The sequence below is a fragment of the Pelodiscus sinensis genome, chromosome 1 (genome assembly GCF_049634645.1).
Source record: "Pelodiscus sinensis isolate JC-2024 chromosome 1, ASM4963464v1, whole genome shotgun sequence".
Taxonomy (NCBI): Eukaryota; Metazoa; Chordata; order Testudines; family Trionychidae; genus Pelodiscus; species Pelodiscus sinensis.
Genome location: NC_134711.1, coordinates 65173708 through 65462065, shown reverse-complemented (window position 1 = coordinate 65462065; position 288358 = coordinate 65173708). Strand labels below are relative to the sequence as shown.

Below are 288358 nucleotides of genomic sequence, written 5' to 3'. Positions count from 1 at the left end.
TGGAAAAGCATAAACATTTAAGCTAATTTTTCAAAATATTCAAATCACTGCCCATGGCAGACTAACACTGACTTAACACTAACAAGGACTTAACAAGAATTTGAACTTTCTCACCCATTACCAAGACAGTTTCCCCAATTATCACCTGTAATACCATTAACTCACAAACATCCCACTCTCCCTACCTTTAATATCAGCAATTCACAGACACTTACCTTCCTTCCTCCCCCTTCCCACCCCCCGCATCCCCCTTCTGTTCTGCAATGTGATTTGTCCTTTTCATATTTGTTCCCTTTTTTTAATTGTATCCTTTGGTATATATGGTTGTGACTACTTTCTTCCACTATTTGATCTGAGGAAGTGGGTCTGGCCCACGAAAGCTCATCATCTAATAAACCATCTTGTTAGTCTTTAAAGTGCTACATTGTCCTGCATTTTGCTTTAACACTGACCAGTTAACTAACAAAAGTGATCAATTTGAATACCTTAATCTATACATATTTTCTACTCTGACTAGCATTTTATTGAAACGGAATCCATTAACAGTATTTAGCTACAGCACCCATGATATTCTGTCTGATATACACCTCTGATAAGGCTACTAGATTAGCAACACTATACAAGCAACCTCCATATTTTCTTATGACTGTCATTTTTATATTAAGTATAATAGGGAACCATGTTGGGGGGCCCATAGAAATACTAGGTCTCTGACAGGGGGTTTGGTAGCATAGCGAGCAGGGGGCACCACCCCCAAGTTTAAATTAAAAAGCAATTTTAGTAGTTTAGTTACCATAATTTTCTTTTTATACCTATGAAGCCAATGGATAAAAATTACTTTTCAAATGCAATGTTTAAAATTTTACACATCAAAACTTGGCATTTAAAATGTTGGGTCTCAATCCTGCAAGTACTGTATGGACATAGGAGTTTGCCTGAGTGATTCTCCTTACAGAATCATGACTAAGGTTATGATATTCTCACAAGTATTTTTAGTAAAAGTCACAGCCAGGTCACTGGCAAACAAAAATTCACAGAAGCCTGAGACTTGATCCTGATTTTGCCCCAGCTATTGTTCCAGAGCCACTGCTCAGGCTACAGGAGCTGAAGCCAAAGAAGTCACAGAGGTCCATTACAATCATGGAATCTGTGACCTCTGTGACACAACTATAGACTTCATCATGACCTTTCAGATCAGCTCATAACACAAGAAAGAGCAGCACTTGGTCACCGGAACTCAAAGTTCTGCAGATGCAGGGGTTCCTGATCCCATGGCTCAGGGATATTATAGAGCAGGCACATTCTTCAATGATGTAGCTGTGGCCTGGCTTGACATGAGTAATTAGCACTCAGAAGGAAGCCTCATTTCTTGGAGGGTAGAATTAGGGAAGTAAGTAAATTATTAGTGTGCAAACAGGTCATTAGGCTAAAAAGACAGAATGAGCCAACTACAATAAGACAGAGAACACCCACTGAACCATTTACGAACAATGGACAAAATAAGTTAGGGCTGTAAAAAGAGGAGACTGATAGTGCACAATACATGGACAAAGCATGTCGCACAGAGACTGGGTCCTGCAAAAGAAGCCCAGCCAAAAATGTATGATGCAATGATTAATAGTTGCAATGTAATGTGTAAAGGTATACAAATGAAGAGGTTGTTTGTATACCTTCCCCATATTCTTGAATCTGATCAACTCTATATACATTTGCTTATAGCCAAGTAAATGAGCCTAAGAGATAAAATCTGAAGAAAAATAAGGTTTTTGGATTTCAGAGAAAAGAATAAGATGCTTTTCTAGAATTCAACAAATTGTTCTGGATACCTAGGATCCTTCATTTTCAGCTTTTACTGTATTTTATTTTGCCTGAGAATTCATTGGTGTTTATTACAACAAAAACAGGTGAAAATAGGTGGAAAAAATATTAATTTTTCTGGATAAATACCAGGGTTCATTTTGATGGATGGAAAGGAAAGGGAAAAAGTACAGGCAGTCCCCGAGTTACGCGGATCCGACTTATGTCGGATCCGCAGTTACGAACGGGGCCCGTCTCCCTGGTCTCCAGCAGACCAGGGAGAGGAAGCAAAGCGGCGGAGCACGCGGGCAGCAGACAGCCCAGACGCGTCTGGGCTGTCCGCTGCCCGCGTGCTCCTTGGCTTTGCTCTGCTTTGCTCCCCGTCTCCCTGGTCCGCAGACCAGGGAGACGGGGAGCAAAGCGGCGGAACACGCGGGCAGCGGACAGCCCAGAAGCTGAATCAGGACACCTGGGGCAGAGCAGCTTGGGTGCTGCTGGGTTGGTCCAGTAGCGCCAAGGAGCGGCGGTGCTACTGGACCAACCCAGCAGCACCCAGGCGTCCCCAAGTCAGCCGCTGCTGAAACTGACCAGTGGCTGACTACAGGAAGCCCCTGCCCCGGGCTTCCTGGAATCAGCCGCTGATCAGTTTCAGCAGCAGCTGACTTGGGGATGCCTGGGGTTCTTAAGTTGAATCTGTATGTTAGTCAGAACTGGCTTCCAGATTCAGCTGCTGTTGAAACTGATCAGTTTCAGCAGTGGCTGAATCTGAATGCCAGTTCCTACTTACATACAGATTCAACTTAAGAACAAACCTACAGTCCCTATCTTGTACGTAACCCAGGGACTGCCTGTAATCTGTAGACTAATGTTTTGATCATTCAAATTCAATGTGGTTTGCTGCAGAATTAAAACAAAACTCAAATATGCTACCTCCTATTTTAAGAAATAATATCTCTAAACACCAAATAAAATTTTTTGAATAGTTTATTGTTGTAGACACAGAACTATTAGCTTACAAATATTTACACTTAAAATTTGCCCATACCATTTGCACCTCACCTCATCTTTTTCCTGTTTTTGATTTTTTAAAAATCTTTTGAACACTTCCTTGTGATCTGAAACATATTCTGATACAGATTTTCATTTGCTTCCCATTTTAAGAGTACCAGATCTTTAAACCATTATCTACTAATAGCTTTAAATGTGTACATGATTGGTGTGAGATTCATCAACACATTCAGATGCACACATACTTCAGAGCTTGCACGCATGCCTGTTTGTTTATTGTGTATCTAAACCAGGCCTGAGCAAAATAAGGCTGGAGGGCTGGATCTGGCCTGCCAAGCCACCAGATCTGGCCCACGAACGCAGTGGGAAGTCTCAGGCAGACTCCCTGCCTGCCCCCACACCCACGCCACTCTGAAAAGCAGCTACCAGCTGTTCGTGTTTTACAGCTTTGGGGAAGGTTAGGGGAAAGGTTTCATGCACTGTCCCTAGCACAATCCCACTGGCCGGTTTGTGGCCAATGGGACTTCCTGTTTGAAGAACAGACAGCACGCAAAGCACGGCTCCCCGCAGGCTCTTATTCACAGATGACCATGGCCCCTGCAGCCTGCGGGGGGGGGGGGGGGGGGGGGGGGTACTGTGCATGCCAACTAGTTTTAAATGTACAGGGCTTTTTATTTTCTCAAAAGACATGTAAGAAAATTCCCACGTACAAAACTGTTCAGTTAAATTTACTAAATATACTATTACTCAGAGTTCATACATGTGGTTAAGGATAATATAAACACACGGCAGTTCACTTTATACATTGCAGCTACCTTAACTCAGAACCAAAAGAAATACTTATGAATTTCTTCAACAGTGTTGAAAGTCTTATACTTATACAGTTAGCAATGTTAAAACAATCTTCATGTTGTGATTTACAAATAAGAGTAATGGATGGGATATGTACAGTCACCAGACTGCTAACAGAAAATGTATGTAAACTATTCCTTAATACTTGCCTATTACAATAATTCTGACACGTATTTTGTCTACTAGAAATAATACTGACAGAAGAAATCTTAACGGCAAAAGTAACAAAATACGATCAAGATATATTTTATTAGAGGATTGGCACACCTTGCTGCTGCTAGAGCTGAGCTCATCACACACTCCTTGTATTCCTCAGTCCCCTCCTCCCCCTCAAGCTCCTATTGCCGCCTCCATTTTAGAAACTCACAGCAGACCCCTTCCTTCATGCCAGGACTTGTGTGTGTCCCCATGTGCCCCCTTATTAGGGTGCCCCATTTTTTCTTATGTCTGTGCCCTTCCTCCCATGTTTCTCTACAATTATTTCTTTTTTTCTGTCTGGGAGAGAAGTCATTCAGGGCTAGGGATGTAAAGTCTCATTTAATCAATTAACCTGTTAAATATTATGTTTAACTGGTTATCGCATAAACAGAGCAGGCAGGGGGGACTGCTACAGCCAGGCTGGGGGCCCAATGCGGGTGGGAGGCTGGCCTGGCTGAGGCAGCCCCCTGCCCATGTTGGGTGTGTGGGGCTGCTCCAGTTCAGTCTGGCCACTAGTTAGCTGATAAGCATCAATCTAGAAGAGTGACCAGTTAATCACTGACATGCCTATTTAGGGCAACCATATTTTAAACTCTACTGAATCAGTGGGTGGAGTTGAGATGGGGGTTTTATGCTGGAAGATATTAACGGCTACCATCAATTTGTACTTTGATTTGTAGACCATTACAAACCTTACTGAAGCTGAGAAGTCTCTAACCATATGCCCGGGGCTCAGTCTGCCATTGGTTTTTCAATTTGCATCAGGATCCACAGTGTCCTCTTAATGACTAAAACATTCTTCAAAGGTCTGGAGTTAACAGGCAGCAGTGTTTCAAAAGTTACCATTTACTAACAGAAATAGACCCTCAAATTGAGCACAGGGCTTAGCTTTGCTCACACATGTAGGCTGGCCATGGACTTACCATAGTACGTACTTGCGGTCATGGACACAATCCAGAAAGATAACGAAATACAAATAAGCAAGCTCAAAATGACAATATTTGTCATCATTTTGATATATTCTTTGTAGCAGTCCTCCCGTGGCTGTGGCATGGGCATTCAGAGGACAATCACCTAAGAGCAAAAAGTACCAGAGGTACCATTAACAAAACATTTTTGTTTAAAAACGAAATCTGAGGCGGGGTTTGTGGACGCTGGCACCGGGGACCAAGCCTCAGATCACTGCCGAGCTGAAGACAGCCACACTCCCCCAGGGCTGGCAGCTCCCCGCCCGCCGACAGGGGAGCACCTGGAAACTGACCCGGCAAGAGGGAGTCTCTCCTCACACACACAAGGGGGCCGAGTCCTTGACACCGCCCGCAAAGAGAAGAGGGAAGAGCCCGAAAGGGCAGAGAAAGTTCCCCCCCCGCCATGAGGGATGGGAGGGTGTCAGGTCTGCGGGCCCATCCCACACACGTAGGAGGCTCAGAGTGTGTGTGTCGCCCCCCGGCAGCGGCCTTACTGCGGACAGCGACGACTGAGTCTCCAGGCCCGCGTCAGTGCCCCCCTCAGCCCGGCGGGCTCGCTGGCCTGCCCCGGCCGCTGGGCGAGAGTCATGCTCGGCGCGCCGGCCCCACCAGCGCGACCTCGGCTCCCCGCGCAGCGTCAGGGATCCAGCCGCGCATGCTCCGTCGCTGGCTGCTCCGCCTCATCTGCCTGCGCTCGGGGAAGGGCCTCGCTCCCCACCGAGCTCGTGACGGCGGCGCCGGCTTCTGACCCCTCCCAGAGTCCCACCAAGCCCATGTGCCCCCCCCCGCCACCTCGCTGACAGCAGAGATTAAACCTGCCTCAGAGCCTGAGCCCGGCGTGACAGCGCGGCCTGATCCGCCCACCGAGCCTGTGCTCCCCCCTCCTGACATTGAGGACTCACCCCCCCCCGGCACACACTGAGCCCATGTGCCCCACATGGCTGCAGAATTGACCCCCCCCCCAACTCCATACCTTCCTGCCCTGCTGGCAGTGGGGACAGATACCCCCCCACACACTGAGCCAAAGGCCTAGTACCCACTAGTGACAGCTGTGACTGCTCCCCATGAAACTGTGTCCTCTCAACCTGTGTGACAGCTGGACTAACCTCCCCCACAGAGCCCATGCCCTGACAAGAGGGACTGGCTCCCCCAGCCCACACACACACACCAAGCCTGGGCTCCCTATCCCTTTGATTGCAGGAACCTACACACACCATGGCCAAACCTTCCAACCTCTAGGTAACAGTGGGGACTACCCACCCAGCTGAAACTGTTCCCTCAAAACTCATCTGGGGCTTCTCCAAAGTGCACCCCACTAAACCAGTGGCTTCCTCCCATCAGTTACAGCGTGGTCCTTGAGACTAGAATTAAGACCTGGGGCTCTTTCACCCCACTTCAGCACCACATTTGTTATTTCCTCCCTCTCACTATCGACTAAGCGTAGAATCTGTGCCTGCATCAGTCCCTTCAGTGAGAGCTAAGGTTGTGCTCCCCTCTCTCGCACTGAATATACGCTCTCCCATCCTCTCAGTGACAACTGGGGCTGGGTTCTCACATCCCCTCTGAGAGTGATACCTGAAGCTGTGTCTCCCACCCCCACAATGAGGCTATGTCTACACTCAGGGCTTCTTGCACGAGTAATATTCAAATGAGGCTAACCGTGGAATATCGCTGAGCCTCGTTTGCATACCTAATAAGCCACCATTTTTTTCAGAAGAGGCTCTTGCGCAAGAAGGAGCGTCTACACTGCCCTCTTGTGCAATGCCATTACAACTATTACTTGAGAGGAAGAACGGCATTGTGCAAGTGGGTTTTTCTTGCGCAAGAAGGGGCAGTGTAGATGCTCCTTCTTGCGCAAGAGCCTCTTCTGAAAAAAATGGTGGCTTATTGGGTATGCAAATGAGGCTCAGTGATATTCCACGCTTAGCCTCATTTGCATATTACTCGTGCAAGAAGCCGCGAGTGTAGACATAGCCTGAGTATTTGCTTTCCCCAATACCTCAGTAAGAGCCAGGACTACATGCCCTCTTTGAGAAGAGTCTGTACAACTACCACCTCCTCAATGAGATCACCCTCTCCACCCTCAGAACTGGCTGCGTGCCCTGTCCTTTACAATGAATGCCCAACTCCTGCTCCACTTGCTAAGCACCATATCTGTGCCATCACTTGCTTCCCACCTAGTCAGTAACTCATGGGGCTGCTCAATTTGACTGTAGGGACTGTACAATTTGAGGCCAGGGATCTCTAGAATGCCTTACATGATTTATATTATGGAACAATAAAAATTAATAGGTAATCTTACTAATTAACAGAAAAACAGTGCTAGGATAACATTAACATAAGTTTTTGATAATGAAGTCATTGGGATAGTAGTGATGTTTCCAAATATTGTGAGATTTTAATCTTGTTGAAGTACAGCGAAATCCTTTAGTGCCAGAGGGAAAGACTTTAACTACCTTAAAATTAGCTTCAGAAGAGTGTAAACCAAGCTAGAAAGGCAACTTTTCTGAGTACATGCCAGAATTGTTTAGAGAATGCTAGACTATCAGTGAAGAAGCCAATATGAGTTATTAAAAGAGGTTCTTTGTGCCCATACAAATTACATGGGTGGAGCTCTGCCTATGAGGGCATCCCACTCCAAGTATCAGAAACTTTTTGCATCCAGAAATCACATTGTGAAATTCCACAAACTTCTGTATACAGGCAGTCCCTGACTTACGCGGATCCGACTTATGTCGGATCCGCAGTTACGAACGGGGCTTCCCTGGAGGACACGAACTGTGGGACCTCGCGGTCCTGCCGCCTATGTACTCTGGGGCTTTCTCCGCGTCTCCCTGGTCTGCAGACCAGGAAGACGCGGAGCAAAGCCGCGGGGGGGGGGGGGGGGGGGGGGCGGCTCGGGCAGCGAGGCCCGCGGAGGGGCTCGGGCAGCGAGGCAGCCCAGACACGTCTGGGCTGCTCCGCTGCCGGCTTCCCCGAGGCTTTGCAAAGGCGCGGGGGGGCTCGGGCAGCGACTTGGGGACGCCTGGGGTTCTTAAGTTGATTCTGTATGTAAGTCAGAACTGGCGGTCAGTTTCAGCAGCGGCTGAATCTGGACGCCAGTTCCGACTTACATACAGATTCAACTTAAGAACAAACCTACAGTCCCTATCTTGTACGTAACCCGAGGACTGCCTGTATTCTCCTTTTCCTTTGGGGCAGATAGCTATCAAATGTACAAGATTCGGGATCATTCTACACAATTCTGAAGTATCTTTCACAGAGTCTACATTGTTATATTCACAGCCCATATAATAAAAGGCCTATATCTCACAAATACTTATACAGCTGAGTTACTATAAACAAACATGCATCAACACTTGCTTACATAAACAGACCTATAAAATCACTGTCCAATTCAGCAGGATATGGTTTTGGGTTTAATAAAGGATTGAGAAATTAGATAAAAGTATATGTAAGAAAGGTCTTAGTTACTTCTCCCTGATAGCTAGAGCAGAGTATATTTTCATGAACATATAGACGCTGCACGTCTGCTTTTTGAATGTAGTAAGATCTGCTGCGGCTCTTAATGCATTTAAAAGGCAAAGCGTGAAGAGTGGAGAGCACCGGGCAGGGAGGGGAGACTCAGTCAGTTAGCCTGTGTGAGAGAGATGTATGGGAGTCTCTGTGTGTGTGTGACCTCTCTTCATGCTTGGCTCAGGCCCCACAACAGACACGCCTCTCCTGGTACCCAGCGCTGTGACTGGATTTGTGACAGGGCTCATACCAAAGGGTGGCCAGCAGACCCAGTAGAAGGTAAATAAAAAGAAATCAGCTACATAGTATTTCTTTTTAACAGGGGCTCGGTCAAGTTGATTTTAATTTGAACATTTGTACTTCCTGGGTCTGATTGATTGCCAATGAACCTGCTTGAATAAGAGTAGTTTTACCAGGTGTCCCATCTTCAGCATAGACAAATATAGTCACCCTAATTAGAAGGGATGGATATTGTTTACAAATCTTGGTTTTGGAATTAAAATGTGGAAGTTTTATGGAACAGATGATAATGTCCCTGAGGAGCAACCCCATTTAAATAGTTTAGCTTGAACAAGCAGCAAGGTATCAGCTACTGAGTCTTCAATGCTTATTACATCGTTTCATTCAGCATCTGATGCAGTTTGAAAACAACATTTACATACACAGCTAAAATTGGGGATCCTCTGGCAATAGTTGCAGGAACTCAGACGTTCTTTTGTTTTTGTGGAGATGCAGGAATAATTCAGTGGCTGCTTGTAGGCCTTTCCTGTGTTGTCTACACTAGAGGTCTAATCCTACAAATATTTACACACATGCTTAATGTAATTAAAGTCTATAGGACTATTATTGTACAAAAACTTAAGCAGCTGCATAAATATTCACAGCATACCATTTCTGGTAATTTTAGGGAAAAATTATCACTGATGTCACCATCAGATCCAGTGTTTCAGACAAGGCTCTGGTGACTTTCAAACTATTTACAACCCTATTTCATAGTTAAGAGCCAAGAACTATTGGAGTCTTCTCTGAACTAGAATTCTCACCAGCTAATATTGGTGTAGCCGAACTGATTCTTGTGTTGGTGTTCCCTTCCCTCCCCATTTTGTAAACATGGCCTTATTTACAAGCTATCTGAAATAACTACCAAATAGATAAAATAATTGTTTTGTTTTTAATCAGTTTAATCCTACAAACAAAGCAACTATTTTAGAACTGTACTGAAGTAATAATAGCTTCAGGGGGTCGCTGGGTTAGTCTGTACAGCAGTGCTCTCCAACCTTTTTACACCCAAGATCACTTTTTAAATGTCAGAACAAGCCAAGATCTACCACCCCAGCCTTCCCCCAAGACCTCATCCCTTCCTTGAAGCCCCACCCTCTCTATTCTCCTCCTGTCCATCACTAGCTATCCCCCACACTTATCCACTCTACACTGCCACTTTTTTTCCCGATTCTTCTGTAGGAAGAGATTTTTCCAACATTTGGCCTGTCTAGATTGGACCAAATGTCCCTTATTCCTCGTGGAACAAGGAATACAGGGGTTACCGAAAGAGCAGGTTTGCTCTTCCACTAAAAAAAGTGGAAGAACAAACGTGTCCCTGGATGCGGAAGAGTTTTTCTGGGATATCTCTGGAATCCTGGAAAAACTGCTGCATTCTAGCTGTACCCTCACTGGGTTGAAACAGGATGTGTGGGCTCTGGGGTGGGAATGAGGGATTTGGGTGTGGGAAGGGGTGAGAGGTGCAAGCTCTGGGAGGAAATCTGGATGCAGGAGGAGGTGGAGAAGTGGACACTGGCTTGGGGAGGGGGCTCCAGGCTGCGATCGACAGGTTGGTGACCACGGCTGAACAGGATAAATTTTAAAAACAACAAATGGCCTGGTAGCACTTTATAGACTAACAAAACATGTAAACGGTATCATGAGCTTTCATGGGCACAGCCAACTCTGGTCATCTGAAGAAGTGGGCTGTGCCTACGAAAGCTCATGAAACCATCTACATGTTTTGTTAGTCTATAAAGTGCTACCAGACTATTTGAAGTAACAATGCTATTACTTAACAAAATTTAAATTACGTAACTTTTAAAATAAGGCAAGATCAAGCTTATTCAGATCAGCAGCCTAATAAGCCACTGCCTAGTTAAGTGGGCGTCAACTCCCCTAATTTACTCATTCCAATATGCACTTATCTATATGCAATGTTATTTGCTTTTGTTTGTAAAATATGAAAGGTACTGGTAAAGTGTTGTAAACATAGGACATCAAAAAGTTAAGGAGAGTTACCATTGAAGCAAAAAGGTGCTTGTTGAGTTTATATAAAAGAACCATTTTATATAAAGACTGGGTCAGCTATCCAGAAACATTTCAAGCTGTACATTTACCTGTTTATAAAGAAGGTTGGAATCACTGATTCTGTGATCATGACTGCACATATATTCAACTTCTCTTTCTTTCAGGTTGTGGTACTTCAGTCCACAAACTGCAACACCTGGTTTGCTCTGCCCCAAGTATCTTGAGCTATGAGAAGGCAAAATATATGCCAGCTGGGCAGGGCTGGATTCAGGTTATGAGGTCCTAAGGCTAATGGGAGGGAAGGGCCTAAGTATGAATCACATATTGATAAAAGGGTCTTCATATGTATGTAAAATTAACACATTTATTCTACTTAGTTCTCCAAACAATTTTGTTTACCTAGCTTTAACTGTTGCAAAGTTATGAATTATGCCATCATAATTCAAAGATCTGTCAATTTTATTCTCAGTGCTCAAAAGGGACAAAGTACTGAGATGTTCTTGAGTCATAGTGGATCGGAGATGACAAAAGCTTATCTATTTGGATGTACCAACTTATCACTGAATCCAATGTGATGGAATGTTTCCCAAATGTTGAAACTGCATTATTTATCACTAATGGTTGCTAACTGTAGTGGAGAATGTTCCTTCTCTCTTCTAAGAAGGGTCAAAACTGTCCTTCGAGCCATCCTGCTGTTACCACTTTGGTGAGAAATTTCAACTCTACTGTTCTCCAGGAGCACAGGAAAAGCCCCAAGAAAATTCGAATTTCATTTCCTGTGTGGCCAGCGTAGCGAGCAGACATCAGAGCAAGCAACACACCTGACCATGAATGCCCAGTTGCAAATGAGCACCAGCATTGAGCATGCAGGAAAACCTGGACCTCACTGCTGTGTGGGGGAGGAATCTGTTTAGGAGGAACTACAAACAGCAAAAGGAACACTGATATCTACGCCAAGATCACAAAGAACATGAAGAAGAAAGGATAATGGCCAATAATGCCATGTGAAAATAAAGGAGCTGAGGTGGGCATATCAGAAGACAAAGGAAGCAAAAGGATGGTTTGGGTCTCTGCCACAAACATGCTGCTTCTATGAGCAGCTGCATGAGATCATGGGGGTGTGTGGAGGGAGGGGGTGTTACCCGACCAGTTTCCCACCGAGTCCATGGATTCTTCCCAAGATACTCCTCAGGTAGCCTCTGGTAGCAGCGTGGTGGACAGTGTGAATGAGGAAGAGGAGAATGGTCAGTAGGCAAGCAGGGACACTGATCTCACCAACAATCTCCTCCTCCTAGGACATCTTGTTTCTGGGCCCTGATGTCAGGGTGGGCACTTCTGGTGAGTTAACATTTTTTATCATGCTACAAGTGGGTTATGGCAATTGGATGTGATCTGTGATGGCCACTTAGCCTATATGGTTCGGGCTTCCCTGAACAGTTTGTTAATGTGCCTGGAGATGGAACGGGACTCCTCCCTGTACATCTCCACAGCACTCTGCTGCTAAATGGGTTCCATGCTTACTCTGCTATGGCATCTACACAGATAACTAAGGGGAAAAAGGGTGCAAAAAGACTGTTTGCTGTTGCTTTCAAGAGGGGTAGGTGGGAGATGAGCATATTATGGGACACTGATGACACAATCATAGATTATTAGAACTGGAAGGGACCTCGAGAGATCAAGTCCAGTCCCCTGCCCTCACAGCGGGACCAAGCACCATCAGATCATCCTTGATAGATGTCTATTTAATCTGCTTTTAAAATATCTCCAGTGATGGAGATTCCACAACCTCCCTAGGCAATTTATTCCAGTGCTTAACCACCCTGACAGGGAGTTTTTCCTAATTTCCAACCTAAATCTCCCTTGCTGCAATTTAAGCCCATTGCTTCCTATCCTATCATCAGAGGGCAAGGAGAACAATTTGTCTCCCTCCTCCCTGTAACACCCTTTCAGGTACTTGAAAACTGTTGTGTCCCCTCTCAGTCTTTTCTTTTCTAAACTAAACAAGCCCAATTCTTTCAGTCTTCCCTCATAGCTCATGTTCTCTAGACCAGTGTTTCTCAATCAGTGGTATAAGTACCCTCAGGGGTACTCAAGAGAAGTCTGGGGGGTATGTCAACACCTGAAATTTGGAGAAAACTGAATTTGTTTTAAGTTTTGCAGCACTTTATTATTTTTGTACAATTAAGTTGTTTAAACAAATGTGTTGCGATGGTAGAAAAAAATGTGTGTCTGAAAATTGTAGGTACTGGCGGTACTTTTATATATATATATATATATATTTTAAAGGGGATACTTACAATTTTTTTTAAAAAGAGGTACTTTATAAAATAAAGGTTGAGTAACACTGCTCTAGACATTTAATCATTTTTGTTGCTCTTCTCTGGACCTTCTCTAATTTTTCCACGTCTTTATTGAACTGTGGTGTCTGGAACGGGACATAATACTCCAATGGAGGACTAATCAGTGCAGAGTAGAGCGGAAAAATGATTTCTCGTGTCTTGCTCACAACGCTTCTTTTAATGCATCCCAGAATCATGTTTACTTTTTTTGCAACAGTGTCACACTGTTGACTCAGATTTAGCTTGTGGTCCACTATGACCACAGTTCCCTTTCTGCAGTACTCTTCCCTAGACAGTCACTTCCCATTCTATATGTGTGAAACTGATTGTTCCTTCCTAAGTGGAATACTTTGCCCTGATCCCTATTAAACTCCATCCTGTTTACCTCAGACCAGTTCTCCAGTTTGTCCAGATCATTTTGAATTATTAACCTATCCTCCAAAACACTTGCAACTATGGATGTTAAAATGCGAGTATTTAATCAATCAAATAGTCAATAAAAATTCAATCAACTATTTGATTAGTTGATAGGCAGCCTGTCTCAGTTTTGGCTTGTGCTAGATGCAGAACCAAACCCTGCTGCGGCTGTGCAATTTAAAAGGCAGTCGGAGGAGGGCAGCCTGCCCCCTGGCTCCTATTACGTTTTAAATTGCAGAGCCGCAATGGGTTTTTATCCTACACCCGGTGCGAGCTGAAACTAAGCCAAGCTGCTTGCCCAGCTGGCAGCAGCCCCTGTGCGCAGGAGTACAAGGGGGATTTGGGACCTCTCGCACACAGAGACTGCTGCTGGGAAGCAGCACCTGCCTACGGCTGAGTCACCACAGACAGGGGCTGCTTTGCAGCAGCAGTCCCTATCCCATGCTTCTGATAGAGGAAGCAGTGGTGGGGAGTGGGGAAACGGGCCGTACCACAGAGATGGTGCTAGGGGGAACCGGCTTTTAAGCCAGCTCCTGCTCCCTACCTGTTGCTGCCTCTGACATAGAAGCAGCAAGTGGAGGGAAAATGCGAGTAGTCAACCTAGTCGACTACTCCTTTACATCTCTACTCGCAAAAAGGAGTAGTCTACACAGTTCCTTTTTGTGCAAAAGCCTCTTGCACAAAAACAGCTGCTAATTAATTATGCTAATGAAGCGTGGCAATATTCCACTCTGCCCTTCGTTTGCACAAGCTTTTCCAAAAGAAGTCTACAGTGTAGACGTAGCCTAAGTGTATTCAGAACTACCTTCTGTAGTTTTGGCTCTAGTGTGTACGTGGAGCATAAACCATAATGTAAAGAGTCAACAAAGTCAACAGTAGCCGCCCGACTGGGAATGCACTACATCACATTGGCTATGTCTACACTATGCTGTTCTACTGGAAAAAGCTAAGCAAATTGCAAACTGCGTAGCTTTTTCGCTTCTTTTTTTCCAGAAGTGGCTTTTCCAACATTTGGCCTGTCTACACTGGGCTAAATGTCAGAAAAAAACCTGTTTTCGGAACATCCCTTCTTCCTTGTAAAATGAGGTTTACAGAAATGCCAAAAAAATGCGTCTGCTCTTTCAAAAAAAATTTCAGAAGAGCAGACACGTTCCCTGGATGTGGCACAGTTTTTCTGGGATACCAGAGGTATCCCAGAAAAAGCCTGTAGTGTAGACATAGGCATCATGTTGAATTCTTGCACGAAGTGGGGATATGTACCTTTTACTTTACAAAATTGCATTCTAGAAAATAGACCTTAGTAAATTTGATCTTATCTCTCAGTGTAGACAAAGCCGTAGAAGCCCCTTTATTAGGAGAGGAACATTGGCAGCAGGCACTTCAGTACATTAAGTCTTCGGGAGGCTTGTAGTAAAGGTAGCTGTCATGCAGAGTTCAAACTGTGCTGGATGTTTGCTTCCTACTTCTACCATATTGCAAGTCAGGAAGCTTTCCTCACAGAATATTCTGCATGTGTGAAGTTGCCCTGCACCTTGGGTAGTCATTCTAAGTATGTACTTCTGAAGCTAAGATGAAGTAAGTTTAAGACCATTTTTGATTATGAAAAATTCAGTAAACATTGTCACCAAATTCAGTGCAGATGTCCAGAATAAATCTGTGCCACGTGTAACTTTCCTACATAACTTTGGCTTGCTCTACATTAGAGTGGCTGCAATGCCACTGGAGGTGTGATTTCAATATAGACAGACCTATCGGAGATAACTTTAATCTGCAGACCCAACTCCCTCTGCTTGCCCTGCCATTGCCTCCTGTACCCTGAGGGAAAAGCTATTCAGTATCAGGAGATGCTGGTAGAGTTTCCAGACATCCAGGTTTAACAGCACAGCAGGTGCCTCTGGCTAACACAGACTCCCTATGTATCCTGGTTCCCCAGGGCTCCAGCAGGTAGGTGTCTGGATGGCCAGGAAGGCTCTGTGTGCTGCCTTGCGTGAATGGCAGCATGGTACCTCCCATTGTCCTGGAACCACAACCAGGCATTCACTATTACTGGTATCTGACCCAATTATATCTCAATATGCGGCAATCACATCTCCAACTGCACTTTGGACATACCCTCAGTATACAGGGGAAACCAACATCATACACACTGCACAACTGAGGCAGCACATTTGCACTGGATTTTATTTAAATTTCTTCAACATGAAAAATTCTATCAGAATAAGTAGAATTTAGTTTAGTTTCTTAAATGATGAAAAGTTTTTGTACTGCTAATAAATTTAAAAATTCACAAACAGGATTAGGGGGACTAGAAAGAGTCAGCTGCAGCACAACCTGGGGCAGTAATAATCCCAGACACCTTTTTCACTGTAACAGCTGGCAGAAAAGTCAAGGCATGCATAAAGAAGGCAGCAGACGTAACATGTACTTAGAAGTCCAAGACAAAGGATGATTCCTTACCACCACTTGAGACTTCTGAAAAATCAAAACAGGCTCTGAAGAACTTGTGAGGAGTCCAGGTAAAGAAAATATTCTGAAAGCAGCATAGGGTTAACTGCTGAGAAAAGGCAATGCAAAGAAGCTCACTGCTATCAACAACCTAAAAATCCCAATCAGACTGATCATTCAATTCTTTTCTGTTTTCCCGCTATGATAAATTAATTTTATTCACATTCTTTCAGTCACATGGAGTTTATCCGATGCTGCTGTGTGACTCATTGTGTTATGCAACAGAGCAAGACTGAAGAAACTAAGATAAGAAACTGGGAGGAGTCCAATGTTTAGCCTTGATACCAATGTGTTAATATAATTAGTGCTTTATGGTGATTGCTGAAAGGAATGTTAGGACTCTTGGTGTTCTGTGTGGCTAAGACCTATTCTGTTTAAGGGCTGCCTGACCTTGAGCTTACAAACCTTTCCTGCAAATAAATTTCAGGTTCACTGTTCAAGATCCTGGGTGAAGTGCTTTAAAATTCAGCCAGCCAATTTCCTACCTTCTAGCTCAGGGGTATGCAATCTATGGCTCTAGAGCCAAATATGGCTCATAACAGAGCCAAAATACACACAACTTTTTGGCTGTGTCTACATTGGTGTGATCTTGCACAAAAACTTGCTGCCTGTCTGCACTGGCCGCGAGCTCTTGCGCATGTACACTGACGTTCTAATGTATGAAATCAGTGCTTCTTGCGCAAGAACTATGATGCTCCCGCTCAGGAATAAGCCCTCTTGCACAACTGTTCTTGCGCAAGAGGCCAATGGAGACAGGCAACATGAATTTCTTGCACAAGAAAGCCCTATGGTTAAAATGGCCATCAGAGCTTTCTTGCACAAGAGAGCGTCTACACTGGCATGGATGCTCTTGTGCAAAAGCATATCTCTTGCGCAAAAGCACATGCCAGTGTAGATGCTCTCTTCCGCAAAAGAGTTCTTGCCCAAGATCATGCCAATGTAGACGTAGCCTTTAAGTAAAAATGAAAAATTAATTCAAAATTTTAAAAATGTGTAATTACCCATGTCAAGATGATTTTTTGGTCTATTTCATCTTTAACTGTATATTAAACACACTGCTTATTTTAACAATCATCTATCTTCTCCGTCCTTTTGCAAACACAGTGCTCTGTTTAAGATTATGATTTGTTCACATAAAGCATCCATTGAAGAACTGGATTTGACATTCATTTCAGGCCTCTCAGTCAGCAATTTGGAAATAGAAATAGCAGATTTCAAAAAGCTGGATAGTTGAGTGGAAAAATTAGTCAAGCTGAATTCTGATTTAGAATGTATTGCTATTGGAACACGATGATAATCTGATTTTGCAAACTTGTAAAGAACTTCCTGTCACACACAACACCATGCAGAATGTCAACTTGGCCTTACTTTTCAATGTTTGGCTCCACTTACATGTGTGAACAGGCTCTCTTTCATTTGAAACACAAAGGTAATTTGCGCTCAAGATTCGAACTAGGGAGACTAATGTAGGCATTCGAAGTTGCAAATGAAGCCCGGGATTTAAATATCCCAGGCTTTATTAGCATCTTCCCATCCAAGCACCATTTTTAAATCCCCTTAGTCCGCGGCTACACGTGGCAGTCAAACATTAACTTGAACTAAGTCCTTAGTGGAATGAGGTGTAACAGTTAACTCGAACTAAGGACTTAGTTCGAGTTAACGTTTGACTGCCGCGTGTAGCCGCGGGCAGTTAGTTAGGACTAAGGGGATTTAATAATGGCGCCCGGACGGGAAGATGCAAATAAAGCCCGGCATATTTAAATCCCGGGCTTCATTTGCAACTTCGAATGCCTACATTAGCCTCCCTAGTTTGAGCTGGGGGCTAGTATAGACATACCCTTAGTATTCATTCCTAGCAGATAAGATGAAAGATTCCTCCAGTGTATCAAACTCCAAATAGCAGCCTGCACTGTCCTGGTCCTCAGCCTGCACCTAAATGAACAACTTTAGTTGTCTCCAGGTTAACAGGGAACCCTAGAACACTGAAAGTGCTGTAAGAAGCACAGTCAATGGCTGTGCTTGAATATTTAGCTCAGGAAGGTGCATGCATTAAGAGTTCAAGTTCCTGCAGCAGGAGTGCTGACTCTTTGCTCCAGGGCTGACGCTCCAGAACCATAGGCTAGGTCTACGCTCACGGCTTCTTGCGCAAGTATGGCCATTCTTGCGCAATAATCTGCAGAGTGTCCACACTGCCCGCCCGCTCTTGCGCAAGGAAATTTACAGTACGGCGTGGTAAGAGAGGTCTTCTTGCACAAGAGCTACGCTCTTTTTTTAACAGGTGTAATCCCTCTTGCGCAGGAGCTCTTGCGCAAGCAGGCAGTGTGGACGCTCAAAAAGGATTTCTTGTGCAAGAAAGCCCTATGGCTAAAATGGCCACCAGAGCTTTCTTGTGCAAGAGAGCGTCCATACTGCCATGGGTGCTCTTGCGCAAAAGCACAGCTCACACATGGCAGTGTGGACATTTCCTTGCGCAAGATGTTCTTGCCCAAGAAACCGCGAGTGTAGACATAGCCCTAGTGTTTTCCAGCTGAGGTAAAAAGATACTGAATTCCCCAATGCAGGGCACACAAAGCTGGTACTCAGAGCTTAATGTCAGCAGCATAGAGGACAATGCGTGACTGAATACTGATATCTGGAATCGTGGCCTACAACTCCAGCACACAAAATTCAGAAGAAAAAATCTCAAGCCCGCTATATAAAGCGGCGTCAAGGAGTTGTTGGCCTTCTCTCAATCACTTGTGAAGACTGCCTCATTTGAAGATTTGAAGTCTAATATCTCCAGACATCAAGCACCTAAGTGATTTGATGAGTCAAGATGATATCAATTGCTTTCTCAACAACAATAGTTTATAAATGCCAAAAATATATTAATGAAATGCAGTTCCGCAGCCTTAACTACTTTCTTACCCTCCAGAACTGGTCCCTCCAGAGCAGCACTGCACATTAACATTTTAATGTGATGTTAAAAAACAATCTCTTACTCTGATGTTCCTGCTTATGCTTTATTGGTTCAATGCATAGGATTTAGTTCTGTCAATCTGGCACTTTTCACAAGTAAAGATTATAAATGTAATTCATGAGTTCAGCATGGTTTCAATTTTTATAATTTGTTTACTTTTGAATGTTTATCCCTTTTGGTCATAAACTAGGATTAAAAAGTATCAAGGGTCACCAGTTGCATAGATGTACAATTTTTCCTTCAATCGATACAATGAATTTCCCGCTGGAATTTTATGTAATTCAGTTTAACACATATACACATATCATGTTTGCTATATGAATATTTATAAAACAAGCAGTAACTACATTTTTCATAAGAAAATTTCATACATTCAAATAAAAATGTCACTTTTCAATAGTGTAACACAATAGCTATGAAAAATATAAGCACTATCACAATGATTATACAAGACTTAAGGTCACCTGTTACATAGAATTGTGTTTGTGAAATGATTAATTATGCAATAAGCTGGATTTCAAATACTCCTACTCTGTTCAAAACCTAATACAAAATAAATGTTTAGCAGGTCTACATGACACATTTGGAGGGGCGGGGGGGGGGGGGGGGGGAAGAGGGGGAAAAAAATAAGACAAATGAGTATTGCTTTTCTTACGACATAACATGTTCCAGAGCCCATCAATAAACTGATGTGAGACCAAAACCTTCTTTGGTAGACATGACTGGAAAAGGTGAAGGTAGAGATCTACAATAAAGGCAGAGGGCTAAATTAAACAAGAAACATGAACAAAAATGTATTGTATTGTGTCCAAAGGATACATTCTGCAATTACTACAACAAAATTAACACTCATAGTAATACAGTACTAAATAGGGATGTGAAAGTGTAACCATAAATGGTTAACTAATGAGCTTAGGCGCATCAGTTAATGTTCACAGTTACATGCAGGTTCCTGGTATGCATGGTTCTGGCACACACTGCCTGCTGCCCTGCACGGCTACCTGTTTCAGTGGTTACATGATTACTTAATTACACGCATTTTAACATCCCTAGTGCAATAAAATCAAGCGACTCTCGGTCACAACTGTAACAAGGTCTGGTGAATTATCTCAGTGGCTTCCCTTTGTGCGGGTTTGTGCAAACCTTTGCATTATACATAGATTCATATCTCAAAACGTAACTTTTCAGTTATCTCATTGTCATCTACAACTTTCACTAAAACATATGGACACAGTCACTCACAAACTTCATTGAAACACTTGACAAATCTACAGTATTTTTGTAATAAAACTGATATCCAGTTGCGTAAGTTTTGAATTTGTGTGAACATTTTGCACAGCCCTATCCTGAATCCTCCAAATTATGCTCCTATGGATAAAGCAATATCTAACAACAAACCACAGGCAGGGGGGAAGTGTCGGGGCTGGTGGAGGGGGCAAGAGCCAGGGTGGCCTCGGACCGTCCTAGGGTGGGGGGAGAGCCTTGGCCCAACCCCCTGGCAGCCAGGGGGAGAGAGCCAGGCCAGCTTCAGCTCAGCCCAACCCCTGGCAGAGAGCACAGGGCCAGCCTTGGCCCAACTCCCCTGATGGCTGCGGGGGAGAGAGCTGCAACAGGCCAGGGCTGCCATGTGTTGGCCTGGCCCTTCCTGGTGGCTAGATGAAAGCCAGGGCTGCCTACCCCCGGAAAGGGGGGGTTGGCAAGTGTAGTGAGCTGGAGGCACTGCCCCTTAGTTGTTTTTAAAATCTATGTTTGGATTTAGAACAACAACGACAACAAAAATACAGCAATCCGTTAACTTGGGGATTTTGGACTTTAAAGAGAGAACTAAAACCAGCCACAAATCTCCAGAAACTCCAACCTCAAAGACGCCAAATTATAAGGTACTTTTCCCACCAAAATTTCCCCTAGAAACATTAGTCATCAAGTCCCACCTTCTTCAAAAGCTTATGCAAACAAATTGACCTCCAGGGAATAATAAAAAAAAACAACAGTTAAACAGCTGGCCTGTCAAGACCACAGACTATCGTGCTGACCAGTATTAAGTTGTTTTTTTGAACTCCTTTATCTAAATTGACCTGTGACCTCTTGTCTTACAGATACATTTACATTCATTGAAGTGCGAACAGTTTGTGTGTGTGTGTGTGTGTGTTTATACAAATACCTAGCACAACAGAAACCTGGCTCACAACTGGGGCCCTTGGTATTGCCACAAGTTAAAATGTACCTAATGAGAATCTGTTATATATATTTTCATTTTCTTTACATTTTTTTCCTTTTCTGATATGTGGAAGATCTGTTACTATTAATTTATCCAACTTGACAAACAAGTCATATCTTTATCAGAACCTGACATCCAAACATTACCAACACTGGGATATTGTTATATTGTTTACACCACTGATAAAAAGAATCCCTATTAAGATCTGTAAAATACTAAATTTGCCATGATTTACATAATCAGCATTTGAAGTTCTGATTTAAATAAGATTTGTACCACTAGTTTTTTGAGGTAGATTAATAGTCTGAGTATTTTCTTTTGAAAATCAACGGTTTTCTGACTTGGTGTTCAAAGAAAAGAATGAGAAGTACTCACCAATTAGATTAAAAATAAAACTTTGCTTCTGAGCAGTACAAGCAGTTATGTGCCAGAAAAAGAAAAAAGTGTAATCACAATTAGCATAGGGTATTTTGAAGAGAATAGCTAAGTTCCCTTTTCTTCTTATGGCAATTGCCATCTTCTAATTACTGAAAAAGTAAAGGAGGGAATAAAACACATACCCCCACCCCCCACTAACATGTTCATTCCTCATTAAAGGGAACATATATATATTTATTTCTATATTGAACAAGCTTAAAATGTGAAAAAAGCTGAATACTGGTATATTGTACATAGTATGTAGTATACTAGTTAGCCATTTCTGAAATATTACTTGTTAAAACCTTTACTTAAAAAGCACTTACCTTAACAGAGGTACTGAAAATACCTGTAGTATATACTTGTATGAAACATCTCTCAGATAGGCAATACCTAAACACAAAAGAAAAAAAGTACAAGATTTCATTATTAAGTATATTTTACAAGAAAAATATTTCATTTGAAGCTTAATTACTTATGTGCATGTACTCATCTAAAGATAACTAATGAACGATAAAAAAATCACTTTAGGAGAAAATGGTGAATTATCACAATATAGCAAACTACTGGCACGTCTAGATTACATGGCTCCGTCAACGGAGCCATGTAGATTAGGGTTGTAGGGAAAAGGAAATGAAGCAGCGATTTAAATAATCGCCGCTTAATTAAAATTAAAATGGCTGCCGCGCTGTGCCGATCAGCTGTTTGGTGGCACAGCGCTGTAGTCTGGACGCTCCGCAGTAGACATCAAAGGCATTTGTCGACCTTCCCGTTATGCCTCATGGGATGAGGTTTACTAGGGAGGTCGACAAATGCCTTTGATGTCGACCGCAGAGCGTCCAGACTAAAGCGCTGTGCCGCCAAAGAGCTGATCGGCACAGCGTGGCAGCCATTTTAATTTAAATGATTATTTAAATTAAATGATTAAAATTAATTTAAATCATTTTAATTTAAATGATTATTTAAATCACCGCTTCATTTCCATTTGCCGAGTAAACAAATCTACATGGCTCCGTCGACAGAGCCATGTAGTCTAGACATGCCCTATGTGTCTAGTTTTCATGACAAAGCTCAAAGGAAATGGCAACTCAAGCACCTTGCAACCCAAGCACCACTGGATCGACCTCTGGGCAAGATGCTTTGGGCAGTCTGATTGTATTCACTGGCAGTCTTGTTACACCACCAAAAGATTTTAATATCTATGTGCTCACCGGCCACATAGTAGCATTCCTGAACAAGTGGGCTGTGCCCACGAAAGCTCATGATACCATCCACGTTTTGTTAGTCTTTAAGTACTACCAGGCTATTTGTTGTTTAAGTTTATTCTGTACACACTAACAAATTTCAAAGTCTGAGGGGATAGCCAAGTTACTCTTAATTTCTAATACCTCTATATCAAGCAAGTCACTAAAACCAGACTAGCGCTGATGGAGATGACTGGGGTTTGGCCCTGAATATCTTCATTTTGGGTCTTGTCCTGCCATTTTATAGAGCAGCTGAGGAAGACTGAAAACTGAACATGTCAATCGCCTATTCTTAAGACTTTCTCCACACCCACATTTCATTTCTGTACAAGAAAGTTGCTCAAACTATAGCTTGATAGATCCATAGCTTTGTGACAAGCATGTCACAACCTCCCCACAGAGGCTGCTGAAGGGCCCAAAACATGGCAGTAGGTGCAGTTATACAGGAATCGGCCTCTTTAGAGCCACCCCCAGCACAGTCTAGGATACTATCCAAATATTTGACAATTGCCACCTGCTTGATGTCCCACCTGGGATGTTTACTACTGAACTAATTATAGTATGGAGCTGGAGGATATGGTCAGGGATTTAGTTTTAACCAGATTGATAAGTGCTACCTCTTGCCCAACAAGATCAGCCATCAATTGCAGTGTTTCACCAAAATGATCTAACAAGACAATATAACTGATGTATTTAAGTTCTCAAAGCAGAATGATGTTCACCTCAATGCCACGGACAGCTGTCTCCTCATATTGATCTATCAATACTGATAATCAACTCATTTCATGTTAGTACCAAACAACATTTCTATCAGGCCATAATTTCTTCAATTTCCATGCAGCATTTGTAGCTAAAGCCCATCTCTTTTTAACTTCATCCTTGATGGAACCACTGGCACAGTTCAAGCTTGCTAGGTATACATAAGATTTTACTTGTTCTATGACATTACTGCCATTATGTTTCAATACTGTCTATTGCCTCTTTGCCAAGATGTATCCATTCGTGTTCTTGGAATTTATTGTAAATCCAAAATGACTATTTTATTTTCTGAAGTAGTGAAGAGTATTACTGTTAATTCAAATGTGACTGCCAGCTGCACACCACCTGCAAAAGACAGAGCGCATAACCCTAAATAACACAATGTCATGTCTTCCAATTTGTCTAACATTTTTAACGTCTAATTTAAGAACATGATGATAAGTGCCAGGGTTTCCATACCCCTTTGTTTTACACCAAACTTCAACTTGCTCAGCTTTCCACCAATTCTCATGCCACACTACACAAATCCTTGCACATAAAACTATCAGATAAGATAACTGCAATTATAAAACGCAGTATGATTTTAATACAGGTTGGGCCTCCCTGGTCTGGCACTTTTGGTACCTAACTGGCCCTGAATGAGGAAATTTGCTGGATCAGTGGAAGTCCCCCAGCCCTAAGCTGGCTCTGTTTCCAGCCCTGGCTGGTCACCTTACCACTAAGTCAGGCTCGGCCAGGCTGTCATGGCCCTAGCACCTGAGTTGGGCTGCTGCTAGGCCTGTCAGGCTCACAGTTGCTAACCCTCCTGCTGCCCAACTCCCAATCACTGGGGCTTTTTGGGTTCGGGAACATCCGTGGTCCTGACAAACCATAGATGTTGCAGGAGCAGAGAGTCCCAATTTAGGGAAGTGCAACCTGTACTTTACATAAAGATTTCCTCCAAAGCAACAGAAATGCCTTTGTGAAATTGATGAAAATAGCAAGTATCTTTAAATCCCCTTTTCATCTCTCCACCTTCCCATGCCCAAAGCAACTATTGGAGGATAAATATCTGATCAATGCAACTTCAGCTTGGCTTGAAGTCTCACTTCCTTGCCTACTACTTCTAAAACCAGTTTTAATCTGTGGATAATTACTTTCATTTCCCCTGATACTGACAATAGCCTCTACAATTATTCAGATCGGCAGAATCATTGTTCTTCAGGATTGGTACATACTATTGTGTTTACCCAGTATCTCCTCCTGCTCCCATACCTTGTTGTATATTTTCCTAATACTTTGATAGCACTTGTCCTATTTTAGTGACCCAGCTTTTATATTGTCTATGCTGAAGCTTTCTTTTCAACTTTTTCACTGCTCTTTCTGATTCTTCTGCTCACGACACAGAGCTGACATCCATTCTCAAGAGACCCTATTCATTTAGCATGTCTAAAATGCTTGCTTCAGCACTTTGTCAAAATGCAACTTGAATAATTTCAACACCACTTTGGCATTTGGAGTCAGTTAACCGGTAACCTCTTACATTTTGTGTGATTAGCCTAACTGTTTCTCCATACAACTCATCCTTTTGATATATTTTCATATTTTGTTTTATTAATGCCTCCTTTTCCCAGAACTTTTGCTTGTCCAACCTTTGTGATGTCTTCTATCCAACTGTCAATCCATAACAACAGTTCATAGGTATGCTGTTTACAGTAGCGAGTAGTAAACTATACTATGACATTCCACTCAGATAACAGGTTCTAACTGTCCATCGAAGTAACAGTGTGTCCAAACTGAGAGAAGAACTTAAATGCCTAGTGATTTTGAAAAGTTCTGAATTTGGATCAACTACAAATATACATATTTTAAAGCTAAAAAAATTCCAAACAAGGACCCACATCATCCCCTCACAGAAAATTTCTGGGCTCTGTAACAACCCCTCATGGAAATTGCTCTCTATACTGTCCTGTTGCCAAAATGGTGGTCCACAGGATACCTATGTTAAATATGAAAAGGTTCTGTAACACCACAATACCTGTGGTCTCCAGCACTGCCTTATGTCTGGGCAGCTGCAATGGGACAAGACAAAACTGCTCCTCTCTGGCCTTACCAAGCCACTTTTTCCCCAGCATGTCAGCCTCTACACATGACTTACTATGGACCCTGGACACCCACACAGGCTTCTGTGGGGTCTCAAATGATGGTACTGGAGGTACTTAACTGTGAATCTTGGGACAATGAGGGATTGTGGGCCAGTATTCATTCATAGAAAATTCTATGTTTGATTGTTAGTAATACAAAGTAACGGTATTATTCTTAAACTTACCGGGATAGAGTATATGTTCCATCAAAAAATGGTCCATTTCAGTTACTCAGATGTTCTACAAAAATAGACCAACCAAACCATATAATTTTCAATTATTTAAAAATGAAAAACCTGTTAATTCACAGAACTAGTTTTTGCATAAGGCACTCTTATTAACTGATTGAAAACTTAAAGATTTGGGGTGAAGTTTTCATTAGTAACATATAAGTATTTGCAATTGAGTAATTAAGCAGCCATAAGAACCAGCGTTGTCACTCTGCACCACAAGAATGTTTTAGAAAAACATATTAATTAGGACGGATTTTTTGGGCATTATATTCAGTATAAATTTAATTTCTGAAGTCTAGTTTTAAAATTGGCAGATCTGTTATAGATGGTCTTGCCGTTCCCGTAAAATATTTTTGAAATCTTCAAAGGGAAGGTTTCTTAAGGCATTTGGTAAAATGTGGTTCAGTGTAATCCCTGGCAAAATATTATTTGTTTCTAAGCTTTTCATCAGGCAAATCATTTCTATCCATCTTTGTGTGGCTCTACGTTCTTTTTTAATGCAGTTCTTCATTCTTCTCCTCAAGCTTGCTATCTCCTTCTCTAACTGACATATCCTTTTCTTGGCTTCTATGGGGCTTCTGAAAGCATAACTATGTTCAAGTAGTACTTGTCTACAGCTAATATTTGTTTTGAAGTTCGATGCCCCTTCTGGGGAGTAAACATCTTTCTTCTTCAAAAGATTTTTTGACATAGGTTTCTATAAATAAAATAAGAAAGAAAATAAAAATTAAATTTATCATATTATTCAAGTTTATAAAATGCCAAACTTTAGATTAATATAACATGTAATTACTACATTTCTACTAATTCAAATGTAAGGAATCTGTAAATTGTGTGTAATATGTATTATTACGGTATCCCTACTTTCTTGTCATTTCAGATAAAAACGACATCAGTGTTAGAAGGTATTCCTCACCTTACCCTCTCAAATTTAGTGAAGCACAGTGTTAGAGAAAGATAGATCCTGATTATTTACAAAGTCTCCAAAACATGCAAGATGAAACAGGAAGAATAGTTCCTCTGGAAATGGGAAGAATGGAAAAATTCAGAAAACAATATAAAAGCTGCACTAAATCATGAGAAAATTGCATTTTTTGTGTGTTAATAAACAAATCATTACAATTACACCTTTATATAAATCTAGGCTGTGAAAAAAGAGTAAGCAAGAGTAACCAGTAATCTATAAATAAGTCATTCAATAAAATTTTGATATCTGAAAAACAAACTATGCCTCATTTGGCTAGATTTTAAGTTTCATCTGCACTGATACTAGGGATGTAAGAGTGTAACCAGGCAACCGGTTAACCAAGTAGTTGATATTTATTGATTACCGGCACCAGTTACACTTTTCATAGGGCTGCTGAGAGCCGCATGTGTAACTGATGGAAATTTTATCGGTTACACAGTTAATAATTTTTAAAATGTATAACATCCCTAACTGATACCAAGCAGCTATGACTAGGATTTATAAATAAACAAAATTAAAAAATAAGCCATATTACCTTCAAAGGGGAAGCAACCACATGGAGCTTTGGGTCAGCGGGGGATTCCCCACTGGCCCTGGGCTTCACACAGTGTGCCAGCTTTGAAACGTACATTTCAAAGTCGGCCGCCACTGCACCCCTGCCCCATCCTATGGAGCTGGAGGCAAATGGCTTTTAAGCTGGCTCCCTCCAGCACGCCCTCCTCACTCCCCACCTTGCTGCCTCTTTGTGATAGAGGCAGCAAGTGTGGGAGAAGCAACTAGTCGACTAGTGCGCTGATTATCTGATAAGCTTTTGTTCATCAGCTACTCGACTAGTCGCTTACATCCCTAGAATATACTCCACTATGTGACTGTTCCCACCCCCAGCCTGTCCCCTCCCCATGGCATGTAATCTGGGGCAGGGTAGTTGGAGAGCTCTGTCCTCTCCCAGAAACTCTCCTGCCATGCTGCCTGCTTGGGACCCTGCCCAGTGCTACATAGCAGCTGCTTGGCATAGTGCAGTCACTGCATTTTATTGAACCGCACTGGGTAGTGTCCCTGGCAGGCAGCATGGCTGGAACTGAAAAAAGAAAGGCTCTGGCCCCACTTCTTCCCTTCTAGCTTTGCCTCTGGCCCCTTGCTCTTCGTTGGTGTTTTATAGAAGAACATGTGACCATTCATGCCTCTCCCACAAATCACCCCTGCCCACTTTTGATGAAATCAAAGACATTTATCTCATCTGTAAAATGGGGGGTAATGTTGCTGAACTTCTTTATAAAGTTCATTTAGCTCTAAAGACTGAGAAATGTTAGAGGCATTCGTGGGATGAGTTTGCAGAAACAATGCATTTATAGTTGTGTGCGTACATAAATGGACATGATCACCGTTTAAAAAGTTATTAAAAAGTAATATCAACTACCATTCATATTCCTGTTTCCCTACCAAGACTGGTGATTTTGTAATTACGTTTTTTCCATTCAAACATATCTTTTCTTTCTCCTATTGCTGTGCAAAGGAACAAAACAAACAAACAAAAATCAGGACAAAAAAAAATCTGTACAAAATCTGGACAGAGAAAACTGAAATTGACTATACACTGAAGTGTTATCAAATACCTCAGGAATTTGTTTTCCTTTATTAAGGTAATTTTTTTCCCTCTTAACCAGAGTGCTACTGCTGAAAGGTATTAGTTTTAACAAGTGGTAAAATTTTAGATAAATGACATAAGGTGATAGTGTTCTTTAAAGGAAAGGGTGGATGGGTATGGATGACATACAATAACATTATAACTGTAAAATAAAAGAAACTGTTTATTTATTTTCTTAAAAATTATGTAGAATTTTGTATGAGCCTGTCACTTGTGCATGTCTTTATTTCTTTTAATTAAAAAGAAAATAAGGGAATGACGTACGTCCAAAAACTTACCCTGAGTTTTAGATGTGCAGGGAAATCAAAAATTGTAGGAACAGCATCCATTCTAAGTCGTCGAGTTTGTCCAGTTAGGTCAAAACAGGAGGATTCAAAATGCTTTGAGCAAAGAAAAGTATGTTTACCAGGCACAAAATTATTGCGTTTTACAAGGCGTATCCACTCATTTCTTCTCTTGGGATCCAAGGGAAATCTTAGAGAAAAGACAACAGAAATAATTAGATAAGATAGCGCTACAGGTTGCGCCTCTAAAATACAGGATCATCTGTGGTCCAGTATGACAAAAAATGTTCCAGGATCAGAGAGTCCCAGTGTGCTGCAGATGGGTGAGGGCCCAGGAGCTGACACATGGCTCAGCTGGACTGCGAGGGGGGGCAGTGGGAGCCAGTTCATGGCATATCTGGGCTGCGGGGGAGGGAGGTCAGAATCCAGGAAGCCTGGGTGAGGGGCCAGCAGCAGGGGTCCTGAAATGACTTCCCTTGATATGGAAAAACCCCTCATCTGGGACCAGTTAGGCGTCCAAGGGTGCAAGACCAGGGAGGTCCAAATTGTAGTATTATTTATAGAAGAACAACGAGAAGTCCTGTGGCACCTTATAGACTAACAGAATTATTGGAGCATAAGCTTTTGTGGGCAAAGTCCCACTTTGTCAGATGCCACAAAAGCTTATGCTCCAATAAAATCTGTTAGTGTATAAGGTGCCACAGGTCTTCTGATTGTTTATGCAGATTCAGACTAAGACGGTTACCCCTCTGATATTTATACAAGAATTATTTTATTTTGAAGAAATTCTATGGCCTATTTTATACAAGAGGTCAGAAAGCAAGATAATGAGGGCACAGCCTAGTTAGTACAGTCCAAATAAAACCTAGTGGTTTGTGCAATGACACCTGGACCAGGAACCTGAGCCAGGAGTCAAGAAAGGGGTTGGAACAAGTCAAGAGTAGGGCTAAGGTAGGACAAGGACAGTGCTGAAAGCAGCCTGAAGAGTCTGTCATCACTATCAATTAGGTACTGGTGTTCCAAGCCATAAACTCATGTAGGGCTAACCAAGCTGCTGTGAGGCTGGTATATGTCCTGAGAACCAATAAGACCAGCTCCTGATTTCTGGACTGGCTGAGCTGAACACAAGAATGACTCATCACTGCATGAAACAAAAGACAGGACTATGCAGCTCTTTAAAGACTAACAAGACACACTTAGGTCTGGCCCACGAAAGCTCATCACCTAATAATCCATCCCGTAGTGCTGCATAGTGTTGTCTTTTGTTTCAGCAAGACCAGACTAACACAGCTACATTTCTATTACTATTCATCACTGCATATAACTTAATGATGATCTAGTTTAGGAATGGCTCATCACCTCACACAATTACTCCCTTCTGGCCTTGGACTCGATCAAGGATTCCCCCCCCCAGCTATAATGATAGATAGATAATACAGGGGGAAAAGCTTTGGGGAAAAAACATAAAACAAATCTACTTTGGGGATTTAGAATACTATTGTAATAGTAAAATACAGTGCAGTGAATGAAGCACAAGCTTAACTATCAAACTCCTTACAATTCAGCTTTACAAGGAATTAAAAATCACAGTATTTCCTCCAAGTTTTAGTTTATCATGGCAGGTCTGTGCATAGCATCCAAGCTCCAAAAGCACAGTCAACTTAACTAAGATTTAAATATACCTGGTAAACTTTTTTTAAATTGGTGGTTATGCCCCTTTTTTGCTTCTTTTATGTACAAATAAAATCTAAAAAGATTTAATGTTAAATGTTTAAATGTGTGCTTTAGTATACAAATCCCAGAATACAGGCAGTCCCCGGGTTACGTACAAGATAGGGACTGTAGGTTTGTTCTTAAGTTGAATTTGTATGTAAGTCGGAACTGGTACATATTGTAGGGGAAACTCTAGCCAAACATTTCTCCAGAGCTCAGTTTTATTCTCCCACACCTCACTTCCCTCAGTCCTTTATTCTCAAGCTGAGGTGTCTGCTGAGAAAAGCCGCTCCGCGTCTCCCTGGTCTGCTGGGGGGGGCACTAGCTTCGCGTCTCCCTGATCTGCTGGGGGGAAGCAGCTAGTGCGGGGTTGCCTCACCCCGTTTGTAAGTAGGGATCCGATGTAAGTCGGATCCATGTAACCCGGGGACTGCCTGTAATGTGTGACCATGCCTCGTGTGGCTGAAGAGCTGCTTGAGAGTCTCAGCTGCTCACTGAGAGGTCAGCCCTTGACTGAGAGGCGGATGGCTTCTCTAACAAAGCCATTCTCTCCCCTAGCTGTGAATCGGGCATTAGCACGTAGCAGAGGATGTCAAAAGAAAGAGGGCAGCTTTAGACAAGCCTGACTCACAATTCCCTCTCCTCTCAGAAGGGAAGGCTCCACTTCCATTCTTACGATAGCCCTGAGCTGCATGTCAAAGTACAAGAAAGCAGCAGGAAGGAAACAACCCGGCAAAGCTGAAGGGCTCCTGGGTCAGGCGCTGTACAGCTATAACACTAGACACGGCAATTCGCTTCCCCATGACCGCGCTCTCCAAAGCGCAGAGCGGACTCGAGCCACAGCCGGGCGGGGGGAGAAGAGGCGGAGAATGAAATCGTGTCTACACGGGCGCCTGTGTGCGGAGTTCATGGAGCGACGCGCACAGACTCGGGCCGCGTAGCCAGGTCTCCCCGCCCGCGGCAGCCGCTCTCAGGGCTGCTGTCTAAGAAAACCGGAGGCTCCCGCAGTCACGGGAGCAGAGAACCGCCCGGAGAGCCAGGCCTCAAACCCCCGCTCCCCCCGCGCGGGCGGTACCGGTGGAAGCTGACGTTGACGCTCTTGTTGTAGACAGCCGCGCACCCCGCCGCCGCGCAGCTGGTCGGCATCTCCCTTCGCAAGCGGCTCGCGGGGGCGGGGGTAGGCTCGCTTTGCCCCTTTAATAAGATGGCGGCCACGTCCCAGCTGGTCCATGCAGCTCCTTCACCAACATGGCGGGAAACGCCGCCACCCTTGGAGACCGTTATCCATACCCGCCCCATAGAGGACACTTGGGCTCTTGTCGCTGCGGCCCCGGCTCTTTCCTGTACATTTTGTAACGGCCGTAGGCTGTTAGTCAGAACTACAACTCCCACGATGCAGCGCGCCACCCCTCTTTATTACACAATCTACCACGGCTCACTTCCCCCCCTTTCTCGAGGGGGCTGGGAGAGGGGAAACTATTAGTTCTCGCGGGAGTAGAGTTGGACGCGGGGGGAGCGCTAGGGCGCGGAGGGGGGATCCTGAAGACCGACGTGGTGGGGAAGTTTGGGGCTGGGCTGCTCCGGAATCGAAACGGACTGTGCCGCTCCCTGCCCCTGCCGAGCGCCTGGAGCGGGGCCATGGCGGCGGTTGCAGCCGCTGCGGAGGCGGCTCCGCTGGAGCCTAGCGGCCTGTCCCCGAAGGAGGAGGGGGAGCTGGAAGACGGCGAGATCAGCGACGACGACAATAACAGCTCCGAGCCCGCCGGCGGCCTCATCAGCACCAGGCCCTACTCGAGGCGCAGGCCGCCTCCCGGCCTCCGCGGCGGCGCCTCCCTCTCCTCCTCCTCCTGCTCGCGCCGCTTCCCCCGCTCGCGGCACCAGCCGCCCCCGGAGCTCGGTCACCTGCACGGCCACGGCGGTTACCGGCCCAAGGAGTCGTTCCGCTCTCACCCGCCGCCGCTGCCCTCGTCGCGGATGCCTCCGGGCTCCCACTCCGACTCCGGCCCCAGGCTCTCGTTTTGGGAGCGCAGCCACAACGCGCTGGATCGGTTCCGCTTCCGAGGCAGACCCTACCGCGGCGGGGGTCGCTGGGGCAGGAGCCGGGGTGGGGGAGACCGGGGAAGCAACCCCCCTGGAAGGCCGCCCGGGGGCGGGGGAGGAGCCGGATTCAGCTGCAGCCAGGGCTGGAGGGAGCTCTCCCCACGAAAGTGTATCCTTGAGCGGGACAGTGGGGACCTGGGTGTGTTCCTCGTTTCCGGCCAGCGTTGGGTGCGGGTGGTGGCGTGGAAAGGCTCATCCCTTAGGCTCTATCTAGCGTGCCTCGCTTAAACGCCTCGAAAAGGACAACGCCCCGAGCGCGCTGCCATCCATATCCACGGGCTGAGCCTCAGGGTCGCGTTGTCCAGCGTGCATGGCGACGGGCTGGAGTGGAGCTGGGTCCCGGATCCGTGTGGGCACTGTATGCAAAACTCAGTGCGGTCTCGTCCTCCCCAGCCTGACAGGAGACTTGCGAAGTGGATTAGCCCCGGGGAGGGAGCCTTAACCTCAGAGTTTAGGCTAATTATCTGACAGTAAAGTTTTCAAGTCGCTGATTTCGCCTATTGGGCAGTGATGGAGTCACATCCCTGTCTGCTTTCAGTATTTGTCAGTGCTGTAGCCGGTCTAATCTTGGTTGTATCTTGTGCTTTGCTTTAACTTTTCTTTCACTGAAAGCTCTATGCATAGAGCACGTGTCAAGCCCCTTGCTTGATGCTGTCATTTGTGGTCCTGTTTGCTAGAAGGGGAAGCCATACAAGCTGTGACTGCTGTTGGAGTTGGACACAGTGGTGTAGATCTAATGTTAAAGAGTATTGGTCAGACAGTCTTCACAGTACCTTAATAGTTCTTCCCATGGCAGATGAAATGGTAGAACCAGCAAGGAAGTTGCTTTCATTTTGCATTGGTCATGTCTGTGTCTTGGTCTAAGGTGGGAAACCACCCATTTGGTGGTAGGTCAGGAATGGGTGCACTGACCATATAGCTTAATTACAAGTATAGGTAGGGATAAATTGCATCAAGTATTGGTTTAAACCTGTTCTCCTTGGTTGTAATACTGAAAGCAGTTTGCCATTGTCTGTGCATGCAACTAAATTACATACACCACTTGCTCAGTTGCATCAGTTACTCACACTAGTTATCAGCAAGGGATATTTTTCTTAGTGAAGCCAAGGCTTGAGATCTGTTTAAAAGGTGGGAATGAGATCCTTGTCATTTCGAGTCCAGATATATATTGGGTAGTGGAATTGATTACTGGTATTTCCGAGGCTTCCCCCCTTCCCTCCCCCCGGCCTCTGTATGTGGGGGGAGCAGGAGCTGGTTTAAAAGCCAGTTCCCTCCAGCACAGTTGGCGCAGGAGGGGCTCCAGAGGAGGCTGCTGCTGGCCCAGGCTCAGCTGGAACCCCCCTGCACACAGAGGCTGCTACTGTGAAGCAGCTGCTGTCTGTGGTGGCCTGGGCTGGCCGCGGGCAGAAGCTGCTCTAGGAGCAGCCTTTGTCCATGGTGGGTCCCAGTTCCCTGCTGGGCCCTGGCGTGAGCCAGGACTGAGCAAGCCTGGCTCCCTGTCAGCTTGTGCCGGGTATGGGAGCTACTCCCGCTGTGGCTCTGCGTTTTAGATGTAGTAAGAGGTGAGTAGGCAGCCTAGCTCTTACTACATTTAAAATGCAGAGCCACAACTGGGGTAGCTCCTGGACCCGGCACGAGCTGGGACTGAGCGCCTTCCCCATCAACTAACCGTGTGGTTGATTAAAAATTCTCTCAATTACACAATTAGTTAAATACCTGCTTCTTAACATCCCTAATTTGGAGTGAGCAGAGAAAGCATTATTAACAGCATGTCTTAATTAACTGTTTAGCTTTATATGTTCCATTCATAATATTATCTGGCTCTTGTCAATGTTTGTGTAGTGCTTTTAATCAAAGAATGTGTCTCTCTTAAGATTGGAAAATAGAGGAAAATGTGACTGGGATCACGAACCAAGCCTCCTGGAAAGCTGGAAATAGAACCTTTGGCCATGGCCTTACACTATACACCTTACAGTTGCACAGCTGTATTGATGCAGCTTCATTTCTGTCAGCTCTCTTGTGTAGCCGCTTTCTGCTGATGGGGGAAGAGCTCTCTGGTCGATATAATTAAACCACCTCCAGTGAGTGGGGGTAGCTATATTTGCAGGCGAAGCTCTCTGGCTAACCTTTTTCTTCAGAAGGGAGTACGCATGGGAATCTAAATTCCTGTTACAGATAAGTACTTGAATTTTGTCTTCAGTACGCTTCCTTTTTTTTCTTGAGCTTCATGTTTCTGTTCAGTGGGTAAGTTTTCTAGCTGATGTTCAGTCACAATATTCTTTATTAATTTCTTAATTTTTACCAATTTTTGGTTTATTTGTTAGGTGAGCATAGGATCTTCAAGACGTGAATGTAGCCGAATGACTTGGTAATAGTGATGATCATAATGTAACTCAATTTAACATCCTTTGAAAGGTAAAATTGCCAAAAAAACCCAGCAGTACAAAAGGGGAACTGCACAAAAATAAGGCTAGCTGAATGGAAATTAAAATGAATATTTTTAGTAGTGAAATGGAGCCATTTAAAAAGAGTCAGAGACTCAAAATGTATACTCCAATTAAAAAGAAACCAAACCCCAAAATGACTCATAGCTGTCAGGTGTAATGGTATAATATGGTTAGACCAAGAAAAAATTATAAGAGCAACTAGCTAAGGGCACAAAACTAGCAGCATTTTTACGTACCTCAGGGCTTGTCTCCACAGGGTGGATTGATGCAGCAATTGAACCACTGGTGGTTGATTTAGCATGTATAGTAAAGACCCATTAAATTGACTTGATAACTCTCCTGTTGACTCTAGTACTTCAGCAGATCGAGATGAGTAAGGGGAGTTGACTAGAGAGTTTTTTCTGTCAGTCCTCCGCAGTGTGGACCCTGCAGTAAATAAATCTAAGATACATCAATTTGAATTGCACTACTAACATAACTAATTGTTCACCTTAGATAGATTTGTCTCTGTATTGTAGTCCTCCCCTTAGAAGCAGGAAGCCTGCCAAATCATCTATCAAACAGCTGACCAATCTGTGCTAAAGTAGCATTCTAAAGATGCCATTGCAGAGAAGCTGACTGACGTCTTGGCATCATTCTTGACCGTAGAGAATGTGGGGAAGATCTCCACACTCGAGCTATTTTTTAGATGGCAAATCTGAGGAAATGCCTCAGATTGAGGCATCAGTAGAGAAAGTTTAGAACAAACTGATCTAAAGAATAATAAGTCACGAGACCTCAAATGGTATTCACCCAAAGTGCTGAAGCAACTCCAATCTGAAATTGTACAAGTGCTAACTGGTATGTGTAAACTATCACATAAATTAGCCTCCGTACATATGTAGCTGTCTGGAGAATAGCTAATATGCTGATTTTTTAAAAAAAGAGTTCAGAGGTGATCTTAATAATCATAGGCTGGTGAACCGAACTTTAGTACCAGACAAATTTGGTTGAAGCTATAATAGAATAGTTGGTCACATAGATAAACTCAATATATCGGAGAGGAGGAGAAGAGAGTCAACACAACTCTCATACAGAGAAATCATGACTCTCCAAATCTATTAGTATTCTTGGAAGATGTCAGCAAGCATGTGGACATATTTTCTGAAAGTTCAAATACACTATTTGGCAAGATCTCCTGTAAGCAAAACAAGTTATCATGGGGTAAGAGGAAAGGTCCTTTCATGGATCAGTATTTGGTGAAAAGAAACAAAGGATAGGAATGAATGGCCAGTTTTCATCAGAGGTGAGCAGTATTTGTTCTGGGGGCAGTGCTGTTGTACATATTCATAAATTCTATGGAAAAGGGGATAAACGGGGTGGGAAAGTTTTCATATGATACAAATTACTCAAGATGTTTAAGTCCAAAGCAGACTATAGCGAGCTCTTACTACACACTAGTTAAGGTTAACAGAGTATTAGGAACCACTAGGAAAGGGATAGAATATAAGACAGAAAATATGCCACTTTACAAATCCAGGCTACACCCACAACTTGATTGAGTGCCCAGAGTACACCCAGAGTACTGCAGTGGGGTGGGGGCCCGAGACCAGGAGCTGGATCTGCTTAGCTGGGGAGAGGGGAGGAAGTTCACAGACAATAGGCCCATCAGTGGGTATTATTAGTTGAAGTGATTAGGTTGGGAAACCCATGCTTTGGGTTCTATAAACCTCCAGTTTCTAGATGTAGGGACATTGGAGTATCTAGCGCATTCGAGATTACCCTGTTCTGTTCATTCCCTCTGAAACATCTAGTTATGGCCACTGCCAGAAGATAGGATATATGGATAGGACTATTGGACCTACTAAGTCTGGTATTCTTATATTTTGTACAGGCTTTTTGCTGAATTTTCAAATCTGTAGATTGAGTCTGTGATGTGGAACCCCAAAATGGGGATTTCTTTGCAGAGAGAAGTTCTAAACTGAAAAACAAATGGTACAGTTTTCAGTTACTGAGTTGAAGGTTTCTTTAATCTGGCTCTTCAGCTCAGAATGGAGATTTTGCAGAATGTTTTGAAGGATAACCGCTGTAGCATGTTCATTTTTTGAATCTCTATGCATTCCTATCTGTGTTACCCATCCGTAACTTAGTCCTAGATGAGGTTTGTAAGAATATTTTACATTTTATTTTTGAGAATTCCCCTCCACTTCCATTCTCAAAGCACATTGGGACATTTGCCCTACCCATTTTTATATACTCTTAACAAACAAAACAAAAAACACTCTACACTAATTCTCTTGTGCTAAGTGTAGCGTACCACTTTACAGTGCGACATCTTTCTGACTTGGGTGTGAAACCTCACCCCCTTTGCTGGAAAGTGTCAGTGTAAATGGGATTCCAGTGGTGGGCACTACTCCCCTCATGGATATGGTTTATACAGAGCTCTGGGAGACCTCTTTCCCAGGGATCCTGCCGTGGTCACACTTTCACAGGAGAGAAGAGATTTTGACGTGATTCTACATTGCTTAAATTAAACAGACTTTTTAAAAAAATACATAAAGATACTTTAAAATAAATCAAAATTTTATTATTGCCTACTAATGCTCTCTCAATTACTAGTGTAACTAAGGGGACAGTTGATATTGTTACTTTTCCAATGCTTTATCAGTTTGCAAATATCCCGCTTAATGGTGATTTGGAATTATCCATTACAGAATTCCAAAATAGTTTGATTTCTTATTAAATATATGTTTATAGGGGGAGGGCTTCCAATCATAATAGGCACTTTTGTATATACAGTACTATCTTAGATTTTGGTTTTGTTTTGTATGCTTTATCTTGGCTGATCATTGTGCTGAAGCTTGACAAATCTTAAGAAATGTTTTGCTAGAATAACGTAAGTGGCTTTTTTTTTGGAGGTTTATCAAAGAGATTCAAATGTCTCTAAAAAATGAACATGCAGGTATGTCCAGGTCACTCATGCCCCCATGGTTCTGAAGCTAGCCTTGCTTTGAAATGCTCTACATAAAATTATGGGTCTGAATCTGAATGCACAGCATGTTTAAATTCACAGATTAGAAATTTCATTGTGCTATAATTTAGCTCCATTGTTAGTATGCACAAGCCTCAATGGACAAGCATCTCAAATTATCACAATGTTCATCTGTCCAATATAAGAGTTATTAAATAGCTTTAATCTAAACTTTAGACAGCTAATAGGGTGAAAAGTTTTAAAGTACAGGCAGTCCCCGGGTTACGTACAAGATAGGGACTGTAGGTTTGTTCTTAAGTTGAATCTGTATGTAAGTCGGAACTGGCGTCCAGATTCAGCCGCTGCTGAAACTGACCGCCAGTTCCGACTTACATACAGATTCAACTTAAGAACCCCAAGCTTTCCCAAGTCAGCTGCTGCTGAAACTGATGAGCGCTGATTCCAGGAAGCCTGGGGCAGAGCAACTCTGCCTCGGGCTTCCTGTAGTCAGCGCTGGTCAGTTTCAGCAGCGGCTGACTTGGGGACGCCTGGGGCAGAGCAGCTGGGGTGCTGCTGGGTTGCTCCAGTAGCACCGCTCCTCGGCGCTACTGGACCAACCCAGCAGCACCCCAGCTGCTCTGCCCCAGGCGTCCTGATTCAGCCACTGCTGAAACTGACCAGAAGCGGCTGAATCAGGACCTGGGGCAGAGCAGCTGGGGTGCTGCCGGGTTGGTCCAGTAGTGCCCAGAGCGGGTGCTGCAGGACCAATCCGCAGCGCCCCAGCTGCTCTGCTCCAGGGTCCAAAACAAAAGCCTGGTCTGCTAGGGGGGGCATACTATCCGCGCCCCCCCCCTCCCCCAGCAGACCAGGGACACGGGGAGCAGAGCAGCAGCGGCAGCGGGGTGCCGCGCCTCTGAGGCTTTGCTCTGGCAAAGTCTCAGAAGTGCAGGACCCCCCCCCCCCCCCCCCCCCCCCCCCCCCCCCCCCCCCCCCCCCCGCGGCTGCGGCTTCAGTCCCGGTGCCTGTGGTCTGCTGGGGATTTTTGAGCTTACTAAAGCATCTACAGGCAGTCCCCGACTTACGCGGACCCGACTTACGTCGGATCCGCACTTACGAATGGGGCTTTCTCGCCCCGGAGGTCGAGGTAGCGGATTGCTACCTGCGAGCTCCGGGGCGAGAAAGCCCCGTTCGTAAGCTGCTCCGGTGCCCCTGGTCTGCTGGACGGTCCCCAGCAGACCACAGGCACCGGGTCTCAAGCGGCAGCAGCGGCGGTTCCCGCGCTTCTGAGGCTTTGCTTTGGCAAAGCCTCAGAAGCGCGGGAACCCGCCTGGTGCCCCTGGTCTGCTGCAGACGGTCTCCAGCAGACCAGGGGCACCGGAGCAGCTTACGAACGGGGCTTTCTCGCCCCGGAGCTCGCAGGTAGCAATCCGCTACCTCGACCTCTGGGGCGAGAAAGCCCCGTTCGTAAGTGTGGATCCGACATAAGTCGGATCCGCGTAAGTCGGGGACTGCCTGTAGATGCTTTAGTAAGCTCAAAATGCCCGATAGTTGTCTGCTGATTGCTTTTGGTTCACAATGAACTGTGCCAAATAGGTTGGGTTAAATTGACAATTTGTGTTTGTTTGGATAAGAAATTATTATAGGCATTTAGTTTGGCTACAACCTGTCCAAATAGAAGTGATCTTTTGAGTCCTGATTTCATGTAAACAGTAAAACAAAAGAAATAATATGTAAGTACAAAAATAGCGTATACTATTTGTTGGTCTGACAATGTACTAGAAGGTTGTTTAGATCATTAGTATTAGTAGCAATAACATCATCATCTTGTGCTCCACATTAGTAGGTTTCAAAGAGCTTTACTAAGTAGGGATGTAATAGTGTAACTGATTAATTGATATGCAAAAGCTTAAAGGTTAATGCTATAGACTGCACACATTTCCACCCTCTCCCCCTCCACTAAATTTTTTAGCAGGCTGGCTATTCAATTAACTGATATTTAACATCCCTATTATGAAGAGGACAAGTACTTGGATTTCTTAACGTATTTACAGGATTACTTCAAATCATAATAGGCAGTTTTAGTTTTATAGATAAGATTGTTATTAATCTTTCATGTCTCACTATGTCAGGAAAATAATCTTTACGATAAAATAATTCTGCATTCTTTGCAAATTATTTATATAATATTTAAAAAATGCAGCCTTGTGGAGTTCTGTAGGTGAACTTAGGACTTGGGCCACGAATGTCAGCAGTTTTCCATTACCGTCTCTTGGCTGGGGGTCAGACTGCTGTGGCCAAACCAGAACCCAATAGGTAAACAATGTCTATTGGGAATGCATGCACAACTCCTTGTGAACCAAAGGCTGCGTCTAGACTGGCATGATTTTGCGCAAATACTTTTAATGGAAAAGTTTTTCTGTTAAAAGTATTTGCGCAAGAGAGCGTCTATACTGGCATGGGTCTTTGCGCAAAAGATTTGCTTTTGCGCAAAAGCATCCGTGCCAGTGTAGACGCTCTCTTGCGCAAAAAAGCTCCGCTGGCCATTTTAGCCATCAGGCTTTCTTGCGCAAGAAATTAACGTTGCTGTCTACACTGGCCCTCTTGCGCAAGAATATTTGCACAAGAGGGCTTATCCCTGAGAGGGAGAGTCAGAGTATTTGTGCAAGAACCACTGATTTTGTACATTACAAAGTCAGTGTTCTTGCGCAAATACTCGCATCCAGTGTAGACAAGGTGGCAAAATCATGCCAGTCTAGATGCAGCCAGAATGTTTGCTACAGAGCCTCTGATCAGAACCAAAGTAGTATAGTCCTGACTTCTGATGCCAGGTACTGGAGCCCTTGGCTCCTTGTGGTATACTTTCCTTTGTTGGTGGTGGTGATTAACCCCAGCGTTAGCTCAGATGTTGGGATATGGTTGCTGGAGATTTTAACTGTGCTGTAGTTAGGATTTCAACATTTTATGAATGGTCAAACTGCATCAGATTGAAGGTAAGTAACTTACCTTCACAGAGAGAGTCAGTGCGTGAGTCATACTTCTGTCAGAAGTCTGATGCTCACTAATTTGCCTTGAGCAAGTCTAACCAGCAGGTGAGGCTCCTTTTATCAGCCTCCACCATTTCAGTTCCAGCAAGTCAGAGAGTTTGTGGGTGGAGAGAAAGGAGACTTGCTGAGCATGAGCGATTCCTTGAGCTGTCAGAGTAAACAGAAGTCTCTTACATTTTCAACAAAAAAGATGGGATTTTTCTACATTTGTGAACAGTTGTAAAGTATCTAATAAAAGAAATGTGAGTGAAGGGAATTGAGCAGGAATAAGATTCTTGACAGTGGGTAAGTGTGATCAGTGTCCTTTATATTCAGTTCTTAATGTGCATATTTTATAAATTAGTCTTATGTTTTGACAAGTTCTGTTTCTAAGATGGTGGAGGAGAATTCAATTTGAAATTATAATACAAAATTGCTCCAGTGGGAGAACATATTTTAATTTGTTACGTATTGTTGCTTACTCTTCATTGATCATATCTTCACCTCTGCAATATGAAGGGCAGAAGTGGATTAAATTTAGTTTTCTTAACAAATAATTCAGCCAAAACTTTTGGAAGATCGCCATCTAGAAAACAGAACTACTCATCTAAAAATGAAAACTGCGCGGAAGAAAGTTTTGAGGATCTTCTTCTGAAATACAAGCAGATTCAGCTGGAGCTGGAATGTATTAATAAAGATGAAAAATTGGCTCTGAATAATAAAGAAGAAACTGTGCACCAAGATGCTAAAACAGCGAATGCCGAGGACCAAATAGCTGTAGAAAATGTCAGTATTACAAAAGAAGCTATAAAAGAAGTTTCTCCTGAGGAGAAAAATCAGGTTATAGCCTTTCAGGCATTTGAACTGAAACCTCTTAGGCAAAAACTGTCTACACCAGCTGAGAAGAACAGATTGAAAAAAACTAAAGATGGAACAAAACAACTGTCACAAAAACCTGAACTGTCAGAATCCAGTCAAGGTAACTATTGAACATTCCTGCCTGCATTAATCTCTTAAAGACTCTTGCTGTATGATTCTGCTACATATTTGGGAAAGTTGTGCCCCTTTAAAAATTTGCAGTTGAAACATCTTGATATTGCTAATGTATTTAATGTGAAACCACTTTATTTTAAATTTTGAATTGGAAAGTTTTCCTGAAGTAAAACATCGTCAGCATTTAGTACAGTATTCAAAATTGATCCAAATTATAAAATAAATTATACATATTCTCACAAATTTTTCTAATTTGAATGTAAATAAGGGTTGTGGAGAACAAAATTAGAATATTTCCCTTCTGCTGTTATACAGTGTTGAACACTTAAATATATTAATGCATGAGAATCAGAAAGTGAAATTGACTTGCTGTGTAAACAGCCTTTTCCCCCATTCACATTAACCGTTAAAAAAAATATATAGCATATATCTACTATATACTTGAGAGTGTGTGTCTGTCAGTTTGTTCGAGAACTCCTAAATATTAAGAGTTAGGATGCCAAATTCAATCTACAGCTTCCTTTTACCATTAACTTAAAGCAAGGTCAGGGTTTAGTTGTGCCAGGAAAATGTGGTGTGCCTGGAATGGGATTGCTTCTCATAAAGCATTTACAGAAAAGAGACAAAATAATCAGGCAGGTGAAAGGTACCTCCCTACTCTGGGACTATTCCAGTTCCAAACCTCACACCTCAGATGCCTTTTAAGGAGGAGGTGTCAGAAACTCTCCATCCCCCTCAATTTGTATAGGAACATTGCAGGCTGTTCCCCTTTGTCAGGGAGTGAGGGGGAAGTGCACAGTTTGCTGCCTTACTCGCTTTGGCCAGGAGGGCACAAGATAGATGAAGCTGGACCTCCCCCAGCTATGCCTGCTGGAGCTGCTGTGATAGTCATCTCTCCCTGGGGCAACCTGGATACTGAACCCCGCAATCCCAGCCCCACTCCAGAGTAATGATTTAAATGAATTATTTTCATTTTATTGTTTTTTAAATTAAAGGTCCAAGGAATGCTGGGTAAATTTGGTTAAAATAAATTATTAAAATTCAAACATTTTCAGATTTAATAGCTTAAAGAAACACACTTAAAAATTGTTACTATGGTAACTTTGCTGAAGGCCAAAAGTCCATGACATGTTTGGTGGCTGCTGGCTGTGGCATTCTATTTAAAGAACTCTTAGTGATCATATTATGCTATTTGGTAGTGGTCTTTTTAACTGCAAAATGGTACAGTTAAACAAGCCCCAAACTGCTTAATGTTATAACGTGCTGTCTTTTTTTAATTAATTAAAAACACTGAAAATGAGAGCTGTGGCAGCCTTAATAGCAATACTCCCAGTGAAACTTAATTGTGTAAAACAGTAGGTGGAATAACTAGTTGTGCTAAGAACTGACATACTGTTTTTGAAATGTAGTTTTCTTGATTTAAAAAAAAAAAACTAAATTGACAGTCTGACGCGTCACAACTGGAATCTTGGGCTTTCATTTAATCATATTTTTCTTTTCCTTTCTTTTGGCTTCTCTTTTGTGAGACTAAAGTGTGATTATTTAAGCTTAAGGTGGAAGATTGAAATTTGGTGACGACTATACTCTCTAGGGCAGGTGTTTTCAAATTTTGGGTTGCAGCTTGTAAGGGTAAGCCTTACGTTCACAGCTACTGGGAGTCACAAAGTGTGTGTCTGCCAGCTAGCAGCTTACCCTTACAAGCTGCTACCTGAAGTAAGCTGCTAGCTGTCACTCCATTTTCCCCTGTTCTCATTTACATGTTTTTTAAAGCATTCAGCAAGCCGGGAGATCTCCAGGGTAAACTATACACCATTTGTATGTTTTAAAATTTGTATTTTATGTTTGAGATGGCATTTACCTTGAATCTACTCTTCTTGATATTTAGTCTTCTGCTAGGTTTTTGGGAACAAGGAGAAAATTTGGTTGTCAGTTTCTGTTTTCCTAGTTCCAGCTTTGAGTTTTCAACTTAATCCTGGGATGTGGTATGTCCTGGGATGTGCTCTTGATTCAGCAAAAGAAGCTTGTCTTTTGACAGATGTTGCTTTTGTCTGTTCATCCCATGAACAGGTGGAAGACTGTTCCATAGAAAGAGAAAGAAAATACTAGGGGAAAACACCTTAAGATGGAAAACTTAAAAAATGAGACATCCAGTATGTACTGTCAGAGTTGTTTCTGAAAGTGAGTTCAGTCATGCTAGTTATAAAAGCGCACTTTCAGTAAACATATCCTTGGCAATTTTATTTTAATACACTATTCTACATCAGTAATATTAGTAAAATCTCTGGTTTAGTTCTGTACATTTGTTTTAGTGTAGCCCTGTTAAATGCATTGGAGTTTTGTCATATTTACAAAAATGTTCTGTTTTGTTTTAAAGGAGCAGAAGATGAACAAACATTAGTACGAAAGCTTAGCACTTCAGATGATGCATCTGAAAAGGTAAGAGAGAGTGTACTGGCTGAAATCCTATTTTGATGCGCGATCTTTTTGTTCCTTTTTTCCCATGTTGTAAAGTCAAGTTACTCTTCAGGAATAGGTAACATTAATCCTCAAAGACTATGATGAACTGTGGAGTGGGATTTTAAGATTGCATCTTTATGGAAATCTAATTGCAGTCTCAAGTTTTTAATAAAAAAGGAATTTTGGGAACTAGACTAATGACAGAATATAATGATTTTTCAGTCATGCTCTTTCCTCTTTTTCTCCTCCTCACAAGAAGCTGCTGGATGAGGAGGAAGAGATGTCTGAATTGCAGCTTAGACTTCTTGCACTTCAGTCTGCCAGTAAAAAATGGCAGCAGAAAGAACAGCAGGTTATGAAGGAAAGCAAGGAAAAACTAACTAAGACAAAAAACGTACAGCAAAAAGTCAAAACCAGTACAAAACCTCATTCAACCAAAAAAACCAGCACTGCAGGTAATAAGTTTAACATTATTCAAATTGGAAATTCAAAATGTAATCTTCTGTGTAAGGCTGATGTGGGTTTGCCCATGAAAACCCAAGATACTATATATATTTTTGTTAGTCTCTAAGGTGCCAGAAAACTATTTATTGTTTTTAAATACCAAGTGTTCTCCACAATATTGCACTTATTAATATCTTTCTCAAAGCTCTTTGGATTTCTACAAAATGTAACCTTTGGGCACTTGTGTTGATACCTTTGGACGTTTAAAAAGAAATGAGATACAATTACCTGTGTGTGTGTGTATATATATTTTATTTAAAGCTAAGCAAGCATTGAGGAAACAGCAAACAAAGGCATGGAAAAAAATGCAGCAGCAAAAGGAACAGGAAAGACGTCAAAAAGAAGAGGAGCAAAGGAAGCAAGAGGAGGAGGAGGAGAGAAGGAAAAGAGAAGAGGAAATCCGAAAAATTCGGGACCTTTCCAATCAAGAAGAGCAGTATAACCGGTTCATGAAGCTTGTTGGAGGGAAGAGGAGATCAAGAAGCAAAGTAATGAATTTGTAATACCGTATTGTATGTGTTCTCAAACTGTGGGAGGCAGCAAGTGTGAGGGGAGGTACATGCGCTTAAAAAGTTAGCTCCCTATGCATATTGCTTCCCTTCTTCCTCTCCCCTCCCCCCCCACTGCTTCCTTTATCCGATAAAGAGAGAGCACTGGAAGGGGAAGGTATGGGGAGCCATCTTGAAAGTTGGTTTCCCCTGTGTCTCGGAGGGGGGCAGGGTGGGCACAGGCAGCTTTATGGAATCCAGTGCTTGTGGGGAGCCGGCTCCCGCCTATTCCCCCACCTCTTCATTTGGATTAACCGATAAACCCAAGCTTAGTTAGCAATAAGTGTTACCATAAGGGTATGTCTAAACTACATCCCTCTTTCGAAAGAGGGGATGTAAATTAGACATATTGAAATTGAAAATGAAGCCTGAATTTGAATTTCCCGTGCTTCATTTGCATAATTGCATCACAGCGTTCTTTCGAAAAACGCTATTTTGAAAGTGAAACCGTAGTCTAGACATGGTTCTTTCAAAAAGAAAAGCCTTTTTTGAAAGATCCAGTAAACCTCATTGTTTGAGGAGTATAGCTACTCTGCATCAAGTAATAGTTGCAGCAAGTTGCCAGTTTTTTCTGTAACATCAGAGGTGTAGCTAGAGGAATCAGGGATTGTTATACAGAAGATTCCATTAGATGGTCACATTTTGGCTTTTCCTGTTTTTAAAATGTAACAATGTTTGAAAGAGTTCCAGAAGGAACTCTAGAGTTTCAGCACCACTAGAATGACTACCATTGTCCCTTCTTATGGAGTCAGCCTCCAGGTATGTCAAGAATATAGAAGGATAGCAGTATTTTACCACATTCTAACACTCGCTTGCATATTCTTAGTATTTGTCAGCACTCTGTGTATATGCATTGACCGTTGCACAGCGTCATGCATCTTCTGTGCCTTCTATCCTGTACTGTTGCTGTGGGAGTTCTAGAACTGAGGTGTGCCAACAGGTTGCGTTATGTAGTTCATTTTGGGGTAACCAAAGGTAGTGTCCCACAGGGAACCCTTAAGACAAGGATGAGCAGGTATCAATATTTGTCAAGTCTTTAGGGGCTTGCCTAGAACAGGCAAAGTAGTTCAGAATAGTAGGTGAGGCTTAGCTATTTAGTGTTTGACTGACTAAACCTTTCCTAACCTCAGCTTTATCCTAATCAAAATATGCTGTCCTTGTTCCCTTCCCCTTTCTGCTGTCCTCCACGTGCTCAGGAATGGTATATTTCTGTGGTCTTTGACTGGGATAGGTTGGAGTATTGCTCCTGGGGGCAGAGGTGAGATTGTTGGGGAAAGGAAATGACCTTAACTCTACATTTCCTTGTTTTCAAAAACTTAAGTTTAGTTTCTTCCTTCATGTTCTCTGAGGCAGTGTTATGCAACTAGGGGCACCTGTGAGCCATGGATGTACTTACTAAATATTTCTTACTGCTACTCGGCTACTTGCTTAGGTTTTCTCTAGACCCCTTTAGTGCCACTCACAATTCTGTCTGAGGATTCCTTGAGCAAGTGAGAGCACCACAAAGTATTCTTGTTCTGGTTTACACGTTCACGACAATCTCCTTTATGTACACAGACTTTAGAGTATTTTGAAAAGAGGACTTTTAAACACACAGCTCTATTTGACCAGACAAATGGAAGTTGTTGCCACTCCTTAATGCTGCCAGCACTTGAAGCAGAACTTTCAAAATGAGCCCCTGGGCACAAGCAGAAAGTAATGTGAAATTTGTCTCGGGAAAAACTACCAAGACAGCACTTGAACCCATAGTTTTTGGGGGGACGAAAGGGAAGGAGTAAGCTCAGATTGAAGATTGTTCTTGTCAATGAGCAAGTGATTGATGTAGGCTGAGCTCCTCTGCACAGTTTGCCACATGGGACATCAAGTGCAACAATCTCATGGTGCATATGCAAATTGCTTTCTTTCATGTGCTTGTCACAGTTCTTATTTCATGGGTGTTGTCTCTAAAACCATTTAGCCAAATGACAGGAGTTTGCTACTGACTGGCACTGCAGCTTAGCAATTTTCAAAACACATTCTTTGAGCACATTAATTTTTAGAGCTTTGTGAAGGTTGAAAGCATTGAGTGTTGGTCCATAGTAACTCTGTTTTTAGTTTTTCTTCTTCAGTCATTACTTGGCTCTTCTGAAAAAGATTTGCTTTTCAGCAGGAACTTTGGTAATTTACTGGGATAAATTGACATGAGCAACAGAGTTCTGAAATTAAAGTTAATTAACACCATGTCTTTCATAATACTTTATTCAGGGGTGCTCATGCTTTAAATGATGGCTACTTGGCAGGTTCTTGACTGTTACAAGTTTATTTTGGGTTCGATAATTGAATATATTTGCTTGTATAGTCTCTTCCTTGATAAACTTGTAGAAACTACTATTATATTCAGAGAAAACATTCAGAACCTGCAGCTGATCTCCTCAATCTCTGCTTGCTGTTACATGGAGAAGAAGACTGTATTTAGTCTTCTCAAGCCACAGTTGATTCCCTTATCTTCTTTCTCTGCTAGGTAGAACTTGATTTAAAAGTGAGTGAAGGGCCAGGTGGTGACTGTTATATCATTTTTTTAAAGTTGTTTAAAGACCCACTCAATTAAAGCACTTCTTTTTGTATTCTTAGTCTTCAGACACAGACTTGAGGCGGTCTTTAGATAAGCAATCTACTGATAGTGCAGGAGGGATTTATCAATATGACAACTATGATGAAGTTGCCATGGATACGGACAGTGAAACTAACTCACCAGGTAAGATTAGCTTTCAATTTCTGACATGGTTGAATAGAATAATGATAAAAAAAATTGTTGGTCTATAACTTTGCTGATATAAGAAATATGAAACAGGGCTGTTGTTTTGAGGACTGAAGCTGAATGGGTAATAATTCACTACGAGTTTGAGAGTTGTGCCATTTCAGATTAACTTACTCTGTCCTGTTTTAGGTTGGATTCTTTTTTATTTAGCTTTGTATTCCTTACGGATCCTCTAAAAATCTTCAGGCTTACATTTAGCAAAATACTATTAGAAACTTGTTTTTAAATTCACATAGAATCATATAGAAATGGGGGTCTCCAAAGCACAATGTGTACAAATACTGTTGGCTACTTTCTAGAAGCCTGTCCTGCACCTAATTTTCTCACAAACTTAAGTGAAATTATTTCACCTTTTCTTTTCCATCAGAAAACACAGTAAAATTTAGAAATGTTTCCAATATTTCAATAACCTCAGTTCTTTTGTACCTGTTTGCATTTTTTTTATTCCATTGCACTTTATTTTCTGATTCTTATTTACTTTTCCCCTATAAGCCAACTTCCTTATCCTCTGTTATCAAACTTTCTCACTAGCTGCCTCCCTTAAACTTGCTGCTGCCTAGTTTTCAGAAGGACTACAGTACATACTGTTTCCAGCCATGCAAACTATGTGACTTCTTCATAGGGAAGGGTGGGGATTCTGAGGCTTTGAATCTATATGTCCCAATATTCAGTATACAGTAGAGTCCCTATCATCCAACCTAAATGGGACCGACACATTGTCGGGTTACCGAATATGTCGGATGATACAGACTCTACTGTAGAGAGCAACGGAACAGCTGATGCCGCTCCTGCCGGGGACGAAGTCTAGGAGCTCTCTAGGAGCAGCTGCTGCCGCTCCTGCTGGGACGCTTCCAGGCAGGAGCGGCATCAGCTGTTCCCTTGCTCTCTAGGAGAAGCTGCTGCTGCTGCCGCTCCTGCCTGGAAGCGTCCGAGCAGCAGCAGCTTCTCCTAGAGAGTGACGGGCAGCAAGCGGGGCTGTTCTCTCGGCCCGTGCTGTATCCGACCCTGCAGCTCGCCCCCGGGAGCTGCAGGGTCGGATAAAGCGGAGTGTCGGATTATCGGGTGTTGTTTAATCTGGACTCCACTGTACCGTGCATTTCTTCCCTATCTGTTTCCAAAGCCTTAGTGCATGTTGCAGCTCCTTACTGCTGGTTGTCAGATCAGTTAGGATCTCTGCCTCTATCAGAGGCAGCAGAGGGGTGGGGGAGAAGGAAAAAGGCGTACTTCAAAGTTGCATGGCTGCTGCTTTCAGACCCCAAGGCAGTGTTTCAAAGGGGCAGCTGTCATGGAGCTGGGGGTCAGCTGGGGACTCCCCAGCTGATCCTGGGTTCCACATAGCAGCAGAACCCAGGGTCAGCTGGGGACTACCCAGGTTCTACACGGCATCTCCCCAGAACCTGGGGTCAAGAGTGACTACCCAGCTGATCCTGGGCTCCCTGCGGCATTTCAGTGTAACCTGGGATCATCTGGGGAGTACTCAGCTGACCCCAGGTTCTGGGGAAGTATTTTGTGGAATCTGGGGTTAGTAGGGGAGTCCCCTACTGATCCCGGGCTCCATGGCTTTGAAATGCACAAGAGCCCCCACTGTGGACACTTGTACATTTCAAAGCAAGCACACCGCGTGCAGCCTGGAGTCAGCGAGACTTAAGGCTGCAGGTGTAGTTCTGCATTCTTCCTTTGAAATGTACAAGAGCCTCAGCTAGGGCTCTTGTACGATTCAAAGAAGAAATGCAGAAGTGCCTATTGACTAGTTGAGTAGGCGATGGAAATTCCGTCAACTACTGGACTAGTCAATTAATGGCAATGTGACATCCCTCTTGGTCAGCAGAGATAAGTTTCACTTAGAATAATGTTACACTTTAACATCCCTAATTCAAAGGTAACTGTGTATATGGTTAACTGATGAGCCTAGCTACCCACACACCTCAGTTCCCTGGAAGCTGTGTGTAACATGAATTTTTTCAGTGGTTACATGGTTAATTTAATCAAATGCATTTTAACATTCTTACTTTAAATATTTGTATTCAAATTGAGGATGTTAAATATCTGTTAATTAAATAGTTGAGTAACCTCATTAATTCTTATCGGTTAGTCTACTGCTCTATAGTACCCAGGGGATGGGGGTGGCAACCAGTGCTCTCTAGCACTACTTCTGAGGAGCCCCCTGCCACTCTTTGCTCCTGCCTCTGTAACAGTGTGGGGTGCCAGGCTGGGGAGGTGGAAGGATGTTCTGCAAGGGGAGCCAGTTGAAAAATCAGCTCCCCTCGCAGACTGGCTGCCTGTTGCCCCATGCTGCTGCCTCTGATACAGAGGCAGCAGCACAGGGTGGAAGCTGACCCTGTCTGGAGAAGAGGGGTCTGTGCTCCTGGACCCAGCGTGAGCCGGAACAGGAGCTAGGCTGGCAGGAAGTCCAGCTCAAATACACTTTAAATGCAGAGCCTCAGCAGGGGTAGGTCCCAGACATGTTGCAAGCCAGGGCTGAGCCAACTTGCTGGTAAGCCTGCTAAAAAATATACTGGGTGGGGGGGGCATGCGTGTAGTCTATAGCATTAAACCTATAAGCTTTTGCTTATCGGCTAGTTGACTACATTATTACATCCGTAATTCAAATCGTAAAGTTAATGTAAAAAAAGAAGATAGGAATAGGGCATTGGGTAACTATGTGTTTCTTATTGGGGTACATATTCTTTAACTGATCTGGTCTCACCTACCAAAGTTGAGATATAAATTAGTATTTTGCCTGTTTCCTCACTTTGCTGTATGGCCATGATTTAAAATGAGATTCAATAACTAGCTTATATTTTTAGTTGCTTAATTAAAGCATAACATGATTTAGAGTTATGTTTGGTAACTAGCAACTAACTTACCATTTTTATTTCTTGAGAATATAAGTGTATCTCTCTTTGTTGCAGCTTCTTCTCCGGTGCAGCCTCCTTTCTTTGAGTGTCCGTTGGGATATTTCCCTCCTCCAGCACCACCGATTTCCTTGCCTCTGCCACCTCAGGTTACAGTAATTTAATTTTAATGTTTTAGCCTTGTTCAATTTTAGTTCTGTGCCTTAAATACTTACCTTGGACCCTACATTCTATGTTGCATTAAAATATGAGATTTTTTTAATAATCTCTAGCAAGACTGCGTCCAGTAATTCTTCACAGGCCCTTTTGTGGTGCCGTTGTGCCTCTGTATCTTTATGGTGATACTGGCATACCTGTGCAGAAGACCACCTTTTCTAGGGATCAACAAAACCAGGGAGTTCTTTCGATCCTTTTTGGGCTCAAATGTCTTTCCATCTTTTTTGCAGCTGGAGTTTCAATCAGTCCCTTCTCTTGCATACCCTCTTCTAAGTGTATACGTGGAGGGTAGGGCAGTCTAGTCCCCACTTCCCTCTTGAAATCTGGTCCCCAGACCTGATATACAAAATGTATGTCCTCTCTAGCCTCAGTACTCCCCATCCAGAGATTATTTTGGCAATATTCTAGGCCCCTTATCCAACCAGTACTAGTCTCAACTAGACTCTAGTTGCCTTCTCACCCAGGAAGCTGCCAGCAATCTGCTATTCTGTCTTCCCTTCTTGTTGAACAATGGAGCTTTTGTATCTTTTTTTTTTTTTTTCTTGTTTGGTGCTCTTTCTTGGGACTAAAAACTCTGAATGTCTAGCATTAAAGGACATTGTAATAGAGCTGAAGGGACAATCCCTATTTTATTACAATGCCACTATTTTAACTTTTACTGTTTTACCTACCTCCTCTTTTTGTAAAGAGGAGCAATTTAATGATAGCCTTTGCTGTTTAAATCACTTCTATCTGAATTGTAATATCAAACTGTGGTCTGGTTGGTTTAGTTTGTGCTTTGTGTCATTGGGGTAATTTAGCAATGAAAGGTTTAGTTAATTCTATTTGTTTTTCAAATCCTGTTTTTCTTTTTTTAATACATCTCAGACCATGCAACCATTGAGCCAACTTTATGTGGAGGGCATTTCTTGTGTTTCGCTTGAGCCTCCTCCACCTCTCCCACCTCTCCCACCTGAGGAACCTGAACAACCGCCCAAACCTCCATTTGCAGACGAGGAAGAGGAAGAAGAAATGCTGCTACGAGAAGAGTTACTCAAGTCTCTAGCAAACAAACGAGCTTTCAAATCTGAGGTAGTCCACTCAATTTTGAATATAGCCTCTAGATGGCAATCTTGAGCTAACTTTAAAGGTGACCTGCAAAGTGTAGACAATAAAAAAAACTTAAACAACATCATAGTCTAGTAGCGGCGTAGAAAACAGGACAGTTCTTTGTTTTTGTGTGTGCTGTCTTTTGCTGTTTTATGGCTACATGCAGTGATCATGAATGAGTTTTAAATAAAATCTGCTGGACTTGCATTACAAATTACAGGTCTTGTCCAACCTGTTTTTGTTGGAGGACTAGTAGGATTGTGCCATTTCAAGGGGCTAAAACTTGAACAGTTGAAAGATTTTATTCACTGCTAAACAATTAATTTGCTTATTACCTATGTAACAAACTCTTGGAAGAAAGTTCTTTTTGTTAGTGAAACACCATTTTGCCCTATTATTTAAAGGCTGAGCGAGCTTTTGCTTCACTTCAGCCCTCCAGCAAATGTGATCTGGACAGGACTTGACATCTCTAATATTTTTTGGGGGGCGTGGAGAAACAAACAGAACTTATCCTCCCTCTGCCCTGTGTTTGTAAAGAATATTAAATGTAAACTGTCTATACAACCTTATAGAAGAGACCGCAAACACATTTCTTTTGCAGATCACCTCTAAACTAGAGCAGGACCATTTCTTTCCTAATACACTTGTTTTGGCATCACTATGTAGCTACAATGGGATTGATAGTAATATGCCTTTGATCAGAAAGTTCTGGTAGTCTAGTCTCTTTGATAAAAGGTTAGAGAGATGGCATAGGCACTAATGTCAATATTTTTCAATTTTTTCATGTACAGCTCTTCACCGTTGGAAACATTTTTGTTATGCTATATTTTCTTTTCTTTTTTTTTTAATTTGTATGTAGGAAACCTCAAGTAATAGTGGTCCGCCTTCACCTCCAGTTCCAAATAATTCCCAGCCTGTGCCAAGAAGCAATCTGTCAGCCGTCAGTATTAATACTGTATCCCAGCCTCGGGTACAGAACACAAAGTTTGTTAGAGTACTGCGACCTCCACGGGCAGTAATCACAGTAAGTAGATAACTTAATTTTTTTTTTAATAGGACCATCTTATGAAGTAGTCTTAACTGGTATGGTTAGTTAATAATAAGATACAAGTCATTTCCCTTAAAAATAACTGTTACAGCAGTGACCAGGAACCTGTGGCATGTTGGACCATTCTTTTTCCCTTCCTTGCAGTGAAATATTTAATTTTCTGGTACATCTAAGAATTTGATTCTCTGAGCTAGGAGAAGGTGTAGTGGTCCTTCTTGCATAACTTTTTAAAATGAGCTTAAAAAAAGAGGTTTTCCTCTGTCAGTTGGGGGAGGAAGTAAAAGACTCCTGAGAAGATAAGGTACATGAAGCAAGCAGCAAATGTAATTTCAGATTCTTGTAGCAGTCTAGAACAAAATAGGATAGCTGTCACATAAACATTGTTTAAAAGCACTTAGTTTCTTTCACTAGGAATTTCAGACACTGAAGATCACTGCCCTTTTCAGCTTTTAGCATTCAGCATCTTATAGATTCAAAGCTCTGTACGAGTATTTAAGGTATGGTCCAAAGTTCACTGAGTCGGAGAGGCTCTTGCTTTGGTATTATCTTGCACTAAGTTGAAGATGAGGGAAGACTTTAGAGGCAGAAGATGCTTGGATGTAGAAAAATGTAGCACTGAATGGTCGAAGTAGTTCTTTTATGATAGTTGCTTTATGTGATCATATATCTAGCTTGGACTTGGGCTTTTTGAATCCTGTTTTATTGGAGCTAAGTTCTCTACAAGTTGCACAGCTATCTATTTAGCCCCGCATAGGCCTTTCAGGCCAGGGGAGGGCTGACCCACCCCTGTGGCAACCAGGGGGAGGGCTGATCCACCCCAGTCTACCCTCCCACTTGCTGCAGCCAGGGCCTCTTGGCCATGGCCTGAACTCTGCCCTGAGCAGGGCAGCTGGGCCCCAGCTTGATTCTGCAGTGGCAGGGGCCTGGCCCTGAACTGTTCCACTAACCTCAGCTGCACCGGTCTGGAGCCTATCTCCCCCTGCCACAGCTGGAGTGGCCAGGCCCCAAAGCTCTTTGGTTCTCAGCCCATCACACCCTTGCACCTGCAGTCAGAGCCCTTGCACCCCAACTGTTTGTCTCAGGGTTGCCAACTCTACCAGACTGGACATCATTGACAGCAGTGGCATCCGATCTGGCCAAGTTGACAACCTTAGTCCCAGCTGGGGATGTTAAATTATGATTAATCAGCTAATTGAGTAGTAAATGGAATTTCCATTGATTACTTGTTTAGTCGATAAGGGAGGGTGTTTACTATCCCTGCCGCAACTCTGCAATTTAAATATAATAGCATGGCAGGAGAAGAGGAAGGGTAGTACAAGTCCAAAGATAGAAGAGGTGCTGACTATACTGATGTCACTTTTGATAGAATTTATGGGAACTTCTCAGTCTTCTGATATAACCTCTTGTGTGCATTGCTCTTTGTCAGCTATATTTATTTTTTTAAAAATCTTATGATATCCCACTCTTTCAGATACTCTCTCCCCTCTAAAGTTAAAATTTTCCCTTTCTTCTGGAAAACATTCTTTCCATCTCTTTACCCCCACTGTTCGCTGCTTGCCTCTAACCTAATTTCAAACAATACAAGGGTAATTTGAGATACAAAGGGAGCCCAGTCTTTGTGGCATATTATACTTGTGCTAATGAGTTGTCAGTTGTATGTGTTCTGTAAACTGTACCCTTTGGTAATTTTTTATTTAAATCTTGTCTGATCTGAATCACTTTGTCAACTATTAGAGAATTTTGAAAGAGTTCTTTGTCCTGTTATCTTTAATCTCTCCTGGGTCAGATTTAATTCAACTGTTACGTTACAAAACTCAAGAAAAGAAAAAATTTATTAGTTAATTGGAGACGAATGCCATTATTTAGCCTTTTTAATGCAAGATAGCTTTTATCAGCTCTGATGGTTAGTTTTTAAAGGGTTGAGCAAGTCCTGGTAAGTTTGTATAATCTAGTTAATGATTATTAGCTTTTACATTAATTAAAAATGATGGATGATATATTTGTATATGTTTGAGTCTTGCTCCTTTTAACTACTTTTCATTTTGCAGAGCTGTTTTAATCAAGTTGTTTTAAGTTTTGAATCAATGTAGTGATAGAAAAATCACTCAGTTTTCAAGATTGTTCAAAGCCATTACTTGTGAATGAATGGTAGCTTAATGTCTAGAACAGGACTATTTTCCTGTGTTTATTAAAGGTGTTTTGAAACTAAGGCCACCTATAAACTAAGACCACTTCTTAAAACTTCTACTGACATAAATATGTCAAAGTATGAAAAAAAAAAAATACCCTAGCGACATAACTATGCTGACAAAACCCCTAGTGAAGCTGGAGCTATGCTGATGAAAAATAACTGTTGTAATTCAGGGAGGTAGTGGTCCTATATCAGCAGAAAAATTCCTTCTGTTGGTGTATGCTATGTCTAGAATAGGAGGTTCTGCCTGCATGGCATCTTGAGTTTTGAAATCAAATGATTGTGTGTTGGGGGGGGGGGGGGGGGGGTGTCAGGAATGGTTAACCAGTTAATTGTGGGCAAGAGTACTCCAGCCTGGCCAGAGCAGCCCCTGACCATGATGGGCTGGACCTGGGTAGGCGCTGCTCTGTCTGGGCTGGCTGCAGAGAAAAGTTTGAAAAGGTGTACAGTGTACCGTGAAGGTTCAAAATGCAGAAGAGTATTACAAGGAACCAAACATTTTATTCTTTTTAAATCACTCTCTAAATCATGATTTTTGTGTGTGCCTGACTCATGATTTTTGAATGTTTGTGGTTGGCAGTGCTACACTATGTGCTGGAACGATGCGTACATGATCCTAACATTATTGCTGGGAGTGGCGAAGTGAGAAGACAAACTGCTAATTTGTTCCGCCCTCCTGCAGCCCTGGAAAACTACATAAAATCATGCTTATCCAGACACTCCCTTGTGGCATGTTCCCACTTGAATTGAGAAGAATAGTATAGTGAAAATGGCAAAGTTAATGTTTTTTGCTCAGCTGCTCGAATTGGTATTATTGCAAAAGTGGCATATGTAGGAAAGTGTAGTTAATAAGGTTTCTTATTTAGGATTTCCAACATACTGAAGGATACTGTCCCAAGGTAGAGGGTAATATTACTCTAGTCCTGTCTAGTCATGACTGAAATTTAATCATGCCTTTGTTAGGAAGTAGGGAGAGAATCATCTGGAGAGTGAAGTTGCTGTTAATTGTACCTGTTAAAATTTATAATTATTTGATCCTCTGCATAGTGCTAGCACCGACTTCCTTTGTGGCCTGCTGTTTTCATGTAAAATTAACATGCTTTCTTACTTCACATGACTATTGTGTGAGAATACATCCTTTCAATACTTCTCAGACATTCAGGAGCTCTTCTAATGGGAGATATAGATGTAGATACTAGAAATGTTTCAGAATATAATTGGAGTATGGTTGAAAGTGTTTGCATAAAGCCTATGCTGTAATGCATCTGGTTTTACTTGGTTTTACTTCTTTTGCCAATAGATATCAAAATAAATACTTTGTCCCTGCAGCTTCCAAAGCATAAGTCAGTAGTGGTGACACTCAATGATTCAGATGATAGCGAATCGGACGGAGAGCCATCTAACTCAACTAACAGTGTATTTGGAGGACTAGAATCCATGATTAAAGAAGCAAGAAGAACTGCAGAGGTATGTGGTATATTAATTTATAAAGCTTAATTTGAACTAGGGATGTCAATGTGTAGTTGATTATACAGTTAACCGATAAGCCTAGGCTTATTGGTTAATCTGCTTGACTACATGCATTTCACCCTTACCCTGTCTCTGTATCTCTGATAGAGGCAGCAGTATGGAGAGTGAGGGGGTAGGCTGAAGTTGATACACATGGGAAGCTGGCTTTCAAGCCAGCTCCCCACGCGTATTGGCTCTGCAGACCTGCCTCTCTCTCCTTCGCTTTGCTGCCCCATACAGAGACTGGGGATGGGGGGAGAGTAAGAGCTGGTGCTGTGGGGAGCCGGCTTAAAAAAAGCAGAACAGAGCGGCCTCTGTCTGTGGGGAGCTCGGATCACCCATGGACAGGGGCTGTTGTCACCCCTGCTGCCGCCTTTGTAACAGAGGCAGCAGTGCAGGGCAGCAGGCAGCCGGTTCATGGGAGGAGCTGCGTGGAGTTATGGAGGCTCCCTGTGAGTGGGGCCAGGAGCACACTGACTGCTGGCACCGCCCTTGTGGACTATTGAATAGTTGTGTAACTGATAATATTTTGTGCAGTTACATGACTGTTCAATTACACTATATCTAACACCCCTACCTTGAACATTTCAAGTTCAGAATGCACAGCAACCCTTCTAGCAAGTGCCTAGAGATACAGGCATGTGTCAAACAGAAGAGTGTTGGGTGTGTGTTTATGATACTGCACCTAGCCAGGCTGGTAATTGATCATGTTGCAAGAATAGTGATTAGTTTTAGTTTAAAATAACCTCAGGATAAAATGTGAAGGAGTACTAACCTCTTAACTAAAAAATAAAATCCAAACACAGAACTCTAGATTGTGGTAGGTAAGAGGAGATGGAGCTGCTAATTGAACACTCTGTTCCATTGAACACTCTGTTATCTGTTAATAACTACATCTAAGTGCCCCTTACATATGATGCAGCTTCTGGAAACATTTGCATTTAATTTGGTGTGTGTAGAGGGGTTGTAATATTGGCATATTTTGATTAAGTTCTTTTTATGACAGGCTTCAAAACCCAAAGCACCTCCTAAGTCAGAAAAAGAAAATGATCCTATGCGAACCCCAGAGGCCTTACCAGAAGATAAGAAGATTGAATATCGACTCTTAAAAGAAGAGATTGCCAAGTATGTTGGCGTTTGTGTAACGCTATAATTTTAAAGAACCTGTATTTTCTTTTAAGCCATACCAGTAACCAGTTCTTTTAACTTTGTCAAAAATCTGTTATAGAGTGTGGAGAGGGCCGATAAAGAAAAGTTATTTATTAGTTCCCTAAATAGAAGAACTAGAGGACACCAAATGAAATTAATGGGGAGCAGGTTTAAAACTAATAAAAGAAAGTTCTTCTTCACACAGCATGTAGTCAACCTGTGGAACTCCTTGCCAGAAGAGACTGTGAAGGCTAGGACTATAATAGAGTTTAAAGAGAAGCTAGATAATTTCATGGAGGTTAGGTCCATAAAAGGCTATTAGCCAGGGGATAAAATGGTGTCCTTGGCCTCTGTCTGTCAGAGGCTGGAGAGCGATGGCAGGAGACAAATCGCTTGATCATTGTCTTCGGTCCACCATCTCTGGGGCACCTGGTACTGGCCACTGTCGGTAGACAGGATACTGGGCTTAGATGGACCTTTGGTCTGACCCAGTACGGCCGTTCTTATGTTCTTATGTAGATCAGTAGAAATAATCAGAATTGCTTTCTTACATTGCAAAAATAAATTGGCTTTTTTAGATTCTTTTTAGTAAGATTATTCAGTATATGAACTGTTTGGAAACAGTCACGACTTCAAAAATCTACCTCTAACTTGAAAAATAGCTATATTATGTACTTGTGTTCTGGGAGTATATGCAGTCTGAAGTCATCATATGTACCTAGTTGCAATTGATGGATACTCCATGTGTTTTTAATATGTCTGTTTTAGTCGAGAGAAGCAGCGCTTGATTAAATCTGATCCTTTGAAGAACAATTCATCTCCTGCAAACTCTGATGGTGAAGTCGATGGGGTTGGTAGAATAGCAATAGTTACAAAACATGTTACAGAAGCAGAAGCGAAGCTTAAGAAGCACAAGTAAGTTCTTCAGTATGATGTAAACCACACTGAGTTTGTTTAGAGGGATGAAAGGTGAAAATATTCAAGAATATGTAACTTCTTTAACACAAGTAGGGTTTGATTATCCACTACTTCACACCTTATGTTGTTGCTTATAGCTTTACAAAATGAGTGTGATGTAATCCACCTTCATGATATAACAATGTATTATGTCCACATTACATGTGTAAATGACTATTTTCTTGTTGATAATACTGTAGGGAATTCTTTCAGTCAGTTTTTATCAGTTTTACTTTATTCCAGTGAAAAGGAAAATTGATTTGTTCTGTGTAGCCCAATAGTTTAAAAGCTGATGAGGTAAAAGGCACATGTCACAATGAATACACTGTGACATGTTTCTTTTTTAGAAGGCTTCTGTTTAAAACAAGCTTCTAATTAAAACAGGCGTTTTGGAGCATAGTATATAGTTCTTTTTTTGGGACGAGGAACCAAGGCGTCATCTTTCCTCCCATCCAGTAGGGTGTTGGCCACTCACTCATTAGGCACAGAAAAAGAAAATGGGGCATTAATGCTATTTTTGTTCTGTTTGGTACAGTAAACCCTGAATGTTCCCCTGTACTATTTCACACTCTAAATTTTCCCCTTCCAGGTTTCTCTCCCTGCGTTCCATACTACCACAAATTATGTTGCAGATGTTCCATAGCCCTCTGTCTTGCTCTCTATCTTAGTGGTTTGAAACTTCAGTTATAGGCCCTCAGTTGAAGTGCCCTGACTTTACAATCATTTTGTAGTACAAGTATTAATTTTCTCTTCCCTGGCCTCTCCTGCCAGGTCCAAGTGCTGCTATTTCTGAAGCAGCAGCTTCTTGTCTTCAGGAAATCTCTTTGCCTAAGTCCTAATTCTGCATCATCTTGTCCTCAGCTAAAGTACAAACCTGCCTGAGAAGAGGGCCTGGCTGCAGAAACTGGAGCCAAATTTTTGGTGCCCTTTAAATATCTAAAACTACTAACAAAATATTTTTGAGATTTGCCAGTTTCTCACCCAGCTACCACATTTAAAGTGATGTCACTGGATGGGGCAGGTTGACTAAATCTGTCCTAGATTACCCAGCTGTAAAGCAAATGCTTGCTTGATTCATGGAATGTTATAAACCAGTGTTTCTTAAATTTTTTAAGACTGAGGAAGACCAAACAGTAATTTTTTTTTTTTTTTTTTTTTATGAGGAACACCAAGGATTTTTTCTTGAACCAAAAAATAAAAAAAGTTGGGGGGAGGGAGGGAAAGGGGAGAAAGATATTAAGGGGGAAAAAGAGGGTTGGGGGAAAGTCGCCTACTCCTTTAAGGGTGGCCATTTTGAATTCTGTTCTCCTTAGAACACCTCCATGGCACACCGGAGTGCCAGAGAACACAGTTTAAGAAACACTGTTATTAACTTAATGTTTGCAGAATAGTTTGTGTTAATTTAATGAAAGGTGCTGTAAAAGTGGTTGTTTGGCTGTTGCAACCGTTTAAGAAGTGTGGGGTTCATAGTAGCATTTTGTAGTTGTATCTAGTCTTAGTCTGTGGAAAAATGTTTATTGAACCAACTTTTTAATTTTTAGACTTCTGTTAATGAAGGATGAATCTGTTTTGAAACATCTCCTGCAGCAAGAAGCAAAGAAGAGAGAATCTGTTCGAATTGCTGAAAATAAGATTACTAAACTTACTGAACAACTGCAAGCAACTGAAAAGATTCTAGATGTTAATAGGGTGTTTTTGAAGAAGCTTCAGGAACAAGTAGGCTTCCATTTCTGGCAGGGAAAAATTGTTCTGTTTATTTTCTATCGCTATATGAACTTTCATATTTTTGGAATAATTTAAATTCATTTCTTTGTAGTATGTGATTTTACTTATTAATTCATTTAACTGTCTAAATGTCATTAAATCAAACGTCAATGGAAGAAAGTGCATGTTTTCTTGTAGTACTAAAATATTTTTTGTCTTTTTAGATTCACAAAGTTCAACAACGAGTTACAGTGAAGAAAGCTCTGGCGTTAAAATATGGAGAAGAGCTTGCTCGAGCAAAAGCAGTAGCAAGTAAAGAAATCGGAAAAAGAAAACTGGAACAAGATCACCTTGGAGTAAGTCAGTCACATAAACTTGCACCATTCTCTAATCAAGCAATAATAACTTTGTTTAGCTAACTAAAGTCCATAATCTTCAAGTAGAAGTTCAAGTGGAAAAGGTATTTTAAAAGGTGAACTGTGAAGAAAAATAAAGCTTTTTTGTATGTATGTTTGTACAGTGTGTGTATGTATGTAAAAAAGTGTAGAAAAATTGCTCAAAATAGCAGGAGACAAATTGCTCAAAATAGCAGGAGACAAATTGTTGGATTTTCCATTAGAAGTTTTACATTAAGGTTTTACTTCTATCTCTTTGCTGGGGAAAATGAATAATGATGTAATAACTCTGACCTGAGCTATGTGGGGAAGGATTCCTGCATCTTGGTGACATCACTATTCAGCTCCTTCAAAGATTTTGTCCAAGCTGTGCCTTTGAGAGAAATGACATTACTAATCTGAAGAAGGCAGTTTGCAAGAAAAACAAGGCTCAGAATTTTTTTGTAATTTTTTTTCTTTGCCCCCTCCCCCTTTTAAAAATATGTATTTGCTTTGCATTTTACTTTCAAACTTTGGTAACTAGATTTGTGTGCTGAAGTTTTATATATGGTGTAAACTAATTTAATAGGAAAAACCAGCAACCATTTCAGTGGAATTGTGGCAAATTACGTTGTGGTTTTCCTGCTGTTTGTTTTAAATATTCAGGCAAGAGTTTAAAATATGTACTTCTATGCTGATTCAAATGTTTTATCATTTCATTTCCCTCCTGTCAATATTTCAGTAAATGCAAAGAGATATATTAAGGGATTTTTTTTCTTTGTAGCCAAGCAAAATGTTGAAATTGGATCATTCCCCTGCATCAAGTCCAAAAAAACATTCAGCAGAATTGATTGCATTGGAGAAGAAACGACTACAGCAATTAGAGTACGAGTATGCCCTAAAGATTCAGAAACTTAAAGAGGCCCGTGCACTTCAGACCAGGGAACAACCAAATATTACTCCAAATGCAGAAGAGGAATCTGAATTTGTTTTACCTCAGCCATCACTTCATGATCTTACACAAGACAAACTGACCCTAGACAGCGAAGAGAACTATTTTGATGATGAAATTTTGTCCAACTCAAATAGAGAGCGAAGGAGATCTTTCAGAGAATCCAATTCTTTTACTAAACCAAATCTTAAGCACATGGACACCCCCAAACAAGACCTAAATAAACTTTCTAAAAAAGCAGTGGAGGAACCTGAACTTTTTCTTGGGTTGAATATTGATGAACTAAAAAAACTTTATGCTAAAGCTGACTGCTTGAAAGAGCTGCTTATAAAAAGTACTGCTGTTATGACTTCTAAGGAAGAGTTTTTATCTGGTCAGGTAAACTTGTGCCTCTGCTCCTTTTTATTAATACTTAATTTTGTAATTACATTGTGGTGGTTGGGTGTTTTTGCTATATTATAGTTTTTTAAATATGTATTTGTTTCCTAGGAAATTTTGGTGGACATGGATATTGTTACGGCACAAAGTAAACAAACTGAAGTGAAACCATTTCCATTTGCACCATATCATAGTCCCCTTCTAGTTTTTAAATCCTACAGGTATGAAGACTATACTAACTGTGTGGCTTGTATGTATAGAACATTTTCATTGCTTTCAGTGATGTCTCTCTCTTTTTTTAAAAGTTGTATAATGCCATAGGCAAGTTTGGATTAAGAACGGCTTTTGTAATCTTAGCTTGTCATTCCAATCTTTGGAAGATTTGCTATATTAAAGTGTTGTGTGAGGGGATACATTTTTAAGTGCAACACCTAAGGGGGTATGTCTACACAGCAGGGCTAAAGTTGAATTCAGCTACTTAGCTTCAGCTATGTCAATTGCAACTCTTAAGTCGAAATAGCTTAGTTTTCAGTGCTGTCTACGCAACAGGAAGTTGAAAGGAGAACATTCTTTCTTTGACTTCCCTTACTCCTCACGAAATGAGGGCTACCATAAGTCAGAGTAAGAAGTCCTCCAGTTCGATAGTATTTCGAAATAAAGACTTGTACTGTAGATGCGTATTGTGTTATTTTGTAATATCAGTTATTCCAAAATAACGCTGCTGTGTAGACTTACCCTCAAAGCATCACTTTCTTTGAAACAGAAAAGTAATTTTAAGAAGATTTTTAGTTAAATAGGAAACTTCTCTCTCTAGAGACATAATTCAATTTATTCATTACAATTAAGGCTCCATATGGATGCAGCAAGATAGGCCTAAAATGTATGGCACTTGTTAAATTTAATTCTGTGCTAGATTTGAACAAATTCTAAACATGGAGAATAGCATTGAATTAAATGAAGAGTTAATGCCATTGGTGCAGTACTTGTATTTGTTTTATATTAACTTGTATATTACATTGCCTCTGAATTAGCAGTGTTGTAGATGTTTGTAATACAGTGTCAAGGCAGAAGCCGAAGGATGATATTCTTACAAGAAAAACTTTGCTAGTCTGTAACTATATTAAAAGGGTAATTCCCTTGCCGAATCAGAAATTGACAAATGCTATAATAGTTTAGCATCTATTTTATGTTAAAAGAAAAACCACAAAAACATCTGGCTAATAAGACTCTGCTCATGCTGAGTTTCTGTGCACCTGTTCTGGAGGCTCTCTGATATTGAGCTTTTAGTGCTGTGGCTTCTGAGGTTAGTTAATCCCCAACAATCTGCTTACTTAACTGGCATCAAACAGAGCTAGAAAGTGTAAGAGCACAGGTCTCTCAGGGTTGTGTTAGATCTTAACTCTCTAATATATAACTCTCCCTACAGTGCATGCATTAATTCTCCATGTGCATGTAATTGGCTGTGGAGCAGGATATTAGAGTAGAAATCTATGCAGACTGAGAACTGTACTTCTGTGTTGCTCTTAATATATCAGCCACATTGTCACTGTAGTCAGCTTTTCCTGTTTGTCTATCGGAGTCACATCTTCTTTTTTTTTTTTTTTTTTTTTTTTTTTTTTTGTCTTTAGGTTTAGCCCCTATTTTCGAACCAAGGAAAAGCTTTATCTCAGTTCAGTATCCTACAGCCATATGATTGAGCCAAAACAGTGTTTCTGCCGTTTTGATTTAACAGGCACATGTAATGATGATGATTGTCAGTGGTGAGTCCCTTTCAACCTTGTGCATTTGTACTGAATCTCTGTTGTGGAGGTTACTGCTGCCAAGAGACTAAAATAGACATGTCTGAGTCTTAACAAGGTCTGTCTGCATGGTGTGCTATAGCTTTCATTCTACGTTTTGTCTATTATTAAAAGCTTACTTGCGAAAGTTTACTTGGCAAGAAGAAAATCAGTGTGCCAATCCCAGTCCTGGAGGGAGGTCTCTTAATGCCTAACTTGGGAAAACAAAAGCTTTTTGAGGCATTTGTTCACCAGTATATCAGGGGTGTCTTTTTTAGGTTCTTTTGTATCGAAGTGGGAACCCTCCTGTGTCATGATCACTGCAAGGTCTTTAATTACCTGACCTAGCAGTGGATGAGGAAACATGCTATTTAGGCTACTGTAAGTAAATTAGCACACTAAGTAAATTAGCAACATATCTATAGCATGATAGATTATGGAATTATTAAATAACAGATCCTATTGTAATAGAGATCAATTTAAAGCTGCTAGGAAAGTTTTCACCCTAAATTTATTTTGTCATATCCAGTGTTAAGCTTTGGAAGAATGGTGTTAAAATTGGTAATTTGAAACCACATTATTAAGTGGTGTTTACCTGTTACCTTAATTATGGCCTGTTCACTTGGAATTTCATTGGCCAGCTGTTGATTGTGTACCACATAGCTTGAACCATTGGAACCTCTGATCTGATTTAAAAAAAAAAGACGAAGTGGAGTATTGATTCTCTGGATCTGGGTATATAATCAGTAACGAAGAGCATCTAGATCGCTTGAGACTAATTCTCCTACCTGTACACAAGAGCATGGGACACCCAACTCCCATTATCTTTTGGAGGAATGTCATATGAACAAACTCAATTACTTGGTTAGGCTTTTTCTCTTTTTACTAAAAGTAGTGCACATTTGGGACGTAAATACTGTTTAAAAAGCTAACAGTTTAAACTATTAAAATGATATCCTTTAACTGAATTAAAAGGGAAAGGGCCTCAGGCACCTAGTTTGTCCCATTGTGGCTTCTGCAGATACTTCATGCCACCCCACCAACAGTTTCCCTTCCCTGATCAGCACAATGTCTGCCTCTGTAGCTTACAGTAGCACGAGGGGAGGTGGGAGATGACCTCGTGGTGGGGCCTGTAGCTGCTGCTCACCCTCGTTGTCCAGCCTAAATGTGTTCCCCCTACCTGGCTGCCCATCGCCCTATAAAGACCCTGGGGCGAAGACCCTACTGGGCTAGTGTTAATATCAACCTTAGACCTTTTAAGAGGGGGATTGGGCTCCCAGTGATCTCTCATGAGGCCCATCGTTTCCTGGTTACTTAAGACATCTCTTGCCAGCATCTTGAAATGATGTGTTTGCTGCAGGAGAACTGTTTAAGACACATTCACAAGGAGTTAACAGGTAGGGTGGGTTAATAAGATTAATACTTACTGGTTAATATTTTACACCCCAAGGTACACACCTGTTTTGGGTACAATGTGGTGAGACTATATCTATGATACCTAAACTGGTCTACACAAAAGTGTACTGAAATAACAAAATTGGTTTTAATTGCGTCTTTTGTTACTACAGTGCAAGTATGTATTTTGAATTGTGGGTTACGTAAACTTGCATTGAAATAACAAAAAGGTATGAATTAAAACCAAAGTTAATTATTTTATTGCAAAATTATGTTTAAACATGGCCTCAGACATTGTTCAATAATAGAAACATTGTTCAATAATAGAAATGTCAGGGCATCTTACTCATTGTCCTCCATAAGCATCTGTTCCTTCTCATTTTTTTCCCTTCTGTAACTGGGTTAAGTAACTTACAGAATGTGGCCCTCATGTTAAATCTTTACTTTTGTAATGTTTTGTCATCTGCAAATCCTTTTTTAGTCTAATTTTTTTCCCTTTTTTTTTTCTTTAAGGCAGCACATGAAAGACTGCACTCTTAACCGAAAGCAACTGTTTCAAGACATTCTTTCTTACAATTTAGTTTTGATTGGCTGTTCAGAGAAAAGCACTGATGAGGAAATCGGCATTGCAACAGGTTTTTAAGTTTCCACTTCTAACTGAATGTAAAACTAGGCATTTTTTCCAGAAGGGTTGCTCTTAGAACTAAAGAATCATTAGTGTCTTTCTAGCAATCACTATACATTGTAAAATGTTACTGTATGGAAAAGCAGAAAGCTGTTTTGAATCAGTAAGTCATAGAATCATAGCATACTAGAACTTGAAGGGACCTAGAGAGGTCGAGTCCAGTCCCCTGCTCTCACGGCAGGACCAAGCACCATCTAGATCATCCCTGATAGATGTCAGTCTAACCTGCTCTTAAATATCTCCAGAGATGGAGATTCCACAACCTTCCTAGGCAATTTATTCTGGTTTTTAACCGCCCTGACAGGAAGCTTTTCCTAATGTCCAACCTAACCTTCCTTTGCTGCAGTTCAAGCCCATTGCTTCTTGTCCTATCATCAGAGGCCAAGGAGAACAATTTGTCTCCCTCCTCCTTGTGACACCTTTTTAGATACTTGAAAACCGCCATCACGTCGCCTCTCGGTCTTCCCTTTTCTAAACTAAATAAGCCCAATTCTTTCAGTCTTCCCTCATAGGTCATGTTCTCTAGACCTTTAATCATTTTTGTTGCTCTTCTCTGGACCTTCTCCAATTTCTCTACATCTTTCTTGAAATGTGGTACTGGGCACAGTATTCCAGCTGAGGCCTAGTCAGTGCAGAGGAGAATGACCTCTTGTGTCTTGCTCACAACTCTCCTGTTAATGCATCCCAGAAACATGTTTGCTTTTTTGCAACTGTGTGACACTGTTGACTCATGTTTAACTTGTGGTCTACTATGACCCTTAGATCCCTTTCTTCAGTACTCTTCCCCAGACAGTCACTTCGCATTCTGTATGTGTTAAACTGATTGTTCCTTCCTAAGTGTAGTACTTTGCATTTGTCCTTATATAAACTTCATCCTATTTACCTCAGGCCATTTCTCCAGTTTGTCCAGATCATTTTGAATTATGACCCTATCCTCCAAAGCAGTTGCAACCCCTCCCATCTTGGTATCATTTGCAAACTTAATAAGTGTGCTATCTATGCCAATATCTAAATCGTTGATGAAGATACTGAACAGGACTGGTCCCAAGCCAGACCCCTGTGGTACCCCACTTGTTATGCCCTTCCAGCATGATTGTGAACTATTAATAACTGCTCACTGCGAATTGGTTATCCAGCCAGTTATGCACCCCCCTTATAGTAGCCCCATTTGAGTTGTATTTGCCTAGTTTATTGTTAAGATGATCATGCGAGACCATATCAAATTCCTTACTAAAGTCTAGGTGTACCACATGCATCACTTCTCCCTTATCCACAATCCATAGTAAATTTCCCAGTAGCAGACAGTAACTCGTGCATTCAGGGAAAAACTCCTTCTTTATTCAGAAGACTCCTTAATTTCAGTGAACATTTCATTTGAATAAGAAACGAAAGAGACAAGGTATATTGCCTGGAAGGGGAGTGAAGTGGATGGATGGGTGGGAGGCAGAGGAGGAAGAAACCTTCCTTTGTTACTACTTACCTATGGAACTTAATGCAGTGTCGTGGTTATTAATGGAACTAAGTAGAACCAGGCATAATATGAATAAGCACCAGGAAAACTACTTCTACAATCCAGACATGTAATCATATTCTAATCTGTTCTGAGGGGTAGATTTAATAATTATTTTGTGCCAAAGTGTACGTGTCCTCCTCGGACCTATGATGAGAGAGACAAAAATCTATTTTAGAGATCAGTCCAATTTAAGCCCAAGTCTCAGGGTGCTTCTAGACTACATTCCTCTTTCGAAAGAGGAATGCAAATGAAGTGCTGATTTACAGATCTCATGATTCATTTGCATGATCTCTTCTGATCACTTTTTTGGAAGAGATTTTTTTGGGGGGGGGGGGAATGCAGTCTAGACGGGGTACTTTCTGGGAGGGGATCCCTTTTTCGAAAGAACCCTTCTTCCTGAAAGAGTTTTACGAGGTTCTTTTGAAAGGTGTTTTTTGAAAGAACCCCGTCTAGACAGCAGTGTGGTTGGGTTCCCCCCCCACCCCCCAAAAAAATCTCTTCTGAAAAAGCGATCGGAAGAGATTATGCAAGTGATAAGCAAGATTTGTAAATCAGTGCATCATTTGCATTTTCCCTCAGTTGCATTCCTTTTTTGAAAGAGGAATATAGTCTAGACGCACCCTCAGAGAGACAAGACTGATGATTATGTAACTTTGCCGCTTACCTGTCCAACTTCAATCTGTTTAAAATAATCTTAAGTTTTTCAATTTGATAATGGAGTATTAGTGTACACATCTTTTAAATTGGAAAATGAAGCAAGAGTTCTTGTTAATTTCTGTAATACGCTCTATTGATATTTCTGTTTTGTTGTGTGTAAAGGCCTGAGAGAAACTGTTGGTTTTTAAAAGTATATGACTTATATCATTCTGATACCACAAAACTATTGAGCCAAATGCAATCTTTTATCCAGATATGATTTTGGAGAATGTCTTGTGAAATTCTGCAAATTTGAGGTATCGTGTAAGGTTCAGTAGAGAAATTGATTTCTTAAACATCATTTTGATTCTAAAAGGATATCCTTTTTTGGAATTGCCACCCAGTTGGATTGTTACAAATTCATTTTTAAAATCTAATGTACTTTTCATCATGGAGGGATGACTCTGTCACTCATTTTGGTTAGGGGATGTATACCGTATTTTCCAGCGTATAAGGCGACTGGGCGTATAAGACGACCCCCTAATTTTTTAGTTAAAAGATAGGGTTTCGTCTTATACCCCAGCGCCCCTCCACCTCCTTTGCTCCCGGTGTCCCTGGTCTGCTGGAGACAGTCCCCAGCAGACCAGAGGCACCGGGAGCAAAGCCACAGCGGCGGCGGAGTCCCGCGCCTCTGAGGCTTTGCCAGAGCAAAGCCTCAGAAGCGCGGCACCCCGCCGCCGCTTCGGCTTTGCTCCCGGTGCCTCTGGTCTGCTGGGGACCGTCTCCAGCAGACCAGGGACACCGAGAGCAAAGCCTCTGAGGACGCCCCGGCAGCAGGACAGCCCCGGCGTGCCTGGGCTGCCCCGCCGCCGGAGCCCCTCCACGGCTTTGCAAAGCCTCGGGGGAAGCCGGCGGCGGGGCAGCCCAGGCGCGCCTGGGATGCCCCGCCGACGGCTTCCCCCGAGGCTTTGCAAAGCAGCATACCCGGCGTATAAGACGACCCCCGATTTTGGGGGGATGTTTCTTAACATCAAAAGTCGTCTTATACGCTGGAAAATACGGTATTCAGTTTCATTTTTCCAGTTGCCTTAATCAAATGCAAGGGGAAGAGCTTAAATCAGGATCCAAAGACCTGGGAAAAGTGGTGAAGTTCTCTTTTCCTTGTCGCTCCCCCAGATTCCTCTACATACAGAAATCCCCTTTTTAAAGGATATTTACAAGTAGATGAGACCAAAGCTCTAGAAAATATACTGCAGGAATAAGCTCAGGGGTGGATAAAATGGCTTAATGTATCTTTTCAGTTTCCTGACTTTTATACATCCAGCCACACTTGAAAAGCATATTAACTTGAAATGAGTAGCACTGAAATAATAGTTGGAATATTTATATTGTCAGTATGCTGTCTGCTGAGATTTTATATTTTAATGCATAAATGCACATATCTGTTTGTAGCCACATATAGTTATCATATTGGTTTCATTTTAGAAAAATATGTCGAGAAACTTTTTGGTGTGAACAGAGATCGAATGTCAGTGGATCAGATGGCTGTTCTTCTTGTTAGTAATATCAATGAGAGTAAGGGTCACAGTAAGTAACTTTTAAAAAAAATGTCTGCAGTTAGTGTTAATAACATTGCTAAGGCCTACTAAATTAATGTCCATGAGAAACCTATGATAGAGAATGAAATCTGGTCACTTGAGCTCTTTTTTACCCTATACGATACATATTTCACAAGGGAGATGAACCTTTCTCAAATTGGGAGTCCTGACCCAAAAGAGTTGCAGGAGGAGGGAGAGTGTCACAAGGCTATTTTAGGAGATCATAGTATTGCCACCCTTACTTCTGTACTATTTTCAGAGCTGGGCTGTCAGAGAGCAGCAGCTTCTGGCTGAGTGCCCAGGTTGGAAGCAGCATCCCACCAGCAGCAGTGCAAAAGTAAGGATGAGCAGGGCTCTTCCGGGTTACAGTCATGGGCGAGTAGATTGTGTTATTTGTCGAGCCCTGAGGATGAGGATACCATATCATGACACCCAAATTTCTGCACATCTGCTGGAGGCTGTTCCTACCTTCAAAACAGAGCTCCTGGCCAGCTGCTGCTGCTCTCTAGCTGCCCAGCTCTGAGGACAATATTGCCATCTGCAGCAGCACAGAGGAATGGGTAATAATACTGTGATGCTTCCCTCTCCCCCATACACACAACAATGTTTGCATCGGGCCCTTTCCCCAGCTATTTTTTGGTTTGGAATACCTACCATTACAACACTGTGAAATTTTAAATTTAAATAGCTGAAATAATGAAATTTGCAATTTAAAAAATCCGATGACTGCGAAATTGACCAAAATGGACAGTAAATTTGGTAGGCTATTAACATTGCATACGAGCATGATTCTTATAGTAGTATTGTAAAGATAAGATCCGGTTACTTTATTTCCATGTATTACACATTTTATGGTCATCTATTTTTAAGCTTCTTGTGTTATAGGGTAAAAATTTCAAAAGGGTCTTGTGCACTTAGGAATCTACACCTTTAAGTTGCTTAAATACTTCTGACCACTTTACCTAAAATGAGTAAACTTTAAACAAAAATACATTCGTTTGTGGCTGGAAAAGAAAATGATTTCTACTATTCTTATTGGTTACAGCACCTCCATTTACAACTTGGAAAGACAAAAGGAAATGGAGACCTAAGTACTGGAGAAAACCTATTTTAGATAGTAGTAGTAGTAGCAGCGAGGAGGAACAATCTCTGGGATCTATTAAGTACGGTAAGGCAAAAATATGGCATTGGAAATAATGAGTATGGGGGGGACAGAGTTGCGGACACTTATGAAATCAAGTATGAATTTGCTTCATCTTATGACCCATTTGTATACTCCACACATGAGCTTCTTGACTACCTTTTCTTTATTGGCCTGTTCTTTGTTTTAGGATGATTGAATCCATGTATATCCTTTTAAAAATAAATAATTAAGCTCAGTGGGAACTCTTATTCCCTTTGCTAGCATGTTCTGGAGCATCCAAGATTGGAGCATGTTTAGTAGAGCACAGTTCTAGAGCTAGCTTACAGGTGCCTTGGGACATCAAAAGTCTTAGCAGTTAGAGGGATTTCCCACCTGACTTGTGCAGATGGCACAAACTGCCATAGAGTGAATCCAGCAAGAAGGTTCTTCAGAAAATCAGACTTGTTTTGTGTTTAATGCTCTCCTATGAGTTCTGCCTCGCTCTGTGCTATCCTATAAATTATTGCTAACCAGTATGATCCTACAAAAGCATTATTCTATCACTTGCTTTTTTCTGCTGCAACATTTGACTTAAAGCCAATTTTCCTGTGCCATACTATCGCCTGTTTCCTGCTTTTAAGGAGAGAGTAGCTTTACTTTCTGTAAATGTCATAGGTGGCTATTGTTTTTGGAAAGTATCCTGACAGTCGCTTAAGAAGTCTGTTTAAGATGAGAGAAATATCTTCACCAAATATACGATTAGTTAGTTCAGGTTCCACTGTGCAAGCAATCTTCATGCTGAACAGAAACACTTTATTCTTGCAGCCCATCCTGTAGAACACAAAACAAATGTTCGAGCTCTGGATGCTGTTGTGACTCCAGATGATGTCAGATATTTCACAAATGAGACTGATGATATTTCTAACCTGGAGGCGAGTGTACTTGAAAACCCCTGTGATGTACAGCTTTGGATTAAACTTGCATATAAATACCTGAGTCAAAATGAAGGGTAGGTTCTTATCTATATGTAAACAATCTGTTGCCCTTTTTATATTTTTTGTTTGAGGCTTTTCACCTATGCTACTGTAATCAGGTTTCCTTCCTGGTGTCAAAGGACTCTTTGTTTCTTTGACAAAGCCACAAATACCTTACTACTTAAAAGCAGTTAGAAAAAACTTCAGATTAGATCTTTGCTGTACACAGTTCAGTGCATGAGTAATAAATTATATTTGCATTTTAACTCCAGACAGGTTTTATTTCAGACTGGAAGTAGTTGAAATGAGAACTAGTAAAGGAATAATTGCTTTAAAACATGCACAGTTTATAAGATTACAATGGAATTAATTTGTCCAGTTACATAAAGGTAAGTACGATAGGGAGAGAGACTGATTTTTAAATCTGCCTTTGGAATGCTTGGGATGGCATTCTAAAATAACTTTTACTCAAGATGCTTTATGATGACCTGCTAGAGTAAGAACTGTCAGGCATCTTGCAGTTTTTAATCCACGTTGAGTGTCTAGGAAAATAACTACAATATATTTTCCATATTAGAATTGTCTTGCCTGTGGGATTCTTAACTATGTTTTTCATTTTTTTGAAGAGAATTAGAGACACAACATTATTTTAATTATCATAATTTCTTAGTAACAACTTAGCTTCCTCAACCAGAAGCAGTTATTTCATTCTAACTTTCTTAAATATAAATTGTTCTGGAATGGGATTATCTCTTCATGTGTGTTTGTGTATTTGCAAAGTGGTAGCAGAAGAGACCCTCATCCTGACTTGGGCCTATTGGTGTTACTGCAGTATAAATATTTAATAAGCTTCCCTTTTCAGAAGTTTTTTAGAAATCTATATAATCTCATTCAGGATGAAATTTTCTGTCTAAATTTGAATTATTTTGGAAATCACAAACAAAACTAATTCTTCATTTCTTAGCATCAGCATATGAATATACCATTAGATTTAAAAGTATAATTTTTTAATTTAAAATTTGATATGTGGATAATATTCGGTGAGGGAACATATGCCTTATGAATTTGCGAGCCAGTAATGGCTTGTAATTAAATGAGAACAGCCTATATAATTTACCAAATTAAGTATCTATGGTAATTATCCAGACATGTACAAACCTGCACAAGTATATATGGATATTTCATATAGTGTGCATATTCTGTTACATGAACATTTGGGTTTTTGCATATGTCCTTGGAAATAAAAAATTAACGTACACAAATGAAGGCAGACTTCAAAAATTAACATTTAGCATGTGTAGTGAAGACCAAATCAACCGCAGATTGCTCTCTGGTTGACCCTGTTACTCTTCCGTGGATGAGAAGAGTCAGGGAAGTCATCAGAAGTGTTTTACCTGTAGACTCCACAGTAATTCAGCTTAAGGTACATGGACTCCTGCTACATTAGCTGGAGTTGCAAACCTTAAGTCGATATTCTACTTTCTGTAGCCTGAAATAACCATAACTGCTGTTCAGCCCCAAACACTGCATTTATGGGTTTGTTGGATGTACTTAGTAAGTTGTACAGCATAACTTGAGTTCAATAAAAACACACTAGGCACATACCAGTAGTGGAGTTATTACTGTTAGAATTATAACTTTGAATGTTGTTACCTTGTAAATGCTCAGATTCAGAATTTTAACAAGCTTTTGTATTGACTGTAATTACAATATGAACATTGGGTACAAATGTGATTTGCATGAGGAGATAGTGATCCACAATTTCTGTATCAGCGCTTGCCAAACTGAAAGATTCATGAGCATCTGGGGAAAAATTATTCATTATGCTCTTTTATTTTTTCTAACTTTAAATGAGGCTTAAAAATATCCTCCTCTTATCTCTTTGTGTATGTTAGTGGTTTCCAACTTGTGAACCAGGGACTGACTGACTGGGGGGCTGCTGACTATGACAAAGATTTCCAAAGGGGTCTGCACCTTCATTGGAAAATGTTTAGGGGTTTGAAAACCACTGGACTGCACCTAAAGCTGCTCTTGTTTCAGGACTGGAAGCTTCTCTGTGCTTTCTGCTCCTGCAGGGGGTGGGCTTTAGCAGAGAGACTCCCTGCCTGGAGAAGCGGTGAGCAGAAAGACTTTCAACTGAAAACCCCTGCTGTGGTGGAGGGTAGAGAGACTTCCAGTGCCAGCAGCATTAGCGTTGACAGATAAGGAAAGTGAACTGAAAGAAAGACGGGCACACTTGTTTATAAAGGAATGACTTTTACTAAGACCATGCTATGTGCAGTAAATATTGAGCTAAAGAAAGTTAAATGGAAGGAAAATTAAATGAAAAAGGAAGTAGGCAATACGATAGTAACGTTGATTCGATTTACATGTCTCAGTATGACAGTGGAAAATGCGTGACCACCATGTGTGTTCAGTGTTAGTAAATGAAAGTATGAGGTCTAGGGATGTAATTGTATAAACAGTTTACTAGTGGGCCTGGGCTCATCAATTAACTTTCACTGTTACACCATCTTAAAGGCAGCAGCATGGAGTGGGGAGGGAAGAGCAGGTGGAAGCCTTTTAAGCAGGCTCCCAGGGAGCCATTCTCCCTCCTCCTGTGGCTTGTAACTGCTGACATTTTCAGCGGTTACACATTTACCAAAATAAATGAATTTTAACATCCCTTATGAGGTCAGGAAAAGTGAACATCAACAATAGTTTTCCCCTTAACAAAGAGGAAGAATTAAAATAGCAAAAATAGTCCTTGTTAAAGAAACCAACTGTTCCTCAAAAAGCCTTTGAAACATCTTATGTTGTGATCATGTGAATTGCAAAATGCAAACAAGCATATGCCATTAGTAGTACCGTTCCATTTCCTGCAGAAAGAGACGTACATAAAATTTATGATTGGGGAACAAACAGCCATGGACCTGAAAACCATTCCAGTGTCACATGGTGCCAAGCCTTGACACATTGATGAGCTCGTGAAAATACCTAAAATAGACCACTGTACATTGAGGCAGTATTTTGCATTGCAGCTTGAAGAACTCATAGACACAGTTTTTTCACCTCAGTTGTGTGTTACATGAAATTTCCCAAAATAGGTAAAATAGGTTGAAGAGCTTTTATTTTGCAAAGAAATTCCAACCTGTACAGCCAGTGATAAAGTCTTGGATACCTTCATAGTAGGTCTTCACTGGGCTGTGTGAAGGGAGCTATAGGTATGACTAGATAGAACAGTGGGGTTTCCGAATGAATAAAGGAAGTGACAGAAATAGCAATTGGGACATTTCTGTGAAAAGTAAACATAGAAATTATTTAAACTTGGAAAACTACTTATGTCTGGTGTCTGACAGCAAACATTATGCAACTATGCAGTTTGAAACAGGCCCAGTCTTTTCACTAAAATCTCAGGCTGTGTCCTTACAAGCAAAAAACAAATATGTTCAAATTTTATAGATCTAAAGCCCTGGATTAGATCAGATTGGATTAGGTAATTACATTTTATGAAATTAAGTAAAGTAGCACTACTATCCAAATTCAAGTGTCCCTCTTGAATCTGGTTTCCTGAGTAGTTGTGTTTTGTTTTGTTTGTTTGTTTGTTTGTTTATTTATTTTAATTTTAAGAAGCGGCATGTGGTTGTGTGGAACTTTTTTCCTCCTTCTCCCTCTGCCAAGTTCTTAAATATCTGTAAGAGAACCAAAGTACTAAGTTTAGGGGCAATAGCTCTGCTACCAGGGATGCACTGGTAAATTGCTAGGGCTATACCAAACTTACATATACATGGAATTTTAATCAGAAACTGTTTAGTTACATTTTAGAACACTACTTTGTGCTGCAGTCCTCAGAAACATGGACCCAAGATGTTTTGAGGGCTGCAGAGGAAGAAATACAGGTGGGTAGGATGGAATTTCCTTCTCTGAAATAATTCTTCTGATGATCTGGCTGTTAAAAGGTGATCAGGCCCATTATGACTTGTAAATACAAGGTCATTGGCTGAATTGCAGTGTTTTTGATTTGTTGAGATATAGAGTAGAAAGTCTGTTTGCATATAAGTAATTTCAGAGGTTTGTATACATAACCAAAAGTACACACAAGGTGTTTTAATCTTCTTTTGACTTTCTTGCATAAACACAATCATTTTAGGTCAGTGTAAAATAATTCCTAAACAAATCCTTTCCTGAAGTGGGATAAATACAACTAGCCTGAGCAGTTCTCTATAATTTTATGGAAGTTACTTGCAGTTTGTAAACTGATATGCGTAAATGTAGTCCATCATTTGATTGGCAGTTCAGAACAGTACTTGTGTTACTTAAATGGTGGTGAGTAGTTAATTACCCCAAAAGGGTAGAAAGTTGTAACTTCCTATAATGTGCTGTATATAACAGATGAAATTTTGCCGAAGAGTGACCTTTCAAGAGTTTCTACTACCCCCCTTCCCCTCCCGGCCTTTAACTTCTTTGTAGGTCAAAGGGTTAAAGAGTTCAGGCCACGGCAAACCCCAGTGAAAATTAACCACAATCTGTTAACTGACAGTTTGTTCCAAGGAGACTGATACGTTTGTTCTTTTGTAGAGTATGTGGTGATATGTAGTTTGTATAAATATGAAAAAGTGTGGTATTTCTGTAGCCATCAGTTTTATAATAACAAGAAGCATTTAAAATACTCCTTTAAAAATTCTGATATCTGCTAATTTGGCATTGTCTTCTGAAATTATCCATTTCCATGTTCCATCTCAAATGAGCTCTAAACAAATCTATGTTCACTCTTCTCTTTAATATAATGGCCCAATTTTTTTTCCACAGTTCATCCTCTGAGTGCTTGGATTCAGCTCTAAATGTTCTAGCTCGAGCACTAGAAAACAACAAAGAGAACCCTGAAATCTGGTGTCATTACCTCAAACTATTCTCAAAAAGAGGAACCAAGGAGGAAGTGCAGGAGATGTGTGAGACAGCAGTAGAGTATGCACCTACTTACCAAATTTGGTGGAAGGTGAGAAAATTACATAATGTACTTCCAGCACCTATATATGAATACTATAGTTAAGTAGTGAATTTTAGTGTGCAACAGGAAGAAGGCATTTTGTCTCTTCCTCCTTCCTTCCTCCCCCCCCCCCCCCATATGCTATCCAAGCTAATACAGATTGAACCTCTCTGGTCTGGCAGCATTCATAGTCGGGCATGATTTTAGTTAGTCGTAGGTCCATTTATCATGGGTATGGCCAAGTTTCCTGTGGCCCCATAAAGTTTGTTTACAACTGTGTGTTCTGTGTTGCTGTTGAGCTCTGATTTACCCCTAAATGTCTTTTAAGAGCCCAGTAAGCAATGGAAGTGTTGGTAATGTTGCTAGACAATATTGACAGCCTGTGGTTCAGCACCAGTCAGGTCATGAGCGTGCTAGACTTGAACGGTCAACCTGTACCTTAATTTTTAAAAAGATCAAATAAATGATAAAAAGCAAGGAAATTTACAGTTACGTTTAAAGTGCTATCCATAGCAGGGTCCATTACCTACTGCACTTGATTTGATGATCAAATTCATCTGAGACAAGGTGTTGCATTCCTTAAATACAGGATGTTGGGATTTCTTTTTAAAAGGTAAATCTCAATTTAACTTGACATTTTTTTGCCTCTTTTGAATATTGATTTTTTTTCCCAATAACATGTGAGTAGTATATTATTTCATTGAGGTAATATCTAAAAACACAGTAAATAAAAAGTGAAGAGCATTACATTTGAACCTTAAAAGTTTGCTAATAGTTGTGAATAAAATACAAGTGGTTTATATAACTTTTAGCTTTAGTGACTGTTTTGAAGTCTCCTCCTCACCCCTGAATAATTATTTGTGTGAAACATTTCTATCTAGTTTTTGAACCTGGAAAACTCTTTTGATGGAAAGGACTATGTATGTGGGAGAATGCTGCAGTTCCTAATGGAAACTACAGAGGGTGAAGAAAACTCTGATCTCCTGTCCTTTCAGCTGCTGGAGACACTGCTGTACAGAGTTCACTTAAGCATGTTTACAGGAAGACATCAAAATGCTCTTGCCCTACTTCAGGTGATTTGTCAAGTTACACACATTTAATTCCTATTATACTAGATTCTTAAACACAAATTACGGTTATATAGTTTTTCATTTTAAGTGCCCGAACAATTCGCTTTTCTCTTTCTGGTCCTTTTTGGTGCCTAAAATTCTAGTAGTTCCAGTTATAGACAAGTTATCTAGTTCTATCAGCAGAAAGTAGCTAAAATTGGGGAGATTCTTTTGTGCATGAGTTAAGGAGGCAGATTTGGATACATTTTTTTAAACTTTCGAAAAGTTATTGAGAATTGCCTCTTGATTGCATGATTGTTTCTAAAAGGCCCTCTTTAAAAAAATATTGAATTTTTATCTTACAACTTGCAAACATGTTTTGTAAAACTGCAACGTTGTTACAGTTTGTGATTTAGTTATTTAATAGTCCAAGGCTCTTCAGGCTAGTCTGAGGTTGGCAATTTCATATCACTTTTTCATAACTTATTTTAAATATACAGTGTTTCTTCTTTGAGTGCTTGCTTATGTCTATTCCATCTAGGTGTGTGCACACCCCGTTCACAAGTTCCGAAAGCTTTTTGTCCTTAGCAGTACCCGTTGGGCCAGCAGGGGAGCCCCCTGGAGTGGCGCCAGTATATTCTAGCATATAACCCCCTGCTAGCCCTCCACCCCCTCCGTTCCTTCTTTCTGCCCTTGATGGTTGCTGGAAGCTCTACTTGCCTTTACAAGTGCACCCTTAGCTTTCATATGTAAATAGTTTCTCCTTAGGGTAGTTAACAGTCGATTATTAGTAGATAGTGATTAGATAGTGTTGATAGTAGTTTCCCCGGCTTCCTTCTGTGAGGAGGGCATACTGGGGCCCCAGGGCTTCAAACCCTGTCAACAGTACTCCAAACCCATGCCCTACAGAGATCCACACACGGACTGTTTAAAGTGCCCCGTGAGGGCCATTTAACTAACACCTGCAAGATCTGCAGGTCCTTTAAGCACTACATGCATCTGACGAAGTGGGTCTTTGCCTACGAAAGCTTATGCTCCAACACTTCGGTTAGTCTATAAGGTGCCACAGGACTCCTCGCTGCTTTTGCAGATTCAGACTAACACGGCTACCCCTCTGATACAGAGGGAGAGAGACTCCAGGCTTAAGCTCCTGTTAATGGAGTCGGCACTTCAACCCCTGGTGCCACCGTCGGTAAGGAGCGCACTGGCATCGACTACAGAGACAGAGCAGGCGCCAAGGCACACGGCGCCTTCCCGGCACCGATCTCAATCACCGGCGCTGTTGACTAGTAAACGAGCGCAAAGTGAAAGGTTGCTGCAGAAGCAGAACCGGAGCGCCTGCCCTCGGGAGCTGGTGCTTCAAGAGAGGAGCCGGGTAAGATCGGGAGCCCAAGGAGGCCGGGACCTGTCCCTGGAGGAGGTCTGGAAGCCATCCACGCCGGAGATGTTCACTGCGGCCTGGGAGCTGATAGAGCTCACGGCCTCCTCAGGCCTGGCACCGCATGGCACGGAGGAGCACGTGGGCCACAAGACCTATGTGCCTAAGCCAGCCCTGGCACCACAGCTGGCACCGCTCAGGCAAGAGCCGGGTTCGGCACTGCCGTCCCCGGTGCAGGAGGCACCATGGAGGAGGGCACCTCTTCCCATGGAGTCGTCACCGTGCGCTCCGGCGTCCCACGCCATGTTGCCCCCGCCAGTACCGCCTGTACCCCATAGAGGGAAAACGGCTGCCATGGCTCACCATGCAGCGCAGGGGGAACAAGGGTCTTCTGCACTGCTGTGGTCAGCGTCAGAGTGCTCTTTGGAGTCCAATGCAGAGTCTCTGGTTTCGTCAACCTCCTCTTGACGGTCGGCTGCATCTAGGGTCTCTTGCTTGTCCCGTCGGTCGGCGCTCCGCTCCAGGTCAGGTCACCGGTCCTCGTCTTGGCACCGCTTGGGGCATCGCAGCACACCCATGGTCCGGACTTGGCCCTCCCCAGTGGCAGCCGCCTATGCAGTGGCCCTTCTGGATACTGTGTGCCTATCATCAGGCGCAAGGCCCTGACCCGTTGAGACATGGGTCTGTGGCAACCTCGATACGTTCTAGCTGTAGGTCTGCCCCCTTGTCCTCCCCACTCACAAGGGACCCGGGCTCGGAGACTAGAGCCAGCCCCCCGGGATCGAGAGGTGAATCGGCTGATCCACTCTGTCAGCCCCTTCCAGCAGGCCCTGCGCAGGGCCCTGGCCCCAGGACTGAGCCTTCCGCCACAGTTATGGTTCAACTCTAACTGCTGGAGTCCTCGTCCTCATCACCGGATGAGGCTTTAGCAGACCTATCTCCAGGCATGCCTACGATGGACATGTGAGCCCACCAGGACCTCCTCAGGCACCTCACGCAGAACCTGGGGTACAGGCAGAGGAGGCTAAGGAGGGGGAGGACCCGATGGTGGACATTCTTGCAGCTGACGCCTTGGCTAAGATCGCCCTCCCTCTGAATAAAACGGTGGCAAAGATAACCAAGACCTTATGGCAGATACCGGCCTCCATTCCCCCAACACAAAAAGGGGTTGAGAGGAGGTATTTCGTGCCCCAATCCGGGCATGAGCATCTCTTCGCACATCCACCACCGAGTGGTGGCTCAGCAGTGGTTCAGGTGGCTTGCCAGAGGGAGAGGCAGCAGCAGTGGGGCCCTGCTCCAAAGAGTAAGGAGCTAAAGAAGTTGGACCTGCTGGGGCGGAAGGCATATGCTACGGCGGGCCTACAACTGAGGATCGCAAACCAGCAAGCGATGCTCAGCCATTATCTGTATAATTCTTGGGTGGCTGTGGACAAATTCAAGGACCAGCTGCCTCAAGCTTCCCAGTGGGAGTTTGCCGCCTTTGTTGAGGAAGGAAGAATAGTTGCACGAACAGCACTGCAGGCCGCTGCGGACTTGGCAGCTTGTGCCATGGCCACGCGCATTGTTATGCGCAGGTGCTCGTGGCTCCAGATCTCCAGCATACCGTAGGAGGTTCAGGTGATGTTACAGGACCTCCCTTTCGAGGGAGCAGAGCCTGAAGGTGTGCTACTTCCCTCAGTGACATCTGTGCAACTCTGTCTTTAGGTAAATGGGTAAGATAGAGTAAATGCAGGGAGGAAACAATGCGTAGTACAAAGTCCATTTTTGTATGGTCACTTGTCTGAGTAAGACAAGTCTTGGTCATTGTCGTCCCCTAAGCCCCTCATATTATGCTATTCTATATTACATATTGATCTAAGAGTAAGGGCCATATTATGTGTTTGCCTTTTGTGTACTTGGGCTGCTTGCATGAATAAGGAGATAAGGTATTGGATCCATTTCTGTCTTTGGGATGCCTCATCAGAGTCTTTGGAAATATAGAAGCGTCTGGTTTCCTTATTCTTTCTCTAATTTTCAGATCTCAGAATCTACTACTCTGCTATGTAGAGCATCTGTCAGAAATATAATCTTATTCATCTTTTACCTTTACAGAATGCTTTAAAATCAGCTAATGAAAAGATAATAGCAGAACGCCTTACCATAAGTGACCGCTGCTTGGCTTGGCTAGCTTATATACATCTAATAGAATTCAGCGTTCTCCCTGTCAAGTTTTATGATCCTGCTAATGCCAACCCATCAAGGATAATGAACAAAGAGCCATTTTTAATACCATGGCAGACAGTTCAAGATGTGAAGACCAACCCTGATATGTTGTTAGCTGTGTTTGAAGGTAAGCTTATTTTTGTGTTTTAAGGAAAAAGTAAATTGAGTTCATAACTTTGCTGCTGCACTGCTGCTCTCATTCAGATAGGCAGTGCCTCTCACCTGTGGAACTGAGGATGAGAAGGAAAGGGTTCAAACTTTGTCCAAACTGCTTGCTCATTAGTGGTACTAATTATTGCCATATGAGGGTGTGTCTACACAATAAAGTTATTTTGGTATAACAGCCATTATTCTGGAATAACTATGTGAGCGTCTACACAACAGTATCAAAATAATTTCAAAGTAACGGGCGGCTTATTCCGACTTCTGTAAACCTTGTTCTATGAAGAATAACGCCTATTTTGAAATAACTTAGAATGGCCCTGGTGAGAAGCTATTCCTCCTGGCACTCTAATTCAAGGCAGCACATCTACATGTGGGCACTCCTAACAATCTTTTGGGAATCCTCATGCTCCCAGTTAAGCCTCCTATGATGAAGTCATGGCTTCACAGAGAGGAGTTGGGGTGTAAAGTTCCGGCATGGTTCAACTGAAAGCCGGATCGACTAATGGATGCAATGCTGGTTGATTTGCAACAGGATGCGTAGCTCACTCTTTGAGGTTCTGGGGAAGCTGCTGATAGTTAAGCATGGAAAGTTTAGCTTTTTATTGGTACTTATCTGTAAACTTAACTTCCCTGTGTACAAAGAGCTACACACAGAACGTTTCCATTGATGAAAAACAAAATTTACAGATAGGCAAAGTAAGAAAACGCTGCTTGAGACCTTACTGGAGACATATTACAGGATAATGTTTACAAAATATAGCTTGACATGTGATGACAATTCATGCTGCACAGTTATAAAGTTTTAACTTTTTGAACTTGAAATCTATTGTCATTAAGTAATTGTGATACCCCCTATTTCCCAAAATTGTGAAAACTTAAATAAAAAAATCATTAAAAATAAATGACCTTTCAGTCAAAATTATTTTTGTAAAAATAGTCACTCTACCAAGGCTACCTGTAACCTGTCTTGCACTTGACTTGGTGCTTGAGGGACTTCTCAGCAATTTTGTGTGGATAGGGACAGTGTTCCCTCTAAGCTGTACAGCAGCACAGCTTCAAAGGTGATGAATCAGCTCCACCTAATCAGGGCTGTGTGCATGGAGCTGACTGACTGGGTGGGACTGATTAATTCGCTGTGATGCTGTGCTGCCCTGTAGTAGTTTAGAAGGAACCCTGAATAGAGACTTTGATAGAGGGAGCACAGTAGAGAGGTGCTGTACCATGGGATTCGAGCCTCAATGCTCTAATGATTCCTTAGCTCCAGAAAGTGGGAGGGAAAGCCTGATATTTAAAATGAAGTCCCTGCTGCACAGATACTAACAATAGAAAAAAATTATAAAACAATGTAATTGGGAGAAATTGAACCACTTGCTTGTTCTGCTGCTGAATTTCTGATATCCTGAAGTAAAAGGATGGACTTAATCTTGGAGCTTCCACCAACAGCATGGAACCCATCTGAATTCCAGAGGTAAGAGGCATTACCAAAAGATTATTAAGTAAGAGAATTTCATTCTTGAATTGTGTGGTGCTAAATATCTGAAAACAACTATTCTGAAGGTCACGTTTCATTTCCATAACTCATAGATAAAGCTTAACTTAAATATAAGTGTTGTATAGATTTGTGTAATACTTACTTAAATCTGTATAAACTTACATTTAAAGACTCGATTTTTAAACTTGTCTCTTTAGATGCAATACAAACATGTACTGATGAAAATCTTGGCGCTGATGAAAGAATAGCAATCTGCCTTCCTCTCTACAGAAACATGATTGCTTTGCAGCAGTTACTGGAGAGGTGAGAACAGGTTATTAGACAGAACACTTATATAAGGATGTTTAGTTCATCAATATGTTTTTTTTTAACTTTTAACTGATTTATTTAAGGTGGGATGCTGCTATAGAACTGTGTAGCTCATTGCTGGAATTATGTCCTGTCAACTGTCAGTTGCTGGAAGCGCTGGTTACTTTATACTTGCGGAAAGAACAGAATGACAAAGCTTGTGCTGTGTGGCTAACAGCATTTGAGAAAAATCCTCAAAATGCACAGGTTTTTTATCATATGTGCAAATTCTTCATCTCCCAGGTAAAAAAATGTTCTCATGGGTTTTGTGGTTGGTTTATTCTGTAAAATGAATATATTTGTGCCTTGCAATGAATAATTAGCAATAATACTTAGCATTCTTGTACTACTATCAATCTTCAAAGCACTTAAAATGTAACTAATTCTTGCAAAGCACTTGTGATGTGTCATCCTCATTTTATAGTTAGGGAAATAGGAACAGGGAAAATCAGTGACTCCTGCAAGTCAATAGGAAGAATTGTTGTGAAAATTGGGTTCAGAACTCGAGTACCTGATTCCTGGTCCTGTATCCGGACCACACCCTTGTGTAAGAAGAGTAGAGGATGTCACAATGCAAACACATTAGTATGTTAATTCCTCTCTCCCTGCTACCTGTTCTTTGATATAAGTTAATTGTGTTGCTCCTTGAAAGATTCAAAGGAAAGCAGAAGCTATTTTAAGAAGATAGTTTAATGTGTTTTTAACTTGCGTGCTGTAAATAAAAAGAAATTTTATGTAATGTCTACTTTATTTTTAAAACAGAAAAGGGCAGACAGTATCCCTCCATTATTGCAAGAATTTGTCGCCGCTTTCTTTGAGAATGTATGTCACGAACACAGTCCTATGGATCTCTTACGGTAGGATTAGAGAAGGCATTATTTAATTCATGCTGGTATAAGTGTGTCTAATTTAACCAAAATATCAGCTGTTTGGTGTAATTTACAATTTATTGTATTATCCGATTTTATTAAGTTGGAAAACTATCAACAGGACTCCTTTCCACAAAAGCAAGGCAATCTAGAGTGGTTAAAACTCCATTTTTAACTTATGCTGTGCTTACATTTTACAGTCCCTTAGATCATGCATTGTTTTATTGTTTGCACTCTTCTTATTTGACCAGGTCATATTTATTGATTTAATCTGAGCAGTGCCAGGCATCTTTCAGTTAAATTGGTCTAAGTGATTTCATTTCCTTGCTTTTTGGGATGAGCAATAGAAATATATTGTATATTTTGGCCAATTTTTCTAAAGTTCTGTGCCTAAAATTACACTCCTAAACCTACCTGCATAAGACCCCAGTCCATCTATGCATGTAACTTTAAACAAGGGAGTAGCTTCATTCAAATTAAATAAACTTCATATTCAGTTTTTATATACTGTCATCTTAATGCGAGTAATGCAAACTTTATTTCTTCACAAACTGATTAAAGGTAGATAATTTTTGGCTGTAAAGGGTTGATGTATTTATAATGTGAAAGGAAACATGTTTGCATCAATCACAGATGTAAAGAAGCTCAGTTTGTATATAGCCTAGTACATGGGTGGGCAATAATTTTTGATGGAGGGCTACTCCAAGAATTTTAGTAAGTAATCAAGGGCTACACTTGTCCATGATATTAATGGAGGTGATGTGGAGTCTGTGTTGGAGGATGGGTGCAGAAGGGAGCTTGGGGAAAGGGATGGGGTGCATGAGAGGATTGACTTGGTGCAGGAGGGGGTGCAGGGATTTAGGTTATGTTGGGGGGGGAAGAGGACTGGGGTGCAAGGGAAAGGGCAGAGTTAGAGGGCAGGAGGGGCTGAGGTGCCAGAGGCTTTCTTTGGCTGGGAGGTGCTTACCTGGGCAGCTCCCAGTAGCAGGTCAGCAGGTTCCTCAGCCAGGGTGCCCAAATCTATGCCCCTACACCAAGTGCGGGGACTATGTATGGCTCTGAATTCTTCACACTAGGAGGGGGTACTTCCCTGTCCTGCAAATACAAAGTTCACATTGGCTATGAAACTGGCCAGTGTGATCTGCCAAATTATGGTGGGGTACAGGCAGTGCGGAAAGCCTCGCTCCAGGCTCACAGCATTCAGAGGGCTGCCCTGAGAAATGTGCAGTGGCAGGGCAGGCAGAGAGCCTGGCTGATTACATGCTGTGGGCTGAATCCGGTAGTTTGGTAGGCCGGATCTGGTCCATGGACCATATTTTGCCTGACTCTAATCTAGTAGTACCTTTGTGGAAATCAAAAAAAAAAAAAAAAAAAAAAAAAAGAGGCTATGTTTTTAAAAATAGGTGTTGAGATTTGATAATCTTTTATATTTTTAGAAAACTGATGCTTATAGATTTACTTTACCTATTTTGATGGTGAGATATTATTGGGTTTCTAAAATATATCAGTAAATGTCTATCTGGCCAGAATTATTTCTATATAGAGAGAAGTAGTTTGTGTTCAAATGTGCATGTTTTTGTTGTAGGTATCTCTTGAATTTTCCAATGCCGATTGAATTTACATCACCTATCTATAAAGGACATCTTACAGATGACATTTTAAACCAGCAAATCCCATATTTGTGGCAAATCTATTGGTGAGAATTTTATTAGCCTCTGTGAGAAATGCACACTTGATCTGCAAACAATGGATTTTCTGATTTTGTTCAGAGTATACTTAAGTGTGTATTACGTTGGGTTCTTTGTGAATGATTAATCCACCAGTCCTAGATGCTTCCCTGACTGCTGCAGAAGGGAGGTGGTTTTACAGAGCTGTGAAGGAGGATGTCATCATGCTTGGGAATAGTTCCAATTCTCTCTTGCTGAGCTTCTGACCTGTTGGTAACTCTGGCTTATCTCTACCAAAAGGGACAAAGGCTTAAACAAAACAAAACCCAACAACTTCATTTCACTCTTTCAGCTATCTCCACTTCTTGATTTAGGTTTTTCTCATTTTTCTGTTTGCCTTAGCCTAGTTCTTCAACATTCTTCTTCCCCACTCTCATTGGCCCAGTCTTCCTACAGTAAAGACATTTGTGTTCTAAAAGTTGAGACTTTCCAGAGCTGGACCTCCTTTCAACAAAGGAAAATGCCAAGGTCATGGTTTTCATCAAGAAGAATGCAGGGCGTATAGGTGACAGATCTCAAGTCATGCACTTATGATCTACTTTTGTTTTTTCTGCTGTTGTTTCTGAAAAAAGGATGTTCAACACTTGCCAGGCGAAGATACAAGTTATCATGGTAGCACCCAGACAGCCGAAGAGGACCCTTCTTTTAGAATAGGCTGTGTCATTGAGTGATTCTCTTATGCTGTCATTTTAAGAAGTGTACTTCATGGTCTGGTTTTATGCCATCTCCATGATTGACCGCATGGCTTTTCAAAGAAAGAGTCTGAGACAGGAGTAACTTTCCAAATGAATACTACTTTGCTACTTTCAAAGAAACCTCCCACCAGATATTAAAATTCTCTCAACACATACATCTGTTTCACTTACCTTACCATCTAATCTGAAAGAATGAAACAAATGTATGTATTTGGAGAAGGAACTTATGAGGCCTCCGCAATACAAATAATAACATGCAAAAAGAAGAGTATGTAAAGATACAACTAATATATGTCATGTAGTCACAGACCATCCGTTCATGTGACTTTTATATCTTATTTCCTATCCATGGTTGATGTTTCTGAGAATAATTTCAGCAAGGAGAATTACTGAACTTAATCAGCCACATTGATATAGTAGAGCAGCACAGCATCATTAGCTATGCCCTACAAATCTTCAAAGGGACAGATGGACTCAGACCTCTTTCCTTTTCAGGTGCAAAGGTTTCAGAGTTCACTTTGCCATGTGGATTGCTTTGTTATACGGTCACACAGAGTGGAAATAACAATCTGAAAGCTCAAGGAGCAGCAACATTTACTTGGAAAAAGTGTATGTGACTTTTTTGTGGCTAGTGACTTGGTCCTCTGTTCACACCTTCTCCAAGTATTATACACAGGGCCTTTGGTTGTCCACTGTGCTGCCTTTGGCATGGTCATTCTCCAATCTATCACAGAGGGTGTATTCAGCTATCTAGCTACATTTCATTTTTATACTCTGTCTTGCTATCTTTCAATTTCTGTATGCATTTTTTTTCCTCTTGTAGCTTGCCTTAGCCAAAGACTTCTCCTTTGCAGACTTCAAATACAGATTGGTTGGATGAGTGCCTGACAGAAATATTTCATCTGTTAATCTCTAACCTTGAAAAAGTTTGGTCCATCATGCTAATCGTTTTGTTCTTCCAGGAGCAGAAAAGAAATATTAAATATTTATTGTTCGTTGTTTCTCTTTTTTTTTTTTTTTATTCCTGCTCTTCTGATGGGGCAGGGTTGTTAATATATTTGCTGTTTACTGTTTCCTCCCCGGTATTGTTTCTGAACCTTTAGTGTTTAACTAGCAATCACAGTCTGATATCTCAAATATACATATAATTAAACCTTTGAAATTGTATAGTTCGGGAGCTTTCCAGAGGGAAGCTCTGGCCACCTGTCTGCAGCAGTCAGAGAACACTCTCTTAGGTTAAGAATAGACAAAAAGAACATTACTTTTTCAAGAGTAGAAATGTACAGGTAAGAGAAACTTGACCTTTATTTAAATGCATTTAGAAATATCTACTTTACAAGCTAACATCACACAGCAGTTAATGAGTAATAATGATTTAATAAATTATGACTGATGAAATTGGGCTCATTTTAGCAGCATTAAAGATTTCATTTCTGCCAGTGTGGAACTCTGCATTGTCCTTATCTCCTTTATTTAGTATACAAGAGCAAACTCACTAAAACATAATGTTGTTCTTTTACTTTTAAAACAAACAGTTTATGCCAGTCTCTTCATGCAAGTGTTGGTGAAGCACTGGATGCTTATGAAGCAGCTCTTGGAGCAGTGATGCAACAGGAAACTGTGCAAAATATTTGGATGGAGTAAGTTTAGTGGGAGGGGATAAAGCTACCTAATTTCACAGTTGTAAAAACTAAGGCCTTTGGAAGTGTCAACGTGGTTTTCTGTTGTTTTTTGTTTTTGTTTTTTTGCAGTTACCTTGTTTTTCTTAATAGCAAAATTGTTGGATCCAACAATAAAGTTCAAGAATTCAAGCTTTTTACTGATCTAGTGAACAGATGTCTAGTTACAGTCCCCACCCGATACCCTATTCCTTTTAGCACTGCTGATTATTGGACCAACTATGAGTTTCATAATAGGGTAAGAATTTTTCAGTAACCAACTATTAAAATATGCGTTGCTAATAAACTTTTTAGCAAATGCTTTTAACTATCTTATTGTATTCGCGCTCCCCAAGCTTATATTTTAATTTTTGATTTTCTTAAAAATGTGAGTTCATTTTTAAGAGAGTGGCCAACCAGAGAACAAGGGAGACTGCTCTGAGCATAGAGGGCATAAGGATAAATGGAGAAAAAAGTTTGGAAAAGTGTTAGAAGGAAGAAATTAGAACACACATTGTTGGCAACAAGATTGTGTGTTCTTAAAGGTGACGTTGAGCTGTAGTTTAAATGCAGTGAGGCACACAAGTGAAGAGATTCAAGGAGAGTGTTGCTCTATACCAACAAGACAGCTATATTGCAACAGCAATGACATTTTTAATAAACTGGGGAGATGAAAAGATAAGATTAAAGAAAAAGTTAGTCATTCAAACAATTTGATTGGGTTGGGTGTGTGTGTTTGCAGAGAGGAGGAAAGGGTAATTTATTTTATTTTGTTCTGTTTTGGTCATGAGAGGAAGGACAGATTTCATGGTGTGCAATGGGGGGGGAACATAATTCTACCAAGAAGATGGCTGTAATAGTGGGAGATGACAAGGGTATTGAAGTTGTGATTTTATATTTTTAAGAAAGTTGTTCAATGGAACAACTGAAGGTTGTGTGGTGTGGCCAGAAGACATCCAAGATAGGATATCTGAGAGAGGGTTGGAGATAAATGAATGTGAAGAGTGTAAACAGTTCTGGGAATTTTCTGCATGGAGGAGGTAGTTAAAATTTATAGCAGTAGGTAAGATTCAAGTGTAAAAGAGGATCCAGAGTAAAGTCTTACTGAGTTGGCAACAATAAAAGAAAGTAAGAGTCCCTGAAATATGCTTATGGAATTATTAGTAAGATAAAAGAATCAGGAGACCTCAGAGGGCAGTTCTACCTAAATAACTAGCTGAAATGCTTCCTTCAGAACTGTTTCAGCACAGAACAAGTGATTTGATGGTATAAGCATTAGGGAACACGTGTCTGTGAAGTGATAAGTATAAGGAATTTTTGGTTGAATAACACTATACTAATGTTTTGCTGTCCAGTAATTAATTAGATGCCATCTCTTTCCCTGTTCAGAAAGAAGATTTAATGGGTTTACTTGGCTAGTGTAAATTGGTTTAGATCACTGAGTTCAACAGAATATGCCAGATTACACCAGCTAAGTATATAGCCTTATTGTTTAGTTATCGAACATCTGGGGCTGTTGCCATGAAGGACATGAAGCAAATAGTTCAAAACTTTAATTTATACTATTATGACAGAAGATAGTATAAATTTGAATGTAGAGCCTGGGGGTGTGGGTACCTTTTTAATTGGGAAGAGTTTTGAAAATTTAACCGTGTATAATATTAAAGCGCCAGAATAATATAGCTGCTTTTGCAATTTTTGCTCATGAAGTTTGAGCAGAAAGAATCCTCATTTTGATTATCAGCTGTTTTGGGTTTATTAACTTTTTACAATAATAATTGTGAATTTGCTAATCTGAGGACCACATTTCTTTCTGGAGGCTGGAGGAAGCTTCACTGTAATAGATTTCAGGTTTTGTTCAGTTTCATTTTTAAACTTTCTAGGAAAAAAAAGTAGTAATTGTTTCTCCCAAAGAATCAGTTAAAAACAAGTTAAATGTTTATGCTTAAGATTCATATTCCAATTATTATATTGTTTCTCATTAAAATTACAGGCAACTAGAATTGGGTTCACTTTTATATTCAAATTTTACAGGTAATTTTCTTTTATTTGAGCTGTGTTCCAAAGTCTCAACATTCCAAAACCTTGGAACGATTTTGCTCTTCTATGTCTACCAATCCTGGACTTGCACTGAGGTAGGAAAATAAACTTAAGGGTGTATATTGCTAATCCCTCAGATATCTCTTGACAAGTTTGCATGGTTAAAACTGCAAATTCAGTGCATTAAAAACCCACATACAACTTGGCTAAAGTTTGTTATAAGCAGAGGTTCAGCTTCAGTATACCCATGTATCTGCCAGAACACATGTGAAAGTTCTCTAAAAAATGCTTGGTGTAATACAAGAGAGAGAATAAAGACAAGTGTTATGGTGACCAGTGAATGGAGGAGTGTGAAAAGGGGACAAGTTAACAAACTGCAAGTACTACTTTGCTGCATCCTGCCAAAGAACACTCTTGTATTTTGGCATCTTATCAGTCACTTTCTGATGTCTGACAAAATTCTGTCACTTCTGCAGAAGGGCTAAAAAGGGACGTGCAAGAATTATTGGTAATTTTCCTAGTGCTATCTGGGGTTTGTAGTCAAAGGCCAGAAGCTCCAGCCTCTTTTTTTTTTTTTTTTTTTTTTTTTTTAAATTTGGGGAGAGTAGAGAAACGCCAGGGAAAATGTGTGTGTTTAAGACCTACAACTTCTTTCTATTCAAAATGTTTCTTCAGCAGAGGACAAAGAATATATTGGAGTGTGACAGGTCTAGTTTGAGCTTTAACTTGAAACTTGTTTAGATATCTTTATAAAAAGACAGATTCATAATTTGTCTTTAATTTCTTCTTTCCTGTTTACAAGAATTTTTAGTTGATGATGCAACAGATGGGAATGATTTATATTTATGAAATGTTTCAAAATGCATATTTACTCAGAATGGGCATAGCTTAAATAAGGCATTATTTGTCATATACAACTATAGCTCAAATGGTCAGCTTTTTATTTTATAGACTGAAAAATCTTAAAGCTCTCTCTTTTTCTTGTTAATGGCCCGGGGCCTGAAATTTTTTAAAAGACACAAGATGAAATGGCTGGATTTTTTTTTTTTTTTTTTAAAGCCAAGAAATAAATTCCTCACCAAAACCTGTTTATACTGGTAGGATATACTTACTAGAAATGTTTGCTAACTTATGGAGAACTTGTATCCTGTGCTAGGAATGTCCGTATTTACAGACCGGATATAGGGAGATCTGATTTCATGCTGTTAATTCCTAGACATGTGAACATATAAAACTGTAGCTGCCATTTGGAACCCTTCAGCATATCACTCTTCTTGGAGACGTATACCCACTTCTCACATGCTAAAGACTAGATTTCTGCTCTGATCTCATTGTATGCCAAGAAAATGCTTTGTGTTTCTTACTCCACATTTTGTTGTGATTCCCTAAATGTTTGCCTCCAATAACGTTTTAGCTGACCTAAGCACTGGGGGTGTCGCTATGCACAGAAGTGCAGCACAAATCAGCATCGTTGTATCTTTTAAAATATTTATCTTTTTATTCCTTATAAGTGCTGTACTTATTTCCCTTGACTTTCCTTTACAGGCTGCTTCAACAACTTTGGGAAGAGAACAATGTTCAGATACTGAAACTGCAAGCCAAGATGTTTACATATAATATCCCAACATGCCTGGCCATCTGGAAAATGTAATGCAACAATCATAAACCTGTTTTCATAGATATTACTTTTGTTTATAAGGTTTGCATCACAAAGGTAAATCTGAAATATCCTTCAAATTGGATTTATATTGGTAGGCTATTCCATTATTAGAGTTTCAACAGTTGGTTAAGACAGGCAGAGGTATTGACATGTAAATTGGTATGTAAAATGAGTCATCTAGTTTCCATGTAGAAAAAATATATAGGCAATTTTTGTGTGGATAAATTTAGAAAATGTATTTACAAACTGCCTTTTAATTATTATATTATTGACTTCTGTCTCCTCCTCCTCTCTACCCTCCCTTTTATATATCACAATAGCAATAATCTCCATTATCCAGTGATGCTCAACTGATCATTTTCTTCAGTGTTTGTTCATAATGGGGAACCACTGAAATGTCTTGCTCATGTAAGGTTGTTTTAAAAAATAGCTACTTTTTTTCTGTTTCACTATAGATTATCATCAATGGAAGTTAGTCTTTTATTTTCAGGGGTTTTGTATTCCCATCCCACAATTAATATTCTGCCAACAATGGCATTTATTTCTGTGCATGGATACATTATTTTTGTGTGTTTCTTTTTCTCAGAGCCATTGCTGCTGAGTGCTTTCTAAAAGGACAGAGAGAGGTAAGTTAACATTGTAACTGATAGTTTCATAACTGTTAAAACTGCCTGTCTGTTCCTCCCACTTTCCTCTTTTTGACTGGACACAGAGCACAGGTCATCTTACAAAATAAGATTTTGGGGTAGTTGAAATGTGCTGGACACAAATCCAAAATGGATACTTCTAAATACAAGGAATCTTTTTGTCAGTTCATTTTGAAGAACAAAGCACTTCAGTAGTACTTATACTTCCATCACAATATGCTCTGTATGTTTTCATTTGTGCTCAACATAATACATAGTAAAAGCTGTGTGAGTAACAATACTTCCGTTTATCTTTCAGACACTGTGTGTTATGGCAGTGACCCCAATTCTTATGTTGCTTATAATTTTTCCATTATAAATAAAATGAAAATTCAATCCTTTTTAAAGAGTTCTGTTACCTCCGTTGTTTGCAGTGGGACTTGGCGGAGGTATGGTTCTGATGTCAGGAAGGTGTGTCTGCTCACCTTCTCTAATTCAGTTGAGGTTAGGCAATGAAGCTGGTCAAGGTAGTCATTGGCTATCTGTATTTCATACAGCAGAGTTTGTTTTTGGAACAGAAGTTCTCAAACGTCATTGTCCCATAACTCTATTGTGACAAAAAAAAATTACTATGCAACCCCAGGAGGGGAGACTGACGTCTATAGGCTCCCGTCTGGAGCAGAAGCCCATGACCTGTGCCCCACTGCTAATGCCCATGGGCTTCAGTCCTATGCAGTAGAGCATCAGCCTCAGGTGGGTGGACTTGGGATTCAGCTCTAGGCCCCAGCAAGTCTAAGCCAGACCTGGCAATCTACTCTTTTAAAAGAACATTAACTAGAGGGTCACATACTGAATAGGTTCTATAGGCCAAGCTCATTGTACACAATAGGGATCCCCTACAACACCTTCTCTTTACCTCCTCCTCAGTTTTCCAGGAACTCTGTGTGAGTCCCCCTCTTTCCCTTTATCCTCCTATTCTACTGAGGGTATGTGTCTCCCCCCTCCCCCAGTTTCTTTTCTTTATATCAGACAGTCATTCAGCATATCAGTATATTATGCTCTTGGGTATATGAGTGTATATTGTTATGCTGAAAAGTTTTAAATTGCCATCATCTGGTTTTTTGATCCTTAGAGAGTTGTGATATATCCACGCTATAATTAAAAAAACAACTCTCAGCTGGCCCATGCCAGCTGCCTGGAGCTTGGGCTAAGGGACGGTCTAATTGCAGTGTACATGGTTGGGTTTGGAATTGAGCCTAGGCTCTAGGACCCTGGAAAATGGGAGGTCCCAGAGTGAGTCTGCACTGCAATTAAACAGCCCCTTAATCTGAGCCCTGCAAGCCAGTCAGCTGGCATGGACCAGCTACAGATACCTAATTGCAGGGCACACCATGCGGACTTGGTTGAAGTTTATGGGTCTGCTAACCAGAGGCCAGGAGGCCTACCCCCCAATTTCCTATTTTTGATAGTCCAATAGCACTACTCATGTACCTTCCCCAGCATCTCCTTGCAGCAGATCTCAAACAGAATGAAACTTCCAAACAGGACAAGGACAGAACTGATCCCACTCTGCTTGCTGTTGCCTACATCAAAACACTCTTTGGCCATTGAAAGATGCATTATGTTGGATGACCAGGAAGCCAAGAGTTCTGGACTTACTGGTGTTACTTCTGCACCCCTCAAACTTTTATTGAGCAAGACCTTTCAGGTTGCACAAATTGGGAGTCTCAGCTACTTAGCAAGATTGGCATTCTTTCTGAGAGACATGTTTCTCCTTGAGTATACTGTCTGTGAAACAGAACTTCTGTGTATGTAACACAATGTTTCATTGGGTTGTCATCTTGAGCTTGTCCTCTCGGGATAACAGCATCCCCCTATTTCCAGCTATTGTATTGGTACTGCTTTGGCTGAAGTGGGGTCTGTGCTGCCTTGCCGGGGGTTCAGAATGAATGGCATAGAGATTAATTGCACATAGTAGAATATTTTTGCCTCTTTTAAAAAATACTGAGATCAACATAGGAAATACCTGTGTTAAATAGTCATTTAGGCTGTGAAGTCAAGCACTTAAAAGTTAAGAAATACCAGAATTAATGTTAGGCAACCTTCATTTGTGCTCCCTGGCACACATTATGATGCCATTGTTAATGGTATAGTCACAGCCTACCTTTGCTCCAGACACCCTGTCCCATTCAGTGTACAAGATAGACAGTATTCAGGGCATGAATCAAGGTTGCACAGTGAAATAAGACTGTAGGACTCCTGCCTCATTCACATGAGTTCAGATATGTAGAAAATGAGGCAGGATTCTGCAGAAAGAGCAAGGATAGGCTTTATGACAGTTGAATGCATCTAGTTGAATGCTCTGTTCCACCTTTACTTCTGCAACAAATTCCTGATTTGTGTACACAGACCGAAGATTGTCTCTAATTATTTGTTCTTTTCTCAGTGCTCAGACTGAGACATTTGGGGCCTGAATTTCAGCAATGCAGAACACTTGCAACTGAAATCAGTGAGATCAGTGAATGCTCAGCATCTCTGTCAGTAAAAGAAGCTAGTCTAGAGCAGAGGTAGTCATTAGGCAGACTGGTGGCCAAATCCAGATCACCAAACACTTTTGAAATGACTATGGAATCTTTCTATTGACTTACACAAAAATAACAATTTATTATTTCTCTGGAGTCAGGACTTCGACTATACCATGACTCAGACATTTGAACCTAGACAAAAAATAATTGAATACCTCTGGCCTATGGTAATGAAGCAGGGGTGGGAAATTGGAAAATCTTGAATTCTGGTTCTGCCACTGTTGGACAAATACTCCCTACCTATGGAATAGCAATAATTCTTACCCATCTGTCTCCTGGGGGGTTAAGGTTTAATGTCTGGACAGTGCTTTGAACTGCTGTAAAATGCAACCTAATCACAAGAAATGGAGTAGGTGTCTTGTTTTGAGGTTGTCAGACACCCCAGATTGGTGGGGACATTCATAAGCTTTGCCTTAAATTCCCCTGTTCTTCTATTTCCTGTCTGTAAAATGGGAATAATAATTCTGTGTAACAGGGGAATTGCTAAATGAATGTTTGAGACAGACAATACATAGATGAATGCCATGCACAAAAGCCCTGGGAGCAGTTAATTCTGTATGCAGTGCTTGATTTGGATGATGTATTGTAAGCAAGACATAGAGCCACACATTGAATGATGAGAAAAAATGTTGAATATCTGCTTCATTCCTTGGCCATCATGCCTCCTGGGCAATGACAGAGGCAGGGGAGTTATGGAAAAAATGGTACAGTATGTGCTCAGTCATGTTAGTGTGTGCACAAGGGTCAGAATTAAAGCACAGGTTGGCTTAAATCTGGCATTTCCTAACTTCTGAGTACTTTAGTTTGCAACCTGCATTTTTTATAAGATTGGGTTTTGCATGCAGAAATCTTATTGCAACAGTTCTATGTGCTATAAAATCTTCCAAATACATTGAATAGCTGTATTTTGGTATTTGTTTTTATCTTACAGGTCCACCATTTATATCAGAGAGCCTTTCAGAAGTTACCTCTGTGTGCAACACTGTGGAAAGATGTAATGTTTTCTCCTTATGTTTGTTTGAGGTTTCATATAAATTTTCTGCATATCCCATATCCATTGATGTGGTGATGCTCAAGCTCTGGCTAAATCTTATATCTGCTTCCCCATCTCTTACAGCAACTCTTGTTTGAAGCATCAGGCGGAGGTAAAACTGATAACCTGAGAAAACTAGTTTCCAAGTGCCAAGAGGTTGGAGTCAGCCTAGATGAGCTTTTAAATTTAAACACTTACAGAACAGAAAGCAAGAATCACTGAACGATGGGTGCAGGCAGTCCTAAGTCCTATTAAATGCCAAAATCATTTGAATGATTCTTCAGGCTGATCCATGCCTAAGCTCTGTGTCATGCAGATGAGCATTGCTGAGCATATCAAGTCTCCAATCTGCTTTCCTTGAACCTGGAAACAATTAACATGACCCTCCTCTCTGGATAATTGAACTCCCTGTTTGGCCTGCTTCTGGGCCCTGCCAGAATCTCATAACATCATGTACGTAAGTATAGTTAATCAAAATGACAGACATTATTTTTTTATGTTTTCCTTTTATTTTCCTTTTTCTTTATCTTGTGCTGTTCCTGATTCACTTGACACTCTCGCTGATGCCTGAGAGATCTGTGTTTGGGGTTAAGTACTGGACTGTGTTTACAGTAAAAAGCAAGCAGTCCACTTTGGTTTTTCCTTTTTTAAACCTTTTTGAGATTTTTTTCATTACAGGATTTAAAACAAAAGCAGCCGCTCTTAAGGAAAGCGTAACTGCCAGGGCCACAAGTATGCTTCTTGCACTTGAAGGCTCTAAGAGGGCTGTTTACTGCCCTTTCTGCATTCTGGACTCGCGGCAGAGACTATTAAACTTGAAGATTAAAGAAACTATTGCAAATGCCAGTGCATCAGAAAAAAGAGTGGTCAATTATTATGTGCAATTTTTTTGTAAAGTAATTTTAATTTATAATAAAGTTTAACAGTTTAAAGAACAGTTAATATTGAACTGTTTTGTATTAAGATACTACTCTGTAGTATTAGTTGTTTATACAAAGCTATTTTGAATATAAGTTAACTTTTAAGAAAGCTGTTGTCTTTATTATTTGTTCTCTATTAATAATCACATGAAAATGGGATTGCGATATGGTCACAGTTACAGTGACTGGGAAATACTTTTCATCGCCATGAAGGATCTTTCCTCCTTCTGCCACAAACACCTTGCCATGTTTTGACAATTACCACTGACAACATTTACTTGAGTGCTGGCAAGAACAAGATACTGCTGTGATGGGGTGAGGTCACACATGACCCTTGAGGGTGATTCCTGGGGTGCTGACAAGGCTTCTGCCATCCTCCTTTTTTGCTCTCTAGGGCTTCTCGATGCTCTGTCCTGCTGGGCTAGCTCCCTGGTCTCCCCCAGCCAAGGCACAGAGCTGAGAATCACATCCCCCCTTCCCCCACACTCCCCCGCAGAAGCACTCTTCAAGTCCAAGGAAACTCCAGTTTTGGGCCTAGCTTCCTTGAATACCATTCCCCAAATGGGATTGAACCCAAACAATTCCAATGAGGGATAAGCCCCCTTTTCCCTCTTTCATTGTTATACACATACTGATTGCTCCCCCAGGTAATAATTATTTACACTGGACTTGATAGAAAATAAGTGATTTTATTAAGTACAAGCAGTAGCATTTAAGTGGTAATAGGTGAAAACGGGCAGAGCAAAGTAGATTACAAATTCAAAATAACAGAAAATGCTTAGCTACTTCTACACTAAAACTCCAGTACAAACTTATTACCAACTTACTACACACTCACCATAAAGCTGTTTCTTTCCCGCCAAACCTTCCACACCATGGCAGTTTCCGGTTCCCTCTCTTGAGTGTGCCACACCAGCAAGCCAAAAGACCCAGACTCCTGCTTTCCTATTGTAGGGGAAGTCACCTAGCCATTTCGGGTGGACATGTGACTTCCCCATACCAAGCACTGCCAAGAATTAAAGGACAAAGAGATTAACTGTTGCATATCAAGACATTAAGAGTTAACACCCTTGACGGCTTTCATTCACACATTTAGAAACCATAAAGCACTCCATGTGTCAATTTTACACACAAGAATGATGCATATACCGAAATAAGATAAACCGATCCAGCAGATTTACATGAAGATTGGTAGATTATATGAAGCAGTTTGTCCCAAGCATCTTTGTTATGTATATTTGTGTTCATAAGTCCATTTCATAAAGCATGGGGGGAGAGTCCATCACAACTGTGTAATAGAAACTTTTTTTTTTATTCCCTAATTCTATCCCTTTAATCATATGAGATATGGAGAAGGGGCTTCCTGACACACACTACACCATGGGATGTGTCTGCCAATCCAGAGAACTGACAGGCATTTGCTGGAACTGGTTGGTCATGTGGTACTAGCTCACTTGTCAAATTACACAACTAAATACTATTATAGGCTGTGGCCAAACTGTGGTTTGTGAGCCACGTGTGGCTCTTACGGTTAAAGTGAAGCTTGTGGAGGGTCCCCTTCTTCTTCCTCCCTACCAGACTGGGTATGGTAGCAATGGAACTAGAGCAGGAGTAGGCAAATACCAGCCCACAGGCCTCGTCAGGGTTAGCATCTGCACCTTCACAGGTATGTGTGACTGCAGCTCCCATTAGCTGTGGCTTTCTGTTCCTAGCCAGTAGAAGTGATATCCCAGTCCATGCCACTTCCCACAGCTACTGGTCAGGAATGGCAGTTTCCCCCCTTGGCCATGGATCCCAGTTATCCTTACCTGCAGATGCATGGTAACTATAACAATGGCAGCCCACCAGGAGCTAACCCATATCATCTGCTGTTTTATTGCCCACCTGTGAACTAGAGGCTTTTGCAGGGAGAGTGGTGTAAGAGTTTTAGCCTCATTGGGGTGCATTGGGGGAGAAGCCACCTGCCCTGGGAAGAGTCACCCTATGGAGCAGGTTATGCATGTCCTGCAGCTCAGAGAGTCATGAAGTTTGGATGTGCCAAGATAATATTGCTGTAAGTGAGGAAAAATACTGGCCCTAAATCAGGGCAACAGAGAAAGATTCTGGTCTTCCACATTATACATAACCTCATTTGAAGAAACAAAACTTCAAATAATTGCCCTTCTAAAAGACTGGCTATTGCACTCACTGATTGGCAAGACAGCGTTTGGGGGGGGGAGGGAGCAACAATAATAAATCCAAGCTCTAGTTGAGTTAAACAAAGTCAGAAGTGCTCAAAACTATTTAGTTTTGAATGAATCACATGTAGACCACACAGTAGGAAATTAAAATGCAATCAGTGTTTTCTGTTCTAAATATGAAATGCCTCATGAGAGTTTAATGTGTGCTGCGTAAAGTATTTTTCCAAAATGCATTTAAAATTTCATTAATGAACAATAGCACCCATGGCAATTTTATATATGCCCTATTTCAGGGAATCGTGGAACATTTGTGTCCATACATGCTTCACCACAGTGATGCTACTCTAACCTTATTAAAAGTAGTGTTCATCACTGTAATTTACAGCTTTTGGACTGTATGAGTGCTCATGTTCTTAGGCACAGCAGATACTTATTGTCAGTGTTTTGTTACCTTCTTGATCTTGCTCTTCTGTGCCTGTGTAGCAGAAAGCCATTTGGCTCACTCTCATTCCAAAGGAACTTAAGTTTTAAATCTTCCTCAGGAAATTATGTACTCTGCCTTAAAGGTTTCTTCATATAGTTGGAGATAGCAAACTAAGCAGCATTGCTGTTTTCCTTCTGGTCATCTGTAATCCATATAGCTTTAATTTATAGCGCTGGTATATAAATTGGGCTATGGCCCACTTCTAGTTGGCTGAACACTCTTGTAACTTTAAGGAGAATTTTTTTAGAGAAGCAGTGACAAGGAAGATGGATGTCCTTTAGAGCAGCACAAGTTCATGTGAATTTTCTCTGGCTGGGCTCAAAGAAAAATTCATTGGCAAGTGTTGAAGATTTCTCTCACCTTTGAAAGGTTCAATGTTTTTTCATTAGAAATTGAAATTCTAATGACTTAACCTTCTATATACCTTAGTGGCCTTAAAAAAAAGGAGAATTTAAACAATTGCATTTACTGTCTGGTTTTAGCAATTCATTTTCTTCTTTGATCCACTGTTTCATGTCTGTAAGGGAAATATGAAACGGTTAGCTTCATAAAAGGATACCTTTTCAACATCTCCTCTTCTGAGACCCTGAGGGCTTTTCTGTCAGGGGTGACAGATTTTAAAACTAACCTATTTCAAATTATGGGTTTACATGGCTGAATCATAATAGAAAACCAAATCACTCAACACATACCTTTAATTTATAGAAGCAATTCAAATTGACTAAACCTAGTACATGTTCTGCTTCTTACCCACACCTTTGATGATGTAGGTTTTACCCATGAAAGCTTATGCCCCAATAAGTTGGTTAGTCTCTAAGGTACCACAGAACTTCTCATTCTTATAACACAGTATGTCTTATAGCAATGGTCTCCAACTTTTTAAAGCACAAGATCACACTTTGAATTTAAATGCAATCCAAGATCTACCTCAAACCCAAATACCCCACCTCCTTTGTGCCTCTTCTCTGAAATCCTGCCCCTGTTCACTCCCTCCTCCCTCACTTTCACTGGGTTGGGGCACAGGCTCTGGTTTTGGGTTAAGGGATTTGGAGTGTGAGAGGGGCCCTGAGCAGAGCCTGGGGCAGACAGTTGGGATGCAGGAGGGGGTTCTAGGTGCAAGCTCTAGGAGGGCATTTGGATGCAGGGGTGCTTGGGGCAGAGGCCTGGAGTGCAGGAGGGGTTCATGATGGGGGTAGGGTTATGGGCTCTACTTATATAGCTCCGGGAAGGTGGTGCAGTGGGGCTAAGGCAGGTTCACTCCTTTCCTGACCCTACACCACTCCAAAAGCAGCCAGCAAATTCTCCCCTTCCCAAGTCTTGTGCCCCCTCTTTGCTCTGTGGACATGGGATACAAATCAGGAGAAGGTGGCACCTTGGCATCAGCACTCCTCTTCTCCCTGTCCTGTCCTGCCCTGCACAGAAACCAGGAAGCTCCTGAGGGGCCATCTCCAAGGCAAAGGGCAGGAGATGAGCAGCAGTGGGGGAGGGGCAGCTGAAGTGCTGGCACTTGGTAGCCTCCTGGCCAAACCAGTCAAGATCACCTGTCAGAGGCTCCAAGATCTACCAGTAGATCCTGATCTACTGGTTGGTGACCACTGTCTTATAGTGAGTCACTGTACTTGTAGTTCAAGCTGTGTTAAAATAGCTTGTACTTTGAGAGCTGCTAATGCTGACTGAAATCAGCATTCAGTGAGTGTGGGCAAGGTAGGGTCCATGGGCTGCATTTTCCCTGCAAAGTCCTTTGATCTGGTCTGCAGCTACCCTGCCACCGCGGGTGGCCCAGCTCCAGGCTCGGCAAGCACTCCTGCCTTGGAAGCAGCTGGGGCCAGAGCTGCGGAGACTTCTAGGCCCCGCCCACAGACACCAGCCCTGCAAACTGGAAGGCAAAAGGTGGGAGAGGAAGGGGCTTGTGCTGAGGGGAGGGGGGCAGGGCAGGAGAAGAAAGGGGGAAAGCATCAAGGGACAGGGTGGAGGAGAGAGAAATGCCAGGGGGCCAAGTGGAGACAATGAGGAAAAGGGCAGGAGGACGGAGGAGAGGTTTCAGTGCGGGTAGGAGGGTGGAGGGGACAGGGTGATTCTGGGAGAAGAGAGGGGAAGGGCATTGGGGCAAGAGGAAGCAAGGGGAAGGGGAGGTGCTGGGAGAAGGGTTGAAAGGGGTGGGCATGAGGAAGGTGGGGATGGATTAAGTCGTGTGAGGGCACAGAGGGGCATGAGAGGAACTGGGGCAGAGGGTGGTGAGAGGATGAGCATCAGGGAGAAAGAGGGCAAGGGGGCAGGGGTAGTGAGGGAGGGAGGAAGCAACAGTAGGGTGCAGGGGTAAGAGAAGGTGCAGGTACCAGGGGATTCTGGAGGTGAAGCAGAAGGGCAGACATCTGCAGGGGAGAGACTAGCACCAGAGGAGAGCGGGTTTCGTGGGGGCCAAACTCATCCCCTATGGGTAGGAGGATGGAGGGAAAAGTTCTTAGGAGGGGTTACTTTTACTTCTGGTCATGTGTCCATCTTGACCCTGAGAGGCAGGGGCATAGTAAAAAGAGGTCAGGGGTGTAGGTAATATGTCCCTAACTTTGGTTCAGAAAGTATGGTCACCATATGCAGAGAGAAATGACTGTCCTAAAATGGGGCAAGCTTCCTTTTTGTTTTTTCCTCAACAAAAATCCTTGGTGTTCCCCATTAAAAAAAATTGTTTGGTGTTCCTCAGTCTTAAAAAGTTTAAGGAACACTGGCCTAGAGGGAACTGCCAGCTCTTCAGAAAAGGCTGGTGCTTCCTTCTAGGTGCCGCGTGCCTGGGGCAGAGGGTGAGAGACTTCATGAATTCCTCTGTTCCCAGGCCTTGATTGCGCGCTCCCTCGCCCATGGCCAAAGTCTCCTTCTCCACTTCCCCGCCAGGGACCCGTGGCACTTGGAGCAGCCCCTTTCTGCCTGAGCCCCTGCCCCTTCATGGCAGTGGCCTGTGACCCCTACCTAAATTTGTGAAGTGGCCCCCTCCCTGCACAAATTATTGCCCATCGTTGGCATACACTTCTTCACACAGTGGGTTCAGAGCTGTTAGTTACCCCTTTTTACGATGTGGTTAAGCCTGGTCTCGATTGCACCTTCCCCGGCAAGGAAGTGTTAAACATGATTCTAGTTAACATTATTTTATCTCGGGTGTGAACAGGGTCTAATTAGGCTCCTAAAATAAATTCCGCCTCAGCTTAAGAGTGAAATCTAATGACTACAGCAAATGATTCAATGAATTGGAGAAACTTACTTAATTGGGGCAAGTATTACTTAAGATATGTGCACATTTGAACTAGGCAAATGGCGTAGCTTATTTCGAATCAATTTTGAACTAACCTGCTATTCTGAAATGACCCTTACTCCTCGTGGAATAGCGAACCCGTTATATTTCAAAATAACGGGCTTGCTTGTTAAGACACAGGGTAGCTATCTCAGGATACTTCCAGTATCCCGCAGTACCTGCAGGGTAGACATAGCCTTAGTGACCTTTTCTTTCTAGGCTGAAAAATGTTTAAAATAGCATTTTGTATGGAAGGATGCTTTCTAGCTTGCCTTCACTAGGAGAGCTGCTCTGCTATCAAAAACATGTACCAGTCACTGAACAGAACCTTCAGCTCCATCTCCTTCCTCTGCAGAAGGCAAGCTCCTTTTGCTTCAGTCTGACTTACCAGTATTTTTATTGAAGAGTTTAGTGGAGAGAAAGAGAGAGTTTTAGTTGTGGGAGTGACTTAAGGCCTAACTACTGCCTTGCGCTAGGTAACTTTGCCTTTGCTGGACTGAAGACTTTTAGGCTGGACAAGAGCTAGCTGGGCTCTTCCTTCAGAGGGGGGGACAGTGAAGTTTAGATTAGTAACATCAAAGAAACCAGAGGGTTCTTTAGATCAAACTGTCTGAATTTCTAGAAGTAGATTGCTCAATGGCCTTTGGAGGGGAAGAAGAGTCCAAGGCTACCTCCTAAACAGAGCTTTGATCAATATTTACACAGCTGCTCCTGATACAGTCTCTGTTCCACAGATAATATCACACCTTTCTGAAACTGTTCCCTAAACAGAGGGAGATAAGCCAGCATGCTAGCTGGAACAGTCCCAGGAACTCAGTGGCCACAGGGGGCAGCTTCCTGGTTGGATGAGCCCTGCTTTGTCATGAGTGCATTCCCAACTTTTGTAAAGCACGCTGTTCATGCAGCATTTTACCAAATATAGTGAGACAGTCTCAAAGAGGTTACTGTTGAGGATGAGTTAATAAGCGCAGCAATTACTGGGGACAATGAAGGGGCAATAGAGGGAGACTCAGGGATAAGGAGCAGTATAAACAATGCTGGGAGAGTGAAAGAGGAGATGGAACAGTGACAGCTGGGGGAGGCATGTAAACTAGACTGGAGTGCAAAAGTATAATCTTTTTGAATGAGGGAGGAGCTTGTATTCAATCCAGGGGAGCAGGAAGTGAAGGCGTGTACACGGGATGCTGCTGATTTGGATACACTGGAGCATTACAGTAATCAAGGTGAGAATGGTTTTAATAATGGACCCCTCCAGTTCCATTCATGAGCTCCGGCATGCTTGTCTGGGCCACCTCTGGCCCCATGGGAGACCCGAAAAGGCATATGGCTGCTTCCTCTCCTTCAATTTCCTCATCGCTTTGTGCATCTCTGACTGCTCATCCCCTGCCCTTTTAAAAAAAATTTTGAGGATGGGACGAGGGGCCTCCAGAAGGACCCCTCCACCTCTTTAACAGGACGAAACATGAATATTAGGAGCTCACAAGCTTTTTAAGGCCTGTGTTAGGTTGAGAGGACCTCTGCTGAGCTTGGCTCCTTTACAAGCCCATACCCCAGGAGAGTGGAGGTAGCCACCAGTTAGTCTCTTAAGACTCAGCATGGGGGCTGTTAACTGTCACTGAGGGTTTTCACCTTGATGTAGGCTTACAGGAAAGGGACAAAGAAAAACTTGATTGCCCAATGTCTCTTCTCTTGATGGTCCCTCCTCCCTCTGGTGATCTCAGGTTGGCACAAAAGGGTTACCTTTCCTTCATCCCAGCATCTCCTACAGTTCTGTTAAAGACCAGTGATTCTTGCCCCTACAGTGCTGGAGGTGGTTTGGTATTGCAGCTTAGCCAATTCTGGATACGCCCTTTGTTTCCCGCCTCAACTTTTGCACTCCTGGCAGCAGTAAGTGTTGATATGTTTGGTTCTGTTCCCTTGCCAGATTAATTTTCATGTGTATTTTGGGGAATAGCCAAGTCAATTATATTCCTTCCTTTTCCTGCCCTGGATTGAGTAATTGGCAGCATGTTTACCTTAGCCATCCAGCTCTGCTTCTCAGGTATCTCTTGGCTGGGACTCCTATGCCTGCCCTCTTCTCCAAGCAATGACAGATCTGTCATGCAAGAACAGGGCTAAGTGAAGCAGTATTTACAGTCTCTGCAGGAGGCAAATCATGCCCTACCTGTCCATAGCTTCACAGCCCTTATCTTGCTAAGGCATGGAGCTCAGAAGATACAACTGCAAGAAGAAAAGATTGATAAAAATGGCTGCAAGAGACCCTTCCTCACCTTGCCCACAGCTGTGCATGGACCCAACAAAACAAAGAACCAAAAAAGGGCAGGAAACATAAAAGGGAAAGAGGAAAAAAGTAAGGCGTGTCCTTGCATTCAGACTCCACATCCTCTGAGGACAGTGCATTTTCTGATTCAGAATCTGAGCAGAACAAAGACAAAAAGCAGCATAAGTTGTCTTTCCCCGGCCCTTCCTGCCATATATATTGTGAACGAAACTGGCATCTACCATACTGTTCCAGCCAGATGGGGTCTTAGATGAGAAGCCAAAACCCATCCTTCTTTTGAGGATTGGGAAGGAATGAGAATCTCCCAAGAAAGAAAAGTATATAAGCACATGGATAAGATGGCATTTTTTGGCTCTTTCATCACAGAAATTCCAATGTGGTTGCTGTGGTGGCGTCATTAGCTACAGGCATGACAGTCTTAGTTCTTCTTCGAGAGGTCCCCATGGATGCTCCATGCTTGGTCTTGGTGCCGTCCCGGCACCAGGATTGGAGATCTTGCAGCAGTCCCTGCTGGGCCATGCATATGCGACACGAATCAGAGCGTGCCTGCACCCTCCAATTCCTTCTCAACTGCCCTCGGCCTGAGACGGCGCTCTGCAGTTCTCTGCCTCATTTACACTTTTCATCATTGATTAGCTATTAATTCTTAGTTTTAGTTAGTGTTACAAAAAAATAAAGTTTTTCATCATGCCCAGCTCCCCGGGCTTCAAACGCTATGCCTCCTGCAGACGCAATGCCTATCTCAGACGGACATTCGCAATGTGTCAGGTGTCTAGGAGAACACCATTCCTCTCAGGATTGTCTGTACTGTGCCAAACTTAAAGCCAGAATTCGTAGGGACAGGGATCTTCACCTGATTCTTATGGAAAAGAAGGCACACCTAGCCTCAGATCCAGGAAGGCAGCCTAGGGAGGTACGTTCACCCCCATGCTCCCGTCAGGGCAAGAGGGCACCCAAAAAGAGAAGTTCCTCTGTGCCTCATCACCAGCCCTCCTCGAGAAAACAGTCTCTGTCCAAACCATCGGCACAGAGGCCACACGTCAGCACTTACGATTCACTGGGCATCTCAGGTGTCCAGACACCGTTGCACACTGGTGGCACTGACGGCAAAGGGCTCAGTTACTAAGACCATACTGGCATGGACCTCAGTATCGTCATCCGCTTTGGTACCAGCTCAGGCACCACAGGTACTGACAACTTCATTGGTACCAATGACTACAGCACCGATGCTGCTACCGGCACCAAGCTCAATGGCACTGACCATTTCCACCACACCGGTGGTACTTTCTCATTCATCGGCACCAATCAGATCATTGGCACTGCTCATATACTTGGTACCACCGATATACCAGAGATCTCTGCCATCCGTGCCAAATACTCCATTGGCACAGTATAGACACACATTACACACCCCAGCACCAATTCTCGCAGCAACATTGCCGTACATGCACAGTGCTGACTTGGCAATCACATCTGCCCCTCAATCACCACTCTTCGGCACCAATGCTTCGCCAGTACTGATGACATCATGAGCATTATCCCCAGTGCAGTCGCAATTCTCTAGCAACAACGATGAAGAGGTACAGGCCACTTCCTCTCCGCACTGCAGCCCTCCGATGCAGTATTACACGCCCATATACGATCTAAGTGTGATTCCTCTTTGGTACGGACGCCACTGTATGCATCCTCCAATACCATATCTGGCACGATGGTCTTATTGGAGTCCTTAGGGCTCAAACAGGAGACACCATAGCCTGCAACTGAGCCCTTACAAACACGCTGCCTCTCTTATACCTCGAACATCCACATCAACGCAACAATCGAAATATTAGGTGCCCCAAGCAATGGAGGAGTCACCCTTCAATTCTTCACTGCCCACCAACTCCTCTTTGTCACCAGATGAGGTGATCATGCCACCGCCGCCATCAGCCACAGATGACTTCCAGCACTTTAATGATCTTTTTAAGAGAGTTGTGGCTGAGCTCAAAATTGCCATGGAGGAGGTGGCGCAACCCCGGCATGAGCTCACAGATATACTCCAGGCTGCTCCATCCTACAAGATTGCCCTCCCCATCAATCCTGACATTTTAGATCCAACCAACACAATTTGGGAAACACCTGCATTGATTCCACCCATGTACAAGTGTGCAGACAAAAAATATTATGTACCCACCAATACCTCGCAATTCCTCTTCACTCATCCCGCACTGATCTCACTAGTGGTAGAAGCCGCACACCAGAAGTCAAAACAAAATTGCTTTTGCACCACTCTACTGGACAAGGACACAAAGAGGATCGATCTATTTGGGCGTAAGACTCTCAGAATCTCAAACTACTCAGCCTTGGTAGCGAAATACGACTTCTGCAGTTACTCCAAACTCATGGAGTTTGCTGATGATATTCCAGAGGCAAAAAGATCTCAATTTTCTGCCTTACTTTCAGAGGGATACCCCATTTCTAGATCTGCCCTTCAGGAGGCACTGGATGCAGCTGATACTGCTGCTAGAACCATGGTTACTGCTATTGTCATGCACAGAACCTCCTGTGAAATCCAATCCACTGCGGAAGACCTGCTGTTTGACCGTCAAAAACTGTGGCCAAGACAAATGAAGTCTGGAATACAATGAAGGACTCCTACGTCACTTTCCGCATGTTGGGGATACATACACCTGCCAACAGGCGGAGACAATACCACTACCAACCATACCAGCGGCCACATTACCCATCCTATATTAACCAGCGGCAGGATAACAATCCTAATAGAAACAACTTGGCCTCAGAGATAAAGACAGTCTTCCGGCTCGGCCAATCTCCACCAGCCAACAAGCAAATTTGAATGCTTGGTTGAGGACCTAGAAATCTCCCTACAAATTTCAATGCTAAGATCAACCATGCAAACCTTCCAAGATGGGCTTTGCCCATTCTAGGACCAATGGACTTACATCACCTCAGACAGATGGGTGCTCGACATTATTCTGACTGGTTACACCATGCCATTCCTTTCTAAGCCTCCCACCTACCCTCCTACTCTGTCCCTCTACGACAAGAGATGCTTTGTTTTTTAGATCTAGGAGCCATAGAGTCAGTTCCACACAAGCACAGAGGCAGGGGCTTCTATTCCTACTATTTTCTAACTTAAAAGAAATCAGGAGGCTGGAGGCCAATTTTGGATCTGCACAATCTGAACAGATTAATCAAAACACAGCACTTTTGCATGGTCACTCTAGTCACCATTATCCCGGCATTGCAACGAGGTGATTGGTTTTCAGCCCTTGACCTCCAGGATGCATGCTTTCACATACTAATACATCTTTGCTCTCAGAAAATTCCTGAGATTTGTGGTAGGCCATGACCACTACCAATAGCGAGTACTACCCTTTGGCCTCTCTACGGCCCCTCACAGTTTCTCCAAGGTACTCGCCGTAGTCACAGCTCTCCCTTCACTCTATGGGAATAGTCATTTTCCCTTATCTTGACAACTGCCTTCCCTAGGAATTGTCGTAGACAGAATCGGCACTTGTAACAGTGAAGACCACACTGTGCTTTCAAAATCTAGGTCTCCACATAAATTGGGAAAAGTCTTCCGTTCACCCTTCCCAAAATGTACAGTTCATCGGAGCACGCCTGGATTCTACGGCTGGACAGACCTATCTACCTCACAAAAGACTCCTTGCCATTCAGACTCTGGCCACAACGATCTACCTAGCTGCTTGCACCACAGCCAGAGATTGCCTACAACTTCTTGGCCACATGGTGGCCACAACATTTGTAGTACCGCATGCTCGACTTCACATGCATTGCCTACAAATGTGGTTTTCCAGAGCTTACAAATCTTGGAAACACCCCATATCATTCATGCTCACGATACTGCATAAGGTCAAAACATGGCTCCTTTTGTGGATGAAATCAGCCAACCTTTGAATGGGCATCACCTTCCTCCAGCCTTCCCCCTCGTGCATGATTACAACCGATGCCTCCCTCACTGGATGGGGTGCTCATTTCTGAGATTAGACTGCCCAAGACCTCTGGTCAACCCCAGAGATGTTCTTACACACAAATCTTCTAGAACTGCATGCCGTACACAATGCTTGCAGGCATTTCCTGCCTACTATCACCAACAAGCATATCTATGTACTCACAGACAACATTGCCTGTGTCTTCTATATCAATAGACAGGGAGGAGCCAGATCTCCTTCCCTTTGCACCGAATTCCATAAAATTGTGGAACTTCTGCATCAGACACAATATCTACCTCTCTGCGATCCACATACCAGGTATCTCTAATGTGATGGCCAACACTTTCAGCAGGCATTTCTCCCAACATCATGAATGGGTACTCAACTGTTCAATAGCATGCTCCCTTTTTTCTCAGGTGGGGCCAACCATTGATAGATCTGTTTCCAATGTTGCACAGTACCAAATGCACTCAATTCTGTTCAAGAATGGGCATAGAGACAGGGTCTCTTGGGGATGCCTTCCTCATCCAGTGGGATCACGACCTCGCTCATGCCTTTTCCCCCATACCACTTTTGGCCAGGGTTGTGTAGAAGTTCAGGACGGACAACTCCACCGTCATCCTGATAGCCACCGCTTAGCCCAGACAACTATGGTATTTGTTTCTGCTCAAGATGTTGATTTGCACACCCATCCATCTCCCTCTCCAACACAATCTGATAACTCTGGAGTGGATAGGGCAAACCTACCCAGATCTACGCAAGCTACATCTAACAGCATGGCCCCTCCGTGGTTTTCCCATGGAGAACTAGCCTTTCCGGAACAGATCCAAGCAGTCCTCATCCACAATCATAAGGACTCCACCTGTACTTACAAATGGAAGTGATTCTCAACATGGTGCACATCAAAGAGGCAGGACCTAACCTTGACACCCCTGTCCTTTATACTTGCCTCGTGTTCCCTTTCACACTTTTCCATGAAGGTTGCATTCCTGGTTGCTATCACATTGGCCTGCTGCATGGGTGACATAGCAGCTCTCATGGCTGAACCACCCTTCACAGTATGCCACAGCGATAGGGTTACCCTTTGTACACATCCAAAATACTTACCAAAGGTTCCATCATCATTTCATATAACAAAATGGTAAACTTACTTGTGTTCTTTCCAAAGCCTCCTGCAAACTCCTTTGAGTCTGCCATGCACACACTCAATGTTCGCTGTGTGTTGTCCTTTTATTTAGAAAGAACTAGACCCTTCAGACAATCACCTTGCCTATTCCTCGCCTTCACCGATTAAGTGAAGGGACACCCCATATTGAAACAGGTTGTTGAAATGGATTACGGACTGCATAAAAAACGCTTACACGCTCAAGGGCCTACAGCCACCATTATTCTTGACAGCTCATTCCACCAGGGCTATATCCACTTCCACAGTGCACCTATACAACGTGCCACTAACAGACATTTGCAGGGCAGCCACGTGGGCATTGCAACTTACTTTTGCTAGGCACTATGCACTTTCCTATGCAGGTGACACTGCAGTGGGCTCAGCAGTACTTTCATCTGCTTACCGTAACATTCCAAAGCCCCAGCCACCAAGGAGTGAAACTGCTTATTAGTTACAAGGTGTGGAGCATCCATGGGGACCTCTCGAAGAAGAAACGAAGGTTACTCATCTTGTGCAGTAACTGGAGTTCTTTGAGATGGTGTCCCTGTGGATGCTCCATGAGCAACCCTCCTCCCCTCTGCTTTGGACCTGGAGCCTCCGGGGTAGAGAAGGAACTGGAGGGTGTGGGCCATGCATGCACGGTGCCGACTAGCACAGCACACGCAGGTTCATGCTTCACATGTGCGGTCTGGCAGAGACTGCTGCAAAAGCTCCAATCCAGAAGCCAGGATGGCACCAAGACCAAGCATGGAGCATCAAGCATGGAGCATTCACAGGGACGCCATCTTGAAGAACTTCAGTTACTGCACAAGGTGAGTAACCTTTGTATCTTTCTCAAAGAGATAGCAAATAGAATGATGGAAGCCATCCTAAAAAATGTAAAGCTTCCTCAGTCACTCTGTGGCCCTAGCCTTTTCATGAGTCACTATGTCCTTGCTGGATGACCATAAGGCCCAGGATGACAAGGACTATCCAGACGATCAATCTACCAGTTAGAAAAGGACCCTAGTAACAGCCTTTGTGCCTCAGTGGACACAATGAGATCCTCTGCCAGGGCAATGACCTATGCCCTTGGTTACCTACTCCAAACACTGTGCTGACCAAAATTCAGAGGCTCTATTCTGTTTGGAAAATGTGATAAGATAGTGTCAGATAATAGTGCACCTAAACAACAGCAATCCTTCCTGTTTCCAAACAATACCTCAAGAAGGGTCTGCGAGGCAAACAAGTGCAACTACATGGGGGAAAAAAGGGGTACTCAGAACCCATAGAATTGTATTAATCTTTGGTGGGGCCCACCCTCCTGATCTGCCCTGAATCCCCATCCCCACTCAGCATCTTTTGCTCCACCCATGTGCATCCCTGTCTTAGCTCATCACCAGGCCAAGACTAAATCTGCCATGCTACCTTAAGGCTCCATCCACCACTTGTATGGGGGAAGGGACTGAGAGGAACGAGCACCCACTGTCAGAAATTTTTGTCCAGTCCAACTACAAATGTACCAAAGGAAAGCAGGCCAGTATGCCAGAGGAAACTCTTGGAAATGTGGACCAGGCAGCAAAACTAGAAGTGTCACAAAAAGGTCCCTGTGACAGTGATGGGCTGTACCTCCAGCTTGATTTGAATGCAAAATATCCCTACTTCTCAGAATAATGGTCTCTATTGTCCATGGACAAGCTGGGTCAAAAAAGTAGAATCATAGAACCGTAGGGCTGGAAGAGACCTTGAGAAGTCATCTTGTCCAGGCCCTGCACTGAAGGAGGACCAACTGTACCTAGACGATCCTTGACAGGTGATTGTCTAAGCCAGTGGTTACCAACAGGTTGAGCACAATCCACTGGTTGATCCTGGAGACTCTTCCAGTTGATCGTGATCTCCAGCAGTGTAATGGGTTGCCCTGCCTGTCTCAGCCCCAGGCCACTCCTTGAAGTGGCCAGCACAGCCCCATTGGGGAGTGGTAGGGGTCTTTGCACACAGCTTCTTCCTGCAAGCACCACCCCCAGAGCTCCTATCGGCCAGGAACGAGGAACTATGATCAATGGGGGAGCTAAGTAGGTAGTGCCTGCAGAGAGAGGCAGCATGTGGAGTCACGTGTCCCTCTGCCCCACACCTCCAGGGAGCACAGGGGCATGTTGGTGTCTTCTGGGAGTGGTGTGGGGTCAGGGCAGATAGGATGCCTGTTTTAGCCTTGCTGCACTGCCAACCAAGAGCCACCTGTGGTAAGTGCCACCTGGCAGGAGGCCTCACCTCAACCCCTCTCCCCAAGCCAGCATCACAAATCCTCTCTTGCATCATAACCCCTAGCCCAGACCCCAGCACTCCATATCCCATCCTGCGCCCCCACCCAAATCACATCCCCCTACCCCAGTCTGGTGAAAGTGAGTGCAGATGGGGGAAAGCAAGCCATGAAGAGCGGGGGTGGGGGAGATGGAGTGAGTGGAAGTGGGGCTTCATAGAAGGGTGAGGTAGATCCTGGGTTGCCCTTCAATTCAAAAAGTGATTTTGGGCATAGAAAGATTGGAGACCACTGGTCTAAGTGATTAATTTCCAGGGATGGAGATTCTTCAACTTCCCTTGGTAACTATGCCAATATTTAACCTTTCAAACTATAAGGAGAGTTTTCCTAATACTTAACCTAAAGCTCCAGTTGAGGCCTAATCAGTGCAGAATAGATTAGGTCTCAATCTGCTAACAATTAGCTCATGAACTGTTGTTTCCAGAACCCCATGCTCTTCTGAAAACTGAAGATGCCCAGGATTTTTAAGGTGAGATTTTCTAAACCTTTTATCATTTTGATGTTCCCTTCCAGACTCTCTGCAATTTGAACATATTTTTCCTAAAGTGTGGCCCTCAAAACTGGACATGATATTCCAGTTAAGGCCTTGGCGTGCCAAGTGGAGTAACAATTATTGCCTCTTTCTTACATACTCCTTTCCTGTTAATGTACCTGTTAATATTAGCCTTTTTTTGCAGCTACATCTCATTGTTGGCTCATGTTCATGTTGTGATCCACTGAGATCCGTCCCAGTTTTAGCTCCTTTTCAGCAGCATAACTGCCTAGTCAATTCCTCACTTTATTGTTCTGCATTTAATTTTTCCTTTCTATTTTTCCTTTCTTTGCACTCATCTTTTTTGAATTTCATCTTGCTGAAAACATTCTCCAGTTTATCAAGGGCTTTCTAAATTCTAATCTTGTCTTCCAGAGTGCTTGCAATCCTCCCAGATTAGTGTCATCTGCAAATTTTATGATTGCACTCTGCACTCCATTATCCAAATCTTTAATGAAAACATTTGTGACAGGGTCAGGTCAGAATGTTACAAAAAAGTAGTGGAGGGGAGGTATATTAGCCTCAGACTGAGGAGATCTCTGTTTCCAGGGTGCTGGGAAGGGCTAGTCTAGAACCAGTAGAGTCAGTTGGACAGTTGAGCTCCTGGGGCTAATTGACTAGGCTTGCAGAGTCAGGTGAGCCTGGGCTGATTAGAACACCTGGGGCTAATTAGGGAAACCAGCAGAGACTGGCTATAAAAGGGGCTTGCCTGCTATTGGTGGTGGGTGTGAGTGGCTGAGAGGACAGAGGAAAGTGCTGCTGGGAGTAGGAGGAAAACAAACAGCAAGTGGGCAATAGGAAGATGAACAGGAGAGAAGGAAGGTTGTGGGAAGATGTGGGGATGTAGCACAGGGATTTTGTAGTTGTCTTGTAGCAGGAATTGAGACTCGCATAGGCAGCTAATATTTCAGGGCCTTGGACTGGAACCCGTAGTAGAAGGTGGGCTCGGGTTGCCCCCAACACCCACATCCCCATTTCCACCCGGGAAGAAGACTGTGAAGTTTATTCTCCCCTTATACCATACACTGGCCAATGATGAAAATAATTCAACAAACAGGAAACTAATGCCCTAAGTGTGGTGCCAAAAGTTGAGGGCTGCTATGAGCCTCTGAGGCAAGTAAATACACCCGAAAGTGCAGGAGCCACCGAGTTTTAAGTAGGAGCTTTGTCACACATTGAATAGGACCAGACCCAGAATAAGCCCTGAGAGGATCCTCACAAGCTACATTCTCCTACTTTGATATGAGCCATTGATAACTACTCTGCATTTTCAACTAGTTATGTAAACACCACATAGTAAATTAACCTCAACTACATTTCCCCGGTCTGCTTATGAGACTGTCACATGGGTCTATGTCAATAAGCTTGCTAAAATCAAGATATGTCTGCAGCTCTCCCTTGTCCACAAAGTTGCAACCCTATGCAATAAGGAAATTAGGTTGGTTTGGCATGATTTGTTCTTGATACATTTATGTTGGCTATTATTTATCAATCTCTTATCCTCTAGTTGCTTACAGATTGATTGGTTGATAATTTGTTTTGGTATCTTTCTGGGAATTGAAGTTAGGCTGACTAAGCTACATTCCCTGAGTCCTCTGTTGCCCATTTTATAAGTTCAGTACTAATCTTACACGTCTATAATCACCTGGGACAACACTTGTCTTTTATGAGATCTCAAAGATGATTGCTAATGACTTTTAAAGTGCTTCAGCTAATTTCTTACATACACTATGAGGAATTTTGTCAGACTTCAACTGGAATATAGTTAACATCTAAATAGTCTTTATCATGTTCTTTCCTGTTCTAATTTTATCTTTCTTTCCTCATTGTTATTAATATTAATTGTGTTGAGCATCCGATCACAATTTTTTAGTGAAGACCGAAACAAAGTAGGATTAAATGCCTCAGCCTTGTCGGTATTATCTGTTATTATCTCTTCTTCCCTGCTAAGTGGTGGACCTACACTTGCCTTTGTCTTTCTCTTGCTCCTAATATATTTATATATTCTCTTTTTATTGCCTTCTATATCACTTGCTAGTTGTGATTCATTTTGTGCATTAGTGTAACAGGGTCAGCATCCACTTCTCATGAGCACCTTCCTGGTCACGTGTGCTCCTGCCATTTCTCAGTTTGTGTTAATGAGGTGGCACCCACCTTTCATAAGCAACCCTCCAGCTGATGATTCAGTGATATTTAGCCCTCTAGCTGAGTCTAACACACTGTAGGGAGAACAGAACAAAGAAACACCTTCTACTATACTAGTACATCAGGACCCATTGTGGTACTCTCTGGTGATATATCATTTTCAGAACCTCTCAAGACTCTGTCTTTAACCAGACCAACAAGGCCCATCATGGTACCCTCACTTGGTCTGGCAAGGTTCTGAGCTCAATCCCCTGAGAGAGTCAGAAGGCCTTCCTTTGGCCTTGTTTATGCTATGAGAAAAGGTTGAATTTATTAAGGTTGATTTTTAGCACCCAATTTTGTAAAGTTGAAGATGTAGGCCTTACTGTGTGTAAGAATTTGACATAGTTTGAAGTAGCACCACCCCAGTAGGGTGGCTACCATTGACTTTGAGAGCAATGCATTGTGGGTAGCTATCCCACAGTTCTTGCTGCCCCTTTGCATTCTGGGTTATGTTCCCAATACATGCTGGGACCAAAGCAGAGCAGCAGGTGATTCTGGGTACATGTTGTCAGCATTTCATAATGCACTCATCTTCTGCTACCCCACCCCCCTGCTTGAAAACAATGGCAAACAGTCTTTTCACACCCTCCCTCCTTCGGTTATCCAGGCAGAAATCACAGCCGAGTAAGCCTGGAACCCAGCATGAAACCTGTTCAGCAGCAAAGCATTATAGCATGCCTTATGGTGGAGTATTCCCAGAGCATATCCAGAGTCCATTGGAACAAGGAAGAAACTCAGGTGGCCGTGAACATACTCTTCTGTGAACCACTTGAGATATGCAACTGGCACATGCAGCAAGCTTTCAATCCTCTTGACACAGTGAACCACTAGTTCTGGTGTCATGAGACAAGCACAGATTGATGGGATTGCATAGTGATGCAGCAATGGGATGATCAGCAGTGACTGCAATACTTTCACACCTGTAAGGCCCCTTTATGGATGTTTGCAAATTGCTTTTCCCTCATTTTGAAGCACAAGAATACAAGAATGAGACCTCCTCTGACAGTGGAGAAGCAAGTTGCAATAGCCCTCTGGAAGTTTTTAACCAGAAAGCTATTGATCAGTTGGGAATCAGTTTGGAGTGGAGAAAACTACAGTGGGAGCTGTTGTAATCCCAAGTAACCAAGGCAATCAACATCCTTCTGCTACAGAGCGTAGTGACTCTGGGAAACATGTAGGACATAGTGTAGAAGCAGGACTAAGGGAAACGGGATTTGGGTGGCCATTTTAGGGTTTGTCAGTAGCAGAGCAAGAGTCTGGTTCACCCTGACTCCTGCTAACATGAGAGCTAGAAGAGACGCTGTGTTCGCCTCTCTGTCTCTCTCACATTGATAAGAGTGGAATGCTTACCTCAGTGAGAACCTTGAGATAAGACAGTGTCCGATGGGAACTGAGTGGGCAGGGAAGTAATTGTTTAATGTTATATGTAACAGAAAGGTATATATATTGGCTTTTAATTGTTTTGTATTTGAAGATCTGTCTTCCCTTGCAATATTGCTCGAATAAACTGCCTCTGGCTACTTGTTATTTAAACACAATGCAGAGTGAAGGCTCGTTATCTTCCACATAAGTGAAGGGCTTTGTCACCAGGGAGTTCCCTAACTGTGGTGGGGTGATAGGTGGAATGCACTTTGCCATCTTGGCACCCTTATGCTGCAATGCTTTGTGCTGCAATGACACCAGACCACTTGCTTCTGGCTTGACATGGAAAGGCGTCCTTCTGTGGAGGACAGAATAAGGCAGGCCTCCCCAGAAACCTTATGAGAAGGGTGAAAGAGTTCCTCTATGAGAGCTTTATGGAGATGTGCAGGGAAGATTCCCGCTCTGTCTCTAGATATGTTAACAAGCTGTTCTGCTTGTGCAGGCAGAGTGGCCACCACAGATCACATCCAATTACTTTAACCCACTTTTAGCATGATTAAAAATGTGAACTCACCACAAGTGCCCACTCGAACATCAGGGCCTGGCTGCAAGACGACCTGGGAGGGGATTGTCTCCAAAATTATAAAAGGGTCTTGGTTGTCAGAGAGATAAGTTGCCCCACTCACCTGCTGATCATCCTCCTTCTCCTCCTCTTCATCATCCATGCTGTCCTTTGTGCGATGGCGTGAGGCTGCCAGAGTAGTGTCTTGGAATGAATCCATGGACTGGCTAGGGAAAATGGTTGGGTCCCCCTCTAGCTTTCCATGCAGCTGCTCATAGAAGCAGATCCAGACCATCCATTTGCCTCCTTTGTCTTCTGTTATGACTGCCTCAGCTCCTTTATTTTCATGCTTCACTGCTGGGCGTTCCTGGCATATCCTTTCTCCTCCATGCCCTTTGCAATGTTGGCATAGATATCTGCATTTCTTTTGTCTGAAGTTCTCTGAGAACAGATTCCGCTTCCCAAACAGCGATGAGATCCAGGATCTCCTGCAGCCGCTATACTGGTGCTTGTTTGTGATTGTGATGCTCAGATGTGCTGCCTGCTCTGAGGTCTGCTCGCCATCCTGATCACACAGGAAATGAAATTCAAATTATCCTGGTGCTTTTCCTGTGCACCTGGAGAGCAGCAGAGTTGAAAGTTTTGGCCAGAGCAGTCACAGTAGAGCACTGTGGGACACCTCCAAGAGGTCAAGAATGTTGACTCTCACAGCACTGTGTCTGCACTTCTGTAAAGTTGATCATGCAAGGTCAAATGTAGCTTTACTCCACATGAAAAGCAAGAGTCCCAAAACTGACTTTAATAGCCCTTAAAGTTGACAGAATTGGCTGGGTGGTGTGGACTCATTGTTTAGAAAAGTCACCTAATACAGCTAAATTCAACTTAAACTATAGTCCAGGCCTTAGGGCCTCTGGTTTTTAGTAGCTTTCCCTGGACTCAGACCTGCCTGCACTGAGCTGTCCATGGTCCTGCTGTCTACCAGTGCTCTCTCTTTCAGCTCCAGGCAGTAACAGACTGCACTCTTGCTACTGCTTAGTCCTTCTGGCTCCTGACTGGCCGCTTCCTCTACAGCCATTTTAGACTGCCTGGAGGGCTTCGCCTCTGTTTTTTACTTGAATGATTTGCAGCAGGGCCACAAGGCCTCCAGCTGAGGGCTTCTCAAACTAATCCACCCCATCACACTTAGCCTTTCTGATTTTGTCATATATATTTTATCCCTTGCATATTTATCTTTTTCATTTGGTCATGTTTCTATTGTTTCTTGATCACTTTCCCCCAAGTAGTGAATTTCAGTTACTCCCTTTAACCAAGGACTCCCCCCCACTTTCCACCGTTCCATCTTCATCCAGTCACCCACCTTGAGCAACCCTATCAAACATAAGCTGGTGCTGAATGAGATCTCACATCTCCAGGATAGAGAAGGAATAGAATGATTCCCTCATAAGTAAGGTGCTTTGGGCTAAATTCAATATTCTTCATTGTCCAGAAGGATATAGGAGGGTGTGTGTATATGTCTGTGGCAGAGCCATATGAGATTTCAAATGTCTCAACAAATGGGTGAAGAAAAGATTTCAGATGGAGACCCTTACCCAGTGATAGCCTCCCTATCTCACAGGGATTACTTCATCTAGTGGATTCCCACATATCCACATCATCAGCATGTACTGATATTTGTATACATCATGATCCACTGTCAAAACAAAAAAACCTGCTTTTTGGCCTTTTATCAGCTCCCAGAGTATTTGCAACATTTTATCGGAGCTCCCAATGAAAGAAATAGCTCATAGTGTAACAATACATAGCAGTTGCTCCAAATATACAGGTTTGTAATAAATACCAAAAATTGTTCCTTAAGATAACGGGAGTCTCTGATGAGCTATGTAATTGATTAGGAGGACGTGATCAGGCAAAGCAGGAATGTCAACACCAGAGTCTGAGCTTTTGACTATTTTGGAGAGGGTGGGTTTCTGTTTTTCAAAAAAATGACTACAGGTCTCAACTTTGTTCTGATGTAGGACAAAACAGAACTGGCAAAACCTTGACATTTTTCATGAAGTCGACTTTGTTTTCCTGCCATCTCTCTTGACAAGTCTCCCTTATGAAATCCTTGTGGCACTTTTAGGTACGGAAGGGCCAGTTAGGTTTCCAAGTAAATACATTTGTCGTGGTAGTTTATAGGGCACAGCAGTGCATTAGTCTGGTTACTTTTGTAACAGGCAGATCTCTTCCTTTACATAATACTTAAATTCTAGACAAGAAACATTGAAGAAAAATTCTAACTCAGCTTTTCTTGGCAAGAGGATTTCTGTTGTTCCAGGTAACTAAATAAGCCAGTTGTCATTCCTCTATCTTTAAAAGTATCTTGTCTAAAGTAAAAAGAACAAGGCGTCCTGTGGCACCTTAGAGACTAGCAGATTTATTAGGGTATATGTGTAAAACTCACGCAAGCTTATGCCCTAATAAATCTGTTAGTCTCTAAGGTGCCAAAGGACTCCTAGTTGTTTTTGCAGACACAGACTTTCATGTCTAACCCTCTGAGACTTATCTAAGGTAATGATGCGAAGGAGCTCAAGAAAAAATTTATGCCTAAGGGGTTGTAGACTTAACTGCTATTTTTTCCTTACATCATATAATAAATTCATGTAATGAAATTTGTTGCTGCTGTAAGTCATTTTAACTGTCTTACCTGAGTACCTGGTAATAAAGCGGTGTATGCCTTATAACTGAAAATGAGCCTTGTTACGTTGCTGGCAATGAATTACCTGTGAGACTGTTTGCTTTCATATAAAGGGAGCATAAAATCTAATCATGAAATTGTCAGTGCTGCACCTGCAGGCCTGGCATAAGTCACGTCACTGTGGTCCTGGCTAAGAGGTGACCAGCTAAATGGGGACTTATAGTAAAGACAGTAAGATTGGGTGCCTAGTGCAGCAGATAACAGAGTAGCAAATGCTGCAGCACTGTTTCTTAGGTGAATAATTCCACTTCCAGGTTTCAAAACTTAGAAAAATTAGTACATTTTGCATATTTCCACACCTGTTCCCCTGTCCTGCAGAAAATAAACCATGTGAAGGCCACTGCATCTATGAGGACTGCCCTGCATGGATACAAAATGTATATCTTCATCTAATCCGCAAACATGATTCTCAGATTTGCAGTGGGGAAGTGCTACATTTTGGGACTGTGTTCGCTATTGGGTTTGAGATAGTACTATCTTCCTCTGACATGCATAGTGAGTTTGTCATTCTTTCCCCATCCTTCTTGCAGCCAGGTTGATATCATTTGGCTAATGAGAAAGTCGAGTGGTGGACACTTGGGGAACTTGGCATAAGAAAGAATTTCAAGCGAATGGCCAGTTTCTTTCCATAAGATAGACTAGGAGCATGTACAAGGTTGATATTTTAGAGGAAGTGAGTTAATTGTGGAGGGGGTCTAGCCACCAGAAGCCTCCTACAGCGTATCTACCATTTCCTGTGAGCTCTCACCACCCATGCTAATGAGGCTTCTCTGTCCCCAGGTGAGCATCCTCTTCTAGCTAAAAAGCCCAAAAGTGTTAGCACAACCTAAACCATTCTGAGTGTATTACTATAGCAGGAATGCCATAGGCATGAGCCCCCATCTTGTTCATGTCTCTAGGGACAGCTCTGTAAGACAGAGGCTTCTTGGCTCCAGGCAGGGCAACTGGGAAGAAACGGGAAGTCTTCAGCAGCTGCTGAATTCCTATATTTGACAGGGAAACATGCTTATAAAGCCTAAGCAGCAACAATTTGTGCTACTATAGGAATAATGCTAGAGTCTCGTGGGTCTGGTTGGAGTACGGTCATTGAACTAGACCAAATAGCTGGATCCGGGAGCTGGGAATGGAGACAGAAAAAGATACTCAAGCCCTAAAGAGACATTGCCTGCATATTCTATGCCAGAATAGCTCCCAGAACAGGGAAAAAGCCAGGATTAAGCACCTGTTATATAGATTAAGGCCTTAGGCCACATATATTTGGTTGGGAACAGCTTTTCATGACTACTTTAGTGTAGCAGAGCACTGGGATTGGCCAGCCAATGTGGTTTTCCCCATGCTGTTTGTTTCCCTTTGCTTGGTAGCTTGCCAAGGAGGGTCTCAAATAGAGTTCTTGTACACCAGTGCATTTCAGTTCCCTTCCATTCACCATGTTATGATGTCAATACATGCAATACAAAATTGCACTAAAGATCATCTCCCATCTTCAAGGTGCCACCATTTCTACCTCTTAATTACCCCTAAGGTTCTGAGTATAACTTTGCTCCATCTTTAGTTAAAAGCCACCTCAATGAGGCCTTTAAATGATTGATTTAGATAAACAGGGAAAACAAACTGAAAGTTTTAAGAGTAGATTATTGAGATCTCTATAGTAAGGAAGTCTAATGATAGCTGAAGTTCTTTCCTTGAGTTATATAGTTCCTTCAGGTCACTCCTAAGCAGGCCACTGGATGGCAGGATGCTTGTGAAGGCCTGTCTAGCTTGCAGGGAGTCAGTAGACTCTATTGGTATGGCTAGACTACAAGTTTGTGTCAGAGAAAGGTATGCAAAATGCGGAGCGCATTTTGCATATCTTTTTTCCGATTCTTTTGTTGGAAGAAGCTTTTCCAACATTTGGCCTGTCTAGACTGGGCCAAATGTTGGAAAAACTCCTCTTTCAAAAGCCCCCTTCTTCCTTGTAGAATGAGGAATACAAGGGCATCCGAAAGGGCATTCCGCAAAAAAAAGCAGAAAAGCAAACACATTCTTTGGGTGTGGCGAAGTTTTTTTGGGATACCTCCAGTATCCCTAAAATCCCCCACAATCTAGCCGTACCCTAAAAAATCCAACATAGACTCTAGTGAAATAAATTCTCTCTAAAAGAAAGGTATAGATTTTTCTTCCAGCCATTTGCCTTTCTGCTTGATAGAAAGGCCTATTCACAATCATTAAAACACTTGTGAATGGCACAGAAGACTTTCAGCTCAAGCAAAATCTTCGGCTAATGTAAAATCTTCTGAAATGATGGAGGTTTTTCTGACAAACTTTGGAAGCGATGCAAAGCCAAACACTGACAATGGGTATGCAAATGCTTACCCAGTCCTGCAAAGGGTGTTCATTTCACATTTTGCATTGGCCAGCAGAAATGCTCTTCTAGGGTTTGACTATTTTTTCAGTTTGGTAGAAGACAAAGGGTATCAGACTGTTGCAATAGGGAGGAGATACAAGACACAAAGGCTCATGCAGCATTCTCACCTAAATCTTATCAGTAGAGTGGCATTAATAGTAATACTAGAAAGAGCTGGGCTTTTTTTTTTTTTTTGTAGTTGTAAAACATTATTGTAATCTGAGCAAAAGCGGGCAAACTCTCTGATGAAATTGATGGGGGAAATGGACATTTACATTATAAACAACATAACTTTTTGGATTTGTAATTACCTTACAGAAGTGGAACATCGCCACTGAATTTAATCCAAAATGCAAAGAGCCAGCATATTTGTTTGCACTTATCACACGAATGAGGCAATGACTATAAAATTCAAACAGACACATAAAACACATGTTTACATCCCTTATTCAGGAGACTTCTCTAAGAGTTCAGTAAGTTCAGTAGTTTTTGAAGGCCTTGTGCCAGGACTTATCAGATCAACCGAGATCAAAGTTTAGGTTAGATTGTTGTATTTGTATATCTTTCTGGTTTTTTTTCATCCAAGCAGATTATATCTTCCACAGGCTTTACTTTGTGAACACATCTATTTCAGTCTGGTCTAGTCTGACCAATTAGAACGAGGGGTGGAGCATGCCAAGAGAGAGAGAGGGCCTGATTCTGATCAAAATTACACAGATGTAAACCCAAAGCAATTCCACTGAATTCAGTACAGTTTCTTGGTTTACAACACTGTAATTGACATAAGAATTTGGGCACATGTTTTTTGGTAGTGGACTGAACAGGGGATTTGGGCTCAGAAACCTAGATTCTATTCCCAATGTTCCTGGTGACTTGCTATGTGATATTGATCAATGGTATTAGTCTCTCTGAGTTAACCCATTAGAAACATAGGCAGAGCCCTTCAAATCTGCCGATATCCACTTTATATCCACAGATGTGGATGTGGATACCCATGACTCACTTTTGTGGATCTGGGGACAGATGTGGATACAAATTTTGTATCTACAACACTGCAAATTTGCAGCTATTTGCTTTATATCCACAGATATCTGCATCTGCAGTTGTGGATGTGAATGTGGATATCTGCGACTGATTTTTGTGGCTACAGAAGCGGATATGTGCAGGACTTTAAACATATGTACTAACTATAGTAAAATGCATTGAGGCTTGTAGGTGAAAAGCACTCAGTGTTTTTATTGTATTTTGGCTTTCCCGAGACCAGATACTCTTACCTCCTGTTCAAAAGAACTGTCACCTTTTTTGCTCCAGCGGCTCAGAAACAATGTCAGATATCAAATTAAAGCCAGCCATTTCAGAACTGTATTGATCAAAGAGGAAATGAAACAAGTGGCTTTGTAAACGGAGCAGGTGTTTACCTAGAGTACGATCTGTTTTTTCCATGTGGTTAAGATAAACTGATGGAAACAGCAGATCCTAACCAAAGACCAGGGTCAACAGAGAATTTAAACCTATGCTGAAAGTTAAGCAAATGCTTAAGTCTTATTTACATGAACAAAGCATAAGGATATGCTTCAGTGCTTTGTTGAAGAAAGAAGGCTTGCTGAGTTGGGGCCCGAAAGGGAAAACCAAAAATGGTTCATAACAGAATTAAAGTACAGAGTGCCAGGTGGTGGTGGATGCTCCTGACTGGTCAAACAATGCCTTCTTCTAGCCTGCCTAATTGGTCATGACCTTAGAATTACCTCTGTGGACTTCAAAAGCATGTCCACTGCAATCTCAAGACAAGGTAAGAATTCCACATTTCTAGTCAGATGTCTGGTAATACTCTCTCACAAGTGCCCTCTTATGTCTGTCATCTGTCATGTAAATTCTGTTTCTGGTCATGTTACACCCCCAAAAATTCCAGATGGGCAGATTTTCCCTTAATGACTCCTCCCCATAACTAGCACCGAAAAACCAAACGAAAGGGTCTATCTATACATTACTTTAGTAAAAGTCTCATGTTAAAAGTTCTTTATTAATCATTTAAGTTGTGATTGGTTTAATTTTTAGAAAGAGTCCTTCTTCTAAATTCCACGGGTTGCTGGTTAGGATCACCATGGGCTGGGCTAAACTCTTGAGTCATAAATGTGAAACTTTTAAATTTCTTCCTTATGACAAAGGTATTCAGAGGGGAAAACCTGAATAACATGAAGGCAGCAGTTTGCCAGGGAGCTTATGGGGTGAACTCAAGCTGAACAATCTTTTCCTAATTATCCTAATAAAGCTGCATTATGAGGCATTTGCTGTGTTCCATTGGGAAAAAAAGTTATGTTAATAGAAAACAATGATATTTGATCTTCTCTGTACAAAGCACTTTTATGACTCTGTTCTCTTTATGAAAGCTTCTTGGTGTAAAAATGTTAGTTTGTGGTCAGTATGTCCATTGTGGCTTATTTACTTTTTTTTAATCCTCTAGTATTATTTTATCAGGCTCTGGGTTTGACAAAAATGCTTCATTCTACCACAAAATACCAACAAGTTTAACTTTACTGTTAATTTATATTGCGAAATATCTGAAGGTACGTCTACATTTGTTCCCTTGTTCGGATTAGGGATGCAAATGTAGGCAACCGAAGTAGTTAATGAAGCAGGGATTTAAATATCCTGCGCTTCATTAACATGATCTCGCCAGCGCGCTAGTTCAAATCACAGCTGATTTGAACCAGGAAGTGTGCGCTGGGACATGTTAGTTCAAGACAAAGCCCTTGGTTCAAACTAACGTTACTCTTCATTTTTTGAGGAGTAATGTTTTTTGTTAGCAGATTCTACCTTTAAGATAAAGTGCACTGGGTAGAGGAAGTGACCTTAGTTTGGGTGTACTGTACCTCTGAATAGCCTTATGTTCTTGCTGACATATTGATTAACATAAGGGGGAAAAGAAGCAGCACCAGATATCCTGACAATGTAAAGGGGCATGAAGGTAGTTAATTTCTCATCAAATTATACAAATACAGCCTGTGGGATTCAAATTCTTAGTAAAATTAATATTGGACCACTGAGACTTTAGTACTAGTGTGTTGAATTAAGGACAGCTAGTCAATTAAGGACAGCTAGCCATCCTTAATACTCACAGGTTGGTGGTGTAAACAAAAACAAACAAACAAAATATCACCCCCAGAACAATTCTGTAAGAAATGGTTTACATGGATAGTGTTATGTTATATTAGTTGTATTGAATTACACTGAAGCATTGTGATTAAGACTCCAAACAGGTTTGCATGGGAGACTCCTATTGGCTGCAGTATTGCTCTGATTGGGCTCGGTGATCTGCCTGCATGAAATGGATTGCGAAGTTGGAGCCCAATAGCTAGGGCCCTACTCAATTTCTGGTCTATTTTTGTAAAAGTCACCAGCATAGCATTTAAAACATGGCTAGAATGTCACGGTGTTTTAACAACCATACCTATATTTTTTTTTAAACAGAAAAATATAAACATCTAAAGTCCTCAAGACTCAGCTTTTCTCAGACTGGGGGTCCCAACCAGAACTATTAGGGGAAGGGCTGTAGTATTGCCACCCTTACTTCTGCACTACCTTCAGAGCTAGGTGGCCAGAGGGATGTGGCTGTTGGCCAGGCACACAGCTCTGAAGGCAATGTCACTTCCAACAGCAATGCAGAAGTAAGGGTAGTAATATGCTGCTTTTATACCATGCCATCAGAGGAGCTGACAGCTTCCATGGGCCACTGGACAAGGTGTAGAAGACTATTTCTGCACTCCCAGAAGGTCCAGGGCCTTAGGTGGATGGGGCAGGGCCGTGTAGCTGGTATTCCTATGGTGATTTAAAAGGCCAGGGTTTCAGGTCCCTTTGAATTTCTGGGACTCCTGGGGAACTGCCTGCTTTGTCCCACCCTCCCATTGGTGGGCCTGTATGCTATCCTCTGGGTTGCCATCAGAGCTGGGTGCCTGGCCAGCAGTCGCTGCTTTCCAGCTGCCCAGTTCTGAAGGATAGAGATCAGATTTCGTGGGGAGACCAGATTTCATGGCTGTGAAATTGGCATGGCCCTGCTAATAGCTAAGCCATCAATGATATCATTGATTCAATTATTTATGGAGAAACCCTGTTGACGGTGGCAGGTGTCACAGCTGCTCCCCATTCAGGATAAGTGTAAAACATAATTAAGCCCCTTTGTGAAGTAGACAGCTGAAACAATAGAAGCCACCACCCAAAAATAGGGTTCACGCAAATCTAGTTAGGAATTTGAATGATGTGGGCAGAGGGATTTCATCCAATCTGAGTGCAAATGGAGAGAACTGGGTATTGTTGGATGGACCGATGCATGGGAGAGAGAAATAATAACACCACAGAATCACACACAAGGAAGCAATAGAAACAGCCAGGGAAGCACTTGTCATGTGACTGTCTTTTGGGCTGAGTGTTGGCTTAGAAGAAGTCTGAATCTGTGAGCAAAGAAACTGTCTCTTGTTGATTGATTCCTTTTGTGTTCAAGGGAATAGGTCTTTGTACATTCTTCCTAAATGAGCAGGGCTGGAGCATAGAAATACCTGACTCCATCATCCCCTTCTAAAGGAAACAACCTGCAAGACCTGAATGTTGGCTAACTGCTGACGTCAGAAGGGGTAACAGCACCTTTAAACTATATTTTGGCTAGCAAGAACATTACAGTGTGTAAAATTTACAGAGTAATTAAACACATTACAGTGTGTAAACATATACTCAACTTCTATGGTTTGAGTATACATGTCAGACTAAAAGAGCAAAATGTTTCCATTTGGCCTTTGAATCTATGCATGCATGTGTAAGACAGTGGTATCTCTATATTAAAGTTACAACTGACCTTCATTAACCTAGTCCTATTTTTGCCTCATCATAACTTTAAGCTAGAAAATAGGTTTGGCCTCAAACTTTGTAGATTTACCCTCAAGATAATGGGGAATGTTCTTGCAAAGTTTGAAGGGAAAAAAAGTATGATGGTTGGTGTCAGGGATTTTTAGCATCACCCTGATTTGAACTGTTAGCTTTATCTGTATTTTGGGGCAGGGACTTTCACTGTTTGGCCCATTCTGCTAAGCACTATACAATGACCTTTCTTTGAACTCCAGGTATAAATATTAATGTTTCCTTATACCTCATCAGCCTGTCTGTATTCATCTGTTGTTTTTAGAGTGTAAGCTCTATGGGAGCAGGGACCATCTTTTTGGCACAGCGCTAAACTCAGTGGGGCCTTACTCCAGGACTAGGTGCTAGATATCAGAATGATTATCACTTGGATACTTTGAGCTCTCTGATCAATAGTTTATAGACCAACTTGAGCTGAAACTAAAACTAATTGTAAAATGGGGCTATGTCTAGAATTCAAGCTTCTTTCGGAAGAAGGTTTTCCAGAAAAGATCTTCTGGAAAAACTTTTCAAAAGAGAGCGTCTAAACAGCAAAAGTGCAACAAAAAAGCGATGTGCTTTTTTGAAAGATAGCATCCACATTGATAGGACGCTATCTCGCATTTTGGTTGTGAATACTGTGGATGGAGTGGCCACCAGGGCACCTGTGCTTTTTCCTGGAGGCCTCTTCTTTTGAAAAAACACTCTCTTCTGTGTCCACACAGGCCTTTTTCTGAAAAAGCTTTTTCGGAAAAAGGCTTCTTCATCGTAGAAAGAGGTTTACCGCTGTCAGAAAAAACCCTTTGTTCTTTTGACTTTCTGTCAAAAGAACGCAATAGCAGGGTGGATGTTAGTGTAGTTTTCCCCTAAAAATGGCCATTTGAAAAAAACCCCAAACCCTCTGCAGTGTAGACATATGGGAGAAAAAAAGTCATATAAAAATGGTAGGCCTTTCCCCCACCACTGTTCACCGAAGTGTTAAATTATTCAGTTTCCCAGTCAGCTGTAGCTGAAATCTGATGGAAAGCACATCATCTCCCAAAGATTTGCCCTCATCTGGGAAATGACTTGGCTTACCTTCTGTTTTGACTCTGCACACACGTGTTCCCCTGGTGACATCACATATTGGGCTTCTTAAATTTCACAGAGGTCACAGGGGATCAGTGGTCCCCACAACACTGTTGCTACTTTCATGGTTTGCAGTGGGCAATTTCTTTGTAGACTACTTAATGGCGAGAAATTTGTCGGTACAGAGTCTGGGGCCTGCATAGGTCATTCCGGGTAAGCGAAAGTCTCCTGCAATCCAATCAGCCCCCAAAATGTGGCAGTTTGGAGGCCCAAACCTATAAAGGACTATCTACCCATTAATATGATTACTCCTATGCAGGGTTCTAGTGACCTCCCTGCCCCCCCACCATGAGAAAATTGTTCCTTCCACAGGTGTAACCCTTTGTAGATGTATTAACGCCGGGGACACATCCCATGTACACTCACCTCACACAGGCAGCCCTGCCCATTGGTAGGTCTCTGCACCTGCACCCCCTCTGCATTGCTGCATGCAGTCACTCTCTGGCAGGTTCTGCAGTGACTCAGCTCCCCAGCCAAGTCACACACAGTCTGTATGTGAAATAGACACAAAGCAGCCCCCTTCTGGGGTAAATGGCCCAATAGGGCCTATGATAGGACCCTTGTTGGCAGTACTTTCAACAGTATCGTCCTGAGGCTCAGGTCCCCAATCAGTCCAACAGCACCGAGCACAGGACCCTAGTTATTGCCCCTTCTGGGCTAGCTGTCCAAGTGACTCTTGCTCAAGGGGTGTTCCCTGCTCTGATATGCAGCTCAGAGACTCTTCACCTGGTGCCCCAGCTGGGACACTGTTTGTGGGTCAGTTACGCTTCCATGGGTAACAGAGGTCAGCAATTGCTGCTAATCTTCTGGGTTGTCAGCCAATCTCCAGGGTACTCTCTTGCGTGGGGTTTTAGCCACTGCAATTGTGCTGATAGTGGGTGGACCTGTACCCCTCTCCACAACAGGCCTGCTTCCCCCCCACTCTAGCTCAGCCAGGCTGCTTGCCCAGATGCTGTCAGCTCCCCAGATGGCTGGGCTGTCACAGGGTTCTGGCACCAGCCCGGCCTGCTGGGGGCTTCTGCAGGCTGATGTGGGGCTCCAGCCCTGCACTGCCCTGGCCGGGCTGCCAGTCCTGCTGCCCCCAGCCCCAGCTGGCATCCTGTCATTAGGCTCCTGGGCTCTCTGGTCCAGGAGCATCCAAGGTCCAGTAGGATCATGGATGTTGTCGGAGCAGAAAGTGCTATTTTTGGAGGTGCAACCTATAGTAGAAACACATGCTACCACTTGTGGGCACTGTGGGCTGTGCTAATCCGCTAGGCTGCATTTGAAACCCTCCTTGGTGGCTGTGCACTTGTGGCTGTGCAGGTAAATATAGCAACGCCAGCCAGCCAGGGGCTAACCCTGGTGAACTGCCCACCACTGAAATAACCAATAAGTAGCAGCCCCTTCTTACTTCCCTTTAACTGTTTGCGACTGTATTTCCCTGAGCCCCTTCTCCAGTACATTCCTTGCAGTCTGACTCCAACCAGCACTAATCAGTCCAGCCAAGATTATCATCCTTGCTCCTCCAGCTCCAGACAACAACTGAACTGCTCTGTCCAGAAGCTTCTTTTTACAGGAGCTTGCTAGTCACAGATTAGCTGCTTCCCACTAGCTTCTCTAGCCAGCTTGGAGGATTCACTTCTACTGCTCTTTCCTAGGGCAGAGTGTGGTAGGTCCACGAGGCCTTCAGCAGGGCCCTTGGCCTGGTTCAGTCAATGATGTCAAAATGTTGAAGTCAGCCTTTCAGGCTAAGATAACTTAATAAGCCACCCCAGCACCTTTGTTTGAATTGGGCTGCTATGGTTTGGAAGTACAGGCTACGCTGCAAGTGGAGGGATAATGCTTAGCTTAGGCCAGGATGAAAGTAATTTATATTTTTTACAGGTACTTTCCTATCACAACCCAACTCCCATGGAGGGGAGGGGCTCAGGGCTGGGGGTGAGGCTGCAATATCACAGTACCTGTAAGAAATTTAAGTGTGGAGGTGGAGTGTGAGGGGCTCAGGGCAGAGGATTGGGGGTATGGAGGGTGCAGGAGTCAGGACATAGGGCTGGGAATATGGGGAGAGGCTCAGGGCAGGGAGTAGGGAGTGCAGGAGTCAGGGCAGGTGACTGGGATTGGGGAGCAAATGTGGGGAAAGCGCTTTGGGGCCAGGTTACCTTACGTGGCTGGTGGATGGGTCCCTGCCCCAATGCCCGTTTGCTGCCACAGCGGAAGGCTGTGTGGGGTCACTGCTGCAGAGAAACTGGCAGCGTGCGAGAGGCCCTTTGGCCTGCCATTCCCTTTCCCTTGGCTTCTTCCCAGGAGCCGTTGGCAAGTGCTCATGCTATGGAGAGCACGTGCGCTGCCTGGCATCCACTGAGGGGGCAGCAGGACAGGTGCAGATGCACCAGTAGCCCGGCTGGGAGTGCGCACGCCTCCCCTACGGAGCACCCTCAGCTGGCCCTTGTACTCTGCCTGTCTCACCTGGCTGTGTGCGTTGGGTCACCAGCACAGCCTGCAGCAGGAGCCCGGCTGGGAGAGCGCACTGCAAGCTGTGCTGCCTGCCAGCCAGCTCTCGCCAGAGCAGAACTCTGTGGCGCACCACCTTGCTTCCACCGCTGACTGAGTACGTGTACGAGTGTCCTAAGAAAAGGCATATGGCACTTTCAGCAGCACAAGCTAGCTGTCTTGAGTATTGAAGGTCTTAGATGGGATTGTCTTCAGGTAGCTAATCTGTGCCACCATGCCTGATATTTTTAATCCACTGGATCTATCATAGCTAGTGTGGGTAGAACTACCCACACATGGGACTATGCTTCCTAGATGCAATGTAGAAATACCCTCAGATATATTCTCACCATTTCCCCAGAGGGCATGAGCTTTTGCTTGGCCTCTGCCCTGCTGTGTGTTTTCCTGCAGACTGATGGTTAAGTGTCAGGAGGAGTATGGTGAAAGACCCCTTTGATTGTAGACTTCTGCATTGAGCTGATCAGGTTTTACCCTCAGATTGCTCACCGTTATGAGACTTTCTGCATTCCTTTTACAAAGATGGTGGAAGGAAGGAGGCAGCCCCTATCAAAGCTGAGAACACCACATGACTAACCACAGCCACTGCCTGAGTTAAGTGTAACTTCTGGTTTTATTAGTGAACCCTCCCCTATCACTTTGTGCAACTCTGTTAAGTAGATGGAATAGCTTCTTTTCTAGAGGCAAAAGATCATTTAATAAAATGGAAACTGCAGATTGTTGCAGGAAAATCCAGATGCAAGGGACCCAATTAAAACTCTATAGGCAGCTGTCAAAACAATGTTTACAGACTAATTCTGACTCCAAAGGAAAATAAAACTCTCTTTAAGTACCAATTATCTGAGGGTATGTCTACACTACATTCCTCTTTCGAGAGAGGAATGCAAATGCAGCTGAGCAAAATTGCAAATGAAGCGCAGAGTTGAATTTCCTGTGCTTCATTTGTATAATTGCATCCGGGTGCTATTTCAAAATACCCTATTTTCAAAAAAAGAAACGCTGTCTAGACATGGTTATTGTGAAAGAAAACCCTTCTTTTGAAATTACCCTTACTCCTTATAAAATGAAGCTTAAGGCTAATTTCAAAAGAAGGGTTTTCTTTCAAAATAACCACGTGTAGACTGCGTTTCTTTTTTTGAAATAGCGTCCGGATGCGATTATGCAAATGAAGCGTGGGAAATTCAAATCTGCTCTTCATTTGCAATTTCGCTCAGCTGCATTTGCATTCTCAAAAGAGGAATGCAGTGTAGACATACCCTGAGTTTTGAGAATTTCTAAACTCCTCAGAACATGCATCCAAATTACTTTGTGGATGCCTTAATCTTCACAGAGGGACATTTTCCCTTTTGTTAATGAAGGAACTTTTTTTTGCTTGACAAATGGAAAACGTTGCCACCTGTGAGATGATTATATTGGGTTGTTAAGTGGACTCTTAGTCTGTGGCTGAGATTTTTAGAAATTCTGGCTTCAGGCCAGCTCTCAAGAGGAAAACTCTTAATGTTTGTTTTTTCCTGTAACCGAGATTGGATCCGTAGATTATTTTGACAGTGCCACAACAAATTGTTTTATGGAGGAAAAGTGCTCATGTTTCCTCGATCTCTGGAGCCACTGAAGCAGAAGATTGTGATTCTCGTTATGTGAACAAGATGTTCTTGATGTTGATGCTGTATTTTCTCTCATGTATGCGTCCATCTGTGGGGTACATGGGCGTGCTTCCATGTTATTTATTTATTTTTTAGCATGGATAAATTAGCCTTCTCTTTTAAGAGGAGCACTAATCTAATGCAGCTTGAGCCTGTATCAAATCATTACTATTACAGATTTGGATCCAATTCCTGAGCTTACTTTATATAAGCTAGAGCGGAATTAATTATTTGCTTGTTGAGATGCATATTGAGAATGGAGAATTTGTTCCTTGAACCTTGTATCACAGAAAGAACTCAGAGTGGTGGTTGATGCAAGGAGAGATTTTGACCCAGATGCTCATCACACCTTAATTGAATTTATATTCAGACGCTTCAGGGAATGGAAGATTCTATAGTCTGGTAGTTGAGGCACTCACCTAGAATGCAGGTGATGAAAATTCAGCCCCCTACACCTCAGTGCTTATTTATGCAAAGTGGAACAGCTTGAACAGGAGAGACTGTGATATGAGAGCCTTCCCTCCACCCTTCATATCAGAAGATTGCATAGCTCAGTGGCTAGGGCACATGCCTGAGAGGCAGGAGATGCCTATTCATATTCCTGTGTCAGATCAAGGAGAGGGAGTCAACCAGACCCTAGGTCTCTCACAGCCCATGTGAGTGTCCAAACCATTGGATTAAAGGTAGTTTGGGAGGCCTCTGCCACCTCCTTTTCTCCCCAGCTATTTTGTGAATCTGCCGTGGATTTTGCCTAGTGTCTTTAATAATAATAAAAAACCTCTGGGTCAAAACAAAATGTTTCCTGCGGACATTGCTGAAAAGTTTTGATTTTTCAGTTTGGTCAAAACGCTTTGGCAAAACTTGAAATACATTTGTGAAGTTTTGGGTGGACTGAAACTGAATTTTTTGTTGGCTAAGCTATTTGCTAATAATAATAATAATAATCACCCAACACCATGACTAATCACCAGTGTGTGTCCCACTGCTGGCACATCTTCTGGGGCCTGCTGCAATCAGCCTGACAATGAAGTCAGTCTTTCTGTCTATACTGGGTTCTGAGTCTTTGCCTCTTCTTCCCTCTTATCAGTTATCCGGGCTCTACCCTGTATTGTAACATGGGGTGCTCAAACCTACAGTTTTTTATTGAAATAGGGGCTGTGTGTATGTGTATGTTGAACAGAATAGTTTTGAGCTTTCCCATGCAAAACAGAGAAAAGAATTTAGATATAAGACAGGGTAAAAGGTTCCTGAAGTCAGACTGCCAGATAAGGAGGAATATTAGGTAAAGAGGCTGGGTTTGTGCTGAAATAAAACACTGTTCTAGATTTGTGTAGCTCTCCTGCAATCCCGGATACATCTACATTGTAGTTTTATACAGCCCCACAGCTCGAGCCTCACAGGCCTGAGAAAGTTTCGGGAGTTTTGTTGTAGTGCAGACATATCCTCAGAGATCTTATTCGAGTGAACTAGTGCAGACCCTTATAAAATGCCTTTTCTGTTTAGTCAAATTTTATTACAAATTACATATATTTGGAACATCGATAGAAAAGCAAGTACATAATCTATTTACAATTGCTACATATTTACATATAATATATACAGATGGTGAATTTAGTAAAATATATGAGCAGAAAATAGAAAATATAGCAAATATCTGTATGAAACTGTACATGGCTTATTCTCATGCCCTTTAAGTGTGGCTGTATTTTACTGTAGCAATAAATACAGTTCTATATTTACAAATTTTATTTAAAAATGAATTTTAATAATTTCAAGTTAAAATATCTGATCAAAATATTTAAAAAATTGCTTATAAAAATAAAAGACCCATAGTAGCCTTTTGGTTTGGATAATCTGCAAATTCTATAAATTTTTCTTTAACAAGTCTTTAGAATTGTAACATTATTTTGCTTCTCAAATCATTTTCAAAACTTCTTCAATATAGCAAGCTGAGGAGAAATTTTACTGACATTAAACAGTGCAGCACAGATGGACCTCAGTAAAAATAAAGCTAAATAAACATGCTAATAAGCATTGTGCAGTGGTAGACTGATACTCTGTTTAATCCATAGTGGTTTTGGGGATCATTCTCCAGCTGTATGCTGGGCTGCTTCAAAAGCCACAAGAGATAGAGGATTAAGATAACCATGCAGTCGGCTATACCAGACATAATTTCTGCATTTGTTCATTTTTTTCCAGGATGCACATGTCAGCCAAAGTCAACTGATGCCATCTGTAACTTCAAAACTAAACGATTTTTTTTCTTCACACTGGCATTTCTAGGCATGTCAACAGCTGGCAACAGATTTTCATTGTGAAAATCCATTCTTTGGATGCCAGGGAGTTACATACGTAACACATGAAAATAAAAGACCCCCTGTAATTGATCTTCTTGATTATTTGGGTCCATCTAAGCTAGGTAATATTGTCCAAATGCAGTTTTATCCACATGGAGAGTGATGTGGCCTTTAAACAAAGAGGCAGGTACTGCACCATTAAACATTGTTGCTCAGGGAACATTTAAACATGCATAACAATGTCCTATTTGATCTGCTCATGAAAGAAAAAGTGACATCTATGGGAAAATGAGATTGAAAGAACTCCCAAACATAGTTATGTCAAGGTAAGCGCTAGTCTCAAAAGGAAATAATCGAATTCCATTGCCTGGGAATCTTTAAAGCAGAGAGGGCAAAATATCAGGGGGCTTTCCTTTCTAAGGGCGCGTCTACACAGCAGGGCAAAACTCGAATTAAGCTACGCAACTTCAGCTATGTCAGTTGTGTAACTGAAGTCGAAATAGCTTAATTCAGCTTTTGGCGCTGTCTACACAGCAGGAAGTTGAAGGAAGGACACTCTTCCTGTGACTTCTCTTACTCCTTGTGAAATGAGGGTTATAGGAGATGGAGTAAGAAGTCCTCCTGCTCGCCATTATTATGAAATAACTGCTTGTAGAGTAGACACACACTATGTTATTTCAGAATAGCGTCAGTTATTCCAAAATAATGCTGCTGTGTAGACATAGTCTAATTGTCAAGGTTCTGAGAGACATAATTTTATAGGCCTTGATTCAGCAAGGGATTCATAGAGTCACAGAACTTAAGAATAGATTATCATAATGGTCCCTTCTCGTCTGACCTATATAGCGCTAGTGACAAAACTTCCTGAATTAATTCCAGCTTCAAGTACAATAACTGTATTGAACTTGGCCATCTCTTTTAGCACATCTTCCACTCTTGATTTAATTATTTCCATTGATGAAGAATTCGCCACAACTCTTAGTAAATTTTCAACATTCTTTTTGAATTGGACACAGTATTTCAGTAGCGATCACATCAGTGCCAAATCCAAAGGCAGTAAAACGTCTCTACTCCTACTTGATACTCCCTTATTTATATAGGTTGGACCTCCCAAAACCGCGACTCCCTCATCTGGCAACAGCCATGGTCCAGCAGGACCCATAGGTGTTCCTGGACCAGGAAGTCCTGTCTGGAAGCCCCACTGGCAGGGCTGGGGATGTAGCAGCCACAGCAGCCCTGACAGTGGGGCCAGGGATATGGCAGCCTCGATTGTGGGGCTGGGCAGTCCAGGTTGTTGGGGCTGCAGCAACATGGCAGCTCAACGAGGGGGCGGCTGGGTCAGCAGCGGGGAGGGAAGGTGGTCTGAGGAACCAACACCAGAGGACCTCCTCTGGTCCAGCAAATTCCCTCGTTCAGGACCGGTCAGGGTGCCAGACCAGAGAGGTCCAACCTGTACATGCACATACAGATTTTTGTAATGGTTCTAGTTTTGTAATCAAAATTGGTGTAGTACAAAGTCAAATGCCTTACAAGAGTAAATATATTACATCAACACTATTGTCATTATCAACCAACTTGCATACTCATTAAATGGCATCAAATTGTTTTGACAAGATCTATTTTTTAAATTATATTAGACTTTAATGGGATTGGTTATGTGCTTCAAGCCAGGCAAATGTTTAAATACGTTGCTGAATCAAAGCCATAGATGGGCACATTTAAAAAACAATCACAGCATAAAAAAAGCACTAATGGACCTTGACCAACCCCATCTTGGGAACAATCTGTTCTTAACATTTTAAACTCTAACTCAATGAGCTCAATTAAAACAATGGCAATGCCTCCAAGAAAATATATTATTTTTGCTCTTGACTGACAGATGCCTTTTCTGAAGGGCATGTAAGAGAACAACCAAGCTGACTATATATATCCTAGCAGCTTTCAGGCTTCCTCTTCATCCCAAACAAAACTGGTTTTAAGATTTCCTAAGCAGGCTGACAGGCTTCATATTTTGGGATTTCAGCTTGCTGCTTGTTTTCTTTAAGTTTTTTTTAAGTGTGTGTAACAATAATCAAGAGCACTTTTGATTCTACTCTCCAGCACACGTACACACACTCACCTTACATTTGGGATTGAAAAATCTGTAAACATACATACATTTATTTTTGCCCCTGAAACTAGTGACACGGAACAAAAGCTACCGATGAAAGATTACAGCTTTCTGTCATTTGATAAGATGATGGCATTAGTGAACTGCTAGTAGGCATGTCATATGATATGCTGGCACTTGCAAATGTGACCAGGGCTTGAGTTGAGTCACAGGACTGTTTCTCTACATCTTCTGAATTTACAGAGATCAGACTTGTATGTTTTGATCTGCTCCATAACAAAGTTTGCTTTCTGAGACTTCCCAGATCTTCCTTGAAATGTGGATTAAAAAATATATAAAGAAGCGGGTTTAGACATGCAGGCAGTGGGACAATCACTAGAAGAATGGATTTAATTACTTCTGGACTAATAAAAGTGAGGTTTAATAAGGAGGAAAAAGTTAGGAAGGCCACAGGGCAATAGAGAATGCAATTAGTAAAAAGTAACAATGCTATGTGCTTGATTGTAGAACAGTCCCAAATACTCTCTAGCTCTCCCTTCTCCAAACTACAGTACAGTTTTGTATAGGCAACAGTCATCACCAGAAAGCAAAGTGAATTTAGTAAGACCAGTGCTACCATGAAACCCATAGAGCTGGGTTCGCCAAATGGCAAAGGTAAACAGAGTGGAGACACCCCATATTTACTCTCACTGAGAAGTGGTACCACTGCAATTATCAGTGCCAATATAAAGCAAAAGAAAATGGCTATTTTCACACTAGCAAGAGAGGATTTTGTTTCAAACTTTGTAGCATACTTTACGGAGAACCCACGTTCGAGTGCTGCCAGAGTAAGGAGGAAAATGGAGGTTTCTGAAGCAAAAATGGACAAAAGGCCAGTGACTTGGCAACCAACTCCGCTTTCCCACCAAGCACCATACTGAGCAAAGCTGCCAAAGGTTAATGCATCCACACTGGCCAATACACCACTGGACAGACCCATTAGTGTGTTTACAATGGCTATCAGTCCTATTAAAAGTTTTATAGAGGAAATATACAGTGGAGATCTGAAGACTGTTGCAATTAACAGTGCATTGCAAATAAATGCCAAACCCGCTATGGTCCACACTCCAATTCTGATTAGCCAGCTACCAAACAGATGGTCACAGGGCTTGAAGGCACCTGCAAGGACAAAAAAGAGAAATAGGAAAAGGAAATAGGTGAGAGTGAAGGATTTATTTGCAACATTTTAATGTCTCTTCTTACCTCAGGGAGAAGGAGCATTTATCTCCTTCAGCACACACTGATGTGCAGTGGCTTCCAACCTTCTTTTGTTGGTGCTTCCCCAAAAGACTGTCTCTCCTGTCCATCATGACCCAGAACAGGAACAATTCCATCCCTTTTTAATGTCCCTGCCCCATCCTGGTCTATATTATGGAGTTATTTTCCCTTATTTCGAAATAACAAGGGAGCGTCCACACTACCAAGAACGTTATTTCAAAATAACAGGCTGGTTATTTTGAAATAACTCCTGCTTTTCATATGGAAAAACGCTAATTTTGAAATAGTTATTTCATAATAGTGTTAGTGTGGATGCTCCACTGCTGTTATTTCGAAATAACTGCTCCCCAGAGTAATTCAGACTAATTACTCCTTAGTGCTTCTTGGAGCTCTAAGTCAAGGTAGCGCGTCCACGTTAATGAAGCCTGCCTTGGACTAATTTTGAGGCTTCCTTATAGAGTGGGGGACACGCTATTTTTTTGAAATTATTTTTGGAGTTATTTTGAAATGAGTTATTTTGAAATAATTTCCTAGTGTAGACATGTCCTCTCTCCTGTGTCTGTTTTCTTGGTGGTTTTTTTTAGGGTTTTATTTTCCCCCTCTTCATTTCCTTATGTGAAGAGGTGGCTTTCTGCTATCAGATGAGGGAGCTGTGGTGCTGACTAGAGCTGCTTGTACTCTCCCAGGGAGCTGGGTGCTCTGAGAGTAGGTAAGCTCTGAGAGAAGACAAGCCTATAGAGAGGTAAGCTGTGTCGCTGGCCAGATACACTGAGGGTTGGCACCAGAGCAGAGAGAGACTTTCTGGAGATCGGGAGATACCTGCTGCTTTCCTTATAGCAAAGGAAGCATTCAGTGGAAGTGGTATCATGCAGTTTTTTTTCAGTCTCTGCTTCTCCTGTCTACAGTACCTAAGGTTGGGAAACTTTCCTAGAGAGGAAATGCTAACATTGGGAAATCATTTTGCAGAGAATGTTTATTCAGGGCAAGTGATATTTGCCTCTGACCCACATATTGGACCAAACTGCCCTATTACAGTAGTGTAAACTTGCAGTAACTCAACTGGCTTCACTGGAATTATTCCAAATGCACATTGGAGTGCCTAAGGACAGAATCTAGTTTATTGTCATCTTTTGCTTGATGGACACAGAAACCAATGACTTGAGATCACAGATCTGTTTTACCCAAGGGAGGGATTAGACTGATTTGAGGACACAGAGAGAAACTCTTGGTTTAAACCAGTGATGGGCAAACTTTGGCCTGCAATCCGCATGACCCATGAGAGTAATCTGACTGGGGGCCACAAGACATTTTGCTGACATTGGTCGTCCAAAGGCACCACCCTTTGCCTGCAGGTGCCCCCCCTGTAACTCTCATTGGCCAGAAATGGTGAACTGTGGTCACTGGAAGCTGCAGGGGGCACTGCCTGCAGAACAGTCAATGTTAGCAAAATGTCTTGCAGCCTGCAATCAGATTACGCTGACGGGCTGCAGGTTGCCAATCGCTAGTTAAACAGTCACAGGAGCCCATGTAGAGTAGAGCTACAATGTAATTGTAGTTAAAACACAATTTCATGAGGTTATGTTGTGGGCCAAGACAATTCTGTTCCACTAAAATTATTGTAAAATATGGTGCAATTTCACTGAAATGGATCTGAAGTTATTTCTAGGGACACCTTAACAATTATTCGTTTTAGACAGCAAGGGAAACATGATCAGGTCTCCTATGTCTGGCAGTTCCATACCTGGAGAAGGTGAGCATTGTACTGAATGATGAGCTTTCAAATCTTCTTCGAAGTCAAGCAGAAAATCCTCAAAGTCACGTTCATCTGTGGGAGAAAATCCCCAAAACTTTAGACTCTGGTTTTATGGTAAGTTCCTCAGTGTGAATATAGGGAAAAGGCTACTTTATCCTGGTTACTTTATCCTGGTCCAGGATAAGTTACTTTATCCTGGTCTTGCAGTTGTAGACCCATTTGGTTTTGAATTAACTTGGAGTGAATAGATCAAATCACCATTTCTTTGAAAATAATTACAGTTAAAAAGGTGTCTCGATTACCTAACTTGCGCTATGAGGACTGCCCGGAGGTGTGCCAATTCACTGACAAATAATCCTGGCTTTATGTTTGTGTTGTGATTACCCCAACATGTGCCACATGGTGCCAGTTCTGGCTCCATTCTTATCAGTTTCAGTCCTTGCTACCCCTAATCACTGGGGCTCAGAGGGAAAAAGATCTTGTCAGATTTGAGCCTTTTGCTGGCTCACTAGAATGGAGATGGGATGGACACCAGCAGGACTGTGTAATACAGAGACAGACCCAGTGCTGCAGGGGAAGAGGGTACCATGAATCTCTAACCAGTCCAGCCACTGCAGGCCAGATTCTCTCCCTGGCACCCAGGGAGTATTAGCAGAAGTAACAGGCTGTCGTGCCTTGCAGCTCACCACATCGTACAACCCTCCTGGGCTATGGGTCTTGTATCACACTCTGGGATCACCAGGCTCCTGGTTTTTTACCAGAATACCTGATCAAAAAGGAATCTGGCGGGTCTGGTCAGCATTTGCCAGGGCTGGCAGGGTCCCTATCTAGGTCCATGCAGCTTCCAGAGATGGCCAGCATGTCCCCTTTCCCGCTTCTAAGTGCAGGAGTGGCCGGGGGGGCTCCACACACTGTCCTTTCAGCAAGTGCTGGCTCTGCAGCTCCCACTGGCCAGGAACCATGGCCAATGGGAGCTGTGGGGACAGTGGCTGTGGACAGAAGCAGTTGAGCAGAGCCGCTTGGCCACACCTCCATCTAGGAGCCAGAGGGACTTGTTGCCACTTCCAGGAGCCAACCCAGGAAAGGGCCCTCTGGAGCTCACTCTCCCTTCTATGCCCCAACCCTCTACCTAACCCCTGAGCCCTCTCCCATACTCAAAATCCCTCCCAGATCCTGTACCTCTCCCGCAAGCCAACCCCCAGCCCTGAGCCTCTCCCACACCTCATTCTTAGCTCCACTCCAGAGACCACATCCCCAGCTAACGCCCATGCCCCAACTTCCTGCCCCAGCTTGGAGTTCCCTCCCGCACCCAAACTCCCTTCTGGAACTCACACCCTGCATCCTTCACCCTCAAACCGCTCATCCCTAGTTCCATCACAGAGCCTGCACGCCCTGTCAAAGCCCTCACCCTCTTGCATCCTGAACCCCTCATTTCTGGCATCACCCTGGAGCCTCAACCCTCAGCCCAAAGCTCATAGCTACTCCCAAACCCCTACCCCTACATAGGGGTTCAGTATGTACCACCTCTTACATACTGAACCCCTAATTTCTGATCCCACGCTGGAGCCCACACTCCCTTCCCCCACCCAATGAAATTGAGCAAGTGAGTGAGGATGAGAGAGAGCAAGCAACAGAAGGAAGGGGGAGGGAGGGAGTGGGTGCAGGGTTTTGGAGAAGAGGCGGGGCCAAAGGGAAGGGGCAAGGGTGTTTGGTTTTGTGTGATTAGAAAGCTGCAACCCTGTCCCACTTCCAAGCATCTAGTGTGAGGATCCATCTTTCCTTTAAAAGGAAATTGTAAATAAATGCTTGTTTACCTTTTGAGAGCTATATCTCAGTGCCATGAACTTCAATGGCAAAATTCTCATTGATTTAAAGAGGTAGCCTGGGCCTTAAAGTAGGTTCCAGAGACAAAGACTGACATTACCTTGAATGTGCAACATTCCAGAATCTTTCTTGTGAAAATCATCAGCACTGCTGTTCTCATCTTTGCTCCACTGGCTGGAGATTTTGTAGTGGCTTTCACAAGCTCCAAATGCACAGCACTGGTAAGCATAAGGCATTTCTATGACCCTGAACATGAACAAAAAAATATGCCATTATGCTCATTACAGTACTTAAAAGCAGTATGCCTCATCACTAATGTTAATATAGAGGAAAATGAACTAGATTAGATAACTATAATTGAAAGTGAAAAGTCATATATGTAAAAAACCTTGTTAATGTAGAGTTTGGAATGCATAGTTAAAATTACAAAAAATAAGAAAATGCAAATGGTTCCAAGACTATTTTTAATTCAGACACTTGCATACATCCTATATATTTTGTTATGGAGCTTTTACAACATATTTAATATAATATATTAAGATGTACATTTAATAAAGGAGGAATGCAATGCAATTGAGTGAATGATTCTGCCAGAATCATATTTTAATATCCTGACTTTTAGTGATTTTAAGTGTTTTACTCACTGAGTTTCCTCAGAGTAATTTTCTTAGGCTACGGCTACACTGTAACATTGTCGAAATAACTAGCGTTATTCCGAAATAACTTAGTCCATGTCTACACAGCAGGCAGTTATTTTGAAATAGTGTCAAAATACTGTCAAGCTGGAGGACTTCTTACTCCGACTCCTGTAATTTTCATTGTCAAGGAATAACGGAAGTCAGAGGAAGAGTGCTCTGTTTCGAAATAAGTGCTGTGTAGATGCTCCCTATTTTGAAATAAGCTATGTAATTGACGTAGCTCAATTTGCATAGCTTATTTCAAGTTAAGCCCTGCAGTGAAGACGCCCCCTTAGTTTCTTTTTCTCTTAGAGGAGAGATTCAAATATTCTCTAGCTCATTCCTACCTGCATTACTAGCAAAACCCATGTTTCAGTGCACAACCCCTACACATGGCTATTTTGAAATAAGCTATTCTGGAATAGTTATTCCGAAATAGCTTATTTTGAAATAGCATGTCTACACTGCAGGGAAGCCTTAAAATTAGTCTGAGGCAGGCTTCCCTAATGTAGATATACTATTTTGATTTAGAGCCCCAGGAGGCACTGGGGAGGAATAACTTAGAATGACCCTGGTGAGGGGTTATTTCAAAATAGCAGCATTGGAGCGTCTACACTATAGCTATTTCGGAATAGGCATTATTCCTCATAGAATGAAGTTTACAGATTTTGGAATAAGCCATTCATGATTTTGAAATTATTTTGAAATAATGGAATGGCTGTGTAGAAGCTCTCATTGTTATTTCAAAATAATACTAGTTATCTCGAAATAACGTTGCATTGTAGACGCACCATAACAGACTGAGTTTTGAATCCAGATTCAAACTTCTCCTATATCCAATATAAAATAACTGAAGCTGGGTTCATCTTTGGGCAAAGACCAAAAATGGAAAACTCTAAACTGAATGGTTAATGATTTGGAAAGTTAAGGATATCTGAAAATAGGTTGTTAAAATGGAAACTGTTTTGCTACATTAATTATCATGAGTACATCTGCACACTATCCAGGGGCACTACCATCCATAATGACTTTCATTACACTGTTATTCCTGAAACTTCACCTGGTTTTAGTCAATTGGTTCCCATTCTTTTTACTTGTATACAAATTCCAGGTCTCATACATTTTCAATTCTATTTTATTTGGACATTATAAGGCAAATCCCAAAGTAGATGAATTATCTTTTGCTAATTACACTGTTACCTCTGATAAATATTTGATTCACCATTGTTTTCTAGTTGCAACTGTTAATTAACTCCTAACAATTAATTACTATAAATAACAAAAATGTATCACTGAAAATTACTCTAATTTAATGCAATATAAATGTCAAATTTATCAGAAATCAAACAACGCTCAATAGCAGAAACAATTCTTATATAAACTCTAGGGGTAGTGGCCATTTATAAAGCAATCAGCCTAAATAATAGGTCCTTTTGCCAAGGAGAGCTAAGCTTGCATTCTAGCTGAAGGCTTGGCAAAAAGGGGAACAAACCAAACCTCAAGCTAAAGCTAATGTTTAAATTACAATTTAAATGCCAACTAATGAGCTACTTGTTCAGATTTCCATGGTTGGGTGGAAGCAATAGCAATGTTTAAGCCTGTGTCCCATATAAAATACTCCAATAAAGTTCAGGACAATAAAGTTTTAATTGACAACTTTATGTGAAGAGAATGATTTCCTAGGACTTAAACATAAAATCTCAAACCCATGAACTTTCCAAGTACGTGATCATTTAAAAAGTGAGATTATCGAGTTAAGGCTGTCATTACATGTTTGAGAAATGACTTCTTTAGGTGCTGTCCCAAACTAAACTCTGGGTTTTAACCACACATACCTCTGTGTTGGCTTATGTATGCGCGCGTGCGCGCACACACACACACACACACACTCTCTCTCTCTCTCTCTCTCTCTCTTTCACTCACTAGAAATCAGTCACCTGATTAAAAAAAGGTGCAAGACTATGGAGTCAGCCAGGAAGTTGACAAAAAACAGATATGTAAAATAAAAGTCCAGCCTTTTGGAAGATGGCTGTTGTGACTCATGTGGTTTGTGCAGCTTTGGAAGAAGTTGAGCATGTTTCAGAAAAGATCAGGCAGGTTGTTCAGCTCCATGGATTAATGGTAATGGACTCATTAACTGAGCAGGACATTTCCTTTATATGCCTGCTGATGACAAATCTCCAGTTATTTCTGGATTCCTGCCCCCTGATGTCTAGTTGGGGGCAGACATGTAAGTCTCAAGCTCTTCAATGTTCCATGGCTTCCAGATAATGTGGCCAGGTGCCTAAGCCTTCTCAGTCACCACTTTTTAAATTACATGGTGTCTATTCTGCATCCCCTTTGTAGTTTCTCCCACAATTCCTTTGACAAACCTACACAGGGCCCTATTTTCCAGAGTTACAATGGGTTTAGATTAACCAACTTCATAGAAATGAAGATCATCCTCTTCCATTAAACATTAGTCTGGAAAATATTCTCCATTGATCCACTTAAAAAATATATGGCCAGACATTCATTTAGAAGATCCAAAAATATTGTGTGACCCAGCCATGGTTATATTTCTCCAGAGCTACCAGACATCAGTTTGTCCTGCTCACAATTTTCTCATCACATTCTAATGAAACTTCTTGCAAAAACTGTCTAAAACAATTCAAGGATAACTCAAAAATGCAAACCTGACATGAAAGTTAGAACTGAACCACATCACACCAGAGAGTCAACTTTATACTTCACAGCAAACACTGGACCCATTTCCTGTTACCTTAAAGGCAGAATGACTGACTGCTACTTAAAGAAGAACATAGTGCTCTTTTACATCTTTGAACTTTAGCTGCTGTTTGCAGTTTACATAGACAAAAAATCTGTGTGAAGATTAGATTTTACCTGTCAAAATAAGACATTTTGCTCTTAAAAATTAAGACCTATTTTGCTTACAGGGGCCATGTCCCATGGTGCACCTCTTTTTCTCAGTCTAAGTGGTTTAAAGAGCAGAAAGCCTTCACAGAGAGAACTTTAGCTTTACATATTTTAAGGTGGGAGATGGTCATGGTCAGTGAAGGGGAATGGTAAATTGTGAGTAGTCCGTGGAACGGGGTGGGCAATAATTTTTGGTGGGAGGCCACTCCAAGATTTTGGTAAGTGGTCAAGGGCCGCACTTTTCTGTAGAGGGAGTGCAGGGTCTAGGTTGGGTGCAGAAGGGCACACGCAGTAAGGGACTGGGGTGCAGGAGACAGTGTGGGATCTGAGAGGGTGTTTGGGTGGAGGAAGGGGTGTGTCCTGGGTTAGAGATTGGGGTGTAGGGTCAGGGAGGGAGTGTGGGTTCAGGAGAGGATTCTGGCCTGGGGGAAGGGTGTAGGAAGAAGTACAGGGTCTGGGAGGGAGTTGTCACCTGGGGCAGGGGGTGCAGAGGGTTTGGATGGTGATCTGGGGGAGGACGTTGGAGTGCAGGAGGGGTTGGGGTACCAGAGACAGGCACTGGCTGGGAGGAGTATACTTAAGTGTTTCCTGGCCAGCAGACTGCAGCACCCCCAAGGCAGGATGGACTCCCCACTTACTGCAGCCCTAGCCTGCTTGAAAATACCGGCTGCTACCTCCATGTGTATCTCAATTCCCGCTGCCCCAGTCTCTCAGGCCAATCGCTCAGCTCCGATTGGCTGGCTGTTTCCAGCCAATAGGAGCTGAGAGATTGGCTGAGGACAGTTCTTATTGGCCGGTTGTTTCTGGCCAACAGGAGCTGAAGATTGGGCAGGGGGCGGGGAGATTGCACAAAACCTCCCCCTCCCTGCAGAGTAGAGAGCCGCAGGGACTGTGTTTTAAACCACGGCAGCTGCATGTGCCTGAGGGTCCCGGCAGGGTGGTCCATGGGCTGGATCCTGTGGCTTGGCGGGCTGGGTCTGGCCCGTGGCCGTATTTTGCCCAGCCCTGCCATGGAGGATGGCTAGTGAGTTGTGACACCAAACCACTGAACCAAAGCCCATGAGGACAGAGGGAAGGGGAAGAAGGCAACATTTATTCTTTCTCTTTGATATAGTGAACGTATTCAGGTGATAACTGTTATGCCATGTCTAGGAGCAGGGCTATAGATTCCACCTCTCATCCCCAGATATTTCTTTGTATTCCCAAGCAAATGGTTTATTAGCTAAACTGCAGGCTCTTTCCTAGGATTTGGTCCTTGGATGCGCAAATGATGAATAACAATGCCATTCACAAAGGATAAAATGGTTCTAGTTCTCTGTTCAAATTTAGTGCTTTGAAGAGTCACTTTAAAGTTTTTGGGTGAAATCTTGACCTCACCAAAGTCAATGGCAGAACTCCAATGGACTTGAATGGGGCCAGGATTTCACCTCTGTTCTTTGCTAGTTGCATGAACCTAACTCCTATTAATGCCAGTCAGAGTTAGATATGTTCACTTGAAGAGGAATAGACACTTTTGAAACCTTTTTTGCATAAAAGAGAGAGGGATCACTTGGCACTGCTTCATGACTTCAATTTTCACAGATAATTGTATTTTCATCAAAACGTGATTTTCCTTTATGAAGAACATATCATTTCTAACACACAAATCCATATTAAAAATGAAAACATAATTGTACTTAATTCCACCAGTCCAGCAATCAGCTCCATTATGCATATTCCTTATCCTCTTTCTTAGGCCAGCATGTCATGGCATATGCTACATTTTCATAATAATCACAGTTAAAGTAATTTTGAATTGAGGCATTTATTACATGTTAAATATTTTTCAGAAATCAATCTGGCCATTTTAGAGATTTTATCTGCCTCCAGGTGGAAAAAGACACATTCCTCCTGCAATGAGGTTTAACAGGTAGTTCGAAATATAGCTTTATTTCGAACGCCCGTTTCACTGCTGCGTGCAGACGCGGGCAGTTATTTCGGGCTTGTAAATTTCAAAAATGGCACCCGGCTAGGAAGATGCAAATCAAGCGCAGGATATTTAAATCTCGGGCTTGATTTGCAATTCTGAATGCCTACATTTGCAGCCCTATTCTGAAATAGGCTGCAAGTGTAGACATACCCAGAGAGAATAAACACAAGGAGAGATGTGCATACATAGCACCCAGGGGAGCCTGACTGTGGGCATGCCCCTCCAAGTGCTGAGCTCCAGTGCTAAATTGAGAATATTCCTGCAAGGTGCAGACCCTCTATAATGGGTGGTGAGAGAACTCAGCATCTTTTTTATAGCTTCACAGATTTTACAGCCAGAAGGGACCATTAGATCATTTAGTCTGACCTCTATGTAACATAGGGCATAGTATCTCACCCAGTTACCCGTGTTAAGCCTAAAACTTGTGTTTGACTAAAGCATATCTTTCAGAAACACAACCAGTCTTCATTTGAGGACTGCAGGAGACTTCAGTCATCTTCCACATTCTAATGACTTAACCAACCATCTAAACAATGGAGGTGCTAATTGTTCTTATCAGCCTGTTGTAACTATTTGAACCATCTACTCACTGCTTTTTTTCCCTCTCTTTTTTTCTGTTCTCCTCCTTCCCCTCCCCTTATTTATTCTTGGATCTGGACTTCTAATACTTCTGTCATCTGAAGAAGTAGGTTGCGCCCATGAAAGCTCATGATGACATCTTTTTGTTTTGTTAGTCTTTAAGGTGCTACTAGACTATTAGTTGTTTTTTAAGTTTTTCATGTTAGTAAAGTTAAGCATGTGTACAAGTTTTTGTAGGATTGGGCCTATATTATTATATACACCCTATTGCACTTGTAGGGGGTAAATAATAATTATTACAAATGGGTAAACTGAGGCACCAAGTCAATTAGGGCCCAATCTTAATCAAAATGAAGTCAGCAGCAAAATTCCCATTTACTTCAAAAGTACAGGATCAGGTTATATTTCACCTTGGTATCTACTTAATTCCCATTACATTTAATGGGAGTTATGTAACTATAGTCAGTTGAAGACAAGCATTAAACTGCTAGCAATATCATTTTAACAGCTTTTGGAATGTATTGCCAGGAAGCAGATGTGGATCATGCTAAGCAGCTACTGGGGTTAATATTTCAAAGCCCACTGTAGTTTCTTCAGTTAAACAAGAGTGCAATAAAAGTAGTTTATCATATTTTTATCATATTTGTTTTAGTTTTAATACTGCAGATCAAAGCCTTCTAGTATGAAGCAATGTACATTACACAGTGACACACCTTCTATTGCACAGGAACACAAATGTAGCTCATTAGTCTTAATGACATACTCACTTGAGTTCTGGAAAATTTTCAGATGATATCAAACTTTGTAGGTCATGATTTCCTGTTAATTTTAAATGAGTTAAACCATGTAGCCCAGTCACAGGAAAAGAGGACAAAAGGTTGGATGACAGATCTCTGCATAACAGCAAATAAAAATCAGGTTATATGGTATTTTTTCCAGAACTAGCAATGTTTTTTTAATACATTTATTTCATCTTCTAAAAGATTATTTAAACTAAAGAGCCACCCCTCCCACCTCTTCAGCAGTGAAGATCTGCAACATTCTTCACTAACAAACACCCATTTTCCCAGAGGAATGTGCGGCTGGACCATGGCAGCATTTTGCTCAGCAGTACCCCTGTGGGTTAATTATTACCAAAACCCGACTCTGTACACTCATGGCACTGGTTTTAGAGAACAGGTAATCAATTAAAAATGAATTGACTATTCTCTGAAACTATACGTTGCCAAATGAGAGCAAGTTCCCAACTAGAACAAAAGCAAACTTTTTTTAACTCCTTGTGCAGGACTGGATTGTTATTAGGGAGTGTGAGAACACATGTACTTTATCTTTAAAACTACAGTGGTAAGCCAAGCCATAGGTGATTCTAAGCAGAAGCGTCACATGAAGAAGAGAGTATGAGCTTTAGCAAGAATACTAGCCTTCTTCGAAAAAAAGTACCTTGTTCTGTGTTAGAAAGTAGACCTGTGATTATTGACTATTGTCACCTGAAAGAAGCTGTCTGGAAGCTATACTATAGACACTGTGTAGTACAGCCATGCAATAGTGCTACTGCAAGGAGCATTGTTGGCTGTGCCATAGGGAACTCTTGGTGTGGCTGGAGGACTAAGTGGTTGTAGCCATTGCTGGCCTGGGGGATGGTGGCTGTCAGCAAAGCTTCCGGCTGCAGAAAGGAACCTATCAGCCTGGATTTCAACAGCTAATTCAGGTTGTTCTCAGAGAGTGAAATTCTGTGGCTTCCTGCATTTGTGCCACCCCCAGTCTGTCCCTGCTACCTCTGCCCCTCCTTCTCGAATTCTAGCCATAGGTAGGGATGGGTTTTGAGAGATATTGAGTGGGATGGAGAGGATTAGGTTTAGAGCCAAGTGAGATGGAAAGCAGTCTTTGTGGAGCTGGGGCGTGCATGTGAGGCACATCAGATGGGTGGAGGATGGGTTTAGAGCTACAGTGGGGAGTTCTGAGAGTGGCAAGGGAGGGCCACTTTCTAAGGGAGGGCAAGCTGGATGAGAGCCGTGGGAGGTTTGAGTTGTGGGAAAGTTGGGAGAGGGCAGTGTGTGAATGTGGGAGATTCTCAGCTGAGTGGCTAGGTGAGAGGATGGTGGATGGGGGCTTTAGGGAGCAGAGGGTGAGGTTTGAGGAGGAAACTATGGGGCCTGGAAAAGCAAGGTTCTGAACTGAAGAGGGATGACTGGGGTTGGCAGAGTGTACTGTGGGTAAATGAGGGTTAGTGGCCTGGGGGAGGTGAAAGAGGAGGGTGGGAGCTAGAGCCAGAGAAGGAGCTGAGATGCCCCTTTGCAGTACTGTCATAGATTTTCCTTTTTCTTTCTATTTCTCCACAATCCTTCAGGTCCTCACAAACATTCCTTAAAAAAAAAAAAGGTTGGTCAACAGGCAGGAAGAAGAATGATGGGGCAGAAGCACATATAACTTCTGCTGCCGCCTTTGAGGTTGTATAGAATTGTTACTGTCCATGTGGCTCATAAGGAAGTACTAGGTAAATGTTTAGTAGTATGGGACGTGCCAACAGCAACATAATTAAATATCAAGGGTGAAATCCTGGTACTAGTCAAGTCAATGGCAAAACTTTCATTGACTTTCATAGGGTCAGGATTTTGGTCCAAGTCTTCTGCTACACCTGGACTCTATCTGACGGCGTTAAAGGATATTTTTGTGTAACCCTCTCTGATTGGCAATATATTGGCTAAAATTAGTCAGTGGGATCCCTGTTCCACTTCGGAGGCCTCTCCTGCAGGGAACTACTTAATTGCTGGTGAAAGAGACACATGTGGGATTCTCGTTCCAGAGACTTGTCTTTGGGTCATTCCATTGAGAAAGCAAGTTTCCTCCAATCACAGAAAAAGATGGGGAGACTGCCTGTAAAAGCACTGGATCCTGGGAAAACCATGAGGCAGCCATATAGAGGCGCAAGCACTCTGCTCCTAGTGGTACCCATCACCTTATCTCCTGGGTAGTGTGGCTGCAATGTGGCTATGATATCAGCATCTCCCCAGCTACTTTTTGCTGTGGGGAGTCCCCTTAAAAAGGTTTTCCAGTTGCAGTGGGAGGCAGGTGAAAATTAATGAAGATGTGGATTTAACTGTGAGAGAGAACTGGAAAACTGGGCATCTGATGCTTAGATAATCAAACTATTAGTAGTGACAGTTATTAATAAAGCATACTTTTCTATCACATTAATATTGCTGAAACAAAAACAGTTAATAAAATAACATAAGAACATAAGAATGGCCGTACTGGGTCAGACCAAAGATCCACCTAGCCCAGTATCCTGTCTGCCGACAGTGGCCAGCACCAGGTGCCCCAGAGAGGGTGGACCAAAGACAATGATCATGCGATTTGTCTCCTGCCATCCCTCTCCAGCCTCTGACAAACAGAGGCCAAGGACACCATTTTATCCCCTGGCTAATAGCCTTTTATAGACCTAACCTCCATGAAATTATCTAGCTTCTCTTTAAACTCTATTATAGTCCTAGCCTTCACAGCCTCCTCTGGCAAGTATCTTGCTGTTTAATTAAGATTCAAATTCTTTATTCCTGATGCTGTAAATATTCCAAAAATAACTGGAAACACTGCCGGTCTCAGCTACAAGGGATAAAACTACTAGCACTCTGGCAAAAAGAAAAATATGGTATGTCGACATGCTCCAAACACCCAGCATCACCAGGTTTAGATAATTTTCATATACAGTCATAAGTTATATGAAGTTATTTCCCATAATAGTTATATAGGAATGGAAAGAAGTGAAGAAGCAAAAATCCAGAGAGAGTGCTTAGTACCCAGAAATAATTAGGCATGGAGTCACAGTCAGTATCTGTAAACACTGAATTTCTGATTGGGCTCCCAAGTTATTTAACAGTGCATGTTTTTGCAACAAAATATGAAAAAAAAATAACTGAGTAAATACTCACAGTTTGATCAGGGATGGTAAAGAAGAGAATGCATTAGGGTAAATAACTGCAATTTTGTTCCAAGCTAAATCCCTACAAGAAAAGTGAGTAGAGAGTTACATGCTCACTGAATGCATTTGGAAGATTTCAGGTGCTTGTTTAGGATGCTTAAATAACAAAAAGGTATTAGTTACATTCCAAATACTTTCAATAGGCTGCTATATTTATTGGGATCATGTATATTTTAGAGTGAAATGTCTTTCACTCAGTTTTAAATGTGTTAGTCAATTCGATATGAAAATGGGCTGCTTGCCATCTATATTCTAAACTATCAATGGAGTTGGTCCTGTAAACATTTACATGAGTGATCTGTGCTGAGAACACCATGCCTACTGACTTAAGTGGGAGTGCCAGTGTGAAGAAGGACTACTCATGTGAGTCAGAATTTGCAGGATTGGGATCTATTTTTTAATGCTGTCTTCTGCAGAAAAAAAAAAATCACACGGCTTTCTTTCACTATTCTGTATACACACCGATAGGTACTAGCGCTGACTCAGTACTTTCCTACATTTTACGAAATGTTTAAGAGTAGCAACTATTACAGCTGCGAATTCATTCCTGGAAATGCTCAACTTCAAAATGTTTATTTTGCTTTGGCAAATATAACTTAGTGAGCTGAATGATCAAAGTGGAACAATGGAAACAAATGTTCAGGGGCAGGTAGTGTGAGAGAGTGCAAGCTCCCATGTTTCTGACAATCAAGGCAAATAGTTATTATGGCTGAACTCACAGAGAACGTAGCGCGACCAGCTGCTGAAATGTGTCGGCCTTGATTTCATAGATTTCATTATGATGTAAGTCACTGCAAAGGAAATAAGACTCTCATTGTCTTCAAAGAGCATAACATTTGGAGAATTTTAGACAGTGTTTGTGTGTGTTATGCATCCAGATTTTAAATTAGAAGACACACATGTTGAGGCTACGTCAATCACCACCAAGTGTGTTTGTAGTAACCAAATTAATAACCTCTAAGCAACTTAGTGTATCTATCTAGATTTACCTTTATAGGAACTTTACAGTTGTTCACATACTTACATTTTTTGAAGTTTTTGGCAAGCAGTAAAACAGGGTAAATCTTCTAGCAGATTGTAAGACAGATCCCTGAAAATAGAGAGGGCAAAGCTCTATGGTGCTGTAATAAAAATTAGCATTTTTTTCTGTTTGCTATATTTGAGGATTCCCTGCTACAAACATAGACTTCTGAATCTTTCATAGTAGAGATAGTGAAGATACGTCAATCTGTGTTACTGGAGTTAGATCACAGATTTAAATGTTCACCAAAATTTAACTGTTATACTTATTTTAATTACTTACAATAATTTACTTACAATAAAATTACTTAAAATAATCTACTAAATGAGACTATTCAGATTTTGACAGAGAAAACCCTAAACTTTCTAGTTATACTGAAATGTAATCAGTTTTCCAGACTACACTTTAAATTAAATAATCTTGCATGTAACCCTTAGAGTTGCTATATCTTTAGCTGAGGGAAGTGGTTTTTTTTTTTTTTAAAAAAAAGAACTAACTTTGAAATCAATCACTACAAAGGGAAAAAAAAACTGAAAAGACTTGAGCCAAAACTCAACAAATTACAGAATAAGTGAAACATCTGGACTGATTTATAGTATAATATAACTAATCAAAAACAAGCCATGGTAATTTGCAGAAATTGTAAAAAGAAGAAAGAAACAGAGTCATCCAGTCCCATCCTATGCTTCTTTGCTCTGGGGAAACACACAACAACCTCAGTAGCTGTTTCGCCTGTGCAAAAAGTATAGCCTGGACCTATAAGTAGATACAAAATGTATCCTTCATCTCTGTTTTCTAAACTTAACAATTAATGGAGTAATACATTTTTATGTCTGAATCTAATTTTTTAACATTGGCTCATCTCTATGCAATTGCAAATCTGTTTTACTTTCTTAAAAGACATTTTAATTCTGTTTGTACTTGTTTTGACTATAGTATTTCAACTATTCATTCTATGCTTGCTTTGTAAAAACAAGCTAAGTATATGACAGCATTCTTTTGCTTTAGTATCTTACTTTTTTCCTTTGTGCAGAGGCTACTGTAAGAGTATGTGTGCATTCTGTTCTTTCAGGGAAGACAGCCTGAACATGCCCTGTTGACAGGTACTTTTATTGTGCTAGTCACACATGTCAGAAGAGGATTCAGGTGGAATAAGCTTATAAACTAATGTGAAGAAGAAGTGTGGATATGGAAAAATATTCTGTGCTGTTGTATGTAACCATTATGTCTGTGCTCCCATATATTAACTTCAGTTTTCTCCTCTTAAAAGGACACGTCCTCTTAAAAGAACATTTGTCAACTTGAATTTTTAAAAAAATTGAAACATTCTTGTTTCAGATTGAGCACCACAAAATTGTTTCTTAAAAGTCCTTTTATGAGGATTTTTCTGTTCCTTTGCTGATATGTATAAGGGTCTTTCCAGCAAGAGAGCAACCAGCGGGGCCAATGGCATAGCTGGGCCCCGGGATAAGAGGGGACCTAGCTCCTTGCCCTGGAAGGGGTAGGGTGGAATGCAGAAGGGGCAGGGCCAAGGACAGTTAGGCCTTAGCACTGCCGAGACCACAGCACACCCCCTTCCCCAGCCCTCACAGCCGCTCAGAATGGCGCTCTGGCACTACTGCGGTGAAGGGGCCCGGGAGCTCCAGCTGCTGCTGTGGGCCCTTTTAAATTTCCAGGCCGCAGGGCAATTGCTCTCTTTGCCCTTTCCTGTCGGCGGGCCTGTGAGCAAATGATCAGGGTCATGATCCTGCACAGGGTTAGGTGTATGTTTAATTTTTTGCACTGTGATTAGTCCTATTGAGGCCAATCTTCTTAGGGTATGTCTACACCTCAGAGTTTTATCAGAAAAATGGCTGTTTTTCCAAAAAAATCTGAGTTATTTCCACACTGCAATCGCATTCTTCGAAAGTAAACAGAAAGAACAGAGGTGGTTTTCCGACATTGGTAAACCTCTTTCTACGAGGAAGAAGCCTTTTTGCGCAAGAGCTCTTTTGGAAAAAGGTATGTTGAATGGGGAAGAGGGACATAGTAATCACAGCTTAAATGCAAGATAGCGTCCATTCAGCGCGGACACTATCTTTCGAAAAAACAGATCGCTTTTTCGGTGAGCTTTTGTGTGTGGACACTCTCTTTCGGAAGAAGTTTTTTTGGAAGATCTCTTCTGAAAAAAGTTTCTTTCGAAAGAAGCCTGCAGTATAGATTTAGCCTCAGTGTGGTAAATTAAAGACGTACATATGTCTTTGCAGGATCAGGGCCTAACTGATTATACAGCCGAAACAACTATACTGACCACACACAAACTGCTGCTGAATGTAGAATAATATAGAAAAAGAGAGATTTCCCTCTTCTAACACCTTTCAGGTATAGTAATCTTAGGTGATACTTCTAAAAATCACACACTTTTCAGACAATTTTAAAAATATTTTTTCAATTTTTATGAATTGAAATATCGGTTACACAAATTTTGAGTTTTATTTTCATCTAAACGTTCATAGTTACTGGAAATTATGGGAATATGATAATTATTCAATGACATCCTCTATTAAATTTTCAAGCAGCATTTTTCTTACTTTGTCTATCTGTAAATATTGATTATTATCAATAGAAATTTTTTTTGGTTGTATGGTGAAATTGATGCGTCTGATATTTACAGATAAAACTGGAATCCTTCCAAACTTATTTATAGATTAGCATGAGCCATACGTTGACTGCAATCTATGTGTAAAATTCTCAGGGTATGTCTAGACTACATGCCTCTGCGGACAGAGGCATGTAAATTAGACTACCCGACATAGTCAATGAAACAGGGATTTAAATATCCCTAGCTTCATTAATATAAAAATGTCCGCCGCGCTGTGCCAGCTCAGCTGATCGTCAGCACAGCGCGGCAGTCAAGACGCAGATCGGTCGACAGGGAACGCCTTTGTCGACCGCTCCCTTATGCCTCAATTCCCTGTCAACCGATCTGCGTCTTGTCTGCCATGCTGTGCCGATGATCAGCTGAGCCGGCACAGCGTGGCGGCCATTTTTATTTTAATGAAGCGGGGGATATTTAAATCCCCACTTCATTGACTATGTCGGGTAGTCTAATTTACATGCCTCTGTCCACAGAGGTATGTAGTCTAGACGTACCCTCATTGTCATCAGTGCAAGCTCTGCATGAGAGCTTTAATGTTGTGGAAATGAATGTTATAGTCCAGTAACTGAATTTTAAAGCTTTTTCTGGAAATGTTCATGATATCCACTTTGGTACTCAAATAATGTGCTATTGGTGTTATTTCAACAGTTGGCCAAGAGAACTAATACCAAATACATTCATAGTGACGTAATAGTTAAAAGTAGAGATGTTAAATTTTGATGAATCAACTAATTGAGTACTGGATGAAATTTCCATTGACTCCTCAATTAGTTGACTGGGGGCATGTCCTATCCCTCTGCGCCTTTTCCTTTGAAATGTACAAGAGCCATCCACAGCTCTTGTACATTTCAAAGGAAGAGGTGCAGCAGGACTATTAAGGTCCCTGCTTGCATGGATTCCCCCCTGTGCCTCTCCCTTTGAAATGTCCCTTCCCCATAGCCCCAGCTCCTGCTCCCGTCCTTGCTGCCTCTCTCTGATAGAGTCAACAAGGGGGTCGGAAGGGACTAGTTGACTAATCGCTTACATCCTTAGTTGAAAGTAAAGTGCTGTTGGCTGATTCACAAAGAAATAGCCAGAATAATTACTGTGGTAGAGATTAAACTTACTCTGTGGTATACTTGCATGATAAAATAAAATATTGATTTATTGGTATAAAAATTATGCCCCCACATAGCCCAGGAACAGACTGCTTTAAATTTCAGTCCAACAAATATGCCAGATAGAAAAATAAACTGAAGAGGTGCACATAATAAAGACCCAGATCTGCAGTCCTTACTCATATTTATCTCTCTTTGACTTTAGTAATGAAGCCAAGATTGGACCATTCTAAAGAAAATGATCACAGCATAGATAATAAATGCAAATCAAATCTCAGATCTGTCCTTGATGTCCCCACTACGGATGTTATTAAGGAATGTCATGAGTTGTTTTATGCTTTCCTAAAAATATATGATATAAAAATGTTTGTCTCCTTCCTTCCTATAAGGTAAATCCTGATTGACATGTGGATTGTGAGTTCTCTGGGGAAGGGACTGTGAATCCCACCTTCCTTACATGTCTGTACATTAGCTAGCACAGTGCTAACTGTTGCTAGTTAATCATAAGTGGATTGTTTCAGTATCACAAATCACTTAATTCAACCTTTACAATCCTGTGTTAACCTGATGTTAGCACCCTTACTGACACGTACAGCACTTGGAGATTAGGTAGCTGATCACAAGCTACTTTGGGAAGAGATGTGATCCGTGCTCCTGTTAGTGTCCTGTAAAAGTACACAGTACAGAGATTATTTTCTTTTGTTTAATGTTTACAAAATAAGTGCTCAATATAAGGGTAGATACTTAAAGCAAGTCAAGATCTAAACAACTAGATTGACTAGATTAACTAGATTGAGTGGAGGTATGTGTCTAGTACTTACAAACTTTCTAGACTTGTAGTTCCAGTCAGATCAGGAAATTTAGTAATCTGTGAAGCACCATTTAAAGTCCTAGAATTAAAAACACAATATCATAATTGAGAGGAAAGTACAGGACAATCTTAGACATGCAATGGTCATTCAAAGACAAAAAACTTTAAAAGAAGTAAAAAACATACAGGGTTCTGAGTTCTGGTAAGTGTTGAAAAGCAGACTGCCCCACAAGCTGAATTGGGTTATCATAGAAATGACTGCAAAGAGAGAAAAACAGGCATTTAATATACAGGGTAATACTCTGAATAATTATAAATAGGCAAAGCACACTACACATGCGATTGTGAGATCCTTATGATACATTGTATATTTCATTCAGCTCTGAACATTAAATTTTAACTCTGCCCCACTAATCCATCTTCAGTAAGACTGTATTCCAAATGGCTAGATTAGCAGCCAATATTTCTTTGTTTTTAAAATTAACCTGCTACGAAAGTGTTTCTGTCTTTATCCCAAATGTAGAATTTGCCTCACAAATTTAGACGGGCATGAGACACAAGATGAGCACTATTTGGGCATAAACTTTCGTGGATATAACCACCATTTCATCAAAGCTAATATTCAAATAAATCTGTTAGTCTTTAAAGTGCTACAGGACTCCTCATTATTTTCACAAATATAGACTAACAAATCTACCTCTTATGACAGAATCATAGAAATGCAGGGCTAGAAGGGACATCTAGTCCTCCTCCCCATGCTGAAGCAGGACCAAGTATACCTAGACCATCTTTAACAGGTGATTGTCTAACCTGTTTTTTAAAACATTCACCCTCTTCTTATATTTGATCTGTGATTGACAGCTGTATTTAAGGGCACGTCTACACAGCAGAGTTATTCCGGAATAATGGACGTTATTCCAAAATAACTTTGTGAGCATCTACACAGCAAGCCTGTTATTTTGAAATAATGGGTGTCTTATTCCAGATTCTGTAACCCTCATTATACGAGGAATAATGCCTATTAGAATAATAACTATTTCGGAACAGGGCATGTATAAACAGGGCAGATGGAATTATTTCGAAAGAGGCCTCCAGACCTTCCCACAAGTGCTTTGCTGGTCACTTCATCCACAATCATCAAAACTCTGTAGTCCCCCTTCCCCTGAAGCCCTTAAAACTGCAGCCACAGGGGAAAGGGCGTGTGGCTCATGGCAGGCTCTGACAGCCCTGAGCCACAGAGCAGTTGCCAGACCAGCGTGTTCAGCCACCATGAGCGACCCCATTTCTCCCACTGAATCCTCCTCTGCTCCTATGGAGCTAGCAGCCAGCTCCCAGGATGGAAGAGGAGTGCATCTTCCTGGTTTGGTGCGGAGATCCTAGCACTTCAACGAACATCCAAATAAATCTGTTAATCTTTGAAGACTGGGGTGAGGAGGAAAACCTCCAGCATCTTTGCAGCAGGTATAAGAATGTGGATGTTTATGGCTGGGTGGATGACAGCCTGGCCACCAAGGTCCACATGTGCACCCAGGAGCAGGTGCGCATGAAGGTAAAGGAGCTAAGGCAGGCTTATGCCAAGGCCAGATAGCACAGCTCCCACTCCGGGGTGGTACCACACACAGCTCCACCATCATCCTTGCTGTGGAGTCAGGGCTGGAGATGCCTGTCATCATCTTCTTGGTGAGGAGGAGGAGGAGAAGGAGCTGGATGAGGCCAGCATTGTATCCATGCCTACCAGCCAGGAGGTCATGCTTGCCCTGGAGGTGTGGTACCCCCGTCCAGGATGTCTCCCAGGCATTGTTTGAGGCCAGGGAAGGCCCCTCAGGTGAGTGCCATTACTTTCCTTAGACATACATGGGTGGAGGTGATGGGTGGCGACGGGCTGCTGCGTGCTCCTCACTCGGCCTTCTTGGCCTGGGAATCATGCAGCAGCCTGTGCATGTGGAGCACCAACTGGGGGCACACAGACCCAGGAGGCAGCAACAGAGGACCCCTGTGCTCTGTCTCACAGGGTGTCTGGAGAGGCCTGTCTTATTCTCAACACCGGAGTGGGACAGCCTCTCACCACAAGAAGGAGGCTGGACGGATGGACAAACACACACACACCCAGCCATCCGAGGCAGGCGACACTCCCAGCCCCAGCCCTGAGCCTCTTCTCCCCACACTTCTACCTCCCTCCTATTCCCTCCCAGGTTCTTTCCCCAGGCCTTCCCCAGTTACATTCACCCCAATAAACAGAAAACAGAGTTTCTAGTTCCAAAACAAAAAGTGTAGTTTATTTTCTCTGCAGAAGAGGGAAGTGGGGGAATAGGAGGTATAGGGGATGGCAGGGGGTGAGAGGAAAGGCAAAGAGGGGCAATCCACAGACCCCTTGTGGGGAAGCCCAGGATGCAGTGTCACTGGGGTCTTTCTGTGAAACTTTCTCTCAGGGCCTCATGGATACGCACAGCTCCCTGATGGGCTTACTGGATAACAGCCTTGAGTTGCTGCTCACAGGCCCTGCTGATCCGGTCGGCCTCTGCCCCCCACCCTAGCAGGAACATCTACCCCTTGCTTTCACAAATATTATGAAGGACAGAACACACCACCACCACTTGGGGGACATTTTGCTTGCCAAGATCCAGCCTGTAGAAGGAGACAGAGAAACACAGGGTTTGCCAGGGCCCTTGGGAGGCCTCCGAACCCAGCCCTCTCCTCTTCCTCCCCACACACCAGGAGCAGCCCCGACTTGCCCCATCCACCCTCAGGGGTTTGTGAAGGTGGATCAGAAAAATCTCCCGGGGAGGGGGCTTCCACGCCACCTCCCACTACCTTCCTCTTCCCTAGGGAACCTCACTCTAGCAGTTCAGTTCACCAACCTCCTGGGGTAACAGCACGAGAGTGCCATGCCTGCATGACTACAGCCCCGACAGTTGATCTTCCCACACCAAACTGGTTCCCGATGGATCGGTAGTTGTCTGGCATGGCAAGCTTCCGGATGGCAATGGCCACCCACTTCTGGAGGGAGATGGCAGGTCTCATATGGGTGTCCCATTGTCGGAGACACACAGCTCCAGAAAGGTGTCTCTCCACATACGGAAATTCTGGAGCCATTGCTGGTTGTCCCACTGCTCCAGGATGATCTGGTCGTACCAGTCAGAGCTGGTGTCCTGTTGCCAGAAGTGGTGGTGCACGATGTGCAGGGGAGGGTGGATGGAGTCAAGCTGCAAGAGCAGTGCCCAGAGAGAGGTGAGGAATTGCCCCACAATGAGCTGGGGGGTTGTGTTCCTGCAGGGTCAGGGAGGCAGACGGCAGAAATTACAGCAGGAGGCGCACTAAGACATATAAGAGCTGTCAACTGCTCGGAGGCAGGTCTGGCTCCATGGCAGGAGAGCTGAGGTGTCTGCAAGGGCAACCACAGCAGGCAGAGAACAGGCTTTGCTGTCCCTCAATGAGGTAGGCACAGGAGAGGAGCCTGAGACACGGCCATACAAGGGGATCCCTTTAAGCTTGAACCTCAGATAGCCTTAGGCAGCAGCTCCAGGAAGGGAGTGCTATCCTGATGCCCTGCCTGAAGTGCTTCTGGGTGACGTTAAATGCAACTCAGTGTCCAATGAGTGAGGATGCTCTATTTTGAAATAGCTCAGTGCTATTTAGATGGGTATTTGCTGTGTAGACGCACTATTTCAAAATAAGCTATTTTAGAGTATTTCCTTAGCTTATTAGCAAAATAGCTTAGTCTGAAATATGCGTGCAGTGTAAGCTATGAGGCAGTATAACCTTCAACTATTCTAGATATCTTTAGTCTGTATATCTTCTTTTAAAAGCACCATTTTATTGTTGTGAAATTAGCAAAATTGTCTTTAAGAATTTACAAATGATTTTAAAGGCTCTATCAAATAACTAGCTAACAAAGAGATGTAGGAAGGAAGTGTTTTCAGAAACAAGTGACTTTAAATGGGATTTGGAACAAATGTAGATAGGTTTTTTTGTGGATTTGGAAGTGATGTAACATAAAGGTATGGGTGAGCAAATAGCAGGATTTCCTATAAATGGGAGCGTCTATAAAAAAGGCCAGAGATCTGCGGCTTTAAAATCGGATTACCAGGCTTTGTGACACTTTTCTGGTACTCTCATTCTGACAGCTCAGAGAACAGAGAACTCCTTTTGTGATGTAATAGATCAGTATTCTCTGGTCCTTACTATCAAGGCAAGTAGCTCTTTTACTTCTTTTATTTCACCTTCTCACAATTTTTATAGTTGCCAATAAAGAACCTTTAAAAAATGTATTTATCTTGGGTCACCAGAAACTCCACAGAAGCGTGTCCTGTAGCCCAGCAGTTTATAAAATGTAGTACAAATAATCCCTAATCAGAGTCTCCAGGCATAGACCATATCACACCAGTGTCTTTGTTCTCACCATACCCCAATATCTTCCAGCACACCTAAGCTCCTGCTCTATTTTCTTCCACCCATTTTCCAGGAGAGCTATCCCAGTCTTTCTTTCAGGGAAGTACCCCTGCTCTTCCCAGAAGGAATTCCCATCACCTCTCTGCTGTGAATACCTTTGCTAGAGGAGTATCCTTCACTCCCCTGGGAACTCTCACATTTCCTTCACATTCAGTGCTCCAGCAATGAGACATCAGCAGGTAAGCTTTTCTGTTGCTCAGCCATTCTTCAGCCTTCTCTGGCACATGGCTCCAGCTTAGAGCTAGCAGACATTATCCTCTTCTTCTGTCTCTCCTGCCTTCTGCTATTCGGAGATGCTAGCCTACAAAGCTCTCTTGCTTCTCTCCTGCCTTCAGCTTTTCCCAGGATGCACCTTCTGTCTCAGGCAATTTTCATTTCCCTCTTCTAACTGACACTTTAGGTCTTATCCTCTCCAAGCCTCTTCTTGTCCCCAGCTGGTCCCTCACCCTCTGAATTAGCCCAGCTGGGAACACCTGGGAACAGGATACCCAATCTCAGTTTCATTTAATGAAACAGCTATCCCTTTTTAAGAAACTAGCAGGTGAAGCTCGTCAGTAACCAGGCAAAGTCATTTTGTTTGGATTACACTTATAGGAAAGTTCAAGAAATTAAATCTGTATAATAGAATTTTTTGTATTAATGTTCTTGCAAAAGGGAAGTAAAAGAACAGTTTTAAATTTGTAGGATTTCAACTTCAAACATTCATTTTACTGAATAATTACCATACATAGTAAATTTGAATCAGAAACTCGTGAAGATGCCGTTACTTTTTCCATAACTCATTCCATAACTACTTTGAATTATTTTGTGATTTGTAACAATACAGATTTTTTTTGCACTAAAATAAGTTAAATAGGCAACATGATTTTAATTTTAGCAAATATTTTTATGAACTCTAATCATAAAAGTCATGACTATTTTCCAATGAAAAACAAAAATAATCATTTAAACCTTTCAGCCAGCATATTCTGGTATAAAAAGTAGTGCATTCAGCTAATTTAAGTGGAAGGGTTGTTTATGCAAAATTTGGTATCTGTAGGTGATTGCAAAGTATGACTTCATTTTGCACAAACAAACAAACTCTTCAAAATATGTAATAGATTGCGGCCTAACTCAAAGGTCAAGGGCTATGGGAAGTTATTCTCTCTCTCCAAATAGTGTGTGAGTACTGAGAGGACTGAATGACCTGGAAGGTAGAGACCTAGTCCACTTACATCTGATACATTGTACATGTAAAATAAGAATGACAGTGTGTTATAAAACCATACAAATATTGTATTTAATTCCACATTGAATATATATATAATACACACACACACAAAGTAAATTTCTGCCACTTACATTGTAATAAGTGATGGATTGCCCACAAAGGCTTGCTCAGGTATTGATTTGATGTTATTACTGTGAAATCCCCTGGAAAGGAAACAGTATTTTATACCATAACAAAAAAGGTGTGACTGTTAAGACCGGTGAGACATTAAAGAACACTTATTATTTTGGGGCTGTTTTCCACAGGGTAACACAGAGATAATACAATTCAGCAAAAACCTCTATAGCTGCAAACATCAGAGTTTTCATCTTTGTAGTCTATGTGGACATCACAACTAGTTGGATTAGGACTGAGTGGAAAGCATTTCTTTCCAATACTTGTCCCACACCATCCGTGTTTCTGAGATAACTTAGATTTATATAAATGTATATGCTGTGTCATGACATCCCAAGCATTAAACCTCCCACACTACATTTTTTATTGAAGTGTTTCAGGAATTAGAAGAACAAGCTGTACAATGTATTTACTGCCTTCTAGGAAGGAGATAAATGCTTTGTCTCGTAATTAATTACTACATTGTACTCATATGAGTAATTTTGCCATTGTTAAAAACAAAAGAAACTAAGGTTTCAAAATGAATAATGATGATTATTGTGTGGGAAACCTGAAACTTTCATTAGTTCAATCATGAACTATGAAAAGGGCTTCTCCAATTAAATTAAAACATTTAGAAGGCCTTGAATTATTCATGGATGCATGCACCCCAGTCATTACTTGTACCAATATCAGATTATAAATTTAAGTGAACCAATTGTCTTGCTTGTATAATTGAGCTAGAAAAATCAAGGTTTTATGTATATGCTCCTTTCTATATACTAGTAACCTCAAATATATCGAGAAGTCTTGTGACACCTTATAGACTAACAGATTTATTGGAGTATAAACTTTTGTGGGCAAAGACGAAAGCCACAGGACTTCTTGTTGTTTATGCAGATTCAGACTAACACGGCTACCCCTATAATTACTCAAAAATAGGTGTCTATGCACAGTTGGGTTGTACGCAACAAAACAAAAACAACCCCACCCCTTAATGCTAAACCAATATACATATACAGACTCTACCAAGCAGGATCCCCTAGCTCAATCCTGTTCTACCTGCATGACAAAAATAGCTAAGAAAATGGCATGACTAGCTCCCAGGGAAAGTACTAGTCTCTCATCAATATATACTTATGTTATTACCTTAATATGCAGGGAGAAACTACAAAGCTACTTTTGAAGCCTCAGTCCTGCACTCATGTGTATATTTACTCCTGTGGGTGGTTCCTTTGATATTAATGGGGCTATTTATGTGCCTAAAATTAAGCCTGTGCATAAATGTTGTAGAACTGAGACCTCAATTTTTGATCTGGTTAGGTGCTGAGCACCTTCTCTGAAGTACTGAGTACCTTCAGCTCCCCTTTAAATCAATGGAGATACCCTATGCTATAGATTACTGAGCTATTGGCTTCCAATTCAACAAAGCACTCAAACACATGCTTTAAATGAATCAGAACTTTGGTGCTATACGATTTCATGCTTCAAACAGGCAGAGACTGAATTTAGAGGACACACTGGCTGAAACCACACACAGTCTGATATTAGGAGATCTGATGCTAAAGAGGCCAAAAATCTGAAAGAAAAAGACGCTACATACAACATATAAAGTAAAACCAGCCAAGAATGACCATGCATGAGAGTTAGCAAAAGTGGTCTCTTATAAAAGATGGTTTCTTCTTTTAAGGTTTGCTCACTACAGAGTAGTTGTGTTCTTTGGTCTCTGTAAGCAATTGCTTGTGACAGGTAGGCCTCTCACATGTGGTCATCAAGGGAGGTTTTACTATAGTTTTTTCAAAATGCTTTCTAAAAAACGGACAATTTCAACTTTTCCATTAACATTTTAGGCCCAGAGAATAAAACATTAAAGGGACACTTTGATCATGAAACCTGTGCCTCAGATTCACAGGACCAGCTATGTTTAGGGCACATCTGGGTATCAGACATCTTTCTGTCTATCCCATCCAGAGGTCAGCGGATGAGATCCCTTTTAGAGCTATTGAACTTTATGCCAAGGGGCCATTATGGCAGCTGGTAATAAGGTTAATTAGTAGTTCATGGCTCCACTGCCTTCTCCCTGGCTATGCTCCCTATGTCAGCACTGGAGAGTTGTCATAGAAGCTGCAATTGTAACCCTACATTACTGGGGGGATTCCCTGAAACTGAAGGATTTTCCAAGCATCTTACTAAATGGGCTTTATTTCTGCTTTGTGTGCAACAGCAGCATGAAGCACTCTTAAAAGTAAGTCTACACTGCAATTTTGGTGTAGGCCTGTGGCAGTCAATTTAGGCTAAGGAGTTTGGGCTCAGAGGCTGTTTAATTATGCAATACATGTTAAGGGCTCAGGCTTGAATCTGGCTCTCTGAAAGATGGGACGTCTATAAAGCAGTTAAACAGTCCCTTACCCCAAGCTTCATGAGCTTGAGTCAGCTGGTATGGGCAAACCAAGGGGTTTTACCTTCAGTATAGACATACCCTTAATGGCCTAGTGAATCTGTGATCATCTATTTTTTCAAAAAAATTCCTTCTGGTGCTACCTACCACCACAGAAAATTCAAACAGAAAGAATGTAAGAAATCCAATTTACTGGTAACTTTCTAGCTATTTGTTTGTTTTGTAATTTAACTGGCTTCCATAATTAATCTAGGCTGGTAAGTTTCACCTTTGATTTTAGTCTGTTTTACAAACCATGTCCACATTTTCAGAATTTTTCCAGTTAACACTGAAAAGAAATTGTTTAAAATACAGTTAAAATGACCCATCCCTGCTCCACAAAATGCTTATGAATAAATAGGAATCCTGCTTCTTTTTCCTAGCCAAGGCATTGCAGCTTTTCAAACAAGTCTCACATTTAGAGCTGAAATAAAATTGATAGTGTCCCTGTTTTCTTACGACACACTGATTTTAAGGATAAAGTTCCAGAAAACAATATTCTTTCAAAAATGCTTTTCAACATGAAAGCGCACTTGTAACAGGTAAAAGTTATCCAAGTTAAATGTTCTAAATGAAATGGTGAAAATTTCTTTTTATATATGTTGTCATGTCTCCTAACTTTTCCAGGATATACGAAGTTTAAAAGTGCATTGATTAAAACCATATGCATTTTCTAAATAAATAAAAACATTGTCGAAAGCATCCTCTCTGTGAGGTAGGGTTCAATACTTACAGTTCTTTTAAGTTTGTGAGTGTCCTAATAGCAATGGGGAACTCATCTAGACGGTTGTAATTTAAATCTCTGCATAAAAATATAGATAATATTTTTTAGGTTATACACTTTTTAAGGGACAACACAGAATTTGCTGGGATTTCTAAGGAAGTATCATCTTCCATACATTAAATAAAGAGGTCCAAAGGCTAGGTGAATCCTCAAAACCTGATGCTTTCTAATAAACTTCAACCAGTGCAGATCATCATTTTTATTTTTGATCACTGTGCTATTTTAAATTCTATGTTATTGATTTGGAAATGAGAAATCATGGACATTTATAAATGTTAATATAAGTCACCCCCTATTTTCTGAAATCCCTTCTTTGCCATCCGTTTGTAAGCATGAAAGGAAAAATCTATTATTACTTACAGAAAATTTTACAACTTATAAATAGAAATATTCTGGAAATTTTTCATCTTCAAACTGATTTATGAAATAATGTCATTTATTATTATATGTCATTATTGAGGTTCAGTTTACCTCTTTTCCAACTCCCATCTCTATCATCTTTTAATTTTCTTTTCTGACCTGTTTCTTGGCACAGTATTTGAGAAAAAGACAGATAAATATTCAGGAACAGTAAAGGAGAAATGTCAGAGGAAAAAATAGTAGTTAGGTGCCCTCAATGAAGTCAATGGCAAAACTTCCAGTGATTTCAGTAGGGCCAGAATTTCACCTGTTCTGAGGTTTTAAGATTGCAGTAAGGTTGACACTACAATATGGAATAAAGGAGAAAGTACAACAACTCCTCACTACACAGAAGCCTAAATATTTTGTGTTTAGGTTAGCAATCTGGGATTCCATTGTAGCAACTGCTAGTTAGTGCGAAATTTCCTCATTTCAGCAAGTTCACTAGCCACTTGGCAAGCATGCACGTCATCTGAGACTAGAGTAGGGTTGCTAGGCATCTGGTTTTCAATCAGAATGCCTGGTTGAAAAGGAACCCTAGAGCAGTGGTCTCCAACCTTTTGGGGCTGCTGGGTGCCTGGGGGCAGGGCCGCGCATGTGCCGTGTGCTCGGGGTAGGGCTGCTCTTGTGCTGTGCGCCCGGGGGCAGCACCGTGCATGCACCATGCACCCAGGGCAGGGGCTGCGCATACACCGGGCACCCAGGGCCTGGGGCGCAAGAATGGCTTGGGCCGGCCCTGGTCACTTGGCGGGCGCACATAAATGCCCCGGTGGGTGCCAGGGCGCCCGCAGGCACCGCGTTGGGGACCACTGCCCTAGAGGCTCCAGTTAGCACTGCCGACAAGCTGCTAGAAGTCCTGTCAGAGATGCAGTGGTGCTAAGGCGGGCTTCCTGCCTGCCCTCTGGCTTTATGTGGCTCTCACAAGTGGCCAGCCTGGCCAGCTCTTATATATACAGGAGTGGCCATTGGGGCTTCACTCCCCGAGCTCCAGTTCCACGCTCCCATTGATGGGAACTGCGGCCAATGGGAACTGCAGGGGCAATGCCTGGCCCCTCTAGCATGTTGCCACTTCTGGGAGCCATGTGGAGCCAGTCCAGGGAGGAAACCTGCCTTAGCCCTGATGTGCCACTGACTGGGAGCTGCCTGAGATAAATGTCGCCTACCAGTAGCCTACATGCTGAACCCCCTCCTGCAGCCCAACTCCCTGCCCTAGGTTGAAACCTTTTCCGGTACCCTAACTCCAGCACAGAGCATGCACCCCAGAAACCCCCTCTGCGTGCCAAGACCCAGACCAGTCCTGAATCTCCCCGCTCCTGCACCCCAACCCCTGATCCCTGGCTCTGCCCCAGAGCCCATATCCTCTACCACACCTCAACCCCTGCTTTGTAAAGAATATATGTTTAATCATATAAATACAAAATAATTTGACTAAATTAAATAGAAACAATTATTCACAATTGACTTTTGAACAAAATATCATCATCCTTAGTAAAATGGGCAGGAAACTGCTGTCTGTAGTCAATAAGGCTTTTCTTCCTGTTTGTAAATCCCTTCAGGCCCTGTGCTTTGATTACATAGATAATGAGCATTTGTAATTTGGTTTGGCCCGCTAGTTGAGCCGGAGCTGCTGATACTGGGAAGAGGAGGATAACCCTCTGATGCCCAGTGCAGCCCAACATACCTTGACGCATACCAAAACAGCCTTTCTATTGATGGTCCTGCCAACCAGTTTTTCCTCCCTTACCTTCCAAGTTCAGAATCTTATTGTCAGGACTCCTGACAACAGAATACTCAAGTTCTAGTAGAGACTAGTTTATGTAATCAAAATTAAAATCCCTAATACTAGTGCAACTGGAAAAAAAGTGAGCACTGCATGTTTTTATGGGTTAGAAAGCAAACCACCACTAGGTTCTGAGGAGGGCTTATGCTTGTATGACAATGGTGGCGGCGGCCTGTGATATACATGAGGTTGGATCTCTCCAACTGTGGGTCAGGATCCCATAGTTGGCTGTGACCCCTTTTTTAATGGCTTCAGTCCCCTCTCCTGGTTCATGTAATTTTTTTTTGTCAGAAGGGGATTGTGGTGCAATGAAGGCAGAGGACCCTTGGACTAGATGATCTATTGGTCCCTGTGGCATGAAACTATGACATGTGTATCAGTAACAATTATAGGGTTGCCAGATGGTTTCAACAAAAATACCGGACACACTTGACATTACCTCACAATCTACATTACATCTTATTTAGAAAATACCGGACATTTATATTTCCTCATTTATATTTTCTCAATTTGCTTCCCGAACAGAAAGCTCAAATACTGGACTGTCCGGTACAAAACTGGACATCCGGCAACCCTAGCAACAAAGCATATGAGTTTCTTGAAGTGCCTTGGTTGATTATGATCCATGGAGAGGATTTACTTGGTTGTAGTACAGGAAAGGGAGGGGAATAGATATGCAAGCATTAATGTCCCTCAGGTAAGGGTTCCAATACCAAATACAGGTGGTGTTATTTGTGTATGTCTGGGGCAAATTACTTTTCTTTAATCTTCAGAGTTGTTTTCCTGTTGTTTTCCCATAATTGTTTTCACATGCTATTCAGGGAAGCCTTAGTTTTATTGTGTTCACCTCCTACACTTTACTGAACTATTGTGAGAGCTGAGATAATTTATCCCTTTTAGAGAAACTTTTCAAGTGAATTTTTTAAAGCAATTGGATCAATTTTTAAAAGAAGAACATATTTGTAAATTATGCTATCTGGAGCTTTTCTTTTGTTCAAGAGGTCAAAGGATTTGAATGCTACTGCAACCACAAAATGCAAAATGTCATAATGCATTCTGCAAACTTAAAAGCTATTGGGTTACAACGATTATCCTTAACCTCTATTGTAATTAGCTTTTCAGACTAAAGATAAATGAACAAATAGTACTACCCAGGCAGGAATAACCATACCTGAATGGTCACTTGTTGTTCTGTGCTGGTAAAGTTTAAAAACATCATTATATAATCTATTAATATATGTTGCCTAGTTAAAAAGCAGTGTAGTTTCATAACTGAAAAATAGGGTCACTGTACACAATCATGGAGTAATACAGTCATTGTAAACAATCACCCAGGGCCTGTAGCAATTAAGCAAGCCAAAAAGCATGTTTGGCTTTTAGGGTATTTTTATTCTTTCAGAATATTAATGAAAACACTGGGGAAAAAAAAAGGGAAACAAATAAGAGGTCAACTCACAAAGTCTCTAGGCTGTGGAGCCCATCAAAGCATTTCTTTCCCAGGGAGTAGATTCTATTGTTATGGAGATGCCTGCAGGGGAACATTAAGAGCACAGTCAGGAAAGCACACTGCACACAGTGGAGTTAAGCAAAACATTTTGATGGATAAATCAAAAGAAACGTATTTTCAGGCATGCACTGATTATATGCAAGCCATGCTTTTTGCAAGAGCATGTATAGGAGGCATTTCCCTCACCTCAAACCCCCCATCTCCCACACTTCAAGCCTTTGATTTGGTTCCATACAAGGATTTTGTGTTTAAACGGCAGAGATTGTGATTCTTTTCATTTAATGTATTTGTTTTCTTTCTTTAATTGACTTCACTGATGCTCTAGCTTGATTTCCTTTTAATTAAACTAGAATAATCAATAATTAATTTCTATTGGTATGTTATGTAATTCGCAGGATTTTCTGTTTGACTGTTTTGGGGTAGCCGTGTTAGTCTGTAACTTTAAAAACAACGAGTGGTCCTGTGGCAACTTAGGGCCCGGTCTACACTAGGACTTTATTTCAAAATTACCCCCCTAAGGTTGAATTTATAAGCAGAGCATCCACACTACCAAACCTGCTATTTTGAAATAACAGGCCACAGAATTTGAAATCTATACTCCTGCTTTTCATTAAGAATAATGCTAATTCCAAAATAATTATTTTGAAATAATGGTATTGTGGATGCTCCGGGGCCATTATTTCAAAACTAACCAATTAGCCCATCATAAGATGGGATTTTCAGGTCTCTCCTCCACGTCAGTCTTCTCTCCTGAGCCTCCGGTCTCTCACTCCACGTCTCTTTCTCTCTTCTCCTCCTACAAGCGGCCTTTTGGTCTCCCTGTGGCAGACCACGTGAGCGGTGCATAAGTCAGCCAAGTGCCACGGCGGGAGGCGAAGGGGGCGCGAAGGGGGGCAGGGCGGTGACGTACATGGCTAGGCCCCACCCCTTGGCCGTGTACATCACCGCCCCGCCCCCCTTTGCCTCCCGCCGTGGCGCTCGGCTGACTTATGCGCCGCTCAGCCAGTCCGCCGCAGGGGAGCAAGCGATGCAAATGGCCGTTTGGGCCCCCTGTTCTGCATGGGGACCGCGGAGCCCAAACAGCCGCTTGCACCGCTTGCTCCCCTGCCTGGCTGAATGGTGCAGAAGTCAGCCGAGCGCCACGGCGAGAGGCGAAGGATGTGACTCAGGCAACAGCGCCGCCCAGAGGGAACAGCCAGCATTTTAGCGTTACGGAGTCACAGACATTGGGCTACTATAAATATGGTAATTTGAACTAATTACTCCCCAGTGCTTCCTGGGGATCTCAGGCCATGGTAGTGTGTCCACGTTAATGAAGCCTGCCTCGGACTCATTTTGAGGCTTTTGTGGTGTGAACATGGTAGTTCGAATTTGTTAAATAGGGAGTTATTAAGTTGAATTTAGTAATTTTGAAATACTTTTCTAGTGTAGACATGACCTTAGAGACTAACAAACATACATATACAGTATTATCAAGCTCATCTGTGGTAGTGAGTGTTGCCTCTAAGGTGCCACAGGACTACTTGTTCTTTTTGTAGTGTCTGCCTTGAAACAAAACTGCAGATCTGAAAGTTTGGGACATTCAAAATTTGGCTTCATATTTTGCCGCTTACAACTATTTCTAAATTTTTAGATCTTAATAGATAAATTGCTCCGTGATGTTTATTAACGTGTATGGATTAACCTGGTGCATTTTTTTTTTAAGAAAATGCCTTCCATCTGACCTCTCTTTTCAATTTTACACGTTTCACTCGTCCCTTAAGGATAAGATAAATTGTGGGAGTTGCACATAAAAGAAGAGAATGTCTATGAATATGAGAGACAGACACTATTCTTATTTATGTTGTTGCTTTATCCAAAAGTATTTTAGTTATCACAAGCTTTCAATAAATGTTTCAGAACCTATAAAAACTGTATTCAGCTATTTATAGACTAACTAAAAGATAGAGATTTTTTGTATTGTACAAAAACATTTTTTGTACCACTTTAGGAAGAAAGTTTAATCATTAGGCTCTCAAATGCTAGATTGACCTTTTAGGATGTAGACAGTATGAAGAATTTGCCCCCAAACTCCCAATTAGCTTTACATCTTTAATGACTACAGGTCCAATCCTGCTCCCACTGAAGCTAATGTGAGTTTTCCTATTGACTTATGATTTGCAGCGCTGTAGATAGGGTATCAAAACATGTGGACAGAACCATACTAGGTGGTTTGGAGAGCCTGGAACAGTAGGTGTTGCCAATAGTTAGGGATGATTGAATACTAATAACTCTAAAGTCTTACAACCAGAAACAGGGATAATTAGCAGATGCAAAATGATGGGACCTAGTCAAGGAGCAGCACCTATTGCAGCAAGTGAAACTTATTTTTATGTTGTCTTACAACTGTCCTAAAATTTCAGCTGGGAAGTGGAGAAATTACTTTGGAGAACTGGAGCATGAGAGAATCTCTACCTTAACAAGTGATTGAGAACATGATGAAAATAATTGAGGGATATAGAAGTTAGGCCAAATAACAAATACCCATTCTCTTAAAGGTTAAAATCTCATACTGAAACTCAATCTGTACCCACACAGACTGCCCATGAGGCAGTAAATGGTAGTGTTTCTGAAAATGTTCCGAGGAATCGCTCTTAGAAACACATTAATTGGCTGCTCCGGTTTGTTTATTTACTGGCACTGCAGCCACAGAGCCTTGTGGCTCCCATTAGCTCCGTTTCATCCTTTGCAACCAAGGGGAGCCCCGGGAAGTGGCGTGGGTCAGGGCTCCCCTTGGCTGCAAAGGACGTAACGGAGCCAATGGGAGCCGCAGGGCTCCGTGGCTGCAGTGCCGGTAAATACACAAATGGGGGCAGCCAATTAATGTGTTTCTGAGAGTGATTCCGTGGAACACTTTCAGAAACACTGGTAAATGGAATTCCTTCTGCTTACCCTTCTACCTTGTACAAGTGTACGGCTCATATTTTGAACTTGCTAGAGATGAAGGATCATCTTATATGGTTGTGACACTCCAACACCCTGTATTAGGCACAATGGCATGATTATTATATGATTGTGACATAATAATGATACATTTTGTAGATGTGTCAAGTGAGGTAGCAATGGAAAAATAAAAGTTTACTCGGTATGATTATTTGATTTATATGTATATATCCATTTTTGTATCTGGAGTTTCTGAATATTAACTATGTAAAGTGCCTGCATCTAGGTAACACCCACAAAATGTTAGTCAGGCCCGCACTTCATGAATGGTCTATTAAAGTTGAATGGCCCATCAAAAAAAGCAGTGGGCTATGGAAATGGCTTAACCTGTCCTGGTGAAGCTTCATTCAGCCTATGGATAATGGCTGCCATGACTCATTGGTGCACATAGGGGCATGACTAGATCACATGATACTGAACTATCTTTTGGTATGTGCATTTTCCCACAAACTGGGCTAGGAATTTGGCTTGGAACAAAGGGTTTCCCGCCATATGGAATAAGCTATAAAAGGGGGAAATGACATCACCCAGAAGTCTCACTCCCCACACGACAGAATGCCTGGTAACACAGACAGAATGGGGGGGAAGTGCTGGTCTCTGGTGGGGAAAAAAGAATTCCTCTCTGTGTATGGAAGGTTGGTGAACTGTTTATTCTATCTAATAGAGTAAGACATTGCTCAATATAAATCCTAACTTAGATTTCATTTTTGTTTAGCTTCCTAGGTAATCTGCTTTGATCTGTACAGTCACTACTTACAATCATTTAAAATCTATCTTTCTGTAGTATTCTGTAGTAATAAATCTGCTTTATATTTTTTACCTAAAACAGTGTGGTTTGCTTGAAGTGCATGGAGAATCCACTCAGGAAGAGGGGCTGAGGCACTGTCTTCTCCACATCAGTATAGGGGCAGACTGGGTAATAAATGTATATTGGTCAGACATTTGACTGGGGAAAGACAGTACAGCTCTGGTGTCCTAGGCCATGGAGTTGGAGAGGGAGGCATCTCATTGGAGGCACTCCATTGCCATTTCATGAGTAGAGGAGAAGAAGTTTTCATGTAACTGCAGCTGGGTGTGTCCCTTCCTGTGAGTGTCTGTGTGAGTACATCGCCTGGAGACAACTGTAGCTTGTCACAGCATCATAGGATGAGAGAGAGCCCAGACTGGTGAGATAGAGGGCCAAGTAATACCCCAGTTCCAGGTTGTACCCTGAAACTGGCAGACTGGTCGCCTATAATAAATAGTGCTGAAGTAATCTGATCATAGGCTCCGTCTAGACGACATGGTTCCTTTGACAGAGCCATGTAAAATAGTTTATTCAGCATAGTCAAATCCCCACTTCTTTGACTATGCTGAATAAACTATTTTACATGGCTCAGTCAACGGAGCCATGTAGTCTAGACGTACCCATAGTGTCCTAAAGGCTTGTATCATGAGGATCAGATCAGTGTGTTAAGAGTATGTTAAAATATATTTGTCATCTTACATGCAATGGTTTCATGATGTCTACAAACCAGGAATGTCTTTAATAATGACCATGTTTCAGTATATCTTGAAATAATTCCTGAATAATTTTTCTAATAATAGTGCAGAAGTTTTTTTCAGTTTGAGATAGTTCCAGGAGATCCGAAGATGGTTCTTCACACACTGGAATTTCTTCCAGGATTTTCAGTGAATTTTGCATCTGTTTTGTTTAGTAATATTGGTAGAAGAACATATCTACTGATAACTCTGCATATACTGTCTGTGAAGGGAACTTTCACATCTCATACTTACTAGCATTTTAGCCTTCCAGTCCTTTGTTTAGCAGATTTTAGTTATTTTCCTTTTTCACCCACAGCCTCATGTTGTCAATATGGTTTTACAGTCTTAAGTAAAAATGTGTACACATTTCAACAGCTTCCCAGAACTATGATTTTATAAACAATATCTAAAGGTACGTCTACAGTGCACTCTTAGGGTATGTCTACACTAGCCTCCTAGTTTGATCTAGGGAGGCTAATGAGGGCGACCAAAATTGCAAATGAAGCTTGGGATTTAAATATCCTGTGCCTCATTAGCATGTTCCCGGTCAGTTGCCATTTTAGAAATTGACTAGCCCGAAGTAACGGCCTGCGTCTACACGCGGCAGTGAAATGGGATTCCGAATTAAAGCCCTAAATCGAATTAGCTGGTAAACTACATTGCAGGAGGAATACCAGCTAATTCGATTTAGTGCTTTAATTCAGAATCCTGTTTCACTGCCGCGTGTAGACGCAGGCCGTTACTTCAGGCTAGTCAATTTCTAAAATGGCGACCAGCTGGGAACATGCTAATGAAGCGCGGGATATTTAAATCCCACGCTTCATTTGCAATTTTGGTCACCCTCATTAGCCTTCCTAGATTGAACTAGGGGGCTAGTGTAGACAGACCCTTATTTCAGGTCGGACCCCGTGCCGCGAGGCGTACAGCTAGTTTGGATAGGAAGCCTAATCCAAACTAGCTAGTCCGTGCCGCGTGTAGCCGCGCGGCACGGGGTCCGATCTAGCCGGCATTTAAAAATGGCGCCGGCCGGCTTTATGCAAATGAAGCCCGGGAAATTCAAATCCCGGGCTTCATTTGCAACTCCGTATGACTACATTACCCCCCTAGTTCGAACTAGGGGGGTAGTGTAGACATACCCTAAGATACAAAATTCAAGTTTTTTCAACTTATCTCTTCACTGACATTTTGAAGAGAAGTTTATTTGCCATTAATTCTCTGAATCATTATAAATAAACCTATATGAAAGCCAAATCTTTACATTATGTGGAGTAGAAAAATCATTTAGTAAAGTTGCGAAAGTTATAGCTTTAAACACAGTGCAATAATAAAAGGCAAATTTCAGGTTTATAACCCAACCTGAAGGTTTACAGATCATTTCATATTTTTGGGCAGTCTAGTTATTAAATATCTCGTACAAGGCTTAATTTGGACATTGCATCTTGAAATAATTTAGTACAAAGAGGCCAAGATCTTTCAAAACAATTTTTTTTAAATCAATAAAACTTACAGAACTACCAGACTGGAGAGGTTTCCAAAAGCATAGTCTGGTATGTGATGTATTTTGTTCAATGCCAATGTCATTGCTTGAAGTGCTGGTAAACTCTGAAAAGCCTGCACAGGAATTTCTGTCAAAGAGTTGTCATCCAGCCACAAGTGTCTAAGCGAGACCAAGCCACTGAAGCAGTTGGGTGGCACGTAGTTGATGTGGTTGGCATCCAGGCGTCTAAAAACCCAGAAATGTAGAATATTGATCTTGAGAAACATGTAAGGAATTGACACAATAGACCTAACAGGATATTGTCAAGTACACTGTACTTCAAAGGGGAAACTAAGGGAAAAGGTCATTGCATCCCTTGTTGCTGCTCTGGAGATAACCACACTTCCTTCTATTTTACATTCTGGTCCTTGAGTCCCCACCCTATGCTCAATATTATTCTAGTCAATATCTAAACCAGATTCACTTTGAAGCCTTCAGTGTGACCCTTCTATGGATTGAAGGGGTCATTTTTGAATGGTTCACAACACTCCTCCATGGGCTGAGCAATTTTCCCTTAGCTCTGAGTCACTTTAAGGGGTTAAAAGTAGGTAAGAAGTTCCTTATTTTTATATCTCTAGGTCATGGGATTGTTTTCATGCAACTGAAAGAAGTGTTTGTCTCTCCATAGTTTCAGTATCACCTTAAAATCCTGAAAAGTAAATTTACTTCTGACTAATTGTATCTATTACACTTTGTGAAATATTGGTTGTTCCTGCAGTTCTACTGAAGGCTCAAGTTAATGTGTCATTTTGGGGAAGAGACAAATTCATTTTATTTTGCACTAGCATTACCAATGAACTGGTTTCATCTGCAGAAAAAGGCAGAAGCAGTTTGGTTGCGGCAGCACTAACACAAGGAGAACAACTGTACAATAGACTACATGTTTTTCTTTGGACTCTAATGGCCTCATTGTGATCATACGCTGGTGTAAGGCAGGAATAATCAATGCAGTTTCAAGGGTGTAAATACATCAGAGATAGAATCAGGCCCTTTATAATCAATGGTTTAAAATTACTTCTGTTTCTTTTTCTTGACACAGCCCAATTGAAAGAACACATCGATTTTCTGAAATGTCAGGAAACATATATGTGATCTATATGCATATATCATAACTTTTCTATGTTTCTACTTGCTTCAAATCCATTTTAGTGACTTTGCACACTTGTTTGCACTACAAAAGTAATTATTTAGCACAGTTTACAGGATGTTATTAAAAGGACGTGGAAGTGAATTTTCAAAAGCATGTTTGAAAACATTACACAACACACAGATGCACCCTGAGTGTAAGGAGATAATCCTTCAAAACCCAAACTGGGTCCTTTGAGAGAAGAAGAATGAATATTCTTTTTGGTAGGCATACTAATCTCTTTATTCAGAGCTGTTTCCACACACAGTCATGTAAAATATTTGGTCCATTCTGTCTCCTACTCCATACTACATCTACCTACTGCATTAGAACCAATAATGAATTCTAAGGCGCCAGATTGGCAAATAACTGAGACAAGGTCAGTTGGAACAAATTTATAAAGTTCAGTGTCAAAGCTCTTGTTCAATTACATTTTCACTATAATAACTGACATGGCAAGGGTCTGTCAACAATGGGTGAGGTTGGAAATGTTTAGTAATACTCATGCTGTGCCTCCCCGACTCTCTGAGCAACAACATACTTTGCCTGTGTTTTCAAATAAGGTATAATTGGAGTGAATAGATTATGTTTCTTTGTGTTTGGTTAGAAGTAAATTTCTTGTCTGCATGATGTCTGTATGTAAACTAAGGAGTTGTAGTTGCAATAGTTTGACAGTTACACTGATTACAGAATGGAGGCTTTATTCAATTCGAATGTGTTACGGTATTGCAATTAACATCTTGTCTCATGTGGGGTCTTTGGTTGCAGCTCCAACTCATGTGTTGACTCCAAAAGGGCTATACACACAAGGGCTGAAGGATAGGGCAAGTTGTTGTAGGTAGAGGGTATTTAGGTATAGTTGTTAGGTATAGGGAGTTTTAGATGATACAGAAACTATGGGTGAAATCCTGGCTGCACTGATATTAATCGAGTATTTTCAATGATTTCAGTGGGATCAGGATTTCATCCTCCACATATTTTATAAAAAATTTAGAAATTGAGTTAGTTGAAATAATAAATACCCAAATTTAAATGTTATTGTCCTCTACATGTCTCTGTATGCAGTCATAAGTAATGGTGGCCGGAAGCTAAGAGAATTATTGTTTCAATATAACTTTATGGCAAAGAAAGAAACTACTCTGGCTTGTATTATACAGTATGTAATGTAGTTGCAGTTCCTAGTGTTCTTGAAATGTATGACCACATTTTCTTCTTTGTTATCTATCTACTTTTTAAAAAAACCCTGAGCATCATTTTCCTACTTGCAGATAATAAAACATTTTATTAGTGGTTATGTTTCCTGGATTAATATAAATATTCTATGCTGAGATATAAAACAAAAAAAATAATTTCAGTCAATTTTTTACTTGTGTGGATCAAGTTTTGGTACTTTCAGAATTAAACCCATTAACTCACAAACATGATTTTACTTATAATTTAAAATATATAGTTAATATTAGTCAGTTTAAAAATTCTATTATATTAAAAAAAAAACAATTTAGAGATACAAAAATTACTTGATCTCCTCTGATAGGCAGCCTATAAAATGACATCCAGCATATTTATCATGACTTTGTGAATGCTTAAATTATGCAGGTTGTAGTCCAATACAGTCATTTGTAACATAGTGTGTATGCTCTGATCATATGTTTTGCAGTTCATGAAAAGATAGTATTCATGCAAAATTGTAAAAGTTGATAAAATAAATGGGATGACTCTTATGTTTAGAAATAAAACACTAATTTCTTCCATAAATACTACTGGTACTCTGGACAACAGTCAGCATATACAGGGTCTGGACATGGGCATAGTTTTACTGCTATTTTTGGGGGAGGCAGTTCCAGTCAGACCAATGGGGTCATATTTGGGGGGTAAGGGAAGCAAATTCCATGCTTGTCCAAGAATTGTTGTTGCTGGGGCAATGCCCTTTGTTCCCCCATACTATGCCCATGTATCTGGGACAAGATCAGACTGCTCTATCACTATGGTTAATGTTGTATTTCCACGTCTGTTTAAAAGATGGCCTTTCTAAGTCCTCTAAGTAAGATAAACATGCTTAGTTGGATTCCTTTGAAAATTGGCATGCCTCAGAAGAGTACAATTTAGGGGTAATGACCCAAATTTTAGGTAATTTGAGATAGGGTTTGTGGAGTTACAAACTCCCTCAAAAATAGCCATTTTCAGAAAAGCTTTAAGGTGAGTTTTTTGTTCTGTTTTTTGCTTTGCATAGAGCTAGAGATTAAATTATGGATGTGATGTGGGTCAAAATAGTCTAATTCTATAAAACGTTATTCAAGGTAATGCATGGAACTCATAAATCTTTGGGAGACCTAAAATCAGAACAGTATTCAAGAAAATGTACCATTTTTTCAATGCACAAGTGTCAATACAGACAAATGGCTAGAGCGGGTTCCTATTCCTAATAGTCTATATGCTTTAAACTTCAACTCTTTTAAGTACTCTAAACGGGTACTTGAACTGCTTTGGAATCTCGTGTGACTCATAGGTTATAGCATATCATTAATGATCCAACTTTAGAGTCATTTGATCAAGGTGTTCCTGAGGTACAGTCCCCTACCCCAAAAGAGTTTCCTTCTGCTGCCTTGTATTGTTCCATTGAGAGCTACTAATGACTGGAGAAATCAAAGACCTTAGTAAGATTGATGATTGTGAGTTCACCCTTCAATTAACACAAATAAGGATAAATGAATCACAAGCCCCCACCTAAGACAAAAGGCATTTGGGGCTGAGTGATGGGATGCCCCCTCCCACTCTCCTCATATGACCTGTGTTCAGGAGGGCTTGTCCTTTTGGATGGGCCTGAGGCTCTTTCCCTGCCCCTCATGAGAGCTGGGATCGGGGGAATTCCTGCACATAGGGTGAGGAGTTGGGAACCGATGTACCTAGCAAATTCACGGCCCATTTTGGTCTATTTCACAGTTACAGGATTTTAAAAATCATAAATTTAATGACTGCATCATTTAAATTTTAAATTCCATGATGTTGTAATTATAGGGATCCTGACCCAAATAGGAGTTGTAAGGGGGGGGGGGGGTTGCAGTACTGTAATCTTTACTTCGGCACTGCTGCAGGCAGCAGCAATATCTTCAGAGATGAGCAGCTGGGGAGCAGTGGCTGCTGGCTGAGAGCCACCAGGTGCGATGGTACAATATTGCCACCCTTATTTTTGCGCTGTTGTTGGCGCCTGGAACACTGCTGCTCTCTAGCTGCCCAGCTCTGAAGACAGCACAGAAGTAAAGGGGGGCAATATTGCAACTCCCTAAAATAACTTTGCAACCTCCTTGCAACCCCCTTTTGGGTCAGGACCCCCAATTTGAGAAATTCTGGTCTCCCCTGTGAAATCTGTATAGCATAGGGTAAAACACACAAAAGACCAGATTTAACAACGGGAGACCAAATTTCATGATCCGTGATATATTTTTTGTGGCTGTGAATTTTGTAGGGCACGATGCATACCTCAGGCTCTAAAATCAGTCAGAGCAGGAAAGGGAACACTCACTGAAATGAATGGCATGATTCGCAGGTCACAGAACTACTGTTTCAGGCTGCAGTCATCTCAGCGGGGTATCCCCATTTCGATGTGAACATCACATTGGGATGAGTGGGCTACTTCAGACTTTTTCACGTCTCCTATTCTGCTGAGCAGCTGTTTCCCTCCAAGGTACCTCTATCTTTCTTGTTTAAAGGACGACACTAAGCCCTGGTCTACACTAGGGAGTTATTTCAAAATAACAAGCAGAGTGTCCACACTACCAGGCGTGTTATTTTGAAATAAGGGGATGGTTATTTTGAAACCTTGGGGAATAAGCTTATTTCAAAATAGTTATTTCAGGAGTTGTTATTTTGAAAAAAGTTATTTTGAAATTATTTCCTAGTATAGACATGCCCTAAGTCAGGGCTTGGCAAGATATGGCCCACGGCCAGATCTGGCCTGCCAAGCCACCAGATCCAGACCATGGACTACCCTGCCAGGAACGTCAGGCACACAACAGCCCCCAGCCCAATTCTCTGCTCCTGTTTTGGCTGGAAACAACAAGCCAATAGGAGCTGTGTGACTGGCCTGTGGGATGGGGGCAGCACAAGCCTCTTTCCCTTCCTGGAGCAGAGAGCCATGATCTGGGGCGGCAGCAGGCAGGCAGCTGCTGGCTTAAGTAAGCGCCTCCCAGTTAGAGTCTCTGGTACCCCTGCCCATCCTGTCTCAACTCCCTGCCCCAGGTCACCATCCAAACTCTCTGCACCTCCCGGCCCAGATCACAACTCCCTCCCAGATCCTGTACCCTCTCCTACATGCCTCCCCCAGGCCAGAATCCTCTCCTGCACCCAAACACCCTCCCAGACCCTGCACTCCAATCTGCTGCCCCAGGTCACCATCCAAACCCTCTGCAGTCTGCACCCCCTTTTCTCTTTCTCCCAGGTCACAATCCCTGCCCAGACTTTACACCTCCTCCTAGAGCCTTCCTCCTAGAACCAGGCTAGAATCCTCTCCTGCACCCATACTCTCTCCCTGACCCTACACCCCAATCTCCTGACCCAGGTCATAGCCTCCTCCTTCACCCAAACTCCCTCTCAGACCTTACACTGTCTCCTGCACCCCAGTCCCTTACACAATGTGCCCTTCTGCACCCAACCTCTATCCTAGACCCCACATCTCCTCAAAGTGTGGCCCTTGTTCGCTTTCCAAAATGTTGGGGTGGCCTCCATCAAAAATTATTGCCCACCCTGCGCTAAATGCTCTACAAACCACATGCATGCATGGATTTTCTTGAAATTTGCTATGCTTTGTGAGTGCACAGTTGGTTTAGTGAACCAAATCTGAGCTCATTTGAGCCAGGGTTCTAGAGATATAAGCCCTGAAAAAAATAGCAGTTTTTCAAAAGATTTCTAGGTTTGTTATTTTTGCATAGAGCTAAAAATAAAATTATTGCTGTGATTCGGGTCAAAATGATCAGTCTGACAATTTTCACCCAAGGTACTGCATGGCATCCACTAATTTTTTGAGGGATCCAAATTGTAAATGGTATTGAAGAACATGTTCATGTCTTCGCTTGCATAGATGTAGGGTCTGGAAAGCTCACCACTACTCCTCCCGCCCCCACCAAGATAGTTTCTGAGAGTCACTTCATGCTTGGCTTGGGTAGTTTCAGGGAATATGCCAGAGTTATTGTCCCTGATGAACATCCCACTACTGACATTTCTATTCTGAGCTTTGTACATCTGTGCAATAAATAACTCAGGTTTCTTGCTCCAAGTCATGCCTGTTATAATAGAATGTGCTTTTATTTTATTGAAAGGCTTCTGTGTACAGAATAGACAGCAGCTGGTTAAACCAACATTTTTGTTGTATTTGGTGGCGGGGTACTGGCAACAGAGGATGTTGTGCCTGTGTGTGTGTAGGGATGGGGGACAGGGAGAGGGGACATCAGGGAATGAGGATGGTTGGTGGACAAGCCTTCGGTGGGTTACTGGCTGAGAAAATCTCTATTTTACTAACCTGTGAGGGAAGCAAATGGCTACTTCCTGACCTCGGGGAAGGCGAGTGTGGTATTACCAAAGAGACACAGCTTGGAGGTTTGGAACTGACAGTACAGGTACCTTGATCACTGAGGGGAAAGAAATACAGGCAGTCCCCGGGTTACGTACAAGATAGGGACTGTAGGTTTGTTCTTAAGTTGAATTTGTATGTAAGTCGGAACTGGTACATATTGTAGGGGAAACTCTAGCCAAACATTTCTCCAGAGCTCAGTTTTATTCTCCCACACCTCGCTTCCCTCAGTCCTTTATTCGCAAGCTGAGGTGTCTGCTGAGAAAAGCCGCTCTGCATCTTCCTGGTCTGCTGGGGGGGGGGGGGGGGGGCGCTAGCTTCGCGTCTCCCTGGTCTGCTGGGGGGAAGCAGGTAGTGCGGGGTTCCCTCACCCTGTTTGTAAGTAGGGATCCGATGTAAGTCGGATCCATGTAACCCGGGGACTGCCTGTATGTACAGTAGAATGGCAGGGTTGCCACAGTGTGGATTGTGTGCGATTCTTGGATTATGTGGTTGCAGAAATTTGTGAGAGAGGAAGGCAGATAAACCATAACATGGAGATTGCTGATTACAGACTGATTTGGGTGGAGATAGGTGGCTTGTGTTGGCAAGGGGGTTTGCTCACTCTGCAACACCTAACCAGGGACTTCATCAGGCCTGGGGTGTAGCTCATACAACGTACAAGAGCAGATTTGGACCACAACATAGATTTCTGTTTAGGAGCTGTGATATTTTTCTTTGGCTGAACATCTGAAGAATTGCTACAGCAACAATATAAAAACTATGTTCTTCCAACACTTATTACTCAATTGGGAAATTAGAAGGTTTATGGCTGATCAGAAAACGTGTACAGTATGGCATAGAAACGTTACTGGCTGTTATTGGGCACAGCTATTTGACAAGACTCAGAGGATCTTTCTCTATTGCATAAAACTGTCATTGTGGAAGAGAAACCCTGTCTGTAATTTTTATCATTGGCTGTGCCACAATCTCCATTGTCCAACTCTTCTGAAACATGACCAGGAACACTATGTCAGTGTAACACAGCAGTCCTTCACACCAGGCTTTGTATGTGAGTCAGGTTATAGGAGAAGGGGGAGTACAAATCCCCTAATGAGCATAGAGAGAGGGGAGGTGAGACTGTTTCCTGTTGACAAGCAAGCAGCTTAATCACAACTCCATGCACTGGCTAGAGCTGTCAATCATGGAGGCAGGGACCCACAACTGCAACCAACAGAGAAATCAAGGTCTGTTATGAAGGAGAGAGTACACAGAGAAAAAAGGAGGCCGAAAGGTCTAGAACAACAAAAGGGTGACAGCCCGCAGCCAAGCTATCTTCAAACAGGCCCCTCCCCCCCAACTCACAAGAAAACAGCCTGGTGATTACAAGTCCTGTAAGTGAATGACTGACAGACTTAATTGGAGGTGAAGCTCCAGGAATTGACCTGACTGAAAACAAACTAAGGAGGGTCAGTCAGGGGAAGCTGAGACTCACTCAAGAAGTGACAGTAAGAGATTGTGACAGGGGCCTTGTCAACAATAAGAGTGAAGTATCAGAGGGGTAGCCGTGTTAGTCTGAATCTGCAAAAGCGACGAGGAGTCCTGTGGCACCTTATAGACTAACTATAAGTGAAGATATCTGAGAGATGCCATCCCTGTCTTGGGAGGGGAGGCCTGGGCACAGTAGTTGGGAGAGGTCAGGTTAGAGGGGGAAACACAGTGAATAGGACAAGGGCACGACTGCAGACCTGTGTCAAAGCAGGGCCTGTGGACCTAGCTGGAGTGTGTGTGTGTAACAGGGGAGCCCACAGCCACACAGGGCCTCTGGATGGGGGTGAGGGGTCTGCACTCCCGGAATGGGGAGGCTTTGAGTGGAAGGGGCAGGGGATGCTAGGCATATGCTGTGCAGGGGAGGCCCACAACATTTCGGCACCTGAGGCAGGGAGCTCAAATGACACCCCCATGCCACCTTTTTTCCTGCCTGCCTGTTATGTCTCTTGTGCCCTCCTTCCTCTAGCACAGCACTCCACCATCTCTGTACATCTAGGGCAGAGAGAATACATATGCACCAGCAGCAGACACAATTTTCTACACTCTGGGTCCTCGTGGCGCCCCTCCACAGTCTGGCACCTGAGGTGGCTGCCTCATGGTAAAGCCAGCCCTGATGCTGTGTGGTGATCCAGTGGCGATTTAAAGGATCCGGGCCTCTAGGCACCACTGCTGCTGCAGTAGCCATCAGTGGCAGCCAGGAGCCTGAGGCTCTTTAGTATCACTGGGCCCGGGGGCAATTGCCCCATTTGCACCTCTGTTGGTGGGCTTGGTGTGGAGAGAGGCTAGCTATGCAAACTGTGGAATATGATATATACCACTGCATAAATGACTCCTAATTCCTATCAACAACATATATTTTCCTATTCAAAAAACCAGGAAACTCAACGGCAAACAGTACATTAATGTAAAGTTAAGGTTGGTTGGTGGTATGTTGTTCCTTTTCACAATGAAGAATTGAGCAAAGTTCTGACTTCTGAAAATCAGGAAATGCACAGTTAAGATTGCCCATGCAAACTTACCTTGCTAGATTATACCCAGTTAAAACACATACCTTTACTCTGCCAACACCACACAATTGCTGAAATTTATGAGCTCTTCACCTCCTTTTATAACCATTGACTCTCACCTGTGGAATTTTGTCTAATACTCTTAAAGGACAAAAAGGGTGGGGGAATAAGGTTGCCCACTCCACCTTCTTTCTGTTTCCCTTGACACAAGAACAAATGGATATAAACTGGCCAGCAACAAGTTTAGACTTGAAATTAGATGAAGGTTTCTAATCGTCAGAGGAGTGAAATTCTGGAACTGCCTTCCAAGAGGGGGTGGTCTGATGAGACTGTCCACAATGAAATGTAGCTGATCTGCAACTGCTAGCAGCAAAAATCTCCAATGGCTGGAGATGGAACACTTAGGGTATGTCTAGACTACATGGCTCCGTCAACGGAGCCATGTAAAGTAGTTTACTCGACATAGTCAATGGAAGTGGGGATTTAAATAAGGTTTACAGGAGCGGTGGACAAAGGCTTCCCTTGTCGACTGCGCCACAACTAGACTGCCGCGCTGTGCCGGATCAGTTGATTGTCTGAAGCGGGGATTATTTAAATCCCTGCTTCCATTGACTATGTTGAGTAAACTACTTTACATGGCTCCGTCGACAGAGCCATGTAGTCTAGACACACCCTTAGACGGGGAGGGATCTGAGTTGTTATAGAGAATTCTTTTGCTAGATCTTGCCCATCTGGTTGGGTTCTAAGTTACCATATTTGGGGTTGGGAAGGAATTTTCCTTTGAGTCAGAATGGCAGGGACCCTGGGGCTTTTTTACCTTCCACTGCATCACTTTCAGGGTGACTCTACTATGAAGTGTATAAACCACGATTTGAGGACTCTGTGGAGAAGTGGTTTTCCACTACGGTGAAGCAGAATTATGTTCAATGTGCCTGGATCTCTGATGAAAGGCAGACTGTACCATAATGCCAGCCTAATTTGGTTCTACAACTAGCTAACAAACCCAGGGAGCATCCTCCAGTGTAGGACTGATCTTACTGTGGCATGTAAACAGCCAAGGATGCTCACACTAGTATTCCGCCCTTCTACTAGTGTATCAAAGAGAGGGGGCTGGTTGGGATAGCCCTGTGCTATGCTGATCCCCGATTGATTTCAGCCACTTCTGACTGCCTGCAGCCCAGTGACGAAGAGTGATCCTGAGGCTGCTCTCAGATTGCAAAGGGGGACCAACCCAGCACAGACATGTCACAGAATAAGGGGAGTGCAAAAGTGATCTTTAAGGCAGCTATGCATATACAGATAACCTCCGCCTGCACTCTGTGCAATTTGGCTGTACCTCAGGATCAGGCTCAATGTGGATGTGGACAACTTTTATGGTGGCATGTTTCCTAGTGGTGATCACTTACCAGGTTTTACTGATTATTATATAGCGATAATGTGTCTTTGTATGATGAGGAATAAAGGTTTAATCATCATAGGATTGGGGTCCCTCCTGAGTGGCAACATTTTCACAAGAAAATGTTGATTTTTGACTAATTTGTTCAGTTTTCCCTTTGAAAGAATACAAAATCTAATTGACATTTCTAAACAAAAGTTTAGTTATTTTTCATTTCAAAATGTCAATTCAAACCTCCCTCGAATTTTTCCTTCAATAAAATGTTTCAATTTTTTGTTTCAATTTGGAATGTGAACTAATTATGAAATGTCAACATTTTTGGGGGGATGAAAATTCCATTTCTCATCCAACTCTAGGCACAAATGAATTACAGAGAAAAACCCAGATAATTTCCATTTAAACCTTTATGTGACATCAAACTGCATGTTACTAGGTGTATGTCAAACAGATAAAAGATGAATGCAATTTACTTAAGAAATACTTTGGGCAACTATAAAAAAAAGTATTGAAACCTTACTGGCACTGTTTTCATAATCTGACTTTACAGGATAATACACAACAATAAATTCAGGAAAGTTTGTTCTGTTTAGTATAGGACCTATCTGCTTATCTTGAGCATCCACCCACAGAAAACAACAGAAAAACTCATGTTGAATTTAGGGGAGCAACTGTTTTCTAAGTTTTTGTATGTTGTAAATATCTTGTGATGCCTGCAGGAGATTTATTTTTAAGTATAATGGAGCATTTGAGAGAGGTGAACCTTAACAAAGTATGTGATCCATATTCCTGGGAATGCATTTCGTTGCTTAAAAAATGTCTTTTATGAATAGTGAGGTAAGGGCAAGAAAGCACTGCCTAGGAAGTCATTGATTTTTGGCTATTTCCATGCTGGCTGATCAACAGTAAAGTTACTCATTAACAATGGTGTATAAGCATGAGAATAAACAGAGCGTAAAGTTTCATCAAAGTTTCAGAACTTTGTATACAATGCTAAAATAATCAAAATTTAATAATGGCAAAAATTTTCTTCATTATGAATGTAAGATTTTCTTTCCTTTTAATTAACAATATTCATATAAGGAGGTCTGCAAATTCTTGAGTTGTACGGTAAACCCGTATGCTGTTTTTTGCATTATCATTTGCAGAAACTGATGTTTTTCTATTCAAATGTCTATAGATATGTCCATTTGCTCTGACAAATTCTTGGTGGGAAGTGAAATACCTTAAATTAACTGTGCCTTCTTAAAATGTCATAAAAGGTAATGGGGGAGAGGTATTTGAGAGAGAAATAGACTATCAATCCTGAGAAATAAATTTAGGAAGAGGGAGCTGAAAGCAGGTTGTTTTATTTAATTGTGACCATGAAATAAATCCATTTCCACATTTAAAAACCTCTATGGCATTAGAATATATATATGCTCATTCAGCCCTGTTGCATAACTTCTTGACATCAAGCCAGAGGACAAGTCTAGGGATATCAGAGTGCTGCGCAGTCCACAAACAACTAAGAACACCAGCTGATGCTCTGTTCTAAAGACACCTCAAGGTGAATAAGGCAAGGTAGGCTATATCTATACTGCAAGCTTCTTTCAGAAGAAGCTTTTCTAGAAGAGATCTTCCGGAAAAACTTCTTTAGAAAGAGAGCGTCTACACAGCACATGCACATTGAACAAGCTCTCTGCTTTTTCGAAAGATAGCATCCACACTGATTGGATGCTAGCTCGCATATAAAGCCACCTGGAACCAGGTCAGGCAGGGCATCAGGTCAGCAGTTGCTTCCGGGTGCTGTTGCCTAAGGCTATCTGAGATGCATTCTTAAAGGCACCCCCCTGGACAGCCGTTTCTCAGGTTCTGCTGCATGCTTGCCTACCTCGCCAAGTGACAGCAAAGCTTTAGCAGTGCGTGCTCTGGTTGACCATTTTTTTGATGCCATAGCATACTCCTTGACATGGAACTGGAGCTGCCTCTGGGCATGAGATGGCCCCACACTGTTATGCTGCAGGTTCCGCAGCAGTTTGTGCAGACCATCTTAACGGTCCTGTCCCAGCTCGACTCTGAGCTCATCAGTGAGTCCCTCTGCCTGGATGTGGGAGCAATGTCCTTGCAACTGCACCTCATAGTGGCGAGACAAATCTGGAGGCTAGATACCAGTTCCAACTAGTGGGACTGGCTGGTCATGGAGCGGTGGGATGACCAGCAGTGGCTCAACAACTTCCACGTAGAATCATAGAACACTAGAACTGGAAGGGACCTCGAGAGGTCATCGAGTCCAGTCCCCTGCCCTCATGGCAGAATCCAGTACTGTCTAGACCATCCCTGATAGATGTCTATCTAATCTGCTCTTAAATATCTCCAGAGATGGAGATTCCACAACCTCTCTAGGCAACTTATTCCAGTGTTTAATTGGACTGGTGAATGCTAGGGACAAATATTTTAGTCCTGGCACATCAGTGCAAATATTAGTTACATTTAGCTATGATACATGAGAACAGATTTTCCTTTCTTCAGTGTAACAGAAATGAATAGCAATCTTATTGTTGGGATTTGTATTTCATATTCTTTCCTTTCATTTCACACTTCAGGTGAAAATCACAATCTACTACATAGACTTGTGTAGTCTGTGCGACTGTTTGTTCAAGAACTCCTAAATGGTAAAAGCTAGGACTACAGGCAGTCCCCGAGTTACGCGGATCCGACTTATGTCGGATCCGCAGTTACGAACGGGGCCCTCTCCCTGGTCTCCAGCAGACCAGAGAGAGGAAGCAAAGCGGCGGAGCACACGGGCAGTGGACAGCCCAGATGCGTCTGGGCTGTCCGCTGCCCGCGTGTTCAGCCGCTTTGCTCCCCGTCCTTCTGCAGACCAGGGGGACGGGGAGCAAAGCAGAGCAAAGCCGTGGAGCCCGAGGGCAGCAGGACAGCCACGGCGCATCTGGGCTGTCCCGCTGCCCCCGTGCTCCGCCGCTTTGCTCCAGATGCCTGTGGTACAGCAGCTGGGGCGCTACCGGTTGGTCCTATAGCGCCGCTCTGGGCGCTACTGGACCAACCCGGCAGCACCCCAGCTGCTCTGCCCCAGGCGTCCTGATTCAGCCACTGTTGGTCAGTTTCAGCAGTGGCTGAATCAGAACGCCTGGGGCAGAGCAGCTTGGGTGCTGCTGGGTTGGTCCAGTAGCGCCGAGGAGCGGCGGCGCTACTGGACCAACCCAGCAGCACCCCAGCTGCTCTGCCCCAGGCATCCCCAAGTCAGCCGCTGCTGAAACTGACCAGTGGCTGACTACAGGAAGCCCCTGCCCCGGGCTTCCTGGAATCAGCCGCTGATCAGTTTCAGCAGCAGCTGACTTGGGGATGCCTGGGGTTCTTAATTTGAATCTGTATGTAAGTCAGAACTGGCATCGAGATTCAGCCGCTGTTGAAACTGATCAGTTTCAGCAGCGGCTGAATCTGGACGCCAGTTCCGACTTACATACAGATTCAACTTAAGAACAAACCTACAGTCCCTATCTTGTACGTAACCCGGGGACTGCCTGTACCAAATTCGTTAAACAGCTTCCTCTTACCATAACTTAAAGCAAGGTAAGGGTTTGTTTTTCAGGAAAATGGGATGTGCCTGGAATGGGACTGCTTCTCAGAAAACCATACAGAAAAGAGACAGAATCACCAGGTATGTGAAAAGAGCTTGGGGAGGGAGGGTGCCCCCTCTCTAGGACTGCCCTAGCTCTGAGCCTCCCACCATCCCTTTAGGGAAGGGAGAGGATGGAGATGAAGGCCCCCCCCCCCCCATTTGTATGGGCAGATTGTTGGCTGTTTCCCTTCATCAGAGAGTAATGCACAGTTAGTGGCATTCCTCACTCCGGCTCGTGGGGACATACACCATTCTCCCCTCTGTGTCCTCTGAAGCTGCAACGGCCATAGAGAGGTGCTGTGGTAAGACAGTATTGGAGCAGTTCCCTGGGGCATATGCATACTAAACCCCTCATCTCCAGCCCCATCTCAAACCAATGATTTAAATTAAGCATGTACATTTTCATTTTATATTCCCCAAAAAACAAAAATTAACTGAGTTAAGGACTCAAGCAATGCTGGGTAAATTTTCTAATGTGATATCAGATATGATTTTGTAGAATTCTGAAGTGTATCCATTATGACTTGGCACTTCTCAAATGAAAGCTCCCTGATTACTTCCTTCAAATTCTCACGTGATACAGGAACACTGAGATTCGCATAATTATTAGGATCAAATCTATGTAGCTGAGGCCTTTAAGAGTTGTTAAAATAGTACATACTCAAAATTGACAATCGGGCTAGAGTACTTTAGAATCATAGAACACTAGAACTGGAAGGGACCTCGAGAGATAATCGAGTCCAGTCCCCTGCCCTCATGGCAGGACCCAGTATTGTCTAGACCATCCCTGAGGGTATGTCTACACTAGCCCCCTAGTTCGAACTAGGGAGGCTAATGTAGGCATTTGAAGTTGCAAATGAAGCCCGGGATTTAAATACATCATTCCACAAAGAGTAACAGTTAATTTGAGCTAAGGACTTAGTTCAAGTTAATGTTTGACTGCCACGTGTATCCGCGGGCAGTTAGTTCGGACTAGTGGGATTTAAAAATGGCGCCCAGACGGGAAGATGCAAATAAAGCTCGGAATATTTAAATCCCAGGCGTCATTTGCAACTTTGAATGCCTACATTAGCCTCCCTAGACATAGTGTAGATATTCCTTGGATAGATGTCTATCTACCTTGCTCGTAAACATCTCCAGAGATGGAAATTCCACAACCTCCCTAGGCAATTTATTCCAGTGTTTCACCACCCTGACAGGTAAGAAGTTTTTCCTAATGTCCAACCTAAACCTCCTTTGCTGCAGTTTAAGCCCATTGCTTCTTGTCCTATCGTCAGAGGCCAAGGAGAATAATTTGTCTCCCTCCTCCTTGTGACACCATTTTAGATGCCTGAAAACTGCTATCATGTCCCGTGTCAGTCTTCTCCCTTCCAAACTAAACAAGTCGGACTCTTTAAGTCTTCCTTCATAGGTCATGTTCTCTAGACCTTTAATCATTCTTGTTGCTCTTCTCGGGACCTTCTCCAATTTCGCCACATCTTTCTTGAAATGTGGTGCCCAGTAGTAGACACAATACTCCAACTGAGGCCTAATTAGTGCAGAATAAAGCGGAAGAATGACTGCTCGTGACTCACAGCATTCCTGTTAATGCATTCCAGAATCATGTTTGCTTTTTTTGCAATAGCGTCACATTGTTGGCTCATATTTAGCTTGTGGTCCACTATGATCCCTAGATCCCTTTCTGCATTACTCCTTCCTAGACAGTCACTTCCCATTCTGTATGTGTGAATCTGAATGTCCCTTCCTAAGTGTAGTACTTTGCGTTTGTCCTTATTAAACTTCATCCTATTTACCTCAGACCAGTTCTCCAGTTTGTCCAGATCATTTTGAATTATGACACTATCCTCCAAAGCAGTTGCAACCCCACCCCGCTTGGTATCATCTTCAAACTTAATAAGAGTATTTTCTATGCCAATATCTAAATTGTGGATGAAGATATTGAACAGAACCGGTCCCAAAACAGACCCCTACTGAATCCTACTTGTTATGCCTTTGCAGCAGAATTGTGAACCATTAATAACTACTCTCTGAGAACGGTTATCCAGCCACTTATGCACCCACCTTATAGTAGCCCCATCTAAGTTATATTTTCCTAATTTATTGATAAGAAGGTCATGTGAGACCATATCAAATGCCTTACTAAAGTCAAGGTATACCACGTCCACTGCTTCTCCCTTATCCACAAGACTCGTTATCCTATCAAAGAAAGCTATCAGAAAATCAGAAACCTTCTAAAATTGAAGAGGATTTTCATATGCTGGGTTTTAAGGATTGTTTCAATTTTAGCTTTAATTAATGAAATACCGTGTGCATTCTTCATTTGCTTTTAATGACAGATTAAGTCTTACATTGTTCTTCCCAGATCTTTGTTGTTTAGGGTGAAATAAAGCATATTCTACTATTTCATTATGTATAAACTCTTGTGTGCTACTATGTCAAAATCTTATTTTCTAGGATTTTGTATTTTTTAATTTGTGAGAAGGTGAATCATAGCAAAGCATGTGACTATAAATGAAATTTCAAAAGAAGGCAGCAATGTGGAGTGGCAGGGGGCTCCTCGGGAGTGCCAGCTGGAGAGCACTCCGCTCCCAGGGACTATAGAATATTCGAGTAACCAATAAAAATTCATGAAGTTAATCGACTATTCAATTAACCGATATTTAACATCCCTAATGTGAAGTGAGGTGTGTGCTGACATCCTACAACATTGTGAAAGCCGTGTGCTCCCTCTGCATCTAATCAAAATGCTGCTATGGTTCAATCAGCACACCACAAAAATTCTAGGTACACAAGCACAGTTAGCAAATCTTGGAGACCATCTTGGTTATGACAACTTGTGGCCCACTGACATGAAGGAAGGCCACTCATGTGGCCCACTCATTAGCCTAGGTTGCTTCTCACTGGGAACCAGTAACAATCACCATTGTTGGATGAAAGTGTGGAAGAAATTGATTTTCCAATATATCCATTAAATGCTGGGAATTAAAACATCTATATACCAGAGGTTGGAGGAAAAGACCATTTATTAACTTATATTTTAATGCATAAATAAACTGGTGCTATGAGTGAACAGGGAAAAGTTGCTACTTTGTGTATTAATACATTTAATTTAGCACTGTCACATAATCAGCTACACCTTCTTTAAGGCAGCAATGGTACTAGCTTGGCTACTCATTCCTAAACATGAAAATCTTTTTAGGGTTAAAAGCAAAAAAGATGAGAGAGTTGGCACCAACATTCTGCTATTCACAACTACTCTAATCTAAAGTCTCGGTTAATGAGGCTCAGACAAATCATGCCAGACTATAAAGTTAAACATAAATACATATGAAACCCAGCTATACTAAAGAAAACTTTGTTTTGGTAAAAGGTTTCTAAGAGCTTTTAACCTTTTAATTACTCATTTGATAGGACTTCTTTTATTTCAAGGGTTTGCAAAAGTAATTCCTATTGTAAATCACCAACCAAGGCAAGAATTCCCTTATGAACAGAAAATTACTACACTGTATGAAACAAGAAACTGCATCTCTGATGCACACCTTTATCTGTCAGGCACAACCCAATTGGAACAAACAAAAGAATCATGGTTTTCTTTTCCTCAAAGAACTCACTTTTGCCAATGATCTTCTTTCAGCTGATAGTAGCTTTTTCTATACAAGCCCTTATCACTCCATCTTCTGTCTGCTACACAGCTGTTTAAAGTTCCTACTGGCCTCTGTCATTCTTTTTTTATTTTAATTCTGTCACCAGATACCAGTCTTTTACACAGACAACATAACCCTATGCTTTTCTTCTTCAGCTTCTTCCTCTCCACCCCTCGGGGACAGACATTCTCAACAAAGAAAGACTGATATTGTCATTTTATTTAGAAACTGTGCTGGATATTCCACAGCCTTTCTTAAAGCAACAACAACAACAACAACAAAAAACCCTGTTTTGCTTGCCTTATCACATTTTAGATCAGAATACCTATAGAATAATGAGATTTAGCAAGATATTATTTTTTATGTTTAGAAGAGAGAAAAACCAAATGAAGATTTTAGACCAGAGTTTTCTCATGACTTTGACAAAGATCAAAGGAAAGAAGAATAACCTCAAAAGCATACGCTTGAAATATTTTCTTTTGTCTCTGGTCAAAAAAGAAAAAGGCCACTGAATGAAACAACAATTATTAGATAACCAATTCACAAAATTACTTTACACCAGAGTCTGTAATAACCTTTTTGAAAATATGGAAGCCAACTGTTGTTGAAGAGAGGGATCTCTGATGTTTAATTGAAGAATATGGGACTGTAGTTGAAAATGAACTCAAAGGGAGCTGGGACATTTTTTTTTATCAAATATACTATTTAATAACATTATCTTATAAATTAGTTATATGTTTACACCATAATATAGGGTAGTATATCAAGTGTACTTACAGAGACTGAAGACTGCGCAAGTTCTGTAGTGCTTCATTGGGAACCTGCTTTAATTCATTGTTCTGCAGCATTCTTCATTAAAATCCAGAAACAATGTAAAAAAAAAAAAAGATTTTACTTTACAGTCTTTAGTGCTCTCCTCTACCCATGAAAATCCAGATATGGAATTGTATAGGTATTATGGGGAGCAGGTTTTTTACCTTATCAAATTAAATTTACACAGATATCTAAAAATTGCTAACCTACATTTAAAACTCACACTTTGCGTTTTTTTCATTACTGCATTTATCCTCTCAAGGTGAGCAAATACTTTCAGCATGAAGTAATTGTACTAACAGAAACATGCTAACTGTTGAATTTTCAAAAGCATCTGAGGGTATGTCTACACTACCCCGCTAGTTCGAACTAGCGGGGTAATGTATGCATACCGCACTTGCTAATGAAGCCCGGGATTTGAATTTCCCGGGCTTCATTAGCATAAGCGGGGAGCCGCCATTTTTAAATCCCCGCTGCTTCGAACCCCGTGTAGCGCGGCTACACGGGGCTCGAACTAGGTAGTTCGGACTAGGGTCCTATTCCGAACTACCGGTACTCCTCGTGAAACGAGGTGTACCGGTAGTTCGGAATAGGCACCCTAGTCCGAACTACCTAGTTCGAGCCCCGTGTAGCCGCGCTACACGGGGTTCGAAGCAGCGGGGATTTAAAAATGGCGGCTCCCCGCTTATGCTAATGAAGCCCGGGAAATTCAAATCCCGGGCTTCATTAGCAAGTGCGGTATGCATACATTACCCTCCTAGTTCGAACTAGGAGGGTAGTGTAGACATACCCTGAGATAGTTCAGAGTACACATCTCACGGGCTTTCAGTGGGACTTGTTCTCCTAACTCTTTTCAGGTGCTAATGAGCATGGCTCCCCCCCAAAAGTCTCCTTCCCATTTGTTACTCAGGCAAAACTTCAAAGGCAATGGACCACCTTCTGATATTCTTATTCACGAGAACAGCTATTACATCTAATTGGAAATTTTCTCAGTAAAATTTGGCCCATGTAGAGTTTTGCTTGAGTAAAAATGATAGAATGTAGCCTAGTGAGATTAGTTTTTTCAAGTCTACAGAGGCAGTTCCTCTTTTTGGCACAAAATAGGGCAGTGACCTGAAAAATAACCCATTCTCTATATCTGTAACATTCTTGCGCTGCCTTTTTTTTTCAGGAGCTGAAACTCACTTTTCATTTTTTTTCAGTTTGATATAACATTTTGGACTAGGAGGAGAACTGATGAGCTTCCAGAAAAACCCAAGAAGTGCCAAAGCCAGAGGTCTATTCTTGGATAAACTCCCAGGCTGTGTCTAGACTACATCCCTCTTTCGACAGAGCGATGTAAATTAGACACGTCAAAATTGTAAATGAAGCGGGGATTTAAATATCCTGCACTTCATTTGCATAATTGCATCATGGTGGTCTTTCAAAAAAGCGCCATTTTTAAAGTAAAACCGAGGTCTAGATGCGGTTCTTTTGAAAACAGCAGGCTTTTTCGAAAGATCCTGTACTCATCAAAATATGAGGTTTTACAGGATCATTCAAAAAAGCCTGCCGTTTTCAAAAGAACTACATCTAGACCACAGTTTTACTTTCGAAATGGCGCTTTTTCAAAAGAGCGCTATGACGCAATTATGCAAATGAAGTGCGGGATATTTAAATCCTTGCTTCATTTGCAATTTTGACGTGTCTAATTTACATCCCTCTATCGAAAGAGGGATGTAGTCTAGACACAGCCCCATTGTGCAAAAGGGCTTTGAGTAAAATTGGATCTGCCAACCACTAATGGACAGCATGGAGGGGATTGTGATCACTTGAAGAGGGTGCAGCTACCAGCTCTCATCTTTGTCCAGCCAGAAGTTAAGATAGTCATTGCAGAAGGGATACTCTAATTTTGACCTTGCTCTACCTTAGTCCCAATTAGAGGAGATATTTCTGACATTAACGCCATAAGGTAGCAGCCCCAGAGCTTCCTGTGCCAAACACTGCAATTGTGCCAACAACCGGGTGGACAGGAGAGAGAGAGTCCTTCTTATCTTCTCCCATTTACACATCTTGCAATGGCTGGGCATAATTTTGAAGGGAACGGGATCTCTGGCTATGGCTGATAATGAATAGAAGGCTGGCATTTTATTCAACAAGGGGCAAATGTTTGTTGTCCTTACCTACAAAAATCTTCCCTGAAGTAAAGTCAAATAAACAGTGTGGGATTTGGCCCATAATCCTATTTTTACAGCTTTTATTATGTACTGTATTATACTTCTCAAGTGTACAAGTTTTTAATCAAAAGTAAGCATAAGAAAGGCAGAGGATATCCATTAACTTTTATAGACCCGAGCTTATCCCATTTCAATTATATCCATGAAGATACAAAATTTAGATATGAATTGAGAGCTGTATTTAAATTATGCCTTGTTTACTGTTATTAATTTATCCATCTTGCCCCTCAAAAAGCAAAAAGAAAAGTTAACCTCAATGTTATGAAACCATTAAAAACACCTCTAAAGCTTTTAGACTTGAATTCAGAACTTTTTTGGACAGTTAAAGAAATTATTAACTGGAATAATTTTTGTCTTTGATCTTTTATAGTGACATTTAGTTGATGAGCAAGTTTGTGTTTAGGACATTTTCCATATAATAAAACAAAGATATACAAATGTTAATATGTATCTTAATTCCATCTGAATAGCTTACAATGAACTGATCAAAATATGCAATTTACTTGATCAAATCTTTACATGTTAATTAGTTCCCTAGGGCATTTAGGAAATCAGAAATATATCAAACAACACACAGTTTACTTACAGCACTTTAAGACTGAAAAGGCCGGCAAATGCTCCCTTGGGAATGTATGTCAAGCCATTTCCTGCAAGTCGTCTGCAGGGTTTAAAAAAAAAAAAAAAAGAATAAATACATTTCTCTTCATGTGGAATTAATTTGGTTGTTAAAAAGCAACATGAGTATGTTTGAACCTCTGATGCCAAAGGCAGTTGTTTAGGAGCCTTGTTTTGTCATCATTAATATACTGTTAAGAAGTCCTGTAACCGTGTAGTCAATTTACTGGCAGCTGGGCTGCAGAGACAAATGCACTTTCACTATAAATCAAGTTTATGGTTTACAGTGCACATCTAATTGTTCATACTGTTCTTTTTTAATGAGTAAACAATGTCTAATACTGAAATATAAATAGACTGACTACCAGTGTCATTATAGAACGTACTGGCTCATATTTTTAGAATGGTGAATGCATTATTTGTGTGTTCATTTTAATCAATCGTGCACACACAGTACAGGAACACGTTAATGACTGTCACTCATTTACCATGACTGAACATGAAGTAATGGGACATGCATCTTTTCTCCTGGCACACATTTATAAAAATCTGGCCCTCAGTAAAACTGCTAAATTTTCTGACAATACTTTCCCTTTCTATATCACCTTCCTTTTGGGGAGTTGGGACAGGGCAATGTCTTGCAAACTTAAATAAATAAACATCACACACATATTTGTGAGAGCAGCTATTTTTCCAAAGGGGAGACATTCCACAGGAAGTGTGTAGAACAAAGATCCCATATTTGATGTAAAATAATGAATCATATATGGCCCCATGCAATATAGTATTTGAGGCCAGGTCTTTACTACACCTGGAAGGTCCTGCTTTGGGCAAGGGGTTGGATTCGATGACCTCCTCCGGTCTCTTCCAGCCCTAGGATCCTATGATTCTAAGGTCAGCTTACGTAAATAACGTAGCTGGAGTTGACATACCTTAAGCTGACCTTGGTGCTGTCTCCACAGGGTGAAGTTAATGGGAGCATTTGCTCCCATCAACCTCCCTTATTCCTTGTGAATTGAGGAGTACTGGTGTTGTCTGGGGGCATCCTCAATGTTCAATTTAACAGGTAATTACTAGAATTGCTTAATTGAATTCCAGAAGATCGATCTCTGGCATGGTAAGTATAGATGTGGCCTGAATATCTCATATTTTTAAATGTATTTACCTCCATAACATCCCTCAGATATAAAAAGTACAGATGGGCAACTGAGCTTTAAGGTAGGCTAAGTATCTTGTCCATTATCACTGAAGCTAGGTCTACTCTATGGGAGAAAGTCTATCTAAGACACATAACTCCAGTTACAACAATAGTGTAGCTGGAGTCGATGTACCTTAGGTCAAAATGCTGCAGCATTCCCACTGTGGGGGTCGCTAAGAGAAACTCTTCTGTAGACATTACTTTATTCTTCGCAACCCGGTGGAGTAATGGGGTCATCAGGGAAGCAATCAGTGGCTGATTTAGCAGGTCCTTACTAGACCCACTAAATCGAACCCCAGGAGATTGATCTCCACAGTGTCGATCTCCTGGTTACTGAAGACAAGCCTTCCAGTTTGTGGGAGTGCAGGAATTTGAACACAGCTCTTCAAAAACTCTTCAAAACCCTAACCTACTGGACCAGTCTTCCTCTCAATAGGATAGGTAAAAGAGAGCACTGTAACAAGGCCTTTCACGAAGGCCTCTCATCAGTTGTATGAGAGCAATTTGTCCAAGTTACAATAAAACTCCATACCAAAGATTCCCATCCGAATAGTCTCTACTGAGATTCATGCTTTGTGTGTGAAGTGGAATATTCTCTCTCAGAAAGCTTTAACTGGAAACTCACACCTCAGTAACATCTCCTGAATAAGGATTCTAGACATTCAGAGAGGGAGAGGACTGTTTGTGAAAGATGGACCATGTTTAATTCATTGGTACACTCTGCACTTTTACAGATTTGTTTCAGTAGGTTGAGATGGGCAAATACCAGTCCACGGATCTGGTTCACTGGTTAGCCCGTGGTGGGCTGCCACCATTATATTTACCTGATCCTCCACAGGAATGGTCAATAGCAGCTCCTATTGGCCACAGATAGCTCCCATTGGCCAGGAACAGCAATGTGAAGCAGTGTCCCAGTCTGCACTGCTCCCATTATTCAGGAACAGTGATCCATGCCTAATGAGAGCTGCAATTGCCCATACATACAGAGGCACAGGTAAAATATAGTAGCAATGGTGTCCTGCCAGGGATAACGCTGGCAAACTGCAGCCATTTTATTGCCTGCCTCTGCAGTAGGGAGTTCTTATTTTCCTAATTTCAGATCCTCATTAGATCTTTTTGTGGTGAACTGTACATGTAGGGTGTGTCTAGACTGGCAAGATTTTGCACAAAAGCAGCCGCTTTTGCGAAAAACTTGCCAGCTGTCTACACTGGCCACTTGAATTTGCGCAAGAGCAATGACTTTGTAATGTACAAAATCAGTGCTTCTTGCGCAAATACTTTCATGCTCCCGCAAGAATACTTGTGCAAGAGGGCCAGTGTAGACAGGCACCTTAATTTTTTGCGCAAGAAAGCCCGATGGCTAAAATGGCCATCGGAGCTTTCTTGCACAAAAGTGCATCTAGATTGGCATGGATGCTTTTGTGGAAAAGCACTTTTTGTGCAAAAGCATCCTTGCCAATCTAGATACTCTTTTGCGGAAATACTTTTAATGGAAAAACTTTTCTGTTAAAAGTATTTCCGCAAAATCATGCCAGTCTAGACGTAGCCTTAGTGTCTTGCACTATTCTGAAGTGATGTAGCTTACTATCGTTTTTTTAAACAAACAAACAAACAAACAAACAAACAAATTTTAATTCTATTCAATATTATATTCTGTTCCTATTCGGAGGAAAGTAAGGGCAAGTTTTGTGGCTTTTTGGACTATATTTGAGTTGATTCTAAATGGCCTAAGATTTTCTCAAAGTTCTTTTTTTGCAGAATTCTCTCTGCGAGAAAATGTATGACAGCAATTTGTCATTTTTCATACAAGCAAAAATTTCACAACCAGCAGGATGGATATTCAAGTCTAATCTGACTTCTTAGGCTAAAGAATCTCACCTACTAATTTCTGCTTTAGGACCACGACTTTAAGAAAAACATCCAGCACTGACTTAAAAACAGCAAGGGAAAAAGAATCGATAACATCCCTAGGGAATTTTTTAATGGTCATTTATCCTAATTGTTAAAATTTCTACCTATTCCCAGGTTGAATTTGTCTAATTTCAGCTCCAACTACTAGTTCCCATTATATTTTTGTTATTCTGGATCAGTGGTGGGCAACCTGTGGCTTGCAGGCCACGTGTGGTTCATCAGGGTAACCTGTTGGCAGGCCTCCAAACAGGTTGTTTACTTTCTGTCCACAGGTATAGCCATGCACAGCTTTCATTGGCTGCAGTTCCCTGTTCCCGGCCAATGGGAGGTGCAGGAAGTAGCACTAGCCATTGGGATTTATAGCTGCTGCTTCCTACAGCTCCTATTGGCTGGGAACGGTGAACCACAGCCATTGGGAGCAGCAAGCAACCTTATCTATGGATGCAAGGTAAACAATCTGTCGGGTGGTCACCAGCGGCTTACCTCAATGAATCTCACGGGGCCTTCAGGCTGCAGGTTGTCTACCACTGTTCTAGACTAAAGAGTCCCCTCTGTCAGAAATATCTTCCTTATAAGGATATTTGTAGATCCTGATCAAGTAACTTCTTAACCTTCTCTTGATAAATTAAATAGATTGGGCTTCTTCAGACTCTCACTGTAAAGCCTCTATTCCAAACATAAAGTTAATTTTGTAGCTCTTTTCTGAATCATTTCCAGTTTGTCAGCTTCCTTTCTAACCCTAAATCAGAGGTGAACTCAGGATTGTATTAATGATCTTGCTAATATTGAATACAGAGGTAATACCACTTCCCTACTCTACTCCTGCTTCTTTAGCTGCAGATCACATTTACCCTAGTCGCTACAACATCATATGGGTATACCTTTCCAAGCAATCCAGGTTATTCTGTTAAAGTAATTTTTTATCAGAATATAATGTGGGACCAACAAAAGTTTTAAATACATGAGATGAAACAGTTACTTTTATGAAGCAAACCTGCAATCATATAAAAAACACTGTATCAAGTTTATTGGAATTAATTATATTACCATCATTGAATTTTTTTTACTGATTCTGTCCTATATCAGACTTTTCAGGATTTTGCTTGGAGTTGAAGTCAGGCTAACCAATCTACAGTTTCCCAGGTCATCACATTTACTTCTTTAAATACTGGCAAAACATTAGCTTTTTTCCAGTCCTCTGGAATTTTCCCTGTGTTCCAAAATTTGTTTAAAATCAACAATATTAGTTCAGGGAGATTCTTGGCTAATTCTTTTACCACTCTTGGGTTCAAGTTAACTGGTCAGTTCTGTAGGGCATGCTACAAATTTGGTTGCTATATTCTTAAAGCTTTTTAAAATGCCTTTATGTGTTTTTTTACCTGCTATTCCCATCCTATCCCAATCTGGGCATTAAAAGGAAATCTATTTTATTGATATCACAGGTATCTTTTAGGTTTATTCTTCTCTTAAATGTCGTTCATGATGTCTACGTTTAAATTTGAATTACATTTTTGAAGGGTGCATGAATACTTGACAATTGTCATTTTATAAATAGCATATTGACTGCACTTGCACACTTATTATATGTTTTCTCAGGCAGTCCAGAATCAATTTCCATGTGTAATTAGAATTTTTTGTATGCTTCAGTACTGAAGCCAGTGAATGCATTGTTTTGGGGGGTTTGTTTCCCATTACACAAAGTCATTCAAGGGACGCTTGATTTCAGTTGGAATTTGGATGGACTTTGATTAATGATCTGAAGCTGGATGGGTAAATACCTCCCTCCCCTACAGAGCTGAGGATGGATGGATTGTCTGCCTCCATGGTGGTGCACTGAGTTAATGATTTCTGAAAGGGGGAATGAATGAGTTTGTTTATAGTCCTTACATAACCAAACATCTGGCCTCTGTTGTTAGTATGTGTTTTAAATTTAAATTTCAGAAAAGTTGATTTTTTTTGTTCCCAGAGTTACATGATTTCTTGTTTCACAAATATTAAATTTAACAAAAAGAAGACAGAAATGTAGGATTTCTCTATAATAAAAAGGCAATTAGAAGGAAAGAGAGTTACTACATTTATTTATTTTTGGAAGCTATTGGTTTAGAATCCCATTTCAGAATCGTATAAATAAAGAACTAGTACTGAAATAATTTACACCTCTGTGGCATAATTTTATTCGCATGAATAATCTCGTATATCTCAATGGGGCTACTCACATAAGTAACCTTAGGCACTTGTTTACATTTTTATAGAAGCCTGGGTTAATATCTGTACAATTAAGATATGGCTACACTGAAGGCTAGAGCAGAAATGCCTACACTAGCATGGCTAAATATAACCGTGTATATATCATGGCAAAGGCTTAACTGTACGTTGTACAAGCTTACTGGAGACCTACTTGTATTTCTGGAACCTGTGTGTGTCTGTAACCCACACACCTACTGGGTGGGGTATACTGTCAAATCTAGTGACACTTAGACCACCTACAGAGGGAAAGAACTGAGTGTGCTATGCAGCCACAACTTTTAGTTCAAGTGGTAGAGGCTCATGCACTAAGCACCAGAGATCCCAGGTTCAGTTCTGCCCTCCAGAGTTATACATTGACTGGGCACTGCTATTTTTAGATATGATAGTTCAGGTTTATCTGCCCAAGCTCCAGTCACACCTGACATTGCAGTACAAATATACCTCAAAATGCTTGTCTCTCTATATATTAAAGAAAGTTTTGCCTGCAAGGTGACAGAGTGATGTCATCATGTCACTCTGCATCTCGCTTGCCTCCTCCCTCTCCCTCCCTTCCCCTTCCCCCCTCTTGAGCCCAACCTCAATGCTTCCCCTCGCCACTTGGAATTGCTCTTTTAAACCAAGCCTCTACTCCCCATTCTCCACCTCACAGGGCTTTCAACGCCAAGAAACGTGGCATAGTAGCTGGCAGACCCCACATCGCAGCCATGACAGCCCAGGGACAGGTGGGGAAGAGTGCGGCACTTGGGGCAGAAGTCCTGGGACAGGCACTAGGACCGGAGCTCCCAGCTGGGCGTATGTGCCAGAAGCAGGCTCTTAGGGGCTCCCATGCTGCCAGGCTCTTGGGGAGCCAGAGTACAGTGCCTGATCACCTGTTTGGCTGCTCCCGCAGAGATTCACCCCCTTCCCAATGGCTGCACTTACTGCAGCTTCCAGAGAACCCCTGAGACCTGTCTGCTCCTTTCCTTGTGCTCCCAGCGGGCGGACGGGTGGTCCTGGGTTCTGCAGACAGGGCAGGGGTGGTGAGCAGCACAGGTAGGACTGCACAGGGGAGAGGCCAGGGCAGTGGCCCCCTGCACTGCCACTTTCTCTACCTCAGCAGGCTGCAGCACCCCAGAGTGCTGCGTGCATATGGCAATACCTGTGCCCTGCTGTGCCCCACGCATGGTGGCAGGCACCCCTGGAACTCCGCGGCTGCCGGGGTTAGAGCCAGGCCTGGCACGCGCCGTGGCTGACAGGAAGGGTTTAAGGTTGGGGGGGGGGAAGGGACCCAAGCTTGCGCAGCTGCAGCCTGGGCCTCCCTCCTGGCTGGGGTGGGGAGAGTCAGAGTTGCCTACCCTCCCACCCCCACAAGGGGAGTGCAGCAAGCAGGAGGCACAGCCCCCTAGTTTTTTTTAAAGTAAAAATTCTGTGATAAACACTATACTGATAGAAATAGATGCCCCTGCAGATCTCTACTGTTTCAGATCTCTACTCCTGAACAACTATCAATCTCTGCTCAGGAAAGGAGGTATAGTGGAATAGGTGACATAATTGCAGGTGAAGTTTAAGGTCCATTGTCAGAGCTACATAAAAAGATTTGCCTGGTATCTGCTTGCATTATGCCTTGTACATTTATCCTTTTGTGCATTTTATTCTTTCTGCAGAGACACAGCTACGGGAGGTGGTGGTTACTAATGCTGGAGTAAGAACATTCCAGGTTCTTGAAAGGTGAGTGTTTTGCTTTAGGTTAATTGATAAAACACTTGTGAAAACTTCAGTAAACAAACAGAACCTCCATTCTGTCAGGGCAGGTTGATGATACACCTTTACGTAGAGCAAACAAAATTCAGTGTAATTCAGGATTCACTGTAAGGTGTGCATCTGTGCGGGTGCATATCAATAATTTTATTCCTGCCCCTCCCCTCAGCAGAGCCACATAACTGTGGCCTCAGCTGCTCCCTGGCCAACTGGAGACAATGAAGAGAAAGGGCAGGAGGAGCAGAGGAGATGGGAAGATGTCAGTGGGGGTGGTAGAAGGGAGGGGACAGGGTGATGCTGGGAGAGGACAGGGGGCAAGGGGGGCAAGAGGAAGGAAGAGGAGAGTGGAGAAGTGAGTGCCAGGAGAAGAGGGGTTGGAAGTAGGGGTGGGCACGAGGAAGGCAGGAGTTGGAGGAAGTCATGTGTGACGGCGCAAAGGGGGAATGGAGGGGAGGGATGGGCACCAGAGAATGGAGAAGAGAGGCAGGGCAGGTGGGTAGAAGGACATGTTAGGAGAGGGGATGAGGAGGTGCGCTAGAGGAGGGGTGGGCACAGGGGGGTAGGGAAGGGCAGGCAGGGGAAAGAGAGGATGGGGAGGCGGGGAAAGTCCCAGGAGGGCTAAGGGGAGTGAGAAGGGCAAGAGCTAGGATAGCAGAGGATGGTAAGGGGGGGCAGTATCAGGCACCAGGGGAGCAAATGGGGTGCGGGGAGGATGGGAGACATGTCGACAGAGGGGAAAAGGGAGAAGTTCATAGTTTGGGTGTCACCGTAGCACACATCCAAACAAGCACACATGACCTCAATATTGGTGCACAAGACAAAACTCACTTGGCTCATGGATGGAAAATCTTAGAGGGAACACTGGTGTAGTTGTGCTGCTATTTCCAATATTGTGGCACAAGGTACAGCCTTTTTATAGCTCAAGAATTTTATTCTCCCAAAACAAAAACTTCACTGTATGTGGAGTTTCACTGTAATGGGTGAGGGCCTGCCTGGCAAAATCGGCATCCACTTGCATCCATGGGTGAGGGAAATCAAGTGGCTTGGTGATGGGGACAGTCTCGAGGGAAGGGAGGGAGACACTAACCAAGGAACAGTAGGTAGAACAAGAGGTGCTGCACCCTCTGTCTCCCTCATGGGCTGGGAATGAGGTGGGGAAGGGGAGGGGAGGAGGAAGAACTAGAGTGTAGGGTGTTAGGGTTCAGAGACAGATGTGTCCTTGGGGCTAGGCTGAAGAGAACTTACCTCATGCTATGGGTTATATGTTAAGGGGTCCCATGACACCCACACTGGAACCAATTAAATGCCTTATACGGGAGAGGATGCCTGATGGGTGGGTAGCACCACTCCCTTCTGTTACAGTTTCATAAATGTTGTGGCTTGCCACTTAACTTGATACATGTGTCTGCCCTCATTTTGCTGCTGTGTTCATATCATTATCCCTTTTGCTTTTCTTCCAGGCTAGGCAGGTGACTTTGCAGTATTCTGAGCAACCTTATATCCACTTCCAGCAGACTGCAGCTTGAGTTGCAACAACTCCTCTTCACTCTCCTCTCTGAACCCATGTGCAAGACCACCCCAGCTCCTCAGAACCTCCTGTTGGGAGCAGTAAAAGTGAGGTCCTAAGACAGCAAGCCATCCCTTTGTGGGGATTGTGACGAATTTTCTTTTCTTCATGGGCAAGGCCCAGTCCTGCTCAATGTTGAGTCCTTCTGAAAAGAGCTGAGCATCCTCAATTCCCATTAAAGACATGAGAATTTGAGGGTGTTCATCAGCTCTTGGAAAAGCTAAGTACCATGCAGGACCAAGCGTCAGCTGCAGAAATAGAAGGGAAGGTGACATTCTTCTTGTAAAGGAGCTTTTACCCAACAGTGATCTGGTGGACGATAACTGTGCATTTTAAATAGATTAGTACAGTGGAATCTTCTTATATTGGAACAAACTAAGAGGTTCTGAAAAGTGCTGAAAGCACTAGGCATTAATGGCACACAGGATTTTGCTGAAGGTACTCAGCACATTGCGGGATCAAGCATTGTAAAAAGTGTCATTATTAAAGGAGTGAAAGTCCACTGAAATGATTCTGGACTTTCAACTCATCTCAATGGAAATGGATTTCATTATAATATAAGCAATATATTATTTGGCTGTTAAAATATAACAGCAGCAGTCAGACTGGATGGGTCTGTTCAGAGAAATGCCAGTGCATGTGCTTTGTACAGACCGTGGTATAGCTTTTGTCATTAAGATTTCCAATAGGTTGCTTTGTACTGTATTTACCCACTCCATGTTTTATTTGCATAATAACATGCTGCAGTATGCAAGTATGTGTGCAACTTGCGATCCTTCTTTGGCTGCCCAAATATGCTATAAACTGTGTTCCTTGAACTACTAGCAGCCTTTAGCTCTTTCCGTCCCTGAATTTAAATTCCATCAGCTAGCTGATTTACTGACATCATCCAGGGGATAAGAGAGTAGGGAGAACACGTGCCAAGGCTAGTGCTATCATGGAATAGACCATATTTTTCCTGCATAGAAATGAAGATGAACAAGTTACCGGAGCTAACAGCTCAGCTAAATCAGTTTAAAAGCCATTCATTTTCTCTTGAAAAGGGTGGTTTGACTCCTTTGATGATAAATTACACACTGTAATACAATCTCCAAGATTGTTAACTGAGAGGAAATAGTACAGAAAAACCTTGAGACTATGGCAAAAAGATGTTTGGTTCTGTAAGCAAGAAAGTATAAAGGGCTCTGGTTCAGTAGGGCATTTAAAATGTGGACCTAACTACCCCATGGGTATCAGGTACTGACATGCCCAAGTATCTTTCTGATTTATTCTAATTAATGGTAACTCCTTGTTGCACAAAAATATAAAATCTAAAAAACTTTACTAAAGCATTCATAATCAGCATATTGGTCTGTGTTTTTGTTGTTTGAGGCTGTAGATAAAGGAGAGTGTCTAGATAATTTAATGTTGTTCTTTTGAAGTTCTTTGCAAGCTTCTGAACCCCTTCTCCATCTATCAAAAATGTTTAGGATACTTAATAAAGGTTGAGGGTGAAATTCTGGTCCCACTAAATTCAGTGAAAAAAACCTCTAATTGACTTCAATAAGGCCAGAATTTTATCTTCAGTATCTAAATCAATCAATGATCTTTTTTATTAGTATCAACACTGAAACATTTATATTTTCTTGTAATACAAAGTGGATGTTACAGCGGGTCTAGGGGGAAAAGTATAAATATTAGGAATAACAAAACGGATATTTCTAATTTGTTTTCTAAAATGACTGCTTCTCGATGTAATTTTTTTTCATGCTTAAGACAGAATTTTCTGATCTTGTTTTTTCTGCTTCAGTCTTGTTTCCTGCCAGCCTGAGGGTAAGTAATTACCAACAGCATTATATTTCCCTTTATAGATGTGATGATGCAAAATCTTTCTTTGATTCTCAATTCAAAGTAAGACAGCTCTGTCAATATGGATAAAATGTATGGTATTGATCCAACAGACTATTATTGAGACAGCTGCCTGTAATTTAATATCTATTTAATGATTATTCCAAAATAAATCTCAGTAATAATATTTAATGTATGACATTAAAAACATATGGCTGATATTTGCACTAAATTTGCTTTCTTTAAGATGTTTTTGAGGACTTATCTTTCTATATAATGATTTTTTTCATCTCTTTTTATTTGATTTTGTCTCATTATGAATTAATTACATAATTATTATGAAGTGATAGATTTAAAAAAGGACAGCAACATGGCCTGAAATTCTATATCTTCAAGAAGCTGGTTTTCATTGAGCTCCTGTAACAGAATGTTTAAAACATGCTCCTTCCTTGCAAACAAAAGGATAAGAGTTAGTTGTGTGGCACACATATTTACAGTTACTATGTTATTTACTCCACTTATATTTTATTGAGAATTCAAATACAGGCAGTCCCCGAGTTACGCGGATCCGACTTATGTCGGATCCGCAGTTACGAACGGGGCCCTCAGGCGTCTGGGCTGTCCACTGCCCGCGTGCTCCGCCGCTTTGCTCCCCGTTCCCCTGGTCTGCAGACCAGGGAGACAGGGAGCAAAGCAGGGCAAAGCCGCGGAGCCCGAGGGCAGCAGGACAGCCACGGCGCGTCTGGGCTGTCCCGCTGCCCCCATGCTCCGCGGCTTTGCTCTGGACGCCTGTGGTACGGCAGCTGGGGCACTGCCGGTTGGTCCCATAGCACCGCTCTGGGCGCTACTGGACCAACCCAGCAGCACCCCAGCTGCTCTGCCCCAGGCGTCCCCAAGTCAGCCGCTGCTGAAACTGACCAGTGGCTGACTACAGGAAGCTCCTGCCCCGGGCTTCCTGGAATCAGCTGCTGATCAGTTTCAGCAGCAGCTGACTTGAGGATGCCTGGGGTTCTTAAGTTGAATCTGTATGTAAGTCAGAACTGGCGTCCAGATTCAGCCGCTGTTGAAACTGATCAGTTTCAGCAGCGGCTGAATCTGGACACCAGTTCCGACTTACATACAGATTCAACTTAAGAACAAACCTAACGTCCCTATCTTGTACGTAACCCGGGGACTGCCTGTACAGTGTCTTTCACTGTGGCTTAAGGCTCCACGTGGCTTTTAAAATACACATGCCAAATTCAAAGCTGGTGTAATTGGAGAAGATCTATTGACTTCAAGCATTAGGGATGGGAGGAATATATAAGCAGAACATTATACCAACTTTGATCTTGATCTGGCCTTGATCATTGATATCTGCCAGTTAAGGAATTGGCTCAAAATGTACTATTACTCCTTCCTTTTAGAGAGGGGAGGGAATTTCTCTGCACCTGCATTGATAAGACCACTGAAGATAATGGTTTTGTGTTTTGCTAAGCTGACCAAGGCCAGTATTGAGGACAAACACTGTTTTGCTTTTAACACTATAGAGCCTTGCTCTCTGCAGATGGCTCTAACTATGGCACTTGGCTAGAACACAAGCCATGTAGCTTCAGCCAAAGCATACAACAAGCCCAATTGCAAGATGTACTTGAATACTATCAAATTAAGCATCATAATTCTTTCCACTCCAGGCTTTAAGCACATTTCTTACATAAGATGCCACAGATCTAGGAAACAAAAGATTCAAGTTTACTTTTACATTTGGACAGTATTGTTACTAAACTCCCAGGCAAGCCAATAACCTCATACTTTCTGCAACTTTTTATTCTAAGTTTTACACTTACATGTAAGAATAAATGCTAGGTTAGGATGATCGAAATCCAGAGTTTTGGTTCTAATTGTTGGGCTAGCCCTACAAAGTGTACTTCAGTTTTCTGAGCACCTAGTGCTTTCCTCCCTGGTGACAGAATCACCAGTGAGGGAATAATGTATAGTGTCAACAGTAGCATGCGCACATTGAAATGTGGTGTACTGTAAGGAAGACATTTTGCTTCAGTTACCCCAGACTAACACGGCTACATTTCTATCACTATTCTGTAAGGAAGACAGTTGGGCAGAAAAGTGTGGCAGTTCTTTTAGTCATTTCCATGCCTTCTGCTAAACATGGAGACTGTGTAGGGCCAAGATCTTCTGGTACTATGGAGGTGCCATTGCACTGATGCACACTGATGACTGGCAAAATGAAGCCACAGTGAGGGCGTGTCTACACTGTACCCAGAGCTCGAAATAAGCTACTCAACAGTGTAGGTGTAGCCTGAGGGTACATTAGAGATGTTACTACTGGCACTGCCTCCAGCAGGAAGTGTGTATGCACTTGTGTTCTGAAGTTCACAAATACTTGTGAAAAATTACCTGCCTTTTGCCAGATTTCCAGGCTTGTGGACGTGTGAGATGTAAACATGATTTTGGTTGAATTAGCGGATGATTGTTTGGTTTTACAATTACAAGAAATTGGAAAATTGCACTGTTTAAGTATAAAAGCGTTCATCTGCCACTGTGTATCAATTCTGCAGTATATGCACTATCTAAGCTCCCACTGAGGCACAGAGAAGTTAGGTCTGTGAACACTCTGCACTATTGGGTCTGAAATGGGCAAGACTTTAATTAATTAAATTCAGAGTGCCTCAGGGTCTATAGATGTACAGCTCATTTAACATGTTTCTCATTTCTGCTGTGTTGTTGTAGCTGTATTGGTCCCAGGATATTAGAGAGAGAGAAGGTGGGTGAGATAATATCTTTTATTAGATATTATTTTGGACAAACGTCTGTTGGTGAGAGAGACAAGCTCTCGAGCTTACACAGAGATTTTCTTCAGGTCTGGGAAATGTACTCCGAGGGTGACAACTAAATACAAGGTGGCACAGATTGATTCTTTCTGCTATCAGTCCTCCCTCTTTACCCATTCTGGACTGTAACCCCATGCTGGAACCTTGCCATGCCTTCACCTCAAATGACGATTAAAGGGGGAAGGACTATAAAGAAGAATGGAGTTGGCTCCCTGTCATAGGAGCCCTGAACCCCAGCTATTTCTGCTTCTTTAAAGTATAACGTCTTTAAATCCTTTACCAATCCATTTTACCGTATCCCTTTCCTACAGAGTACCTGCTAGACCACCACCCCATGCCCACATAAAGAGTTGCAACCTAATAGCCTAACCCCAGTTTCATATTCACTCTAAGTCCCAATCCGCTGTGTGGGGAAAGGAACTCCCGGCCCCCATTTGCTGGTCAATCCGGTGTTGAACAAAAAAAAATTCTTCCCAGTGCTTTGAGAAAGGAACAACTAGCATCATGGGGGAAAGAGTGGGTGGTTTTCTACCAGGAACAGGTAAAAGAGGGATTCTACAGCACTTGCGTGGATTTAAATAGTCTCCCATCTCTTCTGTTCACCTGGGGAGGCACAAGTACTGCTGCTTGCAGCTCCTGTTGGCCATGGATCGCCGTTCCCGGCCTATGGGAACTATGGGAAGCAGTGTCCAGGTACACACTCTTTCTCACAGCTCCTATTAGCTGGGAACAGCAATCTGTGGCCAACAGGAGTTGCAAGGAGCCAGATTTGCAGACATACAGGTAGATAAAATTTTGGTGGCCCACGAAGGGCTAAGCCTGGCGAACTGCCTCCTGCTTATTGCCCACCCCTATATTAAAGAAACTGCATGCTCTAGAGAGCATGCCCAGATATCTGGTCAGAAAGTCTGGTCAAAATTAAGACCTGATAGCATCTGGTGAGTAGTAATAACCGGACACCCATCATCTAGTTATTGTGGGGGGAGTAGGTGGAGAAACGCTGGTCATGACTTGCGCCAGCCCCTAGTCAGCTGGAGCTGCTTTCGACTTGTGTCAGGTGACTGCAGTACCCAGCCTGGTTCCGCAGATGAGTCTCTCCCAATTGGGGCAGAGAGAAGTAGAAGGAAAATGATAAGCATCAAGTGATGGGGATGGAGAAGGAGAGGAGTGTATGTGTGTGTTTGGGGCGGGGGAAGCTGTGGGAAAGAGGTGGAGGGTATCCAGTTTTTAAATATTACAAAACTGGCAATTCTAGTTCTAGAAACAGCTCATAAGCTATTATTTCAAATTACACTTTTGAAATAATACTGACAGCGAGAATAATGCTGCAGCACTAAAGTTGAAAAAAACCAATAACCTGGAATTCCTAGATATTACTCTAAACACCCAACTTACTTGCATCTCTCGTATTCTCTTTCTTACATTCTTGTTCTCTTTTCTTTAGTTATGCTACAGGTGCACAATAGCACTAGAATTAAGTCTGTGCAACTCTATTTTAATTAACATTCCAACAACGGTAGCCTGTCAATGTAGACTATCCCGGAACACTATGAGCCACTCTAATTTGATATGGCACTTGTTCCATTGTTTCTCTTTTTGTTAGTTGGCTTGTCATTGTCAACAAATAGCCAAAAGGAGCAGTTCTGGAGGGTGCCAGTCTGGCATGTCTACATTAAAGAATTTCTTTTTTATTGTTAAATTTTGGTGGTGTCATACTGACATAGATTTGGTAAACAGTGGGAAATTATAACAATAGTGGCTTAGTTCAAGAATCAGATCAGCTTGATGGATTATGTGAATAGGAGTTAATATTTACTTTTGCAACTTTCATCATTATACTTTGATTGCTTGGTGTGAATCTTCATCTTACAGGGTACGTCTACACTTGCTCCCTAGTTTTACCCATAGTTTGTTGCAAATAATGACTAGGATATTCATTTCTAGTGAGTCAGATTTAGTGAAACCATAAAAACTACAGAAAAAATCACCTCCATTTCTGCCACATTATTATTTGAGTCAACACCTCTCTATTACTTTCACTGAAGTATGGTTAATTTCAAGTCTTTCCTGGGCAAAGACTTTTAGTGCTTGTTTGTCTGTATTAAAACAAGGTTGTGGAGACATTGCCCTATGTTATCAACAAAGTCTGTCTTACGGAATTTATGATGTGTCATTGGCTGTTTGCCTGCCTGGTGGCAGATATGTCTCATCAATAAACATTAAAAATTAAACACAACAGTATATTGTAAACTGTCCACATCTTTCCATGTATGGTTATTAAAAGTGAAATCAAATTCCCAGACTACAAAGAGTAGGGCATATGTTCATATATGCAATGTTACAACAGTCTATGAGACAGTATGTTATTTACAATGAAAAATACTGAGAAACATATGAGCTGATAGAAATTACATAGGCTGTTGTTAAGCACAAGTAAGTCCATTGAAATAAGTGCTGTAAAACTGACACACATGGGACAGCAGATTTAGAACTATATGGTTTGATACTCGTAGACTATGTTTGTCCATTTTCTCTCATTTTGTTTGGTATACTGATTACAGGTTTTTACACATACGTCTTTAGCATTTCTAAGTCTTCACAGATTCATATTATGGGAAAGGTCTTTGTCATTTAGGGTGTGTCTACATAACAGGTCTTAACTCGAAATAAGCTACGCAAATTGAGCTATGTCAATTGTGTAGCTAATTTCGAAATAGCTTATTTTGAAATTGGGAGCGTCTACACAGCACTTTTTTCGAAATATAGCACTCTTCCTCAGACTTCCCTTACTCCTCATACAATGAGGATGACAGGAGTCAGAGGGTATGTCGACATTGCATGCCTCTTCCGAGAGAGGAATGCAAATGCAGACACCCGAAATTACAAATGAAGCGCGGATTTGAATTTCCCGTGCTTCATCTGCATAATTGCAGACTGCCGATTTTCCAGAATAGCATCTTTCAAGACAACAATCCTTAGAGTAAGGATTATTTCGAAGGAAGGGTTTTCTCTTGAAATAACCCCACGGGGACTCGAAAGACGCTATTCCGGAAAAACGGCAGTCCGCAATTATGCAAATGAAGTGTGGGAAATTCAAATCCATGCTTCATTTGCATTCCTCTCTCAGAAGAGGAATGCAATGTAGACATACCCAGAGTAAGAAGACCTCCAGTTGACAGTGTTTTGACATTATTTTGAAATTACTGCCTGCTGTGTAGACGTTATTTCAAAATGATGTTGCTATGTAGATGTACCCATAGGGACTTATCCAAAACCCACTGAAGAACATGAAAAGACTTCCCCATTGGCTTCAATGGCCTTTGCACCAGGCCCTTAACGGTTTCATGCTTTCCAGTTACTTAAATACAAGTAATTCACAGTAGTGCCCACAATGGACTAGATACTCTGATAGCAAGAAAGGGAAGCAGCATGGTGTGGTAGATCAGACCCTCTGCAGGTAGGGCATCTGGGTTCTGTTTCTAGATCTGCCAGTAAGCTCTTTTTATTTCTTCAATGAAGGATCTTGATAAATTAGAGAGGGCTCTCTGGAAAGCCATGAGACTGATTAAATTATTAGAAAACTAGCCTTGTAATGACAGCTTCAAGGAACTCAATCTATTTAGTTTAACAAAAAGAAGGCTAAGGGGTTACTTGATTACAGTTTATAAAACCTTACATGGAGAACAAATATTTAATAATGGGCTTTTCAGTTTAGCAGAGAAATTTATACCATGGTCCAATAGCATGAAAATTGGAACTATACAAATTCAGACTGGAAATAAAGTTTACATTGTTAATGGTGAGAGTAATTAACCATTGGAACAATTTCCTAAGGGTTTTCTATTACTGAGAATTTTAAAGTAAAGATTGGATGTTTTCCTAAAAGATCTAATCTAGGAATTATCTTTGGGAAGTTTTATGGCCTCTATTATACAGGATGTCAAACGATGATCACTACGCTCCCTTCTGGTCATTGAATCTATGAAAAATTAAGCGTGTCTGTTCATGCCCCAAAGAGTTTATAATCCAGATTTTCAAAGGTATAAGAGGCAGTTAGGTGCCCGACTCCCACTGAAAAGCCTGGAGTTTAGGTTGAACTTAGCTGAATTAGGTTGACTGTCCAAACAATGAGTCTGCCTCACGACACCTGCTCCATTGATTTTAAGAGCCATTAAAGTTGATTTCCGTATTCCTGCTTTCATGAGGAGTAACGCTAAATTTGACCTTGCATGGTTGACTTTACAGCAGTGCATACGCAGCATTGTGAAAGTCAACATTTTTGGCTTCTGGGAGGTGTCCCATAGTGCCCTGCTGTGACTGCTCTGGCCAGGAATTTCAACTCTCTAAGCAAACAGGTGAACAGGAACAGCCACAGGATAATTAGAATTTCATTTCCTGTATGGCCAGCATGGTGAGTAGACCTCAGAGCTGGCAGTAAATCTGACCAAGAGCTCTATGAGTTCCCAGGGTCACAGCTGAGCAACAGCATGGAGCATGCAGGAGATCCTGGATCTCATTGCTGTGTAAAGAGAGGAATCTGTACTTGGAACTACGAACCAGCAAAAGAAATACAGATATCTATGCCAAGATCACAAAGAGCATAGAGAAGAAAGGATATGCCAGGGATACCCAGCAGTGCCAAGTGAAAATAAAGGAGCTGAGGCAGTTGTACCAAAAGACAAAGAAGGCGAACGCATGGTCTGGATCATCACCACAAACATGCTGCTTCTATAAGCAGTTGCATGCAATCCTTGGGGGCACCTGACTAGCTTCACTAGCCAGTTATTGAATTCCTCCCGAGACACTCATCATGCTGCAAAGTGGAAGACAGCATGGATGAGGAAAAGGAGGAGGAGGAAAATGGTCAGCAGGTAAGCAGGGCAGCCAAGAACTTTTTATAACTTTGGAGAAAATCCCTCCCAGGGAGGGCAACTGGGTGTGATCTGTGGAGACCACTGTGCCTACACAGCTTGAGGGCCCCGAAAGAGCTTGTTAACATGTCTGGAGATGGAGCAGAAATCTTCCCTGCACATCTCCATAAAATTCTCATAGAGGAATTCTTTAATCCTTCTCACAATGTTTCTGGGGTGGCCTGCCTTATTCCGTCCTCCACGGTAGGATACTTTTTCACGCCAAGTCAGCTGTAAGTGGTCTGGTGTCATTGCAGCATAAAGTCCAGGTTTTTGGCCACATTCAGTCAGCATCAGCAAACAGGGGTGCCGACACACACGGCTGCCATGTGAGCCCCTACCCTGCATGGACTCCCTGCACCTGTCTGCTCCTGACGGAAGGGAAAGTTGCACTCTCCAATCAAATGGGGGGTGATGTACACAAAGGAGCCTCATAAGCCCCTGCCCTGCGGCCACACCCAGACTCTCTTTCTCCCGCCGGCTTGTGCGCCAACCTATCCCTTACCATGCCTACTACCAAACTTAGTCCAGTTGCTCTCCGAGGAACTCTGTGGGGTACCTGCTGCATAGTGGTCAATTAAAAGCATAACTGTGGCCTTGTACATAATAAATCCTTATTGTCTTTAGATGGACCTTCCTTTTATTCTAATAGATTAGGTTCTACATTCCACAATGTATCCTCTGTAAAGGCTGCCCTTCACTTTTTGTTACAGCGGGAACAACAGTGAAGGCAAAAATATATTAGGGATGACATGTTGATGGAACAATTGCAGTCCACCCACATGGACAGGGAGCACTTTAACGAGTGGAGGAATACGCTGCTAGAGGAGATGTGAGTGGAGCATGAAGACAAGAGAGCAGGGAACTGGAAGTGAAGAACCAGGAATGAGTCTTGTTGTCCATGGTAGATGTGATGGACCCAATTGATGCTTCCTAGGATGCCTATATCCACAGGCACTCTCTCTAGCCCTTGCAGACCAACATTCCCTCCTCACCAAATTCCATAGCCTCCTCTCCCAAGGGCTCCTTACTGCAGTCCAGGCTGCCCTTGTATGGCTTCATGAGTCATGGAAGCAAGGGATAAGCTGGGTTTCCAAGGTTCACTGTTGGCATTTCAGTGCCTCTGATGTTAATTTTCCAGTTTGGAAAGTTCCAGCTTGTAGCTTTTTGAAGAGACAGGAATTCTTAAAGATGTGCCTGTCATGCACCTTTCCCAACTATCACATGTTTATGTCAGTGAAACGGCCTTTTTGATTCACTAGTGCCTGTAGCATTATCAAGAAGTACCCCTTGCAATTTATGTACTCTGTGACAAGGTGGTCGGATGCCAAGATGGGGATGTGTTCCATCTATTACCACAACACAGTTAGGGAACCCCACTATGGCAAAGATCTCTACTATGTCCTCCATGTTTCCCACTGGCCACTTGGATCACAACAGTCCCCACTGTAGATTTCCCCACTCCAAAATGATTCCCAACTGTCTCGTAGCTGTCTGGCATTGCAAGTTTCCAGAGGGCAATTGCCACATGTTTTTCCACTGTCAGAGCGGGTCTCATATGATATTCTTGCACTTCAGGGCAGCAAAAGGCATTCACAAACTTCCATGAAAGTGGTCTTATGCCTATGGAAGTTTTGCAGCAACTGCTGATCATCCCATACCTGCATCACAATGTGGTCTTATCAATCTGTGCTTGTCTGATGACAAGAGAACTGAAGTCCCACTATATCTAGAGGATTGAATGCCAGCAGCATTTGTCAGTTGCTCAACTCAAGAGCTTTGCAGAAGAGTATGTTCATGGTCTCCCAAGATTCTTCCTCATTCTGGTGGACCCTGAATATGCTCTGGACATACTCCAGAATTAGGCGCACCATGGTTAATATCATCATTGTAATGCTTTCATGCTCAATGGGATCCATGATAGCTCTATGCTTACACTGTTATGGCATCTGCATGGATAACCAGTGTAAAAAAGGCATGAAAAAACAAGGAGGAGATGAGTTCTTTATGGGATGCTGATGACGTACTCAGAGCAATGTGCTGCACAGCTTTGGTCCCAGCGTGCACTGGGAGCATAACCCAGAATGCAAAGGGGCAGAGGCATTATGGAATAGCTACCCATCATGCGTCACTTCCAAAGGTGACAGTAGCCACCCTACTGGGATATGCTACTTCAAACCACATCAAATTCTTGCACACAGTGAGGACATGCACCTTCGACTTTACAAAATCAGGTGCTAAAATTCAACCTTAATAAATTTGTCCTTATCTCTCAGTGTCGACATGGCCAAAGTTAATGGGAATTGGGCATGTGAATCCCATTTATACCTTTGAAAAATCTCTCCCCCAAAAGACAAAACAAGCAGAATGAGAGAAGAGAGGAAAAGGAAACAATAAAGATGAACAAGTGGTGATTTGCCATGTCCTGATAATTTAAGTTGTAATTTTCTTTTACAAAAGGGTCCCTTTGCATCATTCTGGCAGTATGAAGGGACTTAAAATAAATGAGAATCAGTGTTTACATATGTTCCTGATTTTGTATTGCATTTGTGTACTTTTTTTAAAATTACAATAGTAAAATATATTGTACCTGAAATTTTATGCTTTCCATTGTACATTTTGACTATCCCAAAGACAAAATGTCTCAAAGCACACAAGCCACACACTAAATTCTTCAATAATAGCTATAATAATAAAGTGGGCAGACTGAAAAACTTCAGAGATGATGCTAAGCCTCTTCAAGTTTTTTTTTTTGAGTAATACAGGCTTCAATAAATTGCTTTGCACCTGCAGGCAGGCTAGAATTAAATTTAAGGTGCCTTTGTCAGGTAATTTTGCAAATGGGTGTTATTTGAAACTGTCTTACTCAGAAATCATTTAGTAGAAAAAAGTAATAGAACATCCCTTGGGGTTTATTCCCCCCCCCCCCTCTTATTTTGCTAAAAGCACCTGCCTTAAGTTGTGGAACAATAGTAGAGCACTAAAAAAATCACTTGGACCTTTGCCTGTCTGCACCCTACTTTGTTTAGGAAGAACTATTTTTTCAGTATATGAAAGGAAACTAGATATGTCTTATTCAACAGTTTTCTAACTAGCTTTGGCATCACTACTGCCTTTCTTCCTTAATCTTCATAGAGACATTCATTTAATAACTAAAACAATTTCAGGCAGTATATTGAAGTTTTCCTAGCAATGCCTATATTCACATACAGATTCCATCATTCTTCTCGTTTTGTGTCCCTGATCCATGCAGACTCCTGCAATCCCACACACTAACTCTCCTAACCAGCCAATACCCCTTACAGACACAGACTGACATTTAAACAAAGATCTCATGTGCTGTCCCAAGACTCAAATAAGAACACCTTCTTTTTAATGCTATAAGGCAGAAGTCAGTAATAAGTGTCCCACAGGATGGACACGATTCACCAAAGTTCACTGCTGGCAGGCCACCAGATGCTTTATATACCTGAATGTCCACTGGCCATGGTTCACTGTTCTTGGACAACAGGAACTGCAGAAAGCAGTGCAGGCAGAGCCACGAGGATCCTAAGAATTTTGATGTCCCATGCTAATAAAAACTTGAGATATCCCAGGGGCCATATACTTGGCCTCAGAGAAAAGAATGACAGCCTTGCCCCATATGTGCCTCCTTCCTAACTCTGGGATAGAACCAAAACAACAATTTGTAGAAAGAGAGAGGGTGTATCAAAATGGGAAAAACAGAGTCCCAGAAAAAAAAGAGAACGTGTACCTTTCCATTGGAATCATATTCCTTGGTCTGTGATGGTATAAACTGGTGAACACACTAATCTGCTGTATGGAGGGAATCAGCTTCTGTGTTTACAAGGAAATCTAAAGCAATTATTTCTGAGGTGTCTGGGAAAAAGAAAAGAGTTTGGGGCTGGGAACTGTTAGGAGGATTATGACATTTGCGAGAAACTTGGACAAACATAACTAACTCGCAAAATCTAGAAGCAGAAGTCTTGGTGGCACAATTCCTCTCATGTGGACTTGATAGCAAAATACTTTGCTGGTGACAGCACACATGTTGTGGTCACATTATAGTATCACAGTCGATTATTACTTAAAACATCCAGTAAGTAGAAGGAGCAGATGAAGCTTAAAAGATATACTTAGTTTCCATGCAACTGCTCCTAGTAATAAAACAAAAAAGATAATTTTTTTCCTCCTCTGTTTGTAAATGGAGTTTCAATGTGATTTGTGAGGTGTCAGCTAATTTTCTGTGCTTGAGAAAAGGCAATTTCGTTGCCTCTTAGCGCTCACACTGTTTTGCTTTTTGAAATGCCAGCTTGAAGGATGAAGTATTAGCATGTAACTGGCCATCAGTGAAGACACTAATAGTTCTGAAGTAATATTCTAGCTTAATGGAGTCTGAAAACAGGGTCTCTACTGTACATTTCCTTTACATTTAAAGTAATTTTTGTGTGTGGTGGTTCCAACATAACTTTATTTACCTGAGGCTACATCTACACTGCAAAGTTTTTACGCAAAAATGGCTGTTTTTGCGCAAAAACCTGCAAAGCATCCATACCTCAAATGCACTTTTGCACAAGTAAATCAGCAGTATAACAGCAAAACAGAGGGCTTTTGCTGGTGTAGGTAAACCTCTTTCTACGAGGCATAACTCCCTTTTGTGCTACAGCTATTGAACAAAAAGGCAAGTGTGGATGCTCCTATGGGGAAAAGCACAGGTGTTCTGATGGCCATTCTGTGAATGGCCATCAGAGCTTTCTTGTGCAAGAGTGTCCATGCAGTTTGGACGCTCTCTTGAGCAAAAGCACATCACTTTTGCGATGCGCTTTAAGATGTGGACGTGCTCTTGTGCAAGACGTTTTTGTGCAAAAGCTCTTGCGCAAAAGGCTTCTGGTACAAGAAGCCTGTATTGTACACATAGCTTGAGTGTCCCATGTGGTTTTTGTGGTGTACTAACAGTTAAAATCAGTGAAAAAGATGGAACCCTGGCATTAGGGGCTCATAAAGGAAGATACAAGGTAGTTAAGCAGTGGAACAAATTACTTAGGCAAGTTGTAGAATTTCCATCTTTGGAATTTTAAGATGTAACACTTAGTCTTGTCTCAGCCCAGGGGACTAGACTAGAGGGGCTATCAAGGTCCCCTCCACTCCTACTTTTCTATGATTCTATGTTTCATTAGGGGCTGATGCCTAAACAGTCCCATTAATCAACTTTTAGAGAATTCACGTAATTGCAAATATTAACCTCTCCCACAGAGTATATGGTGCATTAGGTATTGACTCTCCATCACCTTGTGGACTGAAAGCTTGAAGATGACTTTTAAGTGTAGGTCATAATAACTAAAGACACTGCCACCTTGAGATCTCCTGCACACAGAGTGCCTTTCACTTATGCTTAGTCATCATCCCTTCCAATGCCATTCCTCTAGTGAAGCTGTGTTTCATTAGTTAGTTTTTGCATTGCATATTGTTTTTCTTTTACAGAAAGCATTGGATGGCCCAGCTCTAAGATCTTTGTAGGATTTGGTGTTTTACAGTCAGCCTTGAGGGATGCTAAATTTAAGAGTAAGGAAGCAGTAATTAAAAGTGATTAGGACAAGAAGCCTTGATGCTATGAAATGTGGACTCAGTTGTCCTTGACACCGGCAGAACTGGGCAGAAGGTTTTGATTATAGCTTTACTTGCTATTTTAATAAACATGAGCCAGTATTCAACTTTTAATATCCTGCTGCTTAACTATTTCCAAAAACCTGTCCAGCTCTTTTACACAGCTCTTGTTTAAAATGTTTAATTTGTTTGGCTCTGTCTCTGGTTAGAGAAGTTGTAGCCTTATAGTAACTCTTTTTATAAGTTCATTTCCAGAATCACAATCAATTGGTTTTTTCAGCTAAGTGTTTTCACATGTGCCAAAAGTGTCAGGGCTGACAGCTTTCCTGCACTGTTTTATCTGGTTCCCACAGTATGTATGAGAGACAAACATAGGAATGTGTCTGGTGCTGACTGTGCCCATCAAGGATACAATGATACTTACAGCTCTTCCAGGAAGCGGAGATTGTGCAGGGGGTTCGAGGGCAGCTTAGTGATGTTGTTCATACTGAGATCACTGTAGGGGAAAACAGACAGAGCTTTAGTATGGCATGCCACAAGTGTGGTATCCAGCTGCTCATTCCACACATTTTTAAGTAGTACATTAACAAAAATTAGTTCCTCTGTCAGGACTGATGAATCATTATCTAGTTAGCATTTGAAACATTTTTCTTTCTTAAGAAGACAGCTTTGTCAAACAAAATATATGCTGCAGCACATCCACTTTCCAAAAATTCTTTATAAGTAAGTAAGTGTGCTAAACAATCTTTTTAGTCAAGGTTGTTTTAATAAACCACTATTTGATATTACAATTCATTTGGAGTAATAAAAGGAAAGGAAATAAATTTGTTGTTTTAAGACTGTAGCATATTCCTGGGTTACTAAAAGTAGAAAAATAAGCTGTACAACAATAAGAAATGTGCATTTTTATTGATATTTCCTGAATATGGAACATACTGCTTTTTGTAGTAAAACCTGGCTTACAGCGCTGTTGATTTTGTCATAAATTAGTTTAGGAATTTTATAAAAATAAATGTTTTGATTAAAAGAAATGGAATAAAAACTACATTCCTCTTTTTAACATGTTCCTTTTACAAGTTCTTAACTTGCATTAAATAAGTGAAATGAACCATAAAACAAGGATGTAATGTGATCCTCCTATGTAGCACGCTTCCTGGTGGGGTTCCACAGTAGTTCCTGGCACAGGAAACCACTAGCCATCTAAACTCTGGTCAGAACTCAGTCAATTTCTATTTTAGGCCAAGTTCTATGTAATTAAATGTTATTCTATTGTTATTTGTATAGTTTCTATCTGTCTTTCCTATATTCCCACAGTATCATCAGAGTTGACTTACCACAAGAGTAAATGTAATAAAATAGATTGCATAAGAAATACAGACCGACTCTACTTTTTCCAGCATTTGGGAGATAAGCAAATTATCTGAATTTATGTGTGTGGACATTTAACATTCTTATTAATGATACCGTGTTTCACATTATAGAATAAATGTTTCAGCTATCATTCGTTTGATTTTACTATGTTTGATCTACTGTATTGATGTTTCCTTGTGCAACTGAAAAATATAGTAAGGGTACAGAATCTAAAATACCAGGGAACTGTGTTAATATTTCATAGCCATTGTCAAACCACTCATAGAAGTAATCCTCTGTGCATTCACTTCAAAATCAAAGCGATTAATCAGAGAGCAGTGTAGTTATGAATTCACATTTTTACTGTAATATTTCATCACCCAATTCTCTCATGCCATTGGTGGAGGACTACCATTTCATTTTGGCAAAGGAATAAAAGATTTATTTTGGCAAAGGAACAAAAACATAGAAGCTGAAATACTATCAGTCAAGTGAATTATAGGTTAACGAACAGGCATTATGTTAAGCAAAATCAGTTTGATGCATGCCTTTTCTACATATGTCTTAACGGGATTTTGTAAATAAATATATTTGCTCATACTTTATATTTAAAAGGCCAAATGGTGATGATATCTGAAAACAGGAGGAATGCATCCTCAGGCAGGCACATGCAGCATACTACTAAAACAGTTTTAATGTGAGCTCTGTCCAACACAGACCAAACCTAGCTCTTTTGCCTAACTGATTCCTAATAGTAGGATCAATCTGAACAACAGGGATGATACATATACAACCCCAAGGACCTCAGCAGTGTAGATGGATCCATTTTGCGCAAAAAAACCCCCTTTGCCTCAAAAAAGGAGTTATACCGATCTTGCGGAAAAAGGGGGTTTTGTGCAAAAAGGAAACATCCACACTGCTTGTTTTTGCGCAAAAACCCCTAGCGCAAAAAGAGAATGAAAGCGAGTATGCAAATCAAGCATGAGAAAACGCTAATCCACGCTTCATTTGCATAGACTCTTGTGGCAAAACTCATAGTGTAGCCATAGCCTTAAAGGGCTAGAATATGGGCAAATAGCTTTCACTCCTTGCTCCTTCTGCCAAATGTAGACATGCACCAGAATAGTATAAGTCACTCCCAATATACACTAACTTTACCAACTTTTAGACATTTCCTTAAAACTACTAGTTAAATAAAAACTTTATTCTCTCTCGCTTTCTTCCCCTCCCCCTCTCCCTCTTTCAACTTTTCCCCCTCTCCCTTCTCTCCACTAAACTGCCCCTTCCCCTTTTTCTTGGCTTCTTTATTTATATAAAAAAGCCAAGAAAGATAAAGATATTTGTCTACAACAGCACCACAAAATATTATCAACAAAACGCATTTACACGTAGAACAGAAATGCATACCTCATAAAACCTCATAACTTACATATTTGCCTAACATAACTTACATATTTCAGTAGAATGGAAGCCCTGGTGCACATAAAAATCTGGGCATCTACTGCACATGCAGTTACCTACTTGCACAGGCAGTTGTGTTTAGAAGCTGGTTACTCCTTTGGGGCAGTTGTATCACTTGTCCAGCCATGCTGGAAGTAAGACAGGAGGCAATGGATGTGGTTTAATTAGGCCACAAATTTATTCACTATCCTGACCTTGCATGAGGTGCAAGGGGGTTCAGCTCCCTACTACTCCAGATGTCAGCGCACCAAGACCCCCTTTCTTATATCCTTTAAAAAGGCTAAAAAGAAAAAAAGGCTTTCCAATGAACAAGATGTCAGAACCCAACCTCCTCTTTTTCAGCTGTCTTACAAAATGCTTTTCTTCAAATCTATTTTATCGATAAACACATCCCTTCCATACTGAGTTTCCACACAGGACTTCTACCAAAGGTTTTTTAGGGTTACCATATCTGACCTTTCAAAAAAGAGGACACTCCTGAGAGGGAGAGTATCTGAATCCGTATCTACCAACTCACATTACACTAATGTGTTATACTGTACAACACATTTATACAATGTGATTTGGTAGATACGGATACAGATACTCTCCCTTTCAGCAGTGTCCTCTTTTTTGAAAGTTCAAATATGGTAACCCTATTTTACATATTAAGTTGTGACATTAAAATCTGCCCCCCTTACCCATCCTACTGGGTCCCAGACTTACTGTGGGAAAGGTGAAAATATCTCACCCACGCAACCCAACAGGTAGGGAAAAATTCCTTTCCAGGCTCCAAGGAAAAGGGCCAACTGCATAATGCTCACAATGGGTCATGAAGGAACCTAATCCTTTTGCAAATTTCATGGGTGGATAGGTGCTATCAACTCGAGCCTGGTAAAAGAGGGTTTTTCTGGAGCTGCATGGGCTATAAATGTCCTCTCAGTATTCTAGTCAGCAGGAAGAGCAGTGACCCTCCTATGATGTGGGCCCAGCTGCTTTCTGCCCTTTCTGTCCATCCCTTTACTCATCCCACTAGTTCCCCTGTGCTAAGGGGTGGCTCTTAAAGGGGCAACAACCCTTTACCTCCAGCCCGCCTGACAAGGACTTCCATACATGGAGGCTGTGATGAGTATATTTAGTGCATGCACCAGAGCCTCTATACACTAAAAATGTGCCCTCTAAAGTCCAATTAGCTTGTCTGACATTTGGCTAACTCCTGCCACTGAGTATAATGGCATAGGAAGACTGAACAATCCTTACTCATACTGGTTAGCATTTATGCAAGAGAGAAGTCCCAGTGAAGTCAATGGGACTACTTGTGGGAGTAACAGTTCCACAACTCAGCCTATTGAGTTAATGTAGGCAGCCACAGAAGGCCACACAAACAGTGCAGTAAACTTGTAGGCTACGTCTAGACTGGCATGATTTTCCACAAATGCTTTTAACGGAAAAGTTTTTCCGTTAAAAGCATTTGCGGAAAAGAGCGTCTAGATTGGCACGGACGCTTTTCTGCAAAAGTACTTTTTGCGGAAAAGTGTCCGTGCCAATCTAGACGTGGTTTTGCGCAAGAAAGCCCCAATCACCATTTTTGCGATTGGGGCTTTTTTGCGTAAAACAATACCGCATTGTCTATACTGGCCCTCTTGTGCAAAAGCATTTGCGCAAGAGGGCTTTTGCCCGAACGGGAGCAGCATAGCATTTCCGCAAGAACGCTGACAATCTTACATGAGATTGTCAGTGTTCTTGTGGAAATTCAAGCGGTCAGTGTAGACAGCTGGCAAGTTTTTCCGCAAAAGCGACGCAGCCGTAGAGTATGGGAAGCCAAACAGAAAATCTTGATAGTGTCCAAAGGGATCAATAAAGGAGACTCCCAGTTAACCTACTGCGCTTCGGATCATGTTCTCAGAAGGCACAGACTTCAGGACAAGGAACACGTCTATCATTTTAGATAGCATGAAAGCAGTTATCAAAACTAAAAGCCTATGGACATTGGTCCTATGCATCACTTCTACTGAGAAAAGTAGTAAAGAGTGCTTTGAATTGTCTTATGGATAGAGCTACTTTATATCCATAGGTATCTGCATCTGAAGATGTAGATGCAGATATCTGTGGCTCATTTTTGCAGATACAGATGTAGTTCCAGATACAAATTTTGGAATTTATGGAACCTTGGCCTATGCCAGCAAGGTTCTTTTCCCAAAGTGTTCATTTTTAAGGTCCCACTACCCTATTTGCCATGCTAGATTGTCAGCACCAGCACAGAATTTGGCTCTTCCTTGAAGAGCAGAGAGAATGGAGGAGGCTTGTAAAATAATATTTTCAATGTCACGATGAAACAAAACTTCAAATTAAAAGACCAAATGCTCAATTGACTTCAACAAAATTATGGATTTGGCCAAAATCTACAGCATTTTCAAATTCACACATTTGAAACAAAATAACTAAAGTCACAAGCATTTCTGTTCAAATTTGATAGGCTTTTGCTTGCCACAACGATAAAGAAAACATAAACACATAGTTAAACTTATAATTATTGGAATCCCACAATCCTCTTAACATCTTTGTACAATAGGCAAACATTATGCTTGTATTATCATTAAAACTCAACTCCCTGTGCCACTCCCTGTGACATCAGTGGGAGTTCTGCCATGAGAAAGCAGCATATAACCCATAATGTGAATAACTATAACATGATCAGAAGAAACATTTAAATTAAAACCACTAAATTAGGCTAGAGTACTGCAAATGGCAAGCAATAATTCTGAGAAAGCGTGAGAAACAAACAAACACCAGTAGGTCATCAGTCTAAATTCTCTAACCAGTTATCCAGGAGTTGACTAAGAACAGTGACATGTCAGGAAACAATGTCTTTGCAGAAGAGACAAAGAGTTGCATGCATAATTGCAGAGGCAACAGTACTCGTTGCAGTGACACCAATCTTAATTATACCCTGTGCCAGTATGCCACCAGTGTAGTAATTAAATTACTTCCAACACATCCTGATTACTAGGAGTCCCTAAAAGCACTGAGTAAGATTTTTATAGGAAATCCTCCTTAATATCAAGGGCTAAATTTGCAAAAGGACAGCACTAGAAACTGAATTGTGGTGCAAATTTGGGTATTTGAGCATATAACTATCTACTTTGCACACACAGCCTATTGTTTGGAAGTTACATGTGCTCAGATATAAATCCATTTTGCACTTATAAAGCGGGAGACTGAGCCATAGCTCAGTTCAAAAGAGACTGCTGAGGCTTACCAGAAATGGTAGTCACATCTCAGTCTAATTAATCTAAATTCAAGCATTCTTTCCCAGCAGATACACCTGAAGTATGAATATATTTTACTCTTTGCTGATTTACAACATCAAGGACTATTTTTTGAAGACTATCAGCATGCAAAATGAGTACCAAATTGTCACGTGCAATTCCCGTCACTAAATGCTATCAAACTAGGTAACTGCATTTTGTGAATTATTTGCATAAAAGAACCTTTAAAAAGTTTAGTTACATGTCTGTGATTCCATTCAATGGCAATCTCCTTCACTGTCACTTCTTTGCAATTTATGAATTTTCCTTCACTTTTAAAAACTTTCCAGCCTTCTCCATATAGCTATCTAAGGGTATGTCTACACTACAAAGTTAGTTCGAACTAACGGACGTTAGTTCGAACTAACTTTAATAGGCGCTACACTAGCGCTCCGCTAGTTCGAATTTAATTCGAACTAGCGGAGCGCTTAGTTCGAACTAGGAAAACCTCATTTTATGAGGATTAAGCCTAGTTCGAACTAGCTAGTTTGAATTAAGGGGTGTGTAGCTCCTTAATTCGAACTAGTGGGAGGCTAGCCCTCCCCAGCTTTCCCTGGTGGCCACTCTGGCCAACACCAGGGAAACTCGTCTGCCCCCCTCCCGGCCCCGGACCCCTTAAAGGGGCACGGGCTGGCTACGGTGCCCGTGCCAGGTGCAAGCCTGCCAGCACCCAGCCAGCAGACCCTGCACCTGGCACGGATCGAGCCACCCACCTGATGCCCCCCAGCCCTTCCCCTCTTCCCGGGACCAGGCTGGTGGCTCCCGGGAGCTTGCCCGGGACCACAAGAGGCGGGCACCCGCCTGGGCTAGTGCGGACATCGTGGACCTTGTCCACGACCTCCGCACTAGGCACAGGAAAGTGGCCGGCTTGGGCAGGAGAGCTGCCATCCTGGCCACCCAGGAGCAGGTTTGCATGAAAATCAAGGTGGTCCACTGAGACCCCCGACCCTGAGCCCTGAGCTTACAATGGCTGTCCTGGGTCAGACCAAAGGTCCATCTAGCCCAGTAGCCTATCTGATGACAGCGGCCAACCCTAGGGACCCTGGAGGGGATGGACCGAAGACAGTGACCAAGCCATTTGTCTCGTGCCATCCCTCTCCAGCCTTCCACAAACCTTGGGCAGGGACACCACTCCTACCCCCTGGCTAATAGCACTCCATGGACCCAACCTCCATGACTTGATCTCACTTCCCTTTAAACTCTGTTCTAGTTCTAGCCTTCACAGCCTCCTGCAGCAAGGAGTTCCACAGGTTGACTCTTTGCTTTGTGAAGAACTTTCTGTTACTACTTTGAAGCCTGCTGTCCATTCCTTTCCTTTGGTGTCCTCTAGTCCTTCTTTATGGGAACTAATGAAGAATTTTTCTGTATGCACCCTCTCCACCCAACTCCTGCTTTTAGAGACCTCTATCCTGTCCCCCCTCCGTCTCCTCTTTTCTAAGCTGAAAAGTCCCAGTCTCTTTAGCCTCTCTTCATATGGGACCTGTTCCCAACCCCTGATCATTTTAGTTGCCCTCCCCTCTCCCACCCTCTCTCTTCCCCTCTCCCACCTCCTTTTCCCAGTCTCCCCCAGTTTTGTTCAATAAAGACAGATTCCATTTTTGAACACAATTGTCCTTTATTTTGTACATCAGGAAGGGGGGCTAGGGAAGGGTAAGTGGAAGGAGGTGAGGGAGGAATGGGGTACACGCCCCCGATGGGGAGGACTGGGCTGGCTCTGTGGGCTTCTGGGGGTGGAAGCTCTTCTGCAGCCCCCCAATTGCCCCCTCTCCCCAGATGGCAGCCTGCGGCAAGTGCAGCCGGTCTGATGGCCGAGTGCTGTGATGTGCCCAGTGTGGGTACTCCGGGCAATCCAAGCCAGGACTGCTTTGCAAGCGGGGCACCCCTGAGAACTGTCTGTCCGGGGTGGGAGTCGGGACCCTTTAAGCACAGCCCTCGGCTAGCCTGAGACAGCATCTCCACGTTCTAAGTCCTCCTCTGATGCCCTGCCGGCACTGCTTCCGCCCATCCTTAAGCCTGGTTCAGGGCCCACTTAATGTGGACATGCTAGTTCGAATTAGAAAACCCCAATTCAAACTAGTTTTTTAGTCTGGCTCCGTTAGTTCAAATTAGCTTAGTTCAAATTAACTAATTCGAACTAAGTTAGTTCGAATTAGTTAATTCGAACTAAGACTAAGTTAGTTCGAATTAACGTTGTAGTGTAGACGTACCCTGTTTGAGAAAAAGAAGAATCAAAGTTTTCCTTCTAGGGTGTAACCGTACTTTTGAGAGCTGGGGGTGTGAACCTTAGCGCAAGGGGGTACACTGGCAAACTAGAGTGTAGCTACAGCAATGCAAGTGATGGGAAGGACTAGTTGCCCCAAGTGTGTGCCTGTCCAAGAACTTAGACAGCTAGTTCATCCCACCACTCCTGCTGCCACACTTGCATTCTTTATACCCCACTAGCTTGATGAGAACTAGTATGAATACATCTATTCATTACAACTTCCAGCACCAAGTGTAGACCTACTTTGTGTGTGTAAGTGCACAATGCATGATGTAGTAAAAAGGTTTCAGTAACATACATTTGGGATGGGCACAGTATTCACAAATAGTGATGCCATGAGTCAGTTATGAAATCCACTCAAAATGAAAGTGGATTAGAATGATTCTAATCTACCATACCATCACATCGTTGTACATAAGACACATATTTTATAGCAAAGATGTTAAAGGACTAGTTATTGTGTCTTCCTAAATCCAAGTGTTTAGCCATTATTATTAGGTATTTCTAATTACAACAGAGTCCAGAGGGTCCAGTTGACAACAGTCTTGTTGTGCTAGGCACTGTAAAAGTAAAATTCACTTAAATAGTTCAGAAGTTGAGAAAAATCTACTATAAATGTAAAATTTTGTGCAATATCTCGAACCATAATTTTTCTAGACATAAAAATATCCCAAATGTATTGCTACTTTCAAAGACAGAACAAGTGCCATGTACCGCATTAGGAAGTTGAGAACCATCATATTTCACTTCTATAAAGTTCCTGTTTCTAGTTGTAAACGGTTCAATGTTGTCATATATTAGGCCTTTCATTGTTCCAGCACTGCATATTATCCATACTGTATTTCTGGCTAGTAATTAGGGCTAAGGGGAAAGGAATTCCATTTGTGAGAAGTAGGAGACATTTTTGTGGAAGTTTTTTAAAAAATGAACAAACAATAGCTATTTCAAAATGCACTAGAGAAATGATCAACTTGTCTGTTTAAAGATTCATGCAACTCTTTAGTGATCATCAAATGGTACCAAACCTGGAAATACTTCAAGAAAAGGTATGGTTCAGAAGCACTCATAAAAATAAAATATTTTCTTTTCCAGATTTCTTTATTTATTGTCCCCCATTTAGGCATAGCGAAGAATTTCATTTTCAGTTACCATATTTAAAAAAGTAGTACACGATATTTTAACTTGTGTTTCTGGACTCTGGTAGTTTAACTCACTTTCAGCATATGCTGGAGAAGTCTTTATTTGGAGGCCAAGCTACTAGTTTATTATTAGCTGATATTATTGAAGACAATTCATTTCTGAAAGTCGATTTTCTAAACCTCATTCATGTCTTTTAAATGAGGGAAAAATCTATCCTGGCTTATATGCAGGACTTTCACTGAGTTTTGGAAAACGGTTCATCTGCAATTAGAATATATTTTCAAATACAAAACATCACAAACAAATTTAACCATCACCGTCTTGCAATTCAGTATTACATAGAAAATAATTTTGCAACTTACCAATGTTTATATTTATTTGCTGACAAACTTTTTAACTATTTAGGATGAAGCATAATTTATACAAATAATCAAGAATTTTTTGCTATTAATGTTTTCCTTGGGCTTTCATTGACCTAAGATGATGTACTAATTATTATTTTTATGGAAGTCTTTGAAAGATAAAATAGCCTCAGGCCAAAACACTGACAATAACAGACTGAATACAAACAAGCTACATGTCCATTTTCAGTGACTAGGAACAACTACCCAGGCAGTCCACTCTCAAATAAATTGGATATTGTCTTATAGATGGAAATGACGTTTTCAAGATATTCTCACCCTTTGAACACAGTATTGCTGTACTTAATACTATGATGGAGTACTTTAACCTCTCAAAATATGCTATCTTTAATGCAAATCTATCATCATAGATATAAAAAATAATTTTAGATAACACTGTTGTCCAAAGTGGATATATTTGGTTTGCCAACACTGTGATGATATGTCTTATCTCTTACGCAGCACCTTTCAACCATACATCTCAAAGTGCTTTACAACACAGAGTAAGTATCATTATCATCATTTTGCAGAAGGGGAAACTGAGGCACTGTGGTGACGTGACATGCTCAAGATCATTTAGCACGTAAAGGCAGGGTAAAAAACAAGAAGAGACAAGAAAAGCTAGCATAACTTTTATTTTAATGACCTCATTACAGCATCTTCAAAAATAACTATGCAAATAAGCAGATATACTGCATTGCCATATATTTAAGTACATTACACCACAGAAGCAAGTCTGATCATATAAACAAATGCCGTGAGAACTTCCTGACAATTAAATTATAGTATTTATTCTCACATCGGACTTCACACTGCATCTGCAATTTTTCCTGGGAGTACGTTGAAAATCTATGGTTAAGATGTTTACTTCCAACAAAGGATTTGGATTTAAAGCACCTAACTTTAATATTTGGAAAAATCTTGTTCTACAATTTAGCAGTTTAGCAAGGAAAAACATTTAAGATAGAATACACATTTTGAATACCTTCTCTACCAAGAGTTTTAGAAAAATAAATGGAAATAGCATAACTACTTCTGTCTTTTTCTTCTTTAGTAATAGAAATAATCTAAACAAAAAGCTAAACAGTTAAAAATTCCGCCAGACTTGCAGTAACAGGACTTTACAATAATCGAAGAGAAACAACTGAGCCCATTATGTAGGATTTTTTTTAAAATGAACAGCAGCATTTAGCATAAGTTGATTTTTTACAGAGCTGTTGTTATTCAACTATTTAAAACGTCGAGTTTGCTCAAAGTGTCCAACACCTTTGCATGAAAATGTATACTAAAAAAGGTAAATGAGACTCCGTTTTTGCTTTAGATCGGGTTTCATAGCAAGTGATAGGCGTGTGCTCTAAGAGATAAAGGGGGAATCTCAGCCTTTAATAGATTTATAGATTTCAAGGCCAGAAGGGACCACTGTGATCATACAGTCGTACCTCCTGTATAACACAGGCCACAGAACATCCCCAAAATAATTCCTAGAGCATCTCTGTTAGAAAAACATCCAATGTTGATTTAAAAATTGCCACTGACCACAATTTTTGGTAAACTGTTCCAATGGTTAATACCCCACTGTTAAAAAAATGATGCCTCCTTTCTAATCTGAATTTGATTAGGTTCAATGTCCAGCTTTTGGATCATTTTATACTTTTCTCTGCTAGACTGAAGATCTTATTATCAATTTTTTATTTCTCATATAGGTACTTATAAGCTGTTATCAAGCCACTCCCTGTTTTACCTTCCTTTAATCATTATCAATGTATCAACATCCTTCTTGAATTGTGGACACCAGAACTACACATTCGTATTCCAACAGCAATCACAGCAGTGCCAAATACAAAGGTACAATAACATCTTTGCTCCTACTCAAGATTGACCTGTTTATGCATCCAAGGATCATACAAGCACTTCTAGTCATACTGCTGCACACGGGGAGTTCAGGTTTACCTGATTACCTGCCATGATCCCTACATTTTTTTTCAGAATCACTGCTTCCCATTCTGTTAATATGGCCCACAAACTTTGTTCCTAGCTGTATACTGTTGCATTTAACCATATTAAAATGAACAATGTTTGCATGGGCCTTGTTTGCTAGGTGATTCCGATGACTATGTATCAGAATCTTGTCCTGTTCCCACACCCCAATTTCTGTGTCATCTGCAAACTTAATTAGTGATAATTTGTTGGTTTCTTCTATATCATTAAAAAAATGTTAAACAGCATAAAGCCAAGAACTGATCCTTGAAGGACCCCATTAGAAACATATATGCTCTACACTGTCTCTCCATTTACTATTTTCTTTTGAAATCTGTCAGTTTGCCAGTTTTTAATCCAGGTAATGAGTGTTGGGTTAATTTTATATTCTAATTTTTAATCAAAATCTTGTGTGGTACCAAATGAAATTTCTTACCGAAGATCATGAGCCATATTAACAGAATGGGAAGCAATGATTCTGAAAAAAAAAATGTAGGGATCATAGCAGAATCAGGTAAACATGAGCTCCCAGTGTGCAACATTATGACCAGAGGTGCTAGTGTGATCCGTGGATGCATAATATTACATCAATATTATTACCATTATCTACAAAACTTACAGTCTTATCTGGACAAGAGATCAAGTTAATTTGACAGGATCTATTTTCCATAACCCTTTGATTTGCATTAATTATACTTCCTTTCATTCTTCATTAATCATGGCCCACATCAGCTACTCCATTATTACTCCTGGGATAAATTTCAGACTGACAGATCTGTAATTACCTGGGTTATTCCATTTACAGTGTTCAAACCTTACTGAAAATCAGCATTAATGATCCTGCAAGTTCATCAGCCAGCTCTCTTAAAACTCTTGAGTGCAGGTTGTCTGGACCTACTGATTTATAAATGTCTAACTTTAAGTAGCTGCTATTTAACATCATCCTTGGGAAGCAATATGTATTTCCCCCCTTTGTCCCAATTCCTTCCAGAGATGTTAGTTCCAGCAGCATCACTTGCCTGAAGTAGACTGGACCACATCTTCAGGTGGTGTAAATCATTGTAGCTCCACTGAATCTGGCCCACTGTAGAACATCCTGTGGTGGGGGGGGGGGGGGGGAGAGGTGTGGAGGTCAGGGCAAACGTCATGAGAAAGGCTCTTTACATCTTTTGCCTTGAACATGTGAGGTGTGGGGGAGGGGGGGGGAGAGGCTCATTTGAGCCCATCACATGATTAACACATAACTGATCCAGACAAACCAGTCCTATCAAATCAGGACTGAATTTAACACAAACAAAACCAGAGATACTATAAAACACTTTAATCCAAATTCTGCTTTTCATGTTATCTATCAACAGAGTTCCTCAGGTGCATTCAAGAGTAAACTCTTATTGCAGGAGCTTTGCAATACTTTCATTTTAAAGAGTACATATTCTTATATTCTGTAGGTATTTTTCTCATATACATGGATGTCAAAGACTTACTTAAATCTGGACTGTGGAACATTTGTAAAGCAAACACTACATGCACGATTAATCTTTTCAGAAAACAATTTTGCCATTCAGTTTAGCCAAGACTCCAGCAGAGGGAGCAGAGCAAAACAAACAATTAGAGTTAAAAAGAAAGTAAAGATCAAAGATCAGATAAAATACACAGAGTGCTGAATTAATCTGACAAGTACCTGACATTTTATTTTAGGTGCCAAGATTCTAGCACCCTGCTATTTCTAAGTACTGAATGCATGATGCTTACTATCATTAAATCATCCATTTTCTTTCAGATCTGGTACAGGGCTGTTCACTTGATGTTCATAAGGAATTATTATCGGGGAATGTTACAAAAATATCCTAGGGTGTCAATCATGTATTGTACTTAGCTAATATATTACAGGGCTTAAACAAATAGTGGAATATTGTCACACACAGTAGCAGGCAGAGCTGATTAAGTGAGAAAAATAATAAGATGTATCCCCCAAGTACAATGAAAATATTTAGTATTATTTTTAAAACAATATGTATAATTTCTGATTCTGCCCTTCTTATTAAAATATACTTCTCAAGTACCACAAGGCCCCTATTTCTTTTTTTTTCAAATGTATAAAGTGATCTCTAAGGGAAAAACAAGTGCCCTGTGTTATGATGAAAAAAGAAGGCTCGGATTTTCAGTTTGTTTCTGTTTTGTGGCTGTTTTTGACATTAGAAATATCAGGTTTAATATACTATATTTCTGACAAAGGACTGGAGAAATACCAGGCATTGGTAAGTGATGAAACAGAAAAAAAAAACCCTATAGATTCTAAGGCCAGAAGGATCAATGTGATCATCTAGTGTGACTTCCTACATGATACAGGACATAGAACTTTCTCACTGTAATTCCTGTTTGAACTGAAACATAGGGTTTTTTTAAAATCAAATCTTGATTTACAAATTGCCAGTGATGGAGAAACCAACTACTGCACTCTGTAAATTGTTTGAAAGTAAATTGTTACCCTCACTATTAAAAAAAGTATGCATTATTTCCCATCTGAATTTGTCCAGCTTGAACTTCTAGCCACTGGATTTTATTCTACCTTTTTCTGCTAGACTGAAGAGCCCATTATCAAATATTTGTTCACCACATATATACTTATAAACTTTGACCAAGTCACCTCTTAATCTTCTCTTTATTAAGTTAAATAAACTGAGCTCCTGGTGTCTCTTGCTGTATGAGACGTTTTCCATTCTTTTCATCATTCTCATAGCTCTTCTCTGAGCCCTCTCCAATTTGCCCATATATTCCAGAATTTTGAGAGCCAGAATTGGAGACAGTGCACCAGAAGCAGTTGTGCCAGTGCCAAATACAGAGATGATACTCCCTCCCTACTGCTACTTCAGTAAGTTAAAATTCCTTCCCCCCGCTCAATTTTTCAGGTTTCAGAAAGTTTAAAAGTCTTTGTGTTTTGTTTGTTTTTGTCACATCCATTTCACTCAAGCACCTGGTAAAGATTTAAGAAAAAAATCTTGTGAAAGTACCAACACCTTCGACCACTTTAGAATCTGTGGGCCTAACTTTTGTCTCACATTGGGTTTACAGCAGGTTGATTCCACTGAGTTAAATCAGAGCTACTCATTGTTTCTGTTGCTTTCAGTGTGGAGAGAATCCAATAAGGACAGAATATCTCACAGAATACAAATGCCGTGAGCTATCCAGAAGAGAATCCAAGTTTGTCTACAAATACTGAAAGAATCAAAACAAAGTTGCCACAGGCATGTTTCCTAAATTGCACATTATTGGCCAAATTAACTTTGTCCTCAGTTACACTGGTGACTGGGCCAACTACCATATACAAATTATGCACAACACAACTGCATAGTATGAGGCAGTCTTTGGCTTCAGTTACATGCACCCACCCATCCCCAATGATTTCATTGTGGTTGCCTGGGTGTAACTGAGGGTGGAATTTGTGCAAGTTGTCTTCAATTCAAACAAATTAAACCTGTGCACCTTTATTCTACCTATCCAGCTTTCATGTTGCTATTGAAGCACAAATTTGAAAACTACAAAGGAAATAATTTGGATGACATTGACTACAGAGAAACCTCATAAAAGTGACACTATCACATTTCCAAAATGCTGAAAGGGTATTTACAACTTGATCCCACTTTAGAGCAGGAATTCGAAGCTGCATGAAATCCTGGTCCTTTTGAAGGCAATGGCAAAACTCTCAGGACATATCTACACTAGGAAATTATTTCAAAATAACTAAATTCGACTTAACTCCATTTTACAAAATAGAAATAGCATGTCCCCACTATGGGGAAGCCTCAAAATTAATCCAAGGCTTGTTCTGTTAATGTGGATTCACTACCTCAACTTAGAGCCCCAGGAAGCATTGGGGAATAATTAGTTCAAATTATTCTGGGGAGCAGTTATTTTGAAACAGCAGCACCAGAGTGTCCACAGTAGCACTATTTCAAAATTAGTGTTATTCCCGAAGGAAAGCAGGAGTACAGATTAAGGATGTTAGATAGCAGGTAATACAATAGTCGACTAACTGCATGAATTCTTAGTGGTTAGTCAACTATTCTACAGTCCCCGGGGCAGGGCTGGCAACCAGTGCACACCGGCTCAACTTCCGGGAAGCTCCCTGCCAGCCCGCACTGCTGCCTTCATATCAGAGGCAGCAACGCGGGATGCCAGGCAGGAGCTGATCCGTGAGGAGAGACAGTTTAAAAACCAACTCCCCTTGTGGACTGGCTGCCTGCCGCCCGTACTGCTGCCTCTGATACAGAGACATCTCTGCGGGGTGGCAGCAGCCCCTGTCCACTGGGGGTCTGACACAGGCTTGCTATGTACTGAAGCTGCACTAGCAGCAGCCTCTGTCTGTGGGGGTTCCAAGCTGGGGACTGAGCAGGGGGGTCCAAGCTGGGGCTGCTGTGGACCAGCCTCTGTCTGTGGTGGGCTAAAGCTCCCTGTGGACAGAGGCTGCTCTGCATCTGCCCGCAGTGAGCCAGGGCCTACCACAGGCACAGCCTGCTTCACAACAGCCTTCAATGGCTTAAATGACTGCTTCTTGGAGCAGCTAGTGCAGGAACCCACAAGGGGAGAGGCAATTCTCGATTTAGTCCTGAGTGGAGTGCAGGATCAGGTCCAGGATATAACCGTTACAGGACCGCTTGGGAATAGTGACCATAATATAATAACATTCAACATTCCTGTGGTGGGAAGAACACCTCAGCAGTCCAGCACCCTGGCATTTAATTTCAAAAAAGGGAATTACACAAAAATGAGGAGGTTTGTTAAACAGAAATTAAAAGGCACAGTGACTAGAGCCAAATCCCTGAAAGCTGCATGGAAACTTTTTAAAGACACCATAATAGAGGCCCAACTTAAATGTATACCCCAAATTAAAAAACATAGCAAGAGACCTAAAAAAGAGTTACCGTGGCTTAACCACCATGTAAAAGAAGCAGTGAGGGACAAAAAGGTATCTTTTAAGAAGTGGAAGTCCAATCCTAGTGAGATAAATAGAAAGGAACATAAACACTGTCAAATCAAGTGTAAACATGTAATAAGAAAAGCAAAAAAAAGATTTTGAGGAACAGCTAGCCAAAAACTCAAAAAGAAATAACAAAATGTTTTTTTAGTACATTAGAAGCAGGAAGCCTGCTAAAAAGCCTGTGGGTCCCCTAGATGATCGAGCTATAAAAGGAGCAATCAAGGACGATAAAGCCATTGCGGAGAAACTAAATGATTTCTTTGCTTCAGTCTTCACGGCTGAGGATGTTGGGGAGATTCCTGAATCTGCACCGTCCTTTGTGGGTGATGAATCTGAGGAACTGTCCCGGATTGAAGTGTCATTAGAGGAGGTTTTGGAACAAATAGAAAAACTTAATGTTAACAAATCTCTGGGACCGGATGGCATTCATCCAAGGGTTCTAAAAGAACTTAAATGGGAAATTGCTGAGCTATTATCTGTGGTTTGTAACCTATCCTTTAAATCGGCTTCCGTACCTAATGACTGGAAGGTAGCCAACGTGACACCAATATTTAAAAAGGGCTCTAGAGGCGATCCTGGCAATTACAGACCGGTAAGTCTAACTTCAGTACCGGGCAAATTAGTCGAAACAATAGTAAAGAATAAAATTGTGAATCATGTAGAAGATCATAATTTGTTGGACAAAAGTCAACATGGTTTCTGTAAAGGGAAATCCTGTCTTACTAATCTATTAGAGTTCTTTGAAGGGGTTATCAAACATGTGGACAAGGGGGATCCAGTAGATATAGTATACTTGGATTTTCAGAAAGCCTTTGACAAGGTCCCTCACCAAAGGCTCTTGTGTAAATTACATGGCCATGGGATAAGAGGGAAGGTCCTTTCTTGGATTGAGAACTGGCTAAAAGACAGGAAACAAAGGGTAGGAATAAATGGTAAATTTTCAGATTGGAGAGGGGTAACTAGTGGTGTACCCCAAGGGTCAGTCCTGGGACCAATCCTTTTCAACTTATTCATAAATGATCTGGAGAAAGGGGTAAGCAGTGACGTAGTAAAGTTTGCAGATGATACCAAACTGTTTAGGATAGTCAAGACAGAAGCAGACTGTGAGGGACTCCAAGAAGATCTCACCAAACTGAGTGATTGGGCAACAAAATGGCAAATGAAATTTAATGTGGATAAGTGTAAAGTAATGCACATCGGGAGAAATAACCCCAATTATACGTACAGTATGATGCGGGCTAATTTGGCTACGACAAATCAGGAAAGAGATCTTGGAGTTATCGTGGACAGTTCTCTGAAAACTTCCACACAGTGTGCAGCGGCGGTCAAAAAGGCAAATAGGATGCTAGGAATTATTAGGAAAGGGATAGAAAATAAGACCCAGAACATCTTACTGCCCCTGTATAAAACTATGGTACGCCCACATCTTGAATACTGTGTACAGATGTGGTCTCCTCATCTCAAAAAAGATATTTTGGCCTTGGAAAGGGTTCAGAAAAGGGCAACTAAAATGATTAGGGTTTTGGAACGGGTCCCATATGAGGAGAGGCTAAAGAGACTGGGACTTTTCAGTTTAGAAAAGAGGAGACTGAGGGGGGATATGATAGAGGTCTATAAAATCATGAGTGGTGTGGAGAGGGCTGATAAAGAAAAGTTATTTATTAGTTCCCATAATAGAAGAACTAGAGGACACCAAATGAAATTAATGGGTAGCAGGTTTAAAACTAATAAAAGGAAGTTCTTCTTCACACAGCGTGTTGTCAACCTGTAGAACTCCTTGCCAGAGGAGGCGGTGAATGCTAGGACTATAATAGAGTTTAAAGAGAAGCTGGATAAATTCATGGAGGTTAGGTCCATAAAAGGCTATTAGCCAGGGGATAAAATGGTGTCCTTGGCCTCTGTTTGTCAGAGGCTGGAGAGGGATGGCAGGAGACAAATCGCTTGATCATTGTCTTCGGTCAACCCTCTCTGGGGTACCTGGTGCTGGCCACTGTCGGTAGACAGGATACTGGGCTAGATGGACCTTTGGTCTGACCCAGTACGGCCGTTCTTATGTTCTTATGTTCTCCCCTTCTCCTCCCCTGTGCTACTGCCTGTGATAGAGGTAGCAGCATGGGGAAGGGGAGGCAGACGGCACCACAGAGCCAGTGCCAGGGGGAACCAGCTTTTAAGCTGGCTCCCCCCAGCACTGGCTCCTAGTTCCCTCCCCTTTGCTGCCTCTGATACAGAGGCAGATGGGGAGCAGGGAGATGTGAGAACATGAGAACAAAAGAACAGCCATATTGGGTCAGACCAAAGATCCATCTAGCCCAGTATCCTCTCTGCTGACAGTGGCCAATACCAGATGCCCTAGAAGGACGGAGCACAACATGTAATCCTCATGTGATCCCTTCCCTGTCATTCATTTCTAGACAAACAGAGACCAGGGACACCATTCCTACCCATCCTGGTTAATAGTCATTGATGGACCTAACCTCCATGAATATATCTAGCTCTTTTTTGAACCCTGTTAAAGTCCTAGTCTTTACAACATCTTCTGGCAAGGAGTTCCAGAGGCTGACTGTGCACTGAGTGAAGAAAAACTTCCTTTTGTTTGTTTTAAACCTGCTGCCTATTAATTTCATTTGGTGACCCCTAGTTCTTATATTGTGGGAATAAGTAAATAACTTTTCCTTATTTATTTTTTCCATACCAGTCATGATTTAATATAAATCTATCATATCCCCCCCCTAAGTCTCCTCTTTTTTAAATTGAAAAGTCCCAGTGCTTTTAATCTCTCTTCATATGGAACCTGTTCCAAACCCCTAATCAATTTTGCTGCCCTTTTCTGAACCTTTTCCAATGCTAAAATATCTTTTTTGAGAAGCGGCGACCACATCTATAAGCAGTATTCAAGATGTAGGCATACCATGGGTTTTATACAGAGGCAATAAGGTATTTTCTGTCTTATTCTCTATCCCTTTTTTAATGACTTCTAACATTTTATTTGTTTTTTTCACTACCGCTGCACACTGAGTGAATGTTTTCAGAGAACTATCCACAATGACTCCAATATCTCTCTCTTGTGTTATAGCTAAATTAGTCCCCATCGTATTCTATGTATAGTTGGGATTATTTTTTTCCAATGTGCATTACATTTATCAACTAGTGAGTAGTTGACTAGATTAACTGATAAACCTAGGCTTATCAGTTAATTGTCTAGTCAACTACTTGTTTATATCCCTAGTGCAGATTTCAAAATAATCGGCCCATTATTTTGAAATAATAGGCTTCGTAGTGTGGGACGTTCTGCTTATATATTTGACCTAAGGAGATTATTTTGAAATAACGTCTTAGTGTAGACCAGGGCTCATTGACTCCATGAGGATCAAGATTTCACTTTTACACTAGGATCTTAGTTAGTGTTATTTATAGCTGTCCTTTCACCACCCTTTCTCTTATATTGAAATTTCCTGATGGGTTTGCTTTAATTTTTAAGAGGTTTCTTATGTTTTTATTGCATTTTATCATATTGATTCTATTGTGCAGTGCTCTGTGAACTTCAACAGAGAATAGGGTGCTTTCTATGGCAAATATTATCCTTAAAGTCAGGATTAGTCAGTTGGTCATCTTTGCATACAGGCTTCGTTGGAATAATTCTTTACACATTCTTCTCTTTATTTTGTGGTCAACTGAACTGAGCATTTTAAACTTTCCTTGAGACTTACAGAGGCTGAGTCTTGCCACCACACTGCCTACATAATTTCTGCTGATGTCAGAGAATGGTTGTTCTGCTAAAATATGGTAGGTTCTTAAGATCTTCTAGTCTCACGCTGCCCAAGAGCCTATTTGACTACCTTATCTACTGGTCAGATGATTCAGAGGTTTTAATATACATCAGAACCAGATTCTTTATCTTACACTGAAACACATTAGGCCTTTTCAGCACAGTTTTTTTTTCTAAGTATAACTATATCAGTTAGGGAGGTGAATTTCTTTTAACCAACATAATGATACCAGATCCTAGTATGGATGCAGTTATGTTGACATAGAGATGTCATACTGGAATAGGTTATTCCCCTTCTTGTATGGCAAAAAGCTATATAGGTATAGTTTTAGCGGTACAACTTTTATATGTGTTCGCCTTAAGTTTTTCTATTGAGATCAGCAGTGTTGTGGAGCAAGCTACTATTCAGTGAGAGTGAGGTGGTAGAATCTGAATCTAAGAGTATGTCTATACAGCAAATAAAAACCAGTGTCTGGCCTGTGCCAACTGACTTGGGCTTGCAAGGCTCTGACTGCAGGGCTATTTCTTTGCTATGTAGATTTCTGGGTTCAGATTGGAGCCCAGACTCTCGGACCTTGCGGGGTAGGAGGATTTCTGAGCTGGATGCCAGCCCAATAATCTACACAGCAATGAAATAGCCTGGTGACCAGAGTCCCATGAACTCAAATCATCTGGCACTGGCCAACCATGAGTATTTTTCTTAGTTGTATAGACATACCCCCTGTGTCAATAGTCTGTGTTTGTCTTCTCTTACGTATATAGTTTATTTAACCCACTTTTGATCAACCTCATTCCTGTAAATGGTAAGCCACCACTTTTTGTGTGGTTCTTAAAAGGATCCAGAGGAAAATCTTTCCAGACAGGTAATTAAATGCAGCTGGTTAGCCAAATCCACCAGTATGTCTTAGCTTCAGGTCTTACATAACAGTGTTGTAATATTACAAACATCAATAGTTTGGTATTTAAAGCAAACAAAAATATTTCACAATTTACAGCTGTCACTGCCAAATTTTCTTTGTACATTTACGGCATCATCTCTATGCATACACTTCTCTTCCCCGCTGCACTTGTCCATTCCATTTTCTTGATTAAATAGTAAAATGAAATTTCTAAGGCGCCTCTTCTGGTCTTTAGTTGTTCAAAGTTCTTAAAAATGCAAGTTAATATCAATAGCCCCATTCTTTTGATGAGGAAACTGAGGCACAGAAACTTGTCACTTTTCACACAATAAGTCAGTGTCAGAACTAGGAACTGAATGGAGGGTGAAATCCTGGCTGCTCTGAAGAGAATTGTAAAACTCCTTTTGACACCATTAGGGATTATATTTTATCTAGATTTCAGGAGTTTTAATTCTCTGTGCCATGCTGTACCTGATGGTCTATATTTCCTCATGCTAAAACTCAATTTATAATCTGAGAATTTGTGTCCTCATACTTATGTGCATCTGCAAATAACGCTGAGTGGATGACTTAATGCAGCATTGTAGAACTTTGTGGAATCATATTTTGACACATAATAGCTGCTCTTGTTGTTGTTTTTAAAAATCACTGAGTTAAAGAAGGAGTTCAGTTTCCTTTTGGTCCATTAGAGAATGGAAGTCAGTTGGAGCTGACAACATCACCTATTTGAAACCGATGGCTAAATTCTGGCATAATGTGTGTCACTGTGATAACAATAAAACGCTTCTTGTCCTGCAGAAATGCAGGTAGCACACATGGGTACACTAATGCCTGATTCCTACACAACTTTACTAACTATAGATCACCTGCTTCACCTTGCCTCCTCATACTGAGGAAACTGGAAATGTCAGGATATCTTCCACACATAGTTATAGTTCCACAAATGTCACTGACCTCAAAGTTGCCCAACCTAAATGCCTTTAACCAAAACACAGAATGATATTTTGCCCAGCAAATTTTGTCTGAAATGTTTTCTAACTTCATCTGATAACACAGCCATTTTTGAAAAAAGGGTCTCGAGTTTGATACTGAAATTCAAAAAATCTGAAAGAGAAGCAGAGCCAAATAAAGTGCTTTAAAATAGAGTGTGGAAAGAAGAAGACAGTGAATTATTTTAACAACAAATCAATGTTCAGGTATTTGTCACATAACATAACATGTCAGATAAGCAACTTTTTCATAGATACCAAAGAAGACGGATGTCTGCAGTACAAGCGAATGGTAAATAAGTTAGGGAATATTTTCTAGTCAATTTTTCAAATTCAATAAAATCTTCAACAAACTTATTTTGCCATTTCCAGCTTTCATATTAAAAATCTATTAGCAGAAAGGCTATTGAAAGACTGTCCATGAGTAAAAGGGCTTTTGCTGGAAACAGTTCTATTTAGTTCTCATAGTTGAACAAAAGCAGATTGGCACATTCAGTTATATACAAAATGTCTTTTAAAGAGGCCATACCCTCTCCTTTTCCGTAGCCACGCGTTTCAGGGTCCTATGTGCTGAAGAAAGCCAGTGAAAGATTTGAAGGGGGTTAAAAAAAAAAAGCCAACAACAGAGGCTACCATGGAGATCCTTCAAAGTCGTCTTCTTCAATAGTGGGAGGATTTCCCTTTAAATCCTTTTCAATAGCATATTGATGGCTTTGAAAGCTTAAATGGCATTTGTCAACCATCAGTAAATCTTTAAAACTGTTTCTGCAAATAGCCCAATTCTGAGTCTCAGCTTTTCCCATTAATCTGTACATAAGGCCACTGAAGACTTTTTCAGAGCTTAGATAATGCCCGGTTTAAAAAGGTCCATTCAGAAGGGAAAGCTTTAGCATTCACCTTGTGTACATAGCCATTTCACCAGTAGTATTCATGGGTTGTTATTTCAACTCTGCATTTGTCCTGCAAACAAGACATTTTGCCACAAAGGCTTGGTAGAGACATTCTTTAGTGAATTACTGAAACCTAGCTCCTCTATTTGTCATGGCTTGTTATTTTTATCAAGTGTAATCAGTTCAAATAGGAACCCTAGATTGACAACTTTACAATTATGTTATTTTAAGAGAAAGGTACATTTCTTTTACTGCAACAATGATGCTGATTAAAGTACAACTTGATTGCTTTGCATAATGAAACACTGTCTTACATTTCCCTTAATCAGATGCCAGCAGACTGTTCTCTTAGTTTTATACTGAATGTAATTAAAAGACCTTTACAATAATAATCATTCATCCACAATTTCTCTACTTGGCTTCTTATTAAAAGGCAAAAGTTCATAGTATATTTTAGACATTTACAAGGCTTCATATTTTATAATAGGTTGCTTCATTTTTCTATTTTCCAATTTTTACATGTTAGAGAAATATTTTTTTCTTAAATTCTCCCAATCTAAACAGACAGACAAGCGACCCCTCCCTCCAGCCCCACTACACATACATATTTCTATCTATTTGGGTAGATCTTACATCCCTTTAATGTTTGTGTTCTCTCCCTTCTCCCTGTCAGGAATTCAGGCTTGGATTCTCCTTCAGCATAGCTGTTTTGTACCAAAATATTGTCCAGCCATGGTCCAAAGGATATTCCTTCAGTTTATTCTGAATCTCCATTCCTCTCCTGCTCTGTGAACCCGAGAATCTATTCTTCTCTACAGACAGTCCCGATCACAGCACTCTGCCTTCACTGCAAGGGAGGGTGAGCAAGTCCACTCCCCTTGCCCACAGAGGACACTGGATTTCCAGGCAGGAGGCAATCACATGAAAAAAGCAGAAAGGAATTCAGAGATCTGAGCTAGCCCTCTGGGAACCTAACATTTTATTAAATTTTATTATGGATTATTATTAATAATAAAATATTGCATTAGAAATACTTATTCATATGAGAAAAGAGGACAAAAGGAGGAAGAGAAGAAAATCAGATACAGAGAACTTTAAACACATTTACAATGGCTTTCTGTGGAGAACGGTACTAAAGTATTTTGCATATTAAGAGCAATTGCATTACCTGTAAAATTTAAAAAATCCAAATTCAAGATCTTACTGTTCATTGAGTCTCCCCTATTGACTACTTTCTCTATGCTGGTCAGTTTATGAAGACTGACACAAAAACACTGCTGAAAACAGACTGGTGAGATTTTCAGCACACTCAACTTGCATGCTATCCAGAACTTCTCCTTCCCCATAATACACCCAAAAAGAGAAAAGACTTGTAGTGGATTTATACTGAGACCTGGAATCATGTAAATTCTTGTCTATAATCCCACTTAAGTCAACAGAAAAATCCCTCTTATTGATTTCAGCGGAAGAGTATCATACTCACATAGGTCATAACTACTTCTGCTCTTTTTTTTCTTCAGTGTCATTGTCAATGTGTACCCAATCTGCTGCCTGCTGTTAGTGCGAGGCCTTGTTACTACTTTTAAAAGTGTTGGTTACATCCTTGAAAATTTGAATCTAGATTCATTCAGAGACCACTCTCTTCATCATATTCTTTATTTGAAAACTTATCCTTTGGGGCGCTGCAGTTGGCTGAATTTCCAGTGGTACTGCACGGGCCCTGGGCTCATGTATTAGTAAGGGTTGGAGTGAAGAAGGGGGCAGATGGCTGTAGGATTACCAGGTGTCCAGTAATGACTCAGACAGTCTAGTATTTTCTCCTCATGTCCAGTAAAAAAATTCAGAAAATAATGGACATCTAAAATGTCCGGTATTTTCAGATTTTTTTTCCTCTGCCAGGAGGCGAAAATACCAGACACCTGGCAATCCTACACACACTCTGCAACTGGGCCCAGCCCCTGCTACCGCTGAACCCCCTCTTGCTTACCTGGTTCCGCAGGGAAGCTGCCTTCTGGCTCCGATCAAGAAAACAAGATGGCTGCTGGCAAAAAAGCCTAAAGACTTTTCTTAAAGGGGCCCTGCTGTTTTAATTTTTTTTCCTTAATTCTCGGGGTCCTTTTTTTTTTTTTTGCTCAACAACTTTGGTCTCCCCTCAACAGAATTTTTCCCCGGTGTTGTTTTTGGGGGGGAGGTGAGGGGTGTTCGGTATTTTGGGTAAACCACTTGGCAACCCTAAGTGGATGCCAATGCAGAAATAAACTTCTTCCTTTCTCTCTCACCATCCTAGACTGGGGTGGCCAATAATTTTTGAAGGGTGGGCCACTTCGTAAGTTTTGGAAGTGGTTGCAGGCCGTCCCGGAAGGGGCAGGGCCTCACGCATAAGGGCTGGAGCTTTTAAATAGCAGGATTTGAATGGGCTCGCGCCTCCCTGGCAATGAGTTGGAGTGGGACTGGGAGCCCTTTCGACTGCTTCTATTTAAAGGGCTCGCACCTTCCCTGTGGCTGCTAAGGCATGAACCCTTTATATAGAAGCAGTTAAAAGGGCTTGCAGCTCCTGGCCCACTGCAAACGCATTGCCTGGGAGCCACCAGGGAGGTGCAAGCCCTTTCAACTCCTTGCACCTTCTCTGGTGGCTCTCAAGCGACACATTAGGAGGTGGGGCCACAAGCTGCCGCAGGCTGTAAGAAAGAACTACATGGGCAGGATCCAGCCCGCTGACAGCCTCTTGCCCAGCCCTGCCTAGACTGAGTCTGGTGGCATTCAGATCCTATTGCAAAGCCTTGTTATTTATCCAACCCTTTCCTTGAGTGATGGATGGTATCTTTCTTTCTGTGGGACAGTGGAAAGGTCTCTCCATGTCAACATGTCAGTTCACTTTATTTGTAGCATGTGTTATGGTTTATTGGATGTAAATTATCCTAGAAATATGGAATTAAGCACTCATGGCAAGATTTTAAAAAATTCTCAAAATCACATTGAAAATGAATAAGACACACATTTCTAAATCATTTAGGACCCTTTTTGAAAAATTTCCCTTCTGTCCATAAATATCTGAGATTGCAGGTCTAGGCTTCAGATTATTTTCTAACCTGCAATGTTCACTGTTCCAGATTTAATCCCAGAATCCTAAATGAGTGGTTAGTGAAAGTCTTGATTCTTAGATTCTATTCCCAACTCAGCCAGACACACACAATATGATGCTATAATCCTGGGTTCACCCACATGAAAAGCAGAAACCCGCAGCAGAACATGTCAATGCCTGGATCAACAGACTTAGGATCATGGGGCTATGATATGGTGATAAAAATAGTTGTGTAGATGTTAGGCTTGAACTTGAGCTTGGGCCTGACCTCAGCTCTGGCTGTCATGTAGTTGTATCCATGGTGTCTTTCTTTACCCATCAAATAAATAACTCTGGTCTAGTAATACTTATAAAATTGTGAAATTTAATTACGCAGATGTGTGTCAAATATTCACTCTGAGATCCACAACAGAATAACATTATAAAAGTATAAAGTACCATGACTAAGGCTGAATTATTGTACAGCATTATGGGACATGGACTTCAGAATGTACATGAAAGTGTTTTCCTTTCTTTTATATGTCCATGAACTTTTAACATTTGGGACTTTTTTTGTGGGCAGGTAATAGCAGCAGTTGAAATAGTTTTGCTGGGAAACTTGAGAACAGCTTAGTTCTAAACTTGGGCTTCTGAAAAAGAGGCTAAGAGTAAATTGGAACTCATAATTAGGGTGTTTTCTTGCAGGAACAGTTACAAATCCTGATATTTTTGTTTTCAGAAAGAAAAATCCTGCGTTAGAAAACTGAATGAGAGATAGCTGAAGCTCTCTCTCTTTCCTCTTGGGTTTGAATACCCATAGTTGTGGAGAGCCAGGCCAGATGGGACAAGTATCTTCCACACCTACTCTCCATTCTGTGGGGAATAAGGTGAAAAGTTGATGTAGCTCAAAGCTGCAGACCAGAGCAGTGGCATCAGAGAATATATCAGAGGACAATCCCACCATCCCACAATGAAACAAATTCAGGGGGAAACTGAGGGAAAACTTGTGAAACTTTCTTCTCATCCCATAGCAGGAGCTTTTGATCTGGCACAAAGTAATTATGCTCTGGATTAGTCAATACTTCTTTCTTTAGCAATAATAAATAAGTAATAGTAATACAATAAAAATAATAATAATAATTAATGATGATGATAGTGGTAAGTTTTACTCTTATATAGTGCTTTTTATCTATAGTTCTCAAAAGGAGGTAAATATCATTACACAGATGATGAAACCGAGGCAAAATGACTTGCCCAATGATGCCTAGATAAGTGGTGACAGAGCTGAGAACAGACTCCAGGTTGCCTGAGTTCCAGTCCAGTGGGCTTCCCACTTGGATTATACTTATTTATGATTCACGCAAATGATAAGTAAACCCAGGTTTAACACAGATCACTGTGGTGCCCTAATGGAGCTATCACCTTTCTTTTTAGCTTTACAGTCAGCTTTCACCACCTGTGACCATGCTCTCATATGAAAGCTAATGTAGTTTTAGCGACTGACACAATGTGCACAGGTATATTAATGGATTCTAAAATCTCAAATCTCCATATTATAGGAGGTAGAAACAAAGCTAGAGGATCTATTATCTCATAGATTTTAAGGCCAGAAGGGACCATCATGTTCATCCAGTCCAATCTAGCGCTGGATTTGAATAGTTCCTAGCACAATGAAACCTGAATCTTGATTAGGGCCCCCAGGCTACAATATAACCACAATACAAATAATGCATACAACCCCTTATAGTTATTTTTAAAACATGCGCTGCTCATTGCTTATTGTTTTTCTGTTTGTTTAGAACCCAACAATATAATAGAACACAATTTTCATATTTCTGAATACTAAGAAAAAAAGATACCTTCCAAAACGACACTACAGCAAATATTTTTATAATAAATTTCATACTACTCAGATTTCATTTCAGATGAATTTTATTTTGTGTACTCTCTCTCTCTCTCTCTCTCTTTCTCTTTAGGTTGCTCCTGTTAAAGTCACTGGCAAAACTCTGATTTCAAACAGAATATACTGGTCTCTCTCTCCCTCCCTGTTTCCATTTTCAGTAGCTGAGGGAAATTATCTAATTTTAATGAAACCTCCAAAGTCCATAAAAAGGTTTTGCTGTAGGAAATGGTGTTCGTGATCTAGTGGGTGGGCAGTTAAGTGCTTCTGAAACTGAGTTTCAGGGGGGATGTATATATTGTTCAAAGTTCTCATGACCTTTATAAAAAAAATATATGCTAAGCCTGAATACTGGGGAACATTTCCATTTGGCTTATTATACTCTACCTACTAAAAATGCGGTGGTTGGGTATGGCATTCTCCTTCACTTCCCAAATTATCTTAATCTGTTGGTGTAGTGTCTCTATGGGTATGTCTACACTACCCTCCTAGTTCGAACTAGGAGGGTAATGTAGGCATACCGCACTTGCAAATGAAGCCCGGGATTTGAATTTCCCGGGCTTCATTTGCATAAGCGGGGAGCCGCCATTTTTAAAACCCCGCTGGTTCGAACCCCGTGCAGCGCGGCTACACGGGGCACAAACTAGGTAGTTCGAACTAGGCTTCCTAGTTCGAACTACCTAGTTCGTGCCCCGTGTAGCCACGCTGCACGGGGTTCGAACCAGCGGGGTTTTAAAAATGGCGGCTCCCCGCTTATGCAAATGAAGCCCGGGAAATTCAAATCCCGGGCTTCATTTGCAAGTGCGGTATGCCTACATTACCCCGCTAGTTCGAACTAGCGGAGTAGTGTAGACATACCCTATGAGACTTCATTTTATCTATTATTAATAAATCAGGTTTTAAAGTACTTTGGGATGCCTCTTGATGAAAGATAGGGTCTAAAACATTAATTTATTAAGTATAGTGTGAATCAAGGTATTGGGAGTAGAAGTTACCCTTGTTAAACATTTACCATTCAACTTCTAGTCCTGATTGCATATTATTTATTATTACATTAACACCTAAAAGTACCCACTGATCTTAGGGCCTCATTGTTCTAGGAGCTGTATAAAACAGTGAAAGAGAGACCCTGCACCTAAAAGCTTACTAGACCAATCAACACAGAAAGGGAGGAGAAGTCATACAGCAAGTTAATGGCATGGCTGAGATTAGCACCAATGTCTCCTGAATCCAAATCTAGTGCTCCACCCACCAGTGCACAGTAGCTCACCTTTGGGATACCTTCTCAACTATCAGCTGTCATAAATCATGTTTATGGAAATGACGGTTAAAATTATATCAACCAATCCAGGAATTTCCACTAAGAGTACAATTTAGAGACTGCTTGTGTAACCCACACACCTAGTATGGTTCACTGTCCCATGTAGTGGCACTTAGACCATTTACAGCAGGAAATAAGAACAAGGAAGCTCTACCGCCTAAGCTGAGAGTCAGCTGGCTTTATAGCTCATACTGTAGAGACTCCTATGCTGAGGTCCCAGGTTCCAACCTGCCCAGTGGCAGTAACAAGTGCCTATGTTAAAAGCTGTAATCAATGACACAGCACACTGTCAAGGTACCAGTGACAGAGTGCTAGTCAACTATGACCTAACATAAAAAATGGCATGACCAAATATCCATTAAAAGACTATAATATAAAAGCTACTTAACTGTAAATGGTTTAGGATGGCAAATAAATAGGTGCAAATACATTTATGTTTTAAATGAAATACTTTAAAAATTAGGGCCTGATCCAGCATCCTTTACTCATGTTAGTCTTTACATGGGATTTATGGGGGAATTATTTGAATACTTACAGTTGTGGAATTGTGTCCTATCAGTTTATCAAATATCTACAATTTAAGGAGTTTATAGTGAAATGAAATCTTGTATTTTAAAACTTCTCTCCCAAATTTCCTAAGATCACAGCTAAATAGGGAACTGGGGGTGGGGAAGAGGAGAAAAGACGTTAACTTCGCACAAAGGGCATAACAGAGGTTTCATCCCACAGTGCAAACACTGGAGTGTTTAAAGTCAGATGTCTACTCAGATAATTCATTATGCAGCATTTACAGTATAGTGCAACGTTAGTGGATTCCAACAATGATGGCCACATACACTTGGAACCTAGGTATGTATGACGTACTGGCAGATTCCAATTAGCAAACTAATTATCCAACAGCAACTATGATGCATAACACTGAACTACTATTAGGAAAATTAAGCGTAGAAATACCTCGGCATATTATATATTAGAAAGTTAAAGTATGCCTTCTCCCACAAACATGAAAAGACCTGAATACACTTAAACAGATGATACCCCTCAGAAACTTTGTTTTAGTTGCATAGTATTATAGATCATGCTTTACAATGGCAGCCCAACACACCAAACTACCTTTAGCCAGGGCCTCTCTTCTATGTTACCATCCTATGTTCTACTAACAATGCACTCAGATGAGCCAAAAACATGTACTTTGCTCCCTCCATTACAATTTCTGCTCTCCTTTTCTTTACCCTTTTCAAAAACATGAAAGCATTGGATTGCTAATTACTTTTATCCTGCCTATAGGAAAATTAGTTTATCTTCCTGATCAAAGCAAATTAGGCAGATCATGGCTGATTAGAATGCAACAGTAAAATCTCCATACTTTCTTTTCCACCCCCTTTTCTCTCAGGAATAGGGCCTGTGTCAAATATGTAGGTATTTCCCACGGCCAGTCTGGACTCTATTTCCAACAGGCGCTGGGGCTAGGACAATGGTTCTTACACAGACACTAAAGTTCTTTAGTTCAGTCATTGTGCAAGAAAAGAACTGGTAACCCCCTTAGCTAGCATTTGATGAAACATCTAGATTTACATATTTTCCTAATTGCATTTTTTGAATGTGAGTGAGATTTATCTGACCAGAGTTAAATGCCTCTTTTATTCCACTGTCCAAGGCAAAATACAAGTCCATGTTCTGAAAAAAATGCATACAGAATTGTATTCAGCTTGATCTCAGCATTACAATTTTGGTTTTCAATAATGTGGGGGAGGGAAGAAGTTAGAGTAATGAAGGAAGGGAACACTTCTAAAAGCATCAACATGGTTTTCTAAAGAATGACTTAGTTATCTGCTTCCAAGGTACTCTTAATTTTAACATTGAAAACTGCTCCTTGTTACTAAGTTCTACAATCAACATTTTCTATTATCAAAGTGCTGCAGAATTAGATCCGGGTCCTTCATAATTCATTTCCCCTAAATTTTGTGTCCATTGACTGTAATAGATTAAAGCTAGGCCATACTACTACTTTATTTATAAGCAATTACTATAAATTAACAGTAAATCTTGCATTTAACTGCATTTAAACATCACTATGCAGCTGCCCATTTGAAAATAAAATGGTTGCCTTCTTTCACTTCAGTGGACACAATACAAAACATCCATTGAGCTTTTCCTTTAGTGCAGCTGCCAATACCCAGCCGACTTTTAACAAACCAACCAAGCGGAATAACAATGCAGCTGCAACATTTTATGGTATTTCTGTTAGTTCTCTTTGAGACTGAAGGTGTTAATTAGGAATCAAAGAATACAACCCTACCAGCTTTCTTTTACAAACTATACACTGGCCACTGCAGTTTTCAGAAAAAAATATAAATCTAATAAAGGGACAAAAATGTTGTTTGTCACACCAGTAACGTGTACTTAAGACCCTTTGATCACGAGCTTTTTATGTAGTCTTGTCAGACAGGCTGAAAATATTTTTTCTTCCCTTTTCTCCTTTCTGCAGGCTTTTCTGAATACTGATTCTAAGGCTGTCTGAAAAGGTGAAAAACCAGTGCTAAGTGAAATGCTTTTCAGGTGGAAAATAGCCTTCTTGAGCAACCCAGTTTTGTTAAAAATCACATCAATAGTCCATATTTTGCATTAAAACATAAGATATTCTGAAATATTTGCATATGTCTTTACTATTTACTATTTCAAGTACTTAAACATTTGCAGGGATATCAATATAAGTATTATTTAAACTACAAAGCTGCTTACTATTGTGTGGAATCATATTTTGCACGAATGTAAGAATATAGTCTAGATTGATGTAAGTGTTTACTTCATGTTGTATAATATTCATAATAAATTCATAGTTGCACATATACTACCCAATGTATACTTGCTATTTTTATATATATTTATTAAGCATGACCGCATCAGAGTGCCATACATTCAAAGGTAACAGCATGAAGTCATTACCTTTAATCTTCAGTCAAAGTTAAAAGCTTAAAATAAGTTTATGAAGTTAGCACTGCTGGGAATTAGTCAAGCTTGCTAGCTTTCCCAGCAAGAGCTTTTACTGCTAGATGCACAAATCATGCCAAAATCCATTAATCCTGCCACAGAAAGGCAGAAAGAAGCTCTGGTTGTTGATTTAATGTTAATGAATTGAATGGCCTCCTAAGGCTACCTGCAGAGTTTTCTAAACTGTAAAACAAATAAAGTCATTTTAAGTAACACTTAGTCCAGAAACATAAATAACTCTATTTGTCTTATAAATAGTGTATAAGCTATGAATTTATGAGATAAGGCAAATGGAGTCATAACTAGCATGATATTTTATAAGTAAATAGTAATCATCATCATAAAAAGAAATTAGGAAAATAATGACACATAGTGGTGTTCAATAATGTGGGAGCTCAGGTGCAGTGGATTTGATATTCAAGAGAATTTAAAACACAGATCTTATTGCTGTGACTAGATTTTAATCAGCATTGACCTTACACATAGCCGTATGTCTCATGAAAAGTGAAATCTATCATTGGCTTTTATAGCACATACAAGCACAACAAAATGGTTTCCAGGAAAGGGTTCTATTGATACTTTCTCCAACACAATAAACATAGATATAGTAATAAATGTATTTCCCCTCAATGGCTTAAGCCTATTAATATCATAAACTCACACACTTCTAAAATGAATAATAATGATGGAGAAAGGCTTACACTTTAAAATTAATTTCAAACATTTATGCACAGTATTGAATTCTGATAAAGTATTTCCCTGAGCCCTGGGTCTTAGGGCTTCTGCCCCATAGGGGGTGCCAAGGCTCAGGGCTTCTGCTCAACAGGTTTGAAAATATTCACCAAAACGTTGCTCTAGACATCTCCAACTGCATGTAAGCCCTGTTTATGCATAACTGTTATTTTAGTGAAGTTTAAGTGTTTTATTATTATACAGCTACTAAAATATATTTTGGTCAGTTCACCCCCCCTTTCTGTATTAACTTCCAAAAGAAATATTAGGACTAAACTCTGACTTCCCTGTGACTTCAGTGAGGTGAGGTAGGCATGCATGTCAAAGATCAGAATTTGGCTTGATTTAAAGAAAAGACTCACAAACAGTTTTACAGGGAGGTTGTCTCTGTAGATTATGCCTTTTTTAAATACATGGGATAAGATTAAAACAGCAAATATGCCTTAAATTGACTGGTGTAGTTACTTGGCATAACTTATTCTGTTGTTATATAATTTTGGTGGTACAATGTCAAAATAAGAAAATATGCCTATGAAGAAGGCAAGTGTGCAAGTATTAACAAGCAGTCCTGTGGCATCTTAACTTCCTAGTGTAGACCAGGGCTATTTCAAAATAACGCCCCTTATTTCAAAATAATAATCAGAAATGATGAGCTTGGTAGTGTGGATGCTCTGCTTATTATTTTGAAATAAGGGGGGTTATTTCAAAATCTGTACTCCTGCCTTCCTTGGGGAATAATGCTTATTTTGAAATAGTATTAGTGTGGATGCTTTGCTGCTGCTATTTGAAAATAACTATTCTCCAGAGTCATTTGAAGTAATTACTCCTCCATGCTTCTTGGGGTTCTAAGCTTAGGTAGTGCATCCACAATAACGGAGCCTGCTTTGAACTAATTTCAAGGGTCCCTCATAGTGGGGACATGCTATTTCGATTTTGTTATTTCAGGAGTTATTATTTTGAATTTAGTTATTTTGAAATAATTTCCTAGTGTAGCCATGCCCTTAAAAACTAACACATTTATTTGGACATAAGCTTACATGGGTCAAAACCACTTCAATCCTAAACCTCCATGTAAGTAAATTAATAATTCTATAACTAGTTGTATGGCCTTTTTCATTATAGGTGCAAATTTGATGGAGCTCTCTTAAAAATGTTCTTCTGACTAGGCAGATAATAAATTAAAATTTATGAAAGTGTTGCATTAAATGGACAAAGTCGTTTTTACATGTGGTGCACTGGTAGGGGGGAGTGATGTTTTGGGAAAATACTTTTTAGCCATAATTCAAAAATGGTTTGATGTTTAAACAGTAGTAAGTGGAGTTATTTTCATACCCAGGGTATCTAAACTCCACTGTCAGAGGCTCTGAAATTTGCATGCAAGCAACTATCATAAACATCTTTGGTGAGATTTTTAAAAATGGTCAGTGGTGACCTAATTCTGTTCCCAAAGAAATCAATGGAAGTTTTACCATTGACTTCAAAAGAAGCTGAGTTAAACCAGAATGCAATGTTTTTGAAAATCCCACCTGCTAGCTTCAGGGATCGCCAAAGATATGTATATGCTAAAATCAAACACCCATGGCTGGACCATGTCATCTGACTTGGGCTCACGGAACTTGGTTACAAAGTTGTTAAACTGCAGTGTTGATATTTGGGTTTGGGCTAAGGTGGGAAGATCCCAGAGCCTGGACTCCTGCCTAAACGTGACCATCTACATCACATTTCTAAGCATTCTGAGCTCTGCAAGCTCAAGTCAGCTGATATAGGCCAACCACAGACGTTTAATTGCAGTGTAGACATATCCCAAAGCTCCACATAAACACTTGGCTGAATCTAAAAGTTCTGAGAACCACATAGTTCCAGTTCAGTGGAATTAGTCCTGCTGGAAAAGATAACTCAAATATCCCCTACACATGGAATTTAGCTACCTGTCTTAGCTACATGAAACAGTGACTCTTTCAGTGTTCTGCCATGGCAGTTGAATTCAGAGAAGGTGCTAGAAGCAAACCATATGATGGATTCTTTCAGGGCACTTTCAGTGGTGAGCCCTGGCTTTTAAATTCTCCCTCTCCCCCCCTTTGTTTCAAATCGGTTTACATGCTATTTGGTTTTGCAGGTTTTTGGCTGAGGACAGAGTCAGATACTATGTTGATGGGGACCATACAAAAACCTGTAGAGATAAAAACAACAAGCAGTCCTGTTTTTAAAGTTACAGATTAACACGGTTACCCCTTTGAGACTGTACAGATAGAAGAGTGTTGGTGCCAAAGCTGTCTCTGATTTTTGTGATTTTATTTATTTTTATTCAATGCTAGGTAACCAATTTTTTTTCATTTTTAAAGTGTATATGTCTCCGAGATAATTGTGATGGGCACCATTTTACAAGTCAGAAAAAAAAATATACAGATCAGATTAATTTTCTCAGTAGGTTAACATGTCACCATATTTCATGTCTTATCTTCCATATATAATCCACAAACAAATGTACCAAAACTTGTAGCTCAATATGAGTCCTCCAGCCTCATTCTGCTGCTCTTTCAAATTACATGCATCATTATCAAATTTCTGAAGACCAAACTAAACTATCAGTAACAGTTCTGCCACCCCAGTGTTACATTTATATTCTTAGGCTACGTCCAAATGCTATTCTGCGTCTTTTGAGCACGCCCGTTATTTCAAAATATAACGGGCTCGCTATTCTGACATCCCTGTAAACCTCATTCCACGAAGAGTAAGGGATGTTTCAGAATAGCGATTTGTTTAGAAATAAATGCAGTTTTGACTGCGCCAAATTTTGAAATAAGCTATTTCTAAATTGAGTCAAAAAAAGCTACACAGTTTACATAGTTCAAAATAAGCTACAAAATTTGAACTATGAATGCAGTGTAGAGGCACCCTTAGTGATGTGTATCCAACTCCATTGACTTAAAGGGTGTGCTCACCACAACTGTATTTTGTAAGCAGAGTCTGAATCAATGCTTCCATTATAGCCAGCTGGAATGGGAAAGAAATCTTGGGTGTGTTTATGTAAATACAGTTTGCCCCCTGCTTTGCTTAGCTGTGTTAGACATTCAGCTGTTACAATGGTGTTTTACTCATTGTAATAAACTTGGCTGGTAGAACCACCACTGCCAAAACTCTATGAAATTAAGTAGGTGAGGCAGGGCCGACTTATCCATTAGGCACAGTGCCTGGGCCCACGATGCTTTTAGGAGCCCATGAAAATATTTTAATTTCTTTTAAAATCAGAAGAAAAAAATGAACTTTTAGGGCCCATGAAAATCTATTACATTTTGCCTAAAATAGAAAAAAAATGTTGAAGTATTTAAAGTTATATCAAAAATATTTTTTAATATTGATATTATTATGGTGGGAAGGGCCCACAAAGGCAAAAGTGCCTAGGGCCCACGAAAGTCATAATGCAGCCCTGAGGTGAAGGCAGGACTCTGACTCAGCAGCCTACATGCCTCCAGGAATGAGCTACAAGCCTGGTTCAAGCTATTTCTCCCCTCTGTTCTAATAATAGAACAAGTACAGACTCCATAAGGGGTCTCTTTTATTATTTTAAATTTACTCTAGAGGGTGCTGGAATGTCTCGTGGCTGGACTATGCTTTGGGCTCAGAGCTGAAATCACTGAAAGCTGAAATCATTAGGTTTGGCCCAGAACCAAATCCACCACAAGCCAGCGGACGGTGCCAGCAGAGTGGCAGCAGCATGATGAGCAGCCAGCAGAGTGATGATGGAGAGACGTCATGAGTCACCAGTGGGACAGCAGCAGCGAGGGAAGATGAGTGGCCAGCAAGGTGGCGGCAGAAAGCAGCGAGTAGGTGGATGGCGAATGACCAGAGGATTAAGATGCCTCCTTACCTCCCCCCACTCAGGATGGGAGGTGAACTCTGCGGATACACCTCTGAACTCTGGGTCTGCCCTAAGGGCAGCAACTGTGACTGAGGCGAAGAGAAGGGCTGGGCATGCGGAGGGGACATTTACATTGCTGGACTTAAGAACCTGAGAGGAAAAGGACATTGCCCAACCTATGTGTTGGGTGGGACTGTTACTCATGGCTTTGGTTATGAACTCTGTTGTGTTTTCCCAAATTAATGCCACACTACTTCCCTCCCCTTTTATTAAAGATTTCTTTTCTATGCTTAGACTTTGCGCTTGCAAATGGAGAAGCATTGGGGGTATGTCTACACTACCCCGCTAGTTCGAACTAGCGGGGTAATGTATGCATACCGCACTTGCTAATGAAGCCCGGGATTTGAATTTCCCGGGCTTCATTAGCATAAGCGGGGAGCCGCCATTTTTAAATCCCCGCTGCTTCGAACCCCGTGTAGCGCGGCTACACGGGGCTCGAACTAGGTAGTTCGGACTAGGGTGCCTATTCCGAACTACCGGTACACCTCGTTTCACGAGGAGTAACGGTAGTTCGGAATAGGAACCTAGTCCGAACTACCTAGTTCGAGCCCCGTGTAGCCGCGCTACACGGGGTTCGAAGCAGCGGGGATTTAAAAATGGCGGCTCCCCGCTTATGCTAATGAAGCCCGGGAAATTCAAATCCCGGGCTTCATTAGCAAGTGCGGTATGCATACATTACCCCGCTAGTTCGAACTAGCAGGGTAGTGTAGACATACCCTACCTCTCAGGAGGTGCCCGGGGTGTTGTGTGCACTTCCCAGGATATTGGGCGGGGGATGTTGGATGGATGGAGAGGAACCCCTAGAACAAGCCCTGGCTGCTGCTGGCGCTACATGGCAGAAGGGTTACATATTTAATAAACAATTCCATTGATGGAATGGAATCTACTTCCAATTCAAGTTCCCCTGTATTATATCTGTGAAGGTAAGAGAAGAAAAAAAAAACAGTAAAAAAAATATTTTTGTCACTAAAGTCTCCAAATATAAAGTAATGCACACAGACAGCAGATTTGGGACTGCTTCATATTTAAATATGAAACTGTGTTGTCAAGTTGGCACATACAGAACATCCTACTATTTTTGTAGCAACCAAGCAATAAATATATTTACTTTTATTCTTTATGTAATCCCTACAGATAACTGCAAAGTTATTGCTGCAAAATTATAGAAAGCGTCTCCATTCTTAGCAAGATAAACAGACACAATTACAGCAGCGAGGAGAAAGATTCTACAACCAACAAAGAAACTTTCAGTTAAATTTATCAAACTTTTTTTGCAGAACTAGTTTCTATATGAAGCTATATACTACAAGGTATTTGCTATCTGTCTTTCTTCCCTCTCAAAGAGCAATTCGCATCTCACCCATGCACTTATTTATAGAAGACTAACATTTTGTCGAAAAGAACAATACATTTTGGAATTGTACATGCGTCCTTTACCATTAAGATGATAGCCACTTTAAAGATGAACATTTAACCTAAAACAAGTGAGCTTATTTAAAATCTATATACAGGCAGTCCCCGGGTTACGTACAAGATAGGGACTGTAGGTTTGTTCTTAAGTTGAATCTGTATTCAGCTGCTGCTTCAGACGCCAGTTCCGACTTACATACAGATTCAACGTAAGAACCCCAGGCGTCCCCAAGTCAGCTGCTGCTGAAACTGATCAGCAGCTGATTCCAGGAAGCCCGGGGCAGAGCAACTCTGCCTCGGGCTTCCTGTAGTCAGCCGCTGGTCAGTTTCAGCAGCGGCTGACTTGGGGACGCCTGGGGCAGAGCAGCTCGGGTGCTGCTGGGTAGGTCCAGTAGCGCGGCCGCTCCTCGGCACTACTGGACCAACCCCGCAGCACCCCAGCTGCTCTGCCCCAGGCGTCCTGATTCAGCAGCTGCTGAAACTGATCACCAGCAGCTGAATCAGGACTCCTGGGGCAGAGCAGCTGGGGTGCTGCCGGGTTGGTCCAGTAGCACCAAGGAGCGGTGCTGCGGGACCAAGTGGCAGCGCCCCACCTGCTCTACCACAGGCCCCGGGCTTTGCTCCACGTCTCCTTGGTCTGCTGGGGGGGGGGGCACTAGCTGCGTTCCCCCCCCCCAGCAGACCAGGGAGACGTTGAGCAAAGCAGCGGAGGACCCGGGCTGGACCCGCGGCGCTTCCAGATCAGCTGGAAGCGCCGCGGGTCCGGCCCGGGTCCTCCGCCGCTTTGCTCCCCGTCTCCCTGGTCTGCTGGGTTCCCCAGCAGACCAGGGAGATGGGGAGCAGCTTTTTTCACCCCGGAGGAGACGGGTGGCAGGACCAGGCGTCCCGCCACTCCAGTCCTCCAGGGCGAGAAAATCCCCGTTCGTAACTGCGGATCCAACATAAGTCGGATCCGCATAACTCGGGGACTGCCTGTAGTCTCTTGAACAATGATCATATTACAATGAAATTATTACTAGAAACAAAACAGATAAGATATTTCTCATTTCCATTATATATAGGGTTGCCAGATGGTTGAAACAAAAATACTAAACTCCCCTACCCCTCCCCAAAAAAGGGAAAAAATTCTGTTGAAGGGGAAAAAAAGGGGGGGGGGAGAGACCAAAGTTGTTAAGCATAAAATAAAATAAAATAAAATAAAATAAAATAAAATAAAATAAAATAAAACAAAACAGCATGTTCCCTTTAAGAGTGAGTGCAGGGATAGGAACAGGGGAGCGTTTGAGCACTAAGACCCAGGGGAAAACAGTGCGATTTTGTGCCGACAGCCTTGGGGAACTAGGTAAGCATGGGGGCTAGTGTCAGGGGGCTAGGGGTGTTGGGAGCCAGGGGGTCTTGGGAGTAGGGGAGGCCGGGCGCTGAGTGTTTGTAGGGTTGCCAGGTGCCCGGCATTCTGGCTGGGGAAAAATTCAGAAAATACTAGACATCTCAGGTGTCCAGTATTCTCTGAATTTTTTTATCAGACAGGAGCCAAAAATACCGGACTGTCTGGGTGAATACCGGACACCTGGCAACCCAAGTAACACAAGTAAAAGTAGCAAAAGTAGCAACAGAAGAACAACAATTTTCAGGACTACCAGACTGCATTAAATTCTGCTCTCAGTTACTCCCTTAGTAAATATATTGCACTGAATCCATGCTTCTGTAAATGAGAACATAATTTGGCCCTCAAGTTTTGTAAATTTCCTGAAACAACATTAGTTTAAAGTTACATGGCAACCTCTTTCAGCAACAATCATTGTGCTCCTTTTTTTAAAACCATTTTTATTAAAAACAAATTACTAGTCTGAAATGGCGTTACTTCCTTACTCTGTATTTCTTACTTCAACACATGTTCATCTTCTTTCGAAGTTAATGGCAAAGATCATATTATTTTGTTCTGTGCTTATTGAGTCTTTTTTTCTGTTTGGAGCACTATTAAAAGGAAGCTTTCATGCTATCCATGGGAAATATACAGAGACTAGCCATCAAAGTATGAGAGTCACTGGAGCAATAATTGTATCTGAACATGATATTGACTGTCATCTCAGGAACTAACTAAAACTTGCAATGATGGTTCTGAGTGTGCAGAAGTTGTAAATTGTTTTTCATTGCTTTGCATGAATCTTTTTATGCTGAATGCTTTTGGCTAGAAACCTGTAAAATATATTACCCTAGATAGATAGCAACATTTGTAAATTTCTGACCATGACAGCCTATGCTCAGATTAGAGTGTTGACGGAATGTTACAGATTATGATCATTTTATCCAAAATAGAAATTGACTGATTTCACAGATGTCAAAGAAATAAGATCATTTAATAGAGATCTGGAGTACTGATTCTCAAGTAGCTGAAATTAGAAAATCTATAGTAATTTCACCCCATTAAATTAGAGGCAACTGTGACATCTGTTAAGATTCAGGTCTTGTCTGAGCTTTTACACCAAGATGTCAGGGATATTAGGGAACAATAACTTTCCTTCTAAGAAGCTGCTTTATCATCATTGGTTCTAAATGGCTATTGTGTATTAACCTGATACTTTGACTCACAGATTCTGGGAATTATTAGCTTCTCTAGGCAACTCATCTCCAAAAGGTACACCAGAAATAAAAAGGACCCATAGAAGGGCTACAAAAATGGAATGGAAAGGCTATCACGTAAGGAGAAACTAAAGAGATCAGAACTTTTAAATTTAGGAATGATGAATAGATGGAGATATGCCAGAGGTATATAACAATGGTACAGAGAATCTCAAATCAGACATGTTTACTCCTCACAATTTTGGACTAAGGAGACATCCCTTGAAATTCAAATCAGCAATTTAAAAATTGATAAGGGGAAATACATTTTACATTATGCTTAATTAAGCTGTGGAACTGCATGTCACAAGATATTATTTGAGGTCAATAGCTTAGCAGGATTTTAAAAAGGGTTTGGACACATATAACTAATAATGTCCACAGTTGCATTAAATATAGCATGATACAAATTTCTGCTTTAATGAATAAATATCCAAGTTTATAAATAAACTTCCCTTGAAGCATTTGTTACTGGCATACCAGACTTCACCTGACAACTTAATTTTGGTTTTCGCAATCACTAATTTTTTATATCCCTATGGACCTTTTAAAAGATTTGACCAGAACTCAGATTATGAACTGCAGAAGACAGGAAAGACCAATCTTTCCTATAGTCTTCATTGACTATATACCCGACAAGCCTCCGTCTGCAGCGCCGGGGCAAGCCCAGTACTCATAGTGGAGCACCCGCGGGGGCATCCTCGAAGAAGAATGCAAAGTTGCAGCCTTAATCCCATCTTCAATCAATGTAGTTATATAGGCTTCTGATTTCAAAAGTAACTGTCAATCACCATTTTATAAGGTGTGCTAAAAAAAAAAAAATCTTCATAGGCTCAGGCAACTCCAGAACCTTTTTCTGATCTTGATATTATATTTTCTGTATCTCATATTGCGACTTTCAAAGCAAATGATTTTTTCATTCTTCATTGTGTCTCTTAAAATGGTACTGGAGTTAACCAGACTACATTGTGTGCTAATGCCCTATTCTAAAATCATTATGAGAGATAGTGGAAGAGTCTTCTAATTCAGATCTGAAGTGTTGAAAAGCCTTCTGAGACACACATATCCAAATAAATTCAGCACCTTGGCTTGTCAATGCCTATAAATGTTTATTTAAACTTGAAAACTCCTTCCTAAGTCTGGAATCATAACTTGCCATGCCTAGAAAACTTTTCAATATCCCAACCTATCTTTTTTCTACTTTCTTCTTTAACTGCTTGGACAAAATAAGCAGGGCCAAATGTATAGAGGAATTTAGATGCAGATAAGTGTCTAGTGAGATTTTCAAAAGCACCTCGATATCTAAGTCCTTTTGAATATAGACATCTAAATAGATTTTAAAAAAAAAATCTGGCTCCAAGTGGGTTCTGAAGAAAAAAAATATATCCATAAACTTACTTAAAAATTTCCTTTACATAAAGTCACACTGAAAAATTCAAACTAAGAAAATCCTTCAAGACTATTTCTCTTTTCTTTTTCATAATTATAATTACAATATACAGGCAGTCCCCGGGTTACATGGATCCGACTTACATCGGATCCCTGCTTACAAACGGGGTGAGGCAACCCAGCACTAGCTGCTTTCTCCCAGCAGACCAGGGAGACGCGAAGCTAGCGCCCCCCCCCCCCCCCCCAGCAACCAGGGAGACACAGAGCGGCTTTTCTCAGCAGACACCTCAGCTTGAGAATAAAGGACTGAGGGAAGTGAGGTGTGGGAGAATAAAACTGAGCTCTGGAGAAATGTTTGGCTAGAGTTTCCCCTACAATATATACCAGTTCCGACTTACATACAAATTCAACTTAAGAACAAACCTACAGTCCCTATCTTGTATGTAACCCGGGGACTGCCTGTAAATAAATGTATATGATCATTACTGCAGTTGAAGTAAGTAGCCCTTGTCTGTTTTTATGCTGAGAGACTTTTATGTCTTAAGATGTCATGTGGCGGAGATCTCACCACACTTCAGGAAGTTTCACCTAGTTAAGTTGATGGCCTCTGTGTTTAAATCCTACTAGAAAACTGCCATATGGGAAGGAGCAAAGCCAGTGCATTTGTGCCACAGCATCTGTCCCAAATGAGCTTTAAAAGAAGGTACCTGTCACTAGAGAAGGATAGACGTGGAGTCTTCTCAAAGGGGAGGTAGTGAGAGCCTGAGAAATGAAAGTGTAAAATCCCCTAGGGAGTATAGCTCAGGGGGAGCTAAAGAACTGTTTTTTTATTTGTTTGTTTGCTTGACTTCTGCTGATAAATAAAAGTGCCTAAAAGAATTTGTGGGCATGGCAGAAGAGCTTCTGCAGCCTAGGGAGAAAAGACCTGCCATGTTTCACTGCAACATATCATGTTACACTGTAAATATATCATGCCCTCTATAGTTAAGGCCCTTTGGTGCTGTAGCAGACAAGAAATTCTGTAGTGCAGCAGCTTCAGGTATAGCCAGCAACTGAGCTTTTTTTTATTGAATATGAACAAATATTTTCTAATTAAATTCAATTTATTTTTCTCTGCCTCTCAATTTTCATATTGCTCAGGCCAACATAGAATCATAGAATACTAGGACTGGAAGGATCCTTGAAAGGTCATCAAATTCAGTCCCTGCCCTCATGGCAGGACCCAGTACTGTCTAGACCATCACTGATAGACATTTATCTAACCTACTCTTAAATATCTCCAGGGATGGAGATTCCACAACCTCCCTAGGCAACTTATTTCAGTGTTTAAGCACCCTGACAGTTAGGAACTTTTTCCTTATGTCCAAACTGAACCTCCCTTGCTGCAGTTTGAGTCCACGGCTTCTTTTTCTATCCTCAGAGGCCAAGGAGAACAATTTTTCTCTCTCTGCCTTGTGACACCTTTTTAGATACCTGAAAACTGCTATCCTGTCCCCCTCTCAATCTTCTCTTTTCCAAACTAAACAAGCCCAATTCTTTCAGTCTTCCTTCACAGATCATGTTCTCTAGACCTTGAATCATTTTTGTTGCTATTCTCGGGACCTTCTCCAATTTCTCCACATCTTTCTTGAAATGTGGTGCCCAGAACTGGACACATTATTCCAACTGAGGCCTAACCAGCGCAGAGTAGAGCGGAAGAATGACTTCTCATGTCTTGCTCACAACACACTTGTTAATACATCCTAGACTAATGTTTGCTTTTTTTGCAACAGCGTCACACTGTTGACTCATATTTAGCTTGTGGTCCACTATAACCCCTAGATCTTTCTGACGTACTCCTTCCTAGACAGTCGCTTCCCATTCTGTATGTGTGTGACACTGTCCCACTCTGGTGGTAACTAGGTCATACAGAGATTGATGAGCCCACTACAGTCCTGAATGCTTAGGAAGAGGTGGGCAATAATTTTTAATGGGGAGCCACTCCAAGATTTTGGCAAGTGGTCAAGGGCCGCATTTCTCCCGAGGAGGTTTTGGGTCTGGGACACAAGTTGGGTGCAGAAGAGAGCTTGGGGTAGGAGACTAGAGTCCAGGAGGGGGTGTGGAGTCTGAGAGGGAGTTTGGGTGAGTTGAGTTTGGGGGTTGTGATCGGGGGCAGAGGCTTGGGATGCAGAGTCTAGGAGGGAGTATGGGTGTAGGAGAGGATTATGGCCTGTGGGAGGGGCTCTATGAGGGGGTGCAGGTCTGGGAGGGAGTTGTGACCTGGGTGGAGAGGGTACAGAGAGTCTGGATGATGACTTGGGGCACGGGAATGGGAGCAGGGTCAGGGAGGGGGTATGGGTGCCAGAGAGGATGCTGACCTGGGGGAAGGGTATAGGAGAGGGTGCAGGGTCTGGAAGGAAGTTGTGACCTAGGGAAAGGGTACAAAGAGTTTGAGTGGTGGCCTGGGGCAGGTAGATGGGAGGGGGGAGAGAGAGTGTGGGGTGCTAGAGGCAGGCTTTGACTGGGAGGCGCTTACCTACACAGCTCCCAGTAAGCAACCCTGCAGGAACCTGAAGGCTGCAGTTGCAAGCTGCTCCACATGGCTCTGCTCCAGTCAGGGTGAAGGAGGGCAGGGAGGACGGGAAGAGGCTTCATTGGCTGCCCCTGCTGCCAGCAAAATATCTCAGCTGCTGCTGGTCAGAAACTGGCCAATGGAAGCTGAGAGATTTTGCTGAGAGGCAGGACAGAGCACAAAGCCTTCCTCCTCACTCCCAGAATAGAGCAGACACATTTAAAGTGGCTGACGCTGCACTCCGCTTAAGGATTCCAGCGAGGCAGCCACAGGCAGGATCTGGTAGCTTGGCAGGCCAGATTCAGCCCACTGACAGACCCTTGCCCACCCCTAAAGTAGGGGCTTATGAATTACAATCCATTGGTTAACAAAGGAACTTGGAGATTCAGTAGCTGGGCAGGAAATATTTGGGACACATTTTGGGATTGTGGGAGTCACATCTTAGCTGGCTGGTTCTGTTCAAAAGGTACATGTAGATTGTCACATCTTCAGTAGACGTAGTACTGACTGCACCAGGTATGCAGGCACTTAGACATTATAGGGGTGGATGCTATGGAAACCCAAAGAAACCCCCAATAGTGTATGGGGACCCACAGTTTAAGAAGCTCTCCTCAGAGCTTCTGGTAGTTTTATGTCTTGCAAGAGCCTCCAAGGAAAGAGCAGTTCTCCAATGCTCTTTGAACAGTGTGCCTTCTCCTCTCCAGGGCTGCGCAGCCTACGTAAAGGCACAGCTGATACTCTGGTCTAGTCTACTTTTTGGCTCCTATAAGCAACTTGTGCTATAAAGGGATCATAAAGAAGTTGGAATGACATTCCCTCCTGCACAGCAGCCATACAAAGTGGTTTTACAAGACTCTATGCTGCCATCCTTCACTGTAGCTGGTGTAGAGGACCTAGCCTGCAGTGGATGAGAGGCAGGGAAAGGTTAGGGTATGTTCCGCTTGATGGTTCTGAGCTGTAGAACAGCTTTTAGGCAGTTGGGAGGCCCAATGGTTGCTGTAACTTACTCAAGTATTATGCGACAAGGAGTCCTGTTGCACCTTATAGACTAACAGATGTATTGGAGCGTAAGCTTTCGTGGACAAAGACCCACTTTGTCAGATGCACGTAGTGGAAATTTCCAGAGGCAGGTATAAATATGCAGACCAGAATAAGGCTAGAGATAAAGAGGTTAATTCAGTCAGGGAGGGTGAGGCCCACTTCTAGCAGCTGATGTGAACACCAAGAGAGGAGAAATTGCTTTTGTAGTTGGCTAGCCATTCACAGTCTTTATTTTATCCTAAACTGATGGTGTCAAATTTGCAGATGAACTGTAGCTCAGCAGTTTCTGTTTGAAGTCTGGTCTTGAAGTTTTTTTGCTGAAGGATGGCTACCTTTAAATCTGTTACTGTGTGTCCAGTGCAGGTGAATGAACCAGTGATGGTGTGGCTGATCTGGTTAGGTCCTGTGATGGTGTCGCTTGTGTAGATATGTGTAGATTAAACAACTACTGTAAATGGCTAGCCAACTATAAAAGCAGTTGCTAGAAGTGGGCCTTACCCTCCCTGACTGAATTAACCTCATTATCTCTAGCCTTATTCTGACCTGCATATTTATACCTGCCTCTGGAAATTTCCACTACATGCATCTGATGAAGTGGGTCTTTGCCCACGAAAGCTTATGCTCAAATACATCTGTTAGTCTATAAAGTGCCACAGGACTCCTTGTCGCTTTTGCAGATCCAGACTTCCCCTCTGATATCAGGTACTATGTTGGCTTGAAAAGAAGCCCAGAATCCGGGGGTTTCAAATGGCTAAAAGCCATCTTTGCCTTCCTGATGCCCTTGCTTGCATGTTAGGTGTAGCACAGAATCTGGCCCCATGTTCAATAGTGACTGAGCTTTTTAATTGTACATCTTTTAACTTAGTTGCATATAAGGATAAAGGGAGGTATCTGTAGTATGTAGAAAAACATAATTTTGTATGTTGATCTTCTTTTCCCCAAAGTGTTCTTTGGATACTTTGCAAACTCATACCAATTTCAGACTATCAAGCAGTCTCATCTAAGACCTCACAGATGATCATCTCAAAAATCAGTGCACACAGTGGATGAGTTTGTGAATTTTGTTTCATCGTTCTTGTCAAAAATTGCAGCTCAGCTTTTTCAAACATTATGCTGTGCTCTCATTGATGCTTATTTTGGGTCTATCCTGAATTTAAATCTATTATTTTTCATCTTCAGACTAAAATATTATGTCCTTGCAGTTTTGTGCATCCCTGGCTCTTACAGTGTTAAACAGTGTAATTTTAAACAGTAATATGCCTGGAAGGGTATAAGAAATGGGGTTCTGCAAGGGTGTTTTGGGACTGGTTCTGTTCAATATCTTCATCAATGATTTAGATGTTGGCATAGAGAGTACGCTTATTAAATTTGCAGATTATACCAAATGGGGAGTGGTTGCAAGTGCTTTGGGGATAAAATCATAATTCAAAATGATCTGGACAAATTGGAGAAATGGTCTGAGGTGACCAGGATGATGTTTAATAAGCAGGGCTCGCCAAGCGGCGGTGAGCCCCACTTGCCAGCTGCGCGGTTTCACACGGTTCTGCGCATGCGCAGATTGCTCTGCGCCAGCTCTTCCGGGTTGTAATCTACTTTCCACGGGCGAGTAGATTACATTATTTGTCGAGCCCTGTTAATAAGGACAAATGCAAAGTACTCCACTTAGGAAGGAACAATCAGTTCCACACATACAGAATGGGAAGTGACTGTGTAGGAAGGAGTATTGCCGAAAGAGATCTAGGGGTCACAGTGGTCCATAAGCTAAATATGAGTCAACAGTTCTGGGCACCACATTTCAAGAAGGATATGGAGAAACTGGAGAAGTTCCAGAGAAGAGCAACAAAAATGATTAAATTCTAGAAAACATGACCTATGAGGGAAGACTGAAATAATTGGGTTTGTTTAGTTCAGAAAAGAGAAGACTGAAGGGGAACATGATAGCAGTTTTCAAGTGGAGGTAGGAGAAAAATTGTTCTCCTTGACCTCTGATGATAGGACAAGAAGCAATGGGCTTAAATTGCAGCAAGGGAGGATTAAGTCGAACATTAGGGAAAACTTCCTAACTGTCAGCATGGTTAAACACTGGAATAAGTTGCCTATGGAAGTTGTGGAATCTCCATCACTGGAGATATTTAAGAATAGGTTAGATAGACATCTATCAGGGTTGACTTAGATGGTGCTTGGTCCTGCCATGAGGGCAGGGAAGTGGATTTGATGATCTCTTAAGGTCCCTCCCAGATCTAGTATTCTATGATTCTATAATATCCATATCCCATTAACCTTGTTTGATAATTAGATACTATGGTTGCATTTTATATTGACCCCAAAAGCAAGATTGGAATAAAGTACTTAGTGAATGATGTATTATTATCCTGCAATATTTGCATCTCCATGCTGAGATAAATCTTGAAATATAATAAAAAATTAATTTGTGTCTTCCTTAATATATGAATGGCCATGGTATAAAAAGTTGTAAATGTCAGGTTTCTTAACTAATAGATAAAAACCGCATGTTTAATATTGAACATAGTTGAAGAATATCATGGTCTGATAAACACTGCAAAATCATATTTGTACTATGAAACTCCCAAGTCTTTCTCTGAATTCTATTGAGAAACTCCACCTAATATTTCATCTCCATCAGTAACAATGCCATTCAGCAAAAAGGAGAACTTCCTGGACCTTTTGTTCTATATCACCCTCTACACTTGGTGCTGCCTTGAGTGTTACTTTCAGGTCATCTTACATGCAGGGTTACCAGGCTGACCCCTCCCAAAAACCATACACACTTGATCATGGGCGGGGGGAGGGACCAGCCAGGAGAGGGGCGGGGTTGGCGGGGAGGAAGGGGGCCAAGAGGAAGGGGGGAGGTGGGAAGCAGAGCTGTGGGAGTCTGGGGGGGCTGGACAGGAGGAGGGGGGCCAGAGGAAGGGGGTGGGAAGCAAAGCTGGCGGGGGGGCGGGTGTGTGCAGCCACTGGCCACAGCCAAAATCCAACAGGCCACGCCCCTGGCAGGCACTCCCTCTAGTTGCTAGTAGAAGCCGGGCAGGGGCAGATGGAGTGGCTGGGAACTGCTCCCCCCATCAGGTTTCTACACACAACCAGAGGATCCCAGCTGGGAGGAGGGGCTGCGATTGGCACTGGGAGCCTCTGGCTATGTGCAGAAGCCAGGTGAGGGCAGTGGCTGGGAGTCCCAGCCACTGCCCCCGCCCCGCCCTGCTTTTGCATGTGACCACAGGGCTCCCAGCACCAACTGCAGCCCCGCCTCCCAGTTGCTCCCCCGCCAGGCTTCCGTCCGGTATTTTCTGAATTTTTCTACCAGACAGAAGGAGCAAATAACAGACTGTCCGGCAGAAAATCTGACACCTGGCAACCCTACAACATGATCTTGAGCCTTGCATTCCTGGGCTGCAATCAAGGTAATTTCCAGCCAGTGGCCTCTTTTTTGGAAAAAACCCTGTAGACACATGGGGTGTGTCTAAACTACATGGCTCCATTGATGGAGCCATGTAGATTAGACAGATAGGCAAAGGCAAATGAAGCTGCGATTTAAATGATTGCGGCTTCATTTAAATTTACATGGCTGCTGCGCTGAGCCGACAAACAGCTGATCAGCTGTTTGTCCGCTCAGCGCGCTAGTCTGGACGCTCCCCTGCCAACATCAAAGCCCTTTGTCGGCAGCCCCGTTATTCCCCGTTATTCCTCCATGCTCAGCGTGGCAGCCATGTAAATTTAAATGAAGCCGCGATCATTTAAATCGTGGCTTCATTTGCCTTTGCCAAAAAAACAAATCTACATGGCTCTGTTGACGGAGCCATGTAGTTTAGACGTACCCATACTGTTTAAGGACTTAGTTTGAGAAATAAGCTGGCAGCTGGGCTGAGTAAGACAATATACATGCATATGAGTTACCTTTGTTAGGTCATTCTGTTCTAAAGATTCACATGAAATGGGCCTTGCTGGCATAGAAAAACCTCCCAGGACAACAATTTGGCCTAGAAATAAATGTTAATTTCCCAAATGCAACTACAGGAATCCCATACGATAACCACAATATGCTGCCCTTAAAGGAATAGATAGATGAGGCTATACATATTTTTTAACTTGGTTTCACAATGTTACAGCTAAGAACTATATTCTATATAATTGATGTACACAGTGCTCTTAAAGATGAAGGAACGGAAACATAATGCTTTGCTGGGAAATATCTGTTTTTTCTTCTGAGAGTCATTATTCTCTTGTGCTTTCCACATACAAGAGATACCTCCCTTTATCAATTCCAATTTTCATATGATAATACACAGAATGTTGACTTTATTTGATATAAGCTATATTAATATATCATGTTTTTGCACAAACACGCATATTTTAATGCAGTCTTCTAAAAATGCAGGGATTGTGTATGCTGAGATCATCAAAGCTGCTAATGAATATTATTTATAAATTGCTGTCATCAAGTACTTAAACAATTACTCATTCATCAAATCTGTTTGTGTATTCAGCAGGTGACATTGTTTGGATAATGAGTGAATAATTTCCCCTAGAATAGGCACACATCAGCCTAACATCAACTTTTGTAATAAAACTAATTGTGATGTATCAGGAGTCACGAATATAGTCAATAGTGTTTTGCTCTTCATTTCACTGGAAGTTAAATTAACTGTTAATCAGTTATCATACTTTTACCAGAACAGATTAAGCTAATAGCATGTTGAGAGCATGCCATGTGTTACTATCTGTTGTGCTTCTCTTATAGACAGGGCTTGACAAATCTGCTTATCTACTTGCCCGTGGCGAGTAGATTTCCGCTGGTCGCCCCGTTCACCGGCGGTTCGCGCATGCGCAGTGCGGGGCTGGCAAGTGGTTTTTGCCGCGATCATCGAGCCCTGCTTATAGAAGTATGACATCCAGTGATTCTTAATATGACAAAATCCTTGTGAAATGTTATACTTTGATATAGTCAGACGCGCAGGAACAGAGGAACAAGACCATAAGACGCTATATCTCTAATTAACAATACATGGACAAACCAGACAATATCTAGTTCAGAGGTGGGCAAAAGGGCCTTTGTGGGCCGGATCTGCTCCCAAGCCCTCAGGCCAATTAGGCCTTGAGGATGGGGGCAGGCACAAAGTGTCCTCCCATCATGCCAGGAGCATGTGGCGCTTTGAAGCGCCGCACGCTGCTCGCAGGGCAGGGGCAGAGCGGAGAAGGCTTTGCATGCTCCCCTTCCCTCAGACCCTAATTGGCCTAGGGGCAGGAGAGTACGGGAAGTCTCCTCCCACATCAGGGGCATGGGCACCTAGGGGGAACGTGTGGAAGGCGCACAAGCACTCCCTCACCCCCACACCAATCATTGTCTGGGAGTAGGGAACCCAGAAGTCTTTTGGCCCCACCCCTTCTGCTAGATGCCCCACCCCTTCCAGTGCGGCCCATGGCCACTTCAGAAATTTTTGAAGTGACCCCTGGCAAAAATTATCGCCCACCACTATCTAGCTCCAGGTTTGACAAAGATTGTCTATAGACTGCCATTGAAGGCAAGAAAGCGAGCCACTACTGTGTGAGGAAACGTGACTGATAACTGCATTGGACTCTGTTTAGGATGGTATGTATAGTGCACCTATTACAATAATGAGAATCATCCAAAAACCTGCTGAATTTTTGTAATAACACCAACAAAAAGTCACCATCAAATACAAAACAAGGTCTAATCTGCCTCTAGTTACCTGATTATCTTCATAGAGGACCACAAAAATTGGAGTCGATATCGCAGAACAGTCTTATGGCAGAAGCCAGCATTCTAATATAAATAGCTTGAGTACAGGAGACTGATACTTGGCCATATGTTTGAAAAATCTCCTTAAGAATTAATCTGACCTTTGGACCACCTCAGAAAACTATACACTCCATGTGAATACCAGGTAAGTAACTTACTCCCACTTTGCTGGCAGATTTTATTCTAAAAAGTGTCATAAGTTATTACTGTAATTTCATTTTTATATTGTGTTGTAAAGTTTTTCTGTCCTTTTACAATAATCCAAGGCTGCACATAGAACAATAAGTCCAGTCTGAGCTTTTTTGTTTTTGCTTTTTGGCAACTGTTGTGCAACTAGTTTTGCACAAAGTTAGTTCCGTAGTATAAGCATAGAACAAAGGAATAAAATATGCTATGGAAATATGTATACCAATAAATCTGACTCTTGGAAACATAGGAATAATAGTTAGAGGCTAATGTGGCTCCAATGGGACCTCTTTTATAACCTGATTTTAAAAAAATCCTATAAAAATGGAAGCATGGAGCAATTGCTAAAGAGGGGTACAAAAAATATCATGAGTGTGTAGGAACAAAATCAGACAGACTAAGGTGCAAAATGCATTACTCCTACCAAGGAACGTAAAAGGCAATCAGAAGAGGCTCTTTAGAAAGATGAAGGAGAGTTTCCATGCTCTACTTAGCAGAGCACAAAACCTAATAACTAATGACAGCAAGAAAACTGAAGTGTTTAATACCTATTTTGCTTCAGTTTTTACTAAAAAGATTAATGCCGACCAGATACTCCACACAATCAATATTAGCAAGAAGGAGGAAAGAATGCAAACCAAAATAGAAAAAGTACAAGCTAAAGAATATTTAGATAAGTTAGAGTATGTCTGCACTACACACTTACTTTGAAATAAGCGATTCTGGAAGAAATACTCTGAAATAGCACATCTACACTACAGGGAAGCCTCAAAATTAGTCTGAGGCAGGCTTTCCTAATGTGAACATGCTGCCTTGATTTAGAGCCCCAAGAAGTACTGGGGAGGATTTAGTTTGAATGGCCCTGGGGAGGAGCTATTTTGAAATAGTAGCAGTGGAGCTATTTCAAAATAGCTACAGGCAGTCCCCGGGTTACGTACAAGATAGGGACTGTAGGTTTGTTCTTGAGTTGAATCTGTATGTAAGTCGGAACTGGCGTCCAGATTCAGCCGCTGCTGAAACTGACCGCCAGTTCTGACTTACATACAGATTCAACTTAAGAACCCCAAGTCCCCAAGTCAGCTGCTGCTGAAACTGATCAGGAACTGTGCCTTGGGCTTCCTGTAGTCAGCGCTGGTCAGTTTCAGCAGCGGCTGACTTGGGGACGCCTGGGGCTGAGCAGCTGGGGTGTTGCTGGGTTGCTCCAGTAGCGCCGCTCCTCGGCACTACTGGACCAACCCAGCAGCACCCCAGCTGCTCTGCCCCAGGCGTCCTGATTCAGCCGCTGCTGAAACTGACGAGCAGCGGCTGAATCAGGACGCCTGGGGCAGATCAGCTGGGGTGCTGCCGGGTTGGTCCAGTAGTGCCCAGAGCGGCGCTGCGGGACCAACCGGCAGCGCCCCAGCTGCTCTGCCCCAGGGTCCACAACAAAAGCCTGGTCTGCTGGCTAGTGTGCCCCCCCCCCAGCAGACCAGGGACACGGGGAGCAAAGCCGCAGCGGCGGGGTGCCGCGCCTCTGAGGCTTTGCTCTGGCGCGGGACCCGCCGCGGCTGCGGCTTTGCTCCCGGTGCCCCTGGTCTGCTGGAGACGGTCCCCCAGGGGCACCGGGAGAAGCTTTTCTCACCCCGGAGGTCGAGGTGGCGGACCGCTGCCTGCGAGCTCCGGGGCGAGAAAGCCCCGTTCGTAAGACATAAGTCGGATCCGCGTAAGTCGGGGACTGCCTGTATTTGCAATAGGGGTTATTCCTCATAGAATGAGGTTCACAGAAGTCAGAATAATCCATCTGTTATTTTGAATTTATCTTGAAATAACGGTATTTCTGTGTAGACGCTCACATTGTTATTTTGAAATAATGTCAGTTATTTTAAAATAACTGTGCTGTGAAGATGCATCCCTAGATGTATTCAAGTCAGCAGGACCTGATGAAATTCATCCTAAGGTACTTAAAGAACAAGCTGAAGCTATCTTGGAACTGCTAGCAATTATCTTTGAGAGCTCTTAGAGGATGGACAAGACCCCAGAAGAAAGGAGAAAGCCAAATATGGCCTTTATCTTTAAAAGGGGGAACAAATAAGACTAGGGGAATTATAAATCATTTGATAGTCCCCGGGGGCAAGGCTGGCAGCAAGTATGCTCTCAGCCCCACTCCTGGGAAGCTCCCTGCCCCTTGTATAAAAGGCAGCAGTGTGAAGTGGTAGGCGGAGCTGGTCCGTGAGGGGACCCAGTTTAAGAACCAGCTCCCCATACAGACCAGCTGCTTGCTGCCCCATACTGCTGCTTCTGACAGAGACAGCAGCAAAAGGTGGCAGCACCCCATCAGTGGGGAAGGGGTCCGAGTGCCCCGTGCAAGATGCGGAGCAGCCTCTGTCTGTGGAGAGCTTGGACATCTCCCTTCCCGTGTGGACAGAGGCTGCTGTTGCTAAGTAGCCTCTGCCTGTGGCAGGCCCAGGCTTGCCACAGACAGAGGTTGCTCTGTAGGATGTGGAGCAGCCTCTGTCCGTGGGGAGCTCAGATCCTCTGTGGACACAGGTTGCTTCATCACAGCTTCTCCTGCTTCCCTGCAAGGCAGCATACCCCCCCTCACCTTCTTTGCTGCTGCCTCTCTATCAGAGACAGCAGCATGGGGGAGGGGGATGAGGAGCAGCTGGATCCTGTGCTCGTGGAGGGCCAGCTTTTAAGTTAGGTCCTCACGGGCACCATCTAATACAGAGGCGCAAGGGGGTAGGAAATGTGTGTAGTTGACAAGATTAACCGATAAGCCTAAGTTTATCAGTTAATCACATATGGGTACGTTGACATCCATAGTTTGAAGACAAAGTAAACTGCCCCCACTGTAAGCAAGTTCATTAGGAACGACCCGGAGTCTCCAAAAATTAAAGATTAATCTTTAATTAAAGATTGTCATGTGATTCAATCTCCAAGAAGTCATCCAAGCAAAACTGACAATCCTACAGTTTACTCCCATGCAGCACCATGTAGTTGTGCTTCCAAGCTACATCTTTTCTCTCCCCATAATGCACGTTTTATTTCTCTGTGTTATATGTTTATTCTAGGTGAAATTTAGAGTAACTGAGCTGTTTGTGGGGAACTCCTTGGGGTCAAAATTCACTCACTAACTCCTTGGTCTTAAGTTAATGCTGGAACTGAAGCCACATCTCTCTGTGCCTCTTACAAAAGGATTCCCATCCACTGGATCTGCACCCTTCCTCTGGCCTTCTCCCAAATCCTCCTGCAGGGCTAGTGCAATAGGTGCCACTACGATGCACAAGAGATGTGGCATCACACTCACAAGCAGGTCAAAGAGAGTCATACCTAGTGGTCAGAGCAGGAACTGGGAGCCACGATGAGCCAAAGGCAGACCAAAGGGTGAACCAAAAGTCAGGCATCAGGCAAGGTCAGGTTACCAGGAGATCAAAATTACGCACCAGGTTACAGACAGCAATCGAATAGCAAAGCCAAGGAACAACTCGGGTCAGAAGCCTGAATCTAGGATCTATTACAAGTCAGATCTGAAGTAGAGGGGAGCAGGCCAAGCTGATGCTCAGACAGCTGTCCTTCATTTCTTCCTGGTTTAAGTACTGACATTAGCTAATCAGGGATTGCGAAGGGCCACCACTCAACTCCTGGCCTGTCATCTATTTCCATGTTTTTCCCACTTCCATAATTCTCCTTGTGCCAGGGGCCACAGGGAGGGAAGTGTAAGAGCTAGCTATGCTGATTCTAAATCCACTGGCTACTTGCAGGTGGTTTCAAACTCCTTTGTGCTGCCTGGAGCAGAAAGGGAATAGAGATGGGAGGTCCCTCAAACTATTCTGATACTCATTAAGGCTTTAAACAATAGGGTCCTAAGTTTTAGCCCAGATTCCTCCAAAATGCAGACTCTTCAGGAGTTTCATGGCCCAGCTGCTTACAGAAGTTACAGAAATCCTGATGGAGATGGTTCCTTTCTGAGATGACATTCAGAGAGGAGCTACAGATGCTTAGTTTCCCCTTACTGCTTTCTCCTCCAGTCCAATGCCAGTATTCCTCTTTGACAGCCAGGCACAGGCATTTCAAAGAGTTCATGCAGGCCAAGAAAGGATTTCTTGGTTAACAGTTTACAGCCGAACTAATGGTACGTCTACACTAGCCCCCTAGTTCAAACTAGGAAGGCTAATGAGGGTGACTGAAACTGCTAATGAAGTGGGGGATTTAAATATCCCGCGCTTGATTATCATATTCCCGTCCGGTCGCCATTTTGGAAACTGACTAGCCTGAAGTAACCACACGCAGCAGAGAAGCAGGATTCCGCGATTAACCCCTTAGTTCGAATTAACTGTTACTCCTCATGGAATGAGGTTTAACAGTTAAACCCCTCAGTTCGAATTATCTCGGAATCCTGCTACTTCGGGCTAGTCAGTTTCCAAAATGGCGACCGGCCGGGAACATGCTAATCAAGCGTGGGATATTTAAATCCTGCGCTTCATTAGCAATTTTGGTCGCCCTCATTAGCCTCCCTAGTTCGAACTAGGGGGCTAGTGTAGACGTATCCTCAGAGTGGTCCTCCCAGGCAAACATGAGAAGAGGGCATGAAAAATAATTGGGGAAAGCAATTGAGACTTTTTGATGCAATTATACTCATCCCTCTGATACAGAGTGTTTGCCCCCCATTTGTTCATATGCTAGGGCCACAGAGGCAGAAGCTCTGGGGGGCAAGAACAGAGCAGTTGGGAAGGGAGGCAGGAGGAGTCAGGCCCATCCCCACAATCAACATTGGTAGGAAGCAGAGCTACCCAACACCAGTTCATTCCACTCCCCTGGCTCCCACCTGCACCACAGCACCATGTAGCCTTATGCACCTGTGTACTTTGTGTATTGGTAGGGACAGCCCTGGTGTGCAGCCAGGAAATTGAAAGCTTTTCCTTCCATCACAGAACATAGTGCTGTGATTATTGCCTTTGTTATTTCACACATATTAGATTACCATAACATATTACATCTGGGGCATCTTAAATTCATTTAGAAGCTAATGTGGAAGGTGCCAAATCATCTAAGTGTGTGTATATTGTATCAACGCTCTGTGATCAGTATTGGCTGACTGTTCCTTTTTGGGTGGAGTTCCAGATGCTAGTTTGTTGCCCTTCTTTATACTGAACTTTCAGGAAAGAAGATGTTACTTGTGGGTGGTATTGAAGGAAGGTGCAGTCTTTTTCCATATTTTTTTGTTTGCTGTGAGATCTAATTAGCGACTGTTACATATGGTGGAAGCTAATACTGGTTTTGCCTTTGTTCTCTCTTTCTCTATTAAAAAAAAAAAGAGACTAAGAGTTTTTTTTGTCTGTATTTATCATTCATAAGTAAATAATGTTAGGCCCCTTTCACAAGGGGTGCATTTATTTCTGTTCTAAACCTATAGACCCTACAGTCTCCCCAGTGGAATTGCACAGAGGTTATTGTTACCTTATATAAAAACTGTGCAGAACATAAAATTTAAGGATTTGTCCTGTAAGAGGGCTTTTGAAGATGTCCCTTCACTTTGAAGGAGCTCGAGTATTTCTTCTATGGCTGAAGACTATGATTAATCAATTTGAGATGCCAAAACGGCAACAAATTCTGCTCTTATTTACATTAGTCAGAGGCAAAGGAGCAACTCCCTATTTGCAATAACATAACTGAGAAGAAACTGATCCATTGGAAGGAACAACCTAAACTTGTATATAAATGACCTATAAAGAATTCAGAAAGCAGTGCATGTAAATGAAGAATTCAGTTTAGCGAACAGACACGTAAAAAAGAAAGCCTTTTTGGACGCAAAATTGGGTAGTAGTTTTAAACACTTGAAAGACAAATGGCATTGGCGAAAAGACTGGGCTAACAAGGGAACACTTGAAGAAAGTCTAATCTCGGTTGGCATGCTGACTAGGAAGGTCAACCCAGTGCACGCGTTCTCAGCTGGAGTTGGGCTCCCTCTGCCAGGCCAATTGTCCTCTGCACTTCAGATACCAGACCAAACTGAAGGTGCCTTCACCCTGCCAGCTCCTTATATTCTATCAGTTTAAAGAGAGTTTCCTTTTTCCTGTCAACTTATGTCTAATTTCCTTATGCTACAAAGAAGGGAGGTTGTGTGTGAGTGCCTTTTTTTTTTAATAGCACAAGGCTCTTTAGAAAGCAGTGTAAAGACTCATTCTGTGGTGCTCTGTTTCCAGTCAGTAAGAGTGACAATAATTTTTAAAAAAGATTTAATGTGTATTTTATTTATTTGCATACTTGTTCTGTAAACGTGAAGACTCCACTTATGAACTACTATTTATATTTTAACACCAAAAGAAATTCCTATTAAGACACGTAAAATATTTGTATTTTAAAATGCTCTGTAAAAAATTCAAGTTTGTTCACATTTCTAATTTATACATGCACATATAAATGTCACGAACAAAAGTTACATGGGGAAAGGAATGTGAACAATTTTCTTTTCAGAATAGGCATTTAGGGTTAGATTTTAATCCTGATTTTACCACTGTAAATCCAGAGTAACTCTAGAATCTAGACCTCACCCTACTGAAACACTGAAATTGTATTAATCTTTTCCAAATATTAATTTAAATCATATGTAGCCATTAATTTTATTTCAGCAAAAATTGTTTAGAAAGTTTGATATCTGTAAACAAGTATTTCCTCAAGATAAGGCAGATATTTTTATTAGCCATGACACACCTGCACACTGTCAATTGATCTGGAAGCTGCAAGAGGACTGATAAAGGCTTCCTTTTGCCTGAGACACTAGTCTACTATTTGATCTCCTTGATATCGTGGAAGTGATTTCAGTTTATCTCAGTCTGTGAGGTACACAGAACTGAGGGTGGGGAAAAGATAAATAGAAAAATGTGTGTTAATTCAAAGATGCTGGTTGGAGCAGGGGGTTGTAGGTTTTGTGTATTCTTGCAATAAATATCACTGTAGCACTTTTCTTGGAAATGCCTCAGCAGTTCAATTTGTTTCTGGGAACACAATTTTACTACTTTTTTGGAATACTGAAATCTATAATTTTCAAATATTCTAATTCAGTCTTTGAAATTTTTCCATGTGCTTATAGCACATATTGAATATATTATATTGTTGTAGAAAAGGACAGGAGATCAGAATTTGTGAAAATGAGACTACATTGTAAGAATTGAAAGAGATTTTGTGATCTGTTTTTCATAAATTTTACCAGCTCCAATAAATTATACTCCCAATTGGCATATGCCTAGACAAATTTATAATTTACTCTAAATTAAATCTTTATTTGATGCAAATAAAACAAATGAATTTATGAAGCAAACCATAAAGGAACAAAAACAAACATATTATCATACTGTCTAAATCTGAAATACAATATATGAAAACAATAAAAGGCCTGTGCCTGCCTTTCTCTTGCATTCATATCTCTCCATTGAATTAACTGACAATTTGGGCATGCAAGAAATTCAGGATTTGTGCTGCTTAGGTACAATTGCCATTTGTAATTAGTTTACTTTTCGCACCATAGAAATAGATAACCAAAACCATGTAATTTCTTATAGTTGTATCAGTGAAGTTGTAAAAAGCAGTTCTTCAGTTAGTGTATTACTAAAATAATTCTTCAACTTTGAAGTTACCCACATTATTTTTTAGATTATCAGTTATTTTGGACACAAAGGATAGTTAGTTGCATGATTAAAACACAGAACTTGGAATCAGGAATTCTGGCTTTAGTTCCTGGCTCTCTCTCAAACTTTCTCTGTGATGTTGGGCAAACTGCTTTCTGCCTTGGTTTTCCTTTTCATTGTGTTAAAAAAAAAAAATCAGGATACTACTTCATCAGCTCACAGCATTTATATGAGGCTTAATGGGAGTTCCACATGTGAAGGACTTACAGAACCTGGCTCTAAGTGTTCACTTGCAAGTTCAGAATGTCACTTTTTTATCAATGTAGTACAGTGAAGTCCCTGTGCTGCCCTGTATCAACACATGGAATTCACATTAATGTCAATAGGAATTGTGTACATGTATTTAGCAGATTGTTTGAATAAGAAAATATAAAATGAATTTTAAATAGCATGTAATAGCAAAGATATAATTATGGATAAACATGTTTTTCTAAGGGAGGGAAAAACTGCTATGTAAGTGGTAAATGCTGATTTTTTTAGCTGGCTACTTCTTTGGACTCCATTAGCTATACTACAACCGTACCATAATATAGTGTGCACAGACTTCAGTCACTACAATAGATCATAATAGTCTAATTCATCTCCTCTATCTCAATATACAAAGAACAACCTTGTTCTTTCCATTTTTAACACAATTTCTGATGCTCATTGGGAAGCCACTGCCTCTCTCCTCCTCCTCGCCCCCAATCCATCAGGTGAAGTGTTACACGATATAAGAGGGTGGAAATCTGACAAAATAAAAAGTTACAGTAGATAGTACTCCTAATTATGTATGTTACCAGGCCAAAAGTGTATAGGAACGGAACTAATAGTACCCACAGGTTTCAGAGGAGGGGAGTTATTGTAAGGGTTTGGACTCAGGCACTGGGTCTGTTTTGCAAGAAGAACTCATTGTAATTAGTGAGAGTAAAGATCTCTGGTTTTCAGTAAAAAACTATGAAACATAAAATCTGGCTGGCATCTCCCAAGTGAAAAACACTTTCATAGCAAATATGCATGTTTTAAAATTTGTCATTGCTTTTCCATTTAAAGAAAATGAGACATGAAAGTTCTTTGTTTATACAGGGCTGGAGATACTCCACAGCATAATTAGGCAATGTTGTATCAATCAAATGATAGTAGTCCTGAGCAAAAGATAAATAACTGTTATGCTTTTTAAATATTTTCACCCATGACTTTTTATATAACAGCTGAAATATTGCAAATAGACAGTATTAGTCCTTTAAAATTGCTCCTTTCATGCAGTGGATTTTCTACTCTTCAGGATGCATTTCATTAAATAACACTAAATTCATGAAGAAACCCCAGGAGATCCACCTTTTCTGCAAGACAAGAGGAATTTAGAAGACTAAAACTGTGTAGCACCATTTTTTGGAGACAGATTACTAGAAAGATATATTTTTAAACAGAAGCAGTCCACAGTACCAGCATTAACATCATCATGCTCAACTATGCTTTCATTTTCAAAAATTAGGTAAGAAATAGGCCCTCAAGAAATGGGACACTTTCCAGTTTTAGCATTTATCCCATCAAGTTAAATATTTTATTTCTGTCTTTACGACAATCAGAATGTTACTCCAATTATGACTCTTCAAAGCACTCAGTAAGCATCAAAAGCTATTTTTCTCTTATACTTCGAGCCCCAGCCTGCTCCTTTTGAAGTCAATGGCAAAATTCCCATTTGGCTTCAAGGCTATACCCTTATTCAATATTTTATTGTGTATGTGAAAAGTTCTATTTTATCATAGAATATAAACTGTCATTCAATATCTACTATCCTCATTTCTTAAAATGTGGCAATTCACTCTAAAATATCAAAATTCACTCTAAAAAGTAAAACAAACTAAAATGAAATAGTCATAATATGTGAGAATTTTAATAAATAAGAATATTATTATGAAACAACTTTGCTGATAGTCTGGTAGGCTAGGAAACCTCAGCAGGTAGAATCTACTAATTTTTATGTTTTTCAATTATTTCAATGTCAGAGTAATTTTAAAAACCTGTGTATTCCTGTCAAGTTAAATTTAGGAAACACAGTAAGTGAACAAACTAACGTGTTTTACCCCTACTTGAGAATATATCACCATATTTAAATCACTATCACGGCCCTGAACAACATTCATTTAATAGTCAGATTCTCTTGGTACAAATAAGCAATTTTGTTTCTTTAATAAACACTATTTTCATTCAATTTAGTTCCCTCTCAATATATGTTTAATAGCCAGCATTTATTTTTCACACAGCAGCTCAACCTTGTTTGTTTTGCCAAGTTTCACACCTGTACGTGAAGGGGAAAATGAATTCAGAATGCTTTTTTTTCCCCCACTTGAAATTCGGATTTATAATCCCATCAAAGCATCTTTATGGTAACTGTTGCAACAAGTATATCAATAGGGGAAAAAATGGATAAACACATTCAGTGCCAGATAAACTATCAAGATACAGAGAACAAGGCTGAAGTTAAGAGTTTGGGCAGGTCTACAAAAGTATGCATAATCAGACATGTAAGCCATTTATAGTGTTTTCAATAAAATTAGAGCCTCAAACCCACACAAATAAAAAAGCCGAATGACAAAAATAAAAGCCACGGGTTTCCCCGAATTTTTCCTTGTCTCTACTCCTACTCTCAAGCCTAACTCATCTGAGCACATACAACAGAAAGTGTACAGTCTCTGATTTAACTGCAAGCAATTAAATACTCAGTTGAAATGTTCAAATCAGGCCAGCATCTTTCTGTCATAAAACAGACAAAAGCTAGAGGGTCTGGCATAAAGTAACAATTATCTGGCATACTAAGAGCTCTTGTACTTCCAACCACCTGTTTCACACGGGGCTAGTTAGATCAGGAACACTTTTGAACTACTGTTTCCTCCGTCAGTTGTGGGTGAGGGATTTACTTGTTCTGAATGACAGGGAGCAGCAACACTGTATTTGAATGCTAGCGCTGCATTTTACCCGCCCTCGCTGCTTTCTTTTATATTACCTTTCAAAATCTTAGGACACCTCAGTTAAAGATTAAATCCGCATCAACAACAGCAGTTCAAAGCCTTGTCCCGGGAAGCAAAGGTAAAGATAACGTACTTGTAGCTCTAATCCAGGTTTGGCTGTTGCCTCGCTTTTATGACCCTATAAATGGCACATCATATAGGGCTTAGATTTGCTATCAGCCCGTCTGGTTTGGGTAACGCTAGAACAACCCGACATCTCTACACGCTTTTTTATAACCAACTCCTTGATTAGAAGGCGATTAGGGGTTTACTGAAGCGCTGGCTTTGGAAATGGATTCCTGCTACCCTGCCCTTGTGCGAGATAACGATCGGGAGCATTTCCTAGGGAGGCGGCTGTCATCTCGGTGTAGTGCAGAGCAGGCACATGTGTGCTTTCGCCGCGCTCCCCTAACGGAGCAGCTGGCTCCGAGCCCGCTGCCTGCAGTCTCCCCAGGTGCACGATCCGCCCCGGCGAGGCTCAGCGCCCAGCCCGCAGGCAGCCCCCCGGCTCATCACCCTCGCAGCGGGCATGGGGCTAGAGCCAGCTGCTCGTCCTCCCCCCTCCCGCCACTCCCAGCAGCCCCCCGGGGGAACAGCCACTTACAGGTAGGAGGTGAAGAGACTAAGGTTGGAGGGCACCGCTGTGAGCCCCCGGTCGGAGCAGTCGGCCCTGAGGAGCATCCCGTCCTGCTCACACTGACACAGCGCCGGGCAGCCCCTCTGCCGCCTCCCTGCGGGGCTCGCCAAGCCTCCGCCGCCAGCCGCGGGCAGCCCGAGCAAGCAGAGCAGGAGCAGCGCGCTGGCCGGGCAGGAGGTGTCCATGGTGCCAGCGGGCGGTGACGCGCCTGATTTCAGCCCCCGCTTCGGCCGGGAGGTGGGACAAGCTCGCCCGGCTCAGCCGCAGCCCGGGAAAGAAGTGGCCGCAGACCCAGCTGCTGCTGCAAGGAAGCTGCCTGCCCTGGCGCGGGGCGCTGCTGCTGCTGCTGCTCTTGCCGCCGGAGCGGGGCCTGCGGAGCCGGAGCTGCTGGAGCCCGAGTGGCGGCCGGCGCGCTGCGCTCTGCAGCCGCATCTCAGTTTACACGCTGCTTTAAAGTGCCGCCGCCGGCACCGCGCGCCCACTGACGCCGCCCAAGCTTTGCCCGCGGCCGCGCTGCGGGGCCCTGCCAGCGCCTCTGGGGGCGGGGAGGGAGGGGGCGCTCTCGTCCTCCTACCTGCAGCGCGCGCTGCCGCAGCCTGTGGAGCGCGGCGGGCTGTGCACAGAGCTGGGCGCGCCCCGGGAAGAGGCGGCGGCGGCGGCGGGCTGGGGCTTGGAGCGCCAAGGGGTGCGAGGCAGGCCCTGCCGGCTCAGCCCAAAGGCGCGAGAAACAGGAGTCGGGCAGGGCGCAGCTTGCAATCCCGGCAGCGCCGCCCGCTTCCCGGGGGCCGCCTGTGCAGCGAGCTCTCCCCGTCGCCGCTGGAAAGCGCGGACTAGAGGAGAGCAAAGGGGCTGTGTGGGGAGCCTTTTTGAAGTCTTTGCTCTGGGGTCTTATCCTGCGTTGTGACGAGATCACACACGGGTGGAACTTTAATTTGGGTTGTGGTTGGCCTGGCAGCAAAAAGGACATCCGAGGGCAGGTTGATGGGCCTCTCCAGTGATTTCAAATCACATGGCACCACATCCCTGCAGCACTGGCAGCAGCACCACATGGGACTCTGCTCGGCACAACCAGACAGTCCCTTGCAACTGGGGACGGGTTGTGTTCTTAAGAGACAAGCAGCCCGTACTAGTAGTAATTATTATTATCGATAGGTCCCTTTATATGCCTTTTCCATGGGTTAGCATTCCAGAGGTATGTCATTTTCAGACACAAATTCTGTAGCGTCTGGGCTGTGTAGAAAAGCAGCACATAGTGGTCTTGAAATGAAAGACTGTCCTAATTCGGAGGGACAGATTAATGGCATGCCTGGCGTGATCAGACCAGCTGAAGTAACACTGTACTTTCAGATAGTAGGCAGTTGTCTAGGACACTTTAGTATCTCATTAATGTGAGTGGCTCCAGGTTTTGAGGGATGTCCATCTTCCAGTTGTCATAGGGCAGGAAAGCCTGTTGCATCAGCCTGTAAACCAGCATCCCCTTTACTCCTGTAAAACACAAGACCAAAGCTCATTCTTTGCAAGAGTGGAAAATTCCTGTAACATTTGTTGCTATCATATTTTGAAAAAAAAGCTCTAATGTGACATGCTAGTGCTTTTGTATTGCTCTGACAACTACACAGTATTTATTTAATTTAGGATTCCAGCAAGATAAAAATTGATCATCCTGTGCTTTAATTACCTTTTAACATACATTTCAATAATGAATAGGGTAGTTAGTGGCAAACTTCTTTCTGTGGAACTCCTTGCCAGAGGAGGTTGTGAAGGCCAGAACTATAACTATAAAGAGAAGCTAGATAAATTCATAGAGATTAGGTCCATAAAAGGCTATTGGCCAGGGGGTAGGAATGGTGTCCCTGGCCTCTGTTTGTCAGAGGCTGGAGATGGATGGCATGAGACAAATCACTTGATCATTGTCTTCAGTCCACCCTCCTCCGAGGCACCTAGTTTTGGCCACTGTCGGCAGACAGGCTACTGGGCTAGATGGGCCTTTGGTCTGACCCAGTACAGCCATTCTTATGTTCTTATAAGAGCTGGCTGCTTAACTCCTGTTTGTTCCTGTGAAAAACCCTTCCCAAATTAACAAGGGTTGGATTCACATCTAGCGTAAGTTGGTGTAGTTCCACTGACTTCTGTGAAGTGATGCCATTGTCTACCAACTGTGAACCTGTCTCTACATTTCTGTTAAGGACAGATTCTAGACTGGAAGTAGTATTGTGCTGTTTGTGTTTAACTGGTTGAACAGATTACCTAGGTATTGGAGAGCATTCATGAAACGCTTAAGGCCCTGATAAACTTCACAACGTTCAGATGGTAGTCCAAAGTAATGGCTGAATGAGAGGTCCAGGAAGATAGCATATAATATAGTTTG

At 41.9% G+C, this 288358-nt stretch overlaps 4 protein-coding genes and 2 long non-coding RNA genes across 14 annotated transcripts in view; 3 read left to right on the top strand and 3 right to left on the bottom strand.

Moving 5' to 3' along the window:
• TMEM19 (transmembrane protein 19) overlaps positions 1–5547 on the bottom strand; it is a 33847-nt gene extending 28300 nt beyond the window's left edge. The window contains exons 1-2 of the mRNA XM_006121553.3: positions 5318–5547; positions 4779–4929 (exon numbers count right to left, since the gene is read on the bottom strand). Coding sequence (XP_006121615.2) covers positions 4779–4914 — 136 coding nt within the window. The 5' untranslated portion in view covers positions 4915–4929; positions 5318–5547. The remainder of the gene's footprint in view (positions 1–4778; positions 4930–5317) is intronic.
• The window catches only part of LOC142829862 (uncharacterized), an 82288-nt gene extending 55426 nt beyond the window's left edge, over positions 1–26862 (top strand). The window contains exon 3 of the long non-coding RNA XR_012904738.1: positions 26723–26862. This is a non-coding gene — a long non-coding RNA (uncharacterized LOC142829862). The remainder of the gene's footprint in view (positions 1–26722) is intronic.
• Positions 6755–31898, bottom strand: THAP2 (THAP domain containing 2). Of its 6 annotated transcripts, none has more exons than XM_075931871.1 (7): positions 31527–31898; positions 28733–28928; positions 25795–26539; positions 23450–23831; positions 21810–21876; positions 21442–21469; positions 6755–19593 (listed from the first exon to the last, which is right to left on the bottom strand). In XM_075931871.1, the coding sequence occupies exons 1-3, from the start codon at positions 31748–31750 to the stop codon at positions 26162–26164; spliced, it is 798 nt and encodes a 265-aa protein (XP_075787986.1). In that variant the 5' UTR covers positions 31751–31898; the 3' UTR covers positions 6755–19593; positions 21442–21469; positions 21810–21876; positions 23450–23831; positions 25795–26161. The 6 variants fall into 6 exon arrangements, with proteins under 6 accessions (XP_075787986.1, XP_014428272.2, XP_075787970.1 ...); XM_014572786.3 differs by lacking the exon at positions 21442–21469 and having other exon boundaries at positions 6755–15914; positions 19504–19593; XM_075931855.1 differs by having other exon boundaries at positions 6755–21469.
• Positions 31899–31950: 52 nt separating this feature from the next.
• Positions 31951–97916, top strand: ZFC3H1 (zinc finger C3H1-type containing). Of its 2 annotated transcripts, none has more exons than XM_075931838.1 (35): positions 31951–32660; positions 41534–41950; positions 44339–44400; positions 44681–44876; positions 45187–45413; positions 48084–48207; positions 51183–51274; positions 52209–52412; positions 53290–53454; positions 56999–57136; positions 58185–58303; positions 59096–59242; positions 60826–61000; positions 61213–61344; positions 62147–62692; positions 62804–62913; positions 64321–64452; positions 66379–66500; positions 70185–70286; positions 71343–71465; positions 72246–72429; positions 77183–77369; positions 78242–78433; positions 81879–82116; positions 83844–83949; positions 84039–84237; positions 84757–84851; positions 86449–86559; positions 88821–88925; positions 89037–89202; positions 90978–91078; positions 92529–92630; positions 93230–93269; positions 96786–96848; positions 96972–97916. In XM_075931838.1, exons 1-35 carry the CDS (start codon positions 32090–32092, stop codon positions 97107–97109), a joined length of 5931 nt encoding a protein of 1976 aa, XP_075787953.1. In that variant the 5' UTR covers positions 31951–32089; the 3' UTR covers positions 97110–97916. The 2 variants fall into 2 exon arrangements, with proteins under 2 accessions (XP_075787953.1, XP_014428275.2); XM_014572789.3 differs by having other exon boundaries at positions 44678–44876.
• A 26836-nt stretch (positions 97917–124752) lies between these two features.
• Positions 124753–207262, top strand: LOC142829857 (uncharacterized). The gene is made up of 3 exons (XR_012904730.1): positions 124753–125001; positions 205573–205636; positions 207127–207262. It is a non-coding gene; the product is annotated as an uncharacterized LOC142829857 (long non-coding RNA).
• Positions 134845–286546, bottom strand: LGR5 (leucine rich repeat containing G protein-coupled receptor 5). Of its 3 annotated transcripts, XM_006121555.4 has the most exons (18): positions 285958–286545; positions 222827–222898; positions 198545–198616; positions 195707–195778; positions 177015–177230; positions 170951–171022; positions 167265–167333; positions 164073–164144; positions 158469–158540; positions 158293–158361; positions 158065–158136; positions 153740–153805; positions 153435–153506; positions 152666–152737; positions 149507–149632; positions 142699–142844; positions 140763–140846; positions 134845–138922 (listed from the first exon to the last, which is right to left on the bottom strand). In XM_006121555.4, the coding sequence occupies exons 1-18, from the start codon at positions 286173–286175 to the stop codon at positions 137832–137834; spliced, it is 2733 nt and encodes a 910-aa protein (XP_006121617.2). In that variant the 5' UTR covers positions 286176–286545; the 3' UTR covers positions 134845–137831. The 3 variants fall into 3 exon arrangements, with proteins under 3 accessions (XP_006121617.2, XP_006121618.2, XP_075787932.1); XM_006121556.4 differs by lacking the exon at positions 158065–158136 and having other exon boundaries at positions 285958–286546; XM_075931817.1 differs by lacking the exon at positions 164073–164144 and having other exon boundaries at positions 285958–286546.
• Between the last annotated feature and the right edge of the window lie 1812 nt (positions 286547–288358).

What these genes read in the sequence shown, in the direction of transcription:
- THAP2 (XM_075931855.1), bottom strand. Translation starts at nt 31,750, where the DNA reads ATGGGGCGGGTATGGATAACGGTCTCCAAGGGTGGCGGCGTTTCCCGC. An exon ending in GTCAACGTCAGCTTCCACCG is followed by an intron (nt 28,929 to 31,526) that starts GTACCGCCCGCG and finishes CTTTTCTCTAAG; the next exon opens with ATTTCCCTTGGATCCCAAGA. An exon ending in CTGCACATCTAAAACTCAGG is followed by an intron (nt 26,540 to 28,732) that starts GTAAGTTTTTGG and finishes TTTTATTTATAG; the next exon opens with AAACCTATGTCAAAAAATCT.
- ZFC3H1 (XM_014572789.3), top strand. Translation starts at nt 32,090, where the DNA reads ATGGCGGCGGTTGCAGCCGCTGCGGAGGCGGCTCCGCTGGAGCCTAGC. An exon ending in CCTTGCCTCTGCCACCTCAG is followed by an intron (nt 51,275 to 52,208) that starts GTTACAGTAATT and finishes AATACATCTCAG; the next exon opens with ACCATGCAACCATTGAGCCA. An exon ending in GTGCAACACTGTGGAAAGAT is followed by an intron (nt 96,849 to 96,971) that starts GTAATGTTTTCT and finishes CATCTCTTACAG; the next exon opens with CAACTCTTGTTTGAAGCATC.
- LGR5 (XM_006121555.4), bottom strand. Translation starts at nt 286,175, where the DNA reads ATGGACACCTCCTGCCCGGCCAGCGCGCTGCTCCTGCTCTGCTTGCTC. An exon ending in CTCCGCTTCCTGGAAGAGCT is followed by an intron (nt 198,617 to 222,826) that starts GTAAGTATCATT and finishes TAAACCCTGCAG; the next exon opens with ACGACTTGCAGGAAATGGCT. An exon ending in CTCTCCAGTCTGGTAGTTCT is followed by an intron (nt 171,023 to 177,014) that starts GTAAGTTTTATT and finishes GTTCCCCTGCAG; the next exon opens with GCATCTCCATAACAATAGAA.